This window comes from Halichoerus grypus, chromosome 10 (assembly GCF_964656455.1).
Source record: "Halichoerus grypus chromosome 10, mHalGry1.hap1.1, whole genome shotgun sequence".
NCBI lineage: Eukaryota > Metazoa > Chordata > Mammalia > Carnivora > Phocidae > Halichoerus > Halichoerus grypus.
The window spans coordinates 110,131,241-110,370,677 of record NC_135721.1 but is presented as its reverse complement, the minus strand read 5'-3'; the positions used below and the strand labels follow the sequence as shown (position 1 = coordinate 110,370,677).

Sequence of the window (239,437 nt, the reverse complement as noted above, 5' to 3'; positions counted from 1 at the left end):
CAGGGATGGGAAAGGGCCTGCGTTCTGGAATCCCGGGATCTGGGGCAGCCCTGCCCGTAGAGACCCCAGCTGCTGGCGCCAGAGGACAATGAGGCGGGGGTGGGGGACGCGGCGGGGAGGGCGGGACTGGCGAGCATCAGGCCTGGGCACTGGGTGGCTCAGTTGGCTAAGCATCTGACTCTTGATTTTGGCTCAGGTCATGATCTCCTGGGTCATGAGATCGAGCCCGGGGCAGGGGGGTCAGGCTCTGCACTCAGTAGGGCATCTGCTTGAGATTCTTTCCCTCTGCTGCCCCTCCCCACCACTTGCGCTTGCTTGAGCTCTCTCTCTCTCTCTCGCAAATAAATAAATAAATCTTGAGGGGAAAAAAAGTATGTGTGTAATATATTCAAGGTTAGAGAGGACCAAGCAGGGCTGAGGGAAGCTGACTCTTCCCCAATAACACAAGGTTCTGTGGGAGAGGAGATGGCAGGGCCATGAACTGGGAGACCTGCCCCCCCCAGCCCCGCCCAAGGGACTGGTGGGATGGCCACTCCTGGCCAATCCAGTAGGGGCTTGGACCTATGGGATGCTGGTACCTCTTGTGTCCCCTGTGCCCCCTCTTACCCTTCTTCTTACCTCTCTTACCCCTTGCCTCACTGCCCTATTACAACCTTCAGGGTCCCTTCGTGGCCCTCTATGCCCTCTGAACCCCTCAGAACTTCCTTATGCCCTTCCATTACTGCCTTATCCCCTCAGGTATGCTCCCAGCTGGGCTGCCCTCTTTAGCCCCTGCCACTTGGTTACCTGGGCTGCAAAGGTGCCAAGCCGGGAAGCGGGCTGTGGAGGTGGCGGCTCAGATCTCTAGCCCCTGAAGCCAGGTGGAGAATTTGTCGTGGCCTCGTGAGGGCGAGGATATGGTGCAAAGCACAAGTGAGCAGGACTGAGCTGGACTGGGCGGAGACAGCTGCCCAAAAGGGATTGGGGTTTAAGGGATGGCCGGGGACTCTCCTGCCAACTCTCTAGGGTGGTCGGGTGGCTGGAGGGGGAGGGGAGAGCTGACTTCGGCACCACGTAGGCTCAATTTCACACCCACTTCTGCTGTTTGTTGTGTGTGGGTATCCTCGGACAGTAATTTGCTCTCTGAGCCTCTGTTTCCTTATCTATAAAATGGGGACAATGATAGCTTGGCCCCAGGGTTTTGGTGGTAATGAAGTGAGATAATATGTGGTTTCCTGGGGGCCCTGAAGCTAACCAGATGAATTAAAGGTGGGAAAACAGCTTCAGACAGTCCTCTTATTCCCACATACATGGATGGACTAAAACGATGTCAAGAAAAGAAAGGAGGCTATGTGTTTGGCTGCACAAAGAGAGAAGTGGTAGTATCTCCTGCCTGCCTGGGTCTCCTAATCTTCTGTCCCTGGTGCTGGGGCAGAGCTCACTTTGCACTTGGTGTTCTCCCTGTGATGCAGGTGGGCATCGATGTGGACTCCCTCCCATGGCACCTCCATGCACAGCTACACGCCCATCCTCTGCTCACCACCTCCCCCAGCTGTCTCTCTTTTGTACATCAAGGTCTTTTCGAGCCCTGCTCCTCAAAGTGTGGCCAAGGACCAAGAGCACCAGCTCTTTAGAGGCTGGGCGCTTGTTAGAAATGCAGAAGCCCACCCCAGACCTACTGAATCAGAATCTGCATTTTAACAAGATCTCCGGAGGATTCAACCCCCGGAGATTCACGTGCACATTAAAGGCTGAGCAGCGCTAGGTGGGAGATTTAGAGCACCTCCATCTAAAATGCATGAGATTCACAACTTTCAAGTTTGATGGTATTTGATGGTGTTTGATGCTGTCACTGGAAATTTTATCTCAAGCTACAAGAGCACATCCACATAATATTGGGATATTGGCATTTCATTCATCCTGGGAGGGTGTATTCCTGATCTCTATAATATGACCCTATATTAATTTTCTTTTCTTTAACTAAATCATGTAGCCGAAATACTACAGAATACAGTTTTAAAGGTAAATCACATTTAAGCTCTCAATAGAAGACTCTTTTCTATGCTTCTCCATTCCCAGATCAACCACTTTTAATTCTGTTATTTCTCCTTGTATTTACCTCTATACTTCTATTGCTATTTCTTAATTTTTCTATGTCTAAATGTTATCTGTAGGTTTCCTGCTATGGAATTAAGGATTTTGCTTTCTTACCAGCCTCCCGAACATATATCTTCAAGTACACAAACAAACTCCTTCCATCCTCCCAAAGAGCTAAGTCACTGGAGTCAATATTCAGTGCTTATATATGACCATGTAAATATTATTGTCCAACTTTTTGTGTTTCCTGGAGTTAGCACTACTTTGTTTTATCATTTGCTTGGTTTTCTAGGCATCAATTACTAATTTAATCCCAAAGCGACCAACAGAACTGAACATTTTGAACATATCTAAAAACCACAGATAATTTCATTTTCTTCTGGAGACATCCCTCCTGGAGCATCTTGCTTTTGATTCCAGCCTGGGTTGTTTGCTTTCTTTACTCGGAAGCACGGCTGACATCCCGAGCGTTTCTCATCATTGCTTTCCTGTGTTTAGCCTCATCTCTTGACTCCCATATTGTCCTCTTAGTTTAATGCCTTGTTTTGCTGAAGCACATCCTCCAGTAGCTTTCTAGGAAAGAGCGTATACGAGGTCAAATTTTTGAGAACTTGCATGGCTTAAAATGTCTTTATTCTACTCTTGTACTTGATAATCATTTGGACAGATCTACGTTTTTAGGTTGGAAATCATTTTCCCTCAGAATTCTGCGGGCATCGCTTTATTACTCTGGGAAGAGCCAGAGCAGAAACAATCGATGAATGGTCCCAAGGGCCACAGGGCCATTGGCTCTATGCTAATGATGTCCAGTCCACCAGGCTTGAGTCTTTGGACAGGGCCCGCTGGAGGTGGCTATGCCGCCTGATTCTTGCTTTCTCCTCTCCTGGGGACTGTGTGGCCACTGGCCCCTTCCCCCAGCCCCATCATTTTTTCCCTCAAAGTATGATATGTGGAAAGGATTCTGTTCTTAATTATGATCGACTTCTACTCTTGCCTCTTACGTCACTAATCTGAGATGTGCCACCACCCGTTTACAGATTATCATGGGGATAGGTTTCCTTTTCAGACGATCAAGCCCTTCCTTATGTGTTCATTTGCCTTACTTTCATTCTCAGAGGGTAACTTTAACCTCCAGTTTGGGGTTTACTATGTGGAAGCCTTCTTATATTACCTATATCTTCTCTGGAATCCCAGTATCTGAAACACTTCCCACAGACCACAGGACTTCGAAACAGCCCCCTCCTGCCCCACCCCATAGCAGTCCCGTGGGAGCCCAGCCCCAGAAAGTCTCAGGGTGCTTCCTGGCAGGGCCTGCCTCTGCATTTCAGGGCTGTGGTCCTGAAAATTCCCCCACAAGGGCCCACAGGCATCCCACAGCTCTCTGGGGAGAGAGAGCTGCTGACAGGAAGATTGAATGATTGCCCCTGGATACAGAGCTCTGGGAACCCTCAGGAGAAAGAAAGCAGCCCTTCCTCTCTTGCTCAGCTGCCCATGTGATGATGGAGTTAGAATGCCTTCCTGGTAACTCAGATCCTCACGGGGGCCCTGGGGCAGAGAATTCACGAAGACAAGAGGATGAGTCTTAGTTCTCAGAAATCACTGACTCCCTTCTGACTTAGCCCCACCTAAGCCACCAGCTGCTTAGGAGGCCAAAACCAGCAATAGCCCCCTCTGTACCCCAGGGCCCCACCTGGCAATAGGTCACAATGCCCCAGCTGCCCAGTCCCAGAACGGCTGACTGGAGTGGGAGGTGCGGAGGGTGTGGCGGGTGGGTGTGTGGGGAGGGGGGATTCCCACGGAGCTCACTCTTGAGTGTCTGCCAGGGCCTCGCCCCCTCCCATCCCCCCCCAACACTAGTCCTTCCTGTCACCTCCACCTCCCTCCATGACCCAGCTCCGCTTACCCAGGCCCAAAGCCCTTGCTTATCCTATCCCAGTCCCTCCCAGAGGCCTGGGGGCTGGGAAGGGGTCGCATAGTCCAGTGGGTCCATGCATGTCCCCCTGGGGCCCTAGCGCGGCCCAGCTCCGGGACAGTGTCCTAGGGCTGGGGGCACGGGGGCTGACAGCTGGCTGGCCCAGCCTCGCTGCTGCTGGTCAGCTTCCTGGCCCCCGACCTGCTCCACTGGTTAAGTGTGCAGCAGCCCGGCAGGCAGGCCAGTGGTCAACCTCCCGAGGCCCCGCCGCCACCCTCTCTGTCCACAGGCCCGCAGGCACCCCGCAGACACTCCTCCCGGGAGGCCGGAGTCAGGGGGCCGCACTCCTGCCTGCGGCGGCAGTCACAGGACGACTCGGCCCCCAGGAGGCCCTGCTACTGGCACTCCTGGGCCTGGGGCTGCTCCTGGGAGCCTGAGGCGTGCCCCTGGCCTTGCTTGGCCTGGACTTCCGCCCCCATCCAGAAATACACTGGCCCTGCTGCTTCCCCAGATCGCCTTTTCCTCTGTCCTGGGTTGAGCAGGCAGGGGGGTACCCCTTTATCTCCAGCCTGAACTGCAGGGGCCCTTTGGCCCCCTGGCATGGGCGGCGGATACCTGGGTCTGTGTCTGAGACAGCAAGAGAAGGTGGGGCCAAGGGACAGGGAGCCAGGGCAGGATGTGGCGGCCACCTCTGAGCTTGTGGGTTGGGGTGGCCATTCTGGCCTCCTCTGTGGTTCTAGAGAATGGGTGCCCAGAAAGACTTACAGGAGAGCAGAGTGGGACCGGATATCAGTTAGCAGGGTAGGAACAGGGATCCAGAGAGGGCTTCCCACAAGAAAGCAGGAGAATCTGCGTCTGTGGGCTCACCAGACACCCCTGCCAGCCTGGAGGGTCCGTGGAGAGGGATTCAGGTGAGCCTCACATCCTGCAGTGGCTCCTCTCTTGGCGGGACCCCACCCCCACCCGGGTCACAATAGGGATCCTTGGGGGCGGGCAGGGGGATGAGGGAAGGGGGGGGAGTTGAGGGGGGCTCCACTCTGGCTGCTAGGCCATCCTGGGCGCTGCAGGAAGCAACATGACTTAGGTGGCTCTGCCCGGAGGTAAGACCCAGGCCCCAGCTCAAAGCCCCGGCCCGCCCACGCTGGTCCCCTCCTGACCCCTGCACCCACCCACCCCCACCCCACCCCCTGCCTGCCCAGAGGCCCCAGGCGTCTCCAGGGCTGCTCCTGCAGCTGGCCTGGCCCTCTCCCCAGGTGCACCAGCCATGACGCCGCAGCCGCAGGTGGAGACAGATGCCATCGGGGCCGGCGAGGGGCCGCAGCGGGCTGCGCCCTGGTCAGCCTGGGCCACGCGGCAGGCCTGGGTGCGCTGGTGCCTGTGCCACGTGCCTCAGAGCTGGGCCCAGTGGTGGGCCACGTCGGGCTGGCGGCAGCCACTCCAGCGTGTGCTGTGGGGGCTGGAGGGGATCCTCTACCTGCTGCTGGCGCTGACGCTGTGCCACGCGCTCTTCACCACCGGCTCCTACCTGCTGAGCTCCCTGTGGCCCGTCGTGGCCGCCGCGTGGCGCCATCTGCTGCCAGCCATCCTGCTGCTGGTGCTCAGCGCCCTCCCCACCCTGCTCTTCACCGCCTCCTTCCTGCTGCTTTTCTCCACGCTGCTGAGCCTCGTGGGCCTCCTCACCTCCATGTCTCACCCAGACTACACTCAGGACTTGGACCAATAGAAGGGCAACCCCATCCCGCTGCCTGTGTCTGTTGAGCCCTGGCCTAGGGCCTGAGGCCCTGGGGAAGGGGAGGGCAGTGGCTTCAGCAGGCCCCAGCCCCCACCCCCCAGCCCCCCACCCCTGCCCCCGCCCCATCCCTAGCACTGCTCGGGCCGGGCATGATGTGGCCTAGAGCTGGCCCCGTAGACCGGCCCAACCTCTGGCCACCTCCCTCAAGCCGATGCTACAGGTCCTCGGTGTGGGGCATCGGGGGCTTTGAGAAGAAGGGGCAGGGCAGAAGGGTGAGCCAGGGGCAGAGCTTGGCCAAGCCGCCGAGAGTTCCCACAAGGGTGTGGTGACACCACCAGGGCGGCCTTGGCAACTGGCAGCTGCTTTTCCTCACAGATGCTCAGCTGTCTCAGCTGTAGACTCATTGAGAACTTCTAGCTCGGTAGCCCTCTTTCCCCAAGCTCTAGAAAGGGCCCACTGACAGAAACCTAGCTGAGAGAGGGCTGGCCAGAAGCCCTGTGAGACCTCAACTAACTCACCTCCCGCTCCTTTCTGCCCAGGCATCCCCCACTCCCTAGACTCCCTACCTTCTGCCAAGTCTGGGAAGTGGGCCAGCTAGGGTAGTGAGGATCCCAGAGGAGACCTACTTTAAGATACCTAAGGTCTGTGATGGAAAAATGAACAAGAAGTCCCATTTCCCCACTTACACAATGTGTGGCCATGGCCAGTTAATTCTTTTGAACTTCGGTGTTAAGTGGGTCCCAACCCTGTCATGGGGTTGTTGTGAGTCAAAGACAATACTGCCTATGTGTGAGGTACTTCGTAAAGACCAGAAAACTGTAAGATATTATATTGAAGTCTGAGAATAATCTGTAGGCTCAACGGGTCTTTTGACCCTGAAGGTGGTTGAAAGAGCAGGAAGCTTCCCTGGGCCTTCAGAGAAACGCTCTGTCATGCATACAATTTTGGCCCTCCGAAATTGTGGATGGGTGTGGACGAGATGTAAAAGGTCGTGTGACATGAAATCTCGAAACATGCACATGCTGAGCTCTCCTGATTGTGAAATGCTTGGAGCTGGGGCCTGGTGCCCGGAGATGCCTGGACAGCTGTGTGAGTGAAGAAAGCAGAGCCCATGGGTTTCTGAAGCTGTCCCGACTGCTGCTCACAGCTCCAGGAAGGTCTGGAAGAGGGCATCCCTTCATGCCCAGCACCCTGGCCCTTCACACAGCAGCTAACCCCCCAAACAAAACCGTGATCTGTTATTACCAAGTAAGGCACATGGTAGATAGTTTACCCACAGCTCAGACCCACCCACCGGACCCCCACCCAGTTCCTGACCCTCCCTGTCTTCCACCCAGTCATGACCACACTGGATATCTAACCCTAAAATTTCTGCTCCTGAAGCCCTAGAACCAAAGTTCCTCTTTCCTGCCACCTAAACATTCAGGCCATGGGAACCAGACCCTAGGACCTAAGTTTATTTTTGCTAAAATCCATTTGCTGTGGAGTTTCATAACCATGCAGGCCACTGGTCAGAGGCCTTCAACATCCAAAGCCCCAAACCCCAGGCACAGTCCTTCCTTCCAGTTTCCTTGTGGTTCTCCCTCAAATGTGGCCTGGTAGGAAGGGCAAGGCAGGACATGGAGATGGTGAAGCCTCATGGTTAGCCTGGGTTCTGGGGTATTGGCTGAGGATGGGTTTGAATCCCAGCACTGTTACTTTCTAGCTCCATGGCCTTGGTGGAAATTGTTAAAGTTTACCTTCTTGAACTTCATTTTCCTCAAGGGTAAAACCAAGGCAAGAACACCTGTTTTAGGGCCCCTGTGGGGCTCGTGGCATGTGGGCAAAATTCCTGGACTGACTCCTCATGCCACAAGCTGTAGCTATGCTATCCCCTTTTAGAGATGAGGAGACAGGCAGGATCGCCGTTTGCCAGGGGCAAAGCCAGCGTGTTTGAATCCTGGTTCACCCTAGTGGGCTACTCAAGCAAATGCGATGGAGAAAATACAACCGCATGGAAGACCTTGGGGCTTCTCAATGCCTGTTCTTAAGAGCTCCTGTTAGGGATGAAGCCAGGATGCCAGTCTTGGGTCTCTCACTGACTTGGCTGGCCATTGCTGGCCAGGGACATCACTTCAGAGCCTTGGGGCCATTATGATTAAGGGAGAGAGGAGGTTTTGGCCCAGACCAGGCACACTGCGGAGATGGGGGCAGGAAGGATTTGGACAGAAGCAAGGAGAAGGCCTTCTTCCCTTCCCCACATAAATATATACCTTCTACCCTCCTGTGTCTGCTGGTAGAGGATAAGGTGGTACAGCCAGACTGCAGAGCTGATGGGCAATATTTATCAAATTTGATCAACCCATACCCTGTGACCCAGCAATCCAAAATGAAGTCTCATAGAGGCCCGTAAGGGCCTGGCTCCTCAGAGTGGTCCCATCAGGACCAGAAGTATAGATATCCCCTGGGAGCTGGCGAGAAATGCAGAGTCTGAGCCCCCCCCACCCTCCCAGGCCTGTGGAATCAGAGCCTGCTTTTTAACAAGATCCCAGGTGATACACGTGCACACAAATGTTTGAGAAGCACTGCATAAGGGGATGTATTTGAGAGGGATGATTGTACTATTGGTGGTGGCAGGGGATGGGAAAGGTAAAATAAGGTGGATGAGCACAGCAATTAGGAGAGGAAGCTATACGCATTGATCTCAAAATCCTAGCACTGAGTGAAAAGAAACTTGAATGAGAATACAATTCCTTTTACACAAATTTAAAATGTATGCCAGCAAAACTTTTTTTTTTTTTCCCCTAGAACAGGTGAAAACAAAAGATAAACAGAAAGGAATGGCCAACTCTAGGGGCAGGCAAGGGGGAGTGGAGTATACAGATAAAAGGGAAGTGAGGGACCTTGGCATCATGAACGTCATTCCTGAAATTCCTTTAAATGTAGATAAAGTCACTCGTTTAGAGTTAAAAAGCTTAAAAATGCAAGCCTGGGGCAAATGAACAGGCTGGAATGAAGGAGTTCTAGGCCTTTCCGATTTGGGCCAAGAAAGGAGAGCCGCCCCGCTGGCCTGAGTGACCTCGACGGTTAGGTCGGTGTCTTTGCCTGGCCTCCCGCACCGCAGCCCGCAGCCTGCTCTGATGGGGTGGCGGTGGGGGTGGTGTGGGCACCCCGTTACCTGCGTGGCCTGACCAGGATAATCAGATCGGGCGGGGCAGGAGGGACGGGAGCCGAGGAGGCGTCAGCCGCCAGGTCCGTCGCATCTAAGAGAGCAGAGAGGGAGCCACAGGGCATCCACATATGCTGGGGGGCACCTAGGAGCAGGAGCGTCGGGTACGACTCTCCTCCGCCCCAGGTGCAGAAAGCACCGAGTAGGAGCGATCGGGGCGGAGGGTCCGAGAGGGCGGCGTCAAGGGAGCTCTGGGGGCGGGGGGCACCTCTTGAGACAGTTGTCAGTGGCCACCCTGGGGAAGGTTGAGGGGTCCCTGGAAAGAGGAGGTGTGCGGCGCCGGGGGATCCTCTAAGAGCCAGCTGCGGGTAGCCGAGAGGGGGCGCTCTCCCGCAGACTCGCGTGTGCGGGGGAAAGTGGGTCCCGGCTCGGGGGTGTGGGGAGCGGCTGTCCTCACCGAGAGGCCACAGGGGGATAGGGTGGAGACCCGCTCCTGCAGGGAGGGGGAGGTGGTCCGCGCCGCGCCGCGCCGGGAGGTCACTCCGGGAGCAGAGCCAGGTGTGGGGCACTGCGCAATTCGCTCAGGTTGGGGAGAGGGGCCGGGGCGACGGCTGGAGGGCGTCGAACCGGGCGCGTTGACCGTGCGGGCGGAGCGAGGCGGTCAAGGGCCTGAGGCTGAGAAGGAAATGCTGAGCCAAGCCGGGGATCGGAGGGCTGTGGGCACCCACAAAAGGAAGGTGCTAACCATCCCCGGAAAGTCAGCACCCCGCAGAATCGCAACTGGCGGAGCCGGCGACCGACGATGCAAGGCGCGCCCCCTAGCGGAGATCTCCCTCTCTGGCAATGAAGAGTCAGGTTTGGTTGGGGTGTGGGGAGGAACGGAAGGGAGAGGCCTCTCACAGGCCGGGACACTAGCCCTGGGGGCGAGGGTGAATTGGTAGGGGCTTCTTGGACTCCTCACCCCCTTCCCCAAATCTCCAGCCTGGGTCCCCCAGCCAGAAACCCAGAGGCATCAAGGGCAGAGCTCATGAGAATCCTAGAGAAGGAAGGGTCCGATCTAGCCATCATCACTGTGTCACGGACTCCTGACCCACCCCTAGTCTATGATCCCATTCCTCCTGGGGGAAAGAGCTGTCTTTTGTGAGGTTTTGTCAGGCTTTGGATGCAACAAATTTTAAACAAGTTTTTTTTTTTTTTTTTTCTGCTGAGCAAACATCTATATTCTGAGTCTTGCTTCCTTTATACTGCCTCCTTACCTTTCAAATATTTTCCATCTTAAAAATAAAAGAACTTGATTTAAGATCTTGTTGCTTCCACCATATTTTCTGGCCTGTGTCTTTAAACGTCTAAAAAAAAAACCCACAATATTTAAAATTGAGATGTGATATGCATACTTGCAAAATATTTGTAACATATATGAGTCATAAAGTCCTCTAAACCGAAGGATACCACATCCATCTAATAGCCAGATGTTATCAGTATGTTATCAGTCCTCTCCTTGTGCATTCATCATCTAACTGTGCAAGCTGGGGTTCCCAGACAATGGCATATGGAATTGCTATTCATAGGCACCTTTGACTTGATCTTGATTTAAAAGGAACTTCTTCTAAGGTGCCACCATTAAGAATTACGTAGGTCACTGTAGAATTTTGGTAGTTTACTTTTATCCAGCTAAGGAAACTCCTTTCCATTCCTGATTTGCTAACAGTTTTGATTGTGAATGGACATTGAATGAAAGAATTGTTGTTTTTTCTGCATCTACTACAAGGACAACTTGGTTATTTTCCTTTATTCTGTTTATATGGTGAGTTACATTTTTAGGTGTCTTAATATTGAACTCTTCCTAGAAAAAACCCCATCCTGGTTCCTTTTTAATTGACATATAATTCACACACACACATTTTACGTGCAAGTGAAATGCACAAATCTTGGGGGTACAGCTCAATGAATTTTTCTTTTTTTTTTTTAAACTTTGTTTTTTTAAAGATTTTACCCATTTATTTGAGAGAGAGAATGAGAGAGAGAGAGCATGAGAGAGGGGAGGGTCAGAGGGAGAAGCAGACTCCCCGCTGAGCAGGGAGCCCGACATGGGACTCCATCCCAGGACTCCGGGATCATGACCCGAGCCAAAGGCAGTCGCTTAACCAACTGAGCCACCCAGGTGCCCCTCAATGAATTTTTATATACTTGTATGTGTGTCCATGTAACTGCCACCCAGATCAAGATATAGAACTTTTCCATCATCCCAGAAAGTTCCATTATGTCCTTTCCCAATCAATACCTTCCCCCATAGGTAACCTGTATTATGACTTCTATCACAACAGATTAGCCTATTCTTGAAATCGTACAGAACAAAGTCATACAAAATGTACTCTAGTGTCTGGATTCTATCAAGGTTACAACTGTGAGATTCATCCATGTTGTTGCATCTCTCAGTAGTTTGCCCTCCTTTATTAGTGTACTATCCCACTGTACAGAGGCAACAATTTATCTACTCTCTTATTGAAGGACATTTGGCTTGTTTCTAAGTTTTGGCTACTATGAATTAAACTTATATGAATATCCTTGGACAAGTCTTTTGGTAGGTAGATGCACTCACTTCTTTTGAAGTGAAATTGTTAGATCATAGAGTATGTAAATGTTCAACCTTAGCAAATGCTGCCCAATAATATTCAAAGTGATTTGTACCAAGCAGCGATTCCACTGCTTTTTTTCAGCCTACCCACCAAATTCATTGTTTGGGTTTTCTGCTCTCTCCTGGTCATCAGATATGGTATTTACATTTCTGTAAATTTTCATTTCATTTCATTTCAAAAATTTTCATTTTTGCTTGGGTGATTTCTGAGAGGAGGAGAAAATACCAACTTTATCACCTTCAAACTGCACAACCTCTTTACTTTTTATTTTTTTCAAAGATTCATTTATTTATTTTAGAGAGCGGGCGGGGCAGAAGGAGAAGGAGAGAATCTCAAGCAGACTCCCCGCTGAGCATGGATCCCAACTCGGGGCTCTATCCCACCACCCTGAGATCATGACCTGACCTGAAGCCAAGAGTCAGATGGCTCAACTGACTTAGCTATCCAAGCGCCCTGAACTGCTTTCCTTTTTATTTATTTTTTAAATTAAATTTAATTTTTTTAAATTATTCTTTTTTTTTTAAGGTTTTTATTTATTTATTTGATAGAGAGAGAGACAGTGAGAGCAGGAACACAAGCAGGGGTAGGAGAGGGAGAAGCAGGCCTCCAGCTGAGCAGAGAGCTTGATGTGGGGCTCAATCCCAGGACACCGGGATCATGACCTGAGCTGAAGACAGATGCCCAATGACTGAGCCACCCAGGCACCCCCACTTCCCTTTTTATTTTTATTTTTTATTTTTTAAAGATTTTATTTATTTATTTGAGAGAGAGAGAATGAGAGAGAGCACATGAGAGGGGGGAGGGTCAGAGGGAGAAGCAGACTCCCTGCTGAGCAGGGAGCCCAATGCGGGATTCGATCCAGGGACTCCAGGATCATGACCTGAGCCGAAGGCAGTCGCTTAACCAACTGACCCACCCAGGCGCCCCCCTACTTCCCTTTTTAAAGCCAAGAATGCAAGGGTGGTTTAACATTAAAACACACACACACACAAAACAATTAATGTAATTCACCGTATTATCAAACTAAAAACTATATGTGATCATTTCAATAGATGCAGAAAAGGTATTTCACAAATCCAACATTCATTCCTGATTAAAAATAGAACAAAACTCTCAACCTAGGAATAGGGGGAAATTTCCTCAAGCATATAGAAGGCATCTGTGAAAAATAGGGGTGCCTGGCTGGCTTAGTCCGTGAGCATGTGACTCTTGATCTCAGTGTTGTGAGTTTGAGCCCCACGTTGGGTGTAGAGATTACTTAAAAGTAAAATCTTTAAAAAAAAATGGCTAATCCCACAGTCGGTGAAAAAACTGAATACTTTTCCCTTAAGATTAGGAAAAGTGTTATGTCTGTTTTTACCATTTCTATTCAACATTGTGGTAGACGTCCTAGCCAGCACAATAAGGCAAGAAATATAAATAGAAAGCATACAGATTGGAAAGCAAGAAGTGAAGCTACCTTTATTTGCAGACAACAGGACTGCCTATGTAGAGAATCCAATGGAATCTATAAAAAAGCTACTGGAACTAATAACTAATAACTAATAAGGGAATTTAGCAAAGCAACTAATATGTACATATCAGTCACCATTATGATACAAGATCCATACAAAAAAAATCAGTTGTGTGTATGGAACCAGAAAAGACCCCAGATAGCCAGAGGAATGTTGAAAAAGAAAAGAAAAGCTGGTGGCATCACAATTCTGGACTTCCAGCTCTATTACAAAGCTGTCATCATCAAGACAGTACGGTACTGGCACAAAAACAGACACATAGATCAATGGAACAGAATAGAGAGCCCAGAAATGGACCCTCAACTCTATGGTCAACTAATCTTTGACAAAGCAGGAAAGAATGTCCAGTGGAAAAAAGACAGTCTCTTCAACAAATGGTGTTGGGAAAATTGGACAGCCACATGCAGAAAAATGAAACTGGACCATTTCCTTCACACCACACACAAAAATAGACTCAAAATGGATGAAAGACCTAACTGTGAGATAGGAATCCATCAAAATCCTTGAGGAGAATACAGGCAGCAACCTCTTTGACCTCAGCCACAGCAACTTCTTCCTAGAAACATCGCCAAAGGCAAGGGAAGCAAGGGCAAAAATGAACTATTGGGGCTTCATCAAGATAAAAAGCTTTTGCACAGCAAAAGAAACAGTCAAGAAAACCAAAAGACAACCGACAGAATGGGAGAAGATATTTGCAAATGACATATCAGATAAAGGGCTAGTATCCAAAATCTATAAAGAACTTATTAAACTCAACACCCAAAGAACAAATAATCCAATCAAGAAATGGGCAGAAGACATGAACAACAGACATTTCTCCAAAGCAGACATACAAATGGCCAACAGACACATGAAAAAGTGCTCAACATCACTTGGCATCAGGGAAATACAAATCAAAACAATGGCATCAGGGAAATACAAATCAATGAGATACCACCTCACACCAGTCAGAATGGCTAAAATTAACAAGTCAGGAAACAACAGATGTTGGCGAGGATGCAGAGAAAGGGGAACCCTCCTACACTGTTGGTGGGAATGCAAGCTGGTGCAGCCACTCTGGAAAACAGTATGGAGGTTCCTCAAAAAGTTGAAAATAGAGCTACCCTACGACCCAGCAAGTGCAGTACTGGGTATTTACCCCAAAGATACAAATGTAGTGATCCGAAGGGGCACATGCACCCCAATGTTTATAGAAGCAATGTCCACAATAGCCAAACTATGGAAAGAGCCTAGATGTCCATCAACAGATGAATGGATAAAGAAGATGTGGTGTATATATACAATGGGATATTATGCAGCCATGAAGAAACTGAAATCTTGCCATTTGCAACAATGTGGATGGAACTAGAGGGTATTATGCTAAGCGAAATAAGTCAATCAGAGAAAGACAATTATCATATGATCTCACTGATATGAGGAATTTGAGAAAGAAGACAGAGGATCATAGGGGAAGGGAGGGAAAAATGAAACAAGATGAAACCAGAGAGGGAGACAAACTGTAAGAGACTCTTAATCTCAGGAAACAAACTGAGGGTTGCTGGAGTGGAGGGGGGTGGGAGAGATGGGGTGGCTGGGTGATGGACATTGGGGAGGGTAGGTACTATGGTGAGCGCTGTGACTTGTGTAAGACTGATGAATCACAGACCTGTACCCCTGAAAGAAATAATACATTATATGTTAATAAAAAATTTTTTAAAAAATCAATGTGTTTCTCTGTACTAGCAATGAATGATCAGAAATAGAAATTTAAAAAGCGGGATGCCTGCATGGCTCAGTTGGTTAGGCATTTGCCTTCAACTCAGGTTGTGATCCCAGGATCCTGGGATCGAGTCCTGCATCGGGCTCCTTGCTCAGCGGGGAGCCTGCTTCTCCCTCTACCTGCCGCTTCCCCTGCTTGTGCTCTCTCTCTCTGACATATAAATAAAATATTTTTTAAAAAGAGATTTAAAAAGCAGCATCATTTAAAATTTAAAAAAATAGCACTTAGAGGTAAATCTGGCAAAAGATGTGAAAGATTTGTACACTGATAACTACAAAATGTTGCTGAGAGATATTAAAGAAGACCTAAATAATGGAGAGATATGTCTTGTTGATGAAATGGATGACCCAACAATGCTAAGACGTCAATTGTTCCCAAATTTAATCGATATATTCAATACAATCACAATAAAAATCCCAGCATTTCTGTAGAAATAAGCTGATTTTAAAACTGGGATCGAGCCCCGCATCGGGCTCCCTGCTCAGCAGGAAGCCTGCTTCTCCCTCTCCCTCTGACCCTGCTTGTGTTCCTTCTCTCGCTGTCTCTCTCTCTCTGTCAAATAAATAAAAATCTTTAAAAAAACAAAACAAAACAAAACTCATACGGAAGGGGTGCCTGGGTGGCACAGTCAGTTAAGTGTCCGACTCTTGGTTTTGGCTCAGGTTGTGATCACAGGGTCGTGGGATCTAGCCCCGTGTAGGGCTCCACGCTCAGGGTGGAGTCTGCTTATTAAGGCTCTCTCTGCCCCTTACCCCTGCTCGTGCGCTCTCTCTCTAAATAACCTTAAAAAAACTCATACAGAAATGTAAAGGATCTAGAATAGCCAAAATAAGTTTGATAAAGAAGAACAAAGTTAGAGGACAAACACTACCTGATTTCCAGACTTATCGTAAAGCTATAATAATCAAGACAGTATGGTATTGGCATAAAGACAGACAAATAGATCAATGGAACAGAATATGGGGTCCAGAAATAGATCTATACATATATGTACAACAGATTTTCAACAAAGGTGCAAAGAGAATTTAGTGAGGAAATGATGGTCTTCAACAAATAGTGTTGGAATCTTTAGGTGTTCATATGTAAAAAAATATCAATCACCTTGAACTATATACAAAACTTAATTCAAAATAGATCACAGACCTAAATGTAAAACCCCAAACCATAAACCTTCTAGAAGAAAACATACAGGAAAATGGTTGTGACCTTGGGTTAGGCAAAGAATTCTTCGATATGACACCAAAAGTATAATCCATTAAAGAAAAATAAACTACCCCTGATCAAAACTAAAATTGTCCTTCAAAAGACACTGCTAAGAAAAAGCAAGCCATGGAAGGAACAAGTATTGGCAAACCATACATCTCATAAAGGACTTGGATCCAGGATAAAAAGTTCTCAATGCCCAATAATAAGTTTTTTTAAAAAAGGGGATGGGGGAGAGAAGGGACAGTCTGAAAAGAGACTTTACCAAAGAAGATAAACAGATTGCCAATAAGCACAGGAAAAGACTTTCAACTTCATTAGTAATTATGGAAATGCAAAGTAAAACCACACCAGCCACCTATCGTAATAGCTAAGATTAGAAAGACTAATACCAAGTGTTGATGAGGATGTCAGGGAACTGTATCCCTCACACACTGCTAACCTGACTATAAAATGGGACAACCACTGTGGAAGAATGTTTGTCAGTTTCTTTAAAAGTTAAACATACATCCACTGTATGATCCAGCCATTTCATTCTAAGAAATGAAAACATGTGTCCACACAAAGATTTGTGCATAAATGTTCATAGCAACTTTATTTGCAACAGGCAAAAACTAAAAATAACTCAAATGTCCATCAACAGGTGAACAGATAAACATTGGTACAGCCACACAATAGAATACTACTCAGCTGTAAAAAAGAGCGAGCTACAGATACACGTAACAACATGAATTTCCATGTTGTTCCATCTATCTCACTAATTAGGCTGAGTGAAAGAAGCCAGGTTAAAAAAAGAGTACCTATTGAATGGTTCCTTGTAAAATTCTGGGAAATGCGAACAGATCTATAGTAACAGAAAGCAGATCAGTATCAATGGTTCCTTGGTGTTGAAGTAAGGAGATGTAAGGAGGTTGTGGGGAGAGAACAAGGGAAGGGTTTACAAGGAGGCAAAGATAAGTTTCATTATCTTGACTGTGATGGTTTCATAAATGTATACGTGTCAACATTTATGGAACTGTACATTTGAAATAGATGCAGTTTGAGTTACATCTCAATAAAGCAGGCTTTTTTTTTTTTTTTTAAGCATAGGTCCATTTTCTTGTAGTCAGAGTTTATTTTTCACCAATGTACCTGGTGGAGGTAAACACTAAAATGAACTCAACACACAATCCATGCAAGGAACTGGACAATGTAACAGAAGGCAAATTATCTGCTTTTGTTGGGAGACTTCCAGTTTGGTTAAAATGTTTTGAAAAAAAAAAACTCCACTGATTTTGTTTTCTTGAAAGACTTATTTTCTTTTTTTTTTTAAGATTTATTTATTTATTTATTTGACAGAGAGAGACATAGCGAGAGAGGGAACACAAGCAGGGGGGAGTGGGAGAGGGAGAAGCAGGCTTCCCACGGAGCAGGGAGCCCGACGCGGGGCTCGGTCCCAGGAACCCAGGATCATGACCTGAGCCGAAGGCAGACGCTTAACGACTGAGCCACCCAAGCACCCCTTGAAAGACTTATTTTCTTGGAAAATAAAGGCTGGTATTACAACTGAAGAGCTCACATATATTTTACTACTTTCAGGAATATCTTGGTATGGCAAAGGAAAGGATATTGGAACTAAGATTCCAGGGGCTCCTGGGTGGCTCAGCCAGTTGAGCGTCTGACTCTTGATTTTGGCATGGGTCATGATCTTAGGGTTGTGGGATCCAGCCCCATGTTAGGCTCTGCACTCAGCACGGAGTCTGAGATCCTCTTTCTGCCTCTCTCCCTCTGCCCCTCCCCCTACTCGCTCTCTCTAAAAAAATAAAATCTTTAAAAAAAAGAACAAGATTCCATGAAAAAACACACACCAAGATTCCATGAATGAGAGGGAGTCTATGTAAGATTGTCTCTTTTTTTTTTAAGATTTTATTTATTTGAGAGAGAGCAAGAGAGAGCACAAGCAAGGGGAGGGAGAGGGAGCAGCAGACTCCCCACTGAACAAGGAGCCAGACACGGGCTTGATCCCAGGACCCAGGATCATGACCCAAACCAAAGGCAGATGCCCCACCGACTGAGCCACCCAGGCACCCCTACGTAAGATTGTCTTATTAAATGATTTGTCAATGGTCAAATATGGATGGTTTTTGAGACAATGAAGTTTGAGTTCTGTCATGCTTAACTAGCAAAGTGTGCCTACATACTGGGGAAACGTAAAAGTCTCATCATTTTTACATCTCAAAACAAAGGCCAGGAAACATTGTAAATGTAAGTAATGACATGTATGTGGCTATTTTTTAAGTTTCTTGTTTCCCAGTCATAACCAAATAAAATCTGTAAGAGAGAAGCCAAGTGTCTTGTACTATAATATGCTTATGTGACCAAGTGAAAAGAAAATAATTTATCTCCATTCTGCTCTTATGACAGATTTCAAGTCTATGTTGGGAAGCTGAAGAAAAGGTTATGAAACCCCCTGTGGGCAATGGGAGCTACATAGTGAAATGGGGTGGAGATGGGAAATGCAGAGGCAGAATGATGGGGATATGGAACACACTGAACAGTCTCGAGTTGCTTACAGAGTGAGAGTTCCAGAATTGGCATGGGGTTTGAAGGGAGTGGAAAAGACTAAGGATTGGTAGGGGAGGGGACAAGGAGTTTTTAGAGAACACGATGGCAAGCAACGGAGAGGGCCAGGTGAGACCGGGTAACTCATATTACTTTCTTCTCCTGTCAGTTAGTCCAGGTGGACAGTTTTCTCCAGTGACATTGAGAAGCTCCAGAGTCAGAGGTATAAAAGTGTCCAGACAGAAAAGGGTTTTGAAGAAAGGCAGAAAAGAGTGAACAAGAGGTTGGGCAAACTGAGGTAGCTGAAGAGGGCTGCTCCAAGGATGAGTTTTTGTTAACAAAAAGAAACAATTTTTGCAACAATAACAAATCTAAAATCTTAACTCCCTAAAAAAGGCTTTTTTTTCTATGTTCCCTTCCACTTTTTGTCTATACCAAAGAAAACCAAGCTTGTTTGTCTCTTTTGATTCTCAACCACCCTGTCAACGTTGCTCTCTAAAGGGTTTTATTAATTCACATTGTCTGTACCAGTTTCCCCAGCACCAGCGGCATAATTTAACAGCTTACTTTCATTTGCAAGTGGTTAATTGCCAGCAACAGTCAACACTTTTCTGATCTGCTATTTCATCTCCTTTTGTGTGAGATATATCGTTTGCCAAGGTAAAATTTTAGTAACAAGTATGGAAACTCAATACAAGAAATCTGCATCCCTCTCTTCCCCCCCAATTCTACTTCAAGATGATTTAGTGTGTCTCCATGTTACCCTATTTTTCTGCCCCACAGCACCTATCAGCTTACTACCATGCTCCTTCCTCCCCCTGCCCCACCCCCCCGCCGCCCAACGCCACCATCTGGCCCACACTCCACCCCTGATGCTTAGTAGTATCACAAACCTAGAGTCAACACCACTTGTCAAAGCTGAAACTCTGTACTCTTTCTTAACTTCCTTACAGAGTTTGTCACAGCCTCTTACCACCCCCCCCACCTTAGAATTCTCCCTCAGCCCCCCCGAGTCCCACCCCCACCAAACAAAGAGGTTGGTCTGTGTTTAGTTTGCTCCCATTGCGCATTGTATCTATTAAATAATAGATTTCTAATCAGTCTTCCACTTGAGTTTGGAAGCTTGTTTAGTTCCAACCACTTAGTGAGTGTCCACCCAGTGCCAAGAGTTGTGCAGATAACTAAGGTATGTGTACACGTCCAGAAATAGATGAATGTTGAATGTATACCTGAATGCATAACACTGGAAAATAGAGGTGAGAACTCGCCAGATCCAAAACTCCAAATAAAATATTGACAGTTTCAACTCAGCCCTTGCTATTTTCCAATCCCAAAGAGCAGCCGACAACAGGGGACCCCTCCAGGATCTTTAAGCACACCTGTGTTCTGGTAAGGGTGCAAATGAGTGTGTGAGATAGCAGGAAGGACACGTTCAATGATTTTTAAATAGTGTGAGGTGAAAGGGCCAAGGCTGGAGAGGGCCCAGAGGCAGCTCCCCAACTCTTCAGATCATGGTTTGGGAAACCCATCCCCTCACACAGGAAGATGCCACTCTGTTCTTCCATGCCTTTATTAGTGACAGCAATGGACAAGAACAATGCCAGGCATAACAGACACCCTGACCCAGCACCGGGGGTGGCAAGCAGGCCCTGTAGGGCCACTGGCACATCCAGCCCCAGTCCAAGATCCAGTCTACCCAGGCCATGTCCCCGAATGGGCAGGAGGCTGTCTGTCCAGTTTGTTTGTGTGGATCAGTCTGTCTGAGTGTCTGAGCCGCTGCCTGCAGGGCCCCCCCATCCTCGGCACGTGGTAGGGGCTGTTGGGAGCACAGCGTGGCATCCCCCGGTGGACCACTGGGCCCCGGTGCTGACCATGGGGGATAGGGCCAGGGACTGGAGGTGGCAGGGGGCCAGGCACAAAGTTCACTCCAGGGCCACATCCTACAAAAGAACCAGCCATTATCAGAGAGCGGGCTTCTGACCAGGTGAGCCCAGCTCTGCCTCCGGGCAGCTTTAATCCTCCAGGGTGAGCTTCTCTGGGCTTCTGTTTCCCCATCTACAAAATGGCAACACCACTTCCCCTACCTCCAAATCAGCAAATTATGACAAAGAGTTGATTAACGAGTCTACAGATGTTGTTGTAGATCCAGCAGTGACTGAACCCAATCCTGGGGGCACAAGGAGCTACCCAACTCCTCTCAGTCCACCTGGGCACAGGAGGCTAGGCTGGGGAAGGTGCACAGGGAGGCTGGGAGAGGTAGGAGGGGAGACTGCGGAGGCACCTACCTAAGTGGGATGACATCGAGAAGTCTTCTGTTGAATTATAATTGAAGAATTCGTGGGGTGGGAAGGGCTGGCCTGGGAAAAAAGGGGTCTCCTGGGGCAGGGGTGGAAACAAGGGAGGTGGCGAGGGCTGAGGAATGGGGTAGGGGAAAGGCATGGGAGGGGGCAGGGGAGAGAGCTGGGGTGGGGGCAAGGCCAGCTGCTCCCCGAAGTCTGGGGGCTGCCCATGGCTCCCCTGGAACGGATGATCCGGCTCTCGCCAGTCCTCAATCCACGGGTCTAAGAACGGGATGGTTGTTTGTTTTAGGCCTGAGAGCCAGGCCGCCCAGAATTCTGGTTGTCCACACTCTTAAACCTCTCTTCCCTCCTATTGGAGAAAAGGGCCACCAGGCGGGGACACCCTCTGCTTCTTAGCCCATCTTCTTACCCCATCTTCCTCATTCTCTCTCATTTCAGGCCAAGCCCAGGGTACGTTTCTTCTTCCTTGCCTTTCTCAAAGTCACAGATCTGCCTTTGCTCTGACCTCATGCTCCCCTCTAGAGCCTTCTCCCTTTGTATGCCCGGTTCCTGTATCTGTAGCTTTTTCCTCTCCTAGCTCCTCCCCACAGACCAACAAATGAGCCTAAGAAGTCTTCTCTCTAGACACCACGAGACCCTGTCATGTTGTGGGTCTCACAACCCACAGCACCTCAGAAGTCTGCCTGAACCAAACTCACCAGTCACATCCTCCACCTCACTCTTCCTTTTCACATCCCTATTTCTGGACCTCCAAACTGAGTTCAGAAGACCTAAGCCACCACAAACTAGCCTTACAACCATTAGAGCACCCCTCTCTTTGCTGGGGATTAGTTCTCATCTAAAAAACAAGGAAACCCAACCATTATATAATCAAAGTCCTAATCCACCTCCTCAAGGCTCCGACTCCTGGCTACCAAGTCCTAGTTTACCTCCGTGACATTCCTGGCCTCTGTGTCTTCACACCCTCTAGTGCTGCTATAAACAGCCTTCTAACATGACTTGTGCCCCCAACTCAACAAACACTACCCTGTAGGTACCATGTACATAGCAATTGTGCTAGACACCAAGGCCAAAAGGGATGAGCTGGCAACAAGGTAGGAACCTCGCCCTTTGAGGACATGATCCAGGGGGAAAGCAGACATGGAAACAATCAGCCACCATGCTCCTTTTGAGAGCAAGCAGGAACTGAGAGGCCTGACAGCACCAGCTGAGGGGTTTCTTTGCTTCTGCAACATCAAATGACTGCCCTTCCTCCATTTCCGTCTTTCCACCCTCCCACCCCCATGCCTAGCTAGAAGTCCCCCCATTTCTTCCCTATTCATCTGTGGGATAGGGGTCTTTTGACATGCTGCCTTATGTGCGCAAAGCTTACATGAACTCACATACAAAGATGACTATATGCTAGACCATACGGAACCAGAACTTGGATCAAAATGTTGTTCCCGTGATCTCACCCTCCCCAGGGGATGAGAAAGGTGCACTCAGGAGCCACAACAATCCTTCAATAGGCCTCTACTCCCTGAGTACTCTGTCCTATTCTGTTTCTGAGCCCTATGCTCTAAGAACCCCCTCTGCATCACTCTCCTACTCCCTTGTAGTAGGGCTCACCAGAGGGATAGTCACGCTTGGGCAGCTCCACGCCCCAGGCGTCAGCCACGTGGGTCAGAAGCAAGTGTGAGAGGTGGCGGTGCGCGTGTTGGTCCCAGTGGACACCGTCCCGGTGACGGTGCTGTACCGCATGCCGAAAATGAAAGTGGAGGTCGAGGACATCAAAGCAGTGGTCCCCGGCCAGTGTTGCACTGTAGAAGTTCCCTTCAACCACATCCCGCCGCAGAGACCCTGCCAGGGGCTGGAGCTGAGTAAGAAAGTGCAGCATCTAAGAGCCGCACAATGAAGCAGGGTCGGGAGGGAAGGCTCTCTGTCTACCAGTCAGCTGCCTCCTCCCCCATCCTGAAGGGCCTCAGTCACTTGCCTCTGGCAGAAGGAAACCCCCAGTGACACGCTCCCCCAAGGGCATGGCCATGTTCCACACCAGCAGGCACGAGTCTGGCAACACCTGGTCCATGCGCACAAACACCCGCTCCAGGTTCTCCCGGTAGCTCTCCATCGAGCAGCGGCCATACCTGTCAGACAGCATGTAGGGTGGGCAAGAGCACAGGGTGGATAGCCTCTGAGCCATACCTCCACCCCCAATCAGTATTTCCCTCTCCCCCCGCCCCAACCTGGAGAGATCCCAGAGGCAGGAGTTGATGATCACCAGGTCCGGGGCAGGCCCGTATGTCAGCTCCTCCAGGACGCCCTCGAGGTACTCGGAGTAAACGCGGGTGAGGAAGTAGAAGCGCACAAGGTGGTGGCCAGAACCCGAGCAGAACTGGCGGACCTCCCGGTACTGCGTCCCGTTGTGTAGCTCGCCCAGCTGACCCCCAGCCACCAGTTGGTCCTGTTCAAAGCTCAGCTCCCCCTGCCCACCCCCCCACCCAGCTGGTCAGACCCATGCCAGGAAGACCCTGCCAGGCCAGGGTCTGTGCCCACCCACCACTGGCGTGGCTACCAAGCTTCCCTCACCTTGGCTTTCAACTGGGCAGCTGTGAGCAGTGAGTCCCTCTGGAGCAAGAGCACCAGGTCCTTGTACACAGCCCGCTGGACTGCAGGGAGACAGAGATCCTGAGGCTAAAACAAGCCTCACCCCACCCTAGCTCCTCCCAAGTCCAGGCCTCCCATCTTCCCAAGGCTGGGGCTGCCCAACACCACCTCTGTGGAGCTCATTACAGAGGCAGGAGAAAAGGTGAGGTTGAAAAAATCCTGGTACTACCTCTGCCTTCTGGCGGTGCACCACCCCCAACTTAGTACACAGTGGCCCAATCACCTGGCAGAAGTAAGTCGGCCAAGTCACCCAGGAGACAGACAACACAATCCACTGCTCCCATGAAGGAAAGTATGGGAGACTGTCAGGGAGGAAAATGCTGAGCAAGGATGGGGTAAAAAATGTGACAGACTACATCGGTCAGGACACCTGTGGAAGACTGCATGGGGAAATAAAAAACAGAACACCTACTGGACTGGAACAGACTAGGGGTCAGAAAGAAGGTTTGGGATGGTGACAAAGGGTCCAGTCATAGAAAACAGACTGAAGGTGCGGGGCTGGGTAGTGTGAACCTAGAGGGGCACTCACTTGAGTCCCCCAAGATGACCACGAACTTGTTGTGTAGCAGCTGCTGGACTTCCGAGGCCTGGAAGTGGACCATGGCGCTTCGCAGGGGGAGGCGCGGCTCCTCGTTCTCCAGACAGAAGACCATGCCGCCGCTGCCAATGACGGGCTGCGGGGAGAGGCCACTAAGCCGTGCGCGGGCGGGGACTCAGGACAGGTCGGCCCCAGGGCCCGCCCCGGGATAAATGAGACCTGCGCCGGCCCCTCCCGGGCTGCTCAGGGCTACGGAGGCGAGGTGGCGGCGGCACAGTGGGACCCATGGTGGCGCCTTGCCTCGGTCCCACTTGGCACCAGAGGCGGGGGGTCGCCAGCCCGCGGGCCACCAGGGCACCGAGGCGCTTCCCGCGCGGCGCCGCCCTGCGCCCCGCCACGTGCCCGCCACCGCCCCGCGCATGCGCGCGCCCGCTAGCGCCAATTACCGAGTCCCGGGGCTCCGCACCGTTCACCCACGCCCGGGGCAGGCCCGCGCACCGCGCGCCTCGCCCTCTGGGGGCTCCGGGCCTAGCCTCATGTTCCCGCGCCCCGGGAGGCCAGTCGGTTCTGCACAGCCCGCGCCCGGCGGAACCCGTGCGTCCCGGTTAGCCGTCGGTGCGCAGCCAGGAGCCCAGCGCTCTCCATGCGTGCGTCGCGGCGGCCCCGACGGCGCCTCGGAGCCCTGGGCGGCGACGCTCACAGCTTCCACTTCCGGTCACCCATGTCCCGCCCTGCGCGACCCCCGGCGCCCGAGGAGACAGGAAGGCGGCGGGGGTGGCCGCGGCGGGGGGCAGGGGCCCGGGCCGGGCCCACCCGGGCGGGCACGAGGCCCGGGTGTGGGCGGGGGCGCGGCGGCGGCCGAGTGCAGCTGCCCACAGTGGTGATGGCCGTGGCGGCATCCTCGCCACGTGACCCGGACGGGCGGAAGCGGAAGTGCCGGCCCGGAGCCCGTGCTAGGCGGGTGTCCCCTCGGCGCTGCCCAGCCGCCGCCTGCACCAGCCATGGACTGCTACACGGCGAATTGGAACCCGCTCGGGGATTCTGCCTTTTACCGGTGAGCCGCCCCGCCCTCCCGCCCACGGCCCGGCTTACCCCGCTCGCCCGCCGGCTTGAGTCTTCGGGCGGAGCCGGCGGCGCGCGCCCCCGTCACTGTGGGCGCTGGGGTCCGCCCCTCGCCGGCTCTCCCCCGGCGTCTACCACTTAACGCACAGCCGCCTAATGGCCAGGGGGCCGGGCCTTCCCCAGCTCCAGGAAGGAAACTGAGGCAATCACACCGCGGTCACACGAGTAGGGGCAGAGCCCAAAGCTGAAGCTCAGATATGTCAGCCTCCGAAAGGATGGTCAGATGCCACGTTGAGGGGACGGCCTGCGGGTGACAGCGAGTGTCCAGTCTCCTGCGGGGAAGTGCTGCCAAAGTCGGACTACAGGGGCGCTCCGCGGGAGGCGGGATCGCACGGCGGGTGGGGTAACAGCAAACTGGGAGAAGGGGGCGAATCCAGGGGCCCCGCGAGTGAGGACCCTCAGCTAGGGATAACCGTCTCACGGGAGTCGTAGAGTCCTAAACGATTGAAGTGAAGTGTAAACCGATCACATCATTACCCTGATAAGGATTTTTCAGTGGCGTCGCTTCTTTGTCGGGTAACATACAAACTCCTATTGGAAGTCAGCCTCTATTTATAGTCTCCAGCTCCGTCTGCCCCCCTCCTACCCAAGTCTTGCATTCTAGTTGCACAGAACTACAGGACCCCAGTACACCACGATGTTTCATGGCTTCCCATGTTTGCAACCAGCCTGCAGTTCCTTCTGTGGGTACTGCCCATTGCCCTCTATCTCACTGAAGAATTTTTGCTCATCTTTCAGGGCTTAGTTCAAGGGTTCTTTCTAAAATCTTCCCTGATCCATTTCCAGTAGAATCAGCTGACTTTCCTTTGGGCCTCATGGGCCCAGTGTTATGGTCTGTTATGAATAGCACAGTAGAGCAATATTTGCATAGGATTCTTCTGCTAAACTAAGTTCCTCGAGGGCCAAGACTATGTTTATCTATGTCCAATGCATCTTTAGAACAGTGCCTGTTATGTAGTACTTGCCCAATACAATTTTAAAAATACTTTATTGGTGTCGACTAAAGGTTATGAAGATACTGCATTGGGGTCGTATTTCAATACAAAGTACTCTTTTGTGTTAGTGAAACTATACCATTGTTATTCACATGTTAAAACTTTTCAGTGTAATTTTTGATACACAGAATGTCAGCTCTTTTTTTTTTTTTTAAGATTTTTTTAATTTATTCATTTGAGAGAGAGAGACACAGAGAGAGCACAAGCAGAGGGAGAGGCAGAGGGATAGTGAGAAGCAGACTCCACGCTGAACAGGGAGCCTGGACCTGGGGCTGGATCCCAGGACCCTGGAGATCATGGCCTGAGCCGAAGGCAGACGCTTAACCATCTGAGCCACCCAGGCGCCCCAGAATGTCAGCTCTTAACATTCCAAGAAGGACAAATGCTTTTGTGGCGATTTTTAGAGATCCGTTGCATTTGTTGTTTATTCATAATTCTTATCTCTTATAAATATGCATATGAAATATGCAGTATGAAAAAAATGCAGAAATTTAATTAAAAAGCAGTAAGGTCAGTAGGAAGTAACAACAATTTCAACTGTTTTTGTGGAGAAGGTATGCCATTTGACAAAAGTAGCCATGTAACTTAGTGTTTCATACATCATACACTTTTAAAAATGTGAACTTGTATTACTTTGGAAAATACATGTCGCCTACAAAAGTTTGTTAAACCAGAGAATGCTAAAGACGATTACCTCATTACCACAGAACTCCTGTTTTTCACATGCAGTCTTAGCTTTGTTGATACACCAGGGAAGTTTTAAATGAGTCTAAGTGTTGAGTGCATGCCATAGACATGACCTATCTGGCTAGCCATCTTACCTGTGCTGTGCTGCCAGAAAGAATAGAGGTCTAAGCCTTGCTGTGGAGGATGTATGATTTTTGATAATGGATGTTGAGCCGTTCTGTGTACTAGACACTATGTTAAGTATTTTATATGTATTAACTTGTTTGTCTCATGACCCCATGAGGTAGGTATCGTTATTAGCCCCATCTTACTAATAAGGAAACTGAGGCACAGAGAGGTTAGGTGGCCAGGTTACACAGCTGGTAAGTGGTGGAGCCAGGCTTTGAATCCAGTGTTCTTCTAGAACCTGTGTTAAAGCATAGGGTTTTTGGTGGTGGTTGTTGTTGTTGTTGTTGTTGTTGTTTTAACAGGAAAATACAGCATATTCTAGCTTCACCAGAGTGGGAATATTTTAAATGCAGCTATTTGGTTTTACTCATATTTGTGGATAGCTTTATGCCAGGACATGTTCCAATAAGTAAATGAATGATACAAGCATTGCATTTCGAGTCCTGTCTGCAGGACAGGATTCTTTTGTGTTGGAAGTAATGTTCTGGAAAGCTCACTGAATTTGGGAAGGGAAAGAGAGGGCATGGTTACTAGTTCTTATAGGGCTCCAGAATTTAAGCCATTTTTATCTTGAAAACCAAACTTGGATTAATCCTGTTTATTAATTTTGCCCAACCCTTTGCAGGGCTGAATGTGTATCAACCAATAAAGAGACATGGACCCTATCTGCTCTCATAGAGCTTATAGCCAGCAGGAGAGACAGTTGATAACCATTAATGACTCAGTATTTGTTTAATCATAATCACTGTAAAGGAGAGCTATAAGGTCCGAAGAGAGTATAATAGACTGGGAGATTAGAGGTAAAGAAGACTTAATGAAGGAAACAATAATGCCTCATCCAGGAGATGAGTAAACGTAGGTGCAGGGAGTGTGATGAAAAAGAGCATATACAAAGGTCCTGAGGCTGGAAAGACTAGGACACTCTCAATCATCTAAACAAAGAGAGCCAGTGTGGCTGGATTGCCAGGAGTGTATGTGTTTGTGTGTGTGTATGTGTGTGTAAATAAGTAAGTTCCTTTCGGAAGGAGCAAGCAATAGGCCAGGGAGAAGTTGATGATGGGGAACACTGGGGCAATAATGTTGGAAATAGAAGCAATGCGTCAGAAGAGTTTTAGGGAACAAAATCAAAGGAGATTGTCATGGGTTGCACTGGGTAGGAAAGAGGTAGAGCAAGGAATTGAGGATGACTGGATTTTTGGCTTAAGATGAGAAAGGAGAGTGAGTTTTGTAGGGAAAGGGTTAGCTTGGTTTTGGACACATTGCTTCAGGTACTTTAGTAGAAACATCCCTTATGGTAAGGGAAAGGAGACAAGATACATTATGTACTCCTGAAACTGTTCTTAGAAGAGAGATTTGACTATTTTAGTAAGGGTTTTTTTTGGGGGGGGACATATAAACACAAACATTTTTTTAAGATTTTATTTTTAAATAATCTCTACACCCAACATGGGGCTCAAACTTACACCCCCAAAAGCAAGAGTCACACGTTCTACTGACTGAGCCAGCCAGGTGTCCCTAAATCTGAACATTTAAAAAAAGTTGTGGTTGGGGCGTCTAGGTGGCTCAGTCAGTTGGGCATCCAACTCTTGATTTCGCCTCAGGTCATGATCTCAGGGTTGTGAGATCAAGCCCCGTGTCGGGCTCCCTGCTCAGTGGGGAGTCTGCTTGAGATTCTCTCTCTCCCTCTGCCCCTCCCCCCAGAAATAAAAAATAAATCTTTAAAAATGGTGGTTAAATATACATAACATAAAATTTACTACCTTAACCTTCTAAAGGACTATCCTTTAGTCCAGTAGTGTTAAGTATATTCATGTTGTGCAGTGAAATCTCCAGAACTTTTTCATCTTGCAAAATTGAAATTCTATAACCATTAAATAATAACTCCCCATGTTCCCCTTCCCCCAGCCACCATTCTGTTTTCTGTTTCTATGAATTTGACTATGGTAGAGAGTGGAAGCATACAGTATTTGCCTTTTTGCGACTGGTTTACTTCACTTAGCATACTGTCCTGTCCTCAAGACTTACCCATATTGTAGCCTATGTTAAAATTTCATTCCTTCTTAAGGCTGAATAATATTGTACATATATAACACATTTTATTTATGCAATATTCCATCAATGGATACTTGGGTTACTTCTATCTCATGGCTATTATGAATAATGCTGCTATGAACCTGGGTGTACAAATGTCCCTTCGAGACTATTTTCAGTTCTTTTGGATATATACCCTGAATAGAATTGCTGGATAACATGTAATTCTGTGTTTATTTATTTGAAGAACCATCAGACTCTTCCTTGGCAGCTACACCATTTTACATTCCACCAACAATGTACAGGAGTTCTTTAGTAGTATTTATTTTTATTTTTTAAAGACTTTATTTTTAAGTAATGTCTACACCAATGTGGGGCTCAAACTCACAACCCTAAGATCAAGAGTTGCACGCTCCACCAGCTGAGCCAGCCAGGCGCCCCGATAGTATTTATTTATTTATTTTTTAAAGATTTTATTTATTTATTTGACAGAGAGAGAGACAGCGAGAGCAGGAACACAAGCAGGGGGAGTGGGAGAGGGAGAAGGAGGCTTCCCGCTGAGCAGGGAGCCCGATGTGGGGCTCGATCCCAGGATCCTGGGACCACGACCTGAGCCGAAGGCAGACGTTTAATGACTGAGCCACCCAGGTGTCCCAATAGTATTTATTTTTGAGGCAAATTGGAGTCATAGGATTTCAGGGGTGATGTTGGGCTCTCTTGGACCTGAAGATTTTGGAATAGATTATTCCCCAAGGCTAGACCTGATGTGCCTCTCCCTCCCCAGTGGCCCCAGTAGTCCAGCCTGGGTCCTGGAGGCAAAGGCTGGAGATCACCTATTTTCACACAAGGGCTCTTCTCGCACTGTGGTAGAGCATACTTTTCCAGAAATTCAGCTGCACAGCCACAGGGATTTCTTCAGTGTTTCCTGGAGGGGGCTGGTACCGAGGCTACGAGAAGCTGCTAGGTTTAGTGATTTCCTTGTATTGGAATCCAGGGTCCGTTTACTGCTGCTGAGATTTCCACTTCCAGGACCTGGAAGTAGAAGAGAAAGATATGACTGGCCTTCCTGATCGAAGGTATGGCTGTCCTTACAAGAGTCCACACCCCTAGGCTCTTCTGAGAGGCCGCCCTCCCTGCTGCCCTTCACTCTGCCTCTCCATACCCCATGCCACCCTTTGAGCACAGCTTGAGTCACCCAGCTGTTCCTGGGAAGCTTTCTTTACCTCAAAGGCCTGGGGAGGTAGTCCGTGTTTTGTTGCTCTTGACTCCCTGACCCTTACTCCTATCCCCCTTGGAGGGGCTCTGCCTCCTTCCCAGCCGGGTCTGTGCTGCCAACCTCCTGAACCACATCCCTCACTGACTGTTTGACTGGACGGCCTCCTGCGCATCCCAGCTCTTGCCACTTTCCAGAGTGACTTACGTGGCCACCTGTCTTCATGGTTCCCTGAGCTCTACTCAAGTGATTTTCTCTACATCAGCCACCCTCCACCCTGCACCTGTGCTCTTCCAGAATTGCTTCGCCTCTGAAACATTCAATTCAGGCAGCCCCCTGTCTGACCATAAGCTCCTGTCCTCACTGATACTCTGATACCTCCTGATACACCTGTCCTTCAACCTCACTGGGATCCCCGTCCCTGGAACCCTTTGTTCTCTTTCTGTCTGCATGCAGAGCCCACTTCTATAAATGTGTCCCTCCCTGTCCAGTTTGGAGTACACTCACAGTCAGTCATTTCAGTTTCTTGCCTTTCCCCTGACAACCTTGTTCCTTTGTCCTTTGGTTGCACCTGCCTGGCACGGAGCCACCTCCCAGTGCACCAAGCACTCACCGTCTCTCCCAGTGCCTAGGCTGCTGCTCAGTGCTGCCAGGCAGGCCACACACAGCCAGGTTGGGACTACAGCAGATCGATGCCCACCAGCCTCAACTGGGTCCTCAGTCTTTTTATGGGGGGTCAGCCTACACTCATCACAAGGCATTGTGTAATCTTTTAAAAGATTACACAAAGAAACAATTGAAATAATTCGGAAATACTGAAAATCATAGTCTCCCTGGCCTCTCCTCCCCAACAGTTGACTTCACCTTGTATTTCTGAGAGAACTGGAAGTCATCGAGAGAACTGGAAGTCTGCATAGAAGGCCTAGACTTTCCACTACCAAATCTGACCCGGTGAGATGTGCCCCTGTCTCCCTGTCCTCCCAGAAACTATGTGCCATCCACCCACACCCTCCTTCAGCCACAGTGTTTCTCCAGCTGTTGTCCAGGACCCCTTGCATCAAGATCACCTGAGATGGTGGCTAGGTGAAGCTTCCATGGCCAGACATACTCCCTTATCTCTGGGATGGGTCCTAGAAATTTGATCTGTATCTCCCCATCCTAACAAAAAATAAACTCGCCCATTCCACAGGTCCCTCCTTCTCACCCCATTTTTCTCTACCCACTCCAGCCAAAGGTCCAAAGACCGCCATCTACATTTGCTTCTGTTTTCTCTCTTCCCACTGACCATTCACTCTGGTCTGACCACCTTGTTCTTAGTGACATTCTGTCACTTCAGTGGACAGATCTCAGGCCTCATCTGAGCTTCACTCCCTGGAACAGTGGATAAAGAGGAGTCCTCACTTCTTTCTTGGGAATTGAATTCAACCTTTTACTAGGAACATTTTCAGGTGTACAACAAAGTACATCATCATCACTTGGGCTTAAAAATTGTTGTGTTGCAATCTTTGCTTCAGCACTTTGGAAGTTAAAATATTTTATTAAGAAAAAGTTCAGGGGCACCTGGGTGGCTCAGTTGGTTAAGTGGCTGCCTTCAGCTCAGGTCATGGTCCTAGGGTCCTGGGATCGAGCCCCGCATTGGGCTCCCTGCTCAGCGAGAGTCTGCTTCTCCTCCCTCTGCCTGTCGCTCTACCTGCTTGTGCGCTCTCTCAAATAAATAAACAAAATCTTAAAAAAAAAAAAAGAAAAAGAAAAATTTCAAATATATGTAAACATAGTAAGAGTAATTTAGTGGACACCCATGTACTCCTCATCCAGCTGCAGTAAAGATCAACACTGTCATTTTCTTTTCATCTTTACCTTTCCCTCTTTTACACACTTTTTTGGGACTATTTAAAAGCTAACTCCAGACACATCTTTTTTTTTTTTTTTTCAGACACATCTTTTCAATCAAATACTTTTTCTGGTGTATTTTATTTTTTTAAAAGATTTTATTTGGGGGCGCCTGGGTGGCTCAGTCGTTAAGCGTCTGCCTTCAGCTCAGGTCATGTTCCCCAGGGTCCTGGGATCGAGCCCCGCATCGGGCTCCCTGCTCAGCGGGGAGCCTGCTTCTCCCTCTCCCACTCCCCCTGCTTGTGTTCCCTCCATCGCTGTGTCTCTCTCTGTCAAATAAATAAATAAAATCTTAAAAAAACAAAAAAGAGGGGCGCCTGGGTGGCTCAGTTGGTTAAGCGACTGCCTTCAGCTCAGGTCATGATCCTGGAGTCCCAGGATCGAGTCCCGCATCAGGCTCCCTGCTCAGCAGGGAGTCTGCTTCTCCCTCTGATCCTCCTCCCTCTCATGCTCTCTATCTCTCATTCTTTCTCTCTCAAATAAATAAATAAAATCTTTAAAAAAAAAAAGATTTTATTTGGGAGGGAGGGAGAGCCGCTTTTGGGGGGGTAGGGGGCAGAAGGGGAGGGAGAGAGACAAGCAGACTCTGCACTGAGCGTGACTCGGGGCTGATCCCAAGACCCTGAGATCATGACCTGAGTTGAAACCAAGAGTCTGATGCTCAACTGAGCCACCCAGGCGCCCCTTTCTGTTGTATTTTAAAGTAAATGGCAGGGGTGCCTGACTGGCTCATTTGATAGAGCATGCAACTCTTGATCTTAGGGTTATAAGTTAGAGCCCCACGTTGGGTGTGGAGATTATTTAAAAATAAAATCTTAAAAAAAAATTACAGACACAACGTCAATGTGTATTACTTTTAAAAAATGACATTTTTTTCCTATAAAAATGCAGTCTTTCCTATAAATCTTCAATACTCTTTTACACCTAACAAAGTTAACATTTAAAATCGTCTAACAACCGGGGCGCCTGGGTGGCTCAGTCGTTAAGCGTCTGCCTTCGGCTCAGGTCATGATCCCAGGGTTCTGGGATCGAGCCCCGCGTCGGGCTCCCTGCTCCGCGGGAAGCCTGCTTCTCCCTCTCCCACTCCCCCTGCTTGTGTTCCCTCTCTCTCGCTGTGTCTCTCTCTGTCAAAAAATTAATAAAATCTTTAAAAAAATAAATAAATAAATAAATAAAAAAATAAAATAAAATCGTCTAACAACCAGTCCTTAATACTTCTCCAGTTGTCTTCAAAGTGTCTTTTTATAACCAGTTTGTTCAAATCAAGACCCAAACTAGAATTCCTCGTTTGTTTACCTCTCTTAATTAAGTCTTTTGTAAACTTGAACATTACTATCCCCACTCCTGCCCTTACCTTTTGTTTTCATGACATTGACTTGTTTAAGAGATGAATAACTTTCTTGATTTGTCCCATTGCTTCCCTGTGGTGCCTTTGAACTTTATTCTCTATCATAGCCTGTATTTCCTGAAACTGTATATTAGATCTAGAGGCTTGAATAGATTTCAGGGTGAACATTTTTGGCAGAAACGTTTCATAGGTGATGCTGTGGTATTTATGCGGCATCACATCTGGAAGGATCTTACATCGGATTGCCCACTTTGAGCGAAGTTGCGATTGACCAGTGGGTTTGGATGCTGATGGCTACATCCTCCCTTGTAAAGTCCTATGTAATCAACTTGCAGGCTTGTCCCTCCAGAAATGGTGCCATATTGGGACCAGATATTAGTCTCTGCTGTTGGCATATTAGCCACTCAGCAGTAGTGTTAACCAGGTCAGCCTTGGGGAGGGAGGCTCCCAAGACATCTACCCCAAGTGAGGTTATCACAGGGTTTTCAAGCAGCTGAAGGCTAGTCTCCTTGGACATGGGAAGGCAAGCTACTTGCACTGTTTTTAAGTTTCAGGATCCAAATTCTTGTCCTGATCAATGCTGTTAACTTTCACTTGAAAAATGGTGTGTTGGTGAATTCAACTGTTATAATTTAACAGCCCACGCAATTAAATTTTGTGTTCAGTTTTTAGCAGTAGCAGCTTTGTGGCTGTAAGGACTAAGAGATTCTTTTAGGGCTATCATGGAAGCTTTCTGCTTCTCAGAGCCATGACTTGAGCTGAAAGTTAATGGATCCAAGCTTGTCGTTTTCTCTTTGTAAATGTTCAAGTGCACTCAAAATGATCTAGCCCATGGTCAGGCACAGAAGTCACTCCTAAGGTACATGTTTGACTTGATATTTCATCACAGCAAACTGCAGGCTTGATTAATTGTGATGCTGCTGCATGAAATAGGTGACTAGCATTTGTTTCCCATGACCGGGAGCTCAGTACTGCACTCAGGCCCAAGCACACAACCAAACCAATCCCCAAATCTCATCTTTAGGGGGCTGTCTTCTGGACCACTCCCTGCCCCAAGTTTATATCAGTTTGGATCCAATCAGGAGACTTAAACTGAGAAAGTTTGATAAACATAATTATGAAACTGTGATAAAAGAGTAACTGTAAGATATAAGAAAATTTTGTATGATAACCTAGGGCTGAGGGAGAGCACCTGAGGAAAGACACACTTGGAAGGGAAGCCCCTCCCCACGCTGGGGTTCAGATCCTGATGGCGAAGATAAAATTGCAGGTCACTGGAAAGCAGAGTTCGCTGGTTTGCCTGGGCCAGAGCTGGTCCCCAGTTGCCGGGCAAGCAAGAAACAATGCTCTGGGGTTCAGAGGTAGGGGGACACAGGTGAGCTGCAGCTGGTGGCCAAGCGTGTGGGCATGCGATGGAATGGGGCTGCTGGTGCAGCCCGGAGCACGTGGTGTCTGTACGCTGAGCCACAAGCAGTAATTGGGTGCACAGGTATGCAGAGGGGGGTGGTCCGTGGAGGCAGGGGAGCCAGGGGACGGGCATCTTGGCAGCCGAGGAAGTAGAGCCTGGTGTGGGCAGGAGGCTAGGAGTGTGGTGTCTCTCCAGGGAGCTGTGGGAAGGTGATCACCATTCCAGGCGAACCTTTGAGGTTGCTGCTGCATAACTGAGAGATGTCCTCATACCCTGGCTGCTGGCCGGCTCTGCCCCGACTGGGAGCAGTCGGAGAGCTCTTTCCTCCAGCAGCGTCCCTCCAGGCGCCCTCTACTGAGAAAGGTTAAGATCACACTCACGGTGAAGGAGAAAGGCGTAAAGAAATGCTGTTTGTTATCACAGTATTGGAGAGTGAATTTGGAGCTGAGTGGCAATAAATTGATAACTGGCATACTAGGTCCGTGTGAACATCTATTTTCCCGTCAGATCCTCATGCAACAGTTTTAGTAACAAAATGTCAAAAAATGTGTATGTGTTATCAAAAATTCAAATAATGCAAAAGCCTAAAAATAAGCAGTCCTCCATCATCCCTCCATTCACCACCCTCCGCACAGGTAACCACTGTCTCTAGCTCAGTGCAGCTTCATGTCTCTGAGCGTTTTTTTCTGTCTTTACACACAGACATGTAGTTACACGTAAATATGCTTGTCAAAAATATGTGCTTAGTTTTTGTATAAAATAAATGGGTTCATATAGTTCCTATTGAGCTGCAGCTTTTTTTTTTTTTTTTTTTTTTAACTTAACAGGACATCTAGAGATCATTTCATGTCAGTACACGGACTCACTTTATCAGTGGCCACATAATAGTCCCCAGAATGGGCATCCCATAGTTTATTTAACCAGCCCCATATTTAAGGAGGTTTTTCCAGGATTTGGGAGAGAACTATTTTAAATAGTGCTGCAATAAATTCATACCTTTGTGTACTTGTGCAAGTAGTTTTAGAAGTTAGACTCTTAGAAGGACGTTGCTAAGTCAGAGGGTCTGCACATTTAAAAGTTGGATAGATAGCACTTCATTTTCTTCCATAAGGGCTGAACCAATATATACACCCACCTAATATGTGTGAAAGTGCTCATTTTTCCACATCTTCAACAATATTGGATGCTCTTATCCCCTTATTTTTTTGTCAGATAGCCAAAACATAAAAAAATCATTTAAATTCATATTTACATAGTCGTTAGGTATGTCTTCATATTCTTTGACTATTTTTCCATTGTGTTGTTTCCATTGGTGTAAAAAGGAGCTCTTTACATGGTCTCCATATTAACCCTTTGTTAGAAATGTTACAAATATCTTCTCATGTAGGTCACTTGACATGTATTCATTTTTATATTTTTATTTTTTTAAAGATTTTATTTATTTATCTGTCAGAGAGAGAGCACGCACACACAAGCAGGGGGAGCAGCAGGCAGAGGAAGAAGCAGGCTCCCTGCCTGCAGGGAACCCGGTGCGGGACTCGATCCCAGGACCCTGAGATCATGACCTGAGCCGAAGGCAGGCGCTTCACCTTCGCCAACTGAGCCACCCAGGCACTCTTGTTTAGTTTCTAAATATTTTCACATAAGATAGTATGATTGTAGCCCTTGGCCATTTTTCTTTTGGTTTTATTTTCATTTTTAAAAATTACTTAGAGCCAGAGCACCTGGGTGTCTCAGTCCATTGAGCATCTGCCTTCAGCTCAAGTCATGATGCCAGGGTCCTGGGATCAAGCCCCGAGGTGGGCTCCCTGTTCAACAGGGAGTCTGCTTCTCCTTCTCCCTCTGCCCCTCCTCCCCGCTTGTGTGCTCTCTCTCTTAAATGAATAAATAAAATCTCCTTTAAAAAATTTCTTAGAGCCTTTTGTATTTTTAAGAAAAGTACCTGTTTTTCACGTGTCATATTTTTTCCCTTTTCATTATTTGTTTTCCTAGTTTGTTTTCCATGGATTTTTTTAATGTGTAAAAGTTTTTTAATGTTAATCATTTTAATAAATAACCAGTAATGTGATTTAAAAACTCAAAGTCTCATTCTGTCCCTGTCCTTATTCAACTGATTCCACCCCCTCACCTACCAGTCACCAGTTACTAGATTCTTAGAAATCTTTCCAGAATTTCTTGTTTTTCAAATAGAAGCAAATACAAAACATACATATTGTTTTTACTCCTTTTTATATAGAAGTGTACAGAAGCCCTTTTTATTTAGACTCGTTCTTTTTCTGTGATTTCTGGGTTATATATCATGCTTAGAAATTGTTTCTGTTTTGAGAGTGTAAAAATAGCCAAGATTTGTTCTTATATGGCTTGATTTTTTTTTTTTTAAGATTTTATTTATTTATTTATTTGACAGAGAGAGACACAGCGAGAGAGGGAACACAAGCAAGGGGAGTGTGAAAGGGGAAGCAGGCTTCCCACTGAGCAGGGAGCCCGATGTGGGGCTCAATCCCAGGACCCTGGGATCATGACCTGAGCCGAAGGCAGATGCTTAACAACTGAGCCACCCAGGTGCCCCGGCTTGATTTTTTTTTTTTTAACATTTAAATCTTGAATTCCATCTGGAAAATATTTTATTGTAGAGATTAAGTAATGAAATAGTGTTTATTGCAATTCTTCCCATATGGCCCATTGTCTCATTTCAAGTATCCATTTGCAGCAATCTGAAATGCCATCTTTATTACATGCTCAATTCTCAGTTCTGTTTCTGGCCTCTTCCATCAATCTATTTGCTTATTCCTGTGCCAGAACAACAGTTTTAATTAACTTTAGTTTTATATTGTGTATTTGATATCTGACATATATCTGTTCTCTTATTTTCAAAATATTTTAAAATATTTTTCAGCATTTTCTGTTTAAAATGATTTTTTCTTTTCTGCAAGTGAGATTTAGAATCTGTATGTGCTGGGACGCCTGGGTAGCTCAGTCAGTTAAGCATCTGACTCTTGATCTCAGCTCAGTTCTCCATCTCAGGGTCATGATTTCAAGCCCTGCATTGGGCCTGTGCCGGGTGTGGAGCCTATTTAAAAAAAAAAGAAAAAAGAATCAGTTTGTGCTTCCCCCACCCCCAAAGATTGGGAGTGGGGTTTTTTTGTGTGTTTTTTTTTTAAAGATTTTATTTATTTATTTATTTGACAGAGAGAGAGACAGTGAGAGAGGGAACACAAACAGGGGGAGTGGGAGAGGGAGAAGCAGGCTTCCCGCTGAGCAGGAAGCCCGATGCGGGGCTCGATCCCAGGACCCTGGGATCATGACCTGAGCCGAAGGCAGACCCTTAACGACTGAGCCACCCAGGTGCCCCTGGGAGTGGTTTTTATTGGAGTTCTCATGCATTCATAGATCAGTTTGGAATGTTTCTCCAGGTTTTCTATATCTTTGAGTAAACTTTGATTTGATTTGATTTTTTTAAACTTTTTTTCTTTCTTTTTTTTTAAAGATTTTATTTATTTATTTTTGAGAGAGAGAGAGAGAACGAGCACAAGTACAAGCAGGGGGAGGGATAGAGGGAGAAGTAGACTCCCAGCTGAGCAGGGAGCCTGATGAGGGACTCAATCCCAGGACCCTGAGATCATGACCTGAGCCACCTAGATGTCCCTCTTTCAAGTTTTTTTTTTTTTTTTAAAGATTTTATTTATTTATTTGAGAGAGAGAGAATGAGAGAGAGAGAACACATGAGAGGGGATAGGGTCAGAGGACGAAGCAGACTCCCTGCCGAGCAGGGAGCCCGATGCGGGACTCGATCCAGGGACTCCGGGATCATGACCTGAGCCGAAGGCAGTCGCTTAACCAACTGAGCCACCCAGGCGCCCCCCCTCTTCCAAGTTTTTATTTAAATTCCAGTTCATTATCATACAGTGTAATGTTAGTTTCAGGTGTAGAATTTAATGATTCGTCACTACAGAAAACACCTGGTGCCCATCTCAGCAGTGCCCTCCTTAATTCCCATCACCTATTTAACCAACCCCCCCCAGCCCCACCCCCCGCCTACTCCCCTCCCGTCTCCCTCAGTTTGTTGTCTATAGTTAAGAGTCTTTCCTGGTTCACCTCTCTTTCCCCCCACCCCATGGTTGTATTTTGTAAAAACTTTTGTTAGGTTTATTCTTGTTTTTATTTTTTTATTTATTTGTATATATATATAATATTATCTTGTTTTTATTATTTTATTATCTTCTTATTTTATTGCTATCATGATTAGGGTCTTTTAAAGTCATATTCTAATTGATTCTTGCTATGATATATAAAATTTATCAGTATAGAAAATATGTAGGTTTTTGTTGATCGCTCTCCTGAGCTCTTTTGTTCATTATTCCATAGCCTGCTTTGGATTTTCTAAGTAGACAATCACATTATTTGTGAATAGCAGCAAACTCACTCCTCCGAAATATAAACCTCTTTTTATTTTTTTTCTTAAATTATTTTGCTAGAACCCCAAGAAGAATGTCAAATAGAAGATAATGGTAGGCATCTTTCTGATTCTTATCAGGAAGGCTCCCGAAATGATACTGGAGGAAACACTCCCCTTAAATACTGCTTTCTCTTGGCTTCCTGGGATAAGGCCCACTCCTTTTCCGTCCCCTTGTCCCCACCTCCAGCCTTCAAATGATGGCATGCCTCAGGCCTCCTACTCCGTCTTCATGCCACGCACACTCTTGGCGACCCACACCCATCTCAGATTGCAGTCATCTCGTGCCAGCTTGTGATTTCTGTTACTCCCATAAGCTGAGCATTCAGAGATTGACATCTCTATTCCAGGACTCTGTCCCCCTGGCTCTGGAGTCACCGAAGAGCTCCTCTGGGGTTTCTTTCAAGTACTGCTAACTAACTCAGTGCCTCTAAAATGGAGATCATTATCGGCAAGCGTTGAGGGGGACCCCTGGCTGGACAACCTGCTTTGGTGTTAAAAACCAGAAATAGAAGAAAGGCTGCCTGCCCTGAGAGACCCCCCTTAGAGGGTCTGATTTCCTGCTAATGCAGGCCCAAGCCAGCCACCGCACCCTAGTCCTACCTTAGTTTATGCCCTGGATATTGACCAAGTAGCCTGTCTCTTGTGCCAGGAGCTCCTGCCATCCTCGGACACTTGCCCAACGAACCACGTCCTGCCCTGCCAACAGCCTCTGCTCTATCACCTGCTGTCCCTAAGCATGCATGTGGTCAGTTGCCCGAGCTGTTTCTAGTCATGGCCCTCTCCCACCTGTGGGGGGCCTTGCCTGCCCTGTGAAGGACAAATGGAGGCTTTAGGGGTTCCTCTGGGCTCAATCCATCTGGACGCAGGGTCATGAGGAGGCTAATTTCTGCTTGCCTCTGTGTGGGCAGGAAATATGAGCTGTACAGCATGGACTGGGACCTGAAGGAGGAACTCAGGGACTGCCTGGTAGCCGCTGCACCCTATGGGGGCCCCATTGGTATGTCACCCCTCTGCCACTGCATGTTCTGGGACAATGGGGTGAACTTGAGGTGCATGATGCCTGGGGTCCTTGCTGTCAGGTGGTTCTTGCTAACGTGGCCACCCCTCTTCCCCCCCATTTCTCACCCCCTGCTGAGATGCTTTAAATTTTGGTTCTCCTGAAGCTTGCTTCATATGGGGTGGGCCTGGGGAACTGGACAGAAAATCTCTTCTTCAACTACAGCACTGTTGAGGAACCCATGGCGGAAGGAGAAAGCGGCCAGCGTACGGCCAGTGCTTGAGATCTACTCTGCCTCTGGTCTGCCTCTGGCCAGTCTGCTGGTGAGCACCCCTGATCCCCCCCGGGGGCTAGGCTGGGTCTGTGTCCCAAGGACAGCCTCAGGAACCTCCGTCTCCTCTGCAGTGGAAGAGTGGGCCCGTGGTGTCCCTAGGCTGGTCAGCTGAGGAGGAGCTGCTCTGCGTGCAGGAAGATGGTGTAGTGCTGGTCTACGGGCTTCATGGCGACTTCCGGAGACACTTCAGCATGGGCAATGTAGGGGCTGCAGGGGACTGGGGAAAGGGATGGAGTCTGGGACTCTGGCTTCCTCAACTCATGGCCCCTCTCCCCAGGAGGTGCTCCAGAACCGGGTTCTAGACGCCCGGATCTTCCATACTGAGTTTGGTTCGGGGGTGGCCATCCTCACTGGGGCCCACCGCTTTACGCTCAGCGCCAATGTGGGTGATCTCAAACTTCGCCGGATGCCGGAGGTGCCGGGTGAGCCCTGATATCCCTGAGACAGACATTCAGCGCCCACAGACGTGCCTCCAGACCCGGGGGGTGGGGGGGCCCGGCAAGAGAGGCAGAAGCTGTGGGCTCTGGTCGTCCTGAAGTTGTCCCCTTCCCCTGCCGCAGGTCTGCAGAGCGCACCCTCGTGCTGGACCACACTGTGCCAGGACCGAGTTGCACACATTCTTCTGGCCGTGGGGCCTGATCTTTACCTCCTTGACCATGCAGCCTGCTCGGCAGTGGTGAGGGCCCTGAGTGGGAGTGAAATGGAAGGAAGGGAGTGAGGGAGGCAGTGGGGGAAACTCCGAGAAAACATCTGGTGTCCTCCCTGGCCTGGCCCAGACGCCCCCTGGCCTGGCCCCCGGAGTGAGCAGTTTCCTGCAGATGGCAGTCTCCTTCACCTACCGACATCTGGCACTCTTCACAGACACGGGCTACATCTGGATGGGGACGGCATCACTCAAGGTGTGATCCTGGGACAACGTGGGGGCACCCTACCTTGTCCAGGAAAGATCTGTTAGCAGTAGGGGAAGGGCTTTTTAACCAGACTGGTGACTACCAGGACAGGGCCATGATGTTCCCTGCACCCTTTCAGGAGAAGCTGTGTGAGTTCAACTGCAACATCCGGGCCCCCCCCAAGCAGATGGTCTGGTGAGGATGGGGGTCTTATGTTGGGGGTGGGCGCAGCCTTGTTTCCTGGGACACCTTGATTCATCTTGTCTAATGGCCAAGCCAGGTGGAGCTTGCATTTTATTATCTCTGCCAGTGCATATTTGAGGGAAACCCCTGCCCCCTTGTGGGCCCCAGATGCCCCTGGGAGCTGACAGCACAGGGGGAGAGGGGAGCAGATGTTGGTCAGAGGAACGGGATAAGGGACAGCACACATGTTCAGGGCTGTCCCAAGGCAAAGCAATGTAAACAGTGATGTGGGAAGGTAGGAGACGTGTCTGTAGGCCCAGGGTCCTGTATGTGTCCCAGATTGTGTGATGCTGCCCACAGGTGCAGCCGTCCTCGGAGCAAAGAGAGGGCTGTCGTGGTGGCCTGGGAGAGGCGGCTAATGGTGGTGGGTGACGCACCTGAGAGCATCCAGTATCCTTGGAGGGCTGCCTGCGGAGGAGTGGGAGGGGAAAGGAGGAGAGGGAGGGTCACCTGCCCCGCCCCATTTCCGGGTATTCTTGGGAACCTTGACCAAGCTCGGGTTTGTGCTGGATGAAGATTCCTACCTGGTGCCTGAGCTGGATGGGGTCCGCATCTTCTCTTGTAGCACCCACGAGTTCCTGCATGAGGTTCCAGGTGAGGCCCTCACAGGGTACCATGGGACCCAGGGCAGGATCAGGGCATTGAGGCAGTGCTGAGGATTCCCTGCCCTCCCAACACTCACCAACACTCTCTCCTAGTGGCCAGCGAGGAGATCTTCAAAATTGCCTCGATGGCCCCTGGAGCACTGTTGTTGGAGGCCCAGAAAGAGTACGAGGTAAAGCCCTAGGCTTCTCCCTGGATCCCAGGATGGTCTTCTCCTTCCCCTTCCTAATTGGCTCAGCCCCATGCCCCTGGCTGGGCAAGGTAGACTCAGCCAGGTGCCACTTGTCAAGGGAGGAGTCCAGGCAGGACACTGGGCTGGGGAGAGCCAGCTCAGGTAGACTGAAGTGACATGGTGTCCTCCCTGTGGTGATGGGGAGGTGCAGGGAACCCCTACTATGCCCAGCCCAGGCACCAGTCCGGGCTACCATCAAGGCTCCTTGCCAGCAATTGTGGCGGATATGGCGGGGGATGTATGGGTACCTCGGGTGGACTGTGGGCTAAGGGAGTTTGGGCTTTGGCCTCTGCAGCCCCTCTATACCAGCCCATTTGAACCACAGCCCAGAGGGGTGGGGGGACCAGACATGGGGGTGTTCTCTATCATATCACCCCATTCCTGGCACCCTTCCCCCACCCCCTAGAAAGAGAGCCAGAAGGCAGATGAGTACCTACGGGAGATCCAGGAGCTGGGGCAGCTGACCCAGGCCGTGCAGCAGTGCATCGAGGCTGCGGGACATGAGCATCGGCCAGACATGCAGAAGAGTCTGCTCAGGGTTGGCCTGGCCAGCGGGGCTGGGTGGTGGGGTGCTGGGCGGGGCGGGTGCCCTAGAAGGAGGGGTGGGGCGACCGGTAAGATCTCCTCTGTCGCCCTCTGGCTCTTCTCAGGCGGCCTCCTTTGGAAAGTGTTTCCTCGACAGATTTCCACCTGACAGCTTCGTGCGCATGTGTCAGGACCTGCGTGTGCTGAATGCCATTCGGGACTACCACATCGGGATCCCCCTCACTTATAGCCAGTATCCTCAAACGAGCTGCGAGGATGTTTACGGTCAGTGGCGGTGGGGGAAGGGGAAGGGGCTGAAGACGCTGCCTGCAAGTCCTTGGCAAATAGGGCTCATACCCCAGCTGAATCCTTAACCAGGTAAAATGCAGATACAAGCAGCTCACCATCCAGGTGCTGCTGGACAGGTACAGCAAGCCCCAGGGTTGTGGGAGGAGGGCTCTATGTGGGCAGGTGGTACGGCCCCTGCTGGCTTCTTGTGGTCACTGCTCACCCATTTCTTTGGGAGCTGGGAGGCCTGAGTTACAGGCTGGGGCCACTCTGCCCTCTCTTTCTATCCCACCTCACCCCCATATGTTTTATCCCCTTGCCTGCCAGGCTGGTGTTGAGGAGGCTTTACCCCCTGGCGATCCAGATCTGTGAGTACCTGCGCCTTCCTGAAGTGCAGGGCGTCAGCAGGATCCTGGCCCACTGGGCCTGCTACAAGGTGAGGACGTAGGGTGGGCTTCAAAGTCATTTAGAGGATTCCAGGCCCCCATGGGATGTGGGAAATACGAAGTGTAGAGCTGAAGGGGGAAGTCCTGATCCAGGGCCAGTGTGGGCAGGGGGGTGAAGGGTGAGATCCAGGTGTGTGTGACAATCCCCCTCTATCTGCAGGTGCAACAGAAGGATGTGTCCGACGAGGATGTTGCTCGGGCCATTAACCAGAAGCTGGGGGACACGCCAGGCGTCTCTTACTCTGACATTGCTGCGCGGGCCTATGGCTGTGGCCGCACGGAGCTGGCCATCAAGGTGTGGGCGCCCAGCCCTCCCCAGATGCTCTGACACTGGTATTTGAGGCCCCCAGTCCAGCTCCTTCTCTCTGTGCCTTTCTCCCCACCCCACAGCTGCTGGAGTATGAGCCACGCTCTGGGGAGCAGGTCCCCCTTCTCCTAAAGATGAAGAGAAGCAAACTGGCACTGAGCAAGGCCATCGAGAGTGGAGACACTGATCTGGGTGAGCAGGGTTTGAGAGAGGGCAAGGCTGGGACCCCTGGGCTGAATAGATGCAGGAATGGGCCATCTGATCTGGGTGAGCAGGGTCCCCACACCACCTTATCGTTCCTTAGTGTTCACAGTGTTGCTGCACCTGAAGAATGAGCTAAACCGAGGAGACTTTTTCATGACTCTTCGGAACCAGCCCATGGCCCTGAGTTTGTACCGACAGGTGTGTGCCCTGGGCAGGGGTGGGGCTGGAATCTCCTGAGCCCCTGAGCTGGCCTTGCTGACTGACTGCCTGTCCATGGCCCCAGTTCTGTAAGCACCAGGAGCTAGAGACACTGAAGGACCTTTACAATCAGGATGACAACCACCAGGAGCTGGGCAGCTTCCACATCCGAGCCAGCTATGCTGCAGAGGAGGTCTGAGGTCCACAGAGTGGGTGGGGCCTGTGGGCTGGGCTGCTGGTGGGGCTCCTCCAGGCATCTGGGCCTCCTATCTGGTACACACCCCAACTGGTCCTCACTGTTTCGGGACAGTCTGAGAAGATATGAAGCCAGGATGGTGGTCGGTCCCGGGGGAGCTCACCTCCCGACTAGGGACACTGGGCTGGTGCCCCCAGTGGCTAAAGCTGGCCCTGGCGACCCTGGGCGCAGGGACCGGGGAAAGAAGTGTAGCCCGAGTAGGGAAGACTGATGTCCTTGGTGCTGTGAGCTCAGGCTTCCCTGCTTGTCCCTGTAGCGTATCGAGGGGCGAGTCGCGGCTCTGCAGACGGCAGCTGACGCCTTCTACAAGGCCAAGAATGAATTCGCAGCCAAGGTTTGCCTTACTCTTTTCTGAGAACCTCCTCTGCTCCGGTCTTGCCTCCTTGTCCCTGTTGGCCCCGTCTGGCCCCATCTGGCTTCATCTCTGCCCCAGGCCACGGAGGATCAAATGCGGCTCCTGCGGCTGCAGCGGCGCCTGGAAGATGAGCTGGGGGGCCACTTCGTGGACCTGTCTCTGCACGACACGGTCACCACCCTCGTCCTCGGCGGCCACAGCAAGCGCGCAGAGCAGCTGGCACGTGACTTCCGCATTCCGGACAAGAGGTAGGTGAGGCTCCGGCCGCGGGTAGGTCCTGGGACCGCCCTCCGGCCCCGCAACACCTGCGAGCCCAGCTTCCCTGCAGGCTCTGGTGGCTGAAGCTGACCGCCCTGGCGGATCTGGAAGACTGGGAGGAGCTAGAGAAGTTTTCTAAGAGCAAGAAATCGCCCATTGGCTACCTGGTGAGGCAGGGGCCCTGCGTCGACCCCACGCCCAGGGGTGTAGTCCTGGGGAGGGGACCAGGCCCAGAGACAGGCAGATGGCCCATTCCTGCATCTATTCAGCCCTCCCACATAGTTAGCACACTCGTGGGCTAGGTTTGTGGGCAAGTGGGCCCGAGTTAGCCCACAGATGTTGGCCAGAGAAGGAATGAGCTGCTGTCCTCAAGGAGGCCCACTGTGGGCACCGTGTGCCGAAGGGAAAGTCTCATGGGAGTAGGGGGTGGAGGGGCACTGGGGGGGCATGTTCGGGAGGCAATGGACGAGACCAAGGGGGATTGTTTTCTGTGGCAGGTGGTTCAGTGGTGTGGTGGGTAGGTGGGATAAGGGCAGCCGTGAGAGAAAACACAGGCCCTGAGAAGGCAAGGGACTCCTATTGCGAGAGGGTAGCCTCAGATGGTGGAGTGGCCGCATGGACAAGCCTCTAACAGATCTGTGGTATAGGTGGTTCCTGCCCTGAGACTGCTGAGATCACAACTGTTGTATGTGTGTCAGGGCGGGGGTGGGGCGAGATTATGCACACTGAAGGGCGTATGAAATACACAGGGACCATGCGTCCGTGGGGCTTTTGCTCATAAGAGAGAGGACAGGAAGGCGCTGCCTTATCTTCTCCTTCTCCCCAACTTCTCCTAAGCCCTTTGTTGAGATCTGCATGAAACAACACAACAAATATGAGGCCAAGAAGTATGCCTCCCGCGTGGGTCCTGAGCAGAAGGTCAAGGCCTTGCTTCTCGTTGGGTGCGTCGGCTGAGAGCCCTGTGGGTGCTGGATGGCTGAGCCAGGGGGCTGATGAGGGGCACGGTCTGTGCCCTTGGGCAGCCTGACACCTTCTCCCCTCCTCCTCAAACCACAGGGATGTGGCTCAGGCCGCAGATGTGGCCATTGAGCACCGGAACGAAGCAGAGCTGACTCTTGTGTTGTCCCACTGCACTGGAACTGCAGACGCGGCCACGGCCGACAAGATTCAGCGGGCTAGGGCACAAGCCCAGAAGAAGTGAAGGGCTCACCCTGTACGTCACCCTGCGCTCTAGGCTCGGCAGAAGCGTCACTGCTTATCCAGCTTCTTTAGAGCTGAGCTAAACCTAGGAGCTGGGGTGGGGTGGGAGCCGGGGGTCTGATTGTAAATAAAGTTGGGACATTTTAGAGCACTTGTCTCATGCAGTCCAGCCTAAGCGAAAGCATGCTGGAGCAGAACCATCCAGACACTTCAGCAAAACTCTGTGTGTTTGATTGTGTTGGGGCTGGAGGGGGAGCTCCTCAGCGATATTTACAAGAGACCTGCCCCTCTCCACAGTTACCGAAGAAAGTCCTGTAACTAAGCTCCCAGCCCCTAGGAAGATTACGGGGAGCTGTGCAGAACTCCAGCAGCAGCCCATCAAGAGCCAATCTGAAAAGCATTATACACGTACACACAAGAACCATGCTAAACACTTCACCATTGCTATTTTGTTTATTCCACAAGACAACCCTGTGAGATGGGTAACATCGCCCCATGTTACAGAAGAGGAGATTGAGGACTGAGGAGGTGTGGTAACAGGGAGTATATGGCAAAACTGGGATTTGAAACCCGATGGCGCTTGTGGGGGTCTCAGAGCTTCTCCTCAGCTATTGTGACAGAAGAGGGATGACTGAAATCGGGCCCTCTGAGTGGAGGAGCCTGAGGCAAGACCCCCATTCGCACTACAGTAAGGGTTGGAGGGCCGATGAGAGTGTGGCCGGCGTGTTAGAGGGTTAGAGAAAGAGCCTTCACGAACCACGCCCACCTAACAGTGGTGAGCAACTCCTACGTAGTCTCGGGGCTGAAGAGAAAAGGAGGACGGAACATCTCAATTCTGCCAAGGAAGAACTACAAACGAGCGACCCCTGGCTCTACCTGACCCCGAACAGAGGCTCCATCCCCATCAGCAGCAGTGCTTTCTTGGCCCTGCAGATGTCCATCTCTGGCCTTCAGCATACACTCCGGTTACGTGAGCTTCATGGCCCATGCCCCCACCCAACACTGAGGGCATTTCCTTTTCCTCTTTTTGCGCCTTTCGTCTAGAAGGAGGACAAAGGAGGAAACCAAAGCCCAGAGGGAGGGCAGGCCTCCCTGGAGCTTCTGGTTTTCCCCTCTTAATGCCTTTACAGTTGACTTGAAATGAGTGCCTGAAAAGAGTGGGAGACTAGGGGCCTGGTAAGCTGTTTCTTTTTCTTCTTCCTCCACCTGATTTGTAACTTTGAATAGCTTCCAAGGGGATATACATCACATTGTAAAACAGCCATTTATTATGCTCACCTCTTACTGCGTGGGTCAAGAATCTGGACAGGATAAAATGGTGGCTTGTGTCTGCTCCACAATAATTGGGACATCAGCTAGAAGACTCAAAGGTGGGGGGATGACTTGATAGCTGGGGGCTGAAATCATCGGAAGGATTGGCAACTCACAAGTCTGGCAGCTGAAGCTGGTTGTTGACTGGAACCTTAGCTGGGGTTGTTGGCCAGGGCACCTACAACCCAGCAGAGCTCACAACATGGCGGCCAGGTTCCAAGGGCAGCATCCCAAGAGAGCTGCGCAGAACTGTACTGCCTTCCCCAACCTAGCTTTGGGAGTCGCACAGGGCCACTCAATACCTGCCACATTCTGTTGGTCAGGGCAGTCCCACCCCATTTCAAGTGGAGATCGACTCCATCTCTTGGTAGGGGAGAGGCGAGGCTCTGGAAGAGTGTATAGAACTGGCAATGTGGCCAGTTTTTGGAATCACAGGCACAGCCCATCAGCCTTCTATCTCAGAAATCAGCAGAGTGGTCCAACAAGAGAGTTGTCTGAAAATTAAAGGCAGTGTACTTTTTTGTAAAGTTAAACCCTGATTTTCCCCCCAACATTTTATCACGAAAACTTTCAGACAGACAGCTAAGTTGAAAGAATTTTACAGTGAACACCTGTATACCCACCACCTAGATTCTGCCATTAGTATTTTACTATATTACTTTATCACACGTCTCTCCATCCCTCTATTCATCTTACTTATCCACCTTATTTTTGATGACTTCAAACTAAGTTGCAGTCTTTAATACACTTCCCTCTAAATACTTCAGAATTTCAGTGACTAGAGGCTAGGATAAGGACTGGGGGACCTTTCTTCTAGTTTAGAATATCATCAATAGCAGCCCTGGAGTGAGAGTCAGTCAAAGGCCTTCTCAAGATAAGGGGGCTCCAATCTCTTAGGTACAGAGCTCTAGCAAATTACCCTTGGAAGTAGAACAGTGGCCTGGAAAGACACTTGGCTCTCATTTACTCCAATTTTCTATCTTATTGCCTTGCTTTATTTTCATTACAGCATTTAGGAAATTTTCTTTTCACTTGTTTGTTTATTGTCTGTCTCCCGTCCAGAATGTAAATTCCTGAGAGCAGAGACCTTTTCTGTCTTATTCCCTGCTGTGTCCAGCACATGGTTTGTACTCAATATTTGTTGAGCGAATGATTCATTGTTCCATTTACTAGATGGAGAAAGAGTCCCAGAGAGGGGAAGTGATTTACCTAATGAAACAAGAGTCCTTTACCCCCATCCTCCAGCTCTTCTTCAGTCCAGTCCTTTTCTCATAAACCCTGTGACTCCTTGGGGCACCTGTGGCATGGCTCACAAATGCCTACCTTTAGGTATATGCTCCAGTGAGCTGGACTTAAAGCAGGACTGGGAGCAGGGCTTCAGCCTCCCACACGGGTGGGCCTGAGTATAGAAAGCCTGCCTCCCCACCGCCTTGGTCCTCCTCTCTTATTCTGTCCTCTTCAAAGACAGCCCTTTGCCCTGTGGTGATGGGGCAAAAGTGTGGAAACCCTGGGCATCAGGTGAGGTGGGGAGGCTGGGCAGCTCTCCACACGTGGGCAGATGAGGATGGGACTCTGTTCTCTCCCACTGGAAACGGTCTGCGTGGTTACCAAGCTGAACTCCTTCCCAGAGTCTCCAGGATGGGGTACCCAAGACCCTGCCTCTCCTAGGTCTGAGGTTCTCTCACCCCTACACACATCACAAATGCTCTGACCACATTGCTGCTGTCTCATGAAGAGAAGGAACTGCATTTCCTGAGAATGGGTTACTTGCCAAGCTGTACATGCTTTTAATTCTCAGTCCAGAGGCTGGGAGGTTCCAGGAAGAGTAGCAGAGGGAGATTCAGGTCACCCAGCCAATGGCAGGGCTTGAACCCCAGGGCTCTCTGACTCCCACACCCAACCTGCAGTGTTTTCCAAAGTGTGGCCACATCAAGTGTGTGTGTGTGTGTGTGTGTGTGTGTGTGCGTGCGCGCACACGCACGGGGGGGGGGGGATGTCCAGATGATCTTGAGGATGAACACTTTTTATATCATTATTATTATTTCTTAAGTAAACTCTACCCCCAACATGGGGCTCAAACTCACGACCCTGAGATCAGGTGTCCCATGCTCTACCCACTGAGCCAGCCAGGTGCCCCAACACTTTTTAATAGTTATTTTCACATATGTTAGAACATATAAGTAGCATGTCAAACATTTTTATGGTAATATAAGTAAAACTATAAAGAAAGATATCAACCAAAAGAGGCATACTAAGAGATAATAGGGCAGATGCAGAGAAAGCAAAACTAAGCTGGTGGGGTTTGGTCTTAAGATGCCATGGCTACCCTAGGTACCCAGGTACCTCTTGCACATCTAGTCATTATTTTTCAGGGTTTCTTTTTTTTTTTTTCTTAAGATTTTATTTATTTATTTGAGAGAGAGAGAATGAGGGACAGAGAGCATGAGAGGGAGGAGGGTCAGAGGGAGAAGCAGACTCCCTGCCGAGCAAGGAGCCCGATGCGGGACTCGATCCCGGGACTCCAGGATCATGACCTGAGCCGAAGGCAGTCGCTTAACCAACTGAGCCACCCAGGCGCCCTATTTTTCAGGATTTCTAAACGCTTTGAGTTCAGGCTTTTCCGTTTTCCTTTTGGTGTGCAGACAGATTAAGTTGGGACTTCCTGGGAAACGTGTGGAAGAACCTGTCCTCATTGCTCTTGGGGTCTAACAAGAGACTGGGCATGTGGCCTCTGGGCCTTTGGGCTGGAGTGTTTCTCGGGCAGAGGCGCCAAGGGTTTGGCCATTTCGTGACCCCTGTGGCGCTGCGGAAAGCAAGAGACACAACTCCGGCTAGAGAAGGAACTTCCCTGCCTGGGAGGGGCCAGCCTGAAGGAGGCCACCGCTGCCTGTATTTCCAGGCCTTGGCTCAGCTCAGCACACACTCGCTGATTGCACAAATGAGGAGAAGGGAGAGTGCATAGAGTCCTAAATTGGCACCCCAACTGCAGGCGGTGGTGGGGACTGCAGGTGATAGGGGCACCAACCCCGAGGAAATAGTTGCCGATGTGGGCTCCTTCTGCACCAAAATGTACCCCCAGGCACCCCTTGTCATGAAGAAGAGTTGCCGCCGGCCACAGACTTCCCCTGGGGCGCACCACCCACCGCAGGCGGCGCGGACTCCGCGTCCGGGATTAAGGGTCCCCCCCAGGAAACTCTGCTTGCACACTGCTGTGCAATCTGTCTCCAGCATGCACGCCCAACCACTCGCCCTGAGCGGGGCCCGAAGCGTCCGAGGGACCTCGTGTGGGGGCCACAACCAGGAAGAGTGTGTCACCCGCCACCCACCACGACCGTGTAACCGGCCTTCAGCCGCGGACGCCCAAGTCCCGTAGCCTGGGAAGCCGCAGCTGCGGGACAGACTTACGCATAGCTTTGGGGCACCACACGTAGGGCAGGGAGCCCTGGGGAAGAGGTCCGCGCGCGACCCCGACCCCGACCCCGGCCCCAGGGGCGGGACGCATCTCCGGATCCTCTGCGCTTTGAACCTCCCCTCCCCTCTGTCCTATCGCAAATAACACCCCCACCGCAGAGCACCATGTGTCGTATTTGTACTCGGCTCTATGGCAAGCCAGGCCCTGGTAGGCGCATCTAGAAAGTGGGAGAGATTTCCCTGGGGGCTTGGGTGGGGATGGCGTGAGCTGACTTGATGTAAGGCAACACCTACGGTGCCAGGATCATTCTAGGGGCTTCGCAGGTTCCTCTCCCCAAGAGAGCCTACATCCTTTGAATACTTTGCAGCAACTGGGCGGGGGGTGGGGGGTGGGTAGGGAGTTGGAAAGGAATACATTTGGAGAGAGGGGTGGAAAGACCGCTTTTGAGTTCCAGGCAGTCCTGGTCTCTAGACATTGGTGTAATTCGTATTTGGCCTCAGTTTCCTCATCTGTAAACTGGGAAGAAGGCCCACGTCCAGGGGGCTGGGACTGTAGAGAGGCGGACGGCGCTGGTGCACGGGAGGTCAGCGCTCCCGGGGTCCCGCTTCCCCAAGGTTCCGGCTGCCGTGGGGCGCACGCACACCGCCCAGGCGGCGCAGGAGCCGAAAAGACCGTGAGACCCGGCTCAGCGCCTCAGGCGAGCGTGCGAACGCGAGCTCGGAGGCGCGCAAGGGCGGGGCCCGCGAGGGCCGGGAGACGCCCGTTCGGTGTGGGCCAACCAGCGCCCGTCTCTGAACCGCCAATGAGGACGCACCTTACAGCCAAGGCCGGGTCGGGAGTGAGGCTGCGGCGAGTGCGGCGCTGACAGAGACGCGCGCGCCAGCCAGCTCGGACCCTGGGCCGCGGCCGCCATCACCGCCGCCCGCCCAGTCGCCCCTCAGCCGCTTCCCCTCGCCATGGAGGCGAGGCCGCCGCCGCCGCCGCGGAGCTCTGAGCCGCGGGCCGGGCGGCGGCCCTGAGGGCGTGTGGCGGGCCGAGACGCCGCCGCGGAGCCGCCGTCCTCGTTCCCAGCGGTCCCGCCCAGCGCCGGACTCGGTGAGTGCTCGCGGCCGCCGCCGCCCGGGTGGGCTCCGCAAGGGGGGGGCGGCTCCCGGGCGCGGGTGGGAGGGGTCGCTGGCCGGAGCCCCAGGCCCTCTTTTCCGGGCAGAACCCATCAGGCGGCTCCAGTTGGACCCCGCGTCCTTGCGCTGTCCGTAGGGGGGTCCCCGGAAACGTGCCGGACAGGGCGCCGACCCCTCTCGACTGCCCGGGAACTTTGCGTGCGTCCTCCTGGGGCCAGGCCAGGGCGCTGCCATAGTTCATTCTGAAAGAAGAAACTTGGAACAGTGAGAACAGAATTTGCTCAGGTCCATTTAATGGGAAGAAAGAGGAAGACTCCTGGCATGAGAAAATTTGCTCTTGCGGAGACCAACTTTTCTTTCCTTTAACCACCCCCCCCCCACCCGGCCCCTGGCCCAGGCGCCTCTCTTTTCCGCCCACTCCCAACTGTCGAGGCTGCTTAAGAAGGGAAATAGGGGCGCAGAGCCGCCCAGAATTCGGAATGAGCCAGTTGGGAATGCAGATCCCTTTCCTTTTTACTTTTGGTAAATGAAATAAAGAATATTGTTTTTTGGAAAATTGGTTCCTAATTGTATTTCCTGAAGATGAAAATAATAATGGCAGAGCTGAGGCTTTTTTGTTTTTTTTTTTTTTGAGCTCGGTGATGATGTTTGTAAGATTGGAAAAGAGGAATGTTCAAAGCCTCCTTAGGCGAGATAAATGTGTTCAGAAACCTTTACCTAGGGTAGGGATTCGTGCTCTAGAACCAGTCACATTTCCCAGGAGATGTCTTCATTGGCCACCTGCTTGCTCTTAAGGCAGCCTAGAACCAGAAGATGGTGGGCGAGGAGAGAACTGAGGGTGGAAGATGGGCGAACATCTTCCTGCCTGGCCACTCCTTCAAAAAACACAGATCTGATGCTGTCACTTGTTTACTTAAAAACTCCTCGCTCTCCCTTTTCCCGTGGGATGAATGAAGCCCAAAATGTCTTATCAAGTCATACAAGGCCCTGGACGATCTTGCCTCAATTTAGTCTTAGCTTAATCCTTCAATTCTCCTTTCTCTCATCCCCAGCCATTCAGAGCTGCTTGACTGCCTCTTCACATGTTTGGATGCCTTTGCTTGTGTGATCCTTTTTCCTCCCCCACCCTTATCTGCCAAGCTCTACCTCTGTCTTTAAAGGCCTTCTGATTTGAGAAGCTTCTTGAGGCCAGGAGCTCTGTCTTGTTTACCTTTCCATCTCCCGTGCTAAGAGGATTCTTCCTCTCTATTGTCTTGTAGGTCCTATCCCATCTCTTCCCCTGTATGTCTCTTCTCTGTTTACCAGGTACCCACTTGCTGAGACAATCTTTTCCTGAGTGTTTCCTGAAGGCCTGCTTGGAGTCTTTGGCACATCTTGGACGTTTAATATCTCAGATTTCCCATCTCCCCGTGTCCATCTCACCCAGTCCCCATAAGTAGTCAGCGGGCAGGAACCGGCAGGTCTCCTATCACGATGGTCTCCAATCTGCTTGACTGTCTCTGAAAGCCTCAAAGCCCCGTGGTCTCTTTTCACCTCTGCCTGCCCCAAGTGGCCTGGCTAATAGATGCATTTTAAGGCATGTGGGATCCAGGAGGTTGTTCCTGGGTACCTTGTAGCCACTTGTTTACCATCTGGATGAAATTCAGAACCAGAAAAGCCAATCATCTGATTTAAGTAAAGGCGTTCATGTGCCTTCTATTTGCCAGGCGAAGTGCTTGGGATACAACATAAAAGCATGGAAGTCAAATCTTTACCTTTTAGGAGCTCACAGTCTAATGCAGGACAGGTGGATACAAATACCTCACAAGTGCCATGGGAATGTAATAATGATAATAACTATTGTCTTTTATTTGCCTTGTGAGAGACCGTGTAATAAATTCATTCCATGAATTATCTTATTTAATCCTTTGAACAGTCAGGGCTTTTTCCTATTTGACAAGGGTCGAAACTGAGGCCATATAGGGGGCACATGAGGGAATAGTCAGGATTTGAATCTTGGCCGTCTAGTTCCAGAACATCTGTCAGGCTGTACAGAGAGCATTCCTTTCCTGGGAGGGGGGCCTTTGGGTCACAGAGGATTCATATGAGTTTGTGTGTCGTAGACAGGATATAGGAAAGAAGGAGTCCATTGTCCTTGGGGAACCAGGAGAAGTTAAAACAACTGGATTGGGTAGAGGGGAGAAGGGTGGGAGATGAGAGTAGGGTGAGCTTGCAGGGCTGTATGTGCTGTTTTCAAGTTTGGGCAGTGGAGAGCCACTGGAGGATTTTAAAGACAGAAACCTTGGGCTGACTAGGCTTTGGAAAAGTTATTTAGGGGCAGTGTGGGGCCAGAAGCTGATGTCCCTGCGATTTGGAGGCAATGCTGAGGCCCTACAGAGATGGAATCGTAGCCTCAGACTCAGAGGGAGGCCTTGAGAGAATCCTCAGTTTCAGGAAAAGATAAATACATGTGAGAAAACACTCTAGCAGAAAAGGGGCGGGGGGGGGGGGGGTAAGAAAGAGAAAATACTCCAGCAGTATAAAAGGGAACATAGAGGAAAATAAGTCTCCCTCTTACCCTGAACTCTCCAGAGATGACTGGAGTTTCGTTTCAGTGGCCTTACATAGACACTGTTCCTTTATAAACATGAGTCTACCTATCCATATTCCTCCCCCCATGGTACATACCAGTCACACCTTTTTCCTTTTTAACATATTTAGGAAATCATTCCATATTAGTAGATATAAAGCTGTTCATTCTTCCTGTTGACATTTTTTACTTTTTTCATTGTGTGGTTGCACCATAATTTGTAACTAGTCTTCAAGTTAAACCATATTTAAGTTTCCAGGTTTTTCTTTTACAGTGTTACAATGGATGTTTTTGTACATAGTACTTTGTAAGGAGCTCATGTGTGAAGTTACCTGAACAATATATTTCTAGAAGTGAAATTACTGGGTTAAAGGATATATATGCATTTAAAATTTTCAGACCTATAGCCAAATCACTGCCCTTTCAAGGTGTTTGTACTGACTTAATCATTCTCCTCCCAAAAACTGTGAATGGGACTCAGTGGTTCTTCATCAGAGTATACATCAGGATCACCTGGGATGCTCTTTCGGCTATCATATGCCTACTTTTCTCTCACTAATCTCCTCCCATGTGATTTTAACTGATTTCTTTCAGTTTACAAAGGGAGACATTAAGGTTCAGAAGGATAAGTGACTTGTGTGACTTGTCAGTGTGGTGGTGGTGGTTTTTTAAGCAGTTCTGATACTTGTATTTGCCCAGCACCTTTCATTGGAGGCACTCAGTTGATTTGTAAATATTGTTGCATTATTTTTCTCCACCTTCATGTGGAAAAAGTGAGATGCAGGTGAAGTGTGAATTTGAGTTATAAGCAGGAAGCTGACCAAATACGGATCTTGTCTTTTTACTTCTAATGCAGTAACTAATGTTCCCAAATACCAGAGCTGAAGAAATGTCTTTTTAGTGAGTCTGAGTACAACAAAAATAGCACTATATAGCACTAACTTAATAAAACTGAACGGCAAACCCATAAATAACCCAACATTAAAATTTGTTTTATTTTTACTAACTTATTTTGTAAAGAGATTTATTTATTTATTTTAGAGAAAGAGAGAATGCAAGCGCATGAGCCAGAGGGGCAGAGGGAGTGGGAGAGATCATCTCAAGCAGACTCCATGCTGAATGTGGAGCATAACGTGGGGCTCGATCTCCATGACCCTGAGATCATGACCTGAGCCAAAACCAAGAGTCAGACGCTTAACCAACGGAGCCACCCAGGTGCCTCAGAATTTGTTTTAATATATTCTCTGTAGGGACACCTGGCTGGCTCAGTCAGTAGAGCATGCAACTCTTGATCTTGGGGTCATGAGTTCATGCACCACGTTGGGTGTAGAGTTAACTTAAAAAAAGAAATACGTGGGGCGCCTGGGGGCTCAGTTGTTAGGCATCTGCCTTCAGCTCAGGTCATGATCCCAGGGTCCTGGGATCGAGCCCCGCATCGGGCTCCCTGCTCTGCGGGAAGCCTGCTTCTCCCTCTCTCACTCCCCCTGCTTGTGTTCCCTCTCTCGCTGTGTCTCTGTCTCTGTCAAATAAATAAATAAAATCTTAAAAAAAAATATGTATGTATATATTCTTTATAGAAAGGAGAATTTACTAAATGTAAAATTATATTTGCTTTTTTTTTTAAGTTTTAATTCCAGTTACATAGTGTTATATTAGTTTCAGGTGTACAGTATAGTGATTCAGCACTTCCATACGTCACTTGGTGGTCCTCACGACAAGTGGACTCCTTAATCCCCATCACCTATTTAGCCTGTCTCCCTGCGCAAACTATATTTATTTATTTATTTTTAAGTGGGCTCCACACCCAAGGTGGGGCTTGAACTCGAAGACCTTGAGATTGAGACACATATTCTACTGACTGAGCCAGCCAGGTGCCCCTGTATTTACTTTAAATTCACATCCATTTGTGTCAGTATACAGGCATAGCTTTTTTTTTTGTATTTATAATCAGTACATACAGAATATGATTGTTGTATTCTTGAATAGCATAAAATATTTTTTTTTTAAAGATTTTATTTATTTGACAGAGAGAGACACAGCAAGAGAGGGAACACAAGCAGGGGGAGTGGGAGAGGGAGAAGCAGACTTCCCACGGAGCAGGGAGCCTGATGCGGGGCTCGATCCCAGGACCCTGGGATCATGACCTGAGCCAAAGGCAGACGCTTAACAACTGAGCCACCCAGGCGCCCCTAGCATAAAATATTTTATATTTACTCATTTATGTATCTAATTTAAATCACAGAATAGTAATCTGTGCACTGATAACTAGTTTGTACAGTCTTTTAAATTTTTTCCTTTATTTTATCCTTTTTACTATTATACTTTTTTCTTAAGATTTATTTATTTGAGAGTTAGTAGGCATGTACTGGCATGAGAAGGGAGGGGGGAAGGGGTAGAGGGAGAGAGAGAATCTTAAGCAGCCTCCATGCCCAGCATGTGAGCCTGACCCAGGGCTTGATCCCCCAACCCATGAGATCATGACCTGAGCTGAAACCAGGAGTCAGGCACTTGACTGACTGTGCCACCCAGGTGTGTGTCTGTCCCCGCCAAATACTGTGTCAGTCTCACATACTGGGCGTGGAGGCTGCTTAAGATTCTCTCTCCCCCTCTGCACAACCCCCGACCCCACCCTCTGCCTTAAGAAAATAACTAAATAAGGGGCGCCTGGGTGGCTCAGTCGTTAAGCGTCTGCCTTCGGCTCAGGTCATGATCCCGGGGTCCTGGGATCGAGCCCCGCATCGGGCTCCCTGCTCAGCGGGGAGCCTGCTTCTCCCTCTCCCACTCCCCCTGCTTGTGTTCCCTCTCTCACTGTGTCTCTCTCTGTCAAATAAATAAAATCTTTAAAATAGAGAAAAAAAAAAGAACTAAAAAAAAAGATTGTATTTTTAAGTAATCTCTGCACCCACCGTGGGGCTCGAACCCACAACCCTGAGATGAAGAGTTGCATACTCTACTGACTGAGCCATCTAGGTGCCCCATAAATGGTACTTTTGAGCATCCTTGCTCAAATACATCTTTTGGATTATTTTCTTGGACTCTTGCCCCTAAAATGGGTTCACTGAGTCAGGTTACAGTTCCAGTGCCAAATTGCTATCTGGAAAGGTCGAACTAAGTTATAACACCATCAACAATTTATGTGGCCCCGTTTCCTGACAGTCCGACCAGTACTATTACAAACACAACCTAATATTTTATTTTATTAATTCAACCGAAATATAATGGTACTTTGAATTAGGTTTAATTTATAGTATCCAAGAGTTACGTATCTAAAGGAAACTTGTTTTTGATGAAAGACATGGTTAATAGGTCAGAAATGTGGAAATTTAGGATAAGATCATGTTGATATGAAATGTAAGACTAGATGTTCAACTGAAAATAGTAGACATTGTGCCAGGAGCTGGGGATATCCCAGAGTAACATGAATGTGATGTCTGTCCTTTTCCACTTGTGGGCTAATGCCAGAGAGGTTCGATGTTAGACAATACTTATGAAGTCCCTGAGCTGGGAAGGGGTTTGGTACCTAAGGGCATTGCTTCTCTAACTTAATGTTCACATGAACCATCTGGAGACCTTGTTAAAATGCCAAGTCCTGATTCAGTATGTCTGGGGCGGGACTTAGGATTCTGCATTACTAACCAGCTCCCTGGTGAGGCAGATGCTGCTGGTGGGTGGATCACATTTGGAGTAACAAGGCCTAATTGAGACCTTGGTGAGTAAGAGGGGCAGTTCTCCACACTGGCTGCACTTTAGATTCACCTGGGGAACTTAAAAAATCAGGGATGCAAATACCCCACCTCCAGGTATTTTGATTTAATTGGTCTAAGGTGGGACCTGAGAATGTATAAATATTTTTAAGTCCCTAGGTGTTTCCCATATGCATCCAGGGTTGAGAACCACTGGACTAGAGAGAGGCAGGAGCCAGAGTTGAGGGCCCTGTATAAGATGCAGGGATTTTGGACTTTATCCTGAAGGCAGAGCTAAGCCATTATAGGATGATAAGGAGGAGAGTGAACTGATCTGATTTGCAGTTGTAAAAAGTTCACTGTGCCTGCAATCTAGAGCGGTAGTTTTCAAAGCGAGGTAGATACGATGACTCATTGGGATGCTGGGGGAAATTTTAGAGCTTTTTATTTATCAAAAAGGTAAAACATTAAATTTAGGAATTGGGTCTGTAAGTCACTGTTACTGTGTTACTGTGAATTTTGGGTGTCCTGAAGGAAGAGAAGGGGGTTCTGCAGTGAGCAAGCACAGCCATAATCATACATTTCCTTTCAGTGTATTGCAACATTGGTAACAGTTTATATTACCTAGTTTGTTGTTTTTTTTTTTTAATTAAACCTTCACAAAATGGACAAGTGGCTTAAAACAATTTCTGCAAAGAAACCAGTGACTGAAGAAATGCAAGCAGAAACAAACAATGGCGGAGCTGATCCTTGTTCAACTCCTATTATAAACTGTCACTGAGCTATTAAATCAGTTTAAATAAGTCAGCTTTTATTACGTTAGAAAGTATCAGGAAGCCTATTTGAAACATGCATTTACATCCTCTGTCATTAATAGGAATCTTAAGAGTGTGTAGAACCTTGTGATATAAAATAATAAAATACAAGGCTGTCATTAGTACCAGGGCATTTGAAAACTAAGCATATGGAGCATAAAGAGGACCTCAGCATTTTTCTCTTTCCAGTGATGTTTAAAGTCATAGGCTATTCAGTCAGATGCTCTACACAATTTTACTAACCTAGTGTTTAAAGTATATATTTTGAGGTTTCTTGTTCTTTTTTTTTTTTTTTAAAGATTTTATTTATTTATTTGACAGAGAATGACACAGTGAGAGAAGGAACATAAGCGGGGGGAGTGGGAGAGGGAGAAGCAGGCTTCCCACGGAGCAGGGAGTCCCATACGGGGCTCGATCCCAGTACCCTGGGATCGTCACTGAGCTGAAGGCAGACACTTAACTGACTGAGCCACCCAGGCGCCCCAAGGTTTCTTGTTCTTACGAAAGACAGAAAGGCACATACCATTGACAGGTTCTTCCTGTTGCACCCCACCCCCTAAAAGGCTTGCTTTAAAAAAAGACTGCAAAACAATATGTCAAGAAGCCAAAATGCTTTCCTTTTTCAGCAAATACTCTTGTATGAGGAATAGAAAATGTTGCTGAAGATTTGAACAATAATGGGACAAATTTTGCAGTGTGGGGGGTTTGCTATATATGTAGTTATAAAAGTATAGAAGCTTCTATCATGTCTTCATATTTGCCAAATTTTCTTTTAATAACTAAATCCCCCCCAAAATCACATCTTTTGTGAGCTACTGGAGGAAGGTTGTACTGGAGAAGATACATTCTTAATAGTAAATGACTGCCTTAATAACATTGCTTTGTGGAATAATTGTCTAAATGTGAACTACAGATAGACAGTTGCTTTGACTGAATAAAAGGATGAAATTCATTCACTGCCACTTAATGGATTATTGAGGCAGATTATCATATGTTGGCTATCTTGTAGTAAAGTAAAATTGATGTTATGCATTTTTCTTTTATAAAAAATTTGACTTTTTCTGTGTGTGCTACTTGGCAAATATTATTTGAAAAATTAATATCCTTAATCTGTCTCTTCAAGTGAAGTTATTTTAACTGACTGAAAAGTAACTGCTTTTTTTCTTAAAAAGAAATATGCTGTGCAATAGCCTTTTCCTAGTAATTAAAAAATACCTTTATTGAAATATAATTTACATACCATAAATTCACCATTTAGGGGCGCCTGGGTGGCTCCGTTGGTTAAGTGTCTGACTCTTGGTTTTGGCTCAGGTCATGACCTCAGGGTCATGAGATTGTGGCCCCCCCAACTTGTGCGAGTGTGCTTGCTCACTCGTCTCTCTCAAATGAATAAATCTTAAATCACTCTTTTAAAATGTACAGTTCAGTGGTTTTTAGTATATTCTTGAAGTTGTGCAGTCATCACCACCATCTAATTTCAGAACATTTTCATTATCCCAAGAGGAAATTCTGCACCCATTAGCTTCACTTCCCATTCAGCCCTTTTCCCTAGCCTCTGGCAATCAGTTATCTTTCTGTCTCTGTGGATGTGCCTATTCTGGACATGTCATATAAATGGAATCCTTCAGTATGTGGCTTTTACTTAGCATAATGTTTTTGGGGTTCATCCATGTTGTGGCATGTATCAGTACTTCATTGCTTTTTGTAGCTTAATAATATAATGTTCCGTTGTATGAATATACCAATTTTGTTATCCATAAATCAGTTAATGAACATTTGGGTTGTTTCCACTTTTTGCCTGTTAGGAATAGTGCTGTCACGAACATGTACAAGTTCCTGTGTGGATGGACATATGTTTTCGTTTCTCTTGGGTATATACCTAGGAATGGTACCTCCTAGGAGGGTTAATGGTAATAACTGTTTAATTTGTAGAGGAGCTGCCAAAACTGTTTTCTAAAGCACCTGCATCGTTTTACAGTTCCCAACAGCAATGCACAAAAGTTCCAGTTTCTCCATATCATCAGCATACTTGTTACTCTTTTTTTTTTTTTTTTTAAGTAGGCTTCACGCCCAGTGTGGGGTTGGAACTCACAACCCCAAGATCAAGAGTCAAAAAGCACTCTCCACCATCTGAGCCAGCCAAGCGCCCCCTCTGTCTTTTTCATTATAGCTGTCTTAGTGGGTGTGAAGTGGTATCTCATTGTGGTTTTGATTTGCATTTCCCCGATGACTCATGAGCTCATTGTTACTTTGTTATACCTATTAAAAACTCTCATAATTTTACACATGAAAAACTTGGAAACATAAATTTGTTACCTGATAAAAATCTCCAGATGTATTTCTAAAAAAAATTCCAAGTGATCTAATGAAATAAAGTACCTAGACATTGATCATCAGTGGTTGCTAAAGCCATTAGGGAACTCTATAATAATAGAAGGATCAGACTGACAATGTTCTGATCAATCATGTTATCTCCAAAGTGGATACAACCAAACCTTATATTCCTTTAGTGTGATACAATAGGAAAAAATATAACACCATTCATGAAATACTCTCTCCCCTACAAAATCAAACCTGACTCTTAATTGAACTTCTAGATCTAACTATGAGTTTACAGAATGTAATTAGAAAATCATAATGTGAGAAATTCTACGGAAGAACAAAGCCAGTTACTTCAAAATAAATGCACAAAAAATGGAGGAATTATTACAGATTAGAAGAGAGTAGAGACCTATTCACTCAGTGTAATTAATGTGTAGACCTTGTTTAGATCCTGTTTCATACAAACCAACTGCAAAGAGATATTTATGAGGGGTGCCTGGCTGCCTCAGTCGGAAGAGTATCTGAATCTTGATCTTGGGGTCATGAGTTTGAGCCCCATGTGGGGTGTAGAAATTACTTAAATAAATCTTTTAAAAAAGACATATTTTTAAAGATTTTATTTATTTGTCAGAGAGAGAGAGAGAAAGCGAGCGAGCACAAGGAGGGGGGCAGCAGGCAGAAGGAGAAGCTGGCTCTGCACTGAGCAAGGAGCTTGATATGGAACTCGATCCCAGGACCCAGGGATCATGACCTGAGCCGAAAGCAGACACTTAATCGACTGAGCCACCCACGCGTCCCTTTAAAAAAAAAAAAAAAAGTATGAAACCATTGCGAATAATTTGAATATCATCTGTATATTAGGTGATTTTTTTTTCAAGATTTTTATTTATTTGTTTGACAGAGAATGACACAGTGAGAGAAGGAACACAAGCAGGGGGAGTAGGAGAGGGAGAAGCAGGTTTCCCACGGAGCAAGGAGCCCAGTGTGGGACTCGATCCCAGGACCCTGGGATCATGACCTGAGCCAAAGGCAGACACTTAACGACTGACTGAGCCACCCAGGCACCCTGTTAGGTGATTTTTAAACAATCACTTTAAAGTATGATAATATATTAAGAGGAAAGATTCTTTGCTCTTAGAGATAAGTACTGAAGTATTTACCTCTCTCTCTGAAAAAAAATAATTCATTGTGTTTAGACGTTTATAGATACTTTATCATATATTGAGTTACTGAAGCTGGTTAATAGGCATAAAAGAGTTTATTATAGAGTCAGCACTTCTGTGTATGTTTCAAATTTTCCATAGTAAAAAGATAAAATACTCCAAGTGAATAGTTTTAGTGGGTTTCAAATTCATTTGTTAGAAATTAATGTGTTCTGATTAGTTTTCAAGAGTAATTAATTACATCAGGGAAGATGGACATTTGCCAGTCAGATTTAAAGGAAAATGTTTGGGGTTGGATATGGTTGGATATCCATATCCATAATGGTTGGGGTTGGAAAACCCCGTAAATACCGTGATTTAGTAAGCACTGCCATAGCGTTCCTTCCTTTTGATCCCATGTTTCTTTTTGACTATGATAGCCATTAAAACCAAGTATTGACTTGAGACCAACTTTTAGATTGCTCTGTTACAAAGTATTAGGATGAGGTTTTTCAAGCATAGTGAGAAATATTTAATTATATGGGTCACACTAATATTTTAAAAATAAGTTTAATATTAATATATTAGTGATAGCAGTAGTTTTTATACTTACCATATACTTACCCATATAAAAACCATAATTGTGATCATTATTTTGTACTTTTGAAAATGAATGTTTTGTAACATTCACATGTATTAGTACCTTTGTCATATTTATAGGTGAGCAGTTGTTGGGGGTGTGCACATGGATTGATTGGCTGTTTTGTAGTCAGAAGGTTTGTCATTACTGTGGAGAATGAACTGGACAGGGCATAGAGACTAATCTGGTGATTGTTAGAGCAGATTTGGCCAGGAATGGTGGTGGTCTGGACTGGTTTGGGGTCGGGGGAGTGGGGATGGAGATAGGTGGGTAAGTATTTTTTTTTTTAGACAGATTTATTTATTTATTTTAGAGAGAGAATCTCAAGGAGAGTCTGTGATGAACTCGGAGCTTGACGCAGGGCTCAATTTCATGACGCTGAGATCATGACCCAAGCCAAAATCAAGAGTCAGACACTTAACCGACTGCACCACCCAGGCAGCCCAGGTGGATAAGTATGATTTAAGCATTAGAAATGTTAGTAGGGTTCCAGAACCCAGGCTTTTTAGGAGCGATGATTGTTAATGAACTGAGCTGCTGTGTGTGGGAAGAACTTGAAACCTGGTAGCTCTGAATTGGTGCAGGGAGTTCTCACACATTGATTGACAAGTAGCTTAACCAGCAATTAGCTTTCAAACATTGGTTGACCGGTGGCTTAATATAATACTGTAAATACATTAATACTACCCGTTAATAAAGAGAATGTCTTCCATTGATGTACCAGCAGTACTGTTACCAGAGCAATGTGGAATAGTTCCAGGACTTCAACTCTTCTAAAAGGAACTGGGGGAGGGGTGGCAGAGCTTTTATAGGGATGGTTCTGTTCTCCTGGTGGTCCTTTCCATGTCTCCAGTGATGTGAATGCTTTACCCACCTTTCAGGGAATGAGGCCAGTCCCTCATTCAGTGCCTCTCTCTACTTTCTCTGTGAGACCACTGCTTTCCAGTGCTCCTTACTGCCCGCCTCAACCTGCTTATATGTTAACAGAGGCTAAATTCACAGTGACTTCCAGCTGGTGTTTCTCTTTTCTCAGTCTGGGGTGCTAGCCTGCCCAGGGCTTTGCTACTAGTTGATAGAAGTCATAGAAGATTCTTTTTCTTCTTGTAGTTCGTACCCAGTTAGCAATAGTGCTGTTGGCAGCAGTTGTGAACCTCTAAGGCAGTGATTCTCAATAGTGGCTGTCTATGGTGGAGAGGAGGCAAGTTTGAAAAAGCATTTTTTGAAAAAAGAAAAAAACTTGGTTTTATATTTTTTAGTTAGTGTTTGTATTTTTAAATTTGGCTTCATTTAAAATCAGGTATGCATTTGAATAATACATGTACATGTTAAAATATTCCAATATTTTTATTGTGTACTAAAAATATACAATAAAAGGTAATTCTTCCCCGTCTTCTAAGTTCCCCTTTCCAGGGGGCATCCCCAAGTACTAGGAAACTTGTGAAACCTTCCAGAAATAAGACACACCCATACAATGTGTTTCTTTTCTAAGATTTATTTATTTTAGAGAGAGAGTGCGTGTGCCAGCGTGGGGGTGGGAAGGCAGAGGGGGAGAGAGAATCCTTAAGCAGACTCCCCACTGATCATGGAGCTTGACACTGGATTTGATCCCAGAACCCCGAGATCATGACCTGAGCCGAAATCAAGAGTTAGCCGCTCAACCATCTGAGCCACCCAGGTGCCCTCCCCCCTTTTTTAAAGATTTTATTCTTTGAGAGAGAGAGTACCTGAGTAGGGGGAAGGACAGTGGGAGGAGGACAGAATCTTTTTTTTTTTTTAATAGATTTTATTTATTTGCTAGAGAGAGCACAAGCAGGGGGAGCGGCAGGCAGAGGGAGAAGCAGACTCCCCACTGAGCAAGGAGCCTGACACGGGACTCGATCCCAGGACCCTGGAATCATGACCCGAGCCAAAGGCAGGTGCCCAACCAACTGAGCCACCCAGGCATCCCGGGGGAAAGAATCTTAAGCAGACTCCACACTGAGTGACAAACCATCTTGGGGCCTGATCTCGTGACCCTGAGATCATGACATGAGCTGAAACCGAGTCCAGTGCTTAACTGACTGAGCCACCCAGGTGCCCCCCTTACAATGTTTCTTAAGTTTGACATTTCAGTTAACATTAAAGGAGGGTATGAGCATTTTATGTTTATGAGAAGGGGTGTTAAAGCAGATTGGGATGTACTGTTCTTACCTTTGGGTAAGGGGTGGTGGGGGTTATGTGGAGTTCAGTTGTTTCTCCAATGTTAGCGGGAGAGATTGCTTAAATAATATTTATTCAGTTGCACTTAGTTTTCAAAGGTTCTGTTTTGAAGGCTATTGTAAAACAAGTAGTGGTTAACAGCAGCTTACTTTTCTGTTTTTTAACATCTGAGTGGGGCTTTTGTGCACAGAAAGGACTACTTAAAATTACTTGGGTTTAGGGGTGCCTGGGTGGCTCAGTCGTTGGGCCTCTGCCTTCGGCCTGGGTCGTGATCCCGGGGTCCTGGGATCGAGCCCCACATCGGGCTCCCTGCTTGGCGGGAAGCCTGCTTCTCCCTCTCCCACTCCCCTTGCTTGTGTTCCCTCTCTCCCTGTGTCTCTCTCCATCAAATAAATAAATAAAAATAAAATCTAAAAAAAAAAGATTACTTGGGTTTAAATTAATATTCAACTTATTTAAGTGCCAAATTAAAAATTTAGTTTTCCTTTAGTCTTGTTATTGTACTTGTAAACATTATAATTTTTTAAGAAGATTTTATTTATTTGAGAGGGAGGGAGGGCATGAACAGGGGGAGGGGCAGAGGGAGAAGGACAAGCAAACTCCCGACTGAGCTGGGAGCCTGATGCCAGGCTCCATTCCAGGACCCCGAGATCATGACCTGAGCTGAAGTCAGACGCTTAACCTACTGAGCCACCCAGGTGTGCCATAAGCATTGTAATATTTGTATAGAAATAAGAGCAATAACTTGTACTCACTATTTAATTAATGTTAATTCAAGTTTAACAGGTTAAATTCCTCCATATTCCTTTGTTAGTAAATTAAATTTTCTTAGATGTTTGAGGTACATTTATACTCAAGCACAACTAGTCCTTGATAGTTCAGTTACCACCTTAACAAGCAGAATCTCCTTAAACACTTGAGCAATACTGAGAAATTAAACTTACAAATTTAGTAATGCAGACTCTCAAGACTTCCAGTGCTTTTCATTAGCTGAATCTTAATTACCCACATGTAAAAACCACATATCCTAACTTAACCAAAAGTATCAGTACTGTGTGTTTGATATAGCTCTTCTTGTTGTTCATATCTTTTTCTTCCAGAGTTGTAATGTCATTTACCCAATAAAGGAGGAAATGGGAAAATGTAGAAGGGATGGGAGAGGGAAGAGAGAGGGAAAAGACTGTGAAAATGTTATTAACTACATTTACTCTCTGAACTATCTTTCCAGAAGTTCTGTGACAGTGTCCTGGTTTTTCTCTACCTCTGTGGCCACTCCTCAGTTCCCTTAGACCCTTCTTCTCTCTTTTTTTTTTTTTTAAAGCTTTTTTTTTTTTAAGATTTTATTTGAGAGAGAAAGTGAGAGTGAGTGAGCACGAGTGGGGTGAGGGGCAGAGGGAGAAGCAGACTCCATGCTGAGCAGGGAGCCCGACGCGGGACTCCATCCCAGGATACTGGGATCATGACCTGAGCCGAAGGCAGCCGCTTAACCAACTGAGCCACCCAGGCGCCCAGGCCCTTCTTCTCTGATCACTTTTGGACTTAGCAAATATTTCCATCCTCAGCCCTCTTGTGTTTCATCCTACATAATCTTCCTGGAGGCACATGCCTGTGCCCATGGTTTCAGCTTCCAGCTCCTTGCTAATTAGGAGAAAATTTGTCCTCAGCACAGACTGGATGATAGCCAACAACCTACTACTGGTTATCTCTGTTGGGCTGTTTCCTAGGCACCAACAGGCTCAGAACTGCCCTCATCTTCCTTTAAATGTGTTATTTTTATATTCTCTATTTTGATGAGTTGTACAACCTAGTAACCCAGACCGGAAACTTGGATGATGATGTTCATCCGGTTAGTGGCGCATTCCTGTTTTACCTTCAGTATTTCTCAAATTTGCCTTATTTCTTCCATCCCTTCTGTCCCTTAGTTCAGGTTTTTTCTCACTGAGATGACTGCTGCAGGTTCCTAGATGTCTACTCATTATTACTTCCTTGTTCCAGGTCATTTACCACATTGCTACTAAGAGTACTTTTTTGACTTCCTTATCTAATCACAGCACTCTCCAGTTTAAAATCCTCTGGGTAAAATCCAAATGCCTTATGAGACCAAGCTTGTGTAGTCCAACCTCTCTTAGCCTTTTAATCTTACCTTTTTCCTGTGCCCACTGTGCTATACTCCTTCAGATCCTCTGCCTTTGGTTGGACTAACTGTCTCCCACTTTTATTAAACTCTTTATATAAGGATTACCTCCTCCAGTGAGCATTATGTTACAGACTGCCTGACTCTGATCTATGTATAAATCCTATGCTTATTTCTGTCAAGTCACTTACCATGTTATGTGATAATCTATACATTTATATTGTATAATCACATATTAGCACATGCAGGTTAATGTTCTTAGAACGATGTTGGTGGTTCAAAATGTGTAGTAATATGTAATTTTGCTGAGGCACAAGTTCATATTTACTTGCACCTTGAGTTTGGCAACAAGTGAGTTCACTTAGCTCTTCAATGAGCCTAACCTTGCTCAGCATCTGAAGCTGTCTTTTTATTATTTCCTGCTTTTTCCTGTTCATCTTTTCGTTTTGTTGGTTTTATTTTCTGATTCCCAAACTGGAAAATAGTTTTAAACAAGAAGCTTTAAACCCCCATTATGCCCTTAAAACTCAGAAGGTTTTTGAGGTGCCTTTTTTTTTTTCCTCCTCCCATCCCTGTTATCTTTGGCATTTAGTTAGGGGATGCAAACTCAAATGTTTTTGGAGGCCAGGCAGGCAGTGTGTATGAGAGAAGTAGATATACTGGGTCCTATACCACACTGGAGGTTCCATGGCCTATCTAAAACAGTTCACATTCAATTCTTTTTTTTAATACACTGTGCTACTGGTTTGTGACTGTCACTCTAACTGCCAGAGAGTGTACGTCTATGATTCAGTTTATCTTTCTCCTTGAAATTGAATTCATTAAACAAAAACTTAACCAACCATACTATTACTTATTCTTCTAGGCCCAGCTGGTGTATCACCTACTTAGTGAAGTTTCCTGAATTCACCCAGTGATCATATTTTTCTTCTTTTAGGATTGGCATAACAACTGTACTGTTGTTTTTTTTTTTAAGATTTTATTTATTTATTTGACAGAGAACACAGAGGGAGAGTGAGAGGGAGAAGCCGACTTCTTGCCTAGCAGGGAGCCCAATGCGGGGCCCGATCCCAGGACCCTGGGATCACGACCTGAGCTGAAGGCAGAAGCCTACCTAACCTACTGAGCCATCCAGGCACCCCACAACTGTACTCTTGATCACAGTGTATTTTAATTACTTGTTTTCATGTCTAATTTCCTGGTAGTTTATTGAGGACAATTATTTATTGATGAGCATGTCTTATTTCTTTTTAAAAATTTTTTAGTTTTTTTTTTTTTTTTTAATTTATCATTTGAGAGAGAGAGCGCCAGTGAGGGCATGAGCAGGAGGGAGGGTCAGAGGGAGAGGGAGAAAGTGCTAGGCAACAGGTATTGATTAAAACCAAAATACGGAGGTCAAGAATATAATATTTTTTTCTTTTAATGATTTGTAGGGCTGTGTGTCTACACTAAATTTCAGCTTTGTTTCTTGGAAATTACCAAGAATATTAGCAATGATGTATCTGTATTGTTGGATTTGATGTGGACAAATCTGTGTTTGTACAGATGGTGACTAAACAACTTACAAATAAACAGTGTTTTGTCCCCCTGAGAAAAGATCCATTGCAAGGGGAACTTCCTGCTTCCACTTTCCTATGGTTAAGAGAGATTAAACACCTGATGATTATGGAAAATGTGAAGGAATATGAGTACCCTTGGATGAAGAGGGACTTGGAATTGGCAGACTTCAGCTCTATTTCTGGCAATACTAATTAGCCATCTCTCTTTACGTAAGTCTCTCTGGGTCACAGTTTCTTCATCTGTAAAGTGATAAGGAACGTGACGGTTTAAGATCCTTCTATCTCTAAATTACTTAATTCTAAAACACTGTAATTTCTAAAATATTATGGCCAGGGAAGGAAGTACTTATGGTCTAGCTCATCCTGAGGAGAATTTGAAGTAATTTGCTGAAATAGAAAAAAACCAGTGTGTGTGTGTGTGTGTGTGTATAGAAGCTCTCTAGAAAGATACCAGAGAAACTGGTAATAATAATAATAATAATAATTACCTCTGGGGGCTGGGGTAGTGGATGGCTGGTGGAAAGGATACCTTCTTTTTTTTTTTTTTTTTTTTTTTTTTTAGATTTTATTTATTTATTTGACAGAGAGGGAACACAGGCAGGGGGAGTGGGAGAGGGAGAAGCAGGCTTCCCACTGAGCAGGGAGCCCGATGTGGGGCTCGATCCCAGGACCCTGGGATCATGACCCGAGCTGAAATCAAGAGTCAACTGCTTAACCATCTGAACCACCCAGGTGTCCCCTGAGCAGTCATTTAAAGAAGACTGTGTATTGAGCTCTCAAGTTAAAGTAGCCAAGCCAAAGAAGTTCCAAGAGATTCACTGGGCTTACATGCTATAAACCATCATCAGTAGTGAAAAACAGACTTTCCTGGCACTAAGGTTTGTGGTATTTTCCTCTTAAAAGGGGCATTGCGTGATATGGTGGAGGATGTTTCCAGTAATACCTCTGCAGTCATACTGTATTGCAGTATCTCAAATGGGGGTCCTTGGATATATTTTGGAGAGAAAGTTTTTTAAATTTCAGTAATCTGAAATATAAGTATATAATGATTACCTATCTTGTATCTGAGTATTGCCACACAATGTCAGTGCTTATGTTTGTATTTTTAGGATCATTGGTTATATACTTCTTAATTTGTAAGTAAGTAGTTTGTGGGACCAATGGAAGGACAAGTTGTGCTGGGCACATAGGGCAACTTCATTGCAGTTGTTTGAATGAGAAAGTGATGGAATTGATAGCATATGGCATGTTTAGGCATGCCAAGCTAAAAAAAACCTGTTACACCATATCCATGTTGTGAATGGTGATTTAATTTCAGAGTTAAATCTATTGTTATCTATTAATGATTAATTTGAATTTCATTAGTTTTATATTTTTTATATTAAATTTGTAAATTTGTTTCAAATACAAAGCTATGTATCTTAGCTTTATGTTTATGTTCATTAATTTAAAATTTTAACTTGCATTGGAGGTGTGTTAAGAATTTTGTTTTCCAGGGTGCCTGGTGGCTCAGTCGTTAAGCGTCTGCCCTCGGCTCAGGTCATGGTCCCGGGATCCTGGGATCGAGCCCTGCATCGGGCTCTCTGCCCGGCGGGAAGCCTGCTTCTCCCTCTCCCACTCCCCCTGCTTGTGTTCCCGCTCTTGCTGTGTCTCTCTTTGTCAGATAAATAAAATCTTAAAAAAAAAAAAAAAAGAATTTTGTTTTCCAGGGCACCTGGGGGGCTCAGTTGGTTAAGTATCTGCCTTCTGCTCATGTCATGATCTGAGGGTCCTGGGATCGAGCCCTGCACCGGGCTGTCTGCTCAGTGGAGAGTCTGCTTCTCCCTCTGCTCTCCCTCTCTCTCAAATAAATAGATAAAATCTTAAAAAAAAAAAAAAAAAAAGACTTGTTTTCCTTTTGAAAGGGATTTATATCTCTCAAATTCAAGAAACCCTACAGTAGTGATTTTTTTTTTAACAGAATATTTTGTTCTCTGTTTGCCTTTTTATTTATTTAAGATTTTATTTATTTATTTGACAGAGCACAAGCAGGGGGAGTGGCAGGCAGAGGGAGAGGGAGAAGCAGGCTCCCCGCTGAGCAAGGAGCCTGATATGGGACTCAATCCCAGGACCCTGGGATCATGACCTAAGCTGAAGGCAGACCCTCAACCGACTGAGCCACCCAGGTGTCCCAGTAGTGATTTTGTTATAGGTCTTGCTGTAGCTTTGCTCATTCTAACCAGAGTCCACAAATGCGCAAATGAAAGGCAGTAATGCCCAAATGAAAGGCAGTTTTCTGTGCATCATTTCTCATTATTGACTTTTATTGAATTAGAAAAAGAAACTTTGAAATCATGACTACAATTGCTTATTAATGGCAAATTCAACCTACTTTGAAAATGAAGGACTCTAAAGACAACACTGCCAGGGTGCCTGGGTGGCTCAGTCGGTTAAGCATCTGACTTCAGCTCAAGTCATGATCTCAGAGTCCTGAGATCAAGCCCCACATTGGGCTCTCTGCTCAACAGGGAGTCTGCTTCTCCCTCTCCCTCTGTGCCCTCTCTCTTGCTCTCTCTCACTCTCTCTCTCAAGCAAATAAACTAAAAAAAAAATCTTAAAAAAAAAACTTCAATTAAAAAAAAAGACAACACTGCCTTGAATAGGTGGTGACTCTGTCTTGACATGGAGCAACTGTGGGCCTGACTGAGGTGATTACCAGAAAGAGGTCAACTGTACCCACCTACAAATGAATGGATAGACCAGACCCCAAACTTCTCTACAGTTGAAGAGAGGATGATTTGAATGAGTTTAGTCTGCAGAAATGTTAAAGATGAAGTACCCAGTTATTGTTAGTAAGTATAGTTATGATATTACATCTTAATTGTGAAATGCTTAATTTCAAACAGCACAGTTTTCTGGTGAGTCTAAAAGGACAACTCTTTTGGAAAAGGTAACTCTAGAAAACAGAATTCTGCTATTTAAAGAAATTGTTGCTATTAACTTCCTGCCCCAAATTATGATTTTGATTTTAAAAGTTGTTGATCTTAAGCCATTTTTTCTAATAGTAGCTTGGAAGACCTGTTTTTCTGTTGAGGTCATTGTTCTTGACATCAGAACAATATTAGCACAGAGAAGATTTCTTTTTTTGTCTTTTACATTTCAAATAATTGTGATAGAATTTTAAAAGAAGGGTGCAAGGTTTTATATTCCATGCGGTGTTATCTAATCTGGTAGTCTGTTGAATCTAACCCTATGATTCTTAGGGTGGTTTGGCTCTAGATACCATGTATCAGATTAAGGAAGTTCCATTCCTTTTCTGCAAAGAGTTTTTTATGAATGGTTGTTGGATTATATCCCATGCTTTTTCTGCATTTATTGATATTCATATGATTTTTCTTTTAATTGTCAATATGAGTTACCTTAATCAGTTTTTTAGGAGTAAACACTTATTTTTTTCTTTCAAGCTCATTGTTTTATCTAATTTTTGCTTTTTTTTTTTCTTTTAGATTTTATTTATTTATTTGACAGAGTGAGAGAGCACAAGCAGGGGGAGCAGCAGAAGGAGAGGGAGAAGCAGCCTGATGTAGGGCTCAATTCTAGGACCCCGGGATCACGACCTGAGCCAGACAGATGCTTAACCATCTGAGCCACCCAGGCACCCCTGTTTATCTAATTTTTATTGTAAAATATACATAACAAAATTTACCATTTTAACTTTTTTTTAAGAAATTTATTTACTCAACGGGGCCTTGAACTCATGACCCAGAAATCAAGAGTCGGATGCTCTACCGACTGAGCCAGCCAGGCGTCCCTATTTTAACTATTTATTTTATTATTATTTTTTTAATTTTTAAAAATTTATTTGACAGAGCGAGCACAAGCAGGGGGAGTTGCAGGGAGAGGGAGAAGCAGGCTTCCCCTGGGATCATGACCTGAGCCAAAGACAGACACTTAACCGACTGAGCCACCCAGGAGCCCCCATTTTAACATGCATATTCACATTGATTGTTGTGCTACTGTCACCACCATCCATCTCCGGAACTTTTTCATCGTCCACAACTGAAACTTTGTACTGTTTAAACAATAACTTCGCATTCTCCCTCCCCTATCCCCTGGCAACTACCTTTCACTAATTAATTCTTAACATTAAACACAATTGGGTCCCAGTATGTACTGTATTACCTTTTTTATTTTATGTGTTGATTGCATCAGATTACTAATATTTTGGTATGGATTTGGTAGGATTTTTTTTTTAAATACAGTTCAGACTTTTCTAACTTCTTTGTGGTTTCCTTCTTTGATCTATGGGTTATTTATAAGTATGCCTTTTAGCTTTCAAACATGAGGTTTTTCTAGTTATCTTTTTGTAATGGTTTTATAGATTAATTGTACTGTGGTTAAAGATAGGACTTTATGATTTCAGTCCTTTGGAAATTGTTAATATTTATTTGCTGTTTAGCCTAGTATATCCTTCCCCCAGATTCCACATTGTTTTTTTGGTTTTTTTTTAAAAGATTTTATTTATTTATTTGACAAAGAGAGACTACAGTGAGAGAGGGAACACAAGCAGGGGGAGTGGGAGAGGCTCCCCGCTGAGCAGAGAGGCCGATGTGGGGCTCGATCCCAGGACCCTGGGATCATGACCTGAGCTGAAGGCAGCCGCTTAACTGACTGCGCTGCCCACATGCCCCCAGATTCCACATTGTTAATGTTAAGTTAGGCCACAGTTGCCTTATCTTTGTCACTTTATCCTTCTGTTTATACAGTTTTTCTTTTTTTCTTTTTTAAAGATTTGAGTGTGCATGTGTGCGCAAGTGAGCGAGGGTGGGGGAGGGGCAGAGGGAGAGAGAGAAAGTCCTTGAGCAGACTCCCCACTGAGTGAGGAGACCATCACAGGGCTTGATTGCAGAACCCTGAGGTCATGATTTGAGCCGAAATCAAGAGTTGGCCACCCAGCCGAGCCACCCAGATGCCTCTGTTTATACAGTTTTTCTGAATCATTTGAGAAATAAGTTGCAGACATAATGCTCTGTTACCTCTAAATCAGTGTGTATTTCCTAAAAACAAGGATACTCTCCTGTATAACCACAGCATACCCATTAAAATCACGAAATAAATATTGATATAATACTGCTGTCTGATTCACAGACACAACACCACTTACATTTCGCTGATCTCCCAATTATGTTCTTTACAGCAAAAAAAAGAAAAAGAAAAAAACTCCTCCCTCCAAAAACAAAAGCAGAAAAACCTCTTCCCTTTCTCCTTGTAACTCAGATTCAGAGACCATTCACAGCCATGCCTTTACTTGTCATGCCTCTTTAGTCTCCTTCAATTTTGAATAGTTCCTCAGTCTTGTTTTAGTTATTTTGACAGTTTTGAAGAATAGGCCCGTTATTTTGTAAAAATGTTCCTCAGTTTGGGTTAGTCTGATGTTTCCTCATCAGTAGATTTAGGGTATGCATTTTTGGCGGGAACACCACAGCCCTGATGTTGTGTTCATTTCACTACATTGTATCAGGAGGCACATGCCACCTTGTCCCATTACTGGTTATGTGAAATTTTATCACTTGGTTAAGATGACAGGTTTGTATACTGTAAGTTAGTTCAAAAGTATTTACTCTTACTAATTAAGTAAATAATACGCATTTTGTGGCATGATACTCTGAGGCTATATAAATAGCCCATTTCTCATCAAATTTTCACCTACTTGTTTTTGCATCCACTGATGATTTGTGCCTGAATCAGTTATTACTAAGGGGTTGCCAGATGGTGAATTTAAAAAATTTCATCATTCCTTCCAGCATTCATAATTTGGCATTTCACTGTAAAGAAAAGCTTTCTCTCCCTGTTTTGTTTTTTTTTTTTTAAGATTTTATTTATTTATTTGACACAGAGAGAGAGATAGGGAGAGAGAGATCACAAGCAGGGGGAGCGGCAGGCAGAGGGAGAGGGAGAAGCAGGCTCCCCGCAGAGCAAGGAGCCCGATGCGGGGCTCGATCCCAGGACTCTGGAATCATGACCTGAGCTGAAGGTGGCGGCTTAACCAACTGAGCCACCCAGGCGCCCCTCCCTGTTTTCTAAAAAAAATCATTTAAACATATCAGCATGGACTCCTGGATTCCTGTTTTACTAATTTTTCATTTGTTTTGATGCTCAGATTATCTCTGGTTTGGTCAGTGGGAACTCTTTCAAGCTGGCTCCTATGCCTTTTCTTCATGTCCCCATCATTCTTTGATCACTTACTTTTTTTTTTTTGATTTTATTTATTTATTTGAGAGAGACAGAGATAGCAACAGAGATAGAGCAGGAGCTGGGAAGAGAAGGAGAAGCAGGTCCCCTGCTGAGCAGGGAGCCCACCATGCGGGGCTCGATCCCAGGACCCTGGGATCATGACCCGAGCCAAAGGCAGGTGCTTAACCAACTGAGCCACCCAGGCCCCAGATCACTTACTTTTCTTACTTTTTGGCACAGGTTTTCCATGCCCAGTCCTAGAATCAACCATTTCATGAAGGAACTCTGGTTTCTTTTGTTAGACGATGTATTTATTTATTTGTTTTTTTTAAGATTTTATTTATTTGGGGGAGAGAACGTGTGTGAGAGAGAGAGCATGAGTGGTGGGAAGAGAGAGAAGCAGACTCCCTGCTGAACAGGGAGCCCGTTATGGGGCTCGATCCCAGGACCCTGAGATCATGACCTGAACTGAAGGCAAATGCTTAACTGATTGAGCCACGCAGCTGCCCCGAGGATGTATTTAGAAAACAAGATCTGGACACCAGATGTGGTCCTTGCTACTGGGGTGTCATTGCTCTTAGGCTGTATTAGAAGTCAGACGTAGGATATTATTTTTAAATGTACCCAACATTTGATTTATAAGTATGACTGAGTGATGCCATGAAGAGGTCAGTGCCATTGAAGGCAGTTTACTTGTAGTTCCCCAGAAGCAGGAGGCACACCATGCTATGCAGGGTCCGTCACATGGGGGAAGCACCAGGGTCTGTCGGGAGGCAGAAGGAGCCAAGAGGAAAGCATGGGTAAGAGCCTTTATTACTACAGTGGTGGGAAGTTGTTAGGGGTATGTTCCTTTTTAGGCGGGAAGTGAAACACAGAGTTGTGCTTGTGGTTGGAAGATTTGTAATATTTTTATACATATATGTACATATGCGTATAAACATATACAAGCATCCATATCTGCCCAAGAATGTTGAAAGCCATGATTTCACTGTGTTACCTTCACTGATTCCATTTTAACACCACAGCATTTTTTTCTAGTCTTTCCCCTTTTTTAATTTGTTCCTCCTTTCTCTGACATTGAGAATGTGGCTTTCTGTCCTTTTGTGCTCCATCTCCCTTAGGTAACAATCCCCTGACTATGAGGGCCATCTCATTGGCCCCAACCCCACTGAGAGTGCTAGCTGAGCACCCCCATCTGGTTCCATGAGCCATTTTTATATATAGACAGTTCTCACTTTGCATCATTCTCATGCATGAATTTCTGTTAACATGGTTTTTAAATTTTTATTTTATTTTATTTTTAAGTAATCTCTACACCCAGTGTGGGGCTCAAACCCACAACCCTGAGATCAAAAGTTGCATGCTCCATGGCTGAGCCAACCAGATGCCCCTGACATGGTTTAATTAAATGAGACTAGTCCCCAAATAACAGTTAATGAAATACAAAATATAACCTGTGATCAGGAATAGCTCCTCCAAAAATTTTAAAATTTACTCCAACCCTGTAATAGCTGATTAATATCTCTCTAGACATCATTCAATTGAAGGTATTCCCCCCCCTTTTTTAAAGGAAAATTACAATCTCTGCACTGCTCTCAGCTGAACTTTACACAGCTCTGCATTTCCCTCTGTCAGTTCTTCTTGGAATGGTGGGTGGGTAGCAGAAGAGAGGATATGTACAATAATGTATTTTTAGTTCTTTTGAACATAGGGGTTGCTCAGCCATTGCTATTGATGACAGGAAGTATATTTATAGCTTCAAGGAAGGAGGGCCCTGGTTTAAGAAAACCTGGCAAGCTGTGCTTAATATATTTCATTAAAGCTCATTTGCACTTCATAGGAAGTTCTTGCCGTAGAAGTGTAGTTGAAATGAATGGATTTATGTTATGAAGTGTAGGTATTTTCATAAGTATATTCAGTCTGTTCCTGGATTTGGAAAAATCTTCCATTTTGAAATTTCACAATTTGCAATGCCTAAAACAAAGGACACTACAGGATGTGTGTACAGAGAATTCAGATGGTGGCATGCAGTTGTATAGTAAGGATATTGAGGGGGTACTAAATATGGTCACAAGTAGATATTCATGAAACTTACTGGTACAGCTTCTATTGTGATTTTCTTTCAAAGATTGAAATCAGATATTGTATATGGATCATAAGATAGTCTGTAAAATCATTTTGGGGTTTTCCACTGGGCATCACGTAACTTTCTTATAAGTTTGATTGGGACAGGACTTTTGCCCATGATTATCATGTGCAATGGGCACATTAAACGCAAGTTAAATTATTCTGAAGCATTTTCTCTCATTTTCCTACTCCCTTTCTCAATTGAGGGAAGCAAAGAGTTGGTTTCCAAGGATACGTCTTTTCTCTTATGCTGGTTTCAGATTGATGCAGTCATGGAAACCAGGCAGGAAACTCATTCTTGGCAGCTGCTCACACTGGTCTGATATTTTCTTTTAAAAGCATTAGATTCTTTAATAATACATTTTGAGAAGGTTGGTGCCAAATGATTCCAGGTCATCTCAAAGGGAGTGGGAATTTTGTTGAATAGCTTTAAGTGACTCAGTTAAATATTAACAAGTTGCTAAACAAAACTGCAGTGATTTACCTAAAGATTTCTATGTCTAATTTAACCAGAAGGATTATAAATTACAGAATTATTAATGTTTAGTCATTTTTTAGAATACTTTAAAACGTTCCTAATTTGAGGATTTTTTTGTTTTGAACTTTATGAATTCAAAATATTAGGAGTTGTAGAGCTGAACTTTATTTAACATAATGAAGGTTTTCATCTGGCCCATCAAAGTCTATCTGCTGATGAAATGAAAATATGAAATAATGACTCTTTAAAAGTCATTTTGAAGGGCACCTGGATGGCTTAGTCGGTTAAGCATCCAACTCTTGATTTTGGCTCAGGTCATGATCTCAGGGTTGTGAGATCAAGGCCCCTGTCAGGCTCCACTCTGAGCAAGGAGTCTGCTTGAGATTCTCTCTCTCTCCCTCTCTCTCTGCCCCCACCATTCCCCCCCCCACTGTCATGCACATGTGCGTGTGCACTCACTCTCTCTTAAAAAAAATTAATTAAAATATTTTGTGGATTCTGAAGCTGACTGCCTTGGTTCAAATCCAGCTTTACTATTTATTAGATATGTAACACGGGACAAGTTACTTAACCTCTCTGTGCCTTAGTTTCCTTATCTGCAAAATGGGGGATAATAACATCATAGGGTTGTCATGAGGAGTAAATGAGCTAAACTATGTCACATGCCTAATTCATAGGGAGCATTCAGCAAATGCTGACTGTTCCATTTATACATAAGGAATAAGGTTGAATAATAAATCCAGAAAAGGTTTGCACTGAATTCATTTATGAAGGGCTTAAAAGAAGGAAGGTATTTTTGACACATGTATTATTTTTTAGGTTAACAAGAATAGTGGAGGATTTAGGAATCTCTTCCCTATTGCAAATGAATAAACCACCTGTTTTTAGATCCCTTGTAAAGATTTAGTATTGGGTTTACATAATTTAGCAAGGTATTTGCTGATTCGAGAAACATTGATTGTTGGATTGCTACATGCTAAGTAGGTGCTGGGATTTCAAAGGTGAATGAGACACATCCTTTTCCCTGGAGGGCTTCCTGTTTTGGAGGGGTGTAGGTGGAGAAGGGTGAATAAGTGAAGATGACCTATTATAAAACTTAATTCTTTATACATTGTGTTAAGTGCTACGCTAGCAGAATTTTAAATTTAAAAAAATGATATGAAATAGGAGACAGCACAAATTAACTTAAACGTACAAGGGGCGCCTGAGTGGCTCAGTTGGTGGAGCTTCAGACTCTTGGTTTGAACTCTGGTTTTTGTCTCAGGTCATGGTCTGAGGGATGTGGGATCAAGCCCCGTGTTGGGCTCCCTGCTCATGGGGGAGTCTGTTTGTCTCTCTCCCTCTCTGCCCCTCTCCCTGCTCGTGCTTTCTCTTGCTCTAAAATAAGTGGGTAAATCTTATTAAAAAAAAAAGGAAATATGCAAGAGTAATAGAAAACTATAGAGCCTTAAATTCAATATTTATGCTGTGTTTCTGAATGTGAAAGACTTAAATATTATAGAGATACTGTATAGAGGCTTAGTAGGGGTGTTCCCCAAATTATTCTACGGATTTAATGCATGTTTTGTAAGCCCAGTGGGGTACACCTTTTTGAAAGCTTGACAGATTGCACAGCACAGTTCATTTGGAAGAGTAAATTCAATATTTGAGAAAATTTTGAAAATTTTTGAAAAAGAACAATAATTGGAGAGCCATAGAAGTGGGGAAGGTATGTAACAATTGACTCTGTGGATAGTAAAATATATCACAGAGTTAAAGGTATTAAAGGAAGTGCCTGGCTGTCTCAGTTGGTAGAGCATGTGACTCTTGATTTTGGGGTTCTAAGTTTGAGTCCTACGTTGGGTGTAGAGACTACTTAAAATCTTTTTTTTTTTTTAAGATTTTATTTATTTGTCAGAGAGAGAGCGTGTGCACGAGCGGGAAGAGGGGCAGAGGGAGAATCAGGCTCCATGCTGAGCAAAGAGCCTGATGTGGAACTTGATCCCAGGACACTGGGATCATGACCTGAGCCAAAGGCAGATGCTTAACCGACTGAGCCACCCAGGTGTCCCAAATTTTTTTTTAATTTAAAAAAAATTTTTTTAAAGATTTTATTTATTTGTCAGAGAGAGAGAGTGAGCGACCACACAAGTGGGGTGGGGGGGAGGGCAGAGGGAGAAACAGGCTCCTCACTGAGCAGTGAGCCCGATCTGGGGCTCAATCCCAGGACCCTGGGATCATGACCTGAGCTGAAGGCAGATGCTTAACCGCCCAAGCCAGCCAGGCATCCCATCTTTTTTTTTTTTTTTTTTTAAGATTTTATTTATTTATTTCATGCCACGCATGGGGGGCAGAGGAAGAGGCAGAAGCAGACTCCCTATTGAGCAGGGAGTCTTATGCTGGCCTCTGTCCCAGGACTCTGGGGTCATGACCTGAGCCGAAGGCAGACACTTAACCAACTGAGCCACCTAGGCGCCCCCACAAATTCTTATTGATGAAATTAAAATATAGTAATTATTAAGTACAACTTTTTGTAATAATAGGTTTATTAATGAAAAAAGTGGAATTCTTTTTTAGGGTGATACAGTTTGCTTAATTGGGGTTCAGAGTTAGTGTTTCCTATTATCAAAATTGATTATAAATGATATATATATGATTTTATATGTTTCGTCTTTGAAAATGTCTTCACACAGATGTATGCCAAATATTTAAGTTTTATTTATTTTAGAGAGAGAGAGAGCATGCAAGTAGGGAGGACAGAGGGAGAGAGAGACTATCAAGCAGACGCCCCTCTCCAGCAGGGAGCCCCACACAGGGCTTGATCACATGACCCTGAGATCGTGACCGAGCCTAAGCCTTAAGTTGGATGCTTAATTGACTGAACCACCCAGGCACCCTAGCCATATATTGGTATCAGCCCCCAAGCATATGATTTTAATTGAGCACATTAATTACTTGGGAAGCGTTTATAGAATTATATTAGATTTTTCTTTTAATATTTGCCTTTTAGCATGTCATTACATAGCAGATTAGTTACTTCTATTTGAAGGTTAGATGGAAGCTCCATAATTTCACCGTTAAATAGACTTTGAAATATGGAAATTTTCTTTGCACTTATACTGAAATCCTAAAAAACTATAGTTTTGAGCCAAGAAAATATATACACTGCAAATTTGTTTAGGAATGGAGATCTCATTTCTTATTTTAAATTTGAGAGTATGGGAAGTGTATAAAGCAACTTTTGACATTGCTTATGATTCAAATATTAGTTTTTGTCTCAATGACTTAATTGAAGTTTAAGTTTCACATATAAATGCTGTTCTGCCCTGGTAATTTTATTTATTTAAAAAAAAATTTAGGTTTTATTTTTAAGTAACCTCCACACCCAGCGTGGGGCTGGAACCCACATTCCCAAGATCAGGAGTCGCATGCTATACCAACTGACCAGCCAGGTGCCCCCTGCCCTGGTAATTTTAGATTGAATTTATTAAATCTTATAAATCTGCAGCAAAAGCTAAGTTTCAGAGCCATTCATTATTTGATAATAGTATCTGCAAGAGGTCTTATCATTCTGAAAAATTTCATTCTCAGCCCTGAGCTTAAAAGATTAAAAATCACAAAATTTTACTGCAGCGAAGCACCAAATTGCTCTGTGGTCAGGCAAGTCAAGTTATTCAGCTTTTTTTTTTTTTAAAGATTTTATTTATTTATTTGATAGAGAGAGACACAGGGAATACAAGCTGGGGGAGTGGGAGGGAGAAGCAGGCTTCCCGCGGAGCAGGGAGCCCGATGTGGGGCTCGATCCCAGAACCCTGGGACCATGACCTGAGCTGAAGGCAGACACTTAACGACTGAGCCACCCAGGCGCCCCCAGGTTATTCAGCTTTTATTTCTGGCAATAGTTAAGTCCATGACAGCGAGTGAAATTCACCATCCACACTGTTTAGTAACACATGATAAATTTAAATATTTTCCAGAGTACCTGCTGGTGAAAAATATAATGAATAAACTGTCTTACATCTTAACAAACGTTGTAAATTATCCAACTAAGCTTTAATCTACTCCACACATATTTTTACCATCATGAGTTAGAACACATTTTAGCAGATTCCACTTCAAGTTGTACTGAATTAGTATTTTCTCAACTTCTGACCTATAGTTGTTCAACAGACTATTCGTGGAAGCTAATTTTTCATTCACTTTATTGTTTTTAAAGATTTTCTTTTTTAAATTTTTTAAGTAATCTCTACACTCATTGTGGGGCTTGAACTCACAGCCATGAGATCAAGAATCGCATGATCCACCAACTGAGCCAGACAGGTGCCCCTATTCATTCAGTTTAAATTTGGTATTGACTCTTTGAGTAAACAGCTGAGCAATATTGGTAACATCTGTCAACTCATTGAGAAACAAGGAATCTACATGAACTAATTTGCCTTTTTAAATTGATTATTAATCTTACTCCCTTTGTCCTCAACTTTTGGAGCAACTGGTCTTGCTGAAAAACTAGTAGTCTTAAGTTTATTTTCTCTGAATCTATTTCTTCAGCGCCTAGAGCTGAGCATGGTTTAACCACCTCATCACTGGCAAATTACTTTCTTTGCTTGGCTAATAGAGCAGCCTCTTGGATTTTTAAGACCATGGCATTCCTGTGAATTGGGAATATTGGATGACTACTTAGTGTGCTAATCTTGATATATATTGAATTCTCCTAGCACAGCTACAGTGTCATTGCATAATAAACACAAAGCTTTCTCATGTGACTTCATAACAAAGTAACCCACACTCTCCACTATGCTTTGAATCAAGACATCATACACTTTTCTTGTTTTGACATGATGGCCATGCACTGGTAATACAAAGAAGTAAACTATCACAATTCAGTATGCCAATATGCATATGTGCCAGTCAGAACGCTGTTGGGTTATAGCTTCCTCACTGTGATTTGTGGTGCACTGAGCAGCAGTGCAAAGCTCTGTGAACACCACATATACAAGTAACCACTCAATTCTGCCAGTGTAGGGTTGATGCCGCCCATAGGCAACATGTAAATGAGTGAGTGCAGCTGTGTTTGATGTTATTTATGGACACTGGAGTTTGAATTTCACATAATTTTCACGTCATGAAATAATCTTTTTATTTTTTTCAACCATGAAAAAGTGTAAAATCATTCTTCGCTTGCAGCCCTTACTAAAACAGATGGTTTGCTCTCTCCATTTAGCATAAAGCATTACATCAAGGCCAGAATCAAGAAGGAAAAGATAGCATAAAATTTGATTGCATAAAGAGAGAATATAAACAAAACTAAAAGATAAAACCGAAGGGCGCCTGGGTGGCTCAGTGGGTTTAGCGTCTGCCTTCGGCTCAGGTCATGATCCCAGGGGCCTGGGATCCAGCCCCGCATCCCATCAGGCTCCCTGCTCAGCGAGGAGTCTGCTTCTTCCTCTCCCTCTCCCTCTCCCCCTCCCCCTCGCTTGTGCTCTCACTCTCCCTCTCAAATAAAATCTCTTAAAAAAAAAACTGCAAATTGGGGAAACGTATTTGGAACCATATGTCAGGAAAAGGTTAATGTCATCCTAGTATGAAAGAGTACCTGTGGATAAGAAACAGACCAGAACACTATTAGAAAAATGGGCAAAGGGCGCAAAAAGTTTACCAAATAAAACCTAATGTTGGTAACTATATCAAGTGTTGATCCAGTACTGAACCACAAAAGGCAAAAGAAACCATGGGAGACTTTCACTTTATACTTCATACACTTTGGTATTGCTTGAGATTTTTTTTAGGCTGCCCATTTTTTAATTTTTCCTTTTTTTTTTTAATATTTTTAAGATTTTATTTATTTGACAGAGCGCACACAAGCAGGGGGAGTGGTAGGCAGAGGGAAAGGGAGAAGCAGGGTTCCCACTGAGCAGGGAGCCCGATGTGGGACTCAATCCCAGGCCCCTGGGATCATGACCTGAGCCGAAGGCAGATGCTTAACCGACTGAGCCACCCAGGCACCCCTATTTTAATTTTTTTAAGTAAGCTCTCTACTCAGTGTGAGGCTTGAACTCATGACCCTGAAATTGAGAGTCACATGCTCTATCAGCTGAGCCCTCAAGGTGCCGCATTGCTTGAGTTTTTTGCAGCAAGTAGATACTACATTTATCAGTATTTAAAAAGCCAAAAAAAATTTTCTTATAAAATTTTTGAATTGTTGTTTGGCTTTCTGGTCCCTAAATTTTCTATTTTCCTAACAGAGGTAGAGAAAAGAGGGTGAATTCTTTCTCTTTCCTGCCTCTGCTATGCTGTACATGTTGCTCTGGTTTAGAAGACAGCATGGAGCTTAGGCCCTGTCAGGTTCCCCCACCTGGCCAGTCCTGGCTTTTGTATATTCTTGGGTGTTTTACTAGGCCAACATAATGGGCACTGCTTGCCTTGATGCCATGTTGACTTGGAAATCCCAGTTTGATTTTAAGATGGAAGTTTTTCTATTAAGCATCTTCTAAATAATTTTGATGTTAGGGATTTTGAATTGCTTTTCAATTTTATTTTCGTTTTAAATAGTTATTAATAGAAGCCAGAGGGAAGGGGCACCTGGGTGACTCAGTTGTTTGGGTGTCCTACTCTTGATTTCAGTTTGGGTCATGGTCTCCTGGTCATGGGATCAAACATTGCAACGAGCTCCATGCTCAGTGTGGAGTCAGCTTGGGATTCTCTCTCTCCCTCTGCCCACCCTCCCTCCCCCACACACGTGCATGTTAAGTAAATAAATCTTTTTAAAAAGGTAGAAGCAAGAGGGGTGGAGGGATTCTTTTAAATCAACTCTTAAAATTCTGTCTTTGGTAGAATTCTTGATTTTCCTGGATTTGTTAAATGTTTCTAAAGATGTTTGGCATAGGTATTAACTTCATGGACCTGTTGAATACAAGACAGTTTTTTTCTAGTTCTGAATTAAGTCAGTCATGAACAATAACAGAACCTCATAGGTGGGTAATGCTACTGCATTCGCTCAAGGCATTTGGTTACCAAGGTGATTCACAAGGGATAAGAATTTTACTTTGCATTTGTTTTCAAATCAGGAGTTGTAGAATTTGATGCACATGAAGCATGCTGTTGTTCTTTTCCTATAGTCCATGAAGATGATGTCATTAAATTAGATTTTGGCTTTTAGACCTTGGTTTAAAATACTGGAATGATTAGCTAAGTAATAAGTATATTTCATGTGGAAAAGAAATAATGCAATTGTATTGAAATAAGCTGATCAAGAGGAAACTTAATTACCTTGAGAATGGCAGAAAATAAAGTTGTAATACCAGTTAATATACAGTGTAGCAGTTACAACTGGGGGAAAGAGGAATATGAGAGGGAGTAAAAGTGAGGTGTAAATTACAAGAAATTTGGGAGAAAATGACTTTGTGATCTGTGAGAGCCGTAATTGGGAATACTGGGTAGACATGTTCATGTCCCTAGATTTTAAGAAGGCATACTTCAAGAAGTAGACAAGATATGAGTATGAATCAGTAGGAATGGTATACTAAAAGGAAAGTCAGTTTAAAGAAAAACAAAAACCTGCTTCACACCTGCTCTTAAAGATAGGTGATTACTTCTTTTGGGGGGGGCAGAGAAAGAGGGAGAGAGAATCTTTTTTTTTTTTTTTTTAAGATTTTATTTTATTTATTTGAGAGAGAGAAACAGCACACAGAGGGAGAGGGAGAAGCAGACTCCCCACTGAGCAGAGAGCCTGACTCAGGGCTCCATCCCAGGACCCAGGATCATGACCTGGGCTGAAGGCAGACGCTTAACCCGCTGAACCACCCAGGTGCCCCGGAGAGCGAGAATCTTAAGCAGGCTCCAAGCCCAGCACAGGGCCTGACATGGGGCTCTATCTCATAGCCCTGAGATCATGACCTGAGCCTAAATCAAGAGTCGGATGTTTAACCGACTGAGCCATCCAGGTGCCCCAACTAGGCAGTTACTTCTAATAGATACTCAGACTTGATTAAGAAATTAGGAAACAGGAATTTTGAAAAATATAGGTCATTAGTCTATCAACAAGTATAGAAAAAGTAACTTAGTTTTAAAATTTAATTAGTATTAAAACTATTTTTTATTTTTATTTTTTTAAGATTTTATTTATTTATTTGACAGAGAGAGACACAGCGAGAGCAGGAACACAAGCAGGGGGAGTGGGAGAGGGAGAAGCAGGCTTCCCGCCGAGCAGGGAGCCCGATGTGAGACTCGATCCCAGGACCCTGGGATCATGACCTGAGCCGAAGGCAGACGCTTAACGACTGAGCCACCCAGGTGCCCTAAAACTATTTTTTAAATGAAAAAGTTCTTTAATCTTTTATGGCTTTTACTACTGTTCTCTAGTTCTGTACTTCCAATATGATAGTTCTCAGCCCTGGGTGCTAGTGTGTTGGCCAGTATATATGTAGAACATTTCCATCATCACGGAAATTTCTATTTGGAAGTGCTATGAAAATGAGATATAGGGGTGCCTGGGTGGCTCAGTCTTTAAGCATCTGCCTTCAGCTCAGGTCATGATCCCAGGGTCCTGGGCTCGAGCCCCGCATCGGGTTCCCTGCTCCACGGGAAGCCTGCTTCTCCGCCTTCCCCTGCTTGTGTCTCTCGCTGTCTCTCTCTCTGTCAAATAAATAAAATCTTTTAAAAAAAAAGAAAATGAGATATATTATTAGAAAAGCTAGTAAAAGTAAGTGAGGGTAGGGGTGCCTGGATGGCTCAGTTGGTTGGGTGACTGCCTTTGGCTTGGGTCATGATCCCGGGGTCCTGGGATCGAGTCCTACATTGGGCTCCCCCTGCTCTGCAGGGAGCCTGCTTCACCCTCTGCCTGCCACTCCCCCTGCTTGTGTGCTCTCTCTGTCAAATAAATAAAATCTTTTAAAAAAAAAAAAAAAAGTGAGGGTAATGGGGTACTTTTCTATCCAGAAATTTTACTGAAGAAGAATTATGTTTTATAATCCTGAGACATTGGTATGTGCTTTTTTGTTGTTAATATTGCATTTTGTCCTTTATTTTGAAATAATTTTAAGTTTACAGAGAAGTTGCAGTAATAGTACAAAGAGCCTTTTCCCTCCCTGAGCCATTTGAGAGTAAGTTGCTCACTTGATGCTCCATCAGCTTTGAATACTTCAGTGTGTGTTTCCTACAAATGGGGACATTCTCCCATGTAGCCACAATACATCCATTAAAATCCGGAGCTTAACAGTGATACAGTAGTACCAGCTAATCCTCAGATCCCATTCAAGTTTTACCAGTTGTCCCAATAATCTGTAAAGCAGAAGGATCCAGTTCAGAATCACACATGGAATTTTGTTGTCCTGTCTTTGACTTGATCATCTTGATATTTTTGAAGAGCATAGGCTAATTATTTTGAAGATTATGTCTCAGTTTGGGCCTGATGTTTCTTCATGGTGTTAGATTCAGAATGTGCATTTTGTCAGGAATACCACGGGTGGCGCCTGGGTGGCTCAGTCGTTAAGCGTCTGCCTTCGGCTCAGGTCATGATCCCGGGTCCTGGGATCGAGCCCCGCATCGGGCTCCCTGCTCCGCGGGGAGCCTGCTTCTCCCTCGCCCACTCCCCCTGCTTGTGTTCCCTCTCTCGCTGTGTCTCTCTCTGTCAAATAAATAAATAAAATCTTTAAAAAAAAAAAAAAAAAAAAAAAAAAAAAAGGAATACCACGTAAATGGTGCTGTATTCTTGTTTTGTCAGGAGGTACACTGTTTCTGTGTGTCTTGTTTCTTATGTTAATCGTGATCACTTGATTAAGATAGGGTCTGCTGGTTTTCTCTACTATAAATTTACCTATTTTTTCCTTTGTAGCCAGTAAATACTTTGTGAGGAGGAAGCACTTTGAGACCATGTGAATACCTCATTCCCTATGAAGCTTTCCCCCACTAGTTTTAGCATCATTGGTATTTCTTGGCGGGATTATTACTCCAATGGTTGCCAAATGATGATTTTTCTAATTTTATCATTTCTTTCACATTTGTCAATTGACATATCATTATAAGGAAAAGCCTCTTTTCCCCGTTTATGTATTAACTTAAATTCATATGTATTTATGCATTTCTATTTTATTCAATGAGTTATTATGTATTAATATCATGTTACTTTGATGCTGAATTTGTCCCAGATTTGGCTAGTGGGTGCCTCTGGCTTCAAGCTGGCTCCTATATCCTTTTGACATGTTCTGTCATTCTTTGATCACTTCCCTTCCTGACTTTGTGGTACAAGATGTTCCAGTCTCTTCCTGTACTTTTCCTGCCCCAGCTCTGAAATCAGTCATTTCACCAAGAATTGAAATGGTTCCTTTTATTGGAGGATGTATTTAGAAACCAGGTCTAGATGCTAGGTATGATTGTTCTACTGGGGTATGGCTGCCCCTAGGCCCTCTAAGTGAATAGAGCATATGCAAACATGTATGTATACTTATATATGCATCCATCTGTGCATGTGATACACACTCACATTAGATAAGCTTTGTTCAGTCATAAAGTGCTGTTGGCTATTAGTTCAGTGTTAATGAATCAACAGTAAGATATATCCAGAAAAAGGAAGATGATGCTTGCTGATCTGTACATGAGGTCATTCCAGAAAGTGCTAACATATGTAATGCATGGTGAATCTGTGGAAAAGTGGGTAAATTTGTGGATTTGTGAGATGACAAACATAAAAAACGCATAGTAGACAGTGTGCACTGTGAGCATTGTGAGTATTTTCGTGATGAAGGGGTGTCTGACTTTAAATGCTTTTTCTGCATTGAGATGATCATGTGTTTTGCTTCTTTATTAATGTGTATAACATTCAATACATAGACTTTTAAATAGCTATTAATTAGCTGTTAGCTTCTGTTTTATCTCATCTTTTGCATTGTATGTTGGGTTTGTATGAATGCTCGGCAAGATTGTATTGCAGGCGTGTCTTCAGGATATCAAATATTAATGATATACATTATAATGTACATGATATGTATATTATATATGATAGTATATGTATATGTATATTATGTATGTTAGATACGATATACATTATAATATACATTATAATATACATTTTAAAAGACAATATAAATATTGTCTTTTAAAAATCAACTTAATTGAAGTATAATCATTTCTTTAACCCCAAAAAGTTCCCTTGTGTCCTTCCTAGTTATTCCTGTCCATCCCCTTATTGGGCCCCTGGCAATTGGGATCTGCTCTCTGTCACTACAGATTACATTTGTCTTTTTTTTTTTTTTTTTTTTAAGACAACGTGTGAGTGGGGGGGAGGGCAGAGGTAGAGGGAGGCAGGGAGAATCTCAAGCAGACCCCATGCTGAATGCAGAACCTGACACAGGGGTTCGATCTCATGACCCTGAGATCATGACCTGAGCTGAAACCAGGAGTTGGACACTTAAGCAACTGAGCCACTCAGAAGCCCCTACATTTGTCTTTTCTACATTGTTTATAGTATGTACACTTTTGTCTTGATTCTTTCACTGAGCATGATGTTTTTTAGGTTTTGTTTTTGTTTTTAATTGTATTTGCATTTATTTTATGCAGAACTTACTCCTGGACCTTAAGTTTTTGTTTCTTTAGTTTCTTCTGGGATATCTTTTCCTTCTGTGCAGCCTCCTCATCTGGTTTAGGAACAGCCTGCTCTTTTTCCGGTAAGGAGCATCTCAGTGTGGCAGGGAGAGTCATGTATGGGTTAATCTGCCTATGAGCTCTGTAAGTTCTACGCTGCATCTTGGGGGCTTTGTTCACCTGGATGTGCTCCATGATCAGAGGATCAACATCTGAACCCTTAAGTTCAGCATTACTGTCTGCGTTTTTAAGCATGTGCAGTAAAAATTCAGCACTCTTTTTGGGCCACGGACCCTGTGTGCAGCCCCACTCTTTGGCCTAGGCACGCCTACCACCTCCACCACAGTAGCGATGGAATGACACACTTTGCTTTTACAAAGTGACATTCTTCAGATACTTGGTGGCTTTTCAGATATGCATACTCTTGATGGCCTGGACAGTTTCATGTATGTTCTTTTTTTTTTTTAATTTTTTTTTTTTTTTTTTAAGATTTTATTTATTTATGAAGAGAGAATGAGAGACAGAGAGCATGAGAGGGAGGAGGGTCAGAGGGAGAAGCAGACTCCCCGCTGAGCAGGGAGCCCGATGTGGGACTCGATCCCGGGACTCCAGGATCATGACCTGAGCCGAAGGCAGTCGCTTAACCAACTGAGCCACCCAGGCGCCCCTTCATGTATGTTCTTAAAGTGAACACGAAGATTTGAACTTCTTGATTGCATAATTTTGTTAGGGTATTCTGGGTCAAGTGAATAGTGAGCCATTTTCAGAGATCACCTCAGGCTGCTTAAGTTAAGAGTGAGCATGATGTTTTTGACCTTCATCCATGTTGTTAGGTGTATTAGTAGTCAATTCCTTTGTTTCTTTTTTCTGAGAAGTATTCCATTGTGTGAATATACTATAGTTTATCTTCCATATGTTAATAAGCATTTAGGTTTTTTTAGTTTGATTCCCTTATGAATAAAGCTGCTAGGAGCATATGTGTTCAAGTCTTTGCTTAGATATAGGTCTTTGTTTCTTTTGGGTAAATCTTAGAAGTAGAATTGCTGCTGGGTTTTATGGTTTAAGTGTATGTTTAATTTTATAAGAACCTGCCAAATTGTTTTCCATCGTTTTACACTTTACATTCTCATCAGCAATGTGCAAGAGTTTTATTCCCTCCACATCTTCACCAACACTTGGCATTGTTGGCCTTTTACTTTTTAGCCATTATGGGTGTCTCATTATGGTTCTATTTGCATTTTCCTAGTGATTAGTGATGTTTACTAGTGATCCTACCTTCGATATCTGTTTATGTCCTTATTGGCCATTTGTATATGTGCTTTTGTGAAATGTCATCTTAAATCCTTTGCCCATTTGTTTGTTGGATTATTTGTTAATAGTATCTTATGCTTGAATTGTAAGGGTTTTTTATATATTCTGGATACAATCATTAATTATGTACATATATATATTACAGATATTCTCTCCCAGCCTGTGGCTTGTTTTTTTAATTTTTAAAATTTATTTTAAAAGTTTTATTTAATCTGTATAACCAATGTACGGCTTGAACTCATGAACCTGAGATCAAGAGTCATATGCTCCTCCAATTGAGCCAGCCAGGTACGCCTGTTTTTTTGTTTGTTTGTTTTGTTTTTTAATGGTGTCTCCCAAAGAGGAGAAATTTGTAATTTTGATGAAGTCCAAATTGACCACTTTTTTTTTTTTTTTTAGAGTTCATGTTTTTTGTGTCCAGTCTAAGAAGTCTTTGTCTATCTGTAGTAGACTAAATTCTAAGAAGACCTCAGGAGTCTTAGGGACCTGCACTCTTTTGTATTATTTCCTTCCTGTGAGTGTGGGCAGGATCAGTGAATATGATGGGATTTTACTCCAGTGATTATGTTATATTACATGGCAAAAGGGATATTAAAGATGTAATTAAGTTATTAATTAGTTGACTGAGTCAGTTAAAGGGAGATTATACAGATAGGCCTGACCTGATCACACGAACCCTTAAAATCTGGGTCTAGAAGTCAGAGCCAGGAGAATTCAAAAGATTTGAAACAGAGATTTCAGCAAGAGGGAAATTTTTTCCATTGCTGGCTTTGAAAATGGAGGGGTCTATATGGCAAAGATTGCAGATGGTCTGTAGCAGCGGAGAGCGGCTCCTGGGTGAGAAGGAGCAAAGAAACAGGTATCTTAGTCCTATAGCTGCAGGGAGCTGAATTCTGCCACAACTATGTGAACTTGGAAGAGAATCCTAAGCACGGATGAGAACACAGCCTGGCGACACCTTGAGGTTTATCTTTGTGAGATCCTTAGCAGAAAATCCAGCCATGGACTTCTGACCTTTAACTTTGTGGTAATTTGTTACTCAGTAATATCAAATTAATACACTGTCTCAAGATTGTGAAGTTTTTTTTCTTATGTGTTCTTATGCTTTTAGCTGTTACATTTAGGTCCAGATCTAATATCCTTTCAAGTTAATGTTTGCCTTTGGCATGAGAATAAGGTGCAAAGTTCATTTTTTCCCCGTATGGGTATCCAGTTGTTCTGGCCCTACTTGTGGAAAACATTCTTCTGCCCCCATTGAATTGGCTTGGCATCTTTGTAGAAAATCAAATGGTCATATATGTGTGGTTCTATTTCTGGACTCTCTGATATATTCTTTTGATTTATATATGTCTGTACACCCATAGCATACTCTTGTTTACTGCCAGGTAGTCTTCCAACCTTTTTTTTTTTTTTCTTTATCAAAATTGTTTTGGCTATTATAAGATCTTTGGATTTTCAGGTAAATTGTAGAATCAGCTTGTCAATTTCTATTAAAAAACCTGAGAATTTGAGATTCCATTGATTCTGTAGATTAGTTTGGGACAAATGGACATCTTAACAACACTGAGTCTTTTGATACATGAACAGATTATGTATCTCCATTTATTTAAGTATTCTGTAAGTTCAGCAGTGTTTTGTAGTTTTCAGAGTACAGGTCTTGTACATCTCTTGTTAATATTCATCCCTCAGTAATTTGTGTGTTTTTAAAATTCTCTTATAAATGGTATTTTAAGATACTTCGATTTCCAACTATTTATTAATAATATATAAAGATACAATCGATATTTATGTATATGTTTATTTTATGTTGACCTTATATTCTGCTACTTTGTTAAACTTATTTTTTTTACTAACTCTTCTTTAGACTTAAGGTTTTCTTTTTTTCTTTTTTTTTTTTTTTTAAGATTTTATGTATTTATTTGACAGAGACACAGCAAGAGAGGGAACACAAGCAGGGGGAATGGGGGAGGGAGAAGCAGGCCTCCCGCAGAGCAGGGAGCCTGATGCGGGGCTTGGTCCCAGGACCCTGGGATCATGACCCGAGCCGAGGACAGACGCTTAACCGACTGAGCCACCCAGGTGCTCCCTTCTTAAGGTTTTCTATCTATAAGATCATGTTCTCTGTAAATACAGTTTTACTGTTTCTTTTCCAACATAGATAGTTTTTAATTTATTTTTCTTGCTTTGTTGTACTGGCTAGGACCCTCCAATATAATGTTGAATAAAAATGGTAAAGTGGGTATTCTTGCCTTGTTCCTGATTTTGGGAGGAGGTATTCAGTATTTCACCATTAAATGTGGCATTAGCTTTAGTTTTTCATAGACAGTTTCTATCAAGTTGACAAAGTTTTTTTATAATTCCTAATTTGCTGAGTTTGTTGGGATGGTTTGGATTATAGGGAGAAAGAGTGCAAAGTGGCCTTACTTTTTGAACTCATATATTCTTCCAGCTATTTCGCTCTCTTTTTTTAAAATCAGCATTGTTTTGGCTATTCTATGTTCTTTTCATTTCTATGTAAATTTTATAATCAGCTTTAGAACTTTTAGCTCTGCACTTATTTTTCTAGGTCAGGGTATATTTATTTCTCTGTGCAGCATTTTGGATAAATTCTTCAGATAGATTTTCAAGTTTATTAATTCTCTCTTCAGCGGTGTCTTTTCTAGTGGTTTACCTGTCTATAAAATTTTAGATTTCAGTGAATATTTATATTTTGGAAGCTCCATTTGGTTGTTCCATTTTCTTCTTTTTAAAGTGTTTTATGCCTTCCTTATGGTTTTGATGCTTTTATCTTAATCATTGTTAAACTCATTTTATAGTCTTTATGAGACTGTTCTGTTTTCTGAATCCCGTGCATTTTGTGTTGAGGGCTTGCCTTTCCACAGTGGGTTTATTTTTGTTTGTACTAAAGATGTCTAGTGTCATCACTGGCACAGGCCAGTTTTGTTAATTTCCCATAGGGAAAGTGGGTCCTGGATCATAAGAAAAAGTAAATTTAGACCTCAAATCCATATGAAGCATATGTCTGTGGTTTCAAATTCTCAAAGGAGCCTTTCCTCCTCTTGCCCCCAGCTCAAACTGAGGTAGACAAACTTTCTGGTCTTGTTTATGCAGGTAGATTTTTTCTTGTAGATTTTCATTCAGAGCGTAGTCCTTTCAGGGCCACAGTTTTGCAAGAGGTCTTAGATCCAATTTCACATCTTTCTCAGGAGCCTGCTTCCTGTCTCCTTTCCTTCTATTTGCCTTATTTATTCAAATGTCTTCACAAATATTTCTGGGGCCAATACAGAAGTCTGCTCATACTTCCAGCTCTGTCTTTTGTTTTTTGTTTTTTGGGGTTTTTTCTTTTTTATTTTATTTTATTTTGTTTTTTTAAAAGATTTTATTTATTCATTTGACAGAGAGAGACACAGTGAGAGAGGGAACACAAGCAGGGCGAGTAGGAAAGGGAGAAGCAGGCTTCCTGCGGAGCAGGGAGCCCAATGCGAGGCTCGATCCCAGGGCCCTGGGATCATGACCTGAGCCGAAGGCAGATGCTCAACGACTGAGCCACCCAGGCTCCCCTAGATTTTATTTTAAAATAACCTCTACCCCCAATGTGAGGCTTGAACTCACAACCCCGAGATCAAGAATCATGTGCTCCACTGACTGAGCCAGCTAGATGCCCCCCAGCTCTGGTTCACATTTTGTTTCATGCCACTGGCAGTTTTGTTTGCTTTCTTAGAACTTAGCTAAGCTTCTCAAAGTACGTTAGTATTTATCCAGCATTTCTAGATTATAGTAACTGGAGATTTTAGTACATTTCCTAGATTGCTGTGTTGCAAGATAAAAAAGATGACTCTGTGCTTTAAAGATTGAGCTTAATATACAGAGATATTGGGTGTCAGCCAAACCATAAAACTAATTTTTACATATTTATTAATTTCTATTTTTAAATGGCAACTCCTCTTTAAAAAAGAGATCAGGAGCGTGATTTTCCTGTCTACTTCCTGAGGAAGCAAAAAGGCAGAAACTTGGTGAATAGCAAGACCAGTGGTTGCTATAGTAAGCATGAGACTTCCTGGCATTGGCTCTATTAACAGTAGGAAATGAAATCATGGCAGTGTCACTTTAATTTGCCATAAGGTTTTGTTTCCCATCTTTGGAGTAGGAGGTTCTGCTATATCAAGGAATTGGCTCTTCCAGTTTATTTTATTCAGTTAGACAGTGATTAGAAAGTCTCACTGGCTGTGTACATTGCACCATACTTAGGAGTTTTGTAATTATATGACAGTTATGATACATTTCAAACAGGGCTTCAAAACTTTCCATTTAGCTCCTTCTGGAGGGAAGCCCTTTTCTCAAATGGCTATTGATGTACATTGGTTAGAGGCCCTATTCAACCAGGGAGTGATAGCATAGGTTTTGGAATCAGTATCCCTGGATTTGCATCTGATCTTTGCCACTTACCAGTTGTTTGACTGCAGACAAGTTATTTAACTGATCTGTGCCACAGTTTTTCATCTGCAAAATGAAGCATCTATTTCCTGTACTTTCTTCAGAGATAATGTTAAATGTACATTATACAGTTTGATACAGTGCCTGACACATAATAAGCACTTAATAAATGGTTATTATTCTGATCCTTGTTGAGCTGCTGCTTTTTCATGTGCTTGGTTATCTCTAATTGGTAATCATCCACGGAACTGGCATCTCCCAAGATTTGACCAAGTCGATTATTTCAAAGATCTAAGCAGACTACATCTGTGCCTTAAAAAGCAGAAAAAACACCCAGAAAACAGAAACTAAGCAATTATTAAGTCATTGAATAGTAATGATCATTATTATTTATACTTAATAAGGTATATGTTCCATGTTTGCCTGGGCCTTTATTTAATGCTTTTAAAAATTTGGTGTTTGTCTTTTTAAACCTTACTATTATCAAGTTCAAGAATAAGCTAAACTAAAAAGAAACTGCTCTCAGAATACGAAAGAGTCAAATTCGTAGGGAATACCATTAACTTTCTCTGTTTTGAACTAGGGGAAAGACTTAGGAACAAAGAGCCTGGGGTGCCAGGCTGACTCAGTCAGTAGAGCATGCTGCTCTTGATCTTGGGGTTGTATGTTCGCACCCCACGGTGAGATTACTTAAAAAATAATAATAAAAAAGAGCCTTTTTTTTTTTTTTTTAAGATTCTATTTATTTGAGAGAGAGCGAGCACACAAGCGGGGGTGGAGAGGCAAGGGGAGAAGAAGAGGGAGACGCAGGGCTCAGTCCCAGGATCCTGAGATCATGACCTGAGCTGAAGTCAGATGCTTAACTGACTGAGCCACCCAGGTGCACCCAAAAGAGCCTTTTTGTAGATTGCTTACAGTATGTGTTCTAGGAATTCTGCTGAGCTTTATGAATATTAATGATAATTTTTTTTTGAGAGAGAGAGAAAGTGAGCAGGGAGGGGCAGAGAGAGGGGGGGAGAGAGAGAATCTTAAGCAGGCTCTACACCCAGCACGGAGCCTCTTAAGGCTGGATCTCACGACCCTGAGATCATGACCTAAGCCAAAATCAAGAGTTGGGTGCTTAACTGACTGAGCCACCCAGGCGCCCCTCTATGAATATTATTAAGACATAGTTCTTAACCTCAAGGATCTTACTGTCTGTGGAGGGAGGCCATAAACAGTTGCAGTAGTTTGTGACAAGTGCTTTGCTGGAGGTAATGATGGACTCTGGTGACTAAGAGAAAGGAAGGAATTGAGACAACTGGGATTTCTGGTTTGGGCAAGGGGATAGATCAGAGCTGGCAAACTGTGACCTGCTGTTATCTTTTGCACAGCCCGGAAACAACTGTTTTTACCTCTTGAAGTGGTTAAAAAAATCAGAAGTAAATTATGACATGGACATGGGGAAATTACATAAAATTCAAATTTCAGTGTTTATAAAGCTTTGTTAGACTACATCTATGCTCAGACTTGTTGTCTGTGGCTCCTTTTGTGCTAAAACAGCAGAGCTAAATAATTGTGACAGAGGCTGTATTATCTGCAAAGCCAAATATTTACTGTGTGGCTCTTTATAGAAAAAGTTGGCTGACTCCTGGGGTAAGTGGTGATTTTTATCCACTGGGATAAGCAATTGGGGAACAGGTATAGAATAAAATAACGTATTTCTCTAAGTGTTGGTTATTTGAATCAGAGGTGCTTGTGAGATATGCAAGTCTAGAAGACAAGGGTATACATAGATCTGGGGTTCTAAAGAGAACCGAGGCTGAAGATAGATGGAGAAGAAAGGATGAGATCCAGAAGAATAGATGGGAGAATGGTTCTCAGCCCTGGCTGCACAGTGGAATCACCTGGACTACTTAAAAACAAACGAACGAACAAAACCCAAGCAAGACAATCAAAAGTATTTTCAGTCATTGCCAGATGTCCCCTAGAGGAACAGTGCAGTAGAATAGTCCTAGTTTTGGGATAAGAGAGGAGGAGTACTGCTTTCCCTGGAAAGACCTGATTTCTCATTGAATTCAGTTCCCATGAGCTCTTCAGGGATCTGAATTATTTAAGATGGAGCTCTATGAGACATCTTGTTAAAGTGTATTCCTCTCCCTGGGAACAATCCGTGGGTCTAAATTGGGCTGTTTTGTTTTTCTAAAGGTTTTTTCCTTTGCTAGTTGCGGGTGACACACCAAAAAAAAAAAAAAAGTTATTTATGGAATTCCAGTGAGTGGTGATGGATGATGCAGTTCAAGTAACTAAGGTAAGAAATAAAACCAGAGCTGCAAGGAGGCTTTGTCACCAGAGTTAGTGTCCTCGCAAAATAAAGCTAAAATCAGGTTCTCTGCCACTCCATTTGCATATAAATGTACACTGAAGCTTTATTTGTAATAGCTTAAAAAATGGAAATAATCAAATGTCCAAAAATAGGTGAATAGGTAAATATAAATTGTGATATAGTCATATAATGGAATTTTTTTCAGCAATAGAAAGGAACAGACTACCACTACACATAACAATATGGATGAATCTTAGAGATATAATGTTGAGTGAAAGAAGCCAGACACAGAAAAAGTGGATGTAGTTCAGTTACCAGAAGATGAGATATGATGGTAGTCAGACTAGTGGTTCCCTTAGCAGGAGGTGGGAGGTCATGACTAGAGTGAGGCATGAGAGCCTCTGCAGCACTGAAAAGGTTTTATAGGTTAATGTGTTTGTATACATATTTCTTTTTTGTTGTTTCTTTGGGAAAATATACACAACATAAAATTTACCATTTTCATCATTTCTAAGTGTACCATTCATTGGCATTAAGTGTATTCACATTGTCGTGCAGCCATCACCACCATCCATCTCCAGAACTTTTTAATCATCCCCAACTGAAACCAACTCATTATACACTAAATCCCATTCCTCCAACCCTTCCTCCAACCCCTGGCAACCACCATTCATTATACTTTCCGTCTCTATGAATTTGATTACTCTAGGTAGTTCATGTAAGTGGAAGTCTACAATATTCATCTTTTTGTGTCTGGCTTATTTCAGTTAGCGTAAGGTCTTCAGATTTCATCCATATTGTAGCATGTATCACAGTTTGCTTTTTAAGGCTGAATAATACTCTGTTGTATGTATATACCACATTTTATTCATCCCTTCATCTTTTCGCGGACATTTGAGTTTTCTCCACCTTTTGGCTATTGCGAATAATGCCATAATGAATATTGGTATACAGGTATCTCTTCAAGTCCCTGCTTTCAGTTCTTTCGGGGTAGGTACTTAGAAGTGGAATTGCTAGAAGTGGAATTCCATGTTCAGGGTTGTTTTTTTTTTTTTTTTTTGAGGAACCGCCATACTGTTTTCTGCAGTGGCTGTACCATTTTACAGTCCCATCAGTACTGCACTAGGGTTCTGATTTTTCTGTATCCTCACCAGCACTTACTTTGGGGTTTTTTTTTTGGTATTCATTTATTTTTTAAAAATTTTAATTCCAGGGGCGCCTGGGTGGCTCAGTCACTAAGCGTCTGCCTTTGGCTCAGGTCATGATCCCAGGGTCCTGGGATCGAGCCCCACATCGGGCTCCCTGCTTGGCGGGAAGCCTGCTTCTCCCTCTCCCACTCCCCGTGCTTGTGTTCCTGCTCTCGCTGTCTCTCTCTCTCTCTGTCAAATAAATAAATAAATAAAATCTTAAAAAAAATTTTTTTTAATTCCAGTATAGTTAACATACAGTGTTAAATTAGTTTCAGGTGTACAATATAGTGATTCAGCACTTCCATACATCACCCTGAGTTCATCACAAGTGCACTCCTTACTCCCCATCATCTATTTCCCCCATGCTCCCTCCTCACCTCCCCTCTGGTAACCATCAGTTTGTTCTCTGTAGTTAGGAGTCTGTTTCTTTGTTTTTTTCTCTCTCTCTCTTTTTTTCGTTTGCTCATTTGTTTCTTAAATTACACTTTTGAGTAAAATCACATGGTATTTGTCTTTCTCTATTTTACTTTGCTTAGCTTTATATTCTCTAGCTCCATCCCATGTCATTGCAAATGGCAGGATTTCATTCTTTTTTTAATGGCTGAATAATATTCCTCTGTGTGTGTGTGTGTGTGTGTGTGTGTGTATGTACACACCCCAAATCTTCTTTATCCATTCATGTATCAATGGACCATTGGGGTGCTTCCATAATTTGGCTATTGTAAATAATGCTGCTATAGGGGCGCCTGGGTGGCTCAGTCGTTAAGCGTCTGTCTTCGGCTCAGGTCATGATCCCAGGGCCTTGGGATCGAGCCCTGCATTGGGCTCCCTGCTCAGCAGGAAGCTTGCTTCTCCCTCTCCCACTCCCCCTGCTTGTGTTCCTGCTCTCGCTGTCTCTCTCTATCTCAAATAAATAAAATCTTTAAAATATATATATATATAAATAATAATGCTGCTATAAACATAGCAGTACACATATTCCTTTGAATTAGTGTATTTGTATGTCTTGGCTAAATACCCAGTAGTGCAATTACCAGATCATAGGGTTATTTTTTGAGGAACTTAAACTTTTTGAGGAACCACTGTATTGTTTTCCACAGTGGCTGTACCAGTTTGCGTTGCCACCAACAATGCTAGAGGGTTCCTTTTTCTCCACATCCTCTCTAACACCTGTTGTTTCTTGTGTTTTTTATTTTAGCCATTTTGACAGGTGTGAGGTAATATCTCATTTTTTAATAATAGGCATACAAATGGGTGTAAAGTGGTATCCTGTTGTGGTTTTGCTTTTCATTTCCCTAGTGATTAGTGATGTTGAGAGCATCTTTTCATCTGCTTATTGACCATTTGGATATCTTCTTTGGAGAAATGTCTATTCAAGTACTTTGCCCATTTTAAAAATCCAGTTATCATAATTTTTTGTAAAGGTAAGATTATACTATGCATGTTCTATAACTTTAAAAAAATTTTAATTCTTACTGTAATATGCATACACTAGGTTATAAAGAAAATACTGCAAAAGAGCCTGAAATAAACATGTTCTTCAGCTCCCTATCCCACTCTGCTGAGATAGGCTTTAATTGTTTTTGAGACTTTTTTTTTTTAAGATTTTATTTATTTGAGAGAGAATGAACATGAGCGAGGTAGCACAAGGACGGGGAGCAGCAGAGGGAAAGGGAGAAGCAGGCTCCCCGCTGAGCAGGGAGCCCAACACAGGCTCCATCCCAGGACCCTGGGAACATGACCTGAGCTGAAGACAGATGCTTAACCAACTGAACCACCCAGGCGCCCAAGACTGGTTTTTGATGACTTCCATTTGTAAAGCTAGATAATACACTTTTATTGTTGTTCCTTTTTTTAACCTTTTTAAAAAAGTCACCTTACCTGATTTTCTACTTCTCCAGTATGAATAATGAGGATTTTTACCTCATACCATCCTCTGCCCTCCAATTTGTTGTTTATTTTTTTTCCTTCTTTTGTGTATTAGTTTCCTGGGGCTGCCATAACAAAGGTACTGTAAATTGGGTGGTTCAAAGAACAGAAATTTATTTTTTCACAGTTCTGGAGCCTAGAAGTCCAAAATCAAGGTGTCACCAGGGCTGCTTCCTTCTGAGGGCTGAGAGAGAGAATCTGTTCTTCCCTCTCTTAGCTCTTGGTAGCCTCAGGCATCCCTTGCCTTACAATGGTGTTCTGTGACTTCACATCATTTCCTTCTATGCATGTCTGTCTCTGGGTCCAAATGTCTTTTTTTTTTTTTTTTTAAGATTTTATTTATTTATTTAATTGACAGAGAGAGAGAGAGAGACAGTGAGAGAGGGAACACAAGCAGGGGGAGTGGGAGAGGGAGAAGCAGGCCTCCCGCCAAGCAGGGAGCCTGAGTGGGGCTTGATCCGAGGACCCTGGGATCATGACCTGAGCCAAAGGCAGTCGCCTGACCAGTGGAGCCACCCAGGTGCCCCAAATGTCCTTTTTTTTTTCTTCCTTAAGTATACCAGTTGTATTGGATTAGGGCCCACTGTGATGACCTCATCTTAACTTGATCAACTGCAAAGACCCTGTTTCCAAATAAGATCATATTCACAGGTATTGAGGGTTGGGACTTTAACATGTTTTGAGGAGACACAAATTAACCCATTACAAGTTGGATAACTTTCTAACTACCAGAAGTGCTCTTCAACCTCTGTCTTTTGTTTTGTTAGTTTTCAGCAGTATTTCTTTTTTCTTTTTTTGAAGATTTTATTTATTTATTTGACAGATAGCGAGAGAGGAAACACAAGCAGGGGGAGTGGGAGAGGGAGAAGCAGGCTTCCCGTCGAGCAGGGAGCCTGATGCAGGGCTTGATCCCAGGATTCTGGGATCATGACCTGAGCTGAAGGCAGACGCTTAATGACTGAGCCACCCAGGCACCCCTATTTTCAGCAGCATCCCTACCTTTCTATCAGATATAGTTTTCAGGTTAACCTGTCAAAATTTTAACCTCTGCATACTGTTCTCAGAACACCTCCAAGCCTTTTATGGTCTGGCCATAGGTTCTCTCTAAAACTGAAAAAGCCCATAAACAGCATTTACATTACTATAGCTAAGTAAATATTATTCATTGTCAGGCCAAGTATTGTTTTCTGGGTTTATATATTTTACCCTGTAGGTTTAATGTACTGGACCCTGGGCTGTTCAAAGGAGAAAATGAAGAAAAAGTTCATTCTTTTTTTGAAAATATCAGTTATTTCCAGTCATTTTTTTTTTTTTTTAAGATTCTATTTATTTGTCAGAGAGAGAGCGAGCACAAGCAGGGGGAGCTGCAGGCAGAGGGAGAAACGGGCTCACCGCTGAGCAAGGAGCCTGATGTGGGACTCGATCCCAGGACCCTGGGATCATGACCTGAGCTAAAGGCAGACACTTAACCAACTGAGCCACCCAGGCATCCCTCCAGTCTTATTTTTTTTTTAAAGATTTTATTTATGGGCGCCTGGGTGGCTCAGTTGGTTAAGCGACTGCCTTCGGCTCAGGTCATGATCCTGGAGTCCCTGGATCGAGTCCCGCATCGGGCTCCCTGCTCAGCGGGGAGCCTGCTTCTCCCTCTGACCCAACCCCCTCTCATGTGCTCTCTCTCTCTCATTCTGTCTGTCTCAAATAAATAAATAAAATCTTTAAAAAAAAAAAAAAAGATTTTATTTGTTTACTTGAGAGAGGAAGAGAGACAGAAGAAAGAGCACGAGCAGGGGGAGGGGCAGAGGTAGAGGGAGAAGCCGATTCCCCGCTGAGCAGGGAGCCCAATGCAGGGCTCGGTCCCAGGACCCCAGGATCATGACCTGAGCCTAAGGCAGTTGCTTAACTGACTGAGCCACCCAGGTGCCCCTCCAGTCATATTTTTATTTCATATTTAGACTATTCCTTTCTCAATTTTTTTTTAAGATTTTATTTATTTGAGAGAGAGAGCAAGAGAAGGAAAAGCAGACTCACCACTGAGCAGGGAGTCCGATGTGGGGCTCCATACCAGGACCTTGAGATCACGATCTGAACCGAAGGCAGATGCTTAACTGACTGAGCCACCCAGGCGCCCCTGTTATACAATTTTTCTTGGCGATTCTAGTCTTCTTTCTTTCTTTTTTTTTTTAATTTTTTTTTTTTTTTTTTTTTTTTTTTGACAGAGAAAGACACAGCGAGAGAGGGAACACAAGCAGGGGGAGTGGGAGAGGGAGAAGCAGGCTCCCCACTTAGCAGGGAGCCCGATGTGGGGCTCCATCCCAGGACCCTGGGATCATGACCTGAGCTGAAGGCAGACGCTTAATGACTGAGCCACCCAGGTGCCCCTAGTCTTCTTTCTTTCTTGTCTGTCTTTATTATTATCTTTTTCCCAAGCTCAGTCATACACATTCTAGTCTATCAAGACCCTCCTTACATTTATACTAACTGTTTTCTAGGCTATCTGCACAACTGCATTCTTGAGATTTTCCTTAGATTTTTGAGTTGGACCCACTCCCGTGATCTTTGATCTCAGTCTTCCTTTTTTAATTTTTTCCAGTTTTATTTATTTATTTTAGCGAGAGAGAGAGAATGAGAGCAGGGAGACAGGGAGAGGGAGAAAGAGATTCCCAAGCGGGATTCTGTGCTGAACGTGGAGCCGATGCCGGGCTCAATCCCATGAACCTGAGATCATGACCTGAGCCAAAATTAAGAGTTGGGTGTCCAACCGACTGAGCCACCAGGCACCCCCTTTTTTTTCTTCTTTTGTTGGAGTTTATTCTCAAGTAAATTCTTGAGAGAAAGGGTACATGGCAAATAAACTTTAATGCTTTCTGATGTTCTTCCCTCATGTTTATGTGATGATTTGAGTATAGACTTCTGGGTTGCAGGTTATTTTCCCTCAGAGCTTTGAAGTCATTGCTCTGTTTTTTCTGACATCCATTGTTGCTTATGAGATGTAGAAATTTAGCCTCAGTTTTGTTTTCCTGTAGGAAATTAATTTTCTTCCATCTCTGGAAGCTTATCTTTTAAAATATTCCATATATTCTAGAATTCCATAGTGGTATACTTAGTTGGTAGACCCCCTTAATCTGAAGATTAATATTTTTCATGTTTAATGAATTGTCTTAAATTCTTTTCTTTTTTAATTTTTTTAAGATTTATTTTAAAGAGAGAGCCCAAAAGTGGGGGGAGAGGGAGAGAATCTTAAGCGGACTTCCTGCTGAGCGCAGAGCCTGAGGTGGGGCTCTATCTCACAACCCTGAGATCATGACCTGAGCTGAAACCAAGAGTCAGATGTTCAACCAACTGAGCCACCCACGTGCCCCTTGTTTTCTGATTTTTAAAAATTGGATTTGGTTTTTGGAACCCTAGAGTGAGCTCTCTGCTCCTCCCTGCATTCCACAGTGGCTGTGGAAAAGAGGGACCACGTGAGCTGTTATTACCAATATAAGTGTGTTATCATTTCATCCTTATCACTACAGGTGCAGATTTTGAGGCTCAAGGAACATGTAGAATATTTCTTAGGGAAAAAGTTTAAGTGTAAACCGTTAGAATTTGGCCTTGAGTTCCACATTTTGAAGGTCTACATTAAGGTGGTGGCTTGATCTGGGCTGTAAAAATCAAGTCAAGAAATGTATAATTTGAATACCAATTGTCATTTTGGTCATGGTAAAGGATTAGTGAATACAAGGAAGAATAAGGAACACATGAAGGGGGACACTTGGGATAGTGCCTGCCGTGTACTAGACTCAATGATAGAGGTTTTACATGATTACATATAGATATGTTTACATGTATATTACATATTTTATAAACAGCAGTCCTCTGATACTGGTGGGGAGAGATTGCTGTTTTAAAGATGAAGAAATGAAAACCCAAAAGTTAAATACCAAGCTGTAGTAGTGACAGAACTAAGATTCAGATGTAAGTTTGTGTGACTCTACCCTATTGCCTCTCTAAGGAAATAATCGCTTTCTTAATTTCTCATGTGTGTCTCTAACCTGAGCAGTGTTAGTCCTTTGTTCTTCGCATATATTGGGCATTTGCTGAAGTAAGCACTTTTGAGGGGATTCAGGGAAGTAGAAGACTTGGATTCTGCTCTCAAGGAGTGTATAGTGTATGTTGGGGACACAAAAAAGATGTTTGCCTATGGGCCAGGAGCTCATTGAAGACGGGGACAGGTCTTAATTGGCTTTCTAAACCCAGCACGTGGCATAGTGCCTGGCTTTTCAATGAAAATTTGTTGAGTCAGTGGCTGAACTGGAAAATGAATGCATGAACTTAAGGATAAGGACTTTACCTTTTTCTTTCTTGCATCCCTAACATTTAATGCAATGCCTGGCCTGTAATGGGACTCAGATAAAATATTGATGTGTGAGTGGTAGAGGAAGAAAAGCTGTGGAAGCTAAAATTTACTTGTAATTGTATCCAGAGAACCAGGAACCCGGGCAGCGTTTGAGAAAGCAGATAACTATCACATGTCAAATGCAAGTTAAGGAGAATGAAAACTGTTGGAAAAAAAATTGGATTTGATGAGGAGATTATTTGTAGATTTGAGAGTGAAGCCATTAAGAACACAGTGAGGTCATTAAGGAGAGGTGGATAGTGAGGAACTAAAAGCAAGTACACTTTTTTTTTAATAGATTTTATTTATTTGAGAGAGAGCGTGCACGCACATGAATTGGGGGGGCGATGGGAGGGTGGTGAGGGAGAAGCAGATGCCCTGCTGACCAGGGAGCCTGATGAGGTGCTCCATTCCAGGACCTTGGAATCATGACCTGAGCTGAAGGCACACACTTAACTTACTGAACCACCCAGGCACCCCAAAAGCAAAGTATATCTTACCCAAGTTGGTGGTATGAGGAAAGAAGGGAAAAGAGAATGCTGTAGGGTTAAATGGGGCTAGTTATTGTGTTTGCATTTTTAAAAATCTGTTCGGAACATCTGTGCCTATTTGTAAACAGGAAAATGAGGGCTGAAGAGGAAAGTTTGAAGGTACCAGAAGGAAAGGCATACTGTAGGGGGAAAGATCTCAAATGGGATCAAGGACACAGAGATTAATAGTCTTTGAAAGGATGAGGAAATCTCTTCTTCTAGTCTAAACAGAGAGAATAGAGGCTCTGTAGAGAAGAAGGGAGAGGCAATGTCCTCTTATCACTAAAGCCATCTGTCCAGAGGGAGCTTTGAGCTACTGTGCTAGAAACTGACAAAGAAAGAAAGGACGTTTTCTGCATAGCACTGAGACCCTGAGTGTGATACTTTGGAGTTATGGTTGGCAGCCTGAGACAGGAATGGTGAAACTAGATGGTGTGGATAATCCATAAATCAAGATGGCACTTTTTTGTAGATTAGGGAATTATGGGATGGAGATTGTCTTCGTCCACTCAGGCTGCTGTAACAAAATACCTAGACTGGGTGGCTTAAACAACTGAAATTTATTTCTCACAGTTCTAGAGACTGGCAGTCCAAGCTCAAAGTGTTAATAAGTTGATGTCTGGTAAGAACACTCTCCTTGGATTGCAGAGACCTGACTTCTTGGTGTATCCTCATATGGCCTTTCTTTGGTGCATGGGGGGCAGGGGAGGGGTGAGGGCAGAGAGATCTCTCTTCCTCTTCTTCTAAGGCCACTAATCCTATCATGAGAGCCTCACCCCCATGATCTAATATAACCCTAATTACCTCCTGAAGGCCCTGCCTCCACATAATCATATTGGGGATTAGAGCTTCAATATGAGAATTTGGGAGGGAGACACAAACATTCAGTCTGTAACAGAGGTATATACTTTTGTTCGCTCCTCTCTTAAATGGTTCAGAAGTTTTTATAATTTTCATTAATATCATTAACCAACAGTTTGGATACCTATTATGTGTAGGTTTTTATTTTAGTGTTGGGAAAACAACAAAGTAAGAAAATCCCTGCCTGGAGGTTTCTGGTCTTATTGAGGAGCTAGATCATATATATAAAAAGCTAAGTTATCATATAGCACATAGCATTATAGACTAAGTGCCAAATGAGTAGAATGTCTAGACACATGTCAGAGATTATAGCAGTATACCTTGAGGTTCATTTCCCTGTAGCTTATGAACATTTAAGTGTTAATCACTTTTGGGGCGCCTGGGTGGCCAGTTGGTTAAGCATTTGCCTTCGGCTCAAGTCATGATCCCTGGAGCCTGGATCTAGCCCCACATTGGCCTCTTTGCTCAGCAGGGAGCCTGCTACTCCTTCTCTGCCTGCCACTCTAGCTACTTGTGCTCATGCTCTCTCCCTCTCGCTCTCTCTGTCAGTCAAATCTTAAAAAAGAATTATCATTTATATGAATATGTGCCAATTTGAGAGGTGAAGGAAAAAACCCTGATTGCATTAATTTGCTTTTTTGTTATTAGTAAAGATGGCTTTTTAAAATTTATCATTATAATTTCACATTTTTATGAATTGCCTATTCGTGCTTTTTGTCCATTCTTCCATGGATGTGTTTGTACTTACTGATTTGTAAACACTTTAATAAGATTATTTAGCTCTTTGTCTGTAACATTTTGAAAATGCTTTTCCTAGTTTCTTACTTTGATTTAAATTTTATTTATGATGTTTTGTTGACATATAGGAGTTTAAACATTTTTTGTATTTGAAGTTACTCAGTTTCTCTGTTTATGTTTAGAAAGTGCTACTGTACCTCAAGAACAGACAAATATCTGCAAATGTTTTCTTCAAGATGTTTTATAGTTTATACTTAACTTTAAACCATTTGGAACATTTTTTTTTGGAATATTGAATGAAATGAGCTAATTTACTTTTTGCTCAATTAATTTAGCGATTTTCCTAGTACTGTTTATTAAGTAATCCTTTCATTTTCTCCTGATTTGAAATTCTTTATCATCTGTGGAATACTTGGGTATATAAATTTTCTTGCTTGTTAATCTGTTTCTGCACCATTACCAGAGAGTTTTAATGAAGTTAATTATGTAACATCTCATAGTACAAATACCTTTTATTTGTTTTAAAACAATGCCTAGACTATACTTAACTGTATATTTACAGTTTTTTCTTTTTTTTTTTAAGATTTATTTTAGAGAGAGACAGACAGCACAATTGAGAGCGGCAGAGGGAGAGGGAGAGAGAATCTCAAGCAGAGTCTGCATGGGGCTTGATCCCAGGACCCCGAGATCATGACCTGAGTCAAAACCAGGAGTCAGATGCTTAACTGACTGTGCCACCCAGGCGCCCTTTTCTTTTTTTCACTTTTTAATTTTAAAATAATTTAAGACTCAAAAGCTGCAAAATACTATAGGTTCCCATTACACATCATCCAGTATGCTCCAGTAATAACATCTTACATAAATAACCACAGTACATTTTCAAAAGCAGGAAATTGATATAGGTATAATACTATTAACTAAAAAACAGACCTTATTTTGGATTTTTTGCCAAATTTTACCCGTATGTATGTATGTTTTTGGTGTATACTGCTTTGGAAATTTTATTACATACGTAGAATTGTGGGGTTTTTTTTGTTTTTTTTTTTTTAAAGATTTTATTTATTTTTTTGACAGAGACACAGCGAGAGAGGGAACACAAGCAGGGGGAGCAGGTGAGGGAGAGAGAGAAGCAGGCTTCCCGCTGAGCAGGAAGCCCGATGCGGGGCTCGATCCCAGGACACTGGTATCATGACCTGAGCCAAAGGCACATGCTTAACGACTGAGCCACCCAGGCGCCCACATACGTAGAATTGTATAACCACATAACAATCAGGATACAGAACTGTTCTATCACCACAAAGAAAAAAATCCCTCATGCTCCTCCTCTCCCCATACTCACACTCATCCTCTCCTCAATCTTAAAACTTGTCAACTTATCACTGTAAGTTTTTCATTTAGTGAGTGGCATTTAAATGGAATTATGCAGTATGTAGCCTTTAAAAATTTTTCACTTAGCATAATGCCTTTGAGATCCACCCAAGTTTTTGTTAAGTATCAGTGGTTTGTTCTTTTCTTTTTTTTTTTTTTTTTTACAGCTCAGTGTAGTATTCCATTGTATGGATGTACCACAACTGATCCATCTGCTTGTTGAAGGACATTTGTGTTGCTTCCAGTTTGGAGCTATTAACGAAAAGACCGTTATAAACATTCATGTACATGTTCTTTGTGTGGATATGTTTCCCATTTCTCTGGGGTAAATGCCCAGAAGTGCCATTGCTGGTAAGTAAGTTAAGTGTTTAGTTTTTTTGTTTTTTGTTTTTAAAGATTTTATTTATTTGAGAGATCGAGCACGAGCCGGGGAGAGAGGGAGAAGCAGGCTCCCCGCTAAGCAGGAGGCCCCATGCAGTGCTCAATCCCAGGACCCTGGGATCATGACCTGAGCTGAAGGCAGAGGTTCAACCAGCTGAGCCACCCAGGTGCCTCTAAGTGTTTAGTTTTTTAAAGAAACTGCCAAAGTTTTTTCCAGACTGGCTGTATGTAACATTTTACATTCCCACTAATATTATATGAGAGATTCAGTTTCTCTGTATCCTTACTAGCATTTGACATTGTTACCATTTTTTTTAATTTTCAGTCATTCTAATAGGTATGTAGCAGTATCTCATCCTGGCTTTACTTTGCATTTCCCTGATGGCTAATGATGGTGAACATCTTATGTCCATATTTAGCATCTTATAGTTTTCAGTGAAATGTCCTTTCGTTGTTTTGCTCATTTTCTTTTTTTATTTTTCTTTTTTAAAGATTTTATTTATTTTACAGAGACATAGCAAGAGAGGGAACACAAGCAGGGGGAGTGGGAGAGGGAGAAGCAGGCTTGCCGCCGAGCAGGGAGCCCGATGTGGGGCTCGATCCCAGGACCCTGGGACCATGACCTGAGCTGAAGGCAGACACTTAACCACTGAGCCACCCAGGCGCCCTGTTTTGCTCATTTTCTAAAGAGATTGTTTGTGGGGCGCCTGGGTGGCACGGTTGGTTAAGTGTCTGATTCTTGGTTTCTGCTCAGGTCATGATCTCATGGATGGTGAGATGGAGCCCCCATCAGACTCTGCGCTCAGTGGGAAGTCTGCTTGAAGATTCTCTCCCTCCACCCCTCCCCCACTCGCTCCCTCTCTCTCGAAAATAAATAAATCTTAAAAAAAAAAAAATAGGGGTGCCTGGGTGGCTCAGTCGTTAAGTGTCTGCCTTTGGCTCAGATCATGATCCTAGGGTCCTGGGATCGAGCCCCACATCGGGCTCCCTGCTAAGCAGGAAGCCTGCTTCTCCCTCTCCCACTCCCCCTGCTTGTGTTCCTGCTCTTGGTCTCTCTCTCTCTGTCAAATAAATAAATAAAATCTTAAAAAAAAGTGTCAAGTAAAGGAGTAGCAAAGCTTTAAAAAGGGAGGGGGGGCGCCTGGGTGGCTCAGTTGGTTAAACGTCTGCCTTCCGCTCAGGTCATCCCAGGGTCCTGGGATCGAGCCCCACGTCGGCTCTCTGCTCAGCCGGGAGCCTGCTTCTCCCTCTGCCCCTCCCCCTGCTTGTGCTCTCTCTCTCTCTCTCTCTCTCTCTCTCTTTTTCAAGTAAATAAATAAATAAATAAAATCTTTAAAAAAAAAAGTGTCAAGTAAAGGAGTAGCAAAGCTTTAAAAAAAATTAAAATAAAAAATAAAGAGATTCTTTGTTTTCTTGGCTGTTGAGTTTAGAGAATTAATTATACTTTCTGGATAAAAGTTCTTTGTTGGATATGTGTTTTGCTAATATTTTCTCCCACTCTGTGTCTTGTCTTTTTATGCTCCTTTAGTCTTTCATAGGTCTGGTTTTTAATTTTGATGAAGTCCAATTTATGAATTTCTTCTTTTATAGATCTTTCTTTGGTGTCATGTCTAAGAACTCTTCACCTAACCTTAGGTCTCAGAGATTTTCTTCTAAAATTTTTAAGTTTTACATTTTATATTTATTTCTAGTATCCATTTTGAGTTACTTTTTACATAAATTACAAGATTTTAGTCAAGGTTCTTTTTTGTCTTTGCTTGTTGAAGTCCAGTTGTTCCAGGCCCATTGAATTCCTTCCTCCATTGAATGGCTTTTGTATCTTTGTAAAAAAAAAAAAATCAATTAAGCATACTTGTGAGTCTTATTTGTGGACTCTCTATCCTGTTCTATTGATCTATGTCTATCCCTTCTTCAGTACCATACAGTCTTGATTACTGTAGACAAATAGTCTTAAAATTGGATAGTATGATTCCTCTAAATTTATTTTTCAAAGTATTGTTTTATTCTAGTTCCTTTGCCTTTCCATATAAATTTTAGAATACACTTGTCAGGATCTACCAAAAAACAAACAAACAAAAAAACCTGCTTTGATTTTGACAGGTATTGTGTTAAACCTTTAGATCATTTTGGGGAGAATTGACAGTTGCATTAATGTTGAGTTTTCTAAAACATGAACACAGTATGTATCTCCATTTATTTAGGTATAATTTGATTTCTTTCATCAGTGTTTTATAATTTTTAGCATATAAATCGTAAACATGTCTTGTTAGATTTATACTTACGTATTTCCTGTTTGGGGGAGTGATTGTAAATGCTATTATGTTTTTAAGTTTGGAGTGTACTCTTCTCTCATTCTTGGGACTCTGACACAAATGTTCGATCTTTATTATTGTCCTATAGTACTCTAAGGCTCTCTTCATTTCTTTTTAATCTGTCTTCTCTTTTTTGTACAGATTGGATATTTTTTATTGATCTGTTTTTAAGTTCATTGATTGTTTCCTCTGTCACTTCCATTCGGCTGTTGAGCCTGTCCAGTGGGTTTTTCAATTGTATTTCATTGTATTGTATTTTTTAGTTTTAAAATTTCCATTTGGTACTCTTTATATATTCTGTTTACTGAGTGTTTAAATTTTCTTGTTGGAGAATTTTGATAACAGCTGCTTTAAAATCCTTTTCAGGGGGTGCCTGGGTGGCTCAGTCAGTTAAACATCTGCTTACGGCTCAGGTCAAGATCCCAGGGTCCTGGAATCAAGCCCCACATTGGACTCCTTGCTCAGCGGGGAGCCTACATCTCCCTTTCTCCCTGCCTGCCGCTCCCCCCGCTTATGCTCTCTCTCTCTCTGTAAAATAAATAAAATCTTTAAAACAAAATAAATAAAATCCTTTTCAGGGGTGCCTGGGTGGCTCAGTCGGTTGGGCGTCTGTCTTCAGCTCAGGTCCTGGGATCAAGCCCGTGTAGGGCACCCTGCTCAGTAGGGAGTCTGCTTCTCTCTCTTCTTCTGACCCTCCCCCCTGCTCATGCTTTCGCTCTGTCTCTCAAATGAATAAATAAAAAACCTTTAAAAAAATCCTTTTCAAGTAATTCCAACATCTATATCATCTTGGTGTTGACATCTACTGATTGCCTTTTCTTCATTCAAGCTGAGACTTTCATGGTTCCTGATATGACAAGTAATTTTGGATTGCATCCTAGACATTGTGATATTTTGATTCCTATTTAAATTTTTATATTTAACAGGCAGCCAACCTATTTAGGTTTAGAGGACACATGCTGGCCCATCTTTGTTGGTTGTGGTTCAAAGATCAGATTAGTTTTCAAGCCTTGCTGTGCTATTCTGGTCTGCTCTACTTGTATGCTTCCAAGAGTCCAACCTGAAATCTGGGTGTTGTTTTAGATCAGTTTCAGTTCTGAAACTTTTTGCTGTGTTGTTGCTGGTCATTTTTACACATGAGTCGCTTGGAGGTATGTATAGGATTGTGTACATGTATTTTAGAGGATTTGTTTCTCTAGCTCCCTCTTCACCATAATCCTCCCTATACTGTCTGGTTGTGCTGGGGTCAGAATTCTGTTTTGTTACTCCAGGGTGGAGATGGAAGACAGGGCTCCCCCCATGTTCTCCACAGCTACAGTATCGGGGTGGGGAAAGGTGCTGCTGCCTCATTAACGCAGGACGTTAATGCAAGATTGGAAGACCGAACTCTGCCCACAGTTTCTGGGCTACAGTGCCTAGTGAGGAGAGGGAGGTGGGCACCACTTTTTTTGTTGTTGTTTGCCTGAAGTAGGACATGTATGGTCAAAATGTTTTTGTCTTGGCTGAGCTGCCCTTTTCCTGGTCCTTTGTCTATAAAAGCCAGTCTTTTCTTGGCATTTTTTTTATTGTGCTCATTACTGTCTTCAGGTTCTGGGCCTCTCCAGAGCTCAGACTAGGACATATTAGAAGTCAAACCAAACCAAATCAAACAAAAAGTAGGAAACTTCCTGCTGGGTCAGTCTTTATTTCCATGGTCCCTAGCCAGTCCACCTTCTTTTTTCCCCTTTTCAGAATCTTCTTTCAGTTGCTTCATGAATTTTGTCTGGGGTGCTTTTTGTTGTTGAAGTAGGGGAGAGATGCATATTCCATATTGTCCTGGCCTAGAAGACCCCATTTCAGTTTTAAATTATGAACATTAGTACATTAGTTTAAGGATATTAGTTTTTTACCTATGTACTTTTTTCTAAGTGCACAGTCTTTCATCTGCAGTTAAGTTTTGGGGAGGATTTTCCCTAATGATTACATCTCATTTTGTTTTCTTTTCTCATCCTTTTAGCTAGAACTTCTAGAACAGAAGTCAGCCTACTATGGCCTGCCTCCCATATTTAGCCTTCTGCCTTTTTGTGTATGACATATGAGCTCAGAATGGGTTTTACATTTTTAAATGGTTGGGAAAACCTCAAAAAAAATATATATGAAAATTATATTAAATATAAGTTATATTAAATTCAAATTTCAGTATTCATATATAAAGTATTATTGGAACACAGTCACATTTATACTTTCCATATCGTCCATGGCTGCTTTCATGGCACAGCAGCAGAAGTGGGTAGTTGCAACAGAGACCATATGCCAGCCTTTTGAAGATCAATAAACCATAGTGGTGATAGCCAACGTGCTTTTCTTATTTTCCTTTAGTGATAATTGATTTCAGTGCATACTGCCTTTCAGTATGTTGTTGGCCATTAGGCTGAGATAATATTTTCAGCTGGAAGGTTATTTTGTTTCTGGTGTCTAAGGATTCCTGAGAACATTCCCTCACAAGTATGGTTTTTTTCCTCCATTCCCTGACTTGTTGAATGCACCTGCTAGGTAAACGAGAAACCTAAGAGGAGTAGCACTCAAGACCTCTCTCTCCCTTGCCCCAAGAGCAAATCCACTATCAATGCCTGTTCAGTTTACCTCCTAAATATCTCCCTGCTTGTAATGCTTTTACATCCCTGCCAGTAGCCTTAATCTAACTGGGCTACTTATACTTACATCCTGTACTCTGTCCTCCGTACCTAGCCAGAGTGCTCATTCCCTCTTGCTTCCACTCTTCAAAGGCTTCTGAATGCTTGTAGGACAAAGAAAAATCCTCCTTTTATGGTCCTGTTCCGCATACATCTCCAGCCTTCTCTGGCACCATGCTCTTCATGCTCCAGTTACAATGGCTTCTTTCAGGCCCTGCTCCCACCATTTCTTTCTTTCTTTTTTTTTTTTTTTTTTTTTTTAAAGATTTTATTTATTTATTTATTTGAGAGAAAGAGAGAGAGACAGAGAAACAGCATGAGAGGGGAGAGGGTCAGAGGGAGAAGCAGGCTCCCCGCTGAGCCGGGAGCCCGATGTGGGACTCGATCCCAGGACTCCAGGATCATGACCTGAGCCGAAGGCAGTTGCTTAACCAACTGAGCCACCCAGGCGCCCAAGCTCCCACCATTTCTGAGACCACTAGCTAGAACTGAGTTTCCTATCCTCCTCTCCTGTTTAACTCCTGTTTATTTTTCACATTCCAGTTCAGGAATCACTGCTTTAGGGAGTCCTTGACTGAGCTTTTTGACTAGGTCAAATTTCTACTTATAGGTTCTTCGAGTACTGTAATTCTCCTCCTATCACTTGTCACATTTGTCCATTTGTTTAATGTTGGTTTTTTGTTCTTAGACTGTAAGTTTGATGAAGGTAGGGATTTAGTTAGGTTTTGCTTGTTACTATTTCATTTCTAGTACCAGGAGCAGGACCTGACATAGTAAATGCTCAATAAATTTTTTTCCCTAATGAATGCATTAAAAAAAAAAAATCAGGAGTTTTACAAGTAGCTTTTTTGGCATCCATCAGGGTAATCATGTGACTTTTAATATTTTGAATTATTTTAATGAGGATTTTTATTAATATGTTCCTTAATAGCCCATGGTTACATTTCTGAAGTAAACCTCTAGCAGGCTGGAGACTCAAGAAAAAGTTAAGTTCAAAGACAAGTCTGCTGGAGAATTTTCTCTGGCTCGAGGGAGGAATAGTCTTTTGTTCACACCTTCAGTTGATTGGATACGGCCTGCCCATATTATGAAGGACAGTCTGCACTAGTTTAAATGTAAATCTTGTCCAAAAAATACCTTCACAGAAACATCAGACTAATGTTTGACCAACTTGGCACCTATATGCATCTCCTTAAACCATACTTAATCTCTGAATAAAGACAATAACAAGGTCATGCTTCCACCCAACATCGTATAACTACCCTGCATACAACCAAAAGTCACTAACCTTTTCCCTAGGAGAGGATGCAAAGTCCTTAGATGATGTTTACTTTTCTACTTGGTAACTTGTAACTTAACTCCTGTGATGTAAAGTTAACAATACTTGAGTACTAGGATCAGATATTTAATCTGATATTTTTCCCTGAAGAAAATGTTTACATATCTATTTTCTATTGCAGTCTATTTTCTTTTTTCTCTTTTTTTAAGATTTATTTATGTATTTTTGAGAGAGAGTACACATGCCTGCACTCCGGAGTGTGGTGGAGGGAGAGAATCTCAAGCAGACTCTGCTGAACACAGAGCCTGAAATCTGGGCTCAGTCTCCCCGCCCATGAGATCATGACCTGAGCTGAAATTATGAGTAGGATGCTTAACCTACTAAGACACCCAGGTGCTCTATTATTGTCTATTTTTTGTTGCAGAAGACATTAAAACTTAGTAGTGTAAAACAACAACCATCTAATTAGCTTACCATTCTTTGAATCAGTAAACTGTGTTGGGTTAGCTGTTTGGTTCCTCTGTGGTCTTGACTACAGTCATTTGTGCAGCTGTAGTCAGCTCCTGGTTAATCTGGGACTGACTCAAGCACATGTCTGGCAATTGGTGTTGGCTGTCTGCTGGACCTCTATATGTAAAAAGGTCAGGGCTTTTTACATAGCCAGGGCTGCTTCATATTATGGCAGAAGTGTTCCCAGAGAGCAAAATGGAAGCTGCAAGGTCTCTTGAGGTGTCAACTTGGAAGTTACACCATCACTTCTGCTGCATTTTCTTGGTTCAAGCAAGTCACAAGGCCAGCTCAAATCAAGGGGTGGGGAAATAAGCTCTATCTTTTGATAGGAGTACTAGTTTCTTGTTATAAAAAGTATGTGCAGAATTTTTATAGCCATCTTTAACAATCCGCCACAGTCTTTTTTTTTCCTTCTGACTGCTTAAAAAAAATTTTTTTTTTAATTCTTTGGTTTTCAGAAATATTACTGTGGTATATAAAGACACAGATTTTATTTATCTGCTTGAGGTTCTTAGGATTTCTTGAATCTGTGGCTTGATGTCTTTTGTCAGTTTTGGAGAATTTTTAGCCTTTGTCTCTTCAAGTATTTCTTCTGTCTTATTTCTCTTATTCCTTTTATCTGGGACTCAAATTGTAGAATAAATCATCTCATTGTATTCTCTATATCTCTTACCATCTCTTGTATTTTTTATCCTTTTGCCTCCCTTTGCTTTATCATAGATACTTCCATTTCACTAATTCTCTCTTCAGCTGTATTTTATCTGTTCTTAAATCCATCTGTCGAGATGTTTATGTCAGCTATTGTATTTTCTCAGTTTGAGAATTTCTGTTTGGTCTTTTTTTTTTTTTTTTTTTTAGTTCTGCCCCCCCCCCCCTTTTTTTTTAATAATGGTGTTGATTCTTGGCTGAAATTCTTAATGCTATGGTACTGTTCTTGTCTATTTTCTACTGATTCTCATGTTATTTCCTCATGGACCAGACATTGTATTTTTTAAATTGTTTGTAAAAATAATTTGAGACTTAGGATGATATCTTTTTTTAGAGAGGATTTACATTTGTTTCTGGCCTTGCCTAGAGGTCTTGAATCATTTTAATCCAGTTTTAGGGCTTGAGATTCTTTTAAATAGGAGTTTAGTCCCTACTTTAGTCCACTGTCTGGGATATCTATTATGTGTGGGGCACTTTGCTAGTGCTAGGTAGGTTCTGTGAGCTGAGCAGGCATGGTCTTTAATCTACACTGGAGACAGAGTTTTGATTAAATGACAGATAAATGTATATACAATCAAGTTCTGTGAAAACAATGAAAAGGTTGCTGTGGTAGTGAATATTTGGAGTGGGGAGGGTATGAAAATGGTCCTACCATAACTAACTTCAGCAGGTTTCGTTTAAGCTGAGACCTGACTGATGTTGAAAGAACTGAGACCAGAAGCTCCCAGACAGAAGCAATTGCCAATATAAAGACTGAATAACACCCCAAAAAGTGGGGGTAGGGGCAGGGGCGGTAGTTGAGATTGATTCAGAATTATATTAATGAGTTCTGGGAGATGTCCCCTATCCCCCACCATTTTTCTCCCAATTTCCTTCAGAAGATTAGTGAATTAAGAGTTGATGAATTTAGGCTCTAGATCTAGCTCTGTGATTTTTTTTTTTTTTTTTTAAGATTTTATTTGAGAGCGAGAGAATGAGAAAAGAGTGGGGTAAAGGGCAGAGGGAGAAGCAGACTCCCCCCTGAGCAGGAAGCCTGACTCAGGACTTGATCCAGGGACTCCAAGATCATGACCTGAGCCAAAGGCAGATGCTTAACCAACTGAGCCACCCAGGCACCCTAGCACTGTGATCTTGCACTAGTTACCTGATTATTCATTCAAAGCAAAGCAGATGGAGGGAAGGGAGGAAGGTGAGGATACCACATAGAAGTGAGATGGGAAGTAATGAAAGGAGTACGTGAGGAGAGAGACCATGTCAGGTTTCTTCATATTCCTCACAAGTGTTTACACAGTTTAGCACATACAGTAGGCATTCTTTAAGTGCCTGTTGATTTAACAAAATTAGAACAGATCAGAGAAATTTTTTTAATGGGGAATTAATCATAGAAGAGAAGAATGAGGTAAGAATTTTCCATCTTGCCCTCTATTTAAAGGAAAGAGAGTAAATGAATCAAAATGAAGAAAGACCATTTTTACCTACCTCCTGGATGATATGAGTTCTACTGACGAACCTGAAATGTTTTGGGTAACATGAGAAAGGTGGGTAAGAAAACACTTGAGATGTGAGCTCCTCAAGGGCAGGAGCTTTTCTCTCTCCATCCTTGTGTGGTACAGGACAAGGAACTTAGTTGAGCAAATGAGCAAATGATTGGTTCCCCACTTTGAAGGAACTTAGACGGTCCTTGCTTTACAGGACAGGTCTGCCATCCATTTGCTTTGTATAAAGTCCAGGAAGAGATTCCTCTCATAATATTATTAGCCCCAACTTCTGATCTGATTGATGGATTACAGAACTTAAATTTCCTCAAAGTCCAGCAGTCAGAGAACACATTGTTACTCTGAGGTAAACAAGAGTATACCTCTCAGAGCCTTATGAAGTGTATTCTATTTCTGGCCACAGACTGTAGGTCTTGAGCTGATATTTGAGAGGGAAAGATTGGAACTTAGTAACTGAGTTATACTCCCTGTATCTTAACTTTCCAACCATTATGTAAGGCTTTCTTTTTCTAGAAAGAGACTAATGTGGAATGAGAATTAATTCTTGTCAGTAAATGCAAAGCTTTAAGTAGGTCATCTGACTTTGCTATTGTGCACCACATTCACCCTGGTTATAAAAGGGCCTTTCATGAGTTTTCTAGGCTTTCATCACTCCCAGACTCTCTACAGGCATTGTGAAAGAATTAAACTACCCTCCCCCTGCAACGCCTGTCTCCTGGACTCTTTCGTAGAGTACACACTGCACCATGTGTAGCTCAGCAGGGACTCTTTGCAGACACTGAGTATATGAACAGTCCTCCTTCCAGATAAGAGATTTCAGTATTGATTAGTGTCACAGCATAGAAATTAGTGTCTGCCAGTATCTCATACACTGACTTGGCAACCCAATTTTTGCCAAGTTTGTAGGCCAAAATTTAAATGTCTATATTAAAATTATTTTTTTTTAAAGATTTTATTTATTTGTTAGAGCGCACAAGCAGAGGGAGCGGCAGGCAAAGGGAGAAGCAGGTTCCCTACTGAGCAAGGAGCCCGATGCAGGACTTGATCCCAGGACCCCAGAATCATGACCTGAGCCGAAGATAGACGCTTAACCAACTGAGCCACCCAGGTGCCCCCCCCTTTTTAAAGATTTTATTTATTTGTCAGAGAGATAAAAATTATTTTTATATAAAATTTGCCTCTAGATAATTTCTGTTTAATCAGTTGGATAGGAGGCTGATGACTGCTTCAAATCTACAATTTTTTTTTAAAGGAGAGAATCAGCACTGCAGGCTTAAATAAGTTTTGCCTACAAGAGTAGAGGAAGAAGGTAAACATGGAATTATGGAGGGGTATTTAGCAAGCTGCTTGTGGCATAATCTGGGGGTAGTAAATGATTTGCATTGTGCTGGTGTTGAGACTCCTACATCTCAAGGAAACTATAACTATGTAGATAGGGTTAACAATACTTACTGATTTTTCAAGGACTATATAACCTGTCAATTATAATAGATTCCAAATGATTCTGGTGAAATTAGTCTCTTGGGGCCTTCCGGTTTACCTGTTGTTGCCACTATAAGATATTCTCTGACATCTTCTGAATTTTTAGTCACTTTAGTCCTTTATTTTTTTGAATCATCTTTAGTATCTACCAACCATTCCTATCAAAGATAGACTCTGGTTCAGCAGTTCAGCTATTTTCTTGCCAGTACTCAACCCTATTGCTTATAGTTCTGTTACATTCAGCCAGCAAACCTTAATTCTGGGTTTTCCAAACCATTACTGCTTAGAGAATTTTCCAAAAAAGAATTCTTCTTTTTTATTTATTTTATTTTATTTTACTTATTTATTTATTTATTTATTTGACAGAGAGACACAGCCAAAGAGGGAACACAAGCAGGGCGAGTGGGAGAGGGAGAAGCAGGCTTCCCACGGAGCAGGGAGCCAGCCTGACGTGGGGCTCGATCCCAGGACCCTGGGATCATGACCTGGGCCGAAGGCAGACGTTTAACGACTGAGCCACCCAGGCGCCCCCCAAAAAAGAATTCTTGAAAAGTGGGTCTCATCTCAGCTGGGCCCTTTTCTTTGATTTCCTGCCATTTTCTGCAGCAGCAGTGTTAATCTTAACACTTCTCTTACAACTTTATTCCACTGTCTTCCCCTCTTTTTTAGCCTTTGACTTTGCTACATTCTTCACAGGAAATCTCAAAGACGACAGATTGAAACTCCTTCACTTTTCCATTCTTTCTCTTATCTCTTCTACCTTCTTTTCCTTCCCACTAAGTCCTCCTTAGCATTTACATTTGATTAGTTCTCTCTTAACCTAACAAACCCTTTCCCAGTGCAAATCAGTGGCTAGTTTTGCTAGGGTATAAAAATCCTTTCTCTAGTCAACTTGGTACCCAACCCCCCATTGTTTCTTAGGATTTGCCTGTAGGTTGTTGTGGGTTTTCTGTGTAAACGATTGTATTTCCTGCAAAAAAATCATATCCTATCTAATTTTTTTTATTTTTATTTATTTAGAAAGAGAGCATGCACATAAGTGGGGGGGGAGAGGGAGAGAGAGAGGATCTCAAGTGGACTTTGTGAGGAGCATGGAGCCCAACACAGGACTGGATCTCACAACCCTGAGATCATGACCTGAGACGAAATCAAGAGTCGGACTAACAAACTGAGCCACCCAGGTGCCCCTGTATCCTATCTAATTTTTATGATTCTATTTCTTATTGCCGAGGCTAGGACCTCTCATAAATTTTTTTTAAAGATTGATTTATTTATTTTAGACAGAGGGCATGAGCAGGAGAGGCAGAGGGAAAGGGAGAGAGAATCTCAAGCAGACTCTACACTGAGCACGGAGCCCAAGGTGGGGCTCAGTCTGAGGACTCTGGGATCATAACCTGAGCCAAAACCAAAAGTCAGACGCTTAACTGACTGTGCCACCCAGGTGCCCCTCTCATAAATTATTGAATAGTAGAAGTGATAATGGGTCTTCTTGTCTTATTCCTAATTTTAAAGGGAATGCTTTCAGTGTTTCCTTACTGAAGATGATAGCTGCACAGTGTTAGGGTTGTTGTTTTAAAACAGGAACTGTTTTATCATGTGAAGGAAGTCTTCTGTTCCTAATTCAGAGGGGTTTTTAAAAATCATAAATTCATGTGTTTTTATCCAGTATTTCCTCTACAACAATTGAAATGATTATATGATCTTTCTTCTTTATTATAGATTTTATATCCACACATTTTTGTACACTTTGGATAAACTCAGATTGATTGTGGTTTGTCTTTTTTATATACCAGGTTCAGGTTGTTAGTAATTTGTTTAAGATTTTTGAATCTATGTTATTATTGAGTGGAAAAGGGACTGTAATTTATTTTCTTGTAATGTTTTGTTTAATTTTAGTGCCAAGTTTCACTTACATCTTAGAACGAATTGGAGATTATTCCCTCTTTTTTTCTCATCTATCATCTTGGCATAGTGTTTTCTTTGTGAGGAAAACTTTAACTTGTGGTTCAGCTTCTTTAACAGTTATAAGAACATTCAGGTTTTTTATTTCTTTTTTTTTTTAAGATTTTATTTATTTATTATAAGAGAGAGAGAGAGGTAGAGGGAGAAGCAGGCTCCCTGCTGAGCAGGGAGCCCGATGCAGGACTCGATCCGAGGACCCTGGGATCATGACCTGAGCCAAAGGCAGACACTTAACCATCTGAGCCACCCAGGCACCCAGGTTTTTTATTTCTAAGCTAATTTTAAGTTCCGTTTTTCTAGAGATTTGTCCATTTCTTTAAGTTTTCAAAATTATTTGCCTGTAGTTGTTGATAATAGTCTCAGTTTTCATCTGCTATATTTGTAGTTATTTCCATTTCTTATCTATAATATTTGTGCCTTCTCTTTTTATCTATTTTGTTAATTTGTCAAAGAACCATCCTTTGGCCTTTTTAAAATTTTTATTGTATATTTTCTGTATTGATTATTTCTGTAATTTTAAACAGCTTTATAATTGACATACAATAAACTGTATACGCATTTAAAGTATAAAATTTATTAAGTTTTGACATATGTATGTGGTGAAACTATCACCACAGTCGAGAGTGTGAACATATCCATCATCCCCCGAATTTTTCTTGTGCCCCTTTGTAATCCCTCCCTCTTGCTGATTCCCACTCCTCTGTCCCTAAGCAACTACTGATCTGTTTCTGTCGCTCTAGATTAGCTTGTATTTGCTAGGGATTTATATAAATGAAATAAGGCATTATTGTATTAACTATTTGTTTTTGATGCTTTGACATCTAGGGCCTTGCTTACCCTAAAGAGACTGCCCCTCTCAGGGTTAGCCAATTTCTAGAGATCATAAACAGCTCACCTGCTAGTGTGCCTTTCATATGCAAACCAGCCAATTCAGATCCCATACCCCAACCACCTCCTCCTTTATAGGGCTTTCACATTCTAGGTCACTATCTGCCCATTCACCCCTAGGCCAGGTACCAGGCAATTAGAGATAGCCTCTAAACCCAGAGTTTATTCAGATGAGCTAATTCTCACCTTTTTGCTTTGCCTCGCCTCTGCCTGTTTCTTTCTGCAGAAACCACAATAGCCGAATAACCGTTCTTACTCATGTTGTCTCCTTACTCCCCCTGCTTCCTAACCAACCCTGGTGCTTCATGTGGCCCCTGTATGGTGTGGCATGCCACCTCCTCTTGGGAATTGTGCATAACAAGCTGTCTTTTCAATGGCAGTCATCTGATTCGTTGGTCTCGTCATAACTGAATAATAATAAAACCTGTGTTTTAAAACAAGTATTTACTCTTTTGTTTCTTAGCATAATTGAGATTCATCCATGTTATTGTGTATATCAATAGTTCATTCATTTTTATTGCTGAGTGGTATTCTATTACATGGATATAACAAAATTTGTTTACTGATATATTGATGGACTTTGGGGTTGTTTCCAATTTTCAGCTATTACAAATAAAGCTTCTGTGAACATTAGTGTACAAGCTTTTGTATGAACGTACATTCCTCTTGGATAAATACCCAAGAGTGGAATGGTTGGATTGTATGGCAGGTTTATGTTTAACTTTTTAAGAAACTGACAAATGATTTTTCAAACAGGTTATACCATTTTACATTCCCATGAGCAGTGTGAGGGTTGTGATTTCTTCATATCCTTGACAATACTTGATATTATCAGTCTTTTAATTTTAGCCACTTTAGTGTGGTATTTTGCATTTTATTCTGCATTTCCATAATGATTAATGATTTGTAACATATTTCATGTGCTTGTTTGCCTTACATATATCTTCTTTGGTGAAAATGTCTCTTCAGATTTTTTTCTTGTTATTTTATTGGGTTGCTTATTTTCTTGTTGTCTATATAATATAAAATTTACCATTTTAACCATTTTTAAGTGTATAGTACGGCATTAAATTCCTCACATTGTTGGGTAACCATTATCACTGTCCATCTCTAAAACTTTTTATCCTGCAAAACTGAAATTCTGTACCTATTGAGCAACTCTTCACATTCTCCCCTCTCTGCCCCCCCCCCAACAACGCCTGGTAACCACTATTCTGCTTTCTGTCTGTATGAATTTGACCATATTCTTTTTTTTTAAAAGATTTTATTTATTTATTTGACAGAGAGAGACACAGCGAGAGAGGGAACGCAAGCAGGGGGAGTGGGAGAGGGAGAAGCAGGCTTCCTGCTGAGCAGGGAGCCCGATGTGGGGCTCGAACCCAGGACCCTGGGATCATGACCTGAGCTGAAGGCAGACGCTTAACGACTGAGCCACCCAGGCGCCCCAGACCATATTCTTAATATAATGAAATCACACGATATTTGTCCTTTTGCAACTGATTTATTTCATTTATTATTGTGTCTTCACGGGTCATCCATATGGTAGCATATGTCAGAATTTTCTTTTTAAGGCTGAGTACTCCAGTGTATGTATATACCACATCTTGTTTATCCATTCTTCTGTCAGTGGATACTTAGGTTGCTTCTACCTTTTGGCTGTTGTGAATAATGCTGCCATAAACATTGGTGTACAAAATATCTGTGTGAGTTCCTGCTTTCAGGTCTTTGGGGTATATACCCAGAAGTAGAATTGCTCTATCATATGGTAATTCTGTATTTTTGTTTGAGTAATCACCTTACTGTTTCCACAGTGACTGCACCATTTTACATTTCCACCGACAGTGCACAGGTTTCCAGTTTCTCCACATCCTTGTCAACACTTATTATTTTCCCCTTTTTATCTTTCTCTTTTTTTTCTTTTAAGTAATAGCCATTCTAATGGGCATGGAAGTGGTGTCTCGGTATGGTTTTGACTTGCATTTCCCTAAGGATTAGTGATTTGAGCATCTTTTTGTATGTTTATTGGCCATTTTTCTTCCCTGGAGAAATGTCTGTTGATGGCCTTTGCCCAGTTTTTAATTGGGTTGGCTTCTTTGGTTGTTGAGTTGTAGGAGTTCTTTATATATTCTTTTTTTCAATTCCTTATCAGGTGATTTGCACACCTTTTCTCCCATCTGTTGGTTTTCTTTTTATTCTTTTGATAGTGATCCTTGATTGATGCACAGCTATTTTTAATTTTGATGAAGTCCAGCTTACCTGTTTTTTTGTTTTGTTGAACTGTGCTTCTAGTGCCATATTTTAAAAAGCAGTGCCAAATCCAGTGCCATGGAGCTCCCCCCCTCCCCCGCCATATTTTCTTCTAAGAGTTTTACAGTGTTAGCCCTTATGTTTAGGTCTTTGATCCATTTTCAAAGACCTAATGGTCTTTGAACCATTGTTCAAAGGCTAGGTGTTAGGGAACCAACTTCATTTTTTTGCATGTGGATACAGTATCCAGTTTTCCCAGCACTATTTGTTGAAAAGGCTGTCCTTCCTCCATTTTTGCATCCTTGTCAAAAATATTTGGGTATATTTGTGTGTGTTTGTTTCTGGTTTTGTTTTATTTCATAGGTCTGTAATTTACCCTTTGCTAATACCACACTGTCTTAACTATAGTATCTGTATACTAAGTCTTAACATTGGGTAAATGGATTTCTCCCATTTTATTCTTCCTTTTCAAAATTGCCCCTGGTTTGTTTTTGTTTGTTATTTTATGCATGTAACTGTACTATACTTTGGTTTCATATATCCATTAATTTATTCCAAGGTGTGCTTAAACAGAGCAAATACTTTTCCACATTCTTCTTTGTCTTAATCAATCTGCAATATAAATTTATACCAAACTAATTTGTTTGTTTATTGAAGTAATCTGATTGACTTCCTTGCCTCCAGGCTCATCTCTCTCCAGGCCCCAAAACTTAATCTTGCCTTAGGTGTAACTTAATCTTTTTTATACCTTTGGTAGTCCTGAATTTCATCAGTGGAAGTGAGCATCTCTTCAGGGTTTCAGACTTTTGCTAATTTTGGGGAAGGGGGGTCCTTTTCCCTTTGTTTTAGACCTCTCTGCCACATTGCCTTAAGAGAAGACCTATAGTAATGAAAGTTGATTTCTGGTGTACTAGGCCTTCTTCAGAAGCCTTCAGCAGGTTTTCAAGCTCTTTTCTCTCCCTGGCAAGTATTCAGTGTGCTATTCCTACCCCACCCTCTCTTGATGGCATATATCAGTTTTCTACTCATCCAAACCCACCTACTCCTGCCTCCTGCACTTGTCAGATGTCTCTTGCCTGGCTCTCTCATTGCTGCTTTTGTCACTCTTACAGCTGTCTTCTTCCTTTCTTTGGCTTACTGCCTGACTTCCGTGGCAGCTGCTCTGTCATTGCTTGTCTGCCATTCTGCCCCTTCTCCCACCCTCATACCCCGCACCCCTGCCCCATGTAGATACGTCATGTGCATTCTCCATGTTCAGAACTAAGCTTATCGCCTTCTCCATGGTATGTCACGTCCCCAGAGTGGTCATCCTCCTGCTTATAGCATTACGATTCACCTAAGTCAGACACCTGGACCCTCCTTACCTCTGGCATCTCATTGTTAAGTCTTTGGTTCTACCCCTGTGAAAGGGTTCCTGGAATCCAGTTCAGTGTGTGTGTGTGTGTGTGTGTGTGTCGCTTTGCCACACCAGCAAGCAATTTTTGGACACCAGCATTGTGTTCAAGAACTCAACCCAATTCTGACACTGTCTACTTGGAGATAGAATCAGATTCCACAGGTAAAGGGCTCAGTCCCATAGGACCTCCCTCTGGTTCAGACGACCGGCTACCAATTGGTGGTTCCATTGACCCCCTCCAACTCAGGATGCCAGTCACAAGGCCAGGTTGTTACCTCTACTTCTGACCAACTGGCTGTAAATCAAAGGTTCCCAAGACCTTGGGCTTGATTAATTTACCATAACAGCTCACAGTACTCAGGAAAACCTGTTTACTCACTAGATAATTGATGTATTACAAAAGATATTACAAGATACAAATCAACAGCCGGATGAAAAGATAACATTGGCGAAGTCCCAAGCAAAGGAGCTTCTCTCGTTGTGGAACTTGGGGCTTGGCAGAGTGGCAAATGGAAGTATTCTAGTTTCCCAGTGTGGAAGCTCTCTGAACCCCCTTCTTTTTTGTTTTTTATAGAGACTTCATTACATGGGCACAGTTGATTAATTCATCGGTCATTGGTGATTGATTCAACCTCTAGCTGCTCTTCCCAAGAAATCAGGGTGGGACTGAAAGTTCCAAATTTTTATTCATGGTTGGTCCCCCTCACAACCAGTCTCCATTCTTAGGTGCTTTGCAAAAGTCGCCTTCATTAATATAAACCCAGTTATGGTGGAAAGGCTTTATTATGAATTATAAAACACACATTTCACCTTTATGGCTGTGAAGCATTTTTAGGAACTGAGGGCAAGAGACAAAATACAACAAAAGATCCTCCTTGTTCTTGTCTCTCAGGACATTTTAAGGGTTTGGGAGCTGTGAGCCAGGAACTGTGAATGAAGATCAAATATATCTGAGAAATATATTTTGGTCCTCTGAATGACCAAATATATATATATATATATATATATGTATGTATATATATATATTTGCAAGATCAAAACTTTTTATTGTGGGGGCACCTGGTTGGCTCAGTCAGTTGAGCAGGTCCTCCACACGTTTCCATAAAAAGAATGTCTCAGATGTACGCTGAATTTGAATTTTAAGAACATTTAGGAAATGCGCTTAGACCCTCAAAATCAGGAAAACAGCAGTTACAGTTTTTTAGAATTTCGTTTGTCATATATCCTAGGGCTTTTAAGTATTGTCATTGGCATCTTGGTTTTCCTCTGTTGTTAGAATGTTAATATATATATATATATATATATATATATATATTTTTTTTTTTTTTTTTTTTTTATTGAAGTATATTTGACAGACAATGTTATATTAGTTTCAGGTATACAACAGTGTGATTCATCAAGTCTCTACATTTATGTGTATTTCTTATAAATCATAATGTCATGCCCTGTAAATCCTCTTATCAGAGTCTCTAGATACTCCTGCCCTGCCCTGAGGTCCTCCTGGTTTATTGGCTAGATTACTCTTGAAGGCTTCAATCAGTGGCCCTCCTAACCTCAAACCCCACCAGTTAGTTGATCCTCCACCCTGCTGTCATTTTTTCTGAAATCCAAATTATTCCAGTCATTCTCTTTGTGCTAAAGCCTTTGGTGGTTCCTTAGTGTGTTCAGTGCAAGATCAAAACTTTTTATTGTGGGGGCACCTGGTTGGCTCAGTCAGTTGAGCAGCCGGCTCTTGGTTTCAGCTGGGGTCATGATCTCAGGGTCGTGGGATCGAGTCCCGTGTCGGGCTCTGTGCTCGGCCCCGAGTTGGCTTGAGATCCTCTTCCTCTGCCCCCTACCCAACCTGCGTGCCAACATGCACACATATACACGCACACACTCTCTCTCTCTCAAATAAATAAAATAAATCTTTAAAAACTTTTTATTGTGGCATATAAGCCCCTCCAGGATCTGATCACTACTTCTGGTCACCTCACTGCCTGCAGTACTTCCACATATCCTCACAGACCCCAGTCTTTCAGGTCTGTCATTTTCACATTCATTTAATGCATACTTATTGAGGTCCTGCTTGATGCCCTTACCCAGCTCTTTGCCATTCCTGGAACCAGATAGGTTTATTCAAGCCTCCAAGTCCTCTCACTTGAAGGACTGTTTCTGACCATTTTCTTAGCTCACTACTCTTTATCCTCCCAAGTTCAGCTCAAGCATTACCTCCCCTGAAAAGTCCTTCTCTGGTCTGCAGTTTCACCACCTTAATGTTAATCAGCTAACATTATTTATGGCAGGTGATAATTAAGAGTTTGAACAAATTGTTTGTGCCTCACTACTGGCTAGGGAACTACTGGATGACAGTGTCCATATCTAATCTGTCTGGTGGTATTCCCAACATTAGGTAAAGCGTGAAGGCAAGGACATGAGCTTTTGAGTTTTTAAAAGCCTTGACTTGGAATCCTAATAGCCACTCAATAGGTATGTGGCCTTGAGGAAATTCCTTAACCTCTGTGATCTTAAGATTCTTCATCTGTAGAATGGAAAAAGGATATCTAACTCATCAGGTGGTTGTGAGGATTAAATGCATTAAAGTATATAGAATGCCTGGTACTAGTGCCAAGCACATAGCAGCAACCAGGGATTGTAGTTGCAAAAATAGTTTTTGTTCTTAATAATAAATAATATAATGTTGATTGAGTGAACAATTAGCTGAAGGAATTGAATCCTCCTTCTAGGTGCCTTTTACTCAAATCAGAGAACCTGAACAGCTCTAGGAGAAGGCCTGGGCAGAGCTTAACACTCCTAGCTGCCACTTCTTTGTTTCTCCCACACCTGAGAGACATCCTCAGTAAGACTGAGAGTGGAATACATATCTTTCTCCCCGAGAGCTTCATCTCCATGAAAGAGGTGAGTTTACTTAAGTCAAGACTAGTACTTGAACAGTCATAATATATTGAATATCTGAAAATCAGTGATTGATTAATGTGAGCACATTTAAAACATTCATTGCCCCTTTGCTTAGAAATATATAAAATGGAAATAATAATCAGTTTTAGTTGGCATTAGGAAGATTTATCTGTTTCTACATTTGTCTTTACGCTTTTTTTTTTTTAAGATTTAGTTATCTGTTGGGGGAGGGGCAGAAGGAGAGAGAGTCTTAGGCAGATTTCCTCACTGAGCAAGGAGCCCAACGCAGGGCTTGAACTCATGACCCCAAGATCAAGACCTGAGCCAAAACCAAGAGTCCGTCATCTAATGAACTGAGCCACCCGGGTGCCCCTAGTCTTTACAGTTTTAAAAGAACAGATCATGATAAGATTTGTGAAGAGAAGTCAGGTAGTCCTGGATTTGAATTCTACTTACACAATTTAACAGCTATGTGATCATCTTTCAATTTCTTTATCTGCAAAATGGGAGTTAAGAAGAGTATGTAATTTATAGAGTTGCTGTGAGATTTAACGGAGATAAAATGCCAAATATTGAGATAATTTGTACCTGACGCTTGATCACATTTTATTAGTGCTAATGGATTGAATATTGAATGCTTAACTTGGAATAGATATTCTCTTAATGGAAGCTATCACAGCCAAAGTCTACACTCTTGGCAATGTGCAGATTGGCTGAGCTTTCCTTTGCCAGTGGGGGCTTCACAATATTGATTCCTTGAAATATTTTTTCTTTAGCAAATGAATGCAGCATTGTACTTACTAGCAAGAGGGCTGAGAAAAATACATTCCAGAACACCTTCATCATTCCCATTCCTAGATCATCACAAGTCATAATATTAAGAGTTGGTCTTCTTATTCCTTATAACTAGCTGTATCAGGATTGGAGTTAGTTGTATAGATCAGAAAATAAAATAGGTTTTTTTCTTTCTCATATATATGAAATAAAAATAAGCAGGACTGGTATTGCAGTTAGTGTCATCAGAGAACTTGATTTCTTTCTAGCTCTCTATTCTGCTATCCTTAGGTCACTTCAGGGTCCATAAAGGCTGCCGGGGCTCCAATGATCACATCTAAATTCCAGATTACAGGAGGAAGGAATGGGGTGAGTGGCGGGGGCAACCCCTTACTTCCCTTTAAAACCACCTTCCTAGAAATCTCATCATGCAGTTTAGCTTATAACTCCTTGGCCAGGATTTAGTCACTTGTCCGCAACTAACTTAGAAAGGGGCGTGTTCTTCCCTAGTATTAGCACCCAGTTTTCTTCCTTCTTCCTCTTAGGAGAGGATGACATGTCTTTCGGGACCTCTCAGGGTCCAGTGACAGGGAGTGTATGTTTGGGCAAGGAGTGTTTCTCTTTGGCCTAAAGCCAAAGTAATCTTTTCTCTAGCAGATATTCAGTATGCCTGTAATGGTGCAAGTTGTATATCTGGAATAATTTAGCCCTGAAATGCATGTAAGGATCTATAATTGACTGCTTATAAAGTTAACATCCAAGATTTCTGTAGTTCAAGAGGAACACCCCCACCCCCAAAGGTACGCAGCACTGTAAGTTGCAGTAACACCAGTATCAGCATCATAGGGTTGGGGAGGGTTAAGTGAGAGGAGGCATACAGAGTGTGCAGTGCACGTGGGGCTTTGAGACCTGAGGGGAAGTGTACGTGATTGAACAGCTAGTGAGCACTGCCCGCCATCCATGTCTTCACCACTGAGTGCAGAGCCTCCACACGTTTCCATAAAAAGAATGTCTCAGATGTACGCTGAATTTGAATTTTAAGAACATTTAGGAAATGCGCTTAGACCCTCAAAATCAGGAAAAGAGCAGTTACAGTTTTTTAGAATTTCGTTTGTCATATATCCTAGGGCTTTTAAGTATTGTCATTGGCATCTTGGTTTTTCTCTGTTGTTAGAATGTTAAACTTTCCTGACTGAGCACCCTAATGTATGTGCAGTGGAACCAATTTTTTTTTTTTTTTTTTTTTTTATTAAAGATTGTATTTATCTTTTTGCCAGAGAGAGAGAGAGAGAGGGAGAGTACAAGCAGGGGGAGTGGCAGGCAGAGGGAGAAGCAGGCTCCTCGCTAAGCAAGGAGCCCGATGTGGGACTTGATCCCAGGACCCTGAGATCATGACCTGAGCCGAAGGCAGACGCTTAGCCATCTGAGCCACCCAGGCGCCCCCCAATTTTTTTTTTTTTACTAAGAAATGCTTTTGTGATGAAATAAGGACTGTATATTGACCCTTTTTCTGGGTGTGGTAGAATAGGAGGGAAAACACAGTGTGTGTGCCATTGTGTCTGATAAATCGGGGAACTGCCCAGACTTCATGACTCATCTCCCAGAGCCTCCCTGCTCAGTTATTCTCTAACTTACAGTTAACCAAAGGATTATGATTCACAAGTGCTTTTTGAAAAATGAACAATGTATAAATTTGAGTTTCTTCCATTATCTTGGTTTTCCTGAAATATGTAATTCTGTCTTTACTCAGGCCAGTCTTGCCTAATCAAAAATGATGTATGGGACAGAGGAAGAAATCATATACAATTAACTCTTACTTAACAAAAGCAAACAGAAAGACTGGCTAAAAGAATTGATAGATATATATATATATAAAGAATTGATATATAGACACGGTGAAACACTGTGTAACCACTGAAAAGAAAGGTAGCTAGATGTATTGATATGGAAGATGTCCAGGATTTATTAAGTAAAAATGCAAGCTGTAGGTAGTATGTGTAATATGACCCTTTTTATAGATTTTTTTTTTAAAAATGTATAGTTATATTCTGGTATAGCATAGAAAATTTCTAAAAGAATATAGAAGAAAGTATTGAGTGATTACTTTTGGGAAATGGACTGGCAGGAGGTGAATGAGACCCATGTTTTGCTTTCTATCCCTCTGTATTTCTTTTAATGAGCATGTATATTATTTTTTTTGGAGTAGTTTATGAAAGAGAAGTAGGCCAGTGTCCTTCATATATAACAAAAGCAGTATTTTAATAGACTACATTAAAAGATTCCATTCATTTCAGCTAGAAGATGAATAAGGTCTGAGGATCTAATGTAAAACATGGTGACTATAGTTAATAACACTGTATTGTATAATTTAAATTTGTTAAGAGAGTAGGATTTAAACATTCTCACCAAAAATAAGATGTGAGATGATGAATGTGTTAATTAACTAGATAGGGGGGATCCTTTCACATTGTGTATGTATATCAAATCCCCATGATGTACACTTTAAATATCTTATATGTCAGTTATACTCATAGCTGAAATTAAAAAGATTTCATTCACAGTGGCAGCATAATATAACCAGGAATTAATGCAGGAAGACATGAATAGGACAAAAAATAGAATAAGTACAGTTAACACTTTGAAGAACATCAGAAAAAAAAAAAAGTAAATGAAGAAAATACTGTCCGAAGAGTATAAAATTCAATACCATAATATGCCAGTTCTCCCTGAACTGATTATTTTATCCGCCTTTTATTATAAAAAATTTTAAATATAGAGAAAAATTGAGAGAATTTTATATCCATCCCCACCACCTAGACTCTATAATTAACATTTTATTCTACTTGTTTTATCATGTATCTGTCCACTGTCCCTGTGTTCATCCATGATTCATACTGTTTTTAATGTATTTCAAAGAAGTGTTTATATCAGTACACTTCTTCCCAAATACTTAAGCATGCATATCATTTATGATACTCATCTATGGGTAGAATCGTTTTCAGAGGTGAAATTTATGTGCAAATACACAAATGCATTTCCTTGTCAAAATAAGGGATATTACTGTTGTCCAGGAAGGTACCCTCATGTTCCTTTCCAGTAAATCTTCCATCTCTTTCCCAGGCAAGCATTGTTCTGATTTTTTTCCAACCATAGATTAGGTTTTTAATTGTTTGTTTGTTTGTTTTAAGGTCTTATTTATTTATTTGACAGAGAGACACAGCGAGAGAGGGAACACAAGCAGGGGGAGTGGGAGAGGGAGAAGCAGGCTTCCCGCCGAGCAAGGAGCCTGATGCGGGGCTCGATCTCAGGACCCTGGGATCATGACCTGAGCCGAAGGTAGATGCTTAACGACTGAGCCACCCAGGCGCCCCGGTTTTTAATTGTTTTTAAGATTTTTTTTTTAATTTTGGAAGCACCTGGGTGACCCAGTTGGTTCAGCATCCAGCTCTTGATTTCAGCTCAGGTCATGATCTCAGGGTCATAAGATTGAGCCCCGTGTCGGGCTCAGTGTGAAATCTGCTTGAGATTCTCTCTCCCTCTCCCCCGCCCCCAACGTGCTCTCCAAATAAATAAATAAATAAATAAATAAATAAAATCTTTTTGAAAATTTAAAAAAATTTAATCTCTCTGCCTTATGTGGGGCTCGAACTCACAACCCCAAGATTAGGAGTCACATGCTCAACTGACCAAGCCAGCCAGGTTCCCCTCCACCATAGAGTAGATTTGCTTGTTTTAGAACTTCGTATGTACAGAATCATACATTATATACTCTTTTGTGTAAGGCTTTTTTCACTCAGCATGATATTTTTTAGATTCATTCATGTTGTGTGTATCAGTAATTCTTCTTTTCCTTGTTAATGTTCCATTGTGAGAAAATACCATTGTTTATATAATCTCTTATTGATGGTTACCTGGGTTGCTTTCAGTTTTTTGTTATTATGAACATTTTTGTGCTAGTCTTTTTCTGGACATACGTTTTTATATCTCTTGGGTAAATATATAGGAGTAGAATTACTGGTTCATGAAGTAGGTGTATATTTAGTTTTATAAGAAGCTGTCAGACAGAAATAAAAATATCACAAATAGTAGCTCATCCTAAAAATCATTCTGTGAAAGGCGAAACCATTCCCACTATTAGAATTTGTAGACAGGGTTTCTGGCATTGAGGAGACTACGGCTGGCAGTGCTAGTTTCCTTCTGACATTTGATAGTACATATTTTCCTTGGATTCAAACTATTTAACCATTCATCTGTATCTGTATTCATCTAAGTAGATCTTTATCATAGAAGCAGCTTTTAAAATCAATTCAGAGAGAGGTGTGGGGAAGAGATGAATTTTGGAACGTATGGGATATCAGTAAATCAGATGTGACAGAGGGAGGTCGAGGGATTTAACAACAAAGAGGTTGTGTGTGTGTGTGTGTGTGTGTGTGTGTGAGAGAGAGAGAGAGAGAGAGAGAGAGAGAAGGGGGGGAGGGGAGGGAGAGAGAAATACCAGTGGCTCCCCTGCCCCATGAATTTTAATTTTTTGAAAAGGTTGTTTTTAAGATGGTTCAAAATCAGAACGTGTCTTGTGTACTGAAATGGTCTCCAAAGAGTCTCCTCTTTCTGTTTAACAGGCCTCATAGTATTCCATTTTATGAATATGCCATCATTTATTTAATCACATTCCCCTCTCCTGTTGGTAAACATTCAGGTTATTTCCACTGTTTTTCTGTTGCAAACAGTGCTGCATTGAATAACTTTGTACATAGGGAACTTTAAAAGTATGGGTATATCTGTAAAATTCTCAAGTGGAATTGTGTCAAAGGGTTTGTGTGTTTGTAATTCTGCTGAATATTTATAGATCATATGAGAGTACCTGATTATTCAAACCCTTGTCAATGCATTGTTAAAGTTTTTTATATTTGCCTATCTGATAGGTGAAAACTGGTATCACAGTGTAGCTTTAATTTGGACTTCCCTAATCATGAGTGAGGTTAAGCAATTTTTTTTTTATTTAAGAGAAGCATTTGCTTTTCTGTGTGTTGTCAGTTTCATATCTTTTGCCCATTTTTCTTTTGGATTGTTGGTTCCTTTTTTATTAATCTGTAGGAGTCCTTTATATATTGAGAAATAAGACATTTGTGAATGAGTTAGAAATATTTTTGAAGAGCTCATTTTTTAAAAATTTAGAAGTAGTTAGTTGTTTTAGTGGAATGGTGGAAAAAGAAGCCAGATTGCCATGGAGACAACTCTTTCGAGAAAATTGGCTGCAAAGTAGAGTAGAGAGAATGCTAGCTGAAGGATTGATATAGAGTCAAAGCAGTTCTCCTTTTCTTTTAGAAATTCTTGTGTTTAAATGCTGTTATTAAAGGGAGGAGTTAAAGCTAGGAGATGGTGGTAGGGGATCTACAGGACAAGGTTCCTGATGGTCTGAGATTCTTGGGAGGAATTGCAGAGGAGGAGGAAATTCGTAAATATGTTGACTGGGAGTTACGGGTGTCATGCAGTCCAGTGTCTTCTATTTTCTCTGAAGTGAAGAAGGCAAGGCCAGTAGCTAAAAGTGTGGGAGGAGGTGGTTGGAGAGGAGAGAGAGGTTCTTTGAAATCACTGCTATGGAGAACTGGAGAGAGCTGAATAGGGAAATACAGAAAGATTCAGAAATTGTTTGGACTTCCGTCGAGGCAGAAGTGATATCAGCCTTATCCGTTGTTTGATTTTCTTAAGTAGCATTCGGCAGTCCCACGTGTAGGGCTAATGGTTGGATTAGTTCAGGATTGGGCTGTTTTTGTTTTTCCCCATGTAGGTAGAATAGAACAATGTAGCAAAGGAATTTAGGATGTTAGCATTGTGATGGAATAGCATAGTGATGGAATTGACACCAAGTTTTCTGGGTTGGGTAAAGAAGGAAATAGACAGGACAGAGATACTGCATAAAAAAATAGAGGTTCAAGGGACTGGAAGCCTAGGTGAGGTCCAAGAACAGGTGTAGTACACATAAAAGAGAGAGAACTGCAAGGATAGGGAGTGTGGTTGGAGAGTGGGAAGGTAAGATTCAGTATGAGTTTTTCCTGATGATGACAGAACCTGGAGTGAGCCATTGTCATGGGTGGCCCAAGTAGAGTAAAAGTATGAGGTTGTTGGGATTGAGGAAGTCAAGGAACTCATAGGCTGGCCCAGATGTGAATTGTGGTGGCCCTCATCTGTGAGGATGTTGACCTGTCTTCCAGGAAAGTATCGGGACTTGGGGATGGGAAGAAAACTGTGAGCCACATTGCAGTTTCTTCAGCGATGAGTGCCTTCAAGAACTGGGACTGTTAGAGCAGACTCTAGGAAGAATGGCTTTGCATATGAGATTTTTGGAAAGTGAGGAAACCTCAATTTTCCTTCCTGACATGCAGCTCTGGGATACTTGGAATGGAAGATTTGGAGACTGGAAGAGGAAAGAAGGAAAGCATAGGTATGGATGCAATTTAATCTGGGAGGCAGGAAGTAACAGGAATTTACCTGAGGGTCTTTATATCCTCTGGGAAGAATAGGCCTTGACTACAGTGTTTCTGGTTGTGATCTATAGATACACCTTGTTAGTGACATGGATCTTTTTACATTAACATACCTCTCACTCCCCAGTTTACCCATACAAATCCTCTCCAGCTTGCCATTCGCTGTATACTCGTTCTTTTCCCTTGCAGCCTCTCAGGTGAAGTACATCTTTCTCCAGCAGTTTCCTTTTAGTTTTGATTCGTATATTCATGCTCTGTAGTGAAATATGTTTTTCTTTTTAACTTAATTTTATTATTTTTATTTTCTGCTTCATTTTTAAAATTGAGAGAATAAAGTACAATGTAAAGAAGAAAATAAAATCATAAAGTGCTGTGCTAAATGTTTACAGATTTTTTCCTTCTAGTTTTACTTTCATGCCTATACATTCATACACATACATGAGTTTAGTTGAGATCATATGGTATATTCAGTTTTGATCTGTTAAGCTTAAAAAAAAATGAAGGGCTTGTTCCATTTCCTTAAATTCTTTGAAGATAGCATTTTGAATAGTAACAGTATATCATCTTGAATAGCAGCATAGCACTTACTTCAACTTTTTCCTGTTTTTCCTGCTGCTGGGTATTTGGATTGTTTCTGCTTTTCCACTTAATGAATATCTCTGTATCATTTTAGTCTGAGTTTCAGCTTATTTACATTTACTTCAGAATAGAACCTTGGAAATGGGTCACAAAACAATATGGACATGTTTAAGATTCTTGTATAATCTTTCTGGGAAGGAATTTGTTGTTACAGGCTAATGGCCATTCCCACCAGTATTTGATTCCTTTTCATGAGACTCTTGCTAGCATTGAATATTTCATATGATTGATCTTTTCTGATTTGAAAGGCAAAAATGTTCTCTCATCATTATATCCCTTTGATTAATATGGATGGTCAACACTTTTTCATGTATTTTCTTAGCCGTTTGTTTTTCTCTTCTGTAAATTATCTGTTTAGGTTCTTTAGATTTTTCAAAATTGAGGTCTTAATGTTTTGTATATTGATAGGACTTCTTGTTTTAATCCTTTGTCTTATTTGTGATAATTTTCCTAGTTTATTTCCTTTCTTAAAAACAGACTTTATTTTTTTAGAGCAGTTTTATGTTCATGGTAAAATTGAGCAGAAATTAGAGTTCCCAAATACTCCCTGCCCCTACACAGGCACAGCCTCCCACACTTGTCATCCTGTACCACAGTTACACTTACTCCGGCAGATGCATCTACACTGACACATCGTTATCACCCAGTCTTGTTTATATTAGGGTTCACTTTTGGTGTTGTACATTCTATGGGTTTGGACAAATAGATAATGACACGTATTTATCATTGTATTACCATACAGAATAGTTTTACTGCCCTTAAAAATCCTCTGCCTGTTCATTCCCTCCCACCTTCCTAGCCCCACAATCACTGATCTTGTTACTGTCTCTAGGAGCTTGCCTTTTTAAGAACATCATGTACTTGGAATCATACAGTATGTAGCTTTTCCAAATTGCTTTCTTTCACCTACTAATATGCACTTAAAGTTTCTTTATATCTCTTCATGGCTTGATAACTCATATCCTTTAAGTGCTGCATAATATTCCATTGGTCTGGATGTAGTACAGTTTCTTTATCCACCTACTGAAGGGCATCTTGGTTGCTTCCAAGTTTTGGCAATTAAGAATAAAGTTGTTGTAAACATCTGTTTGCAGATTTCTGTGTAGACATAGTTTTCAACTTTCTTGGGTAAATAACAAGGAGCACAATTGCTAAATCATATGGAGAATGTTTAGTTATGTAGGAAACCACTAAACTGTCTTCCAGAGTGGCTGTATCACTTTCCATTCCCACCAGCAATGTAGGACAGTTCCTGTTGCTCCACGTGCTCACCAGTATTTGGTGGTGTCAGTATTTTGGATTTTGGCCATTCTGATAGATGTGTTGTAATGTCTCATTGTTTTAATTTGCAATTCCTTAATGACATATGTTGAATGTCTTTCCATATGTTTATTTACAACCTCTATATCTTCTTCGCTGAAGTATCTGTTAAGGTTTTTGGCCTGTATATTTTTTAAATTTTTTTTTTAAATTAACATATGATGTATTTGTTTCAGGGGTACATGTCTGTGATTCATCAGTCTTACACAATTCACAGCACTCACCACAACACATACCCTCCCCAATGTCCCATCACCCAGCCACCCCATCCCTCCAGCCCCCCCCCCCCCACCACCACCACTCCAGCAACCCTCAGTTTGTTTCCTGAGATTAAGAGTCTCTTATGGTTTGTCTCCCTCTCTGGTTTCATCTTGTTTAATTTTTCCCTCCCTTCCCCTATGATCCTCTGTCTTCTTTCTCAAATTCCTCATATCAGTGAGATCATATGATACTTGTCTTTCTCTGATTGACTTATTTCACTTAGCATAATACCCTTTGGTTCCATCCACATCGTTGCAAATGGCGAGATTTCTTTTTTTTTATGACTGCATAATATTCCATTGTATATATATACACCACATCTTCTTTATCCATTCATCTGTTGATGGACATCTAGGCTCTTTCCATAGTTTGGCTATTGTGGACATTGCTGCTATAAACACTGGGGTTCACATGCCCCTTCGGATCATACATTTGTGTCTTTGGGGTAAATACCCAGTAGTGCAATTGCTGGGTCGTAGGGTAGCTCTATTTTCAACTTTTTGAGGAACCTTCATACTGTTTTCCAGAGTTGGCCTATATTTTAATTGGTTTGTTTTCTTAATTGTTGATTTTTAAGAGTTCCTTATAAATTTTGGAGAACAGTCCTTTATCAGATGTGCCTTTTGCAAATATTTTCTCCCAGTCTGTGGCTTGTCTTCTTGTTCTCCTGACATTGTCTTTTGCAGAGTGGAAGTTTTTAATTTGAATGAAGTCCAGATTATTAATTATTTCAAAGGATCGTGCCTTTGGTGTTATACCTAAAAGGTCATCGCCATACCAGATCATTTGATTTTCTCCTGTGTTATCTTCTAGGTATTCTATAGTGTTGTGTTTACATTTAGGTCTGTGATACATTTTGAATAAATTTTTGTGAAAGTATAAGGTCTTTGTCCAGATTTTTTTGTTGTACACATATGCCCAGTTGTTCCAGCACCATTTATTGAAAAGAGTGTCTTTGCTCCATTGTATTGCCATTGCTCCTTTGTCAAAGATCAGTTGACTGTATTTATGTGGGTCTGTATCCGGGCTCTCTATTCTGTTATATTGCTCTATTTTTCTTTTCTTTTACCAGTACCACACTGTCTTGATTACTATTGCTTTATAATATATCTTGAAGTCAGGTAGTGTTAGTCCTCCAACTTTGTTCTTCTGTATTGAGTTGGCTATTCTCAGTCTTTTGCCTCTTATCTTTAGAATTAGTTTGTCAGAATCCACAAAATAACTTGCTAAGAATTTGATTGAGATTGCATCGAGTCTATAGACCAAGCTGGGAAGAACTGACATCTTTGACAGTATTGAGCTCCCTATCTGTGAACATTATTTGTGATTGATTTCTTTTATATTTAGTAGCTTTTATTTTTTCTATCATCAAATATGCCATTTTTACCTTTGTCATTTCTTACATCAGAAAATCCTTCCTTGTCCTGAGCTCGCATAAATATTCATTTATTTCCTTTTAAAATGTGTTTTTAAGCATTTAATCCTTCTACCCATCTGGATTTATTTTTACTCTGTGGAATGAGGTGACGGTCTAACACTCTCCCCCCAAACACATAGTTATTTTTCCTCAAACCATTTCCTATCAAGAATAGATATGTATAGGGGTGCCTGGGTGGCTCAGTCGTTGAGCGTCTGCCTTCGGCTCAGGTCATGATCCCAGGGTCCTGGGATCAGGCTCCCTGCTCTGCGGAGAGCCTGCTTCTCCCTCTCCCACTCCCCCTGCTTGTGTTCCGTCCCTCGCTGTCTCTCTCTCTGTCAAATAAATAAAATCTTTTTAAAAAAAACAGATATGTATACAAATAATCAGCCTTCCAATTTGTTTTCTGACCCTTTTGGAGGGAATTGCATGCTTTCCCTATTTTAGATTATGGTCAGGTGGGAAGAGTGGGGAAGTAGTCAAATCTTATATGGTTACACCTTGGGAAGGCCACCTACTGAACCCATTTCCCTACTACGCATGGTTGCTGGTATCAGAGGCAAACTCCTAGGTTGTGTATGAACCACCTTCATCTCCCCACCCTTCCTCAGAGATTCTCATGTACCCCTTGGAGAGGCATGTCCTGCTTCCCTTGGAGAGTCACTACCATATTCAGTTACCACCAGGGTGTGAGTCTCCTGAAGATAGGATGTATGCGTGTATTGGTCCCCAGTTCTTCCCCTAGTACTTAGCTCACTGCAGGGCACAAAAATCTGAATGGACAAATGAGCCACTATTACCAATAGGAGTGCCACGGCTCTCTGATGTGTTTTGAGATGAAATAAAGGTTGGGAACAGCTGTATGAGGTCTGTTTCAAAGAGCATTACATTCACGCAGTCACCCTACCTTCTCCATACTTCTCATGCTGAAGATGCTAAAGCTGCACATGGCGAACACAAGGGGAGCTTTTCACAGGACCTCTCCCTAGCTCTCACCCCCCAGAGATACAGTCTGGCATGGGGATTTTTAAATGTTCTTTGGGTGATTCTAAAGTACTGATAGAGTTGAGAATAATGCTTTAAAAAGTGTCTTCTTAATTAAGTTTTATTTTTATTGATATAAAGATTCAATTAAGTAGTTGGATTGTGGGGCTGGGGTGGGGCGGAGGGAATTGTGCCTGTCAGACTCCAAAAAGATCATTGGTCCTGTGTGTACATTTTATTGCTGGGAAGATTTTACCCAAAATACTCCTTTGGTGAATATTTTGGACAAAGTTACAATAATGTAGGATCTTATCTAATATGGCTTTCTCTTTTCTAGGTCAGCATGGATTCCTGGTTCATTCTTATTCTGCTTGGCAGTAGTCTGACACGTGTAGGTGCCAACAATGCAACCACAGGTAAATTGTCATTTGATAAGGCTGGTGTTCTGAATAGAATTTTGCTTTCACATTTAATGACTAAAATTGGAGACCTGGGTGGTATTAAAGAAAGAAAACATTAATTAAAGTTTTACTTAAAAGTGATGGTATAAAATAAGTGTCTTTGGAAATCTCTGAGTCCTATTGAATGGTCAGCATTGCTCTGTATACAATATACTACTTTAAATAAATAGATTATATGTTCATCCCTGAAAAGTTAAAAAAAAAAATTGTTGCTACTTAAGACTCCTATATATTGATTATGAGGAAATAAGTAATGAATCCAGTTTTCTTCTTCCCTTAAACAGTAGTCCTTTGGAGATGATAGAAAGGGTCCAGTGTTAGATAAGAGAGTGTGTGTGTGTGTGTGTGTGTGTGTGTGTGTGTGTGTGTGTGTGTGAATTTATTTTTTTAATTTATTTATTTGAGAGAGCGAGAGCAAGTGGGGGGTGGGGGAAAGATAGTCTCAAGCAGACTCCTCAGTAAGGGTGGGGCCCAACGTGGGGCTCAATCCCAGAACCCTGAGATCATGACCTGAGCTGAAATCAGGAGTCGGCCACTTAACTGACTGAGCCACCCAGGTGCCCCTCTTGGAGAGTTTATTAACGCTTGCTGCTTTGTGCCTCGTAACTTTTGAGCTATCACATTCTTCATGGGGTGTTTTTCTTTCTTTCTCTTTTTTTCATGTTTATAGTTTCACCTTCAGTAGGCATTACAAGATCTATGAAAACATCAACAGCAGAGTCAGTCAAAGAAGAGACCAAAGCTTCAAATACTACTTCTTCAGTAACTTCTCCCTCTGTGGCACCAACATTCAGCCCCAATCTAACTCTGGGACCCACCTATGTAACCACTGTCAATGCTTCAGACTCTGACAATGGGACCACAAGAACAGCAAGTACCGGTTCTGTAGTCACTACACTTGCACTGAATGGAACGTGGCTTCCAGAGAACCAGTTCACAGATACCAGCACAGAGCCTTGGGAGGGGAATTCCAGCACCGTGGCCACCACCCCAGAAACTTTCCCTCCTTCAGGTACTAGGGATGGTTTTTTTTTTTTTTCTCTTTGAGGTTACTCACTGTTTTATTATTTTGTGTTTTCTAGCCACAAGATTTCTTGAAATAAAAATTGTAAACTAATGAAACTTAGATATAGAGAATTCTCAGGAATATCTGTTTAACATAGAGTTAAGAGGAAAGAAGAAATGCTCTAGAGGATATCCTGCTTCGCCTGGCATTCTGGTTAGACTGGGGAGGCTTGAGTGTTAAAGGTAGAAGAAGAAGTTTGAAAATACAAGAGAAATGGGAGCTAATTGATGATGCAAGAGACTGAAGATGAAGGCTACAGAAGCTGAGTAATAGGATTAGCCTTAAAAAGAAGGGACCCATGGAGACCATGGGAAGGAGAATGGGTTTGGATGTCCATAACAGATAGGGAGTGGGAACCCTGTGGCCAGGGGTAGAGTTAGAGGAGCTCAGAGAAACAGTTAAGTTGCAGTGCCAGCTTGTTCAGGGCCTCAGCCCAGCCCACTTCTTTCCTTCAGTCCATCAGGGGTTGAATGGGAAGTGGCACCGAAGATAGAATCAGCCCTGGGTCAGAGACCAGGTGGGGTGGAGCAAGTTTCTGACCCCTTGGAGCCTCAGGGTCCTGGTCTGTAAAAGAGAAAGGGGTCCCTCAAGGGTTTCTGTGAGTAGAGGAAATTGTTCCCTGACAGCTTTGTAACTGTCATTTTCTAGCAAAAATCACTGTTCCCTCTTCTGTGGTCACATCCCCTTGGCTCAGATTTTTTCCCTGTTAGATGGCGAGGGCCCCTAGAGGAATCACATCTCGCTCATGGGGATCATTCAGAAAGTATTTGCTGAATTGAATCTCATTTGGTTTCTACAGATGACCTCTTTTAGCTGGACTTTACCACCGAGACCCTGCACCTGCCTGCTTTAATCCCGTATTTTCCACTATAAATGGTATACAGCATTTGCCATTAAGAGCACAGTCTACTGAGCCACACTACTTGAGTTTGAATCCTATCTCTGCCATACACTGGCTATGTGGCTGCAGGCAAGTTTATTTAACCTCTGTGCCTCAGTTTCTTCATCTGTAAAATAAGAACGAGTGATAGTAATAATACTTACCTTGTAGGGGAACTGTCAGGATGAAATGGGTTGATAGAGGTAAAGCATTTACAGTGCACACCTGCACATGGCAAGCACTATTTTTAAGTGGTGGGCGTTGTACTGAGAGTTTTATAAAGTAATCCTATGAAGTATCCTATGAATCCTCTGAAATCGGGTCTATTTTATGTTTTGCAGGTGGAGGAGTTTTACAATGATGAAACTGTAACTTAGGGAGTATTTTTTGAAATACAGGTCATGACCAATTCATAAGATCAGTTTAATGGGCCATCATGATTTGTTTTGTTTTTAAGTGGATGGTCCTGTTCCATTTCTATTCTTTTTGTGTTTCGTATATCATTTTGTGAAGCTTTTGTTTCAGTTATACAGAAACACCTACTGAGTAACAGTGTAGAATGCATTTCTTGCTGTGAGTTACGGCCATTACTTCAGGAGGGAAGACAAAATAACTTGTACAAGCTAAAATAGTCAGTGGGAAAGGTGAGACAGTAATCCAGGCCTGACTGATTTTGCATCCTGTGTTCCTCACTTCTGTACTGTCTTCATTTATCAGTTCTGTGACATGACCATGGATAATTATCTCCCTTTAATAGATGTTTAATGTAAGACTATAGAGGTTAAATGATTTGTCTTAGATCTCAAGGCTGTTGAATAGCACGTTAGGCCTATTTCTCGCTTTTGTGGTCTTTGTACTCTGCTGTTAGGGAATTGAGTTTTCCATTATCTGCCTTAGGTCCAAATTATGCCATAGCTAAGAAGCCGGTTATTGTACAGTTAACACATTTCATGTCTCAGGGGAGACTGAGACTGCATTTCACTGGTGACTTTTTCAAGATCAGTAAAACACAAGGAAACCTTTATGGTACATCAGGATGTTACAGCCTGAACCCCCACGTCCTCCTCATCACTACCATCTCACCAGTCCTCCCATAATTGTTACATCATAATTTTTGGTTAAATCAGTATTTGATGTTTTATATTATTATAACTATAATGTTATTCCCTGCTGAGTTTTAAGTATAATGTGATGATTTTTCTTTTCTTGTACAGTTTTTTCCTGGATTTTAAATTGCCTTATAGTTCTTTTTTTTTTAAGATTGATTGATTTATTAGAAAGAAAGAGTGTGCACACTCACACAAGTGGTGGGAGGGGCAGAGGGAGAGAATCTTCAAGCAGACTCCCCACTGAGCATGCAGCCCATCACGGGGCTCGGTCTCACGACCCATGATCTCATGACCTGCGCTGAAACCAAGAGTCGGCCACTTAACTGACTGAGCCACCCAAGTGCCCCAATTGCCTTATATTTCTGTTTTAGTTTTCTTTTTGCCTGTTGCTAGCCGATTCTTCTCATACTTTCCATAGCCTCTCAATACAGTTTTCAATAAAGTCAGATCTGTAAGGTAATCTGTTATTTATTTTTTCCTAGAGATCTTCCTCCTGAGTCATCCATTGTCTTACTCAAGTCTAGGCTTGATCATCAGGGCTGCTGCCCAGGTGTTGGTGTGGTATTTCCCTTCTCTATTAATAATTTTGGAAATTCCCTTTGCTTCCTGACTTCTATATTGACCTCTTTCTTGGATTACCCCATAATTTGGTAGAACATATCTTCCAGTAGCTTCCTGAGATAGGGAGTCATGGGAGGTACATTGCATGAGGCCTTACATGTCTAAAAATGTCTGTAGGGCTATGTATAGAATTAGAGGACGTATTTTTTCTCCAGAATGTTGAAAGCATTGTCCTGACTCCTAATTCCCAGGCTTGGAGGATTCTATTGCTGTCCTGATTCTTAATCACACTTTGGTGTGTTTTTGAAAGATCTTTAGCATTAGTGTCCTGAAATTTCACGGAAATGTGTCTTGATGTGGATCTTTCTCATTCATTATGCTGGATATTTGATAGGACCTTTGGAGCCTTGGTTCTTTGATTCTGGAAATTTTTGGTTCTTCAGTTCGGGAAATTTTTCTTCTATTTGGAAATTTTCTTCCATTGTCCATTTTCTCCGTTTTCTTCTTCTAAAACTCTTATTATTTGGATATTGGACATATCCTAGATTGATTCTTTATTTTAAATTTTTCTCTCCTTTTGACCTTTGCTTTGAGTCTCTGTTTTTTTCCTTTTTATATATGTATGTATGTATATGTATACATATATATATTCCTTTTTCTTGTATTTATAACAAATGATACACATACGTATTGTGTATATTTCTGCACATTGCTTTTTTTCGTTAGCCTGTCATACCTGTTCTGTATTACAGTAAAGAGCTGCTTCATTGTATGGATATACCTTATTTATCCAGTCTTCCCTATCAGTATACATTAAGGTTGTTTTCAGAGTACAAACAATAAAATTTATCATTTCAAGCATATATGAGAATAGTGGTACGATAAATTATTTTTAAGTATGCATTTGTAAACTGGTGGATATTGCCAGATTTTCCTCTATTGGGAAATTTATTCCTATGAACAGTGTGTCAGAGTGCCTGTTTTCCTAAGCTGTCTTCACTGCAGTAAATTACCAAACTTCTGGATCTGTGCCAGTCTGACAGGTGAAAATTAGCATCTCAGTGTAGCTTTAATTTGCATTTCACTGAGTGAGGGTGAGCATCTTTCCATATTTGGAAAGATCATTTGTATTTCTTTTTCTAAGAACTCTGTTGGTATCCTTTGCCTGGTTTTCTTAAGAGAATGTCAGGTTTTTCTGACTCATTTATAGAAGCTTTTTAATGTTAGGGAAACGAATCTTTGCCTACCTCTGATAAAGTTGCAAATATTTTTCCCCAGTTGCTCATCTAGCTTTTCTTCATTGCAGAAACTATCATAAGCAATTTAAAATATTTTTTAATTAAAAAAATGTATCAGTTTAACTAAATGTTTTCTTGGTATTAGATCATATACAGGAAGACTTTTTTTTTTTTTTTTAGATTTATTTTAGAGAGAGAGCACAAGTGGGAGGCTGGAGGGAGAAGGAGAGAGCATCTCAAGCAGACTCTGCATAGAGCACATGGTGGGGCTTGATTCCAGGACCCTGAAATCATAACCCGAGCCAAAACCCAGAGTCTGACACTTAACCGACTGTACCACCCAGGCGCCCCTAGGAAGGCTTTTCTTACTCCAATATTACAAAATAATTTTCCTAATTATTTCTTCTGGATTTATGGTTTCTTTCTTCTGTATATGTATATGTGGGTGTGTGCTTAAATCTTTGATCCATCTGGAATTTATTCTGATGTGAAGTGTGAGCTATGGATCTGTTTTTTTTTTTCCCCAAATGGTTAACGACTTGTCCCAATACCTTTTAATGAATATCTATTTTTTTCCTCACTGATTCAAAATGCTACCTTATCATATATTGAATTCTGATATGTATTTAGGTTCCCATATGTATTTGAGTTCTGTTTCTTGGCATTTGTATTTTCTTTTAATTATTTTCTCTGTCCATGTCAGAACCTCACTGTTTTAATAATTGTAACTGTAAAATTATTCAGTATTTGATAAGGTTAGTCATCCCTTGTTAATCTTATTTTTCAGAATTTCGCTAGCAATTCTTGATTATTTTTCTTTATGAACATTAGAATCAACTTACATAGTAGGAGAAAAGTTTTTATTGATTATGTCACATTTATACATTAACAGGACAATTGACATTTTTAAGTCTTTTTTTTTTAATTAAAGATTTTATTTATTTATTTGACAGAGAGCACAAGCAGGGGGAGCAGCAGAGGGAGAGGGAGAGGAGAGGCAGGCTCTCCGATGAGCAGGGAGCCTGATGCGGGACTAGATCCCAGGACCCTGCAGTCATGACCAGAGCCAAAGGCAGACAGTTAACCAACTGAGCTACCCAGGCTCCCCATCTTTAAGTCTTTCTATCCAAGAATGCAGTGTATTCCATTTGCTGAAGTCTTACTTTGTATTTCTTGGAAGTGTTAAAGTTTTTGCCACTGAATGTTGCACATGTTTTGTTCAGCTTATTTCTAATTTCAGGGGTTTTCTTTTTGTTATTTTGGTGTTTTGTTAGTATAAATGGAGTATTTTCTTCTATGTCTTCTAACTGGCTGCTGTTGGGGTTATGAAGGCCATTGACTTTTTTTTTTTTTTGAGCTATAATTGATCTAGGTCATTATTTTAGTTTTGGGTATACTACATAAGGCTATTGACTTTTGTAGGTACATTTTATCCTGGTCATCTTAATAAATTTCCTCAGTGTTTGACATAATTTTCTTCAATTATCATAAATCTTCAAATTAGTCTCTTTCTTTTTCTCTTTAAATGCATTGGTGAATACCTTCAGAACAAAATTAGGAAGCAATGGTAAAAGCACTGTCTTGTACCTCTCAGAAGGATGTTCTTAGTGGTTTTCCATTAACCATGGTGCTGACTCTTGGGTTGAGGTAAACATATTTATCATGTTTAGGTTTTATTAATTTATTCCTGCTTTAAAGAGCATATATGTCAAGAATGGGTAAATTTTGCCAGTTGCCTGTTCAGCATCAATGAGCAAGATTGTTATGATTTTTTTCTTTTTATAATATGCTATGGTGAATCATTTTAATAGATTTCTTGACTTCGAACTATTTACATTTATGCAAAAACAACCCTACTTGGTCATGTTGTATTTTCCTTGAATGAACTGTAGCAATTTGTTTGATACTACTGTATTTGGGGTTTTTCCATTGACATTCGTTATTTAAATTGGTCTAGGTGTTTCCTTTGTATGTGTGCTTTTTTTTTAATGTATGTGTGCTATTTTTGATAAGTTTTAGTTGTCAGTGACCTAGAAAACTATGCATCTCATTCATGTTTTAAAAATTACTTGAATGGATTTGAGGAAAAGTCATCTCTTAAGATTAATTTCCTACATAGCTGTTAATATTTGTTATATATTTATGTCCATTTTCATGCTTGAGTTGGATAACCATTTATGTTTCACAGTGTGTTGTTTGTTTCTTCCAGAGTCTGCTATTGTATACTTACTAGTTCTACCATTTTTCAGTTTTTATTTCATTAATTTCTTTTTTATTCTTACTCTTCCTTCCTTCTCCCTGCTTTTCTTAGATTTATTTTGTGCTCTTTCTTCCTGAATTGAATGCTTAAGTTGTTTTTATTTTCATTTTTCCCAGTTAATTCGTATATTTGATGCTATGAATTTTTATAAGCACAGCTTTAGCCATATCCCATAAGTGTTCTTGTAGGTAGTTGTATTAGTTATGGTGCAGCCTAAACTACTCTGATAAAGGCAGACCAAAATTCAGTGACTTAAGTAGACAAAAGTCTCTCTCTGCCCTCTCACATTCCAGAGGTAGACAGAGGGCTTTGCCTTATCAGGGACTGAGTTCTTTTTTTCTTTTCTTTTCTTTTTTTTTAAAGGGAGGGAGGAGCAGAAGGAGAGAGAGAGAATCTTTTAATTCATGAGAGAGAGAGCAGGGCGGGGTGGGAGGGAGGAGCAGAGAGAGAGGGACAAGCAGACTCCGCCCTGAGTGCAGAGCCCAACTTGGGCCGAAACCAAGAGTCAGACGCTCAACTGACTGAGCCATCCAGGCACCGAGAGAGAGAGAGAGAGAGAGAGAGAGAGAGAGAGAGAGAGAGAAAGAAAGAAAGAGAGAGAAAGATTGGGGGGGGAATCTTAAGCAGGCTCCATGGCGGAGCCCGATGTGGGGCTCTATCTCACAGCCCTGAGATCATGACCTGAGCCAAAATCAAGAGTCGGCCAATTAATCGGTTGAACCACCCAGGTGCCCCCAAGTTCTTTTTTTCTTATCGGCTCTGCCATCCCAACAAAATTGCCTTCATCTGCTTGGTCAAAAATGGCTCTCATCATTAGGTTCTGGTTCCAGCCCCTGGGAAGGGGGAACAGAGGAAATGGGGACAATTTCTTTTCCAAAGGATGTGATCCAGAAGTTACCCATATCACTTTTGCTTACATCCCATTGCCTAGAATTCTTCACATAACTACATTTGGCACAAAGGAGTCTTAGAAATGCAGTCTCTAGCCAGACAGTTTTGTGCTCAGCTTAAAAAAACAAAACAAAACAAAACAGGGTTTCTGTACCAAAAGGAAGAAGAGACTATTACTGGGGGAGAGTTGGTGGATTCTGCCACAAGAATGATTTTATTATTTTTTAGGTATTTTACAGTTTGGCTTTGCTTTTAATTTCCAGGTGTTTTCTTTGTTAATTTCTAGTTTTACTGCATCATGAAAGAATACTGTCTGTGTTATTTCTACAATGGGAAATAATTTATAAGGACTTGTGGATATTCCACAAGCCTTTGAAAAAGTTTTCTCTATTAATATATAGAATTTGGTCTACACTAGTTAAAATTTTTTTTTCCCCCCAAACTGGTTAGATTTTATTACCTGTTACCATTTAGATCTTTTATATCCTTAACTTAATTTTGCGCTATTGCATTTTAATGGCCTAAAAGACATAAAGACCTCTAATACTATTGTGTTTGTATTTCTTTTTGTGTCCTTGTACTTTTTTTTGAAGATTTATGTTGTGTTGTTTTTGTACTCAGAAGGACAAATCACTGATTAAAGTTCAGTGAGTCTGGGTAATGTTGTTTCCCATTTTTTGGACGGTACCTCATTTTAGCTCCAACATATATAAAGAAGAAAGTATCTGTTTTCCTAGAGCTTATTTTGTCTTAACTTAGGTTGAATTGTAATGGTTTTCTTTAATTTGAGAATGAATGTTTCTATTTCTCACTTATTACACAGGTAATTCTGACTCGAAGGACAGAAGAGGTGAGCCACTCACCTTATGTCTGTTGTCCTCTTTATAATGTACAATATTCATCATGTTTGCTCACAGTCTATGGTAACCTTGTGCGTCTGTATGGTTGTGTGTTTACTTTCCCTTAAGTTGTTTCCATATTACCTTGTAGAGAAGAGTAACAGAAACAAATATTCACTATGTTTTTAAATATAGATTATGGATTCTAACAGTTATGACGTCTTTTAACAAGTAATAAAACAGCTGTATCTCACTTTATCATGTCACTTTGCTAATATCATCCTTTGTTGATATTAAGCCATAATTGCTACACCATAGTTAATTCCTGATGTCTAGTCAATAATTGCCTGTAAACATCCTAGCTTTTTGTGTTGTTTTCCCTAGTCTATAAAGTGTCGACCCTTTGTCATTTTATATGGATTTTATGGGTTTTCACCTCTCTAGTGTAAAGTCCCTATGGCTGGAGATGCTGTGTCAGTGGTCTAAGCAGGACTGCCAAATCCCTGGTCACCAGAGAACAGAATGCGTGGGTACTTACGTGTAGTGGCTCATTTTGCTTAGGACAATAGTAAGGCTATCATCAGAGGGTGTAAGAGAAAGAGATCACCCAAAAGTCTAAGAAATAATCATTGCATTTGAGTTTGGGAAATGTTAATCCATGAACCAGTTTTTCTCCTGTGATTTCTTATTATTAAATGAGCTTTCTGGGGCTTTTTATTCTTACTCCACTATTTAACCATGCACAGTTTTTCCTGCATAATTAATAAAACATTTGAAGGCTTAAATGAATTCCCACTAAGTAAGGGAGCATTTGAATCAGAAAAGTAGATACTATAATCCTTTATGTGTTGTCCATCTGCCACTGTATTAGTGAGGTGTTATACTGTGCACAGATTTCTTGTGATTTTCCAGCTCTCACTTTCTTAAACTCAAGAACTAGATTCTATCAAGTAGTGTCTTTGCTATTCACATTTGCTTGCTAGATTCTCACTACAAATGTAGACTTAATAGATTTATATTGCAATAGATAACTTATATTTGCTCTCTAAAACTCCTCTTTTAACCAATCTTAAAGTCAAAAGTCAAAGTGGTATAGCTTTAAGATTAAACATACAATCTCTGCTTTCTTCCTCTACATAATGTGTATTTTCTTAATATTCAGCCTTTTCTTGCCCCAATATTATTCCTTTTTTACCTGGTTAACTAACATGGATTTGAGTAGTTCCAATATTGTGGTTAAAAAGAAATGAAATTACCTTAATTATATATAATATTGCTAATTGTGACATATTATTAATATGTATTAGCATATATCCTTTTTAAGTTAAAAAAAAATCTGTATAATTGCTTTTGACCAAACAGGAAAATAAAGAGATGTACATATTCTCAGCAATATCTAAAGCCCCAAATGCAATGGCATTTTTACCAGAGCAGACCTTTAGAAGTATTTCTGTAAATTTTGATATCACATTCTTATTTTAAAACCAAATGCTTTCTGAGAAATGAGGCAAATTATTTTAAAATATTTGCATCATAATGGGTTTGCCAAGCAAAGTATGTCTTATGCAGATGAATTAAATTGTAAGTTTTTCTGCACTGGTCTCTGGGATGCTTTTGAATAGCAATGGCTGGTGTTTTAATTGTCAAAACAGAAAGGAATAAAAAGAGATGAAGGGAGGCAGGGAACTTTGCTTCCTTTCTTTGGAGGTCTAATAAACTGGTTATTTTCTCATGTGTATTATTTTTTAAATATATCCCACGTTATTCAGTAGAACTAGCTTTTTTTCTAATTGTGGTAAAATATACATCATATGAAATTTTCCGTTTTAACTGTATAGTTCAGTGAAATTAAGACATTGTTGTGCAGCTATCACCACCATCCACCTCCAGAACGTTTTTATCATCCCAGACTAAAACTCTAAACATTAAACAGTGACTCCCCATTTCTCCCTTCTCCCAGCCCCTGGTAACCACTATTCTATTTCCTGTCTCTATAAATTTGTCTATCTTAGCTACCTAATTTAAGTGGAATCACAACAGTACTTTTCCTTTTGTAACCAGCTTTTCTTTTAAAGCATTTCTACTGGTGTTAATTCGGGTGATTTGTGTAATATATAGTAATGCATTAAATCCAGTTCTGTCATTATCTCCTGAGTGCCTCTTCCCCATGAAGTCAGTGGTCATGAGTGCACTCTCCCATTGTTCTTTAGTTTTCACTAATTTTACATCTCGGTTTTACTAGTTTTGTTCTAGAGAGAGCAGACTCTGAGATAGCAGGCTTACTGGAGAGTACTTTCTCTCTCCATAGCACCTGCGAAGCACCGAAGGCAGTAGTATTGAGCAGAGAGGATGAGAGATGCCACGTGGTCAGAGCAAAGGCAGCGAAGCCCTCAGTCAATCCTGCAGCAAGCTCTGGAGCTGGAATGGGGGGGCAGGGGCTTTCCCCTGGGCCAGGCTACTCTCTTAGGCCAAGGGCAGTTCCTGGGAAAGGACTTGCTGAGAACTGTTAGCCACTAACCCTCCCAGCAGCTAGGGGAATGGGTTCTTTGGTCTTGAAGGGGAATCTGTAACATCTACTTCCTGTTCTCATGAAGTTTGAGCAGGATAGTGATGCATACTCTCATTCATCTGTTTAGAGATTTTCCTGTGTAAGAAAATGCTATTGAATGATCTTGATATATATATTGAGGCTATGGAGTGAGTGGCATAGTGGAATATTTGGAGAAGCCGTGTATGCAGTGGTTAAAAGCAAGCCCTGGACTCTGGGGCTAGACTATCTGGGTTTGTGAGTTGACTCTTACCACTTACCAGCAGTGTGGGGTAGGTATCTGACTTCCCTGTGCCTCTTCACCATTTGCAAAATTGGATAGGAACACAGTTTCCGTCATAGGGTTGTTTTGGAGAAAGGAGTAACACATATAAAGTGCTTGGCCTACTGCTGGGTCAGCACATAGCAGTTGCTCAGCAAGTGCTGGCTTTGACATTGCCACTCCTACCATCCCACCGTTCTGTTACTGTTATTGTTGATGGGAGACTAAGGAGGTCAGGAATCTCAGCCAGTCAGTCTGGACTCACGGACACAGGGGCACTGGTAAGCCTCCTGGAGGCTGTGTGTAAGGCAGCTCCCAAGGCAGGGTCATCTTGCAACAGTACTACTGTGACCGTAGACATTTAGCTATTCTCCTGGCCTGTACTTTTTTTTTTTTTTTTTTTTTAAGATTTTATGTATTTATTTGAGAGAGAGAGAGAGTGAGCAAGAGAGAGCATGAACAGGCAGAGTTAGAGGGAGAAGCAGGCTTCCCACCGAGCAGGGAGCCTGACACAGGGCTCAATCCCAGGATCCTGAGATCATGACCTGAGCCAAAGGCAGATGCTTAACCTACTGAGCCACCCAGGCGTCCTGGTTTTTGTTTTTTTGTTTTTTTAAGTCTGGAATAGTATCCTCTAAACATTTGTGAAGAAGGAGTCCTTGAACTACAGAGTTCTAGAAGCAGACACGATAGTATTCTGTTGAACCCCAGAGGCTTGTTGAGGTTGCTCAGCTCTCACATCAGATCACCTGCTCCCCCGGCTTTCTAAAGAAGTATTTTTTTATCATCATAGTAAATGACATTATTATTGTGAACTCCATGGCTTTCCCTAAGTACCTTTAATTATATATTCATTCAGTACCCGTTAGATGCTAAGGATTCCAGAAAGAAAAAAAATATTCCCTGTCTCATGGAAGAAACCTGTGAACAGTAAGCATCAAAGTCCACTCAGCTACATGTTATTTGGCTATACCACACAAAGTGCTGCGAGAGAGTGTAAAAGACTCATGCCTAGAAGGAGATGTGGGGGTGAACTCTGGGCAGTTTAAATTAATACAGTGACTGAGGAAAATGAGGATGCGCCGGGTAGGGTGAAAGCAATGAGCCATGAAAGAGCAAGTCAAGTATTTGAGGAACTGTGCACAGTTGAGGCGCATGAGGTGGGGGGAGTGGCCAGAGCTAGCCTCAGCACAATGGACCTGCTGGTGGTGTGAGCTCAAGGGCCAGGGTGTCTCCTGGTGAGGGGAAGGAAGAAGTGACGTGGTCAGATTTTTGTTTTAGAATAACTCCAGAGGCCTTAGGGAAGATAGGTGGGCAATAGAAATTGGTTTCTGAATGATAATTTGGCCCAAGACAAGATTGGGCTCAGCCCAGTGGTTTGGGCTCTTGAGGCAACCTGATGATTTTTTGCTATTTTTAAAGCCAGTATGAAGCACTTAAAACATTACAACTCTGCTGTTGAGAGTTGATGAATACTGATATTGAAAAGTGTAGAGACGAGACAAACAGGTCTTAGGAATTGAGGTTAAAGGAATATGGCTTTTACTTCAGTGATTATTTCTGTAGTTGACCAAGGGTGTGAGTCTTTAGGTGACTCACCTGTCTACATGTGAGCCCTTAGAATAACATGACCGTTTGTTTTCTTGCAAAAAGAATATAGCAAGTAAGACATCTGTTGTCCCAGAACACCATTTTAGTATTTTTGAAATGCTACCCCATACCCTGAGTCTAGGAAGTGACATTTTGCTAGAATGTCATTTTGCTAGAGAGGAGGTGGGGGTAGGGCAAGGAATAGACCAGTGTGCTTGCCTTGCCTACACCTGCATCATGTAAGGCCACCTCCAGAAGACCTAGACCAGGACAAGCCTGAGAGATGAGATGATTCTGTCCAGTTAGGGAGGTACCCTAAGAGAGTGACTTGATCCTGAGCCTATCTCCAAGTCCAAAATTTGACACAGGGAGCTGTTGTAAGTTCTCTCCTGTTTTCGTAATAGATGTGAGTCTCTTTCCCTCACAGAGGCCTGGGGACATCTTTACTATCTGTATTGTCCTTAACCGTATCGGAAACATGGATATAATTCAGATGTCAAAAGGTAAAATCTTACTTCTATGACAGAGGGCTGTTCTGGCCTGAAAGCTTGGAAGAGTTAAAGTGGTGTTGGTCCTGTAGTTTATGAAGAATCTGGAGAATAGTGTAACTTTGTGGTTTTGCTTTCGATTTGCAGCTTTGTAGTATGGGCAAGTTAATCTCTGTGCTCAGTTTCCTCACCCATAGAACAGGGTTAATAATGATATCTATCTTAGGGTTCTTAAGATAATTGAATGATATGTGTATGGTGCTTTGCTCTGTGTCTGCTATATAAGTGCTAAAATATTAACTAATTTTTATTTCTAAGTTATCTGGCGAGCTGACTCTTGTCATATTGCTTATAGTTGTCAGCTCTACTACTATTGGTCATAAACAATACTGCACTGTTCTTGCCTTACTTATTCCATCCATTCATTCATTCAGGACTTGTTCTGACCACCCCATCTTACATCACAGAACACTTCCCCCATTTCCTCTTTACCCTGCCTTATTTTTCTTCATAGCACTCATCACTACCTGCTGTTCTTTCTCGTCTACTAGAATATAAGCTTCATAAGGGTAAGGAATTTTGATTTATTCCCTACTGTACCCTCAAGACCTGCCTGGCACAATAAGTCACTCAATAAATAATTATTGAATGAAACAATAAATATTGAGTGCAGGAATATCTGGGTGTGATCTTGAATGCATGCCTTCCAGAAGTTTGTAATTTAATGGACATATAATCAGTGACTTTAATTCAGGGGGATTAGTGTTGTAGCAGATTAGGTATGTAGTGTTATGGAAGTGTAAGAAATGAGCAATTACCCACAAAAGGTGATATTTGGCCTAGAATCGTTTAAGAGCAGAGGTGGTAATAACATTCTAGATCAGGGTTCGGCAGACTTTTTCTATCAAGGACCAGATAATAAAGAATTTCAGTTTTGCAATCATATTATCTCTGTCAATCTATTCAGCCCTACGTTTGTAGTGCAAAAGCAGTCATGGGCAGTAAGTAAATGAATGCAAGCAGCTCTACTCCAATAAAATTTTATTTATACAAGCTGGCAGTGGGCTACATTTGGGTTGTACTTTCCCTGTTTTCAAGACAAAGGGACCTTCCTGATCCTAAAATCTGGACTGAGGTTTTCTGCTAGTGTGTGAGCTTCTGGATGCCAAAGCCAAATCTTTTCCTTTGATATCAGACACTTTTCAAATGTTGCTGCTGCTGCTTTTTTTTTTTTTTTTAAGATTTTATTTATTTGACACAGAGAGAGAGGGAGAGAGCACAAGCAGGGGGAGGGGCAGAGGGAGAAGCAGGCTCCCCACTGAGCAGGAGCCCAATGCGGGGCTCTATCCCAGGATCCTGAGATCATGACCTGAGCTGAAGGCAGACGCTTAACCGACCCAGGCGCCCCAATATCGCTTCTTTTAAATCATCCACTAACTGTAAGAGGTGGAGAGTGATAATATATTTGCATTTCATAAGGCATTCCTCAAGGTTTCCAGGAGATTGTCTTACTACTACTAAGTAGGATAGTAGAGTTTTGAACTCTTAGGTTTGTCTGACCCTGAAGCCAGAATGGCTTTCTTTTGACATCATGCTCAAATGAAAATTTGGCTAGATGAGTAACTCCAGGTTCAGAGTCCTTCTTAAGAACTTGGTAGACAGTGGCATTATTGACTTTGGTGGTGGTATTTTAGATGTGCAGTCATACATAAATCTGATTCTTGTTTCTCTGTAGGGAGCCTTTTTTCTTCTGCTAGAAGTTTTTAAGGGTGGCTTCTGGTTGGTTGGTTGATTTCAAGCCAAAGTTTCAAAAGCTTTGTCAGGATGTATCTAGGTAAAGCTCCTTTTTCAGTATTGCCATTCAAACTTTATGGTCGCTTTTGGCTTGCTAAGAAAAGTTTCTCGTATAATTTCTTTCCCTCCTTCCTTACTGTTTTCCTCTTTGGGAATTCCTAGATCTAGTATTTGAACAGCTGTTAGAACTGTTAGAAACAATCTAGCTTATCTCTTCACTGTTACACTTTCCATCTCACTCTTACTGCTCTGTGTTCTGGGAACTTTTGTGATTTGGTCTTTCACATTACTAATTTTTCTGTTTCATCTTTTCTCCTTTTCAGCCTTTCTATTGAGATTGTTTCTCCCCCAATCATCTTTTAGTTTCTAGTTTCATGTTTTAGTTTTAGCAATTCCCAGATTGCTCCTTTTTTCCCTAATTTTTTTTATTGTGGTAAAATTCACATAACAAAATTTACTGTTTTAACCATTTCTAAGTGTACTGTTCACTGGCATTGAGTTCATTGACACTGTTGTGCAGTCGTCTCTACCATCCATCTCCATAATTCTTTTCATCTTGTAAAATTGAAGCTCCATACCCATTAAACTGTAACTCCCCATTCCTCCCTCCCGCCAGCCCCTGGCAACCCCCATTCTTCTTTCTGACTATGAATTTCACTACTCTAGGTACTTCATGTAAGTGGAATCATACGGTATTTGTCCTTGTGTGACTGGCTTATTCACTTTGCATGAGGTCTTCAACGTTCATCCATGCTGTAGCATATTTTAGAATTTCCTCCCTTTTTGGGACGCCTGGGAGGCTCATTCAGTTAAGCGTCTGCCTTCGGCTCAGGTCATGATCCCGGGGTCCTGGGCTCCGCGGGGAGCCTGCGTCTCCCTCTCCCTCTACCTCTGCCTCTCTCTCTCTCTGTCTCTCATGAATAAATAAATAAAATCTTAAAAAAAAAAAAGAAGAATTTCCTCCCTTTTTAAGGCTGAAAATATTCCATTGTGTGTGTATACAACATTTTGCTTGTCTGTTCATCCAGCAATAGACATTTGGTTGCTTCTGCATTTTGGCTATTGTGACTAATGTTGCCAGGAACATGGGTGTACATATATCTCTTTGAGACCCTGCTTTCGATTTTGGGGCATATACCCAGAAGTGGAATTGCTGGATAATACGGTAATTCTGTTTTAATTTTTTGTGAAACCACCATACTGCTTCCACAGCAGCTGTACCATTTTTACATTTCCACCAACAGTGAACAAGGGTTCTAGTTTCTCCACATCCTGGCCAACACCTGTTATTTCTGGTTTTGTTTTGTTTTATTTTTTGATAGTAGCAGTCCCTGATAGGTGTGAGATTACTCCTGTTTTGTACTGGCTTTTTAAAAAAGTCAATGCAGTGTCCTCTTGCACAAATTGTGATATATTTTATTTTTAATTTTTTCTAAAAATTTTATGTATTTGAGAGAGAGTGTACGTGCCCACGAATTGGGGGAGGGATAGAGGGAGAGAGAGAAGCAGACTCCCCACTGAGCAGGGAGCCCAACATGGGGCTTGTGGGCTTGATCCCAGGGTCCTGGGTTCATGACCTGAGCCGAAGGCAGACATTTAACTAACTGAGCCACCCAGGTGCCTCTGCAATATGTTTTTAAAGATTTATTCTATTTCTTATATTATGTCTGTTTCCCAGGACTACCATTTGCTGTCCTTGGTATTTGTGAAGGTCACCTGTAAAGCTGCGGTTGAGCTTTGCTCTGGAGCATTGAGTGGATTAGAATGTGCTCACAGTAGGTATCCCTTTGGGAGGAGAAACAACACATCCTCAACTAGGGGTTCAGTCATGGTTTAGGAAGTTGGATGTTGTTATCTTCTAGGTGGAGCTGCCTTCCTTTCTTTTTTCCCCTCAATTCATGTCTTGTGGCCTACTAGAATTACCTCAGGCCCCACCGTTGTCCTTTCTGTCATCAGGGCTGACCCAGGAAACTGTCTGTGGGCTGAGTGTACCTAGCAATCACGTGCAATGTAAAGACCCTCTCTGGATGCCAATTCTAACCAAATCAGAAAAGACAGTTATGAGACAGGGATATTTAAACAGTAACTGAATATTAAATCATATTAAGGAATTAGTGTTGCTTTATAAATAGGATAATGGTACTATGATTATATTAAGAATCCTTATCTCTTAATGTTACATATTGAAGTAATTACAGTTGAAATGATATGTCTCAGCTTTGCTTTAAAATAATCCAGTGGAGGGGCGCCTGGGTGGCTCAGTCGGTTGAGCGTCTGCCTTCGACTCCAGTCATGATCCCCGGGTCCTGGGATCGAGCCTTGTGTCGGCTTCCCTGCTCAGCAGAGAGTCTGCTTCTCCCTCTCCTTCTGTCTCTCCCCCCGGCTTGTGATTTCTCTCATTCACTATCTCTCAAATAAATAAACAAAATTTTTAAAAAATAAAATCCAGTGGGGTGGGCATAGACGAGTGGTTCTCAACTCAGGGTGGTTTTCCCTCCAGAGGACATTTGGCAATGTCTGCAGATGACTTTGGTCATCACAATTGAGGTTTTCTACTGACACCTAGTAGGTAGAGGCTAGGGTTGTTGTTAAACATTTCACAGTGCACGTGACAGCCCCCTACAACGGACAGTTATCTGGCCCAAAATGTCATTATCATGAGGTTGAGAAACCCTGGTAGAGATGAAAAGCATGTAAGTGCTAACCCTGAAGTAAAGTGGTAAATACACAGGGATGCATTATAGTGTTCTCTTTACACATATGTGAGTTTGAAAGTTTTCCATAATACAGAGTTTAAAAATCTATGTACAACTTATATGGGGGTGGTACAACTTATATGGGGGCGGGGGAGCCATCAGCACTCTCTTGACAAATCCTTCACTCTGTATAGGGTGCTGTTTTCCCAGCTGAGGCTGGATGGGGCACCACAGCTTGTTACCCAGCCTGTGGATGTGCTGGCCCTGCATGGACAAACCTTTGGTTAAATACCATCCTGCTACCGCAATGCCCGCTCTCATCCCCAGGCCTGGCTGACTCTAAGCTTGAGGTGTTTCAACTGGAGGCTCTTTGGCTCTGATTGATCTCTGCCGCAGTCCAGTCAGTCCCTCTGCATTGTCTTCTGCAAATCCCTGTTTCAGGTCTACTAATGCCATTCTCTGTTGCCTTCCAGATATGCTTTTCATTCATTAGTATTTTTATATTTCTTCTAGCATTTCAGTGTACCTTTGGGAAGAGAAAGAAGTAAAATTATGGATTCAATTCACTATCTTGAGCCAGATGTCTCTAATTACCTTCTTTTAATGCCTGGTGTACACCCCTTTGTGATTGGCATTTAACAAAGACATATTTAGTGATAGATCATTAATCTAGTATTTTAGTGCCAAATGTGTGAGAAATTCTGTCTGGGTTTTAGGTATATGGTGAGAAACAAAGCAGATATGTAATTCTTGCCCTTGTGGAATTTATGGTATAAAGGAAGGACACTCATTAATCAACTATACTCAAATAAATATATAATTACAAAGTGTGGGAGGTATTATCAAGGGCAATAACTGTGTTTTGTGAGAAGAACAAGGAAGATAATAGCTAATACTGACTGTGAGTACATAATGTGTGCTGCTTACTGTGCCAAGAACTTTACATGGATGATCTCATTTAATCTTCACATAACTCATTTTAGCGTTAAGGAAACTAAAACTTAGGATCGTAAGTTAGGAAGTCAGAAGAGACCTCTTTAGGAAGAGTAACACTTGAAGTGAGAACTAGATGACTAGGAGGTGGCCAGGCAAAGAATGGAGGGAGGCTATGTAGAGCAGAATGGAGTAACATGTTTGAAGGCCTACAGAAGGAATGAACTCAGCATGAACGGTGCCAGTGGCTGAAGCGGAGTGAGCATGGAGAGCGTAGCAGGAGATAGGGTGAGCAGGGGCTTGTGGGGGAGGTTGTTCTAGGCTCATGTTCTAGGTTCATTCTAAAGGCTTGGGAAACCAAAAGGTCTTACAAGAGAGGAACATGATCTGGCTCGCTTTCTTAGAGACCACTCCGCCTGCTTTGTGGAGAATGGATTGGCAGTAGACAGAGGCTTACAGTGATCCAGTTGAGAGGCTAGGGATTGAGACTACAGTGATGGCAACAGAATGGAAAAAGGCAGACAAATTGGAGGCATTGATTTTAGCCCTAAAACATATTACTTGCAGCTGTGTTGGATATAGATGATAAGTAAGAGGAAATCAAGGGGGTATCCACATTTCTTCCTTGAGCAGCAGGGTGGATGGCAGTGTTCACTACTGAGTGGTGAGGGGAAGGCTTTAGACACAGAAGGTTTGCATTGCCTGTGAAATTTGAGTGGGGTGGCATATAGGCTCAGAAGAGAAGTCTGACCAAGCAGTGCAAATGTGGGAATTGCTAGTGTATCATTTGTGCTCAGCCATCTGTCTGATCAGATCAGCTAGATAGAGTGCAGAGAAGAGTGCTGGGGATGGAGCCCAAGGAAGTCAGACACTTCGAGACCTGGTGTTAGAAGAGGAACAGCTAGCAAGGTTAAAATGAGATGGAGCAGCCAAGAGATAGAAAGAAAATCAGAAGCGTGCTTTGTTGTGGAAATCAAGAGATGAAAGCTCTTCAAAGAAGAGGGAGTAGTTAGCCAGTTTGAATGCTCATTTTCCGATGAGAGCCACATACCAGGGTGTGTTTGAAAATTGCCATCAACAAAGAAGCATGGTGGGGCGCCTGGGTGGCTCAGTCGGTTAAGCGTCTGCCTTTGGCTCAGGTCGTGATCCCAGGGTCCTGGGATCGAGTCCCACATGAGGCTCTCTGTCAAATAAATAAATAAAATCTTAAAAAAACAAAGAAGCATGGTATAATACCTCCCGTCTCTTAAAAAAACAAAACAAAAAGCTCTCCATCCCACATCCCCCTCCAGTTGTGGTTCATTCTCTCTGCACCTCTATATGGTAGAAGTCCTCACCTCAAATAAAGAGTCAGTATCTCACTGTCTTCTCTTTCCATCTTTATTTCACTCCATTTATGCTTCCTCACCAACTACTCAACTGAGACCACTCTTAAAATAGTCACCAATAGCTGTTGTCTCGTCAAATCCAGTTTCACTTCTCTGTGAAACTCACCTACTTAATCTGTTGTAGTATCTGATTGAGTGGATTACTCCCTCCTTGAAAAACTCTTTTCTTGGCTATATTTATGACACCATATTCTGCTGGATTACTTCCCACCTCATGACTACTGCTTATGAGTCAGTTTAGCTAGCTGATCTTTTAAAAGAATGTAAATCCAGTGATATTTCTGCCCTGTTCAGAGCCCTCCAATCACATAGTGCTTCTCATCACATTCAAAATTAAATCCACACTGCTAACCATGGCCTATGAAACCCCAAGTCTTCCGGCTCCTGCCCACCTCTCCAGTCACATCCTGTACTAAAACTGGCCTTTGTGCTATTTCTTGAACCCGCCAAGCTGCTAAGGGGTGTTATGCTTGCTATTCCCTGTGCCTAGAAAGTTCCTTGCCCAGATCTTTGCATGATTTACATCTTCACATTATTTAGACCTCTGCTCAGTATAAGCACTTCTGACTTTCCCAAACTACTCTAAAATAACTCCCTCCAACCCATCAGTCTCTATCCCGTTACTCTTCTTTTCTTCATAGCACTTGTCCCTGTCTGAAATTGTATGTTTACTTGTTTCTGAACAGTGTGCCACTGCTTCCCCCAGAATGTAGGCTCACAAGTCTGCTTAATCACTTCTCTGTTCCCAGAGTCTGGAGCAGTGCCTGGCATACAGTTACTGGGCAAGAAGACAAGTCATTGAGGTGACAGTAATGAATGTAATCCAGACCATATGTGATAGGATTGACCTTTACATGGGAGGGACATGCCCTCCCTTTTAGCAGAACGGGAAACGGTGAAGATGGTTACAAACTCAGAGTGGTTGTGTGTGTTCATGGTGGAGATGTGGGCCTGGAGGAGGATGAGTCAGCACCTGGTCAGCTGCCATGAGAAAGGAGGCTAAGTATTGGGTGGCTAGGAAGCCAGGCCCTGTGGAATGAAGGGCGGAGTTGTTCTGTCTTCAAGCCAGATGTTGCTGTAGTTGGGCTCCTTCCTGGTACAAGGTGGGTGTTGAAAGTGGTAGAAAAGAGTACCCAGCATTTTTAGAGACATAGTGCTTAAGGATCTAATACTGTCTCCTTGCTTTAATCAGGAACAGTATTCTCTGTGCCAGGAAACCATTTGGGTTTACAATAGGAAAATTGTCCTTTTTCCTTCCTCTCCCATCTTCCTCTAGATGGAGCCCATTGAGCCTGGGACAGAGTACATTGTTAGCCCTGCACACCCAGCTTGCCATCAGGATTGATGTGTTCATGCTTTCAAATATTTGAGTATTTTTATGTGCTAAGCACTGTTTTAGGCTCTATAGCAATGAAGGAAATAAAGTCTCTGCCTTCAGAGGGTTTTTAATCTAATGCAGGGAGACAGAGTAAACAAATGTATAAGTCAGAGATGGGATGGGTGTATCATCCTAGGTGCTCACCCTACCTTTTCCCCTTCCACCCACACTGGCCCTGGGGTGGCAGTGGGAAATGTTCTCTCACTCACTCTATCCGTGCCCTGCCAGCTACAGAAGCATTGAATGAGCCCTTCTTCCTTATCTGGGTGTTTCCCCGAGCAGCTGACTTGAGCCCTCCATTGCACACAATGGTAATGACATGTTTGTTCTCTTCGGTTTCAGATGAGACGCCAATTATTGCAGTGATGGTGGCCCTGTCCTCTCTGCTAGTGATCGTGTTTATTATCATAGTTCTGTACATGTTAAGGTGAGCATGCTAAATGCTAAGGTGAAAATGCTAAAGCTTCTGCATTCTCTTGGATTCTGCTTCAGTACCCCAGGGTCTCATTAAGCCCACACAGTCCAGAAGATAGTAGGATAAGGACAATGAATAGAGGGGAATGGTTTATGATATTAAGATTAAAATTCTACATAGAAATGGTTTAAAAGCTCTACATAGTTTTCTTCAAGACCCAGACCCTCCCCTTTGCTTCCATCTGCCCAAATCCAGTTCCCCAATTCCAGTTTAACCTAAAGCCCAGGAAGGTAGTTTGAGGTTGAGGGAAAAGCTATATAGTCTGTGTTATTACTGATAGGTTATTTAAGACCCTCAGATCTAGCCTTACTGAAGCAACCCTCAACAGTACCCGATTAGAGATATGGTAAATAGAGACTTATTCTATTTCTAGTTGGCGGGGGGGAGGTGTTGGGGACAAACGTAGGATCTAGGATCCCTGAGCCTGGTGTGCTAAACTGAACCATGTGAATTACAGAGTTCCCCTTTCTGACTTTCTTCAGGGTCCTCTAGATATTATACTCAAACAGGGAGAAAAGGCAAGGAAGGGGGGGGAACCCAGGGAAGAGAAAAGGGAGGTGCATTTGTCCTCTTCCTGCTGAAGTTACTGCCCTGGCTAATTGGGATTAAATCCACCCTTATCTTTGGTTTAAGCTGCTCTCTGCTCCCTGTGTTCTTTTGCAGGGATAAAGAGAGGGGAACCTTACACACCCCTACAATTTGTGATGTGTCTCCACCGTTCTGCAGGAGACTTGTAGCCAGACCTGTGCCCACCCATCTGAAGCTCTGGGCTTCTCTCTGATTGCACTGGGGAAATACCAGGATTTTAGTTTGATAGGGATATTCTTATCTCCCCTCCACTGTATTCTACCTATTTAACCGTTCTCTACCTGGTGTGGTGGTCATCTCCAGTGAGTCCTGGACTTGGAGCCATACAAGCCAGAATATACTGTTATGGCACCTCAGTTGGATTCTAGTGTGCTGAGGATGAGCAGGAACATCCAGAGGCACTAGGTCACCATGAAATGGAGTTGGCTCAGCATGTGCAGGACCTGTCTGTAAAAGAACATGTTTATTTGGTAAAGGAGATTTAGGAAGCTGAATTGATATGTGGAAATATGAAGCCAGTGATTGGTCTCCCTTGACTCTGTGCTTACTTTTTCACTATGAACATTTTCTCATTAGGTTTAAGAAATACAAGCAAGCTGGGAGCCATTCCAATTCTTTCCGCTTATCCAATGGCCGCACTGAGGATGTGGGTAAGGCACCCCTCAATGACCTGGGGAACCTTCATGGAGAAGAAAACCAAGAAATTAGGGATTTCCCCATCCTAAAAGGGGTAGAGGGAAGACTTGAAGAAAGCAGTCCTAGTTCTTGGAGGCCTAGTGCATGAGGTAGAATCCCCAATTTGGTCTCCAGAGCACCTGACCAACCTCCCCCCTTGTATACTGCAGAACCCCAGAGCGTGCCACTTCTGGCCAGGTCCCCAAGCACCAACAGGAAGTATCCACCCCTGCCCGTGGACAAGCTGGAAGAGGAGATTAACCGGAGAATGGCTGATGACAATAAGCTCTTCAGAGAGGAATTCAACGTGAGTTCTTTGCTGAGGCTGGCGTGTCAGCAGGGAGGAAGGCAGACCAAAGGTCAGGCCTTTTGGGTCATGAGGTAGAAAACAGGTTTCTAACGGGTTAAGAGGTGAGAAATTTTCTACCAGGTTCATCTGACTCCTTTCCTATGTGATTATAGACAGGAAATGAAATAAGATTTGCCTTACCTCTCTCCTCTACCCATCCATCCATCCATCCATCCATCCATCCATTCATCATCGCATCTATTACTTTGTTTAATAAATACTTATCAAGCATCTAATGTGTGCTAGGTGCCAGGGATTTGCTGGGGAACAAAAACAGATCCAGTCCCTACACTCAGGGAACTTGCTGTCTAGTAGGAAAATCCCCATAAACAAGAACAAAAATAACTGTTTAAGTTCAGACAGCAATATAGGACATGAAGGACTGGTGCATAGTTGTAGGAGTCTATATTAAGAGGTGGCTTTTTGGAGTCTGAAACAGGGGTCCCAGAGTGTCTTAAGTAACAGACAATAGGAGTAAATCAGTATAGAAATGAGGACCATGGAAGACTACCAAGCATAGGCCTCATGTGGGGTAGATTTGTATTTTTTTTTTTTTAATAGCTCCCTTAAGGAAGCTGAACATGTTAGTGGATCTACCGGTTGGTGTGTCCAGCCCACCAGTTCTGATCCCAGTTCAGAACTTCCTCGAAGAAATTATGTTTTAATTGAGGCCTAATCATAGGCAAGGGCATTGGTAAAGGAGAGTGGGGAATGTTCCAAGCACTGGAAATAGCAAGGGCCAAACTACACTAGTGAGGGTGGGTAAGAGAAGGGCACATTCGGAAAATAAAGAAAGGCTATGTGTGGCTTAAGGGCAAAGGCTTGGGTAGGTGGCAAGAGAGGAAACTGTGGAAGAAGACTAGGCCAGACTGTAGATGTGGATTATCATAAGTGAAGTGAAAAGCCATGGACCAACCAGATTTATATTTTGGAAAAAATATCTCTGGCTGCTAAATAGAGAAGAACCCGTGGGGAGACCAGAGTAGATGCAGGGAGTACAGTTAGGGGCTGCAACAGTTTAAAAACAGAGGTGCTAATAAGTTGACATAAAGTGGTAATGATTAGAGAGAGGGGATGGACATAGAGGAACAGTTCCAGAGTTGGCTAATTCATCAACTTTGGGCATTATTAAACTCTCAGTTTCCTTTACATCTCCCACTCAGCCATGTGTCAACTTTGTCTCTTAGCCTAGCTCCCCTCTTGTTGCCAAAATGGCTTCCCCAGTTCTAAGTGCCACATGGAGGTATAACAAGGTCCAGTGGGAAAAGGATGACTGTTTCTTCCTGTGTGTCTCCCTTTATCAGCGAAGAAAACTTTCCCAAGAGCTTCTGAAAACTTGCCTTGTTGCATGCTCCTTCTTAACTCAGTCACAAGTAAGAGAAAAATAGGCTTACTGCAACTGACTCAGATCAATCCAGATCATTCCTGTGTCATGTAGGGGATAGGCAGTCAACCCCACAGAATGGGAGCCATAGTAGCAAGGAGGAAGGGAGGAATAGTTATTGGGTAGGTGAGTCACCCCTCATTTCAGTTCTGTCACTGAAGGGCTTAGGGGAGTGGAGAGTGATGTGGTCAGATTTGTACTCTGAGAGAATCACTAGCTACAAAGTGGAGAAGAGAATAGGAAGGAAGCAAGAGTTAAAGTAGGAGACCATTTACTAGGCAAGAGTTAATGGAATAACTTGGACTCATTTTTTGGCTTTTGGAAAAATGTCACTGTTTAATGCTCATTATTGATTGAGAACATTTACCTCATCCCCCAAGATAACACCCCAGCCTTAGCACCAGAGCTAGATCCCCAGTAGGCACTCTACTGTTTCATAATCTGTAGTGCCCACTGCTTTTGGCTAGTAGGGTATGTGACCCCATTGCCAAACTTCTTTTTCTGTGAAATGAGTTGTTTGGAGGAATATTGCCTGAGGTAAAGCATTCCAGTAAATCCCTGGATGGAGGTGGTATTCCTAGGGGCACGGTAGGCAAATTGAAACAAATACTGTGGTGAGATCCCATTGCCATGCTACCATGGCCACTATGTTCGTGGGCTCATTGGGCCAGCACTGGGGTAGTGAAGGAAAGGGCTCAGCAACATCTCCTGGGTTTTTAACAGTGAGTGCTGTCTGGTGAGCATACACATGGAGCATAAATATTTCCTGTCTTTCTTGTTCCAGTTACCCACCATCCAGGGATCGGCTTAGATCCTGACCTCCAGTGAGGTAGTGTGATACCTTACTTGAAGTTCTGTCTCCTGGAAGGATTTCTCTTTTATACTCATTCAGAGTCATCCCTTAAGTAGATTATCCCATAGCAGTCCACTTCTAGAGTGGGCCAGTTTATCTCACAGAGCCATTTGTGCACTAGGCTGGACTTTTTTCTTCTGTTAACTGTTGATATCATTGGGAATTCATGTGTCTGTTGAAGGAGTGGCTGTGTGGCAAGTGTTCTGTACACATCACTTCCATCTGGAGGTAGAATTCTTTTGGACATGTCCAAATTTGTGGCTTATGGAATCATGTGATACTTAGTTGATGGACAGCGAAGTCACTTGGATATCTAGTGACCCATGGTCAGGCATATAGTCTCTACCAGAGCCCAGTGCTAAGCTCGGAACATGATCTTGCTGCTAGGATCATGGTTTTGTCCCCAAATCCTAAAGTTTTTCATTATGATTTTCCTGCTCCAGCCTTAAGCACAGACACTTAGGGCCCCACAAGATCAACCAGAGCCTATTTCTCTGTGGCCTGGGTTAACTGGAGAGCCTTCTCTTTTCAGGTCACTTAATAAATGAGTCAGGACACCAGCATGTGGTATATGCTGTCTTCAAAATCCAAAATGGCTCAATAAGCATCAGGCCTTCCTAAGGGATGAGGGGGAATGGACAAGGAACAGCAACATGTCTTTTATGCTGGAGGGGATATCCTGACATGCCACAGGCCTTTGACTTTCAGAAAACTTGGCAGAAGTGGCAGACCACTGTATTTTTATGTCCAGCATGTACATCTAACGTACATAAATACCTGCTCTTCAAGTCCTGTCAGCTTGATGTCATCAGCATAGTTGTCAGGGTGATGTCGTGTGAAAATCCTGATGAACCAGATCACATCAGAGAGATGTCAAGATGGTTTATCACTGAGGCTGCTCCTGCCATGAGAATGGGAACTGCTTCATGTAGTCTTTGTGCGCCATAAAGGAAAAAAATATAGCTATTAATCAATAGCTATATTCCAGGTACCAGCGGTTATGTTAATCTGTAGGAAAGGAGAGTGCATCTGGAAAAGCACCTGCAAATCAGCAGTTCTACATGATTCATATATTATAATCCACTGACATCCTTAAACGCTGTCGGTCTCTTGTGCTAGTCTCTTTTGTAGCTTGCATGTGAGGAGGTGGTGATAGAAAGCATCAGAATAGCTAATACTAGTAATCACTGAGCACTCATTTCACACCATCACTAAACTCACACATATAAATGTACTGTCTCATTATCTTGCAACTTGTAATCTTCTGTAGCACTTAGGACCTCTGTAACTCACCAAGAGACTTAGGACCTCTGTAACTCAGCTTAGCCTTTTGGTAAAGAGATTACTGCTCCAGCTTGCATTTGCTCTTGCTATTTTAATGGTCCTTCTTATCCATTGGCTTAAGAGACCAGTCAGTGTGAGTATTCTGCCACTTGTAGATAGCTGTCCATCACCCAGCCTGCAAAGGCTCCATTCTAACTAGCATAAAATAGTGGCATTCTGGGTTCCCAGGAATTAGTTAGCTCAAGGCTGGAACTAGTAGATCCCCAAAGGTGTATTTTCCTTTACCCAGTGGAGTTACCATGATAAATGGGTGTAGATTCTTAAGAGAAGATGAAGAAGAAGTTCATGGTATATGAGTGTTGGTGTTATGTGAAGTTCTTCCTTACACATGCCTAACATTGAAGGGTTCCAGGTCATGAACTGACCCACGCTGGCAGTTGGATGCAAAGGGACCCTTTCTCTAGCTTGGCAGTGTAGTCAGGCCCCCTTAGTTCACCTGTGCTGGATGCCTCCCATTTCCATTGTTGGGAGCTTCACAATGACTTATCCACAACTAGAAATGTCTAAGCGCTGGTGACTATGGCCTCTGAGGCTCCTTCCATCCCAAGGAAGGATGAGAATCCCATTTTGAAGCTAGTCCCTTCCACGAGCATCTCACTCTGGTGAAGACAGTCACGAAAGCACTTCTGAAAGATTCCAGTGCTTTGCTCACATGTGTGCCCTCTCTGGCAAAGCACGCGTGGTGGATCCCATCAGGGGCACAGTGAAGGTGTCTGCAGGAAGGTTGAGCCTCTTGGAGCCCCGGTAGCACTGATAGCCCCCACTTTGTGCCAAGGGTTTTCTGGCTTTTCATGGTTACCTAGCTGAATTGAGCATTCAGTCCAGGTTTCACTGGCCAGCCTAGCCTGCCATTTTGTGGTCAGTATCTTGAGCTGTTACATTATGTGCCGAAGAGTTAACCATATCATAACTAGAAATTTGGCCTTATCCAAAAATGATGCTCTTCTCTCTGTGGTCTAAGATCTCCAAAATCTGTATCAATTAGTCCTACGATTTTTGATGATCCAACTCAAAGAATTCCTGCATTTTCCTCTTAAGTATTAGCCCTTTGCTTTTCTTTTTGTTTATGTATTTTAACCTCCACATTGTGTTGTGCTTGCATCCTGATTGTCCATGAGCGATGAGAGCTGAGTCGCGGGGCATTTGTCTTCCTCATGAAAGCAGGGTGCAGTAGAGAGCATACTAGGGAGTTTTAGCAGTTGGCTTTCTCCAACTCCTCTGTTTTAGCACCATCGTTGTCTCACTTAAGGCCCTGGCTTTCACATGAGCAGCCCAGGAAACATGGGAATCCCACTGGCATTAACATTCAGCAGCCAGCAAGATACTGAAATCTTAACCTTTGGTTCAGCAAAATACACAGCACAGTCAGAAAGGCCCTAGGTTTTGTGCTGTCTTTGGAGATAAACATTTGATGTTAGCTGGGCTTTTCCTTATTTCATTATCTGATATTGTCAGAATTACCCTACCCCTTGGTTTCAACATTCCATCATCTCCTTTTAATTTGGATTCCCCTACCTCTTTCCCACCAGTTCGAACATACCCCAGGTGATTGCAAGCAGTAACTGAAGAAACTGTTGTGCAGTTGTGAACTAGGAGTGGCTTGCTCTTTCCCATCCTGAAAACTGGTTGACAGTTCCTTTCCCTTCATCTGAACCCAGTAATCAGGTTCACATACCCACATTTCTCCCCTAAGTCTCCCAACCACAACACCTCTCTCATACGAAACTGCTAGGTCAGTTAAGATCTTTTATTTAAAAATAAGAGAAGTCAACTCAAGCAAATTAAGGAAAAAAAAAAAACAAACCCAAACCATCAATTGGGAAGACTCTGGGGAAGCTGACAGAATCAAAAGCTGAGGTAGACTACCAAACCTTGGGCAGAACAGGCCCTATCCTGGTGGCTCTGGGGCCCTCTCGGGAAGCCTCTGTTCTTTGTTGGTTTCACAGTCCTGAGAATCCGGTTTGGCGCAGTGTGGCTCAGGTGCAGCCATGCTGCATCCAGCCCTGGCAGGGAGGAGAACACCACCACTTAGGGCAAACACACCGACTGGTATCTATTATCAGAATAATATGCTTATAATCACGGGGTGAGGAAGGCCTGTTTAAGCAAAACACAAGATTCAGAAGGCACAATGGAATATATTGGAAGAAAATAAATACATTAAAATATTAATATTACTATGAAAAAGGACACCATAAAAAAGTGGCCAGCTGAGCACCTGGGGGGCTCAGTGGGTTAAGCATCTGCCTTCGGCTCAGGTCATGATCTCAGGGTCCTGGGATCAAGCCCCTCCTCGGGCTCCCTGCTCAGTGGGGAGTCCGCTTCTCCCTCTCCCTCTGCTCCCCCGACTTGTGCTCGCTTGCGTGCTCTCTCTCTCTCGAATAAATAAATAAAATCTTTAAAAAAAAAAAAAAAGTGGCCAACTCTGAGAAACTGTTTGCCACAGGTAGAAAGAGACTTGTTCATAATACATAGCTGCTACAGACCTGCGAGACAGTAAACATTGCAGTAGAAAAATTAGTAGTTCACAGGAAAAAAAACAAATGGTCTGTAAACCTATGAAAAGCTCTCAAGGAGCTGCAGATTAAAAGTAACCATTATTTTGGGCCTGTTAGATTTGAAAATTTAAGAAGATTGGTGTCAGGTGTGGGCAAAGATCTGGGGATACAGATATTCTTATGCACAAGTAGAGCAAGTTTAAATTGGTATAACATTGGAAGGATGACTTGGCAATATCAATCAAATTTCAGTGTTTACACTATCTGACCTAACTTCTGGGACTCTGAAAGAAAACCAAATATGTATTTGCACAAGGTTGTTCATTACAGCATTATTTATAATAGCAAAGAAAGTAAAATGAAAAGCCAATATCTATCAAATAGCAGATTGGCTAAATGATTTCTTGCATCTATTATGAAATTCTATACTATCATTAAAATATATGTCTTAACCTAGGTCTCTAAGTCATTGTTATGGGAGAAAAGACATTGCAGGGGACTATACCTGGTATAATCCCCCTTTTAAAAAAATACTTTTTTTTTTTTAAGATTTTATTTTTTTAAGTAATCTCTATACCTAACATGGGGCTCAAACATAACCCCAAGATCAAGAGTCGCATGCTCCACCAACTGAGCCAGCCAGGTGCCCCCAAAAGTACTTTTTAAAGTCTGGAAAAATACTGTGAGCTATGAGCAGTGGCTTTTTACAAGGGGGGTAAAAGACAGAAGAAACATGATAGGGAACTTTCACTTTTTACTGAATTACTTGACTTTTCTTTTACAATAAGCATATTCTTTTCATAACATTTTAAAAAGCAGTTTTTTAATATAGTAAGTGAAACTAATGGAGCTTAGCTTTAGCATAATATCCACTGTACTTTAATGAATACATAGGATATAGAATAAAGAGTTGATGTTCCCAGCTTGAGTTGTGCCAGGAGTCTTGTGATCAAGTCTCTGTGAAAAGGAATATCACTAAATGCGAAGTTGTTCTGGAGAAAAATTGGACCATGGGGGTGAACAGCTGAAGGAGTAATAAGCGTAAGACATGACAGCTGTATTCAGATATTTGACAGGCTAAAAGGAGAGTGTACAGCTTCTCTGTGAAGCCCCACCGTGGTTGAAATTTCCAGGCGATGGCCTTTATCCTAGAGTTATAAGCTGGATTTTTTTATTGACCAGCTTTTGTCTTAGAAACAGTAAATTTATCTAAAAAAAGCCACCTGTTGAGGTCCCTAAAGCATGTTCAAGGTTTAAAAAAAAAAAAGGTGGCAAAATTTAGTTAGTTCCTGAGAGAAAGGGGATAGGACAGAGAAGAGAGGGAAGAGTGGAGCCAGTGAGATGATCCAAATGTGTGCGTTGCAAGATGTGACACCCTCCCCGCTGCAAGTCTGCGTCCTTGTAGAGACAGCTTAATTCTTGGACTTCCAGGTGGAGAAGCATGTGTGTGTGATTTGAAAATTTAAGAAGAACTGTGTGGCATCAGAGTGAGGTGGAGGCCAAGTAGCCTCTACATTGACAAGTTGTCTCGAAATAAATGAATCAGAGCCGAAGGCCTATGGGAATCAGCAGGAACTGTGTCGGGGGCGTTGGAATTCAACAGTCCAGGGAATTGGGGGTTAAGGGTTTCCAAGGGACAGAGAAGGCTCCAGCTGACCTCTGGGTTTTCCACTAGTCAGGACAAGGGAAATAGAAAAGAAATGTGTAGCTGGCTTTTGTGTCCTTCTAAACAGAACTTTCCAAGATGTGATGAACTGCCTTAAAAGGGAGTATATTCCCCATCATGGCAGAGTGCTCGGGCATTGATGACTCCCAAGTTAGAGTGTTGGCAGGGGGATTTGGATTTAGAAAAGAATGAGACCCAGCACTGTACTGGAGATCTTAGGCAGCATAATGAGGCAGAAAAAGAAATGAAAGGTATTAAGGATTGAGGAGGAAGAAACAAAATATGCATTTTTTTCAGAGGAGACTATTGTCCTTGGAGAAATCCAAATATTCATCAGATATATTATTAGAATTAATAAGTTACTTTAGCAAGGTTGATAGATACAAAAACAAGATAAAAAGTTAATGCATTTCTATACATAAGCCATGATCAAAAAAATCTAATAATTTTTAAAAGATGCCATTTACAATAGCATCCAAAGTGTAGAGTACTTAGGAATAAATTTAACAAAATATTTGTAAAATCTTTGGAGAAAATTATAAAAATATTTGAAGACATTAAAGAAAAATCCTAAACTAGTAAAGAGTTAAGGTCAGTGGATTAGAAGGCTCAATATTGTAAAGATGTCAATTCTCCCCAAACTGATATATAGATTCAATGCAATTCCAATAAAAATCCCAACAGGTTTTTTGTGGAACTTGACAAGCTGATTCTAAAATATATATGGAGGAGAAAAAGATTCAAGAATAGCCAAGACATTCCTGAAGAAGAAGAACAAGGTGAGGAGACCTGCCTTACCAGATATAAAGAGTTATTATAAAATTAAGACAGTTCTGTATTGGCACTGGGATAGATGCATTGACCATTGGAACAAAATAGCCCCAAAGCTCTCGTGTGTGAGTGGAAACCCATTTATGGCAGAAAGGCTGTGCAGTTTGGTGGGGGAAAGGATGGTCTTCACAGTGAGTAGTGCTGGGATAGTTGGTAACCCTATGGGAAGAATGAAATTGAATTGTCTCATACCAAACAAAAAACTGGTCCCAGTTGGTGTAGATACTGAAATTTAAAAGACAAAACAATGAAACATAGAGACAATAGTGGAGGGAAATATGCTTATGATCTCACAGTAAAAAAGGATTTCTTAAGATTTAAAATGTTGATAAAGGGAAAGATCAATCAACTTGGCTACATTATAATGCAAAACTTCTGTCCATAAATAAATAAGAAAGGGCAGGCCACAAGCTTAGTAAAATATATTTGTAACGTTTGTACTGACAAAGGATGAATATCTAGAATATATAAAGAACTCCCACAGATTAATAAGAAAATAAACAATCCTGTTGAAAAATAGGGGAAACACTTGACTAGGTACTTCACAGAAGAGGGAACTCTTTTGACCAGTAAACTGTGGAAAGATGGTGAACTTCATTAATAATCAGAGAAATGTAAATTAAGCCTACATTTGATAAATTTAAAGTCTGACAGTAGCAAACGTTGGTGAAGATCCAGAACAACTGGAACACTTTATATTGCTGGTGGGAGTGTAAATTGGTACAATTATCTCGAAAAAACAGTTTGGCCTTATCTGGTAAGGGTAAAGATTCTCGTACTTGAAATGCTTGTACGTGTGCATGAGGAAACACAAATTAGTGTTTGAGGCAGGATTATTAACTGTAAACAACCCAAATATTCATCAGTAGTAGAATGGATAAATAAATGTTGGTATGGTCTCAAAACAGAGTGCTTCAGAGTAGTTGAAGTGAATGAACTTTGGCTACCTGGAACAGCCTGAGTGAATCTTCAGAATATAATGTTGGGCAAGAAAAAAAAGTCAGCATTTGATTATGATTCCACTTTATCAAAAAATAGACTGAACAAAAAATATATATATTGTTTGAGGATACAAAGTGCATGGTATACAGATAAAGCAAGGTGATGATAACACAAAATTCTAAGTTTACTTGTGGGAGGGAGAAAAAGAGGATATGAAGAGAAAGGGCCCAAACAGAACTTCTAAGTTAAGTTGTGCGATGGATACCCTTCTTTTTTATAAATGTAAAGATTGAAAAACAATTTTTTTAAAAACTTGACATTTTAAAAAAATGATTTCATACATAGCCTTATCCCCAGTAAAGGCTTAAGCAAGGGATGAAATGGTCTTTGATGCCACCTAGTGTTTCTAGAGATTTTAACGTCTGGTAGCCTGGGTCAGCTGCTTGTGCCTAGCTCTGTGAGCTAGGTATTTCAGAGTAGAAGCTAAAAGAATAGGGTTCACCTTGTTTTCATCCCTGCCACAGGCTCTTCAGTCTGACCCTTCGCATATAACACCAAGTTCTCTAGAGCAGGCCCTTTGTTTTCTCTTGCCAAACAATGGCTCCTGTTTCTTCCTGACTTTCCTTTTAGGGGTCTCAGCCTGGGTGGAGACCCTAGTTTTTCTTCATCATGACTATGGGGAGCTAGGAATGCTGATAGGACTATGAGGTGTGGTCATTGTCATAACTGACCCCTGAGGACTATTTTCAAGAGTCCTGCTGTCACTATTTCTTTTCTACATCATTTTAGACAAGGGTGTACAGGGAAAATAATGCCTCTGGCTTAGTTATGAAGGCATTAAAAACTTGTATCTCATCCTGCCCTGTATCAGGGCAGAAACCTACGGAAATCTACCGTGTCTGGAAGAAGGCAAACCAAAGGTGAATTGGGAAATTCCAGTCTTAAGGTCTCTGTTCTGTGCATAAGAGTCCAGCCCAGGAAACACTCTTTTCCCCTTTATGTATTGGCAGCATAGGGTCCAAAGAATTGCCTCTCTCAGTAAAATGACATACAGAACCAGCAGCATTTTAACTCTGAAAGGAGACTCTCGAGTAACTGAAGGCAGACGGAGTATGAGACCCTGACTCATGTTAGGGTCTTCCACTTTAATTTCTACTACCATTATCTTGCTGGTTCCCAGGAAGTGTATTTGCTCCCTTCTTAAAGCTTTTGCATCTGTCTGGAAAAACAAGTTGCTTTTAGGCTGGCATTTCTTTTATTTAATGATTTTTTTTTTATTATTATCAAAGTTAGACACCTGAGAGTCATCCTTTATTCCTGTCTCTTTCTCTCCCCAACTCTTCCCTTCATTCCATCTCTAACTGCAGAATGTATGTCAGTTGCATCTTTCCTTATACCATCATCCTTCCATGTTCCTATTTTTGCTTTCCCCCTGGTCCCTTTTCCACATAGCAGCCAGAGTGATTCTTTAACATGTAAACTGGATTGCAGTTGAAAAACCTTGAATGGTTTCCTCATGCACTTAAAATTCAAACTCCCCATTCAGGGACCTACATGGACTTGTGTGATCTAACCTTGCCAAACCCCTCTCATCCACTTCCTCTTGCCATCCCCACTACCCACATTGTCTATATAATACCCTCACTGACCTTTCAGTTAGCTCACACAGCCAGGCCTTCTCCTGCCTCTAGGTCATCATAGATGCTGGTCTCTGTGCCTCGAATACTATTTTTCACACTCCTCCTTCCTCCTAGAGACCTACCCTTAATCTAAATTTGGGTATTTCTTAGGCTTTCTGATACTTCTGTAATAGCATTCTGTTCTTTCATTGTATTTATCATGTTATGTAATTTATATGTTTTATTTGTTTAATGTTTTTCACAAGTTTGTATTGTCCTTGAGAACAAGAACTATGTATATGATTGATTCACCAGTATTTGCTCTGTATTTATCCTGGTACCTAATAGGTACCTAATCTATATCTTGAAAAAACAAATGAAAAGTAATACATGAACCATAATTTACTTAACTGTTCCCCTACTGCTGAATACTAAGGTTGTTTTCAGTTTTGGGTCATTCCAAACAACAATAAATAATGTGAACAAAGAGATTTTTATTTCTTTAGGCTAGATCCTCAGAAGTGGAGTTGCTAGGTCAAAGTATGGATGTTTTAAGGCTCATAAAACATATTTCCAAATCACTTGTCAGAAAGGTTGTCTAGGTTGGAATTTTGAACTATTTCCTTTTTTGCTTTCTTATTTTTGAATATATCAAACACATAAGAGGAAAGTGGTTCAAATAGTAAAGCTTAGCTTCCCAATCCTATAAAACTAATTTATTGAATACTTACTCTGTGCTAGACTTGAGATTATGGTATTTACTTCTTATGTGGCAGATATTATTAACCCAGTTCTACAGATGAGGAAATGTGGTCCTAGAAAGTTCAACAGATTTTCTCAAGTTCATACAGTCCAGACTGTCTCATGTCAAACCATTTACTTTTACCCCCACACTTCCCAGTGCTAGCTAATTTAAATTTGCTCCAAAACTACTGCAGGTTCAATGTCACCTCCCTCTAATCCTCTGCTTCCTAACTGCTGCATCCATGTATATGTTCTCCCACCCACCTGCCTGTCCTTGCTTCCTTGCCGCATGATACTAGAAGCTGGGCTGTCATTCCCTTCAGGTCCTTAGAGAGGGCCTAACTCAGCTGACCATCCAGACCCCTCCTGTGTGGTTCACTCTGAGATGCTTCTCATCTTCGCATGTTAGTTAACATGGGGATAAATGGCCCATCCCTTCAGTTATGTCCCCATTCCTGTTTACAGGGGTGGTCCATTTTGACCCCGCATTGTAACAGGTCCCTAACCACACAGTAATCATATAGAGAGCATGCTGCGCTTATAGTAACAGTAAGGGCATTCCGCCCCCAGGGGATTCTTGGTGTTAAACTCTAAGGAGCTTGCAGGCTGTTTAGAGGAGAGGTGCACTCTCTGTGTTAGGCTGCAAGTGTTCACCTGGGCCCATCTTTGTCCCCCAAGTTAGGGTAGAACTTGCTGTCAGGTCAGGGAATGGTGCAGCATTTTGCATGTTTGGTGTTTATCCCTATTAGTAACTTCTTCTAATTTCTCTTAACCTTTTAGGCTCTCCCTGCTTGTCCTATCCAAGCCACCTGTGAAGCTGCCTCCAAGGAGGAAAACAAGGAAAAAAATCGATATGTAAACATCTTGCCTTGTGAGTGTTTGCAGAGTTTCCTGGCATATAATCTGAAACTGCATCTCTAGCCAGATTTTTTGAGGGTGGAAAGAATCTTGTGGTTGATCATAGGAGGGCTGGTAGTAAGAGTGGGGTCAAGCCTTTGGGCTGGAAGAGACTTTATGGTCACCCAGAGTGACCCAGGTGCTCATAAAGTTCAGTCAGGGAGGTTGACCAGGTTTTTGTGGCAGGCCTAAAGTTTCTAAGTCAAGAGGAGCTGTTTCACTGGAACCAGATAGGATGTGCGTGGTTGTTAATGGTGTTTTGTAGTGCTTATGGCAAAGAAATCCTAATACAGAGTTCTCTTCATAGCCCCTTCCCAGAGTTAGTCATTGCTAATCAGTTGATTTATAACCTCGTAACAGACATTTGTCTAAGCCAGTGGTCTCCAGAATGGGATATATGTATAATCCAGTGGGATATGACAGCAAAATGTTTGAACTTTGCTTTGTTTTTTTTTTAATTGCCTTTTCAAAAAAAATTTATCCTTTAAAAAAATTTCTGGTGTATTTTTGGGTGCACAATATATTAAAGACCACCATATGAGGCATTTATAGATACTTAATGTCTTCTTATTCACTTATGAATATATGCATACATATATTACACATATTTTTTAAATGTAATTGGTATCCTTATTACATTGCTCTGACTTTTTTCTTTTAACAGTATATATTGGCAGGGGCGCCTGGGTGGCTCAGTTGTCAAGCATCTGCCTTCGGCTCAGGTCATGGTCCCAGGGTTCTGGGATCGAGCCCCACATAGGGCTCCCTGCTTGGCGGGAAGCCCGCTTCTCCCTCTCCCACTCCCCCTGCTTGTGTTCCCTCTCTCAATGTGTCTCTCTGTGTCAAATAAATAAATAAATAAAATCTTTTTTTTAAAAATGTATATTGGCAGTTCATCTGTCAAGAAACAGAAATACTCACTTTCCTTTTTATCAGCTCTTTACTGTTCCATGTTGTGGATCTGTCTTTAACTAGTCTCTGAATGATGGCTAAGATGTGTCCACATTTTTTCTGTTATAAACAATGTTGTGTTTTGTTTTGTTTTTTTTTAAAGATTTTATTTATTTTTTGACAGAGACACAGCGAGAGAGGGAATGCAAGCAGGGGGAGTGGGAGAGGGAGAAGCAGCTTCCAGCTGAGCAGGGAGCCCGATGCGGGCTCGATCCCAGGACTCTGGGATTATGACCTGAGCCAAACGAAGGCAGACGCTTAACGACTGAGCCACCCAGGCGCCCCTGTCACAAACAATGTTGCAGTAACATCTTAATACATGTGTGTTTCTGTGCACATAGGCACAGATGTCTCAACTGGCCTGATTGGATCATTAACTGAAACATTAATTTTTTTTTCCTAGATGATCACTCTAGAGTCCATCTGACACCGGTTGAAGGAGTTCCAGATTCTGATTACATCAATGCTTCATTCATCAATGTAAGGAACTTAAGCTTTTCTCATTATTACCTTGAATGACTATTGGCTACCATCTACCGGCTCCTTCCCGGCTGCACATTAGAAGGAATATTTGTCATTTCAAGTTTTCTCTGAGGAGTCTAAATTTTTTAAGAGACCAAAAAAAAATTTTTTTTTAAGATTGTATTTATTTGACAGAGCACAGCAGAGGAGCAGCAGGCAGAGGGAGAGTCAGGCTCCCCTGCTGAGCAGGGAGCCCAGTGTGGGGCTCAATCCCAGGACCCCAGGATCATGACCTGAGCTGAAGGCAGATGCTTAATGACTGAGCCACCCAGGCACCCCAAGACCAAAACAGTTTTTTTTTTACAGATCTGATAGTTTCATGTGTATTCTTATGCTTACCCTGTAGTCATTCCCAAAGATTTCCCATGCAAATCTAAATGTGTACTTTTCTGTAAGAGTCAGTGAATCCTTTTTGAGCTTATTCAGATAACTAAGAGCAAAAGCAGGTCTTGCCATCTTTGGTAAAAGTAAGGGAGAAGAACAGGACAAGAATATCTGACACCAGGTAAGTCTGGTTAGTTATATCTGGTATGAACCAAAGGGAAGCCTAAGGGAAGAGCTGAAACTGGGAGGAGGTTTTTTAGTGGTGATTTAGAGAATGTTTACAGAAATGGGCCAAGAGACTTGAATATGTTTTGTAGGCTGTGTGAGAAGCCGGTAAAGAAAGTTTAAAAAAGAGAGCGCACAAGTGAGCACAAGCTAACAAGAGTAAGCCTGAGTACTGAAGGAGGATGTATGAAGAGAATACCTGTAGAATTTGCACACCATGTTCACAGCAGCATTAATCACAATAGCCAAAAGGTGGAATCAACCCAAGTGTCCTTCAGTGGATGAATGGATAAGTAAAGTGTTGTATATGCATACAATGGACTATTATTCAGTCTCAAAAAAGGAAATTCTGATACATGTTACAACTTCGAAGACATTATGCTAAGTGAAATAAGCAGGTTACAAAACAACTTTATTGAGGTGTAATTCACATACCATAATTTTCACCCATTTAAAGTTTACAGCTCTGGTTTTTCGAATATTCACAGATATGTACGATCATCACTAGTCAACTTCAGAATATTTTCATAACCTCAAAGAAACTTGCACCTCTTTTTTTTTGTTTTTATTTATTTGAGTGAGAGAGAGAGAAGTCACGAGTGTGGGGAGGGGCAGAGAGAGAGGAACAAGCAGACCCCTTGCTGAGCGTGGAGCCCAACACAGGGGCTCCGAGATATGACCTGAGCCGAAGTCAGACGGGAGAAGCAGGCTTCCCGCTGAGCAGGGAGCCCAGTGTGGGGCTCGATCCCAGGACCCTGGGACCATGACCTGAGCCGAAGGCAGACAGTTAACGACTGAGCCACTCAGGCACCCCGAGTTTCTCAGTTTTAATGACAAGTTTAGTTATAAACAAATTAAGCCTTTCTCAGTTTCTGTCTTCTAATGCTTAGAATATTTGTAGAAACTTAAATTCTCCTTCTCAAGAAAAATTTTAACAAGCTTCTTGTTACTGACTTTAAATATGTCCATCTCTCGGGGCCTAAAGCTTTCTCCTTCTGTGCTAGGAAGCAACCCCGCCCTGCTCTTGTTTGAACTGGAATAGGACGTGGCTTCTCAGACTCAGGCCCCTTCCTTTATTCTGCCACTGCCTTGCAGACTTGTATTTCACATCGTCATCTTGGTGTGACATGGTGTCCCACCTGTGAAGCTGCCTCCTCCCTCATTGCCCATCTTATGGCTGTCTTCAAGCAGCAGAGGGTGATTTTTAATCCTTAAGTCAGATGATTTTTCACTTACCTAGGACTTCTCAAGTGAACACTACGTTTAGACAGTGAGGTTGAAAAGATGTATAACTAAAACAATAAAAACTGAAAAAGATACTGCCAGTTGTTAGTTTTTCCAAGGTTCCTTATCTGTTAAGTGACATTCCCAGGCCCCTTTGCTTCTTGTCCTCCACGACCTATAATGGAGAACCCTGTTGTCTGACACTGGGAACTGTTCCTCATACCCACAGGCTCTTCCCCGAAGGTTTTTGCCCCTGAGTAAAGCATTATCAAGGAAATAACCCCTTAGAAGAATTGAACCCCTTTTCCTTCTGGATGTGGGCCCAGCTTCATCCCTGGAACCACCATAGTATGCTTCTACCTTGGAGGGTTAACACTAAGACCTAGATTGTCAGCTGCTCAGAAAGCATCAGAAACAAGGTCTAGCCTAGGTGTTGGTATTTGGATGTTTTTACACCAGTGTTCATTAATAATTCACTTTGAGAAGACTACCTAGACCATGTGATCTTTGTAATCTTTGATTCCTGGTATCCAAAGCTAATCCTTTGGAAATTTCTAGAATGGAAATCTTGTTAATTGCCTGGACCTTTCACAAGGGAGGCTTTGTTAACTGGTTGGGAGTCTGAAAAATACCATTCCTATCCATTTTTGGTTCTCACTTTCTTTTTATCCCTCACTCCTCCCCCACCCTACCCTCAGGGCTACCAAGAAAAGAACAAATTCATTGCTGCACAAGGTAAAGTAATGATAATTTTTTACTTTTGGGCTTAACCATGAGTTCATTAGTGTATTTGGACTTTTTTTCTTCCAGATGCTAAATAGATTAATCAGAACGCAGTAACTTTTCTGTCATTACTATCACCTGAAAGAAATACAATCTGCCTTGCTCATTTATAACTAAGGGCCTTCATCTTGATGACTTAGTATCCAGGGATCCTGTTAAAGAAGTCCTTTTGTGTATGTGCATAAAAAAGACTAGAGAAGGCTACACACACACACACACATACAGACACACACGCACACACATACGTACATACACACACACATACCACAGTCTAATGAGGTCCTCTGTCTTGGGGCCTAATGGGAACCTTAGATTCAAGCCAGGCTTCTCAGAGTTTGAATTTGGATTCAGTCTCCAGAGAGGGTTGGCCACCTCACAGGGTCCAGGCTGGCTCGTCTCCTCCCCCAGTTGTTGGGCAAGAGCTCCTCTATTATTCACAGAAAAGTGGTCAGGAGCCCTCAGAGCAGGGACCTAGTGCCATTGCCTTCTACGTGCTCTGCACACATTTCCATAGGTCCAAGTTTTAATAAGTGTCCTCCATCTTTGGGATCCTAGTAAAAGTATCTTGATGTTTGCTGCACTATGAAGTAATTGATGTTATTATGGTCCATCAAAGCCCATTTATTTAGCCATTCAGCAAATGTTTATTGGCCATCTGTTATGTGCCAGGCACTGGCCTAGGTGATAGGGATATGTAGAGGAGTAAAACAGGAGATGGTCCATGCCTTTTTGGGGTCTTTAGTTGGTAGAGGACAATTTATACCAAAATTAACGGAAGTTCTAGTAAGTGGCTATGCTGTTCAATACAATAGCCACTAGCCACATGGGGCTATTTAAAATTCAGTTTCTCAATCATACTAGTAACATTTTAAGTCTTAATAGCTACATGTGGCTAGAGACTACCATATTAGTCCAGATATGAAACATTTTCATCACTGCAGAAAGTTCTGTTGGACAAGTACCATGGTAGAGATAAAACAAAGAAAGAGGTAAAATAAGGTGGCTGAGAAAAACCTTAGATCCTTCTTGCCCTTACAGTCTCCCACTGGGGCCTGGCCATTGCCTAAGCAGGCTCTGCTTTCTCTCACCCTCTGTAGCCATCCACCAAGTGAGGTCTCCCCTCTGAAGCACAACTCAGCTGCCGCCTACTCATTGATCGTTCTAGCACCAACAGTCATGTGCAATCTCTTCCTTGCTTTATTTGCCATGGGGCCTTGTTGATGCTAAGATATTTGTTGAATTAAGGTCACCTGTGATTTTCTGATGGACCTTTTCTCAGACTCCCATCCTCTTGAACCTCTCCACAGTACTTCACACTCCTTGAAATTCTCCTCTGTTATTTCCTGACATTCAGTTCTTGATTTTTCTCACTTTTCTAAATATTCCTTCTCTGGCTCTTATTCTTCTTTCTGCCTCTTAAATATAGTTTCTCCCCAAATCTGTGGATAACTACTTCCTTGAAACTCCATTCTTGTCTTTCATGGCACCATTTCTCAGTTCTGCTTCTCCATCTGCTCATCCTTAGTCTTCCTCCAAGGCTTTTTCTGTCTGAACTTGAATAATGCTGAAGATCTCCAACATTCTCTTTTTGACCCTTCTTTTCTTCTCCTCTGTATTTTGTTTGAGAGACCTCATCTAATACCCACCTCTGTTTGACTGGCTACTGACTCTCTTGAACTTCTGAGCCATTTTTTCTTTCTTTCTTTCTTTCTTTCTTTCTTTCTTTTTTTTTTTCCTAATTTTATTTATTTATTTGGAAGAGAGAAGAGTGCACGAGAAGGGGGGTTAGGGCAGAGGGAGAGGGAGAAGCAGACTCCCCGCTGAGCAGGGAGCCCGACATGGGGCTCAATCCCAGGACCCTGGGATCATGACCAGAGCCGAAGGCAGATGCTTAACTGACTGAGCTACCCAGGTGCCCCTTCAAACAAATTTTCTACCCCACCACCTGGATACCTCCACATACTCTTCAACATCAAAAACTAAAATATGTCTTAGGGTTCCTGGCTGGTTCAGTCAGTGGAGCATGAGACTCTTGATCTCAAGGTTGTGGGTTTGAGCCTCACATTGGGTGTAGAGATTACTTAAAAATAAAATCTTAAAAAAAAAAAAGAGACCTCACTAAAATATGCCTCTTCTTCACCACCCACCCCCCCCAACTGCTTTTTTCCTGTATTCTCTGGCTATCACCATGAATGGAAGGCAGTTCATCTAATCAACCAGATTTGGGATCATCCAGATCTCCTACCTGTTCCTTGCTCTGAATATGAGTGGTCCTCTGCCACACTGCCTTATTCCCATCTTTTGTTCCGGCTCTATTGTAGTAACCTAACTGATTGATCCTCTAGGTCCCAGCCTTGCTCCTTGCATTTCTTCCACCAGAAAGGCCTTTATTGATGCAAAACTCTTGTTAGGACTCATGAAAACCCTACGATTTTCCATTATGTATTCAACAAGCCTTCCTTAGCCTGGCCTCCACCCCTTTAGATTCTGATACCTGTCTTTCCACCTCTATCTACCATTCCATGTACCCTACACTATAACCCCATTGAACTCCTTATAGTCCCTGGAAATCTCATGCTCTTTCTTGCTGCTGTCCCCTGCACCTCTGCCTGGAGCATTTCTTCTCCCTCTATCCCCTTTCTAAACTCCTATCCACCTCAGCTACCCTAACATATGGCTCAACTATCACCACTTCCAGGAGATTTTTCCTAACTTTGCCAGGCAGTGGAACAACTCTACCTCTGTACATCTTGTTGGCATGTGTCCACTCTGTCATTATTTGTTTTTCTTACTACTATTTTTTTTTATTTTTACCAAAGGGAATACAAAGTTTAAGAAAGTCAAAAAGGTATTACAAGGCATATAAAAACAAAGTTCTCCCCCCTTTCCTCTTCACTTTTTTACTATAATGCAACCATTTTTATCTGTTGATGACCTCTTATGATAGATGATAATTTACTTAATCGTCTTACAGACTGTCTCACACTCAGATATGCATACACATGTCCCTTTTCCCCATTCTCCCAGTAGCGTTAAATCACAATGTAGGGCTGAGAGAATATTATTTACAACTGAAGTATTATATGTTTTATACAGCTTTTGATTTTCCTTTTTTCCAAGAGTTAATAATTACCTTTCTCCCCCCCCGTTTACTTAGTTTTTTATATACCTAGCACTAGTTTTTTATATACCTAGCACTGACTCCACTCTCCCCCAGACTCTCCACTAGAAGTATATATTTCCTTTCAGTACCTTCAGAAACATAAAGTTTCATTTTTTTAATTTTTTTATCCTGAGGTCCTTTTAGAACCTTCTTTCTTCAGTTCCATTTTGGATTAGTTGCCCTCTAGCCTCTGTCAGAGTTATCATCCTGAGCCTTTCCTTCACCAACACCCAGGGAATTCCATTAGCCTCTATCCTGTTAGATCCCTTTTCTTTCTCTTTGTTTGCTCCCTCATTTTTGTTTAGAAATCTCCCAGCGGCTTTTTGGAAAAGGCTGGATGGTGGTAAATTTTAAATTCTAACTTGAGCAAGTCACCTAGCATCTCTATGGCTAACAACACCTACCTTAGAGCATGATAGGAAGGAGTAAATGAGATATAAAGCATTTAGCTCACTGGCTGGCCAATAACATAGGTATTTAGTGAGCAGTTATGATTTCTAATCTTCATCTATAATATCCTTGGGAGACATTATTTGTGTTCTCTTTACATTTTGAATCCTCCTATCCCCCACTTCACTTCCTAGTGAAGTGCCGGACACATACAGGGTGGATGGGAAATGTTCACTTAGTAGGTGGGGGGATGGATAGATGGATTGGATATTTAGCTGAGAACATGTGGGCACAGGCTTCCAAAAGTCAGGAATGAATGTTCCCAATTTCCCAGCAGATTTCTTCCCCTTGGTATGTGTTCTCCTCATCTTTGCTATTGGCTACTTTAGGACCAAAAGAAGAAACAGTGAATGATTTCTGGAGGATGATCTGGGAACAAAACACAGCCACCATCGTCATGGTGACCAACCTGAAGGAGAGAAAGGAGGTGAGTGAAGAAATTAGATAGGCATGACTAGCAGAGGAACTCCTCTGTGTTTGAGCCTGGGCTGTCCATTCTTTGTGGCTCCTGTGCGCATCATTCATCCAGGCGGAACCCAGGCCAGTGTGCTTACTAGACTTTCCTAGGGCCTGGAAGTCTCAGGTGAACCTCAGGGGTGTGCCTAGGGTCCATTCCCCATGCCTCGTAGTCAGACAGCTCACCCTGGTTTCAAAACAACCTGGAAGAAAGACTTGGGCCATTTGCTAAGGAAAAGCTACAGAGGAGCTTTTTTCCCTTGGCCTCTCCAATCCCTCATTCTCCTGGTTTCCTGTACCTCCTCTGAGTCAGCAGAGGGAGCTGTATAAACTGAGAACCTATGGCGTGCAAGGGAATCTGAGGCCCTGGCCTGATCCCTGTGCCTTTTTCTTTTTGTGGCTGTGGCTGCCAAGTCCATGCCTGGACAGCCCCATCACTGTGTCACAGCCAGCACCAGTCCTGAGCTCTGGATCAAGTTCCAGAGAGGAACCCCCCCATTCATGACAGTCTTTTCCCAAAATGGCCCTTAAGTTACCTTGATCCCCACCCTGGGGTGTTGGGACGTGTTAATCAGCAGCTCTGCAGTGCTTAGGAGGGATAGCATTAGGACTGGGCTATAGGATCGTTTCCTCCAACCTGACCTCTGACTCTTGGAAGCTGTTCAAGGCCCAGGCACCAGAGAAGGCATCATTCCGCCTTGATAACCCCCTCAGCAGGTTGCTGGTTCCAGGGGATCAGACAGGCCTGTCCCTAGATCATAACCTGGGATGTTGTGGAAGGGCACATTTTGTAGGTAAAGTAATTTCCAGTTTGCCCTGAACTGAGGGAACAGGGTGGGAAAGAATGAGAAGTATAGGGCTGGGGCTATGTAAAAGTCAAGAGATACTGCTAAACAGGATGGAAGCTAAGAAACTTGAAAAAAGTTAAATAAGTCTGCAGTGACCAAGGTGAGAGAAGAGGCCTTCTCTGGGAACTTTCTAGGGACTTCTGTCTGGGCTTTTGTGGTCCTTTGCTTCACGTTCTTCACGTCTGCTGGGGGCGGGAGGTCTGAGGTCATCAGGGGATGCATGTCTGTTCCTTTCCAGTGTAAGTGTGCCCAGTACTGGCCAGACCAAGGCTGCTGGACCTATGGGAATATCCGTGTGTCGGTAGAGGATGTGACTGTCCTGGTGGACTACACAGTGCGAAAGTTCTGCATTCAGCAGGTACTGTCTCCTGCCTCCTTTCTCTGCTGACCACTAAGAGGGTAGAACAGACTGGGTGATCCGCCCTCCTGCTCAGGGTGGTCGGGAATCACTGAGTGTGAGGTCTGTTTGGACTCTGAAACCAGAGATCTGGGCTCTCAGGGAACTCTGTCAAAGCTAAGGGAGAAGCATTTTCATGAGCAGGAGAAAAAAGTATTACTGAGATAGAGTTTGAGCATCGTAGGTATGAGCCAAGTGCCTCGGGAGGTGGTATCATCTTCTGGGTACTTGACTTACCTCCTCTTGCTCCAGAGGATCCTGACATGAAGGATGTGGTGGCCCCTGCTCTTGGTCCTCCAGAGCGGCCCTGGAAGCTTGAGCACAGGCTGCCCTCGGCTGAGGGGCGGGGTGGCGCTGTAAAAGGAGGGCCCACCAAGAGTCAGGAGACCTGCATTTCAGTTCTGACCTTGCCATTGAGTAGTTCCTAGACCTTGCCTGGGCCACTTCTCTTGAGTTTCATGTTGCGCATCCGTCAGCTGAGAATAATTGTAAGAGCCCTGCCTTACCCCATGGGGTTCCTGGGAAGAGATCCTCTCCCCATGATTAACTCTTCCTTGGACAGACTCTCACTTCCGCGTTGTTACTGACAACCACAGCTGGCCCTGGCTCCTAAGCTGCCCCGCCCCTCCCCTCCCCTCCCCTCCCCTCCCCTGGCACTGCCCTGCCCCAGGTTATCAGGGCCAACACACAGGATCTCCTCACTCCACAGGTGGGCGACGTGACCAACAGGAAGCCACAGCGCCTCATCACTCAGTTCCACTTTACCAGCTGGCCAGACTTTGGGGTGCCTTTCACCCCTATCGGCATGCTCAAGTTCCTCAAGAAGGTGAAAGCCTGTAACCCTCAGTATGCAGGGGCCATCGTGGTCCACTGCAGGTCAGTGTGGCTGACCCTTGGCTCCCCGCTTATACCATATTCCGTTCCCATGGTCAGAGCAAAGGAAAGCACAGGGGCCCTGGCTGAGGAGAGGAGGCTAACACAGAGCAGATAAGCTGTTAGGGTCCCGGGGCAGCAGCCAGAGAGACTCCTCAAGTTTTTGTGCTGGGTATAGAGCCTTTGAGGAAAGAGGGAAGGGCAGTCCTCCAAGATTGGGGGTGGGGAGACCACTGCTATGAAGCCAGAAAGCTAGATTGAGTGCTGCTTTGTGTGCTCGGAGCCTTCACACCTTTCTGAGTGTCAGGGTTCCCTGGTCCTGATAAGGTACGGAGTCCGGGGTACAGCGGGATTGTTGGCTCCATGAGTGTTCCAGCTATTCCCCATTCAGAATTAGAATGTAATGGCCTGAAGAAAGAGTCCTGGCCTATGCTACCCCTTCCCTGTATGCTCCCACAAGGCATGCTGGCCATCTCAGTAACACCCCTGCTCTCTGGCTACAGTGCGGGTGTAGGGCGTACAGGTACCTTTGTTGTCATTGATGCCATGCTGGACATGATGCATACAGAGCGCAAAGTGGACGTGTATGGCTTTGTGAGCCGGATCCGGGCACAGCGCTGCCAGATGGTGCAAACAGACGTGAGTGATTTGTGGGTAAGGTGAGGGTGGGGGCATTCCAGGATCAAGACACCTACTAGCCTCATGGATTACTCAGCCTCCTAGGTTATTGTAAATGATCATCATGCACTGTGATGAAGGACCCTTACAAATTATGTATTAAAAGAGACATGGAGCACAGAGGAGTTTGGAAGGCAGGTGTCATTTGCACTAGACTCTAAGGATGAGGAACAGGTCCTGAGAGAAGTACGCATGCAGGCAGCTGAGAGAACCAGTGCCTACAGAGTTGTGACTCAGCTCAGCCATGTCCAGGAGCAACAATAGGAGCAGCTCTGTGGTTGGGACATGGGGTTCAAAGGACACAGCACTGGGAAGGAGGCTGGCCCAGGTTTTGTGTGTCACCAGACTTTGACAACGCCTTCAGACTGTTCAGTCTGGGCTGTGAGAATGAGTGGGAGTTGGATTTGTCCTTCTCTCCAGGCTTGCACTCTAGGAGGCTGCCAGAGTAGGACCCTCCCTCCCAAGCTAACCACCCCCAGCGGGATTCATGCATTTGAAGTCCTGCCTCACGGAACCGGGACAAGAGTGAATAATTTTATACCTGCTAGGGTCAAGGGAGAAGTGGACTGGAGTGAATTCGGGGTGGGAGGGGCTCATCTGGCACCCCAGAGACCATGCTGTGTGTAACTGGGAACTTGGGCATCATGGCATTTCAGATGCAGTACGTCTTCATATACCAAGCCCTTCTGGAGCATTATCTCTATGGAGATACAGAACTAGAAGTGACCTCTCTAGAAACACACCTGCAGAAAATTTACAACAAAATCCCAGGGACCAGCAACAATGGATTAGAGGAGGAGTTTAAGGTGAGTTGGAGCTGAACTCCCTCTTTCAGACTGAAGGATCCATGTGCTCTGGGGAATATCGAATGCTTGGCTCTTAGAGACTTAGCAACAAATGGGGAATCCCCTTGTAAGATACGTGCATGGTTAAAGCGGTGGGTTTCTGGCCCTTTATTCATAACCTAGTTGTTTTCAACCCGTCCTGCACTTAGAATCACTTGGGTTGTGTTAGGAGGAAAGAAAAAAACAAAAAACTGGCAGTGGTATTTTTTTTTTAAGTCCCCCAGCCCACCCCCCCACACGGGGACACACACACACACACACACACACACACACACACACAGGTATATTATCGTATGTATTACAATGTACAGCAGCAGCAAACCTTTCCTATAAGCACCAGACAGTAGATATTTTAGGCTTTGCAGGCCATATGGTCTCTGTTGCAGCTGCTTAACACTGTTGCTGTAGCACAAAAGCAGCCTGGTTGCTACATAAACAAATGAGCATGGCTGTGTTTCCATGCAAGTGTATTTATAGGCAGCAGGCCAGATTTGGCCCATGGACCATAGCTTGCTGACCTCTGCTGTATGCCATTAGACGGTGGTTCTCAGCACACCTAAGGAATTTGTCACACTCTTGGCAATATAACTGTTCCCAGAAGAAGAGATTCTGGGTTGCAGTGGGAAAAAACGCATCCCTTAAAGCAGTTCTTCTCAAACTAATGTGCACACGAATTACCATAGATCCTGTTAACATGCAGGTTCTGATTTGGCAGGGAAAAACAGAGTTAGGGCCTGAGATTCTGCATTTCTAATGCGATGAGACGGTTGCTGGTTTATGCGCTGCACTTTAAGTAGCAAGGGTCAAGAAGGAGCCTCAGAATCAGGAGAAGGGAGCATGTGCATTTGAATAAGGTTTTCTAAAGAGTCCAAGACAGCCTCTGGAGTGGAACAGCAGGGAGAGAGGAAAGGCAGGCACACTCCCTCCTATGAAGCTAAGATCCTTGCTCCAGGATCATAAAGTTTCAGCCCCAGGGAATCCCAGAAGGGTCCACAAGGAGCCCGCAAGGCAGTGATTCCCAAACACTCTTGGCTTGTTCACTGAGCTTATGATTGAAGAAACGGTGTTCCAGCAAGACCATGTGGAAGCGGAGGTCAGGGCTCCAGTGAGGAGCAGTATGCAGCCAGAGTAGCCTGAAGATGCAGGTCTGACAGGCATAATCTTGCCAAGTTACAGGGATCAGGAACGTTTCCCCTTTCCTTCCCCATTCAGAAGTTAACATCAATCAAAATCCAGAATGACAAGATGCGGACTGGAAACCTTCCAGCCAACATGAAGAAGAACCGAGTTTTACAGATCATTCCATGTAAGAGCTCTCTCCCCACTGCAAAGCCTTAGTGCCCCGTCCCTCCTTCCACTTCTCAGGTACTAATTCATGATCGGCTTGGAGACCAGAATTAGGGCATTGCTCTTAGTTCTTTAGTGGCTTCTGGAGATGAAAAAAGCATGAAGGCCAAAAGGTTTCTCCCTCCTGGGCTGGGAAAAGGCACGTTATTGCCCAGCTGGGATTATACTTACCCAGGGCCTGGGTGGGAAGGAAAGATTGAAAGAGAGATAGGAGAGGACAGGTGATGTTGGGGAGCCACAGCTTCTGTCCTTCCTGCAGATGAATTCAACAGAGTGATCATTCCAGTTAAGAGGGGTGAGGAGAACACGGACTATGTGAATGCATCCTTCATTGACGTAAGTGGTAGCTGTGTCCCCAGAGCTCCCCACCCTCCGTGGAGATTTGGCTGGGCCTTGCACTGCCACACTCCCAGTGCTTGGGAGGATTGTGCTTGTGTCAGTTCATCAAATACAGAACCAATACCCAGCCTGCACACTAGGTCTGTCAGGCCCCAGAGAGCAGGTGGTGGGGGAAACAGAGGGCACACACCACAGTAATAACTGGAGGGAAAAGTTCATAGCACAGACCACAGCCAAGGGCTGAAAGCCTCTGGTCTTTCCCATTCTTGTTCTCTTTATCCCAGCTCCAACCCCCCTTTCCCTTGCCCTCATAGAAAGAGACTAGCATGTCAGACAGGGTTTGGTCCTTGGCCAAAGGGGAGTTCTGCCTGGGATGAGTTTGCCTCCAAGCAGCCCCATCCCATCCTAGTGGCCTGTCTTCGCTAGCCCCTCCCTGATTAAACCACCTTACTCCTCCCACCGACCTGGCCTCTACAGGGCTACCGACAGAAGGACTCATACATCGCCAGCCAGGGTCCTCTTCTCCACACCATTGAGGACTTCTGGCGAATGATCTGGGAGTGGAAATCCTGCTCTATCGTCATGCTAACAGAACTGGAGGAGAGAGGCCAGGTGAGCTCAATGAGATCCTGGGCTGTGGGAGATAGAGAGGACAGGAAAAGGGGTGGAGGGGAGCTGTGTTTGGCTTAAACTGTCCAAAGAGCTGTATCGGAGCAGTTGATCTGAGCAATCAGGAGCTTTTCTTAGGACTGGAAGAGCAATGTGGTCTGAGCCCCCAGACCGTTCCTGCCTCTTACTTCTCTCCTGAATACGGTTTACCCAGAGCCTAGCTTTGTGCAGCACCTCCTCCTCCCACCTCCCAGGCAGGGCAGAGCTAGTGAAATGAGGGATGCAGAGCCAGACCAAGGATCTAATGTGGAACTCCTGAGTGTCCCTAAGAAGAGGTTGCCTTCCAGGTCAGAAAAATGAACCAGAAGACTTTGGGAAGATGAGTTGCCTCTTTGCAGACTACAGAAAAGAAAACAGTAGAGCCTGAGAAATAATAGAAGAAATTTATAAGTTAACATTCAGTAACAAGGAAATCTTTTAAAGAAAGCATCCTCAAGTCAGTTAAAAAGTGGAATTGTCTGGGAAGTCAGAATGTAAGGGACCTTAGAGGCCCCCTTGGGTCAGCCCCCCTCAGTGTAGAGAATCTCGTACTGCTGTTCCTGAGTCACAACCACACAGCCTCTACTGAGCACTTTCCATCTCAGGGGTCACTCTCTGCCTGCCTCCTGCCTCCACCTCTCACTGTATGCTGGGTGGCGCAATCTGTGTTCACACAGTGTTTATGATCTTAAACACTCCGTTGTGGTTGCCCAGCGCGGTAAACGGGTGCTTCCTTATGCCTGGCATGTGACTTAACAGGGATCAGAATAGAGAGAAGTTGCCTGGAGAAGCCAGCAAGGGCCTGGTGATAAAGGTCTTTCTGAGCCGTAGTGAAGAGTTTGGACTTTATAGAGCAGTTTAAGAGCCCTTGACAATATCAGATTTGTGTTTTTTTTTAAAGTCCCTCTGGCTCAGTGAGGAAGACAGATTAGAAACGAGCACCCCACAAGCAGTACTATGGCAGTACTGCTGATGGCCTGGACTCAGCACTGATGGTGACAAGGGGTCTGTCCCAAAAGATAGTGAAGAGGTGGCATGGTGACAGGGTGAGGAATTAAGAATGGCACCCACTTATGACTCACTGAATTTACAACCAATTGAAAAATCACTAAGTAGGGGCGCTTGGGTGGCTCAGGCGTTAAGCGTCTGCCTTCGGCTCAGGTCATGATCCCAGGGTCCTAGGATCGAGCCCCACGTCGGGCTCCCTGCTCGGCGGGGAGCCTGCTTCTCCCTCTCCCACTTCCCCTGCTTGTGTTCCTGCTCTCGCTGTCTCTCTCTCTGTCAAATAAATAAACAAAATCTTTTTTTTTTTTTTTTTTAAGATTTTATTTATTTATTTGACAGAGACACAGCGAGAGAGGGAACACAAGCCAGGGGGAGTGGGAGAGGGAGAAGCAGGCTTCCCGCGGAGCAGGGAGCCCGATGCGGGGCTCGATCCCAAGACCCTGAGATCATGACCTGAGCCGAAGGCAGACGCTTAACGACTGAGCCACCCAGGCGCCCCTAAATAAACAAAATCTTAAAAAAAAATCACTAAGTATATTTTACGTTAGTTATTAGCTACACCTTCCCCATTCTGTACTTGTACAGTTTAACTTTGATACAGCTTTATACATATTTGCACACCCTGATGTTCTGTATGTCAAGATTTTTTTTTTTCAATTTTAATCATTTGACTCATTAGCTATTCTTTCCAGATTTCTATCATGTCCCTAATCAACAGACATACCTCATAGGTCTTCATCTATCATTAATAACAATACTGATGAGGTGAGAGGTTTGGGGCACAGTTCCTGGCTCTGCGATTGGGTAGTGAGCTACTGTGTTACCAGAAGCTAGGTGCGTGTCTCCTGGCCCTCTCTAATAGGCTGAGATGGAAGGTGCAGATAAACCATGGACCTGCATGAAGTTAATCCCCACACTGCCCGCCTCCAGATCTATGAAGGGCAGGACCATATTGCAGGGAGAAGCGCTGGGATGGCAAACACAAGTATCATCTCTCAGCCTGCCGCCATACAATAAAATGTGGCCCAGTGAATATCCCAACTTCGTCCCATCAGATTATCAGGCTCTTCCGTCCTTGAAGGAAACCTAGTGAGAGTAAAGGATGGAGATGGGGAAAAGGGCCATGCACATACACAGTCTCCCACCCACTGATCAAGCCTGCAGTCCCCTCTACCTACTATGCCTTATTGCCTCTCTGCAGGGCCCATGAGATAGGCAGCAGCTCTTGCCCTCAGAAGCTTCTGAAATGAATCAGAACAGGGTATTAATGACATTCTTTATAAGGTCTCTCTGCCCCCCTAAGACAGGATTTCCCTTTCTGTTCCATCTCACAAGCCTAAATGATACAGTGAAAGGTATCCACATTTACACAACATGACACCACCACTCTCCACACCTGGTTTTAAAGTCCCAAGGAAAAAGTCATAATCCTAAATTATCAATTTTATATACATTAAAATCCCAAAAGAATTAAAACTTAAAATCCTCTTTTCTCCCTATTTCTCTCCCCCCTCCCCCTGGCTCCATCTTAACCAGAGGGGTCCACCAACATGCTTAGTAAAGCCTCCTTCCTCAATAGCTTAGGTTGGACCATTCATCCAAGTGGGCAGAGCAGTTCTAGCAGTTTCTGCATGGGGTCAGCCCAACCCAAGGTTGTGTTCCACTTACCAGAGTCAGTAGAACGAGACTGCATTAGACACCTGCCACAAAGCTGTGTGTCCTCATCGCTCTTGTCAGCCTCAGACCATGCAAGACACTGGGTTCTGTCCAGGAGGAGGAGGTTAAAGGCAGCAGGAGAAAAGACACAAAAGCTTTTGTTGCACCTTCTTTAGGATATCATTATCTAGAATCCATAACTTGAAAACATAAATCTGAGATTAAAGCCCCGTTCCCAAGTATTCTGCTACTGGACTTGAGCACTATTCTTGTCTCCCATCCTCAGCTACTGATGATTTTAACACTGGGCTTATTGCCCCTTGGTGGCCCCTATGCCTGCTTCTGCTCCTGAAGGCATAAGTATCCATGCAGGTGATCCATTTACCCTTGGTCTTTTGGCCTCTCGGTTCCCTCAGCCACCCGCTCAAATCAAGTCATTGCCCATATCTGCGCTGCCTTTGGGATCTCAGTACCAGGCACCCCGCATCCTGCCCTGCTTACCATCTGCTGATTGTCCACCTCACTACTTCCCTCCGCTTAACTCCAATAAGTTTTTATCTTCACCAGGTCTCTAGAGCTGTGATCAGGGCCCAAGGGTGCAAGAGCTCCAGGGCTCCCAAACAGGCCAGGTTTGGCCACTTGCCACTGACAGTCCAAAAGCAGAGAGCCCAGTAGAGGCGAAACAGAAGAGGAATTTATTTCAGTGAGGCCAGCACTGGAAAGACCATGGACTACTGTCTCAAAGACTGTCCAAAGTGCTGAGAATAGTTCTAGGTTCATAGAAGGAAGTTGTGGGACAAAGGTCAGTGGGTACGTGCAGGTGGGCAGAACGGTCAGGTCGATCACTGTCTTGGGGTCAGTCCAGTCATGTGGGGTCTTGCTGAGGTCAGGGCAGTCGTCATTGCTTGAGGGGCAGTTTCGGTTCCCATCCCTAGATGCTCTGCCTGCCAGGTCTTTTACCTGAGTTAAGAGAGAAGCTGGAGAGAAAAACTTAATCAGAAAATACAGACTGAGGTCAAAGTGGAGGTGGTTGAAGTCCTCTTTTAGAGCCATGGACTCCTCCACTTCCTCAGCCCCTGACTCCCCTTGTGTTCTCACCTTCCTCCTTACTCTCTTTAGAGTTTTTAGGACTTGTCATTATTATAATCCTTCCCTTGCTAACATCCGTTATTCCCTCCCGGTCTTTTATTTTCTTGGCACCTTATCTCACAACCTGGCTCAGTCTTCTCTTCAGAAATCAGATGAGAACACACTCATCTTCCCTCCTTCAAGCAACCAGCCTCCTCCGATCCGTACCCATTCTCTCACATCTCCACTTGCAGTGGGAGGGGGTTCCTTCGCCTCTCAGTCCGCCTGTCCACTGTGCCTGCGCACTGCCCTCCTGCCTTCTCAGGGGGTCCTTCTCCCTCGCCTCCGTCAGCAGTTCCTCTCCGCTGTGTTACCCGAGCCAGCCTGTGCCTTGTTGCGTTCCTGTCTTTACAAAACAAACATCTCTGTCCTGTCCCTCAGTTCCTTCCCTCTGTATCCCATTCTCTGCGCCCTTTCTATCCCAGCACAACTCCTTTGAAGAGTTGGCTTTCTTCCTTCAAGTTCTCTCCTCACCTTGTTCCTTCTGGGAGTACTGGAGTCAGGATCAGTGGTGACTGCCATCTTGCCATTCCAAAGTCCTTTCTTCTCTCTTGTCTTTTTGGTCCTTTTATAGCAGCATCAGAAATACTGAACACCTCCTTCCTCCTCAGAACATTTTCTTCGCTTGAACTGCATGATATCAACCCCTCGCTGGCCTGGCAGCAACTTTTGTTTTCTTTGTGACCACCTCCTCCTCCTCTGTGTGACCTCTAATCATTGAAGTGTCCTAGACTCAGGCCTTAACCCTCTGTTGTTTAACACACTATCCCTTGAGGACCTCATCTAGTCCTGCGGCTTGGAATGCTATTTATACGCCAGAGGTCCTCAAATCTGTGTCTCTAACCCAGCCCCCACTTCCCAGTTGTGGACTAGTGTATCCATGTGCCCACTGGTTATCTTCACATGACTGTTAAGGATCTCAAACTCCACCTGGCCCAGATGAAACATGATTTCCTCCTTCCCCATACTAATCTGCCCCACTCTTAACCATCTCAGTAAGTGGTCCTGCCTTCTGCCCAGTTGTTCATGGCAGAAGTCTAGTAGTTACCTTCATCACTCCCCTTTCCTCGGTCCCCACATCCTCCTCCCTTCCCACATCCGTGAGATCTGACATATGCTGAGCATGTCCACCTCTCTCCAGCACAGCTACAGACCCCTCCTCGAAACCATTGTCTGCTCACCTGCGCCGCTGCAGTTAGCCTGACAGCCCAACTACCAGCTTCCACTCCCACCCACTTTTAGTCACTTCCTCACCCAGCAGCCAGAGATCATTTCGAAAATAGAATTCTAGGGCGCCTGGGTGGCTCAGTTGGTTAAGCGACTGCCTTCGGCTCAGGTCATGATCCGGAGTCCCGGGATCGAGTCCCGCATCGGGCTACCTGCTCAGCAGGGAGTCTGCTTCTCCCTCTCCCGCTCCCCCCTCTTGTGCTCTTTCTCTCTCTCACTCTCTCTCTCAAATAAATAAATAAAATCTTTAAAAAAAAAAAAAAAAGAAAGAAAATAGAATTCTAACTGTGGTCACTCCTTAAAATCCTCTTTGGGCTTCCTGAGATCGTGAGGGAAAACCTACCCAGCATACAAAATTTAGGAGCCTTTCATGTTGACATCTAGTCCCAAGACTTGAATTGGGTCCTTCTTTCTCACAGTTTCACTTGCTTAATTTAAATCTCCTAGTTTCCAGGTGCCTGGGTGGCTCAGTTGGTTAAGCAACTGCCTTCAGCTCAGGTCATGATCCCGGGGTCCTGGGATCGAGTGCCGCATCAGGCTCCCTTTGCCTCTGCCTGCCACTCCCCCTGCTTGTGCGCGCACTCTCTCTCTCAAATAAAATCTTTAAAAAATAAAAATAAATAAATCTCCTAGTTTCCATTTCCCCTCGTTCCTTCTGCCATCTAGCTGCTAAGTGGGGCATGGCTTCTGAGATGGGTCACAGCCTACTCCTTGACAGGAGGGTCCCGTTTTGTCACTGCTTTGTGTTCTGCACAGGCCTGGTCTCCAGCTCTGTGCTCTCACACCTCCCTCCTCAGCAGGATCCCCAGGCCACTGCTGGCCCCTGCTCTGGATTCCTCAGGCCCACGTTCTGCCTCTTAAGGAAGGGGGTTCCTCTCCTTTCGCCTAGAAGAAGGTCACCCCAATAGGTCTCTAAACTGAAGCGGCTCTTGTTGGGTATTCCAAAACCTCGCCTTCCAGCAGCTTAACTCAGCCTCCTGAACTAGTGTTGTTGCCTTTGGCCCCATTCTTTCTGCCATCGGCCTCCCCACAGCCATGAGAGGCACCTCTGGACTGCCATTTCCCTCAGTTGTTGCCTTTTTCTCTTAAATAGCTGGCTTTGTTTTTAAGTCCAGCCTGCTTCCTCTGTTTGTATTGTGCCCACTCGGAGAGATAAATTAAATAAACCCTGTAACCTTCACCTGGCTGAGTGTAATGAGTTGCTGCCATTTGTCCAACATCTGTAATTGTCTTGTGTGGCTTCTCTGTATATCATCCCTTAAACCCTAACCCTGGGGCTCCTGGGTGCTCAGTTGGTTAAGTGTCTGCCTTCGGCTCAGGTCATGAGTTCAGAGTCCTGAGATAGAGCCCCACGTCAGGCTCCCTGCTCAGCAGAGAGCCTGCTTCTCCCTCTCCCTCTGCTTCCTCCCTCCTGCTCGTGTGCTCGCTAGCTCTCTCTCTCTCTCTCTCTCTCTCCCTTAAATAAATAAATAACCTTAAAAAAAGTTTTTTTTAAATAAGTTTATAAAGTAACTTTATAAACTTTATAAAGCCATAAGTTTACCAGGCTTGTCTCCTTACCTGTTTACCTACAAAACTGTGTCACCTTGAAACTCACTCTACGGCATTGATCTAACCTCTTGGTTGGTCGGTCCCAACCACGTGTAATCACCTTGGGGAGTTGTCCCCATTGGAGTAGCCACACAGCAGGCTCCCCGTTTGCTTTTACTGTTGACTGACTCCCTGTCCACAGTTTTAAGAGAGGACTCTCTTAATAGTTCCCTAACTTTATCCCTGATGGCCTTCTTCCATTTGGCCCCTTTTCTTTGTTGTGCCTCACCTCCAAAACTAGGGTCTCCGATATCTGAAAGCCATCAAGTGGGGGACTATACTATTTCTTTTTCTAGTCATAGTGTGATTCTAGCTCATACACTCCATTTCTCTCAAGCCCATTTGAATCTCAGCACTTGTACAGTGGTTTTAAAGTCCCAGTCTTCAGTCCTGGCTGGTAAACTGTGTGAGGTCAATGTTGGGAGGGAACTGTGGTAGCAACATCATTCCACCCACCAGCGCCGTAAAAGCCAACATAATCTCTGTTTAAGAGCCTTAATTAGAATTTTTTTAAAGCTGTTCTAGTTAAGGAGAGGGCCCAGAGCCCCAACCCTCACAGCATCCCCAGGACTCCCAAGTGGGTATACATAGAAAAGACTGGTCTGTGACAGTTCCCTGATCCACCACTTTGATAAGTCTATATTTTAAAATGAGCTCAGTTCATTTATAAAGGGGGTAATGAATGATCACACATATGAAAAGCAAGAAGAGTCACTAAAATGGACCTTTAATGATTTTATTTGGACTAAGAGACTATCTGTGATTCTTATTTTTCCACTTTTCATAGTTTTCCCAGTGAATGTGAAGTACATTTACAGTTGAGGATTTTAAAATTACCAGTAGTGAGATGTTTAAGATCTTCCCCAAAATGCTCCAAAGAAAAGGACAGCATAACTGTATTGTTTTATTTGCGTATGTGTAGCCTGACTTGTTCTGCAAACATGGAACAAATTCATTGAGCAGCTGCTGAGAGCCTAGCACATGCAGGCAGCGTGCGAGGCGTGCAGAGACAAAGGTGAACAGAGGCAGCCCCCGCCCACAAATAGCTGTGGAGGAAATTGAACCAGATGCCAGCAAAGACAGGCCGTAACCCATCTCCTCACTCACAAGGACAGAAATGGGGGTGCCATTGCAGATTCAGAAGACCAAGAGGAAAGGGATGGAAGGATGCAGTGGCCTGAGCTCTAGTGAAGCACCACGGCCGGCTGGCATGTCAGTGGGGTTCAGTTTTTCTGGATTAGCCATCTGACATACGTAAGCATCTCTACGAGGTAGAAACACCCCAAGGGGGCAAAGGAGGGGAGAAAAGGAATTGGAGCAAAGACATTCCTCTCTTTCCACCATGCCATTAAATGTTTTGCGTAGCTGAGGTGATGGTCAGAGCTCTTCAGAGATCTTGTCATGTGTGGCAACTTAGACTGTAGATAAGTAACACGAAAGGTTAAGTGATTATGTCAGTACAGGAATTAAGTTTTTAAATACACAGTTGACTCTTGAGCAACACGGGGGCTAGGGGCACTGACCGCCAGCCCCCTCTTTCTATCTTGTACAGTTAAAAATCTGCATATATCACAGGGATGAAAGCTGCAGTGTAGGGAATGTAGTCACTGGTATGGTAATAGTGTTTTGTGTTGACACATGATGGTAGCTAAGCTGGTGGTGAGTATAGTATAATAGACTTGCGGAGTTACTGTATTGTACACCTGAAACGTATGTAACATTGTGTGTCAACTATACTTCAGTTAAAAAAAAAAAAAATCCATGTAGGGGCGCCTGGGTGGTTCAGTCGGTTAAGCGACTGCCTTCGGCTCGGGTCATGATCCCAGGGTCGTGGGATTGAGTCCCGCGTCAGGCTCGTTGCCCAGTGGGGAGTCTGCTTCTCCCTCTCCCACGCCCTCTGCTTGTGTTCTCCCTCTCTCAAATAAATAACATCTTTAAAGAAAATTTGTGTATAACTTTTGACTTATCAAAAATGTAATTAACTGGGGCTCCTGGGTGGCTCAGTCGTTAAGCGTCTGCCTTCGGCTCAGGTCATGATCCCAGGGTCCTGGGATTGAGCCCCGCATCGGGCTCCCTGCTCAGCGAGAAAGCCTGCTTCTCCCTCTCCCACTCCCCCTGCTTGTGTTCCCTCTCTCTCTGTGTCTTTCTCTGTCAAATAAATAAATAAAATCTTTAAAAAAAAAAAAGTAATTAATTGTCTGTTGCTGACCTGAAGATTGATCAGTGACACTAACAGCACATATTTTACATGTTTTATGTATGATATACTGTGTTCTTACAATAAAGTAAACTAGAGAAAAGAAAATGTCATTAAGAAAATTGTAAGGAAGAGAAAATACATTTATACTACTGTACTGTATTTATCCAGAAGAGTCTGTGTATAAGTGGGCCCACGCAGTTCAAATCCATATTGTTCAAGGGTCAGCTGTAGACGTCCTAGTGAGGATCTTAGTGAAGTGAATTGGAGTGACATTAATGTAATGACACTCTGGGTTTTTGATACCTTGGAGATGAAGGTGTCCTGTAAGAGGTGCCTACCGTCAGAGGGGAGCAGGAGGCTCGAAGGACAGCCCCGCCTCTACCATACATGGTATTCCAAGCCCCTCCCCTCTCCCATTTGTCCCTCCAGGAGAAATGTGCCCAGTACTGGCCCTCTGATGGAGTGGTGTCCTACGGAGACATCACAGTGGAGCTGAAGAAAGAGGAGGAATGTGAGAGCTACACTGTCAGAGACCTCCTGGTCACCAACACCAGGGTAAGGTGGCTGGGGGTGCGGCTCCTCCCGCAGGGAAAAGCCAGGCCACCCTGCATCTCTGATCGCCCTTCTTCCAAAGGAGAACAAAGGCCGGCAGATCCGGCAGTTCCACTTCCACGGCTGGCCTGAAGTGGGCATCCCCAGCGACGGGAAGGGCATGATCAGCATCATCGCGGCCGTGCAGAAGCAGCAACAGCAGTCGGGGAACCACCCCATCACCGTGCACTGCAGGTACCGCTCTCCCCAGCCCTCAGGGGGAAGGGAAGGCCATAAGAGGCAGGCAGGGGGAGCGACAGTGGGGAAAGCCAGACAAGAGCAGGCTACTGGGGAGCAGCACCTGGCAGTCAAGTTTGGTGGCCAGCACAGGGCCAGATAATGGGAGAGGGTTGTGGTGGTCGAACTTCGCATTAAGTGCTAGGGAACCAGTGACGTTAGAATATCGGGCAGGGGAGCATTTGGGATAGTGATGGGGTAGGGGCGAGCAGCAGAGGAGACTGACCGTGGAGTGACCGGTTGGACACTGTGGGGGTGAGGGTCTGGCCTCCTTAAGAAACACAGGAAAAGAGAAAAGGGCAATTATTTTGAGAAGAGTTTGAAGAAAAATGAGCAAGACTGAAAACATAGATGTGAAAGAGAAGAGGAATCAAGGCTGTAGGGTGTATCCCGAGTTTAAATCAGGGTTACTGGTAATGGTTGCTGTCACTGACAGAAGAAAGATGATAAGGGGACTCGTTTTGGGGAGCAAAGGTGAATTTTTGGGGGCGTGTTGTTTGAGATTGCATTTTAGGGGGAAAAAATTTACCATGAGCTTGTATTGCTATTATAATTTGGGGGGAAAAAATTCTTAGAAGGAAGAGTATATCATAAATCACTGCAAATTGGTTTTAAAAACAGAAAAATAAGCAAAGGAACTTCTAGGAATGTATCCAGTAAATGTGCGTCAACTGGCCAAAAGGAAATAGTCACCACGATTGAAGTACTGCTTATAATAGTGAAAGATTATAAATTATCTAAACATATTAATAGGGGGCTGACTCAATAAGCTATGTTTATGGATCTCATGCTACAGAGCTACAAAAATTAATGAGTCTGCTTATATACTGGGTGTGGGTTAATGCTCTAGATGTATTGCTTTGTGAACAAAAGCAAATGGGAGATAGAGAAAGAACGTGTGTTTCTGTTGGGGGGCGCCTGGCTGGCTCAGTGGATGAAATGTGCGACTCTTGATCTTGGGTTTGTGAGTTCGAGCTCTATGTGGGGTGTAGAGATCATTTAAATAAATAAAAGACTTTTAAAAAACAGAACATAATGTTTCTGTTGGTATATGCATAAAAATATCTCTGGAAGGACAGGCAAGGACCCAAGGACATTGGTGCTTTCCCAGGAGTGCATCTGAAGGCGAAGAAATGGAGTAGGAAGGAAACCTTTTCTTGTTTGGGATTGTTTTGAAATTGAACTGTGGTAATTTATTGCCTATACAAAAATAAAGCATTTAAAAAATATCTTAAAGAAAAAAGTGACAAAGTGTACCAACTAATACAAATGGACAGTGAACACAAAAAGATGCTACACTTTACTAGTAATATTCTGAGAAATGAGAATGAAAACAATGCAGTGTGCTTTGTGCCCATTGGATTGGCAAAATTAAAAGAATTCCTTGGTGGTGCGCCTGTCTGGCTCAGTAGAACACGCAACTCTTGAACTCGGGGTTGTCAGTTTGAGACCCACATTGGGGGTAGAGATTACTTTAAAAAAAAAATTAAACTAAAAATCTAAGAAAAGATTCCTTGGACTGCCCAGATAAATATTTCCTTCCCTACACTTTTTTCTTTCCCTTGGTCACCCTTTCTTGGCAAACCCCAGATTCTCTAGCTAGCCTGCATCTGCACTGTGCTGCTGAGTGTGGCTGAAGAGAAGCATCGGGTTACAGGCCTCAGTTTACATTCCTGACCACTGACCTCATGGTTGGCCCTTACTGCTGCCTTGCTATCCTTCTGCACCTTCCACTCTTCCAGACCATGGCTGGACATACTAGGGTGCAGTGCCAAATCTGGCCTACCACCTGGTTTTGTGTGGGTCTGCAAGCTACTATTTTTACATTTTTAAGATTTTATTTATTTATTTATTTGTCGGAGAGAGAACAGCAGGGGGAATGGCAGGCAGAGAGAGAGCCCAGTGCAGGACTGGATCCCAGGACCCCGGGTTCATGACCTGAGCCGAAGGCAGCCACTTAACCGACTCTGCCACCCAGGTGTCCCCTGTTTTTACATTTTTAAATGGTTTTTTAAAAATCAAAAGACTATTTCATGACATGAAGATGGCGTGAAATTCAAATTTCGGTGTCTGTATATAAGGTTTTATTGGAACACAGCTATGCCCATTTGTGTGTGTATTTGCTGCTCTCATGCTCCAGCAACAGAATTGAGACCAGACGTGGAGCTCTCCGTGCCTCACACTGCTGCTCAGCACACAGGAAGTCAGAGTTGTACGGTTAGAACTGATTTTGTCTCTTCTCAGCAACACCCAGGATATTTCCTGTCTGGCCCTTTACAGAACAGCTTGCCAGCCTTTGTCCTAGATGATTATTTCACATCTCCTCTCAAACCTAGATACCATCAGCACCTCTTCTGTCCTCGTATTTGAGAGAGGACGGTGTTTTCTGTTTGACTAAGAAAGGAGAAGCAATCAGAACTTCCGTGTGCTCCCGGCACATAGCTGCCTGTCTCCCTGCATTGGTGCTATGGACCCTGCATCCCTCCTGTTCAGTGAATGAGTTGTCTGACCTCTCTCTGAAGCCAGTTGCATTAATCATCTATTGTTGTGTAATAATATTACCACAAACTTAGCATCTTAAAACAACACATTTATCTCACAGTCTGTGTGGTCAGAAATCTGAGCACATCTTAGGTGAGTCCTGCGCTTCAGGGTCTCACAAGACTCCAGTCAAGGTGTTAGCCAGGGCTGTGGTCCCATCTGAGGCTCGAATGGGAAGGATCCATTTCTTTTCTTTCTTTTTTTTTTTTTTTATTTGAGAAAGCGAGAGAGAGAACACAAGCAGAGGGAGTGGGAGAGGGAGAAGCATACTCCCCACTGAGCAGGGAACCCAATGTGGGGCTCCATCCCAGGACCCTGGGATCACGACCTGAGCTGAAGACAGACGCTTAACCAACTGGGCCACCCAGGCGCCCCAGGAAGGATCCATTTCTAAGCTCACTTGGTTTTTGGTAGCATTCAGTCCCCTGCGGGCTGCTGGGCTGAAGTTCCTTGCCACGTGGACCTTCCCAGTGTGGCTGCCTACCTCTTCTAAGCCAGCAAGAGAGTGTCTCCCTTCGAGACAGGCTTTATGATCCCATGTAGCATAATCACATACGTGTAGTTACATACATCTCATGCCCCTTGCTACTGTCTGTTGGTTAGAAGCACACACACATCCCGCCCACACTCATGGGGAAGAGATTGCATAAGGGCATGAACACCCAAGAGGCAGGGATCTGGGGGGCCATGGTAGGGCCTGTCTGCCACAGCCACCCTCCACTTGGATATCAATTCCATCCCCTTTTGTCTCCTCAGGGACCTGACTCCACTATCCTACATCATCAGGTTTTCCTCTGGATAACTACCATCTTCATGCAAATGGGCTATAATTTCTCCCATCTTAATATTTTAAAAACTCTTACCTCTCATTCCCCTCCAGGTACCCCTCTATTTCTCTGTTTTCCTTAATAGTAAAGTTTCTCAAGAAAGATTTGTCCAGACTAACTCCCCAGTTTCTCTCTTCCCATTCTCTCTTGAGCCCATTCTGGTTAACCTCTCCCCTCCACACTCCATTGCAACTGCCCCTGTGAGGGCTACCTGTGACCTCCACATTGCTGCATCCAGAGATCCTTCTGTCTCCTTACCCTTGACCTTCATCAGTATCCAACACAGTTAACCAGTCGCTTCTCTGTGGAATGCTTTCAACATAGCTTCTCTCCTGGTTTATGTCCTCATTGGCTGATTCCTCTCCATCTGTGGTCCAGGGCCCAGATGGACCTCATTGTTGACTAATAGCCACTCCCCTAGGCAGCCCATCTTGTCTCCTGGCTTTCATACCAACTCCTGTGTCATTATCACCAGTTCACCCTCTCCCTAAACTCCAGATTTATATGTCTAGTTACCTACTCAACATTTCCACTTTGGCATCTTCAGTTTTGGCATTTTCAGGTTCGCATCAGAACTTCTCATCTTCCTTCCTAAGTCTACTATTTGCCCAGCCTTCCCCCAGTCAGTAAGTGGCATTTCAGTCCCCCAGCTCTCTCAGATGAGAAGCCTTGGAGCCATACTGTTCTCCTCCTTATTTCCTCACATATGTAACATGTAATGTTCGACCTTGCTCTACATGGAAAGTAGTTTCAGAATCAAGTATTTCTCACTCCCTCCACCAGGACCCCTCTGTCTGAGCCACCACCTCCTCTTCCCAGGAGTTATACTGGCCTCACGTGTTTCCCTGTCTCAACACAGCAGCCTGAGAGATTCTTCTAAAAACTTCAGTCAGGCCACATCACTTAGCATCCTAACAACAGGGCGCCTGGGTGGCTCGGGCAGTTAAGTGACTGCCTTAGGTTCAGATCGTGATCCCAGGGTCCTGGGATCAAGTCCCACATCGGGCTCCTTGCTCAATGGGGAGGCTGCTTCTCGCTCTGCCTGCTGAGTCTGCTCTGCCTGCTGCTCCCCCTGCTTATGTTCTCTATCTCTCTCTGACAAATAAGTAAATAAAATCTTAAAAAAAAAAAAAAAAAGAATCCTAACAACAGCTTATAAGGCCCAACTTGATCTGAGGGCTCTTACCCAGGCCAGGCAGGAAGTGTACCAGGGGATTGGCATTCTCCCTGAGGGCTCTGACCTCACCCACCACTCTCCTTTCTTCCTTCGTGTCCTTCCATCCATCAGATTCAGCTACAGAGCTTCCGCACCTAGACATCCTGCCTTGTGCCTGAGATACTCCTCTCCAGACAGCTATTGGGCCTTGCCCTCACCTTCAGGTCTCTGCTCATATGACACCCTATTAGAGAACCTTCCCTGACCACCCTGCCTAGAACCCCTATTCCTCTTTTTCCTTCCCACACTACATATTTTATTGTCTGGGGGTGTTGTTCCCCACCACAGCCCCTGCCACACAGCAGGCACTCAGTAAGGGTCTGGTGAATCAACTGATGACATTTGAACAGGGTGGATAGTGTCAGAGTCAGAGTCTGGATTCCTGGGACTTAGGAAGCAAATGAGAGGCATGGAAAAGAATCAGTGCACACACATACACACACACACAGTGCATAAGGGCAGGGTTTATCAGAAAGGAAAGAGACTAGAATCCCAACATGAGTGAGCAGCAGATCAGGGCAATTCAGGCATATTTGTAGGTAGACAGTGAAGGCTCAGTGAGGTTCTTCATCACTGTCCTGTGGGCGAGCCCCTCAGCAGCCAGACTGGAACGTACAGAAGGGGCAGCGGGGACCCCTTCCTCCCCAGAGCAGTGTGAGCATGGGGCTTACGGGGAGAGAAGCAAATGGGCCCCTGCCCTCACCCCAGCCCAGCATCTCCATTAGATGACAGCCCTTCCCATGAGCCCCAACCTCCACCTCGGCCTTTATGTGCTCATTGACACTGTCTTCGCCTTATCAGCCCAGTGGGCTATAACAGATGTGTCTGCTCTATTACAGCGCGGGGGCAGGACGGACAGGGACCTTCTGTGCCCTAAGCACAGTCCTGGAACGGGTGAAAGCGGAGGGGATTTTGGATGTCTTCCAGACCGTCAAGAGCCTGCGGCTACAGAGGCCACACATGGTCCAGACACTGGTATGCTGCCCACACCACCACCCATCCACAGCCCTTCTCTTTCAGGGCCATCTCAAGGGGGAGGCTCTTCCAGGGGGCCCATCATTCCCCAAGGTACCCCAGATAGAATGAGCCTTGGTGACAGAGCAGAGGGGCACAGCCCTGTCACCAGTAAGAGTGGCCTCTCTGAAGGCTAGAAGGGGGTGCTGGGGTGCCCCACGGGGCTATGCACTTCTCCATGGGTCCTGGGGTAGGAAGACTCAGGAGTGCTGCCTCTTCTGCTCAGGCTCCTGACTGTCTCAGTGACCAGTAACCACTGGGTATGGGGACAAGCATCCAGAAGGGCCCTGGAACCTTGGAGAGCTAGACATGTCTGAGGGGAAAGAAAAATACATTTTAAGAGATTTGGGAGTTGGTGAGGCTTTGAGAGCCAGGGCACCTGCAGCCTGGCAAGCATGGTGAGATGCGGGCCACGCAGAGTCATCTCCCCGCCTGCTTGGTCCGCCAGCCCAGTGCACTCACATCTGACTGCTGCAGGCCTAGGGCCACATCTTCCTCTCGGGTCCCTCCATCTGGACAAAATTAGCTGTACTCAGCCCAGAAGGGGAATGCTGTCAGAACTCGGGTAGGCAGGGCGGGACTCAGGTACAAGTCCAAAAACATTCACTTCCCCTCAGGTTTCCATTTTTAAAAAAAATAGGTCTGTCAGGAACTGCAGGTACCTTGTTGTCTTCAGTAACGCTGGTTTTTTCCCCTCCCTTTGCTCTGCAGGAACAGTATGAGTTCTGCTACAAGGTGGTGCAAGAATATATTGACGCATTCTCAGATTATGCCAACTTCAAGTAAGAGGTGATGAGATCGGTGGACAGGAAAATTGCCTTTAATATTTTGTAATATTCTGTTTTGTTAATATACCCAAAATTGTGTATATATCTTATAACTGTTTTAGAAATTGGTACATAGGCTTCTATTACCTATTAGGTGGAGATTTTATATGTAAATGTGTTAGCACTGATAGTCCTTTTTCCAATGTTTTATTGGGGAATTAAATAGTGTGATGTTTGGATTGATATCGTGAAATCCTCTGCCTGGAAATTGGGCTGTATTATTCTTTGGTTTAGACATCTTTTCCTAAAGAAGGAACACAAAATTAATTCCAGGTAGCTCAGCATCAACTAAGAAAAAAAAGCACAAAGTTCTCAGAGCTCTTGAGGAAGTTGGTTGTCCTGGTGCCCCCTCTCCCCCACCCCTTTCAGGCTGTTGTTCCCTCCCTGCTCTGTAAATAATCCCTCCCCTCCCCAGCCTCCCCCCATCACCGCCACAACCCACTGTGGGGAGTAAAGGGACCAGAGCGGTATCTCTGGCACCACACTAGGGATTATCAGGTAATAAAAGCTTTGACTCCCTGAGGACGCGTCTCCCTTTGTCTGGGGTGGGGCAGCCGGACCAGGGCTGAGGCTCTCCTAGGCCACTCCCGGCCCTGCTGTTAGTGTTCTGTCTCAACTGGTCTCAGGAGCCACTGTCCTCTCAGCTCCTTTCCAACTGGCACAGCCTCTCCAGCTCTCAGCTAGTTGGCAGGACCCACCCTCCGTTCCCAGCACATCTTTGGTGCAGTGATTCCAGCCAGTCTTGCTCCCTGGAAGATGGTCAGCGTCCTCACTGTTTCCCTAGCACAGGGGCATGGGAGAGAGAGGAGGCAGCTGGCTAAGGCCAGTACGACTTCCCTGGTGCTTTGCTATAAAATGGTCTGGATTGTGTGTCTCTGTCCAGGATAAGTCTTTATATCCACACTTACTAGATTAAATAGCTTTCGTTTCCTTTTATATCTGTCTACATTTCCAGGACTTTTATGTGAAAGTGCCTCAGATCCAGAGGCCAGGATGGTAGGAGTCTTCAATCCCAACTTGATATCAAGCCTAACATTATACAAAAGTGTCTAGCGTTTGTGTCTTAAATAACGTGAATGTTCATTTGTTTCTCGTGTAATGGGGTGCCCAGTCCAGAGACCCAGTGTTCTCCCGTCTTTTGGTCCCAGTGTCCCTTAGAATGTTATTCTTGTCCTCATGGTTGAAGCTGGATCACTGTCTTTTCCCATGGAGAAGCGAAAAGAAAATGGAGAGAAAGCAACTTCATTTTTAAGGACATGAAGCAAAAACTCTTCTTTACATTTTCACTCCTGATGGCTCAAACCTAGTCATAAGGCTACACTGTGTGACTACAGGAATGCTGGGAAATGTCATCTTTAGTTGGCACAGCTGTCAGTGCAGGGCTGAGAGAGTCTTAAGGCCCATGGGGCCTTTCTCAAGGAGCAGGGGCAGGCCCTGGGCGACTCAGGCCGTCAGGAGTTGAGAAGTGGCACCCCAGCCTGGGCCGTGGAGGCACACTCAGACATCACTGCTGCTCTGCTTGTTGGCGGAGGTGGGACTTGAACTGGACCCAAGGGATGCTGGAAATTTGGATGAGTGAAAGGAGGCAGCGTCACATGGAGCCACATTACAGAAGGCCTCAGAACCCTACAGAAGGTGAACAGATGCAGTGGCTCCAAGATGGGGGCCAAGTTCACCACATAGTCAGGATATCTACAGGAGGCAGGGGCACTGTGACAGACCACCTCTGCAAGTTTCTGAGAAGTGAGTGTGCATCAGAAGTACTTGGTCCTTCTGTAAGAACTAAGGAACTCCAAGCAGCAGTAAACTCAAAACTCAGTGGTTTTCAAAGAAGCATGAGTAAATTAAGCAATCTGAGAAGGATTTCTGATGAGAGGTACCATGTTTGGGAAGGAGACCCTGACTCTTTGCAGACTACCTTTGGTGCCTCTATGACCAAGTCCTGACAGATGGAGGAGGGCAAGCAAGCTACATGGCAAACCGATAGGAGAGCCCATCATGTGCCCTGTGCTGCCTCCCTGCATCCCAGCAGACTGCCTGCCTCCTGTTGCTAGGGCTGGTGTTGAGCAGCTTACACACCAGTGTGTACCAGGGTTCCTACAGAAGGCCTGAGTACCTCCACCTACCCACCAGTGTGGCCTGGCCACTTGCTGCTGAAGTCCATGCTGATTTGCTTGGTGGCTTGGCCAATTTTTTTTTTTTAAGATTTTATTTATTATTTGAGAGAGAGAGAGAGCATGAGCGGGGTGGAGCAGCAGAGGGAGAAGCAGACCCCCCGCTGAGCAGGGAGTCTGCCGTGGGGCTCAGTCCCAGAACCCTGAGATCATGACCTGAGCTGAAGGCAGATGCTTAACCAACTGAGCCACCCAGGCGTCCCTCGGCCAATATATATATATATATATTTTTTTTTTTTTTTTTTAAGATTTTATTTATTTTTTTGAGAGAGCGAAAGAGCACAAGCAGGGGGAGCAACAGAGGGAAAGGAAGAAGCAGACTGCCTGCCAAGCAGGGAGCCCAGTGCGGGACTGGATCCCAGGATGCTGGGATCATGACCTGAGCCGAAGACAGATGCTTAACCATCTGAGCCACCCAGGTGCCCCTGGGTCAATGTTTTAAATATCACCTGGCTGCTAAACAGATGTCTTCAAGCAGGACTTGTATGGTTGCAAGAGACACTAACCCAACAGGAACAAGTCAAGGCTAACGGGAAGTGGATCAAGGCTCATGCTGCACAATTATGTGGGAATAGCAGGGGTGACTGCTTCATCCAGTGCCTGCCCCTCAGCTAGTTGGCTGTGCCCCACAGAGTTGGAGCTAGAGCCGGTGAGGATGTCTCAGAAGAGGGAGCGAGGCATCCAGTGCCCACTGTGCTCAGACCTCACTTCATCAAGTCATCGCACTCCTGGTTGTTCAGTTTCCTTCACACTCCACCACCACCACCACCACCAAATGCACAAGTCTTTCATTTTTTTTTTTTTTTTTTTTTTTAAAGATTTTATTTATTTATTTGAGAGAGAGAGACTGAGAGAGAGAGAGCATGAGAGGGGGGAGGGTCAGGAGGGTCAGAGGGAGAAGCAGACTCCCTGCCGAGCAGGGAGCCCGATGCGGGACTCGATCCAGGGACTCCAGGATCATGACCTGAGCCGAAGGCAGTCGCTTAACCAACTGAGCCACCCAGGTGCCCACAAGTCTTTCATTTTAATTAAAAAAAAAAAAGGCACTTCCCCCCAGGCCGATAGTCTCCTGACTCACTCTCCCCTCTTCCACCCTTCATCCCCACAGATTTCTTTCTCACCACTCTGTGTCCACTAGTCCCTCCCTTCTGACTTCATCCTCACTCTGTAGCCTCTGCTGTTCCTCTTTCTCCTTCCCCAGAGACCGGGCATTCCTGCGGTCGGTATGTGGCGGACCCTCAGCCCTTCTTCAACCCTGAGCTCCCATCCTGGGCTCCGGGGCGGCATATCCTGCTGCCTGCCAAGTGACTATATGGGGTGACCCACGCACACCTGCCTCACACTCCCACCACCCAGAGGTTCACCCGGTCTCTCCAGAGTCTCCCGTCCCTTCCTGCGGCCTTCCAGCATTCTCTGCACCTCTCTCCACCGGCAGTTCCTGTGTTGACTCTTCTCCGTTTTTGTTCCTTACGTGGGAGCACCACAGCTGCCCTGTGCACAGACTCTGGCTCACTCACTGTCATCCTTCACCCAGACCATCTGATCCGGGGTTTGTGCCCCTCTGCTCCAGCAGCACGTGAGCACTCAGCTCTAGGCCTCTGCTTTCCCAGCTGACTACAAGCAGCTCCCAGACGGATAAAGTCCTATCCTCAGGGCCGACCATTAGTTGGAGCTCAGTGGTGAACAAATGGCTTTCTGTGCCCTGCTGAGAGGGATAGGAGGATGAATTTCTGAGTCTGTAATCTGGAAGGGGACAGCAAACGTTCTTGAAAAGCTCCGGATGTTGCCAGAAAGGAACCAGAGCGTCCCCTGGGAAGCTTAGTTCTGGTTTGGATTTTTTAGGAAAAACCACAAATTACAGAAAAAATAAGGGCACCCCATTCCTCTTTTAAAATAAACACAGGGGACTTTGAATAAAACATTCTGTAAACCCAAACCAGAACTAGGCTAGTTTATTGAACTCAGTCATTTTCACTAAACCACAAATGTTTCCCTAAAAATTACTTGGTTAACCAACACATATAGGAACAAAGTGTATTTCCCAAAACAATTTAACTGAATATACAGTCCACACATGGCTTCGGGTCCCTGCTAGAGAGAAGTCATTTTGGAAGTTCCTGTGTGCCTTCGTGGCTGGGCAGCTGAAGTGCAGGCGCCTGTGGGTGACTGTGGTGCCCGTTAGGCCATCCCCTCCCCCATCTCTGCCACAGGATTTGACGCACCTGCTCTCCTAACAACTGGCCACCCCACGCCAAGCCTGACCCTGGCCCTTGCATTTGCTGTTCAGCCCAAATGCGGAGATTGGCTATTAACCCTGTAAACAGGCCTCTGCCCTCCCCCTGGCCCCCAGGCTAATAGCTGGTGGGAGAAAGCTGAGCTGACGCAGATTGAGAGGTGGGGGCACGTTTTGAGTGTCCTAGATTAGCTGTGCCCAACTCCATGAATAGTCCTGGGTTGAGCACAGGGGAAGGCTTGGAACCTTGAGAGGCAAAACTATTCCTACCCCCTGCTCGTTCATAGGCCCACAGATGCTGCACTGCCCCCTTAGCTGGGCCCCGGCTCATGGGCCTCCCGGGAGGAGAGAAAAACCACCTGGGGATAGGTGTGCCCGACCCAAACCTGCCTGCATCTGGAGTGACCCAGCCCTGGTGCCCAGGTGTGTGGATGAGGACCGCTCCATCAACCCGGTTTACAGTGTGGCAAACAAGCCCTCAGGCCCTCATAGTTTCTCCCAGACCGCTTCACAGGTTGCTGGGCTCCCCACTCAGGCTGCCAACTGTGTGGGACGCAGGGTCCCCAGGCATTGCAGGCCACAGTTTACTTTTTGGGTCAGAGAAGACTGAACGCTTTGTAGGTCAAAGGGCAGGAGCTTGAGGATGCCTCCTGGGAAGTGGGAAGAGGATTCTCGAGGGCCTGGCCAGGCTGGAGCAGGAGTCTTATCACTTCAGATCCCTGGGAAGACGGAGAGGGAGCTATCTGTCTGGTGACCCTAGGGCCACTGGCTAAAAATACACTAGGAACACACACTGGTAAGGGAAGGGTGTTGGGTGGCAGGCTGCCCCCCTCCCTCTCTGAGACGTCACGGGAGTGCGTGGACCAGGAACAGGGTGGAGTCAGCTGATCAGTAAATCCCAGAGCTGGCTGGCTGGGGGTCCTACTGTCACCTGGAGGAGCCACCTCAAGGAGCCTCCTCATCCACAGCTATCCCTCGGTGAGTGAAGAGGCTGCTCTCCCCAAGGGCTGGGGCTCCTGGCTGGAAGTCTGTCCTGGGTGTGTGGCATGCTGTTCCTCTTCTCCCTCCCAAGTCCCTGTCCTACCCATGAACCACGTCCCAGGAAAAAAAAGCAAAACAAAACCTTTCCCTTTCTCTCCCCAACGCTGTTCCTCTGCCTGCTGCCTCTAGTATAGGAGGGACAAGGGGTAGAAGCACTTGCCCCTGTCACCACCACACATCCATTCCACATCCCCACCTGCCATGGAAGAGAGATGGCAAACCACAGAGAACAGAGGCAGCGGGCCATGCACCAGGTGCCCCAAATGCCCTTACATTGCTGCTACTCTTGGGAGAGCTCCCCTTACCCAGGTCTCTGTTCCTCTTTCCAACCTTCTCCCACTTCTGGAATCCCTGGAGGGATAGGCCTGATGGACTGAGGAGGGTCCTCAGCTGGCAAGGCTGGGATCCTCTGTACCCCAGGGGGCTCTGGGGAAGGCTAGCTGCCAGGAGCCTTTGGGGTGCAGAGATCCCTACAGTCCTGGGATGAGGAGCAGTGGCAGAAAAGGGAAGGGCCTTAGGAAACAGTAAAGCTGCCGCTGAAGTGCCAGTTGTCCGAGGGGGCCCTGAAAGAAAAGGAAGGAGGTATGGATGGAAGTGTCTCGTCTTGAGTGCTGTCCACTCTCCATGGGAGCAGCCCTGCCATGGCCAGCTGCAGGCTAGGCTTTCTGCTGCTGCTGCTGCTGACCGTCCACCTTGGATCCTCGAAGGCTCAGCACTGGTCCCATGGCTGGTACCCTGGAGGAAAACGAGCGTCCAGCTTAGCCCAGCACCCCCAGCACGCCCCAAGGCTCCTAGGTGGGTTAAGGGTCTCCCCAGCCTAAGTGGGAGGAAGAAGGCACTGGCTGGGGATCCTTCACCTCCTGTGAGCCTGGAGTGTGAGTAGTGGGCAGGCCGCAGCCTCAGCTCCTTCCTGAGGAAGGGTCCTGGGTACCCCAGCAAGCAGCCCAGACCAGACTGCCCATGACCTCCCAAGCGATGCCCTGGCTCCCCCCAAGAACAATGTGCTCTGGGAGGGCAGAACCACAGGCTGGTGGCCTCTCTGCCGGAAGCAGCACCTGGTGCAGACACTGCTGGTAAGTAGAGGGAGAGGCCCGGCCTTGGCCAGCAGGGGCCATTGGGACTAAGGACTTGGGCGCTGTGTGGACAGAAGAGGGGGGTAATGAGAGAACACGGAGACCCCCCCTGCCAAGGCACGCCCAGGCACACACACGATGCTATCTGCTATCCTTCCTATTTCCCAGAATTGTAGACAATTTATGATAAGATACTTAAGTTAAAGTAAAAGATTAAAAGTCACTAGTGGAGTGGAGATAGTTGTACTGAAAACCTCCATAAATAAGACTGACTGTAGTGGGGTCCTCCAGGCTTCTTTCTTGTCAAGAGAAGCCAGTGTGTCTGGAGGTGGGCAGGCCCTCAGTGGAAAGAGGTGAGGGGTACACCAAGAACCAGGTGGTCACTGACATGCACTAGGAATGACAGTCATTGCAGAAGATCGGTGTGCAGAGATGGATTATTACTATTTTGCAAATTTAAAGTGCACCGGAGAGTGGTAACTGAAGAAGTTGTAAATTCCTGTAAGGCAAAAACTTACCACCTAATTAAATCGGTGTGAGCTCAGGTTTTTACAAACCAGGTGTGTTAAGGGTGGAGCACACCCAGGGAGCTACAGAGCCCCCAGCTGGGTCTTCTAGCTGGCAAGGGGCGTCCGCCTGGCGGCAGCATCCTCCACCACAAAACCAGGTCAGGAGGGGTGGGGGCGGACAAGGTCGCAGCCGGGCGGCCAGGTGACAAGGGCGTCCGCTGGAATGACCACCCCCTCCCCCCCGCAGACCGGACGTAGAGCGCCGCGCCCTGTCGCCCTCCAATAAAGATGTGAAGTCCCTGACGCTGCTGCCTCGAGTTCTCTCCTCTGTTCCTTCCTCGCCCACCCTCACTAAGACCCTATCCCGCGTGGAGGTTGGAGGGACGTGGGCCCGGCCCGCGGGCGGGAGGGACACGGGGGAGGGTGGGGCGGGGCGGGGCCGATCCCGCTGGGAGGGAGCAGCCAGAGCCAGTGGGCCTGGGGCGGACGCAGAAGTGTGCAGGCGAGCGACCCCCGAGCGGCCTCCAGGGGGTGGGAGGCGGGGCCCGCGGACTACGCGTCCCGTGGTGCCCCGCGGTCGCTTCCGGGTCCCGCGATGCCCTGCGGCGCGCCGGACGCTGAGCGGCCTGGGCCATGCTGCACGCGCTGAGAGTCCTGGGCCGGGGGTCCCTGCGGGGGCTTCCGGCTCCGCTGCTGCTGCCCGTGCGCGGCCGCAAGACCCGCCACGACCCTCCGGCCAAGTCCAAGGTCGGGCGCGTGGCGACCCCGCCCGCGGTGGATCCTGTAGAATTCTTCTTGCTGACGGAGCGTTACCGGCAGTACCGCCAGACGGTGCGCGCCCTCAGGTGTGTGTCACAAGGGGGAGGTGGCCGTCGGCGCCGTGGGCGGTGTATCGGAGCGGGCGGGCGTACAGGGTGCCGACTTCGGGCGCGTCTCCGCCCAGGCTGGAGTTCGTGTCCGAGGTGCGGAAGAAGGTGCACGAGGCCCGGGCCGGGGTCCTGGCAGAGCGCAAGGCGCTGCAAGATGCCACCGAGCACCGCGACCTGATGGCCTGGAACCAGGCGGAGAACCAGCGGCTGCACGAGCTGCGGTGAGTGGGCCGGGAGGCGGGGCGGGCCGCTGGCTGGCGCCGGGGAGACCCAGCCGCGCTCAGGGTCAGCCTCTTGCCCCACCCCACCCCAGGTTAGCCAGGCTGCGGCAGGAGGCGCGGGAGCTGGAGCAGCGGCAGGCGGAGGAGAAAGCCCGGCGGGCCCGAGAGGCGGAGGCCTGGACGCAGCTCAAGGAGCAGGAAGTGCTGCAGCTGCAGGTGAGCCGCGTCTCCGCGGGCGGGGTTGGAGGCCGGGAACTCCGCCTGGGCGCGGCGCAGTGGGGCACCCCCTACGTGCACTGAGCGAGCGAGCAGCCTTGAGTCTTGAGAGTTAGGTAAGGATTTGGGAGAGGAGTGCAAGGAGAGTGGCTGGCAGGCGCAGAGACCCAGAGGTGAGAGTTGTTAGAAAAAGTATTCCAGGAGCTAGGTGGTGGTAAACCCACATCTGTGGGAGGGACTCCCGTTTCCACAAGGAGTTCGGATTTTGCTTTGCGGGTGATAAAGTCATTGAAGTGTTAATATTCTGGGCTAGGATGGCAGGTGTGAGACAGTAAAAGCAGAGAGACCAGTTAGGAGTGATCCAGCAAGAATGGATGAGGTCTGAATTAAAGTAATAGAGGGAGGGACGCCTGGGTGGCTCAGTGGCGTATGAGCGTCTGCCTTCGGCTCCGGTCATGATCCCAGGGTCCTGGGATTGAGTCCCCCATCCAGCTCCTTGCTGAGGGAGGAGCCTGCTTCTCCCTCTGCTTCCCCTGCTTGTGCTGTCTCTTTCCCTCCCTCCTTCCCTCCATCCCTCTCCCTCTCTCTCTGACAAATAAATAAAAAAAAAATTTTTTTAAGATTTTATTTTTTTTGACAGAGAGAGACACAGCGAGAGAGGGAACACAAGCAGGAGGAATGGCAGAGGGAGAAGCAGGCTTCCCATGGATCAGGGAGCCCCATGTGGGGCTCGATCCCAAGACCCTGGGATCATGACCTGAGCCGAAGGCAGACGCTTGACGACTGAGCCACCCAGGCATCCCTAATAAAAACTTTTTAAAAAAATTAATAGGGCGCCTGGGTGGCTCAGTTGTCAAGCATCTGCCTTCGGCTCAGGTCATGATCCCAGGGTCCTGGGATCGAGCCCCGCATCCGGCTCCCTGCTTGGCGGGAAGCCTGCTTCTCCCTCTCCCACTCCCCCTGCTTGTGTTCCCTCTCTCGCTGTGTCTCTCTCTGTCAAATAAATAAATAAAATCTTTTAAAAAAATAAATAATAAAAAATAAAGTAATAGAGAAGGACAAGTTTGAGAGAGATTAAGAGGGACATTGAGGCAACATTGAGGAACTGATTCCACCCAGTGGGACACGAGATTGTCACAACTGGTGTGCTTGGAGTTCTGGCTGAGATGTCCAGTGGATAATTATCTCAGAAAGAGGAATATGGTAAGGCTGCCTGATGTTCTTCCACGGGAAGGTCATCAGGGCACTCACAGAGGACCTGGGCTCCAAGCATTTGTCCAGGGGGGGAGAGCTGGAGCCTCTCAGTGGGCTAAAGGCCAGCAGGTATGTGCTTCCATTCATCTGGCCTTCTGTCTCCCAATAGGAGGAAGCAAAAAATTTCATCACCCGAGAGAACCTGGAGGCACGGGTGGAAGAAGCTTTGGACTCGCCAAAGAGCTACAACTGGGCCGTCACCAGAGAGGGCCTGGTGGTCAAGCCACAGCACAAGGGCTCTTAAGGGCCCAGTAAGGACAGTGCCCACCCAGGGACCATGTGTGTATGGGGGTAGGAGGGTCGGGCCTGATCTGCAATAAATCTGTTGATGTTTCTTATGAAGAAAGAGGCTCAGCCTGTTCCGGTGTAGCCCTCACAACCCACCACTTGGTCAGAAATTCCCATACACGGTGTCCTCTTCTGCACCCATGTACAGCTCAGCAAAGCACCAGACCTCAGAGGTTCCCATCTCACAGAGGAGCAGAATGGACCATCGTCACCTCAGGCAACCGGCTCATCTACTAAGTGTCATCAAGGACAAGGACAGTGGTTGGCAAATTACAGTCCTTGGGCCCAGTGTGGCCCGCTGCCTATTTTTGTAAATAAATTTTATTGGAACACAGCTATACTCATTCATTGACTACTTTCACGCTATGATGGCAGAAACCAGTAGCTGCAACAGAAGAAGTTTGCCAACTCCTGATCTAGACCTTTAGGACTCCAGCCAGAGTAACCAGATACCACCCAGGACCTGAGATACATGCTAACCACTGGCCTGCTTCTGCTTGACCCTGCGATTTGCCCTCTAGGGTCTGGTGTGCCCAAGACACAGAAGGCAAGGAGGAGACCCCATTTCTTTGGTGGCCCTTTCCACCCATGACTTCAGTGACCCACATGTGCCCTGGCACTGCCTGCTCCTTTGGACCACACACCAGATTGGTACTGGCAGGGGAGGCCTGGTTGACCTTTACAAGGTCAGTGTGGCTTACCCAGCACTCGGACCAAACCCTACGGGTGCCAGAAATACTTGTAACTGAAGTTCCAATAGAACCCTAATCATTAACCTGATGGCCTCAAAAACCCCAGGGCCTCTTCTGATTTTTACCTCAAGTTCCAAATATGTTTTGGGTCTGCTATACACAATGTGAGCCTGGACCTCTTAGAGAATCTTCTCTTGCCCAAGGCCCCACTTGAGCATAGTAGATTTGAGGGCTACCCAATAAATGCATCTGGTAGGCAATACCCAAACATAAGTGCTTTCACCAAGATTTGAAGAGGCCTACCTACCATGGTTTGTGCACTGTGAGGGTAGATTGAGGGACAAGTGTGATTTGTGTTTCACCTAGGGGGAGAAGTATGCCGACCCCCCAGGAGTTTTGCTGGGTAGGCAATTTTTCCTCGGGATTTATCTCCCCAGTCAAGCATAGGTGTTTTACACCTGGATTCCTGCCCCTTCAAATTCTCCAAGATAAGCAACATGACATCGATGAAGTAGACCACCATGATGTCCTGGGGCGGGTGGTCAAGGTCTTGAGGATTAGGTTGTGCAAAACTATAGAGTGGTTGGGGCGCCTGGCTGGCTCAGTTGGTAGAGTGTGCAACTCTTGATCTCGGGGCTGTAAGTTCAAGCCCTACAATGGGTAGAGAGGTTACTTAAAAATAAAATCCTTAGGGCACCTGGGTGGTTCAGTTGGTTAAGCAACTGCCTTCGGCTCAGGTCATTATCCTGGAGTCCCGGGATCGAGTCCCGCATCAGGCTCCTTGCTCAGCAGGGAATCTGCTTCTCCCTTCGACCCTCCCCCCTCTCATGCTCTCTCTCTCTCTCAAATAAACAAATAAAATCTTTAAAAAATAAAATAGGGGCTCCTGGGTGGCTCAGTTGTTAAGCGTCTGCCTTCGGCTCAGGTCATGATCCCAGGGTCCTGGGATCGAGCCCTGCATCGGGCTCCCTGCTCAGCGGGAAGCCTGCTTCTCCCTCTCCCACTCCCCCTGCTTGTGTTCCCTCTCTCGCTGTGTCTCTCTCTGTCAAATAAATAAATAAAATCTTTTAAAAAATTTAAAAAATAATATCTTTAAAAACAAAAAACTGAAGGGGTGCCTGGGGGGCTCAGTCAGTTAAGCGTCTGCCTTCCTCTTGGGTCATGATCCCAGGGTCCTGAGATCGAGCCCCACATCGGGCTCCCTGCTCAGCCCTCTCCCTCTGTCTGCAGCTCCCCTTGCTTGTGCTCGTGCTCTCTCTCTCTTGGTCAAATGAATAAATCAAATCTTTGAAAACGAACTGCAGAGTTGTTCACCTCTTGGACTGGGCGGCAATGGTTTACGGCTGCGGGGCGGGGAGCAAACTGCTTGTACTAGTCCAGGTGGACAGGAAACGAGAAGAGCGCATTGGCCACATGAATGGGCACCGGGTGACTCCTTGATCTCTTCTGTCAAGGAGACCACACTAGACCTGAGTAAGCTTAAGGTCATTCCCCATACTTTTCCAGTAAATTCCAAATTTTCTGTGTGGAATACAGTTACAGGTATCCGATATTCCCTGAAATCTTTGGGAGGTTCCCCCTGAACTTAACCCCGTGGTTGTGTCCCTGACACAAGTACAGAGGTGACAGGCCCCCTGGGAAACAAGACCCGCCGACTGCGGGAATCAGGGCCGTTCTGAATTCTGGCAGGGAGTCGAGCCTGGAACTCTCTTGCCTTCCCAAAAAGGAGATCAAAAGCAATAATTACAACCCCAAATCCTGAGACCAGCATTTCTCTTATCGGTTGCTTCAATGAATATTTCCTCAGTGCAGGTAAGAAAGTGCATAATCCATAAATGTGTACATCCCTGTCAAGAAACAGAACACGGGGGGCACCTGGGTGGCTCAGTCGTTAAGCGTCTGCCTTCGGCTCAGGTCATGATCCCAGGGTCCTGGGATTGAGCCCCACATTGGGCTCCCTGCTCAGCGGGAAGCCTGCTTCTCCCTCCCTCTCCCACTCCCCCTGCTTGTGTTCCTGCTCTCACTCTCTCTATCTCTGTCAAATAAATAAATAAAATCTTAAAAAAAAAAATATATTGCCAGAGACTCCTAGGTTATTGTCATAATGGAAGCCAGCTGGCGAGGAAGCCTGGGAGCGTGGTGTGCACACCTCCAGCCACCTGTGGAGCTGAGGCTTCTGGATGAACAACCTGGAAGCACTGTTTCTCACAACTTACAGTATTTTGAGCAAGATAGGCAGAAATGTTTTGCAGGGACTTCTTAAAAATAAGGTGAAATGAACTTTGAGACAGTAATAGATTCTGACAACTAGGGATTTATATTTTCTGAAATTCTGTAAAAATTATTAATAGCTACATCACTCGTGGTTTTTTGTGTTTAAGGGGGTGGGGGAGGGGCAGAGGAAAAGGGAGAGAGAGAATCTTAAGCAGGCTGCACACCCAACGCGGAGCCCAACAAGGGGCTCAATCTCACATCTCCCTGAGATCGTGACCTGAGCCGAAATCAAGAGCCACACACTTGGGCGCCTGGGTGGCTCAGTTGGTTAAGCGACTGCCTTCGGCTCAGGTCATGATCCTGGAGTCCCGGGATCGAGTCCCACATCGGGCTCCTTGCTCGGCGGGGAGTCTGCTTCTCCCTCTGCCCTTCCCCCATCTCATGCTCTCTCTCTAATAAATAAATAAATAAATCTTAAAAAAAAAAAAAGTCGCACGCTAACTGACTGAGCCCCCCCAGGCGTCCCTTGTCTTTTTGATTCTAGCCATTCTGACAGATGTAAGGTGGCATCTCATTGTAGTTTTGATTTGCACTTCCCTGATGATGAGTGATGCTGAGCATCTTTTCCTGTGTGTTGGCCGTCTGTATGCCTTCTTTGGAAAAATGTTCACATCCTCTGCCCATTTTTAATCTGATTATTTGGTTTTTTGTGTTGTTGTTGTTGTTGTTGTTGTTTATTTTAATGAAACTAGAGAATGGCGTCAGGTCATACCATGGACCAAGAAGAATTACTTGCCAAATACAGTCAAATTGGGAACGAATTGCTGGAAGAGGCCAAGATCTGACCTGCAGCTCCCCTTATCTCCAGCAGAGGGCAGTCTGATCAAGACAGTGACACGGCCCTCCAAAGGGTAAAACTTGACCACTGTAGTCCCTGACTCAGGAAAGTTCAACTTTACAGTGGTGTTGTGCAGCAATACACATTCAGTAGAAACCGTGCTTTGATTTTTGAATGTTGATCTTCTGTCGGGCCAGCGACACGCAATCCGACACTCTCGTATTGCTGGGCAACAGCCGTAAGCTTTCCCCTCCCTCTGAAGTTTAGGTGCCCGTCTGGGTGCTTCTGCTTTGCTGTCAGTTTTGCGGCCCTTCCTGCAGCATCAGGGGGTGGGGAGTGGGAAAAGGGGACTTCGTCGCTCTCCCTGACTTTAGGAGACAATTTCCCTGCTCCTCAAACCAGAGAGGACTTCTCTTGGAATCATTTCTGTCCACATCTGGTGCTCGCTTTGCTCCTGGCTGGGCAATACCAGAGGGGAATAAAATGGTCCACTCATCGCCCCGTTCCCGGAACTTCAAATTCCACTCTCCCACCCCCCACCCCCCCCACCCCGCCTCCCCTGACGGCTACCATTTACATTTCGGAGTCCTCATATAGCCACTCCATGCATTTTGTCCAAAATTAATAGCATACTAACATTTAGTGAGAGAGTCAGGGTGGAGTATACTTGTTTCATCGTCTGCAGAACAAGAAACTTCTTTTATTTTAAACTTTTTAACTGAAATATACATGCTTAAAAGTGCACAACTCAAATATATTTAGCTAGTTTTCACAAAGTAAGCCTACTGCAAAATCAACACCAGATCAAGAAATCGAAACATCGGGGACACCTGGGTGGCTCTGTGGGTTAAGTGAATGACTCTTGATTTCAGCTCAGGTCATGAACTCAGGGTCATGGGATCCAGTGTGGCGGTGGGTTCCAAGCTCAGCAGGGAGTCTGCTTCTCTCCCTCTCTCTCTGCCCCTCCCCCTTCCCGCTCTCTTAAATAAATAATCTTAAAAAAAAAAATCGAAGCACCTCTCATGTCTTCCCAAGCAAGATCTCCTGAGGAGAGCCCTTCTCCTCTCACTTCTTTTGCGTGTGTGTGTTAAAGATTTTATTTATTTGAGAGAGAGAGTGCATATGCAAGAGCAGAGGGAGGGGCAGAGGGAGAGGGAGAAGCAGGCTCCCCACTGAGCAGAGAGCCCCAATGATGCGGGGCTCGAGCCCAGGACCCTGAGAGCACGACCTGAGCCGACTGAGCCACCCAGGCGCCGCTCCTGTCACCTCTAACACAAGTTGAGCGTGCCTCTCTTTGAACCTCATATAAATGAAATCACACCTTTCTATTCATACAGTCTTCCACTTAACACAGTGACTGTGGGATGTCTTCACACATAGTAGTAGTTTGTTTCTTTTCATTGCTTGATGGTGTTCTGTTGTGTAAATTTATTTAGTCCACTTTTCTTGTTTCCAGTTTGGGGCTGTTACAAATAGTGGCCCCGTGATAAGCACTCTTGAAGGTCTTTTGATGCTCAGGCGTAGGTTTCTGGAGTGGATGTGCTGGGTCATGTGGTAAGTACATGTTCAGCTTTGCTAACACTGCCAAAGAGATTTCCCAAGTCTTTGTACCAGTTCACATCCCGCCAGTAGTGAATGAAAGTTCCTGCGGTTATGTTTTCACGTGGTAATGCCAGCCTTTTAAATTTTAGCTATTCTTGCAGGTGTGGGTCTCCTTGTGATTTTAATTTGAATTTCCCCAATAACTAATGGGATAAGTCCCTTTTTGTTTTTATTGGACAGTTGTATAGCTTCTTTTAAAAATTTTTTTTTTAATTTTTATTTAGGTATTTGAGAGAGGGAGAGAGAGCATGAGCAGGAGGGAGAGGGAGAGAGAATTTGAAGCGGACTCTGTGCTGAGCTCAGAGCCCAACATGGGGCTCAATCCCATGACCCCAAGATCATGACCCAAACTGAAACCAAGAGTCGGACACTCAACAGACTGAGCCACCCAGGCACCCTGTACAGCTTCTTTTAAAAAAAAAAAAATTTTTTTTAAGTGTACTTAAGTAATCTCTACACCCAACATGGGTCTTGAACTCATGATCCCCACATCAAGAGCCGCTCCCTCTTCCCATTGAGACAGCCAGGCGCCCCTGGACAATTGTATAGCTCCTTTTGTGGTTTTCTCTTGGCTCATTTGTCTTTTTTAGTTATTTATAGGAGTTCATTTTAGACTGTGACTATGAGCCCTTTGTTGAGTGCATATACTGTGCTAATAAGAATGGTTTGATCCACAGGGATCTTTGGGATATGTACTAATTGGTCATGGGTCTCCCAGGACTGAAATAATCAGGAAGCCCACTAAGGTCCCACTTATTCTAAATGACCAAAATACTCCATGTGTGGTGAATTGGGGCCTAACGTGCACCCCTGCAATATAGCATTGTAGGCCCTTACCCAGTTACCAGACCTGTTTTCATTCATGGACCAGAGCCGCTGGGATAAAGGAAAAACCCTGCAATAACATTATATATTTGTACTATAAATCTTCCTCCTATCGTTTGCCAAAGAGACCTGTTACCTGTGACTGGAGTAGGGAAGGAAAAATGCCCAGACCTTCCTGGAATTTCTGGCTACACTAATCCCCAGGAACCCAGAGTTCCACTGGGGCCCAGTGATCAGAGCCAAAGCTTGCTGCAGTCTGGAGATGAGTAGGACCTAGGAAGCAGAAAGTAGCCTCATGCCTTTATAAAATATATGTGTGTTGGCGGGTGAGCGACAAATCCCATGAAAACACAAAGGCTTGCCATGTCAGTGACATTTCTGGGAATCACTGGTCTGGGGCATGCTGGGATGTCCTGTCCAAAGTGAAAGCATTCTCACGCTGTGCTGATAGGGAAAGCTAAACATACAAAAACTCTTGAATCTAGCAATTCCACCGCAGGTATGTACCCAAGAGAAATGACACTTATGTCTGTCAAAAGATGTGTAGAAGAATGTTCATAGCAGCATGATTCATAAAAGCTAGAAACTGAAAACAACCCAAAAGTCCACCAACAGAGTAATGGACAATCAGATTCTAGTATATTCTTACAACTGAATACCAGTCGGCAATGACAAAGAATTGAGCCAGTGCTGTATGCAGCTGCTCGGGTGAGTCTCTGTGAGACTGTGTAGATCACAGGAAGCCAGACGTAAACAGTACCTACTCTACGATTACATCTAGATGGGTTCAGAAACAGGCAAAATTAATCAATTATGATACTCACTTATGATATTAGGCTAGCGGCTGTCTCAGGATGCTGAACAGGAGAGTGCATGGGGAGTCTCTTAGGGTGCTGGTCATTGTGCTGTCTTCATAGTGTATCAATAGGTAAAAATCCGGGGCGCCTGGGTGGCTTAGTTGGTTAAGCGTCTGCCTTTGGCTCAGGTCGTGATCCTGGAGTCCTGGGATCGAGTCACGCATTGGGGACCCTGCTCAGTGGGAAGCCTGCTTCTCCCTCCGACCCTCCCCCCTCTCGTGCTCTCTCTTGCTCTCTCTCTCACTGTGTCTCAAATAAATGGATAAAATCTTTTTTAAAAATAGGTAAAAATCCATTGAACTGTACACTTAAGATTTGTGCACTTTATGTAAATTTTACTCTGGTAAATGAAAGTGAAGGAAAAAAGTATTTCCCATCCCGAGGACAAGATGACATAGTGAGAAGTGACTGCATAAATGTGTTGGCCATGAAAGTAGAGAGGGCATCATAGGAATGCCTTCTTTATATAAATATGTGTGTTGCTTTTATAGTTAACTACCCCAAAAAATGACGGACAAATTGCTATACCTTGCACCTTTTTATTCCTGAAAAGGGGACGCAGTGCACGGTGACCCTCTGGATTTTGGAGTCCACATTGGCCACCCTTGAATGGGCTGCTCTGACCCATCTCCCAGGAGCAGAATGGCTGTGGGCTCTGAGAGTCATCTAGGGCGAGAGGCCACCACGGGCGATCTGGCTGCATGCCGACAGGCACTTCTGCCTTTTACGCCTCATGACGCAGAGGGCCCCTCCTGCAGAGGGCTCGAGAGATGTCCACAGTTGATCAGAATGCTGGGGAAGCCTGCGGCAAGCTCCAGTGCGATCTCACATCAGAAGACCCTAGGGTTTTATTTTATTTCATTTTATTTTATTTTATTTATTTTATTTATTTTTAGAGAAAGAGAGCACATGCGTGTAGAAGGGAGCAGAGGGGCAGAGGGAGAGGGAGAGAGAGTCTTAAGCAGGCTCTACACCCAGCACAGGGTCGACATGGGGCTCGATCTCACGACCCTGAGATCATGACCTAAGCCAAAATCAAGAGTCAGATGCTTAACCGACGGAGCCACCCAGACGCCCCAGAAGTCCCTAGGGTTTTAGAACAAAGCTATAACCCTTTTTGACAAGTCACTAGCTCCTTTTGAAAAACAGATCTTTGGGGATGCCTGGGTGGCTCAGTTGGTTAAGCGACAGCCTTCGGCTCAGGTCATGATCCTGGAGTCCCGGGATCGAGTCCCACATCGGGCTCCCCCTACGCTGTGGGGAGCCTGCTTCTTCCTCTCCCTGTGCCTGCCACTCTCCTGCTTGTGCGCTCTCTCTGTCAAAGAAATAAATAAAATCTTAAAAAAAGAGAGAGAGAGAGAGAAACAGATCTTTCCCAGTCCCCCAGCCCTGTTAGAGACTGCCTGATGTTGAGACTCCAGGTGTGTATCAGTTAGCTTATTCTGTATAACAAACCACCCCAAACCTCAATGGTCTGAAACAATAAATATTTATTACTGCTCGTGAGTCTATGTGTGCATGATTCTTCTGCTCCTGTCTGGGCTCACTCATGCAGCTGTGGGTTAGAGAGCAGCATGTGCAGATGGACTCCTCCTGAACCCAAGCCCCGTCCTCAACTCCTATTTGTGATCTCATGGGCAGTCTTAGGTGGCTAGTTGACCAAAGAGGGGGAAATGGAGTCCTGTTTTCAGACGGCCCGTAATGCCGATGGCACCTGGCTGTGGTGCTGTTGTCTTGCTCACGAGTGGCCCTGAAGGACGGGGAGGAGATGACTTGCCTCAGCCAGCAGTCCTTCAAACACAGCATCACAACCCCTCTCCCGGAACCAGACAGAGACAGCCTTAGGGACGGACAAGTAGCTACAGATTTGGCTGCGTGATAAGTGCTGCTCCACCCACTTGTATGCTCTCTCTCTCTCTCTCTTTCTCTCTCAAATAAATAAATGAAATCTTTAAAAAAAAAAAAAAAAAAAAGATTACTGCTCTACAGTATTCTATTTTATCTTTTTTTTTTTAAAGATTTTATTTTTGGGTAATCTCTACACCTAGTGTGGGACTCGAACTCACAACCCCGAGATCAAGAGTCCCCTGCTCCACTGACTGAGCCAGCCAGGTGCCCTTATTTTATTTGTATTCCAGTATAGTTAACATACAGTGCCATATTAGTTTCAGGTGCACCATATAGTGATTCAATAATTCTATACATTACTCAGTGCTCTTCATGATAAGTGTCCTTTTTTAAAAAAAAGATTTCTATTTATTTCTTAGAGAGCATGAGTGGAGGAGAGGGGCAGAGGGAGAGGGAGAAGCAGGCTCCCCACGGGGCAGGGAGCCCAATGCGGGGCTCGATTCCAGGACACTGAGATCATGACCTGAGCCGAAGGCAGATGCCTAACGACTGAGCCACCCACGCGCCCCCTATTGATATTTTTATTTATTTTTTAAAGATTTTATTTATTTGACAGAGACACAGCGAGAGAGGGAACACAAGCAGGGGGAGTGGGAGAGGGAGAAGCAGGCTCCCCGCGGAGCAGGGAGCCCGATTTGGGGCTCGGTCCCAGGACCCTGGGATCATGACCTGAGCTAAAAGCAGACGCTTAACGACTGAGCCACCCAGGCGCCCCCTATTGATATTTTTATAGGGATTGCTTTAAATCTGTAGACTGCTTTGGGGAGTATGGACATTTTAACAATATATGTTCTTCCAATCCATGAACATGGAATATCTTTTCATTTGTTTGTGTCATCTTCACTTTCTCTTATCAGTGTTTTATCCTACAGTACACGCTCCAACCATGTTGGTCCAGCCCACTGTCATCCCTCGCGGGGATTGCTCCAGGAACCTCCTCACTCTCACCTTTGCCCTGCAGTCTTTTCACAATAGCCAACGTTGTCCTATAACAGGTAAATCCAATCAAGTCACTCCTCTATGCAGAGCCCTCCTGGGTCCCCATTTCATTTGGCCCTATGTGACCCCGTCCCACATTACCATTCTGACCCCAAGACTTTGGTCACTCTGCTTCCTCCCCTCTGGCCTCCTTGCTGCTCCTTGAACATGCCACACACATTTCTGGCTCAGGACCTGTGTGCTTGCGATTTCCTCTGGCTAGACTACTCCCCTTCCATGACAAGCAAAATTCTAAAACGACCCCTGTGATTCTTACTCCTGGTAGCGACACCTTTGTGGAATCTCCTGTTGCATATGAATAGGACATGTAACTTTATTTTTTTTTTTAAGTTATTATTGGGGCGCCTGGGTGGCTCAGTCGTTGAGCGTCTGCCTTCGGCTCAGGTCATGATCCCAGGGTCCTGGGATCGAGCCCCACATCGGGCTCCTTGCTCGGCGGGAAGCCTGCTTCTCCCTCTCCCACTCCCCATGCTTGTGTTCCTGCTCTCGCTATCTCTCTCTCTGTCAAATAAATAAATAAAATCTTTAAAAAAAAAAGATATTAAAAAAGTTATTATTTATTGGGGCGCCTGGGTGGCTCAGTCATTAAGCGTCTGCCTTTGGCTCAGATCATGATCCCAGGTTCCTGGGATCGAGCCCCACATGGGGTTCCCTGCTCAGCGGGAAGCCTGCTTCTCCCTCTCCCATTCCGCCTGTTTGTGTTCCCTCTCTTGCTGTCTCTCTCTGTCAAATAAATAAATAAAATCTTTTTTTAAAAAGTTATTATTTATTTATTTTAGAGAGAGAGAGAGCATGCATGAGAGCAGGGGGAGGGGCAGAGGGAGAGGGAGAGAGAGAATCCCAAGCGGACTCCGAGCTGAATGTGGAGCCTGACACGGGGCTTGAGCCGATGACCCATGAGATCATGACCCAAGCTGAAATCAACAGATGCTCAACCAACTGAGCCACCCAGGAGCCCCAAGGACATGTAACTTCCTTCTAACCAATAGAAGATTATGGTGAAAATGATGAGGTATCACTCCCATGATTATACTATATTATAAGGTAAAGGTGAAGGGATTTGCAGATGTACTCAAGGCCCCAATTATCCAAATTAACCAGTTTCACTTTGAGTTAAAAGACTAGTGGATATTTCACTATGTTGTACACCTGAAACTAACATAACATTGTGTGTCAACTGTACTCAAATAAAGATATTTCAAAAAAAAAAGAAAGAAAAAGAGCAATAACAAAAATGTCGGTCCTGGTGGGCCTGGCCTAATCAGGTGACCCCTTTAAAAGAGGCTTCCCCATGCTCAGAGACTTGAAGTACCAAAGAGTCTCTCTCCCTCTGGTGCTTGTCTTGAAGAAGCAAGCTGTGAGTTCTACAGCTGCAAGGAACTGAATTCTGCCAACAATCTCCCAGGCTCCGGGACGGAAGGCAGTCTGGCTGACATCTGGACCTGACCCGCTGTGAGACCCCGAGCAGAGGACCCGGCTGAGCCGTGCCCAGACCCACAGAAACTCTGGGGTAACAAGTGGGTGCTGTTTTAAGCTGCCCGACTTGTGGTGATTTGTTATGTAGCAATAGAAAACAAGTCCACCTTTCAGATATCCATCTGGCTTGTTTCCTTAGGTCCTTCAAGTGTCAGCTGTCACCCTCACAAGAGGCCTGCACTGAGCCCCCTGAGAAAAACTACAACATGCCCCCCCTTTCCTCCATTACACTGACCACCTCCTAACCTACTGAGATGTGTTTATTGCTTGATGCCTCCCCCACCCTACTAGAGCGCAAGCCCCCGAGAGCAGGGATTTTTGTCTGTGTGGGTCACTGGTGTCGCAAGCACCTGTGCTGGGAGCCCGTGCGTCTTCAGATGAAGAGCCCCTGAACAGCTGATGGAGTGCCAGCCCTGGGGGGCCATTATGCTACGGTAATTTATGTGCATGTGTTAGCTTGGGTGAGGTCAGTGTGCCCCACAGACAGGCAGGAGGCCTTTCTGGGGCTGCCTCTAGGGTCAAGCCCTTGGCCTTCTAGCCCGACAATGCCAATGAGCTGATCTGCGCGAGAAACAAGATGAGCTGCTGACGGGGAATCAGGTCAGCCTGACCAGCTCCTCAGTGCCGGGCAGCTCACATGAATGGCTCAGGGTCAGCCGGGCCCTGTGACCTGTCCAGCCCCAGCGGCCGCAGCACCCTCTTTGAGGAGGGTCAACAAGAGTGCCGCAGTGGCCGGGGCCATCCCAGTCAGTCTCCTCTTCCCGGAGGGCGACAGCTAGGGACTGGCCCTGCTGAGTCTGTTCCTTCTGACACTGGCCTCCTTTCTTCTGTGCTATTGCAAGATGGGCTCCCCCCGGGGAGCACTCGGAGGTGGAGTTTAACCTGCAGGAGGTTTATTACCAAGGGCCCTGGGGACCCATAACTGTGAGAGGGAAGGGGCAGAAACAGGATTAGGTAGAGGGAGAACTTCCATGCGGGCCTCAGTTGGCCCTATGGGGAGTTCAGAGCTGAAATAGTCCTTCATAGTTGCCCACCATGGGGCCAGAACAGGTATTGGATGTGAGCCACCAGGGAAGGGTGTGACCTTGGGCCAGGGCACTCTCTGAAGCTGAGGCAGGCCCTGGGTGGGCTGCCAGCCAGACTTTATCGGCTGAGCACACTACCAGCTTCTGGGGGCAAGTCCCTTCCTTTTTTTCCCCTAAGATTGATTGATTGATTGATGTAATCTCTACACCCAGTGTGAGGCTCAAACTCACAACCCTGAGATCATGACCTGAGCAGAAACCAAGAGTGGGACTGAGCCACTGGCATGTCCCTTCTTGAAGGACGACTGGTGCTGAGCATCTCCCTGTTCGGGACATTGACCAACATCCCCTCCACTGAGGCACTCTTTCTTTTATTTGTAATTATTTTCATTTTAAGATATATTATAAATGTGGGGCACCTGGGTGGCTCAGTCGGTTAAGCGTCTGCCTTCCACTCAGGTCAGGATCTCAGGGTCCTGGGATCGAGCCCTGCACTGGGCTACTTGCTCAGCGGGAAGTCTGTTTCTCCCTCTCCCACTCCCTCTGCCCCACCCCCGTCCCGGCTCCTGCTCACTCTCTCTCTCTCTCAAATAAAGAAATAAAATATTTTTAAAAAGATATATTAAAGATGCAAAACAAAAAAAACAAAAAACACCACTCTTTAAAATCCATAAAGCAAAAGACGTAAGATTACAAAAGAAACCAAGTGTATTCATATTCAGGTATCAAAATGTTAAAACAAATATGTGATATAGTCACAAATATTCTTCTTTACTTAAAGCATTAGATATTGGGGCGCCTGCGTGGTTCAGTCGGTTAAGCGGCTGCCTTCCGCTCAGGTCATGATCCCAGAGTCCTGGGATCGAACCCCACATCGGGCTCCCTGCTCAGCGGGGAGCCTCCTTCTCCCTCTCCCTCTGCCTACCACTCCCTCTGCTTGTGTTGTCTCTCTCCCCCTCTCAGAAATAAATAAATAAAATCTTTAAACAACGTTTAGAGACATTTGCAATAGCTGTAACATGATAGGAGAATATCTGTCATTTTGATGTATGACAAAGCCACATGGGTTGCAAATTCCACTGTGGGTAATTGCCCACCTCACAGTCGAAGCGAGGGCTAAATTTCAGTTACAGGTTAGAGAAAATAAAGATCTTTCCCTGTACGAGTTCCAGGTGCAGGGATGTGGGTGTGGGGGTGAGGGTGGAAGGTGGGTTCCAGGAAATTTGGGTTCAGGCAGGGGAGACCTCCCTCACAAGAGAGACCAGGCTGCCGCGCAACCAGCCAAGAGGCAGGGGGGAGTCCTGCTGGGCCTGGCCTGGCCTGGGGGGGGGTCCAAGTGTCTGCCGTGTAACCCCTCCCCCACATACTGGGAGTCCAGCTACATAGTCCTTGGTTGGGCCGCAGACCCCCAGACTCCCTGTCCCACCCCAGGGGGGCCCAGGCCACCGCCCAGGCCACCCGCCCCCGCACGGCCTCGCCGTCTGCCTCCCCTGCACCCAGTCGGTCAGCCGATGCAGTGACCGTGACCCGGCCAGGCCCCTGCAAATGAGGGGGCGCGCCGGGCGCCCAGGGCCTGACCCGCGGCGACCCGCTGTGACCAGTCATGCGGCGGGCCGCTTAGACAGTGCTCCGCCCGCGCGGCCCTGGCCATAAAAGGGCCGGTCCCGGAGCCGCAGCCGCAGCCGCCGCCGCCCCCGACCCCGCGCGCCCGCACCATGGCCGGCCCCGGCCTCGCCTGCTGCCTGCTGGGCCTCCTGGCGCTCACCTCCGCCTGCTACATCCAGAACTGCCCCCTGGGCGGCAAGAGGGCCGCGCTGGACCTCGACGTGCGCCAGGTGAGCCCGGGCCGCGGCCCGCCGCCCCTGCCCGCCCCGCCCGGCCCGGCCCGCGGGGCCCGGGGCCTCTAGTGGACGTGCGCCCCCTCCCGCGACCGCGGCCCCCGGCCTCGCTCGGCCCGCGCTCACCCCCCGCCCTCCCGCCAGTGTCTCCCCTGCGGCCCCGGGGGCAAAGGGCGCTGCTTCGGGCCCAGCATCTGCTGCGGCGACGAGCTGGGCTGCTTCGTGGGCACGGCCGAGGCGCTGCGCTGCCAGGAGGAGAACTACCTGCCGTCGCCCTGCCAGTCGGGCCACCAGCCGTGCGGGAGCGGGGGCCGCTGCGCCGCCGCGGGCATCTGCTGCAGCCCGGGTGAGCCGGGGGCCGGGGCCGGGGCCGGGGACGGGGGGACGGGGACGGGAGCCGGCGGGGCGGGCGCTGACCCGGCGTCTCTCCTTGCAGACGGCTGCCGCGCCGAGCCCGCCTGCGACCCCGAGGCCGCCTTCTCCCAGCGCTGAGCCCGATGGCCCCGACGGTGGCGCAGCCACCCCCAGAAATAATGAAATAAAATAAAGCAGACTTTTCCCCCTCCAACTCGACTGGCGTCTTGGTGTCAGAAATGGGAGGGAGGGCGCTGGGGGAGCCCCGACGGTGGCGCCCGGCGGGGCCCGCGTCTCTGGCTCCGGGCGATTCAGAGCCGGAGCGCCGGGTGTCTGAGCGCGCCATTCCTGCCGCCGCAATCCCGCAGCGGGTGGCGAGGGAGGGAGAGGGTAACGGACCCCAGCTTCCCGCTCCAAACAGAGCTGGGAACCTACAGCAGGTGGACTTAAGAGGAACTTTCAAAGAACCCAAAGGATAGGGCGGGGTGAGCCTGATAGGGACGCAGACGAAGAGGGGGCAGGCCAGTGGCGGGTGAATGACTTCCGTACATTTGGAAGGAGGCTTGAGCCCCACCTGAGGGCCTGGTTTGGGGCCACGGCTGCTGAAGGGCCTTCACGTGTCCAAGGAGCGGCACTCCGGGCCACTGGGGCTCAGAAGAGGTGGCCAGGCCGCCGGGCACCCGGCAGGCCTGCTCCTGCCTCTGCAGTAGAGGAACTTGCCAGGGCTGGGGACCCTGCAGGACAGGGGGTCCGGAGAGCCCACCGCTACAGAAATGACCTCAAAACGCAAAAGCCGCCCACAAACAGAATCCTCAACCTATTTCTCATCTGTTCCTGGACCAAAAACCCTCTTGGGAATCAAGAGAGCCTATTTCGTCTCCCCCAGAGCATGCTGTCATTCACTTACCCATGCCACTGGGCAAGCAGTTTCAGAAGGTCCGTGGCCACACTCCCACGGCAAGTAAAACAGGAACAGATCACTCTCTGTTAGGGAGAGAAAAGGTAATTTCTACGGCTTTCTCTCACACTGGAGGATGCAGAGCAGTATGTGGAGAGAGAAAAAATATGCTGAAGAGGACTGTAAGATTTTCTTTATATAAATTACAGAAACAGGCAAAACTAAGCTATGGTGCTGGAAGTCTTGGGTTGGGGGGGTGACTAAAGGGGGTCCGAGGACAGCTCTGGGTGCTGGTCATATTCTGTTTCCTGGCCTTCGAGCTGGTGAAATAGGCGTGTTCATTTTCAGAAAACAACACAGCGTGCACGTGATTTGTTGACTTTTATATGTATATTATATGTGAATAAAAGGTTTTAAAAATGAAAAAAGATCATTACTGCAAGATGTATGGAGGGAATAGAGATGAGGCATTTGGGGTTTTTAAGTGCTTATCATTTTATTTTTTTTAAAGTCATCTCTACATCCAATGTGGGACTCCAACTCATGACCCTGAGATCAAGAGTTACATGCTCCACGGACTGAGTCAGCCAGGCGTCCCTGAGATGAGGCTTTTGAACACCCCAGTGACCAATAGCAACCTGGACTATAGTTCCTTTTTTTTTTTTGCTTTGCTTTTTTTCTTGCTTTTAATTTATTGATTTGTTTTGTTTTAGATTTCACATATAAGTGAAACCATACGGTGTTTGTCTTTTTCTGTCTGACTTCTTTCCCTTCACCTAATACCCTCTAGGTCCATCCGTGTTGTCGCAAATGGCAAGATCTCACCCTTTTTCGTGGCTGAGTAATAGTCCACTGGATAGACTGTGGTTCTTGCTGAGGCCACGAGAGCAGCCCCTCCTCCAACCCTGCATCTGGGGGGGGATTAGTCACCCAAAGGGACACGAGATGACTCAAAGCGGAGTCCCGTTCAAACCAACTATGGTGAAGCATGTGAGGCACATCAGTGAGTATTTGAGGTTGGTCGCAGAGTTCTGTGTCCCTCAGAAACCACACAGCCGGGGAGGACTGCAGTAGACGTGACCGTGCTCCTCAATGACAGACTTGTCGTGACGGGTCTGCGCTTTTCCAAGCTGGAACATCCACCATCTGCCTTAGCAGGAAGTCCGGGATCTCCCCCAGCACCTCTTTCTCTCCCCTGAGTGTCTTGGGGTGCCAGCCCAGCTGTTCCCCCCCGAGGAGCGAGTTCAGGTCCCCTCACCCACTCAGGCACCCACGTCACTGTTCCACTCCTTCCCTAGAATCCAAAGGTGAACAGTATTTTCTGGCCCCAAAACACAGGGTCGGATTGACACGGCTTTTCCTGGGTATGTCCCAGAGGTGACATCAAGCTGGGTCCAGTGGCCAGACCAGCGCAGAAGCGAGCTTGCTGTCATTCTTCCTTCTTCTGGCTTGCGGAGTCCCACAGCCTTTGGTCCTTGTTGGAATGACTCCTTCAAACCTCCAAAGTGGGGGCACCTGGGTGGCTCAGTGGTTAAGCGTCTGCCTTCGGCTCAGGTCATGATACCAGGGTCCTGGGATTGAGCCCCACATTGGGCTCCCTGCTCGGCGGGAAGCCTGCTTCTCCCTCTCCCGCTCCCCCTGCTTGTGTTCCCTCTCTCACTGTGTCTCTGTCAAATAAATAAATAAAATCTTAAAAAAAAAAAAACCCTCCAAAGTGCTTGGGGGCTTGTCCAGGGTGGTGGTTCCCAGCTCCCACTTTGCATAGCTTTGTTCTTTGTCCTTCTACTACCTGGAAATGAAATTCCTAGAGAATATGCCCACCTACACACAATTTCAAAAAACATATTATTAGTCTGAGCAATAAGATATAGAAAAGGAAAGTAATTTAGTACAAAATATTACTTTAAATGTGACTAAATAGGCAAGCCTATGCTAGGTGACATGCACACAATACAGTTGTCTGATAATTACATCTACTTAGAGCAAATATAATAAAAAGAGATTGGAACCCATTCCCTACAAGAAGTTCAGGAAAATAAAAAGGTAAGAAAATAAAAATTAAAAAAGGTAGAAGGGCAACGAGGATCAATACTCTCTTTTGTGGAGCGCCTGGCTGGCTCAGTCGGTGGAGTGTGAGAATCTTGACCTTGGGGTCATGAGTTCAAGCAGCACATTGGGAGTTGGGAGTAGAGCTTACTTAAAAAAAAAAAATTCTCTTTTGGGGCGCTTGGGTGGCTCAGTCTGTTAAGTGTGTGCCTTCTGCTCAGGTCATGATCCCAGGGTCCTGGGATGGAGCCCTGCATCCGCATCGGGCTTCCTGCTCAGGGGGGAGTCTGCTTCTCCCTCTCCCCCTGCCACTTCCCCTGCTTGTGCTCTCTCTCTCTCATCTTTTTAAAAAAATTCTCTTTTGTGCCTTAAGAAAAAGACTCGGATATCAATGAATTGCAAAGAGTACACTCATAGAACACTTACGGAAATTTGAATAGTGCCTGAATACTTCATGAGACTAATATATTGTTGAGTTTTGGTTTGCAGCTTGTGTGTGTGTGATGGCAGTCTGCGGTCATGTGTTTTTTTAATTAATTATTATTAGATTATTATATTATCATATACAGTTATTAATGTTACTATAGTATTAAAATTAATTTTTATTTTAATTCCAGTATAGTCAACATACAGTTAGCAGTATGTTAACATATTAGTTTCAGGTGCACAAAACAGTGATTCAGCACGTCCATACATCCCCCAGTGCTCATCAACAAGTGCTCTCCTTAATCCCCATCACCTGTTTCACCCATCCCCCACCCACCTCCGCTCTGGTTACCATCTGTTTGTTCTCTATAGTTAAGAGTCTATTTCTTGGGGCCCCTGGGGGGCTCAGTTCAGCGTCTGCCTTTGGCTCAGGTCATGATCCCGGGGTCCTAGGATCGAGCCCCGCATCAGGCTCCCTGCTCAGCAGGGGGCCTGCTTTTCCCTCTTCCCTCTGCTCCCCCTGCTCCTGCTCTCTTTCTCTCTCAAATAAATAAATGAAATGTTTTTTTAAAAAAGAGTCTATTTCTTGGTTTGTCTCTTTTTGTTTCCTTTGTTTGTTTGGTTTCTTAAACTCTACATATGAGTGGGGCACCTGGGTGGCTCAGTCGTTAAGCGTCTGCCTTCGGCTCAGGTCATGATCCCGGGGTGCTGGGATCGAGCCCCGCATCGGGCTCCCTGCTCGGCGGGAAGCCTGCTTCTCCCTCTCCCACTCCCCCTGCCTGTGTTCTCTCTCTCGGTGTGTGTCTCTCTGGCAAATAAATAAATAAAATCTTAAAAAAAAAAAAACTCTACATATGAGTGAAATCTTATGGTATTTGTCTTTCTCTGATTTATTTCGTTTAGCATTATACTCTGTAGCTCCATCCATGTTGTGGCAAATGGCAAGATTTCATTCTTTTTTATGCCTGAATAATATTCCATCGTGTATACACACCACATCTTCTTTATCCATTCATCAATAGGTGGACATTTGGGCTGCTTCCACAGTTTGGCTATTGTAAAGAATGCTGCTATGTGTGGTCATGTTTTTAAGAAGAATTCTTGTGAGATGCACACTGGAATGTTTACAGCTGAAATGGTTATGACAGCTGGGATTGGCATCAAGATAATTCAGGGGTGGGAGGAGAGGGTCGGGTAGAGGTGAAACAGGCAACCATGTTGTTGATAATCACTGAAGGTAAGAGGGGGTGGACCTGAGGGACTTTTGTTCTGTTGGGTCTACTTTTTCATATATTTGAAATTTCTCATAACAAAAGCTACAAAACAGAAAGATTGTGGTAAAGGTAAATGCTTTGATATGAAAAGATGCCCCAAATTTACTTTGTTAAAAATGATGTAAATTAGGACATATGGATTATGTAAATAATACTAATTTGTAAAACAACAGCTGTGTGAAGCTTTAAAAAAAAAAAAAGATTTTATTTATTTATTTATTTTTTAAGATTTTATTTATTTATTTGAGAGAGAGAATGAGAGACAGAGAGCATGAGAGGGAGGAGGGTCAGAGGGAGAAGCAGACTCCCTGCCGAGCAAGGAGCCCGATGCGGGACTCGATCCCGGGACTCCAGGATCGTGACCTGAGCCGAAGGCAGTTGCTTAACCAATTGAGCCACCCAGGCGCCCAAGATTTTATTTATTTATTTGACAGAGAGAGAACACAAGCAGGGGGAGTGGGAGAGGGAGAAGCAGGCTCCCCGCTGAACAGGGAGCCCGATGCAGGGCTCAATCCCAGGACCCTGGGATCATGACTGAGCGGAAGGCAGACATTTAGCTGACTAAGCCACCCAGGCGCCCCTGTGTGAAGCTTTAGGACAAAAGTGTTCCAGTCTGAAAGCAATAGTTGTTGTTGTTGTTGTTTTTAATGTAAACTCTAAGCTCAACATGGGGCTTGAACTCACCACGGGGAGATTAAGAGTCACATGCTCCACCAACTGAGCCAGCCAGACCAACCCAGTCTGAAAACTATCAACATCAACTTCATTATTGAACATGTATCACTATGATTGATTTTTCTGTCATACTCTATTAGCAAGGACCTCCAGTACAATTTGGAAGGGCAGCAATTTCAAATTTTTTTAAAAATAATAATAAAATACATTTTTAAAAGTTGAGTTGTTTTCTTAGTATGGAGTTTTGAGAGGCCTTTATACATTCTGGATATCAATCCTTGATAAGCTTTGTGAGTTGTAAACCTTTCCTTCCAGTCTGTGGTTTGCTTCTTCATTCTTTTAAAGAGCAGAAGCTCTTAATTTTGGTGAATTCCAAACGTATCAAATTTCTTCTTTTATGGATTCTCCTTTTGGTGTCAGAGCAAGAAATCTTTGCATAGCTCAAGGTCATAAATGATTTCTCCCATAGTTTCTTCAAGATGCTTTAGAGTTTTAGTTTTACATTTAGGCATATGATCCATTTTTATTCAAACCGGCTGCCTCTTTCCACCTCCTTGTGTCCTGAAGGGTTACTAAATTCCTCTTAGGTCTGGTCCTGCCCTGGTCCTACTAAGACCTGGGGACTGGCCCCGGATGGGCCACACCAGGGCAGAGGCAGGAGGTCATGGCTGGGATAGAGGCCCACAGGGCTCCTGCTCTCCCTCTACACTTAATCACTCTGGGCACTGAGCCAGGTCAGGGGTGACAGCAAACGGAGCTCTAAGACCAGAAAAGAGCCTGACCTCAGCTTAGCACCAGGACCCTGGCCACGTCTGATGGAGGCTGAGTCATGCCACTCTGCCCTAAGGCAGGGTGTTGGCATCAGGGCTCAGAATGACTTCTCTGCCTGCCCTCCCTCCTGGCCTCTAAGTCCCTGGAGGGTTCTGGAGAAGATGCAGTCTCTTGTTGCCCCAAGGCCTGGAGCAAGAAAGCCCAAGGACAGGATGTTGAGAACAGAGGGGGCAGAGAGAGGAAAATGGGACAAGGAGGGAAGCAAGAGAGGGCCAAGGAGCTGGGGGATGGGGGAAGGGAGGGGAGTGAGGCTCAAAGGGGATAAAGGAGAGGGGACAAAGAAGGACATAGGGACACAGAATAGCATTGGCCA

The 239,437-nt window shown here is 44.4% G+C and overlaps 7 protein-coding genes and 1 long non-coding RNA gene across 17 annotated transcripts; 6 read left to right on the top strand and 2 right to left on the bottom strand.

The window, feature by feature from the left end:
* Positions 1-5,252: 5,252 nt before the first annotated feature.
* Positions 5,253-5,711, top strand: TMEM239 (transmembrane protein 239). The gene has a single exon (XM_036093167.2). The coding sequence runs from the start codon at positions 5,253-5,255 to the stop codon at positions 5,709-5,711; it is 459 nt and encodes a 152-aa protein (XP_035949060.1).
* A 6,340-nt stretch (positions 5,712-12,051) lies between these two features.
* LOC144379381 (uncharacterized) lies at positions 12,052-13,939 on the bottom strand. The gene is made up of 2 exons (XR_013442213.1): positions 13,496-13,939; positions 12,052-12,171 (listed from the first exon to the last, which is right to left on the bottom strand). It is a non-coding gene; the product is annotated as an uncharacterized LOC144379381 (long non-coding RNA).
* A 6,136-nt stretch (positions 13,940-20,075) lies between these two features.
* On the bottom strand, positions 20,076-24,877 carry PCED1A (PC-esterase domain containing 1A). Of its 3 annotated transcripts, none has more exons than XM_036093344.2 (8): positions 24,449-24,877; positions 23,994-24,138; positions 23,387-23,466; positions 23,044-23,282; positions 22,794-22,944; positions 22,430-22,697; positions 20,807-21,082; positions 20,076-20,461 (listed from the first exon to the last, which is right to left on the bottom strand). In XM_036093344.2, exons 2-8 carry the CDS (start codon positions 24,115-24,117, stop codon positions 20,214-20,216), a joined length of 1,386 nt encoding a protein of 461 aa, XP_035949237.1. In that variant the 5' UTR covers positions 24,118-24,138; positions 24,449-24,877; the 3' UTR covers positions 20,076-20,213. The 3 variants fall into 3 exon arrangements, with proteins under 3 accessions (XP_035949237.1, XP_035949241.1, XP_035949240.1); XM_036093348.2 differs by having other exon boundaries at positions 20,807-20,878; XM_036093347.2 differs by having other exon boundaries at positions 22,430-22,676; positions 24,449-24,875.
* A 25-nt stretch (positions 24,878-24,902) lies between these two features.
* Positions 24,903-48,992, top strand: VPS16 (VPS16 core subunit of CORVET and HOPS complexes). 5 transcript variants are annotated; one of them, XM_078057026.1, is made up of 26 exons: positions 24,924-25,056; positions 30,000-30,081; positions 31,073-31,169; positions 40,229-40,317; positions 40,543-40,640; positions 40,723-40,851; positions 40,929-41,073; positions 41,212-41,327; positions 41,428-41,550; positions 41,681-41,736; positions 42,085-42,176; positions 42,286-42,378; positions 42,483-42,559; positions 43,026-43,157; positions 43,270-43,397; positions 43,534-43,569; positions 43,760-43,868; positions 44,039-44,173; positions 44,269-44,377; positions 44,490-44,587; positions 44,673-44,780; positions 45,100-45,177; positions 45,277-45,446; positions 45,527-45,623; positions 46,294-46,397; positions 46,513-48,992. In XM_078057026.1, exons 4-26 carry the CDS (start codon positions 40,248-40,250, stop codon positions 46,655-46,657), a joined length of 2,448 nt encoding a protein of 815 aa, XP_077913152.1. In that variant the 5' UTR covers positions 24,924-25,056; positions 30,000-30,081; positions 31,073-31,169; positions 40,229-40,247; the 3' UTR covers positions 46,658-48,992. The 5 variants fall into 5 exon arrangements, with proteins under 5 accessions (XP_077913150.1, XP_077913149.1, XP_077913151.1 ...); XM_078057025.1 differs by lacking the exon at positions 31,073-31,169 and having other exon boundaries at positions 24,923-25,056; XM_078057027.1 differs by lacking the exon at positions 30,000-30,081.
* A 3,205-nt stretch (positions 48,993-52,197) lies between these two features.
* Positions 52,198-208,990, top strand: PTPRA (protein tyrosine phosphatase receptor type A). Of its 4 annotated transcripts, XM_036093237.2 has the most exons (24): positions 52,338-52,474; positions 129,038-129,209; positions 130,275-130,352; positions 141,427-141,505; positions 142,221-142,562; positions 150,379-150,405; positions 163,814-163,898; positions 165,111-165,184; positions 165,380-165,516; positions 178,220-178,310; positions 179,691-179,767; positions 182,281-182,317; positions 186,308-186,405; positions 187,521-187,640; positions 188,389-188,555; positions 189,056-189,191; positions 189,887-190,036; positions 191,288-191,381; positions 191,682-191,758; positions 192,239-192,373; positions 201,645-201,770; positions 201,850-202,001; positions 207,467-207,602; positions 208,353-208,990. In XM_036093237.2, exons 2-24 carry the CDS (start codon positions 129,201-129,203, stop codon positions 208,425-208,427), a joined length of 2,502 nt encoding a protein of 833 aa, XP_035949130.1. In that variant the 5' UTR covers positions 52,338-52,474; positions 129,038-129,200; the 3' UTR covers positions 208,428-208,990. The 4 variants fall into 4 exon arrangements, with proteins under 4 accessions (XP_035949136.1, XP_035949130.1, XP_077913147.1 ...); XM_078057021.1 differs by lacking the exon at positions 130,275-130,352; XM_078057020.1 differs by lacking the exon at positions 150,379-150,405.
* Positions 208,991-214,549: 5,559 nt separating this feature from the next.
* On the top strand, positions 214,550-215,377 carry LOC118536458 (progonadoliberin-2). Its single transcript, XM_078057022.1, has 2 exons — positions 214,550-214,711; positions 214,832-215,377. The coding sequence occupies exons 1-2, from the start codon at positions 214,558-214,560 to the stop codon at positions 215,038-215,040; spliced, it is 363 nt and encodes a 120-aa protein (XP_077913148.1). The 5' UTR covers positions 214,550-214,557; the 3' UTR covers positions 215,041-215,377.
* Positions 215,378-216,070: 693 nt separating this feature from the next.
* On the top strand, positions 216,071-218,680 carry MRPS26 (mitochondrial ribosomal protein S26). Its single transcript, XM_036093244.2, has 4 exons — positions 216,071-216,343; positions 216,442-216,588; positions 216,681-216,804; positions 218,168-218,680. Exons 1-4 carry the CDS (start codon positions 216,132-216,134, stop codon positions 218,300-218,302), a joined length of 618 nt encoding a protein of 205 aa, XP_035949137.1. The 5' UTR covers positions 216,071-216,131; the 3' UTR covers positions 218,303-218,680.
* A 13,798-nt stretch (positions 218,681-232,478) lies between these two features.
* On the top strand, positions 232,479-233,183 carry OXT (oxytocin/neurophysin I prepropeptide). The gene is made up of 3 exons (XM_036093168.2): positions 232,479-232,617; positions 232,765-232,966; positions 233,057-233,183. Exons 1-3 carry the CDS (start codon positions 232,498-232,500, stop codon positions 233,110-233,112), a joined length of 378 nt encoding a protein of 125 aa, XP_035949061.1. The 5' UTR covers positions 232,479-232,497; the 3' UTR covers positions 233,113-233,183.
* Positions 233,184-239,437: the final 6,254 nt, after the last annotated feature.

What these genes read in the sequence shown, in the direction of transcription:
- TMEM239 (XM_036093167.2), top strand. Translation starts at nt 5,253, where the DNA reads ATGACGCCGCAGCCGCAGGTGGAGACAGATGCCATCGGGGCCGGCGAG.
- PCED1A (XM_036093344.2), bottom strand. Translation starts at nt 24,117, where the DNA reads ATGGTCTTCTGTCTGGAGAACGAGGAGCCGCGCCTCCCCCTGCGAAGC. An exon ending in GGTCATCTTGGGGGACTCAA is followed by an intron (nt 23,467 to 23,993) that starts GTGAGTGCCCCT and finishes GTCTCCCTGCAG; the next exon opens with TCCAGCGGGCTGTGTACAAG. An exon ending in CTCGATGTCATCCCACTTAG is followed by an intron (nt 20,462 to 20,806) that starts GTAGGTGCCTCC and finishes GTTCTTTTGTAG; the next exon opens with GATGTGGCCCTGGAGTGAAC.
- VPS16 (XM_078057023.1), top strand. Translation starts at nt 25,004, where the DNA reads ATGGACTGCTACACGGCGAATTGGAACCCGCTCGGGGATTCTGCCTTT. An exon ending in TGCAGAAGAGTCTGCTCAGG is followed by an intron (nt 43,158 to 43,269) that starts GTTGGCCTGGCC and finishes GGCTCTTCTCAG; the next exon opens with GCGGCCTCCTTTGGAAAGTG. An exon ending in CCCACTGGGCCTGCTACAAG is followed by an intron (nt 43,869 to 44,038) that starts GTGAGGACGTAG and finishes CTCTATCTGCAG; the next exon opens with GTGCAACAGAAGGATGTGTC.
- PTPRA (XM_036093237.2), top strand. An exon ending in TCTTCAGAGAGGAATTCAAC is followed by an intron (nt 165,517 to 178,219) that starts GTGAGTTCTTTG and finishes TTAACCTTTTAG; the next exon opens with GCTCTCCCTGCTTGTCCTAT. An exon ending in GCCATCGTGGTCCACTGCAG is followed by an intron (nt 188,556 to 189,055) that starts GTCAGTGTGGCT and finishes CTCTGGCTACAG; the next exon opens with TGCGGGTGTAGGGCGTACAG.
- LOC118536458 (XM_078057022.1), top strand. Translation starts at nt 214,558, where the DNA reads ATGGCCAGCTGCAGGCTAGGCTTTCTGCTGCTGCTGCTGCTGACCGTC. An exon ending in GCACGCCCCAAGGCTCCTAG is followed by an intron (nt 214,712 to 214,831) that starts GTGGGTTAAGGG and finishes CTCCTTCCTGAG; the next exon opens with GAAGGGTCCTGGGTACCCCA.
- MRPS26 (XM_036093244.2), top strand. Translation starts at nt 216,132, where the DNA reads ATGCTGCACGCGCTGAGAGTCCTGGGCCGGGGGTCCCTGCGGGGGCTT. An exon ending in CAGACGGTGCGCGCCCTCAG is followed by an intron (nt 216,344 to 216,441) that starts GTGTGTGTCACA and finishes GTCTCCGCCCAG; the next exon opens with GCTGGAGTTCGTGTCCGAGG. An exon ending in CAGCGGCTGCACGAGCTGCG is followed by an intron (nt 216,589 to 216,680) that starts GTGAGTGGGCCG and finishes ACCCCACCCCAG; the next exon opens with GTTAGCCAGGCTGCGGCAGG.
- OXT (XM_036093168.2), top strand. Translation starts at nt 232,498, where the DNA reads ATGGCCGGCCCCGGCCTCGCCTGCTGCCTGCTGGGCCTCCTGGCGCTC. An exon ending in TGGACCTCGACGTGCGCCAG is followed by an intron (nt 232,618 to 232,764) that starts GTGAGCCCGGGC and finishes CCCTCCCGCCAG; the next exon opens with TGTCTCCCCTGCGGCCCCGG. An exon ending in GGGCATCTGCTGCAGCCCGG is followed by an intron (nt 232,967 to 233,056) that starts GTGAGCCGGGGG and finishes CTCTCCTTGCAG; the next exon opens with ACGGCTGCCGCGCCGAGCCC.